At 43.5% G+C, this 288,358-nt stretch overlaps 2 protein-coding genes and 2 long non-coding RNA genes across 11 annotated transcripts; 2 read left to right on the forward strand and 2 right to left on the reverse strand.

Moving 5' to 3' along the window:
• Positions 1-1,280: 1,280 nt before the first annotated feature.
• LOC103004923 (uncharacterized) lies at positions 1,281-18,299 on the reverse strand. Of its 4 annotated transcripts, none has more exons than XR_009007305.1 (4): positions 18,119-18,299; positions 9,030-9,133; positions 3,114-5,314; positions 1,281-1,359 (listed from the first exon to the last, which is right to left on the reverse strand). It is a non-coding gene; the product is annotated as an uncharacterized LOC103004923 (long non-coding RNA). The 4 variants fall into 4 exon arrangements; XR_009007306.1 differs by having other exon boundaries at positions 1,281-1,377; XR_009007307.1 differs by having other exon boundaries at positions 1,288-4,759; positions 5,190-5,314.
• A 104-nt stretch (positions 18,300-18,403) lies between these two features.
• Positions 18,404-48,601, forward strand: OTULIN (OTU deubiquitinase with linear linkage specificity). Of its 4 annotated transcripts, none has more exons than XM_057541128.1 (7): positions 18,405-18,704; positions 26,474-26,550; positions 31,655-31,749; positions 35,178-35,321; positions 41,473-41,598; positions 44,028-44,297; positions 46,863-48,601. In XM_057541128.1, exons 1-7 carry the CDS (start codon positions 18,553-18,555, stop codon positions 47,055-47,057), a joined length of 1,059 nt encoding a protein of 352 aa, XP_057397111.1. In that variant the 5' UTR covers positions 18,405-18,552; the 3' UTR covers positions 47,058-48,601. The 4 variants fall into 4 exon arrangements, with proteins under 4 accessions (XP_057397112.1, XP_057397111.1, XP_057397113.1 ...); XM_057541130.1 differs by lacking the exon at positions 18,405-18,704 and adding an exon at positions 23,190-23,338; XM_007188246.3 differs by lacking the exon at positions 18,405-18,704 and adding an exon at positions 23,881-25,324.
• Positions 48,602-51,270: 2,669 nt separating this feature from the next.
• ANKH (ANKH inorganic pyrophosphate transport regulator) lies at positions 51,271-203,597 on the reverse strand. Of its 2 annotated transcripts, XM_007188251.2 has the most exons (12): positions 203,224-203,593; positions 126,725-126,941; positions 117,916-118,034; positions 114,532-114,615; positions 107,992-108,162; positions 105,712-105,846; positions 103,474-103,566; positions 100,049-100,144; positions 68,188-68,317; positions 66,378-66,501; positions 65,632-65,731; positions 63,242-65,175 (listed from the first exon to the last, which is right to left on the reverse strand). In XM_007188251.2, exons 1-12 carry the CDS (start codon positions 203,317-203,319, stop codon positions 65,062-65,064), a joined length of 1,479 nt encoding a protein of 492 aa, XP_007188313.1. In that variant the 5' UTR covers positions 203,320-203,593; the 3' UTR covers positions 63,242-65,061. The 2 variants fall into 2 exon arrangements, with proteins under 2 accessions (XP_007188314.1, XP_007188313.1); XM_007188252.2 differs by lacking the exons at positions 63,242-65,175; positions 65,632-65,731; positions 66,378-66,501 and adding an exon at positions 51,271-52,134 and having other exon boundaries at positions 203,224-203,597.
• On the forward strand, positions 85,466-87,172 carry LOC130707289 (uncharacterized). Its single transcript, XR_009007185.1, has 4 exons — positions 85,466-85,551; positions 85,704-85,790; positions 86,569-86,617; positions 87,099-87,172. It is a non-coding gene; the product is annotated as an uncharacterized LOC130707289 (long non-coding RNA).
• Positions 203,598-288,358: the final 84,761 nt, after the last annotated feature.

The raw sequence follows: 288,358 nt of genomic DNA on the forward strand, positions 1-288,358 counted from the left end.
GTTACAAAACTTCCAGTCATGAGATAAATAAGTACTAGAGATGTAATGTACAACGTGATAAAGATAATTAACACTGCTGTACTATACATATGAAAGTTGTTAAGAGAGTAATCCTAAGAGTTCTCATCATAAGGAAAAAATGTTTTTTTCCCTATTTCTTTAATTTTGTGTTTATATGAGATGATGGATACTCACTAAACTTACCATGATAATCATTTCATGATGTATGTAAGTCAAATCACTATGCTGGACACCTAAACTTATACAGTACTCTATATCATTTATATCTCAATACAACTGGAAAAAAAATTAAATTCTAAAAAACTTGTATTAGTCAATATTGTGTAGGTTAGCATTCTCGAAGTGTGGTCTGGGGACATTTTCCGTGGGTCTATGAGGTCAGTTTCAAAATCAATGATTAAATGCTAAAATGTTATTTGCCTTTTTCATTCTCAATCTCTTATGAGTGTATTGTGGAGTTTTCCAGAATGTGATACTGCAGCTCTTTGAATGCAGAAGCAGACCCCAAAATCCAGCTTTATTCTGCTTAGCCAGACATTAAAGAGATTTGTAAAAACTGAAACAGTGCTACTCTTCTCACAGCTATTTTTTTGTTCTAGAAAATATATTTTTCATTAAGATATTACTATGCTAATGTATAATGGATTCATTTACATATTTTTAAAATTTCTCAGTTTTAATATCTAAAACAGTAAATATCAATATATAGAACCCACATAAACAAAAGCCCACTGAGGTCCTGTTTTAAAATGTTGGCTTTATTATTACTTAGGTATGGTTAGGTCAATAGACCAGCAGATGACTGTCACTAAAGGGAAGTCTGTTCCCAAGAGTAGGAGGCCTGCCATGTCACACAGGGCCGCACAGGGCCACCCGGGAAGCACTAGTCAGTCAGAAGGTTGAAGGAGTGAGGGGAAAGCATGGGTGAGAGCCTTATTGTGGTTTTCACAGAAAGGAACAGGCAAGGCAGGGTAAGCAGGTTTAGGGTTGGCTAGTTTGAATAATTTCAGCAGGCTCTCAGATGTAGGGGCTGTCCTAGGGTTTCCTGGATCTGGCCCTGAGGTGACCAGGACAGGTGAATACAGGCATACCTCGGAGATACTGCTGGTTTGGTTCCAGACTATTGCAATAAAGCAAATGGGGCAATAAGGCAAGTCACACGAATTTTTTGGTTTCCAGTACATATAAACATTATGTTTACACTATGCTGTAGTCTATTAAGTGTGCAATAGCATTATGTCTAAGAAAACAATGTACGTACCTTAATTAAAAACTACTGCTGCTGGAAAAATGGTACCAATAGACTTGCTCAATGCAGGTTTGTCACAAGCCTTCAATCTGTAAAAAATGCAGTATCTGTGAAGTGCAGTAAAACAACATATCACTGTATTGGCCCAAAGTATAAGAGCCCTGCGAGAGCTGTGTAAAGGGGGTGGTTATGGGGGCGGAGGGGTATGGTTTTGGATTGGTTAGCTTGCACATGAAAGGTATATTCACAAGGGAGGAGTTTGTCATCTCTAGGAATTAGCTAGTCCTCAAAGGAGCAGTCTCTCCTGCACTAGCAAGGTCCCAGCTGCCAGAGCATTGAGAAGACAGAAAGTAAGGAAACACAGTCAATACAGGTCCTTAATAGTTTTTAAGAGTGTAAAGAGTGTAGAGATGTTCAGAGACCAAAGAGTTTGAGGACTTCTTGGCTAGGTTATGCACAGTAAAAAAGAGGCCCCAAATCTCAACGTCTTACAGCAAAGAGGGTTGTTCATTGCTCAAGTGAAGTCTTCACACTTCTGATAGGTGGCATACAGTCATCCCTGGGGATCCTTGGGGGAATCTGTTCCAGGACCCCCAAAGGATATCAAACTCTACGGGTGCTCAAGTCCCTTGTATTAAATGGTGTGGTACAGTCGGCCTTCTGTATCTGAGGATATGGAACCCACAGATGCAGAGGGCCTCCTATACAAAGAATAACAGAACATTTAAAAAAAAGTCATAATTTCAGAACAAAAGAAAATCATTTAAATTGAATTACTTTAGTTTAATGAGAAACTCCCTATATTATCCTTATTTGCTCAACTTTTTATCATGAATTAGTGAGATTTCATCACTACTTAGGAAGAGTTCAGGGACTGGTGCTTGGAAATTTCTGACATCTAGGACAATTATGGATGGAAATGACATGAAGGAGAGGAAAGACCTTACCTTGTTTATATGCTGAAAGGACCCAGCAGAGAGGGGGAAGGTTGAACATACTGGAAAAAGAGACACCTGAGAGAACTCCTGGAGGAGGTGCAAGAGCAAAGGAGGGAGCGGTCTGAAAGAGGAGAGAGAGAGGAACCTCTCCTTCGAAAACTGGTTGGATAGGAGGAGAGGCTTCCGTTGAAGATAAGTTAGTTGAGGGAAGGAGGGAAGCTGCAAGAGTCCACCCCTAACGGCACTGATTTTGTCTATGAATCACAGGTGAGTTTACTGCTAGAGGTGAGCGGGGTAGGGAAGGTGGAGGGTTTAGGCCCATTGCAGGGCCTGGTGAAGGGAGCCGACGAAGCACAAACAACAGGAGATGAAGCAGAACCGAAGGCCCAGCTGAGTTTAGACCTTAAACAGTAACAGCATGAAACACACGGCAGCCTACCTTTCCTAACTCAGCTTCCTAACCCTGGCATTGAGTAGAGGTGGGGTTGGGGTGGGTGTAGGGAACTGATGTTTACTGAAAGGCTGTGTAGGGTGATGGTTAAGAGCACGGCCTTTGAAGTCAGCTGGCCTGAGTCAAAATCCTGTCACTTTCCTATTCTGTAAAATGGGGCCAATAATAGTCTTGTGGTGTTGTTTTATGTGGGTAACAGTGGTTTTGTGGAGTTGTTTTGAGGGCTAAATGACTATATATATGCTGTGGATTTTCTTTCCACATCCCTGCTTCTGGGGGTTAAGGGACCCACCTAGGTTTCATGATTAGGTGAGTGTAGGACTCTTGAAAAGGGACTGTTGGGCTGCACCCCGCAGGCCTGTAAGCCCAGCGTTTGCCCAGCTTGAAGACAGTAGAAGGACCCCAGAATCAGTGACGGAGACATCAATGGTGTTCATGGATAGGAGGATCTTACCTGTGGGAAGCGAGGTCCGGGCGTGACTCCCCACCCTGTGGGGCAGACAGCGGCCATCTTCACTACCACGGGAGAGGGAGGTTACCAGTTACAGGGGGAATTGACGTCAGCGTGGCTCATCGGTTACCAGGGAAACCAGCATGGGAGCCTGCCCCTCACCGCCCCTTTGATGAGCCAGCAAGGTGCGGATGTTCTGATCTAATGAGCGATCCGCAGCTGGGCCGGGGCGAGCATGCAGCCATGCACTGAGGAGGGAAGGTCAGTCAGGTGAGTAGGGGCAGGTGAGGCAGAGACTGGTCAGGCAGGGGACGCACAGCGAGCAAGGGAGCCGCCATCGTGGGGGGCTGACCATACAGGGACAACCCAGCTCCTCCGCCCTCCCTGCCCGTTTCCTTTGAGGCTCCTCCTCCGTGGTCCCCATGATCTGGTTGTGGTGGGGAACGGAAGGCAGGTATACCTAGTTCTCCCCTGTTTTGTTTCCAAAGTATACTTTGGCATAATCTCTAGGCCCTACTTTCTTCAGGCCTTTAGTTTTATATCTCAGTTACCTGTTTTAGAAGTAAACTACAACCTGCCTCTCATTTGCGTTTTACTCTAATAATCCTAGCCTACCTATTCATCCACTTGCCCTCCAGAGAAGGACCTCTGGATCGCAGGGGGAGGTCACATATGTGGAAGAGAGAAAAGGTAAAGGCATAAAAATATGTTTTAGAACATCTCTTCTTACCTACTAACTCCCTTAATTCTCCTGTGGGGAGATGTCTTCATCCCCCGAAAATACCCACCGCTGATGCTCAGAGGGATGAGTAATGTGGGCAGAGTTACTTACACAGCTGTTTACTGTCAGAGCAATAAAACAATTCTACGCCTGTGCTCTTCCACTTGGCGCTCTGCCCTGCCTCAAACCAAGGGCTGCACTGGTCCCGTGGCGGCCTGAGGGCTGGAGGCCTCGGAGGACTGGGGTGAGGGAGGGAGGCGTAGGTGCTGGTGGGAGAGTAAAGAGCCTAGGCGAGAAGAGAAAGAGGGGCTCTATGCGCAGAGAAGCAGGGACTGATGAACAGGGAGAGAAGGAAGACGCGGAGGAGCTGGAATCACAGTGAAAGGGATGAGCAGGTGGGGAGGGGAAAGGAGGGATGACTTGTGGAACAATGGGAGGTGAAGCTGACGGTTTTACGGGGTTCACGTCCAGGTGATGACGAGTAGCCAAAGGACTACTGAAGAGAAGCTGAACACCACTGGTGTGGAGGACATGAAGAAGCATGAGTTCCAGCTGCTTGAGTGAAAGTTGAAAAACAGATCTGATGTCAGAGTCCTTTACAGATGCTTGAGGAGTGAGCTTGTGGTTGAAAACAGAGCAGGCAGGGGCCCGGGTAGCAGAGGCCCGGAGCTGGTGCAAGGCAGGAGCCTCCCGGGAAGAGGGGCTGCAGAGGTAGAAAGAACCTTGGTTTTTAACTGTAGCACGTGGCAGTTCTCTTCCGTGACTCTGTATGGTCCTCCCAGCAATCCCATGAGATGCATACGGGGCAGGAAATAGACTTTCTCCGCGAAAACCAGCTGCGAAGCATCGGCCCTGGGACGCAGACCACGTCTCCTGACTTGATCCACGCTGTCTGTAGTTTCCCATGAGAGTCTTGATCCTCTGCGTACTATTCACAGTAGGAGATCAACCTCTTAGAAAGAAAACTTATAGTCTCTACATAGAAATGAAAGAACTTTTCTCAAAGTTTTTTTCACCCCAGACTCTATGTTAAAAATCTTCAGGCTGTAAATTGTGAGAAAGAGCTGTTGGACTGTCAGGAATTGGTGCAGGTGAGGTTCTTATGGTGCCATCTAGTGTCCGTGATTGGACTTACAAAACTTTGGCTATAAGTATTCTGAAAAATAATTTATTTAAGGAAATAGCAAGTAACTGATTAATTTTGCAAAAGAATAGACATTAAAACACCTAATATTTTCCTCTCCCTGCCGGGAAGATTTATTAACCTGCCCTCTTGATCACCCCGAGAGCTAGACCAATGCAGTGAATTACTTCATTGCATAACACAGAAATTATGACCTAGTGAAGTCCAAGGTTACCTTATTTTCTTTTCACTATACCAGTTCATCCAAGACCTTAAAGATCATGAAGCTTGGTGCTAGAAGTGTCTGAGGCATTCAGGTCTTCATTCAGTAGAATGATGTATACAGCAGTGCTTCACAAACTATAAAATGTTAAGCAGAAGTATTATATAGAGCTATTATTTCACACATACGATTCCATACCCTTGACACACCTCCCTTCTAAGCCTCATAACATATTTATAAGATAAGAGTTGCTATCTAGACTTTACATCTGAAGAAGCTGAGGCTCAGAGATGTTACATGACTTGCCCAAGGTCATGTAGAGCTAGTTTTCTCTTTGCTGTACAACATTGCCACTATGACACTGATATAAGGAATTAATATGAATTTATTCAGCAGAAATTTATTAATGCTCACTAGTACCATCCGTTGGGTTAGGAACAAGGTATATAAAGATTTATGACTGTTGGGAACTGAACGTTTGTGTCCAACTAAAATTCGTATGTTGAAGCCCTAGCCCCTAATGTGACATATTTGGAGGTAGGGGCTTTGTGGAAGTAAAGTTAAATGAGGTCATAAGGGTAGGGTCCTGATCCAATAGGATTACGTCCTTACGGATAGGAAGAGAGACCAGATCCAGATCTTGCTTTCTCTCGGCAGGCACATGCAGCAAGAAGGCAGCTGTCTGCAAGCCGGGAACAGAACTCTCAACAGAACCCGACCATGCCGGCACCCTATCTCACTTTCAGCTCCGGAACTGGGAGAAAATTAATTTCTGTTGTTTAAACCACCCAGTGTATGGTATTTTGTTATGGCAGCCCAGCCCAAGCCAACTAAAACAATGAATATCTACTCCCCCTAAGCTGCTTCCAGCTTTGTTAGGGAAGTCAGTTGTTAGATAAATCACAACCCAACTTGCTGAGATAGATGTATGGACACCTCATATTTCTAAATGATTGCCTTAGAAAGAATCCTGATGAGACTGGTGGTGACAGGCTACCACAGACGTCAGACAGCTCTAAACTCAAATACATTTAAGAGATGACCTCTTACTTAGAGGTACCTTGTCATTAATAAACATGGACTTTCTCTCAGAACCCCGTGTGCCCTCTTTGCGTAGGAGATGGGATGGAGTTGCGGAGCCAGTGACTGAATGTGGCTTTGGGTTCTGGTTCAAGAACAGAACCTGTGGTCCTCAGCTGCTACATCTATCAGATGAGACGGTTTTGACTAGCTGCCATCTGAGGCAGTCATCTGAATCTTTTTGCTCACTTTGTCCCTAAAAGAGTTTTGAAAAACTGTGAAACTGTTTCCACTTTTGAAAGTTGACATCTAAAATTTTCCATTAGAAATGTAGTTTTAAAGAATGTAATTTCCATTATACTATAAATATTGACATTTTAAAATAAAATCATCACATGACTCTTATGTTTCCAGTACCATCAAAATAACATATTTATTAGAAATTCACTATCATTCATAAAAAAGACTGCCTTTCACATCATTCCTTTTTCTCAATGAAATATTATTTTCACTCCATTCTCCATTCCCAGAATTTTATGTAATGCAGTGTATTTTTATGTTTGAAAATCTTTTAAAATTAAAATTAAAATTACCTGAAAGTTTTATTATCATAATTATCAGTAGTTAAAATTTGAAACAATATATTATAAATTTTGATAATAATTACACATAATTAGTAAAATTTTATTGGATACATCTCTCAAAATCTATTGATGAATGTTATTTATTGTTAGAAAGAGATACAATTTAATCTAGATTCAATTCCTACTTTGGGGTTTTACAGATATAAGCACTCAGAGACACTGTTCTCATAAATAGATGAAAATAGTTTTATTATAGTAAAGTCATTCAATTATTTCAACTTCTGAATTGCATGCCAAAAGTATCTCACAGTAATCTCTCATTAAATGTTATTTTAAATCATCAACTTTAGGTTCTCCATCAAATTTGTTGAAAGCAAAGAATTAGAAACCCCCTGAATTACAAAAGGATTGATTATCCAGTCTTTACAGTCAATCTGGGACTACTATAGGACAATCATCACACTTATAAACACTAATTCTAAGGAAGAGTGCTAAGTAAGGCAGAGAGCCTTGCATTGAGCATGTCACCTGGATGACCTAAGATGCTACCAATGTTTCTTACCTATACTCTGCTTGGTTCTCTCAACACTCTCCCTCAGGAGCAATGCTTTCTTTGAGTAAAATTATCATCACTCTTATAACCACACTCTACATTATATCTGAATGAACATATTGGCCAAACTGCTCCACTGAATACCAAAATACCCACTCTTAAAGAGAAGAAAAGGAAAGACACAAAGCCTGAATGCAAATTTTTGATGCCTTATTTTGGAGACTTCTCTGAAAGCAGAAGTGCCATCCAATAGAAATACAATGTGAGCCATATATGTAATTTAAAATTTGTTTGAAAAGCAAAAAGAAGCAGGTGAAATTAATGTCATATGTAATGCAATATTTCCAAAATATAATCATTTCAACATTCAGTCAATATAAAAAGTTAAAAATGAGGTAGTTTTACATTTTTTTTTTTTTGGTACTATTCCTTGTAGTATTTTATACAAGCAGCAAATCTTAATTCATACCAGCTACACTTCAGGTGCTCAGTATCCACATGTGACTAGTGACTATTGTATTGGACAACACAGCCCTTGAGAGACACACTGTAGTAAGATTTGGGATGGATAAGAGAGCAGTCTTTTGTTTTTGTAAAGTAAGAATATGGTGAACATAAGCGAGGTGGTCAGAAAGGAAAATAGTCCTATCCATGCCCTCGTACAGCTGTGAAAGGTGTCTTTCACCCCAGGGCCTATGCTGCACAGCTGTATGAAGTGGCCCTGGTGTACCTCAAGAGATAGAGGTACCCCACTTTGAAGATCATTATTTTAAGGTGAATTCTAGCTGCCAGGGTCTTTGGAAAATAATGCAATGATAATGAAATTATGCCACCTTATCTTCTGGTGAAGACCTAGTCAACTATCCTCTAAAATTCTGGAGCAAGTAAAAAGAAAAAGTTCATGAGACAATGATTAGCAAAAGATCTAGAAAGCCCTTGTTACTTTGTCAGCAATAGCCTGGTATGACTTAAAAAAGTCATACCAAGTATGGTTGACAGCCTACCTTATTGCAAGTAGAGAGTTTTTGGTAATAGTAGGGTGATGTTTTCCCCTCTGACTTTGATGGAGACAAGATGAGGTTATATGAAAATCATCAACCTAACATCAGATTACTCTAGGAGGTGAAGATTTCCTATGTTAGGGCACAGAAATGACTAAGAATCTCTTCCTTACCTCTATTTTCTTAGGAAACTTCTAAATTTGTCCCTCTAGCTCTTTCTAAATTCCAGTGTACAGTATGAATGTTGGGCTTCCTTTCCAAAGGAACCCAGATGCTTGTCCTAAAAGGTAAGTATAAAGAAGTACTCTATGATACTGTCTTAGTTGGCTTGGGCTGCCATGACAAAATACCATAGACTGGGTGGCTTAAACAACAGAAATTTATTTTCTCACAGTTCTGGAGGTTGGGAAGTACAAGATCAAGGTGCTAGCTGATTTGGTTTCTGCTGAGAGCTTTCTTCCTGGCTCTCAGATGGCTGCCTTCTGTGTCCTTCATGGTAGAGAGAGAAGTCTGGTGTCTCTTCCTTTTCTTATAAGGACACCAACCCTGTCAGATTAGGGCCCCACCTTTATGACCTCATTTAACCTTCATCACCTCCTCACAGGTCCTATCTCTAAATGTCTTAGTGAATTCAAGCTGCTGTAACAAACTACCATACACTGGATGGCTTAAACAACAGAAATTTATTTCTCACAGTTCTGGAGACTGGAAGTTCAAGAGCAGGGTGCCAGTACGGTTGAGTTCTGGTAAGGAAAGTTTTCTGATTTGTAGACTGCTGACTTCTCCTTATATCTGCACCTGGCAGAGAGCAGAGAGGAAGAGCAAACTTTCTTGTGACTCTTTTTAAAAAAATTAATAAATGTAATTTATTTTTGGTATTTATAATTTTTTACTGAAATATAATCAACTTACAATGTTTCAGGTGTACAGCAGTGATTCAGTTATATATATATATATACTTTTTCAGATTCTTTTCCATTATAGGTTACTACAAGATACTGAATATAGTTCCCTGTGCTATACAGTAGTCCTTGTTGTTTATGTATTCTATATATAGTAGTATGTATCTTTTAATCCCCAATTCCTAATTTATCCATCCCCTCTCCTTTCCCCTTTGGTAAGTGTAAGTCTGTTCTCTGTGTCTGTGAATCCATTTCTGTTTTGTAAATAAGTTCATTTGTATCATTTTTTAGATTCCATATATAAATGATATCATAGGATATTTGTCTTTCTCTCTCTGACTTACTTCACCTAGTATGATAATCTCTAGGTCCATCTGTGTTGCTACAAACCGTATTATTTCATTCTTTTTTATGGCTGAGTAGTATTCCATTGTATAAATATACTACCTCTTCTTCATCCATTCATCTGTCATTGGACATTTAGGTTGCTTCCATGTCTTGGCTATTGTAAATAGTGCTGCTATGAACATTGGGGTGAATGCATTTTTTTGATTTAGAGTTTTCATCTTTTCCAGATATATGCCCAGGAGTGGGATTGCTGGATCACACGGTAACTCTATTTTTAGTTTTTAAGGAACTTCCATACTGTTCTCCACAGTGGCTGCAGCAATTTATTCCTACCAACAGTGCACAAGGGTTCCCTTTTGTCCACACCCTCTCCAGCATTTATTATTTGTAGACTTTTTGATGATGGCCATTCTGACTGGTGTGAGGTAATACCTCACTGCAGTTTTGATTTGCATTCCTCTAATTATTAGCGATGTTGAGCATCTTTTCATGTGCCTGCTGGCCATCTGTATGTCTTCTTTGGATAAATGTCTGTTTAGGTCTTCTGCCCATTTTTTAAAATAGATTTATTTATTTTTATTTATTTAGTTTTGGCTGTGTTGGGTCTTCGTTGCCGTGTGTGGGCTTTCTCTAGTTGAGGCGAGTGGGGGCTACTCTTCATTGCAGTGCATGTGCTCCTCATTGTGGTGGCTTCTCTTGTTGCAGAGCACGGCTCTAGGTGTGCAGGCTTCAGTATTTGTGGCACTCGGGTTCAGTAGTTGTGGCTCACAGGCTCTAGAGTACAGGTTCAGTAGTTGTGGTACATGGTTTTAGTTGCTCCGCGGCATGTGGGATCTTCCTGGACCAGGGCTTGAACCCATGTCCCCTGCACTGGCAGGCAGATTCTTAACCACTGCATCACTAGGGAAGTCCCTTCTGCCCATTTTTTGATTGGGTTGTTTGTTTTTTGATATTGAGCTGTATGAGCTCTTTGTGTATTTTGGAGCTCAATCGCTTGTTGGTTGCATCATTTCCAAATATTTTCTCCCAGTCTGTAGGTTGTCTTTTCATTTTGTTTATGATTTCCTTTGCTGTGAAAAAGCTTTTAAGTTTAATTAGGTCCCATTTGTTTATTTCTGGTTTTGTTTCCATTACTCTAGGAGACAGTCCCCAAAAAATATTGCTGCGATTTATGTCAAAGAGTGTTATGCTTATATTTTCCTCTAGCAGTTCCTGTACTCCAAAAACTATACGATGAAGATGACACAAACAGATGGAAAGATTTACCGTGTTCTTGGATTGGAAGAATCAATATTGTTGAAATGACCATACTACCCAAAGTAATCTAAAGGTTCAATGCAAACCCTATCAATTTACCAATGGCGTTTTTCACATAACTGGAACAAAAAAATTTTAACTGTGTGTGGAAACAGAAAAGAAACTAAATAGCCAAAACAATCTTGAGAAAGAAGAACAGAGCTGGAGGAATCACGTGCCCTGACTTCAGACTATACTCTAAAGCTACAGTAATCAAAACAGTATGGTACAAAAAAACAGACACATAGATCAATGGAATAGGATAGAAAGCCCAGAAATAAACCCATGCACTTATGGTCAATTAATCTATGACAACGGAGGCAAGAATATACAATGGAGGAAAGACAGTCTCTTCAATAAGTGGTGCTGGGAAAACTGGACAGCTACATGTAAAAGAATGAAATCAGAACATTCTCTAACACCATACACAAAAATAACTCAAAATGGATTAAAGACCTAAATGCAAGACCAGATACTCTTGTGACTCTTATAAGGTACTAATCTCATTCATGAGGACTCCACCCTCCTGACTCATTTGATCCTAATTACCTCCCAATGGCCCCACCTCCTAATACCACCCCATTTGAGTATAGGCTTTCAACACATGAATTTTGGGAGGACACAAATATTCAACTCATATCACCAAATATAGTTACATTGGGGGTTAGGGTTTCAACATATGAATTTGGAGGGGCCATGATTCAGTCCATAGCAGATATTAAGGCACTAAGGGTATGGAATTCCATTTTAGAAGCTCTTCAAATAATTTAAGATAATCAGCTGCCTGAATTATTTGTTTAGGATGAAATTCTGTTTAGCTGGAGGCAAAAGACTCATTTAATATTTTCCAGAATTCCAAGTCTTTTTATAACATCATCCTCTGTCATCTCCTTATGTATGAAATGGTTTGAATTTCATGATAAAATTTCATTATGACACACTTCTCCCAAGAAAAACTCTTGTGGACAATTTTGGGGGTTTTTAGGTAAACTATTACTAGTGCAAGATATTTTTTAATGAACTATTTCTAATTTTTTCCCTGTAAAGTTATTTCTTCTAGTCTCAGAACTGCAAAGACATAGTAGCTCCCACCCCCAAAGTCCTATTTAAAAATAATGAGCATTCTACAATCAAGAGACATGCTGAAAAGGGGGGGGTGTCTTTCAAATAAATACACAGGTATTCCTAGAGTAGTTAATTTTTAAGTGAAACTAGTGATACTTCCTGCCAAGCATGAGTATAGTACATGAACCTGTGAAACTAGAATAAACTAAAAAGTACCTGTGACTACTTTAGAAACTGATGTACGGAATACACTTGTAGTCTATTTTTTATAGCTGTGACATTGGGAAATTCCATAGAGTAAAAATATAGGGTGTTTTAACTTTGCTGTAAAATACGAGTTTTTGGTATTGAAGAGGGAGATATGCATCCAACTTGTACTAAGTTCCTTATAGAGAATTTAAAAAATCAATCATTCCAACAAATAAAAACTGTAATGGCTCAGTAGTATTCTTCATGAACAGTTACTGTAAATAAGGGCTGAAGTATTCAAAGGAGCTCAGAATCTTTCATGCATTAACTATTCTAGGCAAGACCATTGAAGAAGTAATATCAGTTTGAGATGGTTCAAAATATGTTACCAAGTCTAAGGACTTACACATTATTATATCACAATTTTACTTTTAGTTATCTAATTTAGGAATGTTTGATTCTAAGAAGAAGCTGGAAACTAACTGGAATTGTCTCTAGCAATGTTATTATATAGGCTTTTACTTAGGCTTATAGATTTTTCTGCTATTTTTTTATTCATCTTGACATAACAATAGGCTAATTGTAATTATATCACAGTTCATGGGCTTACGTTTCACAACTCCCTCTTAGAAACTCTGATTTAGTTTGTGACTTATTTAGTTTACACACTTGTTCTCTAATAATTTAGTTCTGTAATGCTGGTTAAAAAATTTTTGGACATTCCCAATATGCACATATACATTAAAAATACACACACATACCTCTGTGTTTATGTACTATGTATACTATAAAACACATACACAATAGCAATTTTAAAGGATTAAAGATGAAATAATTAAATTTTAAATTTAAATCTTTCTATTGAAGTACAAAATAAGAACATGATTTGACATTCTTCCTTATTTTGGAAAGTCTTGGTTTATCATTTTGTGACTTGGTGATTTCAGTTTGATTTCTTTCTAATATAATAGACTTTGGGGGGGAATAGTTTTAGATTTATAGAAAAATGGATATGATAGTACAGAGCTCCTATATACCCTGTACCCAATTTCTCCTATTACTAACATCTTACATTAGTATATTTACTACTTAATGAGCCAATTTTGATCCATTATTGTTAACTAAAGTCCATAGTTTATTCATACTTCTTTTGTTTAACCTAATGTCTTTTTCTGTTCCAGGACCCCATCCAGAATACCACATTACATTTAGTTGTCATGTCTCCTTAGGCTCCTCTTGAGTGATAGTTTCTCAGACTTTTCTTGTTTTTGGTGGCCTTGACAGTTTTGAAGAGAACTGGTGAAGTAATTTTTAGGATGCCCCTCTAATGGAGTTTGTAATTTGTCTGGTGTTCCTCTCATTAGACTGGGGTTATGGGTGCTTGGAAGATCACAGAGGTGCGGTGCCCTCTGCATCCGATCATATCAAGGTTACATACCATCAGTATGATTGATCACTGAGCTCAGGTCGCATTGTAACTTGGCCCATGGGTAAGTATTCATTTCTGCTAAGGTCCGTCAGCAAGCCAAAACTTGTTTCTCACAAGGAGAGTAGTTATCTTCACAGGATGCCAGGGCTTTGCTACAAAATCCTAAAGGTTTGCATTGTGATTCACTTATATGTACTTGCCAAAGACTCCAAATATCTCTATCTGCCACTTCAAGCATCACTGGGTCAACTGAATCATATGACCCAAGTGGAAAAGTAACTTGTACAGCAGCCTGGACTGTTGCAGAGACTTCTCTTCGCTCACTTGGTGTTATGCCTCTTTTTTTTTTAACAGTAGGAGGGGCCAGATGTAACAACTTATCCTTCACTTAGAAGTGATATCTTGATATACTCAACTCCAAGGGACCCCTAGAAATTTCACTGAGGTAGAAGGCCTCTGAATTGGGGGGGATTTACTTCCCATCCTCTGACATGCAAATATCTTACCAATATGAGTACAGTAATTGGTACTTCCTGTCTACCAGGACTAATCAGCATATCATCATCAACGTAATAGACCAGTGTGATGTTCTGTGGAAGGGGAAGGGGATTTAGTCTCTGCAGACTAAATCATGACATAGGGCTGGAGGGTTGATATAACCTGTGGTGGGACAGTGAAGGTGTGCTGCTGACCTTGCCAGTTGACTCCTTCCGGTGGTCTTTTTCAACACATATAAAGGAAAAAGCATTTGCCAGATCAACAGCTGCACACCAGGTACTGGGAAATGTGTTGATTTGCTCAAGCAATGAAACCACATCTGGTTTAGCAGTGCAACAGGGATCATCACATAACCGGATTTACAAAAATCCAGTCATGCTCCAAGATCCATCTGTCTTCTGCACATGCCAAATAGGTGAGTTGAAAAGGGATGTGATGTGTATCACAACCTTTGCAACTTTCAAGTTCTTGATAGTGGTACTAATCTTTGCAATCCCTCCAAAAATGTGGTATTGTTTTGGTTTACATTTTTATAGGTAGCAACAGTTCTAGTGGCTTCTATTTGTCCTTTCCTACAGTAACAGCCTTCACTCTACAGGTCAGGGGACCATTGTGGGGATCCTGCCAGCTGCTGAGCATGTCCATTTTTTATGCATTCTGGAACTGGGGAAATAACCACAGGATGTGTTCAGAGACCCACTGGGCCTAATATAAGATGAACCTGAGCTAAAATTCCACGATAATTTGACCTTCACAAGCCCCTACTCTGATAGGTAGATACAGTGATATTTTGGGTTTCCATGAATTAGGTCAAACCCACTGTCTACTAAGCCCCAAAAGTCTGGTTATTTCCTTTCCCCCAATGCACAGTCACTCTTGTTGATGGCTATAGGACCCTGTGGGGTAGGCTGGGGAAAAAATTAACACTATACATTTTTGGCACTGAAGTAGGGTCCTTCCTCAAGAAGACCTGGCCTCCCCTTCATTCAGAGTTCTGGGTATGTAAATTGGCTCAAGCCTGGGAACTGATAGAGGGGCTGTGACTTTCTGTTTTGGTGACACAAGTTAGGGTTTCTGTTCATAGACCTGGAACTCTTCTGCTTATATATTTTTTGGCTGCGCTGTGCAGCTTGTGGGATTTTAGTTCCCTGACTAGGGATTAAACCAGGGCCCTCGGCAGTGAGAGCACTGAGTACCACCAGGGAGTTCCCAGAACTCTTCTGCTTATAAAGACCAAGTAAGAATTTAGTAATTATCCATCTATTTCTTTTCTAGGGACACCATGATCAACTAGCCAATACCATAGGTCTTTGCGAGTCAGACAATTCTGATTACTGCTTTGGCTCAGCTGTCCATTACAGCAACCACACTGGTCCCTACCTGCCACCCTGAGATCCCATCATCACCACTGCATTTAAGAATCTGTTTGATGATAACAGGTTCCATTGTAAGATACATCTGAATACAGAGAGGAGCAATTGCAGATCTCTTCAAGGTGCTGGGACTCACTTCACAAATTACTTCTCATAGTCATGCTGAAGGGTAATGTCCTCTGGACCCTCCTGAGGTGGGTGAGAAAGTCTTACATGATAAATCAACTCTAAGATTCCCATCTTCCCAAGACTTTGGAGATCTTCCTCTACAGTATCCTAGGCAGTTCTGGCACTTCAACTTCATTTAGTGTAGACACTTTTGGGTGGAAGGAAGTCAGTGATCAATGGTGTTTTTGCCAGTTTCTTCTCACAGTGAGTCCATTGGGCTCTGAAAGCCATCTTGTGGTTATTTTCTTAGTTCCACAGGTACAATTGGAAGAGACATACTCAGCAAACAATCAAACAATCTTTTTCTAACCCTTTAAGGTAAAATGTATCTGCTTTGTAGGCTCTTATCAATAAATTCAGCCTGATAGTATTTCACAAGCCTTCATCTTTATCCCTGTATTAGTTTCCTAGGGTGGTTACTGCAAAGTACTACAAACCGAGAGGCTTAAAACAACAGCAATTTATTCTCACAGTTCTTGAGAGGAGATATCTGAACTCAAGTTGTCAGCAGGGCCATGCTTCTCCTGAAGGCTCTTTGGAATAACCTTTGTCTTTTCCTAGCTACCAGCAGCTCCTGGCATTTCTTGGCTTCTAGCTACATCATCCCAATCTCTGCCTCCATTTTCACATATCCTAATTCCTTCTGTGTTTATATATGTCTGCATCCTCTCTTCTTAAATAAGTGTACCAGACATTGGATTTAGGACCCACTCTAATCCAGCAGGACCTCATTTTACCTGATTACATCTTCAAAGATTATTTCCAAATAAGGTCACATTGCATTTCCAGTTGGAGAATGAATTTTAGGGGACACTAGTCATCCCACTATAATCCCACACCCTTAACATCCATACAAAATTTGACTGTGTATTCTTTTGTATGCTCTGAATTTTTTTAGCAAGTGTATTTTACTTTTTCAAATAAAATTAAAGTGGAAAACCCGCCACAGTTCTTTGCCATAAAATGCAAGTATTCTTTCCAGCCAGTTTCTCCCTTTGATGCCCATTACTACATAGTCTCCCTATATTGGTTTCCCTGTCCCTTTTCCAACCTTTTCTCTAACTGCAGACAAAATGACCTTTTAAAATAATCTCCTTCCGATCTTTCAAGGAGGATCAAACACAAGGTTCCCCGTTAGCTGAAGGAGGCTTTTCAAGATCTGGTCTCCAGTACCCTTCTTCCAGGTTCATCTTTCAATAAAACCCCATTATGAACCCATTTTACCCCAGAACCCCTTGTAGGTTTCCGAACTGCCGAAGCCATTCCCTTCCTCCATACTTTGGCCCTGTGCTCTTTGCCCCCTGCACCCATGACTGCTGCTCATCTTTAGCAGCTACTCTGCTATTCCCTCCCTGGACAGGAAACATTTTTGTCTTCTCATCTTTAAAGTCTGTTAATATTTTCCCTTTGCTCTTGCTCCTTCTCAATCAAATTTCCTATTTGTTTTTTTTTAATAGATTTATTTAATTAATTAATTTATTTATTTTTGCTGCGTTGGGTCTTCGTTGCTGCAGACTTTCCCTAGTTGCGGTGAGCGGGGGCCACTCTTTGTTGTGGTGCATGGACTTCTCACTGCAGCAGCCTCTGTTGTTGCAGAGCATGGGCTCCGGACTTCGGTAGTTATGGCACGAGGGCTCAATAGTTGTGGCTCGCAGGCTCTAGGGCACAGCCTCAGCAGTTGTGGCACGCGGGCTCAGTAGTTGTGGCACACAGGCTCAGTAGTTGTGGCTTGCGGGCTCTAGAGCGCAGCCTCAGCAGTTGTGGCATGTGGGCTCAGTAGTTGTGGCTCGCGGGCTCTAGAGTGCAGGCTCAGCAGTTGTGGCACGTGGGCTCAGTAGTTGTGGCCTGCAGGCTCTAGAGCGCAGGCTCAGTAGTTGTGGCATGTGGGCTCAGTAGTTGTGGCTTGCAGGCTCTTGAGCACAGGCTCAGTAGTTGTGGCTCGCGGGCTCTAGAGCGCAGGCTCAGTAGTTGTGGCTCGTGGGCTCTAGAGTGCAGGCTCAGCAGTTGTGGCAGGCGGCTCAGTAGTTGTGGAGCACGGGCTTAGTTGCTCAGCAGCATGTGGGATCTTCCCAGACCAGGGCTCTAACCCATGTCCCCTGCATTGGCAGACAGATTCCTAACCACTGCGCCACCAGAGAAGCCCCCCAAATTTCCTATTTGAAAGAATGTAGTCCAACAACACACACACACGCGGCTGCGCTGGCCCACCGGTTGGGTAGGACCGTGTCCCCCTTCTCACGGAGGGGATGGCTGTTAACTCAGCTCTGGAGCGACAAGCGCGGCACCACGCCGAAGGCCAGAGCCCGCCGGGCTCCAGGCTCGGGGCGGGTGGTGACGGCATCGCCCTTGGGAGGCCGGGGAAGCCGCACATCACCCACTCGGACCACATCCCTCGCTCTACAGCCGAGGAAACTCCTCCGGCGGAGGGCGAGGCTCCGAAGCCCAGAGCGACACTGTAAGGCGCCCAAACATATTAGTGCCCTTCACGCCCCAGGCCGGCCCTCCTCCTCCTCACCGAGGCCGAGTCCCGCCACTTGTCCAGCGCTTTCTCTCTCTCACGCCCGGGGACGCGAGGACGAACAGCTACCGCGAGCCTGAAGTCAACGACCGCGCGCGGGGATTTCTGGGGCGGGCCGGCGGCGCGCGGGGGTGGAGCACGCGCCATAGCGCTTCGCGTGGGCGGTCCTCTCGGGCTGCTCGGCCCGCGCAGGCGCATGCGCAGGCTCCGCGTCGCAGGACTCCCGGCCGTCGCGGGCCGCGCCCACTCGTCGCGGGTCAGAGGCCGCGGGGCGGGCGGTGGTGACGCGCGCGGAAGCGTCCTGTGCGCCGTCGGTAGCCGGCAGGCAGCAGCGCTGCAGTGGCGGCCACTGCCGGGTGCCCCGACGGGAGGGGCTCCGGATCGCTGGGAGGCGGCCGAACCCCTGCGGCCCCGCCGCCGGCGGAGGCCCCATGAGTCGGGGGACGATGCTTCAGCCCGGAGCGTGGCCGGGGGAGAGCTGTGCCGAGAAGCCGGCGCGGGAGGCGGGGGCCGCGGCGCTGGAGGGCGAGAAAGCGGTGGCCGGGGGGCAGCCGCGAGCCGCGGTGCGGTGCCCGGCCGAGCAGTGAGTGCGGGTCGCAGGGCGGGGACGGCGGGGCGGCGTGGGGCCCCAGGCTCGGCACCCACGGGCGGGCGTGGAGTGGGGTGGGGTGGGCGGAGCAGGAGCCGGCGGAGGGCCCTTCGCCCCCTTGCTTTTAAGTAAGGTCGTCGGTGAAGGCACTTTTGTATCCAATGTGTCCGATGACAAAAGTTTTTCCGGAAGGCGCGTTTTAAAATTCTGGTTATCCAGTACCCTCCCCCGCTTTTTTGACATTTCCATAGCTCTAAAGCTAAAGAAATCTCCAGCAACTTGGGAAACAGACTCCAGAAGCATATTATCTTATAACTCACTCCATTAGCGCTTCCCCCCAACCTGTCGCGGGAAGGGATTAAGGTTGTCGCTGTCACAACCCCAGGAAAGCTGAGCCACGCGACCTGTTTGTTCTTGGAAGGCAAGTCTGCGCTTGATGAGCGTCCCACCTGTTGGACAGACTTTGGACGGAGTCTGCCCCAATTCTTTTGCCCGTTAGCTGCTTAACTCGATGTCCCCAACCGCCTTGATTTTCAAATGCGAAAGGCAGTGCTGCTTAGATCAATTCCTTATTGAACTGTAAAGGCGGCTGCGTACATCGGAAGAGTTTATAGTTTCTGCAAGGATTTGGGGGCAGGGGTGGAAGCAGAATATAAACTTGAAGGCTGAAACTTTTCTGCACTTTCAAGTTTTAGTCACATATAAATGCCTTTGGAATTCCAAAATTGACGAAAGTACTCAGGTAACCAGTTTGACAGAGATCTTAATTGGCCGGAAAGTGTGCTTTTCCCCCCCCCCCCCCATTTCCTAAAAAGGGGTCCTGGGGGAGCTGTTATTGCAGATAATGTATTATAATAATTCTCGCTTGCATGGCTCTTTATCGTGGGCTTTGACCTTCTCATTGAGCACCCAAGCCCCTTGGGATAGTGTTATCCACACTTAATGGGTTAAGATTTAGAGGAGGAGGTCTCAAACTCCTGCCCCCAGGAGCTAGGCAGGTGTCCCATGGGTTCCTGGAGAGCTGAGTCCTATGGGGACAGGGTCCACTAGGTTCCAGCCTATAGAAGATTCCAGATATTCTGACTTTTGTTTGAAACGTCCTGATTTTTATTTTATTTTCAAATTACATCCAGGTGTTTCACTTTTATTTTTTAAAATTTTTTGTCCGTGCCACACGGCTTGCGGGATCTTAGTTCCCCCGCCAGAGATCGTAACCACTGGACTTCCAGGGAATTCCCCTGATTTTTAAATAGTAGCCTTTTATTTTATTTTTTAATTGAAACCACTGTGCACGCCCGTGTGTGTGCAGATGTGAGCCCATGTGAGCAGATGTGTCTGCAGTTTTGCTCCCTGGGTTTGAGCCCTGCCTGAGACGCTGCAGCGGGTAAAGTTGGGGTGGGCATGGGGGTGGTTTTGCCTCTGCCCCTTCCCAGCCCGTGCTGGTTCCTGCCTGAAGCTTCCAGGCTGACTGCTGCTACCTCACTTCGGCCCTGGTGGTCTGAGCTGTGCTCCCACCTAGCGGCCCTGGCCCTCAGATGCTGCTTCTCAGCCTCAGCTGTGTCGTGCCCTCCTGGGAGATGCAGAAACTTTGAAGTCCGAACCACGGTCCCCCACATACACAGAGTTATTTGGCAAGCTTTTCTACTGGAGGTGGTTCCTGGAGTCTGAGCACCTGGGGAAATGGGTCATGGTGCAAAAGGAACACTCTTCCCTGGCGAAAAGGTTTTGTGGCACAGGTGCCTCTTCTCTCTACTGTCAGTAGAATTATGGGCGTGGAGCTGAAGGGAATGTAAACAACCCAGCCTAGGTTTGTCATTTTATCCATTAGGAAACTGAGTTGCAGATTTGATAGGTGCAGCTTGGCCAGGGAGGCACAGGGAGTAGGTTTCAGGGCCAGGTTCCCTGATGCCTGGGTGGGGACCTCCCCCCATGTCTTTCTGGCTTCCTCAGCAAAACTAGGTAGAGGAACATGACATATAATCATGCAAACTTCACTTTTTTTTTTTTCTGGAATAGATATTCCAATTTGCTGTTTATTTACTAGCTTAATTTCTTTTTCTTCCTATTTTTGTTGTCTCTGATGAGCTCATTCTCTTTTAACTCTCATAAGAGAACAAGGGGGAGCCAGGGAAAGGAGGTGAAGATAACTTCAAATATCAGCTTCTGAACATCATATCTTATGTTCTGGGCTTTCCTGTTTATTATATGGGGCAGTGGGGCTACTTCTCATTGCACTCTGATATTTTCTTAAGGGCTAGAGAAACTGTACTGCAGCATATAAACATTGCCATTATATAGTTTGCAGTATAATGTGTGCACATCAATTCTTACATGATGATATATGCAGCCTAATAGTTGAGTGTAGATATAAATAAATAGTGTAATGCCTGAACTAGGTCCTAAAATAGTTTTTGAATCTTGTGCTGTTCTGTCATTGGAGCCAAATCCCTTCTTCCCACCCAGAGAGTTAGGTTTGACATGCACAGGAATTGAGTAAAATATTTGCATCTGGAAATATGAAACACCATAAAATGCAGATGTTTTGAGATACCCCGCAGAGTCATTTTAATTCATTCAGTGGATAGAAATTACGAATACAAATCACAGCCCAACTTTTGTAGCCATTATATTGTACATTCGGGCTGTGACTCTGAGAGGTGCAGTGAAGGGTAGGGGAAGGGATGGCTCATTTCCTACAGGCTGTACTGTAGGACACCAATTCCTTGTGACTAAGCTCACTGTGTTTTGCAAGGGAGAGAAATAGTGGGGAAGAAAGATGTAAAAATCATATGGATAAGCTACTTCCTAAATCTCTTTCCTTCCTTTCCTTTCTTTCCTTTTTTTCTTAGTTCACTTGAGAGCTGTGGTTGGCTGACATCCCTTGGACAAGCCCTAAGGATGGCTCACAAGATGATTCAGGGTCCCTTTTGAGGAAGTATTAGGTCAGACCAGATTCAGTTGACTTTTTTGGAAATTTCCTCACTCCTCCTATCAGCAGGTCTCCTATACTCCATCCCCTGCTCACCTGACCCACACGGTTGAAACTTATGCTGTGTCACTTCTTCCTCTTAGCTAAGCTGATACTACAGTCCTTGAGGACCAGGATGGTTCTGGGACATGGTTGGTGGCCAGGCTAGACATGCTTAGGGAATTGAGAAGTGAGACTACTCCGTGGTCCTTCTCTGTCTGCCTGATGGTGGGACAGGGTTTGAATCTGGGGTCCACAGGCTGGCTGTGTGTAGTGGGGAGCATGGTGTGTCTGTGTACCCCTCTGAAGTGGAAGGCAAAATTATGCGTGTATGTTTTTCTGGACTTAGGTTCTGAGGAGAGCTGTGGATTCTCAGAAGGGCTGTGAACGACAAACTGTGAAGCCATTGTCCTCGGGTGTTGCTAAATGTGCTATTGTGCGAATGTGTTTTCCCAGCCACCTTAGCAGCCCCGGGGAGCGGGGGGGGGGCTGTCTTTGATGGGGTAACAGCGACTCCCTCCTGCCCCTTCCCCCTCCTGGGTGTAGAACCTGCTTCAGAGCTGGGATGCCTGAGAAACCTCCATGTTGAGGGTGTCTGGGTTGTCCCCAGACACCTCTGGGAGTCACGTGGAGTAGCCCGAGCCAGTCATGGAAAGTCCACTTGCAAATCCGAGGTGGAATTTCAGCCTGGGTGCCGGTACTTTCCTGCATTTGATGTGTTGTTCTCTCATCTCTACAACCGCTGAGAGGTGGAGAAAGGCTGGGTTGAGTGGTCTTTGCTTTTCCTGTGCCTGTGTGGTATGGTGCATGGTGTCACAGTGGTTGACACTTTCAGCAACACTGCCTGGGCCATTAGTCTTCTAGGACAGGCCAGGTTAAGCATGAACTGCCGCGTTCAAGTCCAGAGAGCTGAGCAGAGTCATACTCAGTTTAGCTTTTTTAGATAACTAAGGGAAGCTTGGTGCAAATGATCCGTACGGGGAGTGATTAAAGTGCTGTCTTGTTAGCTTTGCATCTATGTTAGAATTCACTTTTTCATATCATGTGTTTACTTGTATCCGAAATTGAAAAATTGGCTTCACAGAAATGTCTTCTGCTTCACTGAGCCCTGTGGTTTTAGCTTATAGCTTTTGTTTTGGGGAGTAGTGTAATTTTGTCTACATGTAGTAAGCATTTTAAAATTAAGTTTTCAAACATTTATTGTTATCCAGGTCTTTGAAAAGAGCAAGAGGAAGGTTATAATTTAGTAGACAATGTCATGTAACCTACTCAATGGTATATATTGCCTTAATATTGAGAGTAAAATAATTCATCTCTGAGAGAAAATGGGAGCTTGAAAATACTTTAAAGTAACATTATGGTACCAAACTAATAATTTTCTAAGTAGGAATTATTAGCATTTTGGTTTTAAAATTTAACTCAATTGTGTACTTGAGTATGACTCACATGCCAGGGTCCCCAAGTAATCAAGTAACATTTAAGACTTTCACTTTTCTTTACTACTTCTCTAGTGATGGGCATGTCTTCTAGAAGGAAACTTTTTGCTGTGGCGATCACGTGAGCCTGTGGACTTCAGTGGCCTCTTTGTGCCAAATGGTGGACACTCCTCATCCCCACCCCAACTTGACACACACAAAAGATTGCCCGATTTCTGAAACTGGTCAGCATCAAGGATTTTATCTTATCATATAATATCCCCTTTCCTTGCATTGTTTCTCTGTCTTCCCTTCCCATGACAAAAATTTAAACTTCTAGCTATTTCAGATTCCCAACTTTAAATATAATTTCTTTTTGTTGTTATTTTCAGCTTTAATATTTTGATACTTAAAAAAGTTAAAGCAGAAGTTTATTGAGTGAAGTATTTTTTTAAATCAAATTATTTTAATTTTTCTTGCTTTCACACACCTCTCTCACTTTCCAGTTGATGGTCCTTATATTGGATGAACGTTTCATTTTGGCTGTTAAATGTCTTATTTTCTGATCATATTGATTGAGCTTTATTGCTTGAACTTCTAACTTATCTTCTCTCCAAGGAGATACAGTGGCTTTTAGAAGCCATATTATAGTTTCCCTGGTGGCCTTGGCAAGTTAGCAAATGTCCTTGGCCACATGTCCTTGGTGGCCATGGAAGTTGGCAAACATTTGTGCAGGGAATCTGAATGAAATCTAGTGTGGCTAAGGTAACTTGAATATACTCCGGGCCTCCCATTCCTCAATTTCTGCTTTACTTCTTTTGTATCTCTTGAGTCACCGCATTTCTATTACCAGTAATCTCCCTTTCTGCTCTGTCTTCCTTTTGCATTTAGTTCTCCTGTTGACCTCTTTGCGTCCCTTTCCTGTTGGTCTGGCGGAATTTGTATTTGCAGCTGTGCAGAGAGATGCTTGTTTAGAGAACCTCCTCTGGGCACTGGTGTTGCCATTGCACTTTGGTTATTTTGTAGATTAGAAAGGAAAGAGACAAGAGTGCAGGCGAATATGCCTGCCCGTAGCCACAGAATTCGCTTGAAGTGCGAATAGATGCATAGTCTGTTAGAACTAAGAACTGGAAGAGGAACCATGTAGATCATTTAGATCTTGTCTGGTCTTCTTGTTTTGAAGATGAGAAAACTGAGGCCAAGATTAGGGAAGTGGCTTCCTCAAAGACATGCTTCTGATAATGATACTGTGAAAATGATTCACTTAAATGCCTGTTTTATAGGATCAGAATTTCTCTCCTCTTTGATAAAGCTAGGAAGGAGGCGAAAAGATAACATTAAACTATTGAAAAAAGACCTTAACACATTTAGTCACGTTTTATTTTAAGCGTTTGATGTATAGTCCCTGCGAGTCTGGTTTCTGTTTGCTTTTAACCCTGGCACGGGCTCCATGGGTGACATCACACCTGTTACTTGAAATCTCACTGGGGTTAGAGCACATGGAAAGTACCTTTTCCCTAGTATGTCCCCTCAACCTCACAACGTTAAAAAAGACAGGCACACACGCCCCATCACCTTTACGTGGAGAGAAGAAAAGGAAAAAAGGAATAAGAAATGATCTTACCACTACTCTACACGAATGGATGTAGCATGAAAATTCATAAGGCTAGCTAACGTTTTTGAGTGCTAAGTATTTATGTGTCTGTTTTCACAGCAGTCTCTTGAGGTGAGCGCTCTTACTGTCCTTTTTACAGGTGGACACATTTAGGTGGTGAGAAGTGTGGTCACTTGAGTTGCACGGTTATACGTATGGCTAGTGAGGAGTGGTTGAACCCTGGGTGACTCCAGCCATGGCGCCCCCAGCGAGGCCACCCACACGGCATGTGCCCTGAGGTGGTAGGTGGTAGGCCACTCGTGCCGGGGCATGGATGGAGCCAAGCACAGGTATGAAAGCACAGGCTAGGGTCGGTCAGGTATTTGGACAGAAGTGTGGGTGTGTGTAGGGCAATCACAGAATACAAGCTAGAGTGGTGGGATGGGTCCAGATTTAGACTTCCTGGCTTATATGGGAGCCACTGAAGGGTTTCAGAGGGGTGGAGGGTATGTTAGTTCCCAGCTCAGTCTGTCTCTCTCAGCGGCCCTTCTTCTGTCTCTTGCTCCCTCTCACTTGGTCCTCTTTCCTCCGGCTGGGCTAATGCACGAGGAGCTGGGGAGCTGCGGGAATCCAGGATGTGAGTACGTCTCTCGAGTCACTCACTTAGTTCCTTAGTAACTCCTCCTTCCTGTGTCCAACGTCCAGTGTGCATGGAGCGTCCTGTCTCGTGTGAGGAGTTGGGGTGTGCTGTCACGGGGAGGGAGTACTGGGAATTGGGGGTCTGATCTCTCCTGATGTGTATGTACACCAGCCAGTTTCCTTGTGTTCAGCCCTGGGTGTCTCCTATACCCTCTGAAGCACTTGGCACCTCCAGTTCCTGAGCCTTACTGGGGCCCTGCAGGGTGTACTGGTCTTCCCTTCCAGCAGATGCCCCTCCACTGGCTTCGAGGCTTCCCCTGTCCTCCGTCCCTTCCTACCCGTTCTTCCACTTTTGGACGGTTTGGGCTTTCACATGTCTTGTGGTTTCAGCAAAGATAGAGTTGGCATTTCTCTTTCCCATGATTGTCACGTGGTGGTGTATCTTGAGGGGAAAAGGAGGCATCTTAAAACTCAGAAGTCCCGTTTTTCATCCTTGTCTGGCACCCAGTGGGGTTTTCTCCCTTTCCAGGACTTAGTAGGTTCTTGTTAACTCACTGAAGGAGCCTAGAGACTCTTTTGGGAGCCGTTGTGCTAAGTCCCAGTGAAAGTGTGCGGGGTGCCAGGGCTGTGCTCGGCAGAAGGCGGGTGGCTGCTTGCGTGTGGGCCTCGGGGGTCAGGAGGGGCCTGAGGGAGGTTTCGTAGCTTTGGGGACTTGTACATCTCCTATCCTTGTTTTTAGAGTAGCTCTTGTAAAATTTGCTTGTGACATACTGAGGTTGGCACTTGGCCTGCACTCCTGTATACTTTTATTAGCACCATCTCCAGCATGGCATGGCTTCACTGATAAGGTGCGTGCTAAGATGCTTACACACGTGAGGCATTAAAGACGTTACATTTAAAATGGCCTCAGAGCCGTGCAGCCAGTGGAGTGGTGTAAAGTGCCTCATTTAAAGTAAAATACTGAATTGGAATGCTAGAAACGTGAGTCTACGATAAAAGACCCATATTTTATCAGACTGTCATCATGTAATGTGAAAAAGTTAAACTTTGCGTGTCTTATAAATGTTTTCAGCAGTTGCATGTTGTGATAAGAGGGAACATGTCAGTGCAACACATTTTTGAAATGTCTAACTTGGTATGATTTCAGCGAGGAGGACATGTATCGTGCGGCGGATGAAATAGAAAAGGAGAAAGAATTACTTATACATGAAAGAGGGTCATCAGGTATGTTTGGAATTGTTTTCTTTATAGAGTTCCTACTGTTTATAGTAGAAAATGCAGTTACATCGGTATATCCATTTCCATGAAATATTGAGATGTACTTCCTAGGAAACATGCGTATGCGTGTGGTCTTATCTGTATTGGATTATTCATTTTGCTGAGGGATGTTTGGGGAATACTGTTTCCTGAGGTTTTACAGTTTTAATACAAATACTTCCCCTGCGTTCTTTACATTCATATGGTTTTTGCACCCGTGAGGCTTTGTTTAATCTCTTGACACCACTCTCTCTCAGTTCTTGACTTCCTGATATTCTTAGAGGGAGAGTTTGGGTTTGAAGGGCATTTTTCATTTCAAGTGGAAGGACTTACTGAGAAGCCGGCTCTCCGGGTCTTTGCGTGCAGAAGGCCGTGTGAATTTGATGAACTGATAAGGAAGAACGGGCGTGGGACTGAGAGCACTAATTCTCCCGTCATTTCACGATTTTGTGTCCATGCTTCTGCTCAGTCGTGCCTGCTCTGCTCACCCCACCAGGACCCGTGGACCCACGGCTGCTAGGGTGAGCCTCTGCTGGGGGCGCGGCCGGCGGGGCTGTGTGTGGAGAAGTGCCCGCTTCCTTCCCTGCTAGCCTCGTGCGGGAGCCCCGTGAAGATGCTCCGATCTGGGGGTATGCCACAGGTGATTCACAGGTGGCATTTTCTCGTGCACCACTTGTGTGATGTGTGTGTTCTGGTTTAAGAACTAGCTCCTGTTTGTCGTATGGTTAGCACAGCGTTATACGTGTAATTAGGAACAAGAGATACAAAGTGGGGTCTTTGATGGTAATTTTTGAGTCTTCCTCACAAGGCGTTGGTGGAACTCGTCACTGTGGTAGCCGAGGGAGATGTTATTTGTCACGGTCTGGTCCCCCATAACCTTCAGAGGATGCTCGAATCCCCTGCTGCAGCTGCCCACCATTCACCGCGGATTCAGTCCTTAGCGCTCATATTCCTGAGGAGAAAGTGCTTCTTCAGCCATGGTTCATTCCTGCTGTGTGTGCAGCAGCCCCTTGCTTTCTCGCTCTCTCTGCAGGCTCTCTGTTGGAATTCTCCTCTGCCCCCCAGGGAGGGCCTGTGCAGGTGCTCTAGCTTTTCAGGGGGCCTTGTCTGAGGCCTTGTCCAGCTTTAGTCTGAGGTCAGAATGGATCCCTTTATACCCTGAATCTCAGTCCTCCTGGGTTCATGGCCCTTCCTGCAATAACATCCTATGGAAGTGCCTCTGGTGGAAGCTCTGTCCATATAAAAATTTCTTTATTTTACTTTCTTGAATAACCCCAGATGAATATTTGTTTTTTCTAATTTTCTTGATGATCTTATTGCATTGTCTTCTGGTTTCTGTTGTAGTTGAAAGTACTGCAGTCAGTCCGATCCTTGGAAGTCTGTCTTTCTGTGTCTTCTCTTTGTCTTCGGTGTCCTGCAGTTTCTCCTTGAGGTTTCTTAAGTATGGATTTTTTTTTTTTTTTCTTTTAAACATTTTACTTGGGATTTTTTTTTACTTTCTGAATCTGAGGATGGCTAGTTTTCATCAGTTCAGGAGAATTCTCAGCCACTATCTTTCTGAATGTTGCCGTTTTCCTATTCTCTCTACTTACTCCTTTCATAGCTCTAATGAGGTGTTTGCTAGCTTTCATTCAGTCATCCAGGTCCCTCTGTTACACACCCTTTCAGATATTTTCTGACTTTCAGCCTCTGTTGCATTCAGGACAGTTCTTTCGGAAATATTTTCTTTTTCTTTCTTTTTTGGAAAGGTTCTGTTTTCCCTCTGAATTTGCTTGGTCTTTTTTTGGTAGTGTATTGCTCTTTGCTCATGTTTTTATTCCTTCTTTTATTCCTTTAAGCATTTTGAACATACTCTTTCAGGCCTGATAATCCCATTATCTGAAAATCCTGGAGGGCCTAATTATGCCAGTTGCTGTTTTTCCTTATTTCTTGTTTCTTCAGAGTTTGAATTCTAAGCTCAGCTTTTGTGTATCTGTATAGAGTTTATGCAGCCTGTCTTGAGTGTGAGAGAATTTGGCCTTGTTTCTGCCAGGCACCCGGGGAGTCACCTGCCTTGGGCCACGTTAGGTTAGTTGCTGGGTCTGAGCTTCCAGGGTCTTGCAGCTAGTGTGAGGTCACACCCTGTCCCAGTGTGAGAGCCGGCCCGTGGCTATGAATTCTCCGGGGAGGCTTCCTCTCTCCCCGAGTCAGAGCCCAGGCCAAGGCAGAGAGTTTTTTGTGCTCTCTCTTTGTTAGTGAAAAGGTTTTTTTCACCTAGCCCAGGGGTCAGCAAACTATAGCTCCCTGGCCAAATCTGACATGGCACCTGGTTTTGTAAATAAAGTTTTATTGGGACTTCTTGGTTTACACGTCCCCCATGGTGATTTTCACGCATAGTAAAGTTGAGTAGTTGTGAGAGAAAACCTTATACCCTCAAAGCCTACGTTACTTGCTCTCTGGCCCACCAGAGAAAAAGTTTGCGATTCTTGCCCTAGCCTCTCAATTGAGAGTCCCAGCGTTCTGGAGGGGTTCAGTTTTAACTTCCCATCCTCTGAGAGTCTGAATCCTTGTCTTTGTCACCATATGGTGGTTAAGGAACAGACCTCTTGGTTATTTTGGCTTCTGGTTGCCACTCTGATTTTCAGCTTCCCCCTTTGTGTTTTTTTGTGTTCTCGAGAGTGTTTGTCTTTGTGGGGATTTTTTGCCACTAGAAATGTTCTTTCCTGGGAACACTAATCAGTCTGTGTTGGATGCAGTTAAACAAAGCAAGGAACTGTTGTCTACTTAAACCGCTAGCGGTCAGGCACTGCCTGTCCTGTGTCTCCAGCTTCTAGCCTGGAGGACAGCACGCGGTGGCGGTTGGAGCCCTCCTCCCAAAGAATGGCAGCAGGACGGGACTGAAAGTATAATTCGGATGCTAGCGCTTTGCGAGTGCCCATTTTCCACCCTCACCGTGTCACGCGGACCTCTGATTCAGCACAGGGCTGTGGCTTGTGGCTTGGCCTCTGAGCCCACTGAGCCTCCTGCCTTCTCCCCTCAGTCCTGAGGTGTGGCCTGCCTCCCTGACCAGGGGCCGGGTCCTGTCTTGGTGCACACAGGAAGAGGACTGCAAGTGAGGAGAGTAGCAAGGCTGGACCTTCTTCCCGGGAGGCCCTTCCTGAGCTGGAAGCATGCTCTGCCTCGTGGCAGAACGTGCCCCGAGAAGTGTCCTCAGCTCTGGACATTTGTAGTTCCTCAAGCTTTGCGGGGAGGTGAGTAAGAAGGCGATAAAAGGGAAATCTTCCCTCCACTAAATAGACACTCAAACAGTGTTTATTGACTTCAAACAATGACTGGTTTGTATTTGAGGGTTGGCTCTGCAGCGGTGGTATTTGTGGTCTCCATGTATTATGCCCCAGGGGTCTGTTTTACCTTTAAGCCAGTCCTGACTTATGCCACAGATAAATGTATCTGTTATCTGTATATGTGTTATTTTCCCTTTTGTATAAAAGGTTTGTTTTCCTTGTGAAAGGATTTACCATGGGATTTTTAAAACAGGCGGTTCTTACATTTTGTGTTTGAAAAAAAATTGGTTTACCTGAACTGCAAACAGGGATTAGGGGCTCCTGCTGGGCTCCTCCATCAGTCATCCCTCATCCGTCACACCCTGCGTGGTGAGTACCTGTGGTCCTTTCTTCTTCAGTAGTCTCTAAACACATTCAGGACAGAATCTGGGGCTTTAACGTCTTCATACCCCCCCGTTCCTAGCTCAAAGCTTGGCACATACTAGACACGCAGTAAGTGTTTATTGAATTGAGCTGAATATAACATCTTTATTTTGTGTTCAACTTCCTCCTGAGTAGATATGTTGTCAGGTACTTCTGTGTGTATATCCTGATTTCTTTGCTAACATTTACTTCTTCAGTATTTTAAAAAGGAAGTCAAGAGATGCCTGGGAATTTACTTCTCTTTCTTCCTAGAACATCCACACAGACATACGCATGTGCGTGCATATGCGTATGCCACAAAATCACATCTCAAACCTCATATGTTAAACAAGGAAAGTTTAAAGGCCATTTTTTTGCTATATCATTTGATCATAAGTTGTATTTTTTAATTTGGGGGGATTGTGTTATTAGAGTCAGACAAGGTCTGTGGTTCAACTAATGTTGAGAGCTCCGTTAATTTCTGGCTGATTATCAACAGTTTATAGACTTTTGGGATCAAGGCAGGATATAACTAAATAAAGACAATTAAATATACTTTTGTAATAGAGGGGTTATCTCTTTGTATAATGGATGTAAAAAACAAATTACAAATCATTAGATGTATCTTCTCAGAGCTTAGACTGCTGCGTATTTAATTTGAACATTATTCATGGGCACCTGGGTCCGTGTGGTTACGGGTGCTGAGGGCACAGCTGAGAAACAAAACATAGCCCCTGCCCTCAGGGAGCTCATGTTGTGCCGTGTGTATGTGTGTGTGTGTGTGTGTCTGTGTGTCTGTGTAGGGGTGGGGAAGGCAGGGTGCAGAAAAAGAAATATGTCAGGTGTTGATCAGTGCCAATAAGAAAAACAAAACCATGTAAGGGAAATAGAGTGAAGGGGTGTGTGTGACCTTTTGATATCGGGCGTCAGTGTCAGGAGGTGAGCAGAGACCTTCAGGGAGTGAGGAGCGGGTGCCACGCAGGCAGGGCAGGAACCGTCAGTGTGGGGAGTGGTGGGAGCTGAGGCCAGAAAGGCAGTGGGCGGCCAGGGCAGGAGGCCCTTGTGGGTAGTAAGGGAGTGGAATCGAGTGTGATGGGAGGCCTTGGAGCCCAGCAGCGGTGGGTAGCGTCTGACTTCAGTTTTAAATGCACCCCTCTGGCTGCCGTGTGGAGAATGGTTGGTAGGGTATGGTGACGGGGAGGCCCACTGGGAGACCTCGGTGGTCATCTAGGAGCGAGGTGCTGGAGGTCTGGACCAGGTGGTAGGCAGTGGTGGAATTCTGGATTTTGGGGGACTGCAGTGAGCGAGAAAGGAAATCTCAGGTATAGCAGTACCATTATTCTGACGTTGCTTTGTTTCATTGTTTCCCCCTCCCCCCCCCCCCCTTTTTTTTTATTCTTTAACAGAACCCAGATTAAGTGTAGCTCCTGAAATGGATATCATGGACTATTGCAAAAAAGAATGGAGGGGAAATACGCAAAAAGCAACATGTATGAAAAAGGTATGATGCCTCGATGCACGCATTTTGAGTCTTTCCAATAGTCTATCATAAGTAATTACTTAATATGTCCTTTTGTATTTTTAGATGTTAGTTATGACAACTGCCACTAGACTATGTAATTATTGGTGTTCTAACGTTAGAGATGAGGAAACAGGCTCCAAAGATAAGGGACTTGTTTGGAGTCACAGTATTAACATAGAATCATAATCAGTTATTCAGTAACTTGATTTCTTTGGAAAACACATGAACGGCTCTGTGCTGTTCAGGGTTGGGCCAGCCATTGGTTGTCCTCTTGGGGTCATTTGGGAACACTGCCCTTCTGGCCTGGTGAGGTAAAAGGCGCAGACTTCATACATCTGCTGTCCCCACTCAGGTTTCTTTCCATGTCCTCCAGTTCTAGGGGCCTGGACTCTCCTGTACCTTCTAAGCAGAGGGATCTGGAACTACTTCCTTTATTTAGGGCAGCGGTCCCCAACCTTGTTGGCACCAGGGACAGGTTTCGTGGAAGATGATTTTTCCACGGACTCGGGGAGGGGGATGGTTTCGGGATGATTCAAGCACATTGCATTTATTGTGCACTTTATTTCTATGATTATTACATCGTAATACATAATGACATAATTATACAACTCACCATAATGCTGACAGGAGGCGGAGCTCAGGTGGTAATGCAAGTGATGGGGAGCGCCTGTAAATACAGGTGAAGCTTCGCTCGCTCGCCCGCCGCTCTCCTCCTGCTGTGCGGCCCGGTTCCTAACAGGCCACAGACTGGTACCGGTCCGTGGCCCAGGGGTTGGGGACCCCTGATTTAGGGCATCCCAGGAGCTGTCCCCCTTTCAGTCCCATTGCATAGATTGGTGACCCTAAGGTAGTCCTTCCAAGGCTGTGGGACATCAGGGATTCCCACGACACGGTCCTGCTGTGGCTATGACTGGGTTGGGTCATTGCTCGAGTCAGGCCCCTTGACCCACTCCCACTGCATAGCAGGTCGAGCAGCACACTCTACTGGTTCCCCCTCAAATGTATCCTGAATCCAGCGTTCCTTTGTAGATTGAAGTTGCTACTCCAGTTGACGCTTGAAAAACACAGGTTTGAGCTGCTTGGGCCCACTTCTTTGCAGATCTTTCCACTAAATATGGACTACAGCACTACATGCCGCATGGATGCAGAGGGCCGCCTGTAAAGTTACATGCGGGTTTTTGACAGAGTTGGGGGCCAGCGGTCCAACTGCGCCCCACACGCGCACCCCGGCACCCCGGGCTGTTCAAGGCGTGGCCATATCTGACTTCCTCCGAGCTACAGAAATGGCAGTTTCACCCTAACGCTTCTACCACCTCTTGTAACTTATGGATTATACATACCCTTTACTTATTTTTCTCTTGGGATTATTTACGTTACAAGTTTGAATGCACTTCTGGCACGTTAGAGATATTGACCTGTCATGTTTGATAGAAATATCTTAAAAATGTTTTTTTGTTTGTTTAGAACTGTACTGTTTAGGATTTAAAATTGTTAAGTATTTGAATATATTTGTTCTTGTCCTCAGAGCTTCATTTTGTGGAAAATGTTGTGCCCCTTTCATCAGGCACCTCAGCTGCCCATGCCTGCCCTGAAATGGGCTGACCGTACTCGAATGTCACTGCCACTTTTGAAGCTCTGAGAGCAAGTGTCAGCCCTGTTTCCGGCAAGTCTGGACTGTAGACTACTTGTGTCTCAGGCACTCATTAGAGAGCTCGATCACGACATACCTGGGACTCTCAGTTCCTGCCAGAGCTTAAGAACGTTTAGATTTGTGTGGCCATCTGCTGAATATGCATATTGGCTACTCGTAGATTTTGTAAAGACCTCCAGCTCTGTATCAAAGTAGATAACCAGAGGCCAGGTATCTAAACTGTATTTTCTCATCTTCCCCAGAAATGCTTACACTGACTTGCAACCTTATTTTTTGATCCCAGTCTCTTTAAAGGATCTCTTCTAACAGTTGGCACCTTAAAGCCTGTGATTGAAGATGTTTACTAAGTTATCCAAGTGTCCATATTTTGGAACTCATGCTGAAGTCATTCCTCTATGATTTCAGTTTGAGGTAAAGATATGACCCTATAGTTGGACCCTTCGGTGACCAGGTAATCACAGGCACACCAGTTAGAAAAGCATCCCATCGGGACCCGTGGCAGTCATTAGAGCATTTCTGGGCCTGATAACAGCTTGGATCTCAGTTATCTTTTAGTCCTTATTTGTCTAATTGTTTTGTTTTGGATATTCTTTTACACACTTGGAAAGATACAGTTGCTATGGAACTAGCCATCCTGAGTATTCGGGATAACTAGGGGTTCACCATAGGGAAGAGGTGCATATTAGCAGGCATGAGTCTGCTTGATGGGCCCTTACATTGCAACGGTTGGGCCACTGAATAAAAATGCAACTCTCAAAACTTTATTATTGGAAAGACGTACTTTCATATCCACTTAGAACATCGTCCTGTGACTTGAACCTTGAAAACAACTAATAACAGGGTGCAGTGCCTGGACACAGGATGACTGTCTACATGGTGCCCACCCCATGAGGGCGACACTTCTTCTTTTGTGTAAGTGTGGGTAGGAAGCAGGGTTTCGAGTGATTGTTGCGGAAGAGCAGGACTAGCGAAAGGTCTGCCCGGTCGGGGGCGAGTGAGGTGGGGAAGCCGCGAAGTCGATGCCGATGCCCGAGCAGTGTCCAGCGGAGAACTCAGTCATCTGGGTCCCTGGACCAGGTCACTGGGATTTGATGGTGTCCTTTTTGGGGGGCATGCTCAAAATGGTCCATTTGGATGGCTGTATTTGAGTTGACTGAGCATGTCACTGAGCATTTTCATTTCCTTGTTTCACTTCCAGGCTGAACAAGAATGACACTTAAATCCGCTTTTTGAAAAAGTCTAACAATTTATCCAGGCACCTCCTAGCATGTAGTTTTTTTATGTATTTCACGGAAATTTGGGATTTGGGGGTATTATTTTTAATATGGAGATACGAGCTGGGTACATCTCTCTTTTCTTCCTGTCTCTTCATTAAAGAGTTTAGGGTCAATCTAAACACAGATTAAAGCCTTCAGAATGTTGGTTATTAATAAGTGAATGTTAACAACGGTTGCTAAGGGGCATATAACTCCAACTTTGGGGGTGACTAGTGTTTTAGTAGTACTTGGTGTATTATTTTATATGTTCTAGTATGTTGCGTCTGCTACATATGCTGATACTATGTACAATGCTAACATTTGTTAATTTCCTTTGATTAATTAAAAAAAGAATTCAAATATCTTACATGAAAGACTCAGCCAGTCTTGTTTCCGTTCTTCTAGTGATTGGGGGCACATTTTTTCCACCGGAATAAAATTCTCCCCACTCTTCTGAAGTCAGTAATGACCATTTAAAATTCTCTGATGCTTTTGTCCAGGGCTACGAGGAGGTGTCTCAGAAATTCACCTCCATCAGGCGAGTCCGTGGAGATAATTACTGCGCGCTGAGGGCCACGCTCTTCCAGGCCATGAGCCAGCCGGCCGCGCTGCCCTCCTGGCTGCAGGACCCGGAGCTCACGCTGGTACGCTGCTGCTGCAGGTTTGAGTCTGCAATGTTTCCAGTCGCTTTTGTGAGAAAGACTTCCCCTTCTCTGCCCTGTGCCATGTGCTAGTACTGTCTGTGGTGTGACGTCAGTGTGTGGGTTTATTCAGTTTTGTGTGGCTGAGATGATTTTGCATAGCAAAGCGACCAAAAATGACAGATATTTCCCCAGAAGAGGAGGGTGATAAAATATCTTCAGTGCGTCAGCTGAATTAGGGAGCAGGTGTTCAGGGTTTGTTCATAGCACTTAGGGCAGTTTGACTTCGGTATTGGAGTCTCTACCAAGTGGGCTATGTATTGTACTGTCTGAGAACCTGCTGGGGTTTGAGGAGGCAGGTTCCTGTGGTTCTAGCTCCAGTTCAGGGAAGCAGCACCCTCTGCAGAGTGTTAGGAGAACTGGCTTGGCAGGCGGCAGGGCAGCAACACTAGAAGAGAGATGGTTGCCTTCAGCCAGGGGAGGTGAGGGTCAGGGGCTGTGTCCCTTGCCGGGCCCTCTTTAAGGTTTTACATCTGCACCCCAGGAAGTCACATTATCAGTGTGTCGTGTATCTGCGACACACATCAGCTTGAGGTCATGATAGGTTGGATGATAGAATATCCCAAAAGAGTTTGGTGGGCAGGCACGATTGAGCAGAACTCACAATATGACATTACTTGGAAGAAAATAGGAAATCTTGTGTCTGTATTAAAACAAAACCCCAAACCAGAACTCAAAGTGCTAGCTGTGGGAGATCTGCCTTACCAGCAGCTTATGAGGGGGGAAGAAAGAGTCAGGATTTTAATGGATTGCAGGCCCAGTACGAGCCCACTGATGTGGGATGCCTGCAGTGATAAGGAAGCCCTGTCTTAAGAGGAACGCTTCTCAAACACAGGCAGTGACAGCCCTGTCTTGAACGGGGCTGGTCAGATCCCATCTTGAGGACCGAGTGCAGCTCTGTGCCTGTACCCTCAGTACAGGTGGGAGTGTGCCCGACATGGCTCATCTGCTTTGGGGAACAGTTGAAGGAGCTGGGGTATTTGCCTAGAATAAAGACTTTTAGAGGATACTCGTTGGCAGTTAAGCCAGTTAGGTCTGTTAGGTGGACGGGGTATCACATACCCTCAAAGAGCAAAACCAGGATCAGTGGGTGGAGGATACCACCTGTCTCTCAGGTGATTATCTACTTTATAAACTGGTATCAAAGCACGTGTGTATAAACTATTTAAACAATACCTGTGAAAGATACTTTCTTCTAACCAAAGATACATCATCTTTTTTTTTATATAAGTTTATATTTATTTTATTTATTTATTTTTGGTGGCATTGGGTCTTCGTTGCTACGCGCGGGCTTTCTCTAGTTGTGGTGAGCGGGGGCTACTCTTCGCTGTGGTGCGTGGGCTTCTCATTGCTGTGGCTTCTCTTGTTGAGCATGGGCTCTAGGCGCATGGGCTTCAGTAGTTGTGGCTCACGGGCTCAGTAGGTGTGGTGCACGGGCTTAGTTGCTCTGCGGCACGTGGGATCTTCCCAGACCAGGGATTGAACCCGTGTCCCCTGCATTGGCAGGCGGATTCTTAACCACTGCGCCACCAGGGAAGTCCCAAAGATATGTCATCTTAAGCAGATTTCTCAGTATTAGCTTGTGGTTTTTTTTGAGAAAGGAGCAAAAGAAATTGATACACTAGGCTATTTTTAGCTTTGCAAATTAGACATATATTAGTACTGAAATATTTCAGAATTGTTGGTCAGTCAAAAGCATGCCTGTGGACATGAGACACTGCTTGGGAAGCAGACATGGGTGATCTCACTGTATTTTGCTTTAACTTTTGTTTGACAACCATAGCTTTATTTATTGATTGTGACATAAAATCCTCCTCAATTTTAGGCTGTTTGCCTTTGAGCCTTTTACTTTAAGGGGCTGCTTAGATTTATGGACTTAATTGATGTAATGAATTTGAATTTTTAACTTTCCAAGGAACTCTGGTGCAAGTAGTGTTCTACATAATTAAACATACAGAATACGCTCCATGAAAGTAAAGCATAATTTTTATTTTACTAACAGGATACATTTGGGTAAGGTTATCTGCCAAATTAAAAATAGTCTAGGTAGGTTGTGCTTGGTTTCTGATCGGTATGAGAGCACGTTGCGTGTATGAGCAATGGGGGCTTTAAGGTGGTTTTCCTGACTTCATTTGAGTCATGCGGAAATTCTCAAGTACTCTTTCTAATTTCTTCCCTTTTCTGTATGTATCAGTCAACAAGTAGAGTTTTTCTCTTGGGAGCATAATTAGTTGGTCACAGTGGTATTATTTTTGTCACCTAACCTTTCTCGAATGCCAAGAGGCCCACGTCAGGGAGAAAAAGCACATCATACCTGATCGTGAGTTTAGTATGAAAGTTTATTAAACTTTTCTTGCTCTCATCCAACTAGAAGACTTGTCCCTGTGTTGACTTTCCAGCCCCCAGCAGATTCCCTTGATGTGAGCACTTTCCTGACAGGGTCTGTTTTGCTGTGTGTCTTGGGCGGGTGACAGATGCACCACACGCTTCTCATTTGAAGTGCCAGTGCAGGAAGGGGTACACAGACTTGGTAGTCGCACTTGACCAGACTGGTTTTTAACCGCCTCCCAGGTGTCTCAGACAGCCTCCTGTGGATGGCATTCCATCCCTGTTCTCATTCTGGCCCTTCCGCCTGGTCTCCTGTCGGAAGGTCCACACTGACAAGGGTCTCGATGAGTGAGCGAGAGGGCGGTGCAGCGTGACTGGACGAAGTTGGGGTGGAACCAAGTACGAATACCGACGGGTGGTGAGGCCTACAGAAGCCGGCGGCGCACCGTGGTGGTGGGGTACCCGGACCGCCTCACCCCGCAAGGGGGGTCTCTCTGTTACCAGAGACTACTTGTGAACTGTAATAAGGAGACGTCTTAATATTAGTTAACGCTCATGACAAGCAGAGCGTTAACACCTGATGCTTGTCACCTGACGAGCAGATCAGGTGATACTTAACTCTATTCTACAAAACAAGAAGGTCTTACAGGAGTTTTGGTATGAAAGTCTCTGTGCCCATTTCCTACCCATCTTCCTACTAAATCAGAATAACTTGTATGCTGTCATGTTAATTAAGCCATGCTTGCTGTTACAAGTTGGTATAAATTATGGGGTTTAAAATGGGGTAGGCTCGCTGTTCTAAACACAATAACTATCTGGCAAATAAGTCTGTCTCAGTTTCCCCTGATCCTTGATCTTTCTGAATTGCCAAGGGCCTCTTCTGACCACTACCCTGCATCCAGTGACAGGCATATGTCCTGGTGTCCACAGGGCTTTTAGAAGTCCTTGGAGCACTGACCAATTCTGGGGACATAAAAAGGCTGCTCTCAGCAGGCAGGTTGGAGGGAACCTAGTTTCAGCATTATTAGGGTCTCCTGAACTGCCCAGGCTCTGTAGAAACCCACCTCTTCAGCACTGGGCATCAGGCAGGTCCTGGGACACCTGAGTTTGTATGCGAGTCTGTAGACTCAGAACCAGCCCCGGCCCAGCCTGCAGGCTGCATGCTGTGCTAAACATCCCTTGACCTCAGCTTGCACTCCGTCAAGAATTCGGTGAGCCCAGAGAAGCTACACACCCTGTAGCTGGCTGTGTCTGCTTCCGTTTACATTCGGAGAGATGGTCTTTGTAGCGTTTTGCCATTTTCCCTCTCTCCTAGAACACGCTTGGTTTCAGGAGATTCAAGGGAAATAGGAGCGCTAGACCGAGACCCTCCCCTTAACGTGAGCTCAGTGGAGGAGGGCCCAGGCCATTCGTCCTGTGCTGCTCAGCTCCTCTGGCCTTGCTCGTTCATGGCCCGTCTGACAGTTCGGCCGCCCCTCACCTCCTGTCATCATGTCTTGGCTCCCTGTCTGTCGTTCCTCCTTCGGTCCAGATCCTAGTCTCTGTGTTTGACTGCAGTAGGGTGATCTGACCGTGACCCTGACCCTGACCTTGGACGTGGCTTGGTCTGGCTGTTCTTAAACTTGGGCAGCAGCCGGGTCCTCAAGAGGTGGTATCCTTCGGGGCAGGGGTCTTTTGGTTCCATAGTTTTAGAATGTCTCTGAGTGGGTGGGACCTGTGACAGTGTTTGCTTGCTTAGGGTGGGATAGACTGTATATCAGAACTCATGAGACAGTTTGGGGATGCCACATTTTTGTTACTTGCTATCCCTTTAACCATGGTGCTGATTTCGAGAATTATGGACATTTGCTAGAGAAAACAGGCTGTTTTTATATTTCAGTCACAAATGAAATTACACGTAAGCTAATTGCCTGTTTTATTAAGTGTTTCCCATCATTGTTTCTTGTTTTTAATTTTGTGTCTTCTTTACGTCTCTCTTACCCTAACAGAAGTCCAGTCTCTGTGTGTGTAAAAGAATGGCTGTGTGTGTGTGTTGTATGTGTCATGACCCCCTGAAAGCATTTAAAGCTATACTCATTTTTTTCATCTGAGTAAAGAATTTCAGCTCCATTATTCTTTCCTCGTAGTTTCTTTTCACACCTCAGTTTTGGGCTTTCTCCAGGATCTCCACAGCTCCCAGCATATACAGCCCTTGATAATTATTCCAGCAATACTTTGGCCCATGCATGGAAGGAATGAGGAAATGGACTTTTATTTGGGTTTTGCTCTGTGTAGTTAGATCTTTGGGGTCTCTTGAGTAATTGAGTATCGTGCCTGCTTTTTAGGTACATGCACAATGTCACGTGATGCTCATGTTTTCTGGGCTTCCTTCCACCCCGTTTCCCAGCTCACATCTGCGTAGCTAGTATTTTCTGCTCATTGCACTTCTCTGTGCCCAGTTGTGATTTCAGCTTATTGCCACTTGAGGGCATTTTAGAGTCTGGTGATAAACCAGAGAAGCTGATAGAAAGTTTGCAGCAGAACTGCCCACATGTTGCTAAAATGTAGGACAGTGTGGGCACAGAGCTGGGCTGCTCTTGGGCAGGTGGTCATTTGTCATCATAATAAGATGAGAACACAACCCCCCCCCCATTAACACCATCATTGTGGTAACCACCTGAAGAGGAATTTACGTCCCTATTGTGGTTTTGTTTTTTTGTAGAGATGAAACCACCTTAGTTTCACATGACTGCTGTAAAGAGAAGGTAAAACTGGAGTTCCCATTCATGAAAGGGTCTTCAGAGCCTTAGATTCCAGGAGAACTGAACACATGGCCTCATTTAAAACTGTATTATAACTGTTAAACAAACTCCGGTTCTAGGGAGGAATTAATTATTCTCTAATGATCTTTTGACTTGGAGGTGAACTCTTTTTTCCTTTCTGCATTTTATAGCACTGAAGGGACATGCCTGTGCCCGGCCTAATTATATGGATTTCTCCAGGACTGTTGGGAAAGTCTGAGTTCCCATGCTGACATCGATCCAGTTATGTCCCAGCTTGCTTTTCAGACTCCAAATTCTATTGATGATGAGGGGAAAACAAAATAGCAAACGCTCCAGGAAAAAAAAAGGAAACAGGCAAAATAATAGTTCGGCTGTCAGTTCTTTAACGAGCTAGCCCATCGCAACTCCCTTAACCCCTGCGTCGTATTCTCAGTTGTATTTTTTATCTTACTACACTGAGTAGTTAAACTAGATACCATATTATTTCTTTTTAATATGAAAACTTTGATGATAGCGTAAATATCAGAAGTTAGGTTTTATTTTCCTAGTCAGGAAAGGAACAGGTTTTTACCCTATCCTGGACCATCTCACAGGCCCAAAGCGCCTTCCTGAGTCAGGCATTAGGGAGTGGTAGGGAGGCACCAGTGAGCCCAGCAGCTGCTTGGGTGGTTTGCGCGAAGACCTGGTGTGGACACTGCCTTCACGTACCCTTACAAAGTGCTGTGGAACGTTCCTCCCCGCGGCTGGAAGCCAGCCAGGTACATTGTGCCTTTGGGTCTCAACCAGAACTGCCATTTCACTGTAGAAGCCCTCCTCAGGGTGGGTCTTTCCGAGTTCCTGACTTACAGATTTGGGTCCGCCGTCCTAAACCCAGACAGATGTGCAGGAATTAATTCTGGAAACGAAGGTAGGTCTTGTAGGCTTCATTGTTTCTTATAGCTTGGATCGTGTGATGGCCTTTCTGGAATGTTAACATTCTCTCTCTCTGTTTCTTGATACTCTAGTTACCAGAAAAACTCATAAGCAAATACAGCTGGATCAAGCAGTGGAAGCTTGGACTGAAGTTTGAGGGGAAGAGCGAGGCCCTGGTTGATAAAATTAAGGAGTCCCTCACTTTACTGAGGAAGAAGGTTTGGAACATGTAGTTTCCTTTCTGTGATAAGTGCAAAGCTCTCACTCCCGAGTGCCCCAGCACACCATTTCTTAGTCTTCACTCAGTGGATTACCACACGCTCATGGCTGGTTTTTAGGCAAAATAATTCTAAACGAACACAAACACTTCCTATGAAGTGTTCGGTAAAATGAAGAAATATCAACATCGTGTATTCTCGGAGGAGATGATGTGTTTAATGAAACGTTTAACTTTGTTTAAAGGAAACCGTACAAATGTAGTCTTTTCTTCTAAGTTCTGGCAAGTTTCAGGGATATCATTTAGTCCATATCTCTTAACGGATTATCAGTAATAATGAATTCACATTTATTAAATTCTTCCCAATTATGTTCATGTTTTAAGATTCTGTCCATATTTATTAGACTTCTTTTCTTTCATGATGATTTTCCAGTGAAGCAGATTTAATAACTTGTCTTTTGACAACTGTCCTGAGGGTTTTTCTAAAACAGAATTGTGAGGAGGAACTTGGTCTGCTGATTCCCAGTGATTTGGTTATTAAATACTCCCTCTTCTGTGGCTTTCCGCTGCCTTATGTGGGTCGATATCCTGCTTGCACACTGGCCCACACAGACCTCTGGGTCACTGGCCTTTGAACAGCCTAAAAGCTCTCCTCACCAGGGACCCTGGATTGAGGGCCTGTGAATTGCTCCAGGCTTTGTAGATGGAGGAGGGAGGCCGGTAAGGAGGTGTCAGGCATCGGCTTTCAAGATTTCCCCCAGCACATACCCCGGTTGTTGATCTGTTCACTTGACTGTGGTTTGCCCCCATGAGACTTTCAGCTTCACCAGAGACTGTCCTGTCGATTCCTTTACAGCCAGCGCCGGGCACTGAGCCTGACACATAATAGGCATTTGGTAAATATTTTGTTGAATGAGTGGAGGGCCCTGAGTTCCTGGAGCCTAGTTTTTATTTATAAATAGGAGAAATGTGTACTGGAAACTATACTGTCGAAGGAAGACTAGTGATAAAGAAATGGGAGCAAGAGAAGGAGAGAGGGGATCTGTTCTCGTTGCCTATTGGAGCAGAGCGCAGGATTCAAGGGGGCTGGGGGACCTGCACCTGCCCAGGCCCTGGGTTAGCAGGGGGTCGAGCACGGGGCTCCGGGCCTGTGGGAGTGAACAGGAAGGCTCTTCAGCTCAGACACTGGTGACAGTTTCCTTTAGAACTCCTTTAAGTTCTTGTGAGGTTGCTTTATTAGCTGTGCCTACTGTAACTAGATCCTCATTTGGGGGCATGGTTAAGTGATTCCAATTTGTAATAACATTAAAATTATACATTAATACTCTGAGCCAAAAAAAAAAAAAAAAAAAGCCTCTGAGCCGGCATCGCCAGCACTTTGTATGTGCCAGGCTGCACACTAAACGCTTGATGAGACATTGTTTAATTCTCACGACCCCCTGGGTGTCGTTGCTGTGGGTATCCTCGCTTTGCAGACGAGGAGACGGAGGCCCCGCAGAAGCCACCAGCTGCTGGGTGGCAAGGCCTGTATTCCACCCTGACTCTCTGACTCCAGAGCTGCGTTCTCGCCTGCCAGCTCGGTCCCCTTCTGGAAAATGTGCGGTGTTCCAGCTTGCCACCCAAATACTGGAGCGCGTCCGGTGGCACAGTCATGATTGTTAACACTTACTCTTGTATTTAAAGTTCTCACGGTTTTGGGAGGAGCAGTAGTTACTGGTCGTTCGTAAGGATTAGTTTTATGTTGGCATCTCTTACCCTCATTCACTTTAACTTAAAAGCACATATGTTTATAGGGTTTTCTTTTTCACTTAAAGAGTTTGCTTATGTTAGCTGAATACCTGATCCTCTGCTTTACTCTTAATCAGAAGTCGGTAAGAATTTCCGGAATGCATTTATTCATTTGAGACTCAAGTGTATCTTTAAGAGGTTAGAAGGGTAAGTTTAGTAAACAGATATTCAGGAAACCCCGCCATCTTCCTGGTGTGTCTCCATGTTTGAGGGTTGGCTTGGAGTTTCTGGGTGGTAACGGCTGCCGTAAACCCCTTAAGGGGAGTCGTAGTTTCAGCTTCCCTTCACAGCGTCTCCCACAGGCCTCACACACACGTGTTAGCTCTCCTGTAAGTGTTTCTGATTGACCGGTTTGATCTCTTTGCCTGGGAAGATAGAGGAGTTGAAATTCCCATTCCGTGGCCCTAGAGTTCTCCTTAGTGCATTAAACTTTTGTTTCACGTTAGTGCAGGAAGAACTGAATAAGGAATTTGTGAGGTCTAAAGAGTACCATTGTTTGAGCTGGCAGCTTGAGCGTTGAGCGTTGGTACGTGACCCATGGTCGCCTGCCTATTCTGAAAATAATTTTGTGCTCATCGTGTGGAATTTTACCAGGGACTTTTAGAACAACAATTTAATTATTATGTAACTTTCTTATTACAGTGGACAGGCTTGGCTGAACTGAGAACTGCCGAAGCAAGGCAGATAGCTTGTGATGAACTGTTCACGAATGAAGAAGAGGAGTACAGCCTCTATGAAGCTGTAAAATTTCTAATGCTAAACAGAGCCATCGAACTATATGATGATAAAGAGAAGGGAAAGGAAGTACCATTTTTCTCTGTGCTTCTGTTTGCTCGGGATACGTCAAATGACCCCGGACAGCTGCTGAGGAACCATCTCAACCAGGTGGGACACACCGGTGGCCTTGAACAGGTGAGTTGTACCTTTGGGAGTATATTAGCCCAAAACAGCAGCTTCAGCCGTCAAACATCATCTAAGTTTTTGTGGGTCAGGAGTTGAGGAGCAGCCTAACTGTATGGCTCTGGCTCAGGGTCTCGGGAGGCTGCAGTTGAATCTTGTTCAGGGCTGCAGTCATCTGAGGGCGTGACTGGGGCCGGAGGGTCCACTTCCAGCGTGGCACACTCACCTGGCTGTTGGCAGGAGGCCTCAGTCCCTCACTGGGAGTTAGTGGGAGGGTTCTGTTCCTCACCACGTGGGGCTGCTTGAGTGTCCTTGTGGCATGGCGGCTGGCTTCTCTCAGGAAGTGATCCAAGAAGAGAGCAAGGAGGAAGCTCCAGTGCCTTCTATGATCTAGTCTTGCGAGTCACACACGGTCAATTACACTATATTCTGTTTGTTAGAAGCAAGTCACTTAATCCTTCCCACATTCAAGCGAGGAGTGCCAAAGAATTGTGAACCTATTTGATAACCACCATGGTTATCTCAGCCTGGGCTTTTTTCTGTAGTGTGGTGGATGGGATCAGTACCCTTGGCTCCAGTAAACAAATAAACCAAGCACTTGGAAGAGTCCTCTGAAGGGTCTTGGTTTTTTTGTTTTGTTTTGTTTTGTTTTGCTGCATTGCGTGGCATGTGGGATCTTAGTTCCCTGACCAGAGATTGAACCCGTGCCCCTTGCAGTAGAAGTGCAGAGTCATAACCACTGGACTGCCAGGGAAGTCCCTGAAGGGTGTTGTTTAATCTTGGAAGCTGTAGCTGTATTAGGTAACATCCTTTAGAAATAGAAATGGAGTCACTTTAGCCAGTAGAGCCCAGCCTGCTCTTAGAGTTTTCACAGATATGCTAAGTTTGGAGTTTCACACAGAGACCCAGTACTGTCGTGTGGATCAGCAGTTGACTCATCACACACTGCACTATCTACCTTTGGTGTGTTCATTACGTTGCCCCGAACAGCTGAAGTGTTTTTTTAGTGGAGTAGCCAGCCACTAGAATGGCATTAAGTCTCTCTATCCAGAGTGCTACTTTCCTGCTTGCACGGCTGACTCTGGTGCTTACCTTTTCCTGGTACAGAGGAAAGAGCAAAGATGGTGATCACTGCTGGGTCAGGCAGGATTGAAGATAAAACTATTTTTAACAATTTCCTGTACTCCGAATGTAAGTTACTTAGGTCTCCTGAACCATTACAGATACCTTGCAGTAACAAGCCTGGTAGAGTGTAGTTTGCATATTAGACTGAAGTTAATCCTTTCCGAGTCCCTACAAGGTCTGCTGTAACATTTTTTAAATAACGGTTTTACTGAAATATGATTTACATATCATGAAGTTTACCCTTTTGACGTGTGTAACTCAGTGGTTTTTAGTTTGTTTATAGAGGTCTGCAGCTATCACAGCAGCCTAATTTTAGACCATTTTCTCACCCCTGCAGGAAACCCCATGCCCTCATTCCCTTTTCTCCAGCCCTAGGCAGCCACTAATTTACTTTCTGTTGTTATAGATGTGCCTATTCTGGGCATTTCATATAAGTGGAATCTTATAATATGTGGTCTTTTGTGACTGGCTTCTTTCACTGAGCCTGATGTCTTCAAGTTTCATCCATATTGCAGCATGTATCAGTACTTCATTCCTTTTTATTAACAATAATATTCCATTGTATGGATATATCACATTTCGTTCATCCATTTGAGTTGTTTCCACTTTTTAGCAATTATAAATAATCCTGCTGTGAACATTATTTACAAGTTTTTTGTGTGGAACTGTGCTTTCAGTTCTCTTGGGTTTTACCTAGGAGTGGAATTGCTGGGCCACTTGGTAATTCTGTGTTTAAAATTTTGAGGAACTGCCAAACTTTTTAAAAGCAGCTACACTGTTTTACATCCCCTCCAGCAATGTTTCAGAGTCCCATTTTTTTACATCCTTACCACACTTTTTTTTTTTTTTTAAATTGAGGTGATGTTCATATAACACAAAATTAACCATTTTAAAGTATACAACTCAGTCACTTTCGGTACCTCTGCGGTGTTGTGTGACCATCACCTGTGTCAGGTTGCAAAACTGTTTCCTTCCCCTGAAAGAAAACCTGGTGCCCATTAAGCAGTCGCCCCCAGTGATTATCTGTTTGATTGTAGCCATTTGAGCGGGTGGGAAGTGGTATCTCATTGTGGGTTTGGTTTGCATTTCCCTGATGACTTTTCATGTACTTACTGGTATTTGCATATCTCCTTTGGAGAAATATCTGTCCTATTCAAGTCTTTTGCCCAATTTTTAAACTGGTTATTTGCTTCTTTATTGGCGAGTTATAAGGTGTTCTTTGCATGTTCTGTACACGCGTCCCTGATCAGGCACAGGATCTCCTCTTCATGATGTGCTTGCTTATAATGACCCATATACACGAAAGGACGGGGGCTGGGCCCACGGGGAGGAAGAAGGGCTGTGGCTGAGCTGTGCCGTGCACCTCGGGGACACCAGGGCGGGAGCGGGTGGCGAGCCGCATCCTTCACTGTGGCTTCCCGCCACACCCTTCAGTGTCTGCTCTTCCCCCAGGTTGAGATGTTCCTTCTCGCCTACACCGTGCGCCACGCCATTCAGGTGTACCGGCTCTCCAAGTACAGCACTGAAGAGTTCGTCACCGTCTACCCCACCGACCCCCCCGGGGACTGGCCGGTGGTGACCTTGATCGCCGAGGATGATCGGCACTACAACATCCCCGTCAGAGTGTGCGAGGAGACGAGTCTGTGAGACACGCTCGGGCGGCCCGGCGACTCGGCCAAGGTGCACCGGCGGCTCCTCGGCTTGGGCCTCGGGCCCGCAGGCCCCTTGGGATGAGCTCTGAGCACTCTTGGGCCCTGTGAGCCAAGCTGGGCTGGAATGCTCTGAAGACTAGCTTTTGATAATCAGAATTAATCAAGTTTTTTCCCTCACCTATGATGCAATATGTTTCACTGGGGGCCTTCAGAGCACACCTGTTGACAGGTGCAAACTGCATCTCCATAAAACAAACACATTTGTATCAGCGGAGACTTACTCTGGAGAGGAAAATACGCTCGGAGCTCTCTCTAGTTGTAAACTGGCTTTCCGTTGTTTTTGAAGATGGTAATTTTTTTGTTTTGGTGGTAACGGGTCTCTGCAGTGCCCTTCCTGTGCACCTATGCAGTCTGCTTACATGGTAGGGTTCTGGGACAAAGCCTGCCAGTGGCCCAGCCGTAACATCCTCTCATAGTCTCATCGAGCAGTGGTTTGGATTTACACGTTAATTAAAGCTGTTCTAAGCAGATTGTCTAATGGAAGGTTAGGAACTGGGTCCCCAGTAGTGAGTTATTTAAAGGCTGGAGGAGGAGCTGCAGGAAGAGGCAGTGGCAGCAGGACGTCCTGGCTCTGAAGAACGTGACAGGCGCCTGCGGTTGGGAACACACCGGGTCTGGTGCTTGGTGCAGGCGCTGGGTGGTTGGCGGGCGAGCGCGGCTTGTCGCTCTCTAGGATCGGGGCTGTTCCTTAGTCTCCACTTCCATGGATTCACCATTTTATAGTCAGAACAAGGCTTAGATCCACCTGCTTTTTTAGAGGAGACCAAGGCCAAATTATTATTTTTTGGAGAATGCTTCCATTGCCAAATCCGTGCAGCTCCTCTGTTGGATGAATAACAGCAAAGCGTCTCAGGCTTTTCATGGGTAAGTTTAAAGAGAGCACGTGCTTAAAACTGACTGCAAAAGCATGGCTGAGCTGCATCTGCCCTTTGATTTGGCTGTGCCTGGGGTAGGCAGTGCTCTGGCCACGAGTGATTGCGTGTCACAGGCTGGGGTCGTGCCTGGGGGCTGGACAGGGCAGCGCAGCTGAGTGTGGTCTGCATTAGGGCCCGAAGCATCCACGTGGGGCGTGTACCGTGGCCACGGCGCAAGGGATGGGATGTGTCACTCTTCAGGACTGTGTCAGTGACATCTGAATTGGCTCAGTATTTGTGGACGTGGTGTTACCCTGAAGCACTGAGCTTTATTTTATAGTAAGTAAGATCTTTATTTGGTCCAATTTAAGCTTATAGTTTATAAGCTATCTAATCTTTGGTTTTTTTTTTTTCCTCAGAGGGGCAAACCTTTTGTGATAGTGTTAGTTTTGCTTTCACATAAAAATTAAAATTCTTGGTTGAGAAAACTCAGAGGACACATAAAACTATGCAGACTGTTACATTAATATTGGTATTTTTCCCATTACCTCATCAATAATATTCATCACGTTTTGGTAGCTACTTGTTCATTGGAGTGTTTGAATTAAATTCTGCTCTAAATGTGTGTGAATGTGTTGGAGAGGCTTTGTTTTTCACTGTGAAATGCAATGGTGCCTCAAACAAGGAGGTACCTAGAAGCCAAATGAAAGTAAAAATGATGAATTCTTGTTGGCTTTGATGCTTCATTTTATGTAACTTAATTTTCATGTAACTTAAAACAGGAAATGCTTACCGTTCATTCTTGAACATTTTTAAAAGCACAACTTCAAACACTTAGGTTGTATAAGGCAGTAGGGGTCTGTGTCCATCTAACTGTTGGTTCATAGCCGCTGCTGAATTTAATAATAATCGTGATCACCTGTCTTTGCATTTTGCGAATGTTCTAATCTTAGTGAACTTGAGTTGAGCTGGGCTTCTGGGCAGCTTGTTTACATTTCATACTTTTTTCTTGTTCCTGTGTGTGATATTGTTAGAGTGTGTGCAGAAATTGTGGTCTTAACCACCCCATTGATAAAATTCAAAAGGCTGCATTTAAGTTGCTCTCTGTTCCAAGGCCTTTTTACACTCTGCTCTCAGACTGCCATCCAGGCTTAGAGGGATCACAGCATAAGAGAAGTAAAGCTTTCAAAGAAACAGTACTTCAGGAAATATAGATGATTGGCCAACTTTAAAAATATTTTTTTTGTTGCAACATGCAAATACGGTTGCCCCAAGTTTTAATTCCATTTTTCATTCCTGGTCTTGGCCTGGTCGGGTGACAGCAGCAGAACTGAAATTGAATTGAGGCTAAAATGGATTCAGGAGGATAATCTACTCAGAGGGAATTTCTAAAATGATAGTGTTCCAGAAAAAGGAAGGTAGTAGGAACGACACTGTGCTTACTTTCTATCCCAGAGTATATGGCAAGAGTTCAGTGGTTTTGGACCCTATGGTCTTGGCAGAAGGATAATGTCTACCTTAAACAGGCGTGACTTATACCTTTGAGCTCATTTAAGGTGCATTAAACCTAAAAGAATTTCCCTGTAACAAGTTCCATGGAATTAACGCTGCTCCCTCAGAACTTTTCCCGCTTCCCCTCCTCACCTGCTAAGCTCCTACATTTACAGCATCCATTGATTTCACTCATAACACATGGGACAGTGATGGTGGCCGTTGAGAACAAGCTGCCAATGTGCGCTTTTTCACTTATGATCTCAGCGTCGCGGGGGGGGGGGGATTTGATCTGAAATGTCAGTTCCTCTTCCTTAGAATCCAGCATATCCAAAAATGCTTTAAAAGGACAGAACAGGATTGACCCTGCTGTCTAGACAGAGCCATTTACACTTTGGTTATTCTGTTATACATTCGGTTAATACCTGGTAAATACTGATGTTGTTCTTTGTGGAAAACAGACATTGCCTTTGTTTTCTTTCATTATTCTTTTTTCCCTCCAATTCTAGAGCTTATCAGGTAAAATCTCAGGCCACATGAATCTCACACCTCTGTCGGAAGAAACACCTTTGTTGGGTTTTGTGTGCTTGTGTTTTCCTTTGTTTTTTAAGAGGCTGTGTTATTCCTCCTGCCCTCTTCACCCCAAGGTGCTCTTTCACTTAAGAGTTTGTAGTCTGCATTTTGAAGAGCTTCCAGGTGGTGACTGTTAGGTGCTGTCTCCCCTTTAATGATCTAGCATTCTTACATCACAGCGTAGAAGTAGGACTCAAATAGACTTCCTGGCTTTTTCTCCTTTTTGGTGTTAAAGTTTGATTGTTTTCCTCTCTGTCTCTTTCTAAAGCAAGACTTTGCAGGTACTCCCCCTTTGAAAGCCAGAAAGTGTTTTCAGAAGTATAAACCTCCGGGGAATGTTACTTGTAGGCATACACAAAAATACATAGGTGCCTTTTTAAAAAGATCTGTATCTACTTAAAAACAATAAAAAGGAAGCCCTGAATGTGTGTGGAGTGAATCTGAATCTGAAATGTGTGTGAAAGGTATAGAATCCCCAAATAGTTGAGCAAAGGCAGGGCACAGTGTCAAGTAATTTAAAAATGGCCCAAGGAACTGTAAGAAGTGAACTGAAGAAGGAGGAGCTGATTTTAGATTAAAAATGCCTTTTAAAAACAAAACAACAGACGCCTGACAGACAGACCTCCATGGCTTATGTTATACAAGGATAAAAATCTGAACCGGTGGAAGACTTCTGTGCGTGGATTCTGCAAATTCCTTTTTCTAAAGTTTAAGTCCCCTACTTAACAGAAGGAGACTATGTAATGCTTAACTCTCTCAGAAAAACTTCTTGGTGATGTCTTCTGAGGAGCTGGAGAGATCAGGGAGCCAGTGCTGAGTTATGCAGTGAATTAAGACATGGGCAGCTGATGATTAACACCTGTGTGATCCAGTTAATAACTTGGAACCATGAGAAGCACAAAACTAAACTGGTTTGGCTGCTCCCACCCTTGGTAGCAGTAGCAGTAGGAGCAAGGCAGGCTCGGCCGTGACCAGAAGGCATGTGTGTGTATGTATGAATATGCCTGCTTGCTGGCCTGCAGTCGCGTTGGGACGTTCTTATGTACGCGAGGTCCCGCAGCCTGAGACCCGGCCACATTTGGGAGGGTGAAGGTGAGCTGTCCCATTTGCATTTTTTTTCATGGTAAATTGATATTTATTACTGGGAATGGTGGGATGGGTTAGTAGGCATAATTGAACTATACAGAGTGGTCGTTAAGTCTGGAAATAATAGATGATTGTAGTGAAAAGTCATATCAACAAGCCATTTATTATGTATATCTCTGTTCCCAGGCCTTTATGGCCATCTGTATATTTCCATATTTTGAATACTCATTAATAGGGAGAACACTGACCAGAGCTTTATCGCATTCTTGTTGATTTCTTGGGTATAGTTGTGGGTCAGGAGTGAAATCGCCAAGACATGGGTAATCCAAGGAAAGGATACGGGGCTGGAGATAACCACAGTCTCGGCAATCTTTTGGGGGTGGTTGAGCTTAATTCTGAACTTTAAAATAATTTTTTTGTACTTAAGACCTTTTGTATAATGAAAAATGCCTTGATCTGTATTCTCATAAATGGTGCTAAAATATGGTAGTCCTACAGGAACCAGAGCAATCCACAGTAATGTTGGTCACCTCGAGTATTTTGTTGTGGGAAGAAAGCCAAAGTGAATGTATTTAATGAGCTCCCTTCTTGTTTCCATTGTCTTTATAAAAACGTTTTGGTATCGTTACTCGCGTTTTAGCCGCTTCCGACTCTCTGTGTTGTGAATTCGCAGAGGGTAACGACCCACCTCCTGTCTCTGGCGGTGGTTTTCCTTCCGTGTCAGCCGGGCTGCAGAGGGAGGGCAGCCGGGAACGTGGTGTGAACCTGGCCCGCTGGTCTTGGCTTGTTTAGCAGAGTGTCCTGTTTACACTGTAAAGTGTCAGCATTTGTCAGGAACCGCGCCTGCTCAGAAAACTGTGCCCCCAAGGCTCCCGTCAGCTCGGGGCCTCGGTCCTACGTGCATCCGCGGCAGGAGTCTCCTCGGTGACGTGCTGAGGCTTCGTCTTCGCTGTCAGAGGCAGAGCCTACTCGGGTTTTGCTGCTGGTCCCCTGTAGCACACCTGGCCACTAAGGATTGTAAGAATAAAGAAAAAACAGACAGAAAATAAAAACTCAGAAGCCTGGCTGTGTCGCTCTGGTTAAACGCCTGACTTTGAGGACCTGGGAGATTTGGGTTCAGTGCTTTAAACTTTCCAGCACCTCCAAGACGGGCCTGTGATGCCTGATGACTTTACAGTGCTGAGCCTGTAGGAAGGGATCCCCCCAAATTAGATGCACACTTCTGGGCTTCTTGGGTCTGGATTCAAGACCAGTCTCATCACCCACTGCTTGGGGGAGCTGGGCCCAGTGACCCCGCCTCTGTAGCCTCAGTCCTCACCTCCACCACGGTCTGTGTCCCCTGCGGGTGGGGGGAAGCAGGGTGCAAGCACTCAACAGCGGCTTCCAGGAAGATCCCCTAGGCCTGCAGAGCAGGGCTGCAGTCACAGTCAGACCCAGCCTGGCCGTGTGTTTGCCGAGGAGGGGCCCTCAGCGTGTGCAGCATTCTTGGGTGTTCAAGAACCATCCAGACTGATGGAAACGCACCCAGAAGTGTGATAGCAAGAACTTGTATGCACTGCGTATGAATTGGACTGCCACTGAAAGAGGTTAATCATCTGAAGAAGGGGGAAGACAGCGGGCTTTCAAAGGTATTCTTGGGGTTAGAGAATGAAGTTTCGGCCAGCGGTGCCCTACCTTCCTGCGAGTCAAAGAACTGAGTCTTTGCAAAGTGGTGCTGGGCTTCTGAAGAACCCACTGCTTAGGGGTTGGGCATCCAGAGAGCAGCAGTGGCAGGTTGGTGACGGCAGCAAAAAGACCTCCCATGCTAAAGAGCAACAGCAAGCTCTTCCTTCACTGCCCCGTTCAGTTGGGTTAATAAACTCAATGCTGTAAATACACTCTCCCCTTTCCCCCTCCTCTTGTCTGAGTTGTGGTGCTGTCCTCAATTACGAGGGCAGTGTTTCTGGCATTTCTCCTCCATCGCCTCCCCCGACAGTAGGAAGCGTGGAGAAAAACAGGGATCTGGGCTATGGATCCTAGCTAGGCCCTTAGGAATTATAACCATCAAATGATCAAGAAAATGCCAACTGTCATGTGTGTAAAACGAGAGTATTTATGTGTATATACAGTACATTCCCACTTACCATGTCTCCCTTGTTCGAAACCTGGGCATTCTTTCTGCCCATTCTCTACATTGTCTCCCCTTCCCACTCCTCCGGCCCTTGCCTCTTGTCTGGGCCCATGACCAGTGGCCTGGTAATGACCTTCTGACTTGCTGGGTCAGGAGGGTTCATTCCAGACTTGCGGCCCGCAGCACAGCTCCAGAGGCAACACCGATTTGGCCCTTGGGCGGAAAAGCCCAGGGTGACACTCTCCCAATCAGCTCCCTAGGGCTGAGTGCGGATTTTTCTGCTCCCCTGTCCACGACCCTGCAGCCCAGCCCTGCACCCTTGTGAGACCCTAGCAAGATGGCTGAGAGGTCTGGCGATGGTGGTTTTTCGTTCTCTGTTACAATTTGGAATATTCATTTAAGCTAAGGACACTGTCTTCCAAACACCTGCCTAGTGCGGTCTCCCGAAATCAAGAACTGGGGTGCAGTTTATGGCAGATAAAAACACTGCCATGCTGCGCCATTGCTTAGGAGACCGCACGCCTCAGAGTGCTGGAGAGAATGCCGAGAACATGAAGAGCAGACACGCCAAGGAAGTTGTCTTTCACGTCCTTGGAGGTCACATCCTAATTGTGCTAGATGGTGAGGAACTGTGATACGCTAAGGTTTAAAAAAAAATCTTTACAACACTTATATAATTAACATCATTGACTATTTCCAGTGTTCTCAATTGTAAGTGGTGCTGTTGTAATGAGCCTTCTCATTCATCGGTCTTTTTATGCATCCTTAAATTGACCCTGTTGAAGGCTCTTGAAACGAATTTCCAACCTTCCCTTAAAAGAGTTGCAGGAATTTCACCCTCACCAGCAGGTACTGCGGAGCCCGCTTCATTGTCCCCTGGGTGACACTAGGGGTAATTTAATTTTAAACTTTGACCACCTGGCAAGAAAAAAAAAAATGAAAAGAGAAAGGAAGGCGTTCAGCTTTAAACGGCTTTCGATTCTCATAAGGGTGAACATTTTTCCTAGATATTTATGGGTCAGTGGTACTTCTTCCCTGCGTTGCTTTTTTACGTCCTTTGCCCGTGACATTAACCTCTTTCCCTAGTTGAGTGTAAGCTTGGAACATGTCACCGAATTGTCCTCTGAAGAGGTGCCACTGATCGGCATTCCGCTGCAGAGCAGGAGGGCGTTTCCTTAGGCCCTTTGCCAGCGCCGAGCTCTGTCAAACTTTGCTCTTTGCTGAGTTGACAGTTGGACTTTCAATCTGTGTTCCCTTCCTCGAGCGAGGCCGAGCCTGTTTGCCTTTGTAGAAGCCATTCACGGGTCAGTTTCTGGGCACTCTCTGCTCATTCCCTTTGCCCAGCTGTTCACAGTCTCTAACTAGGCAGTTGTATGTGAGAATGCTTTCGGTCTCCCATCTGTATTTCACAGAGAGACTTAGGGCTGGGAGCTTCCAGAAGGGAAGGCCAGCAGAGGGGCTGTCAGCGATCCGTGTCGAGCCCTTTTGGGGGAACTGGCTCAGGTTATCTTAGTTCATGGAGAGCTTGACCTTAGCGACAAGAAGAGGGGGTTGGAGATGAGAAGGCTGCAAGGAAGAGGGCTGTTACGCAGGTGGCCTAGAATCAGCGTGTGTGCAGGGGAGGCACGTGTGAATGACTTCATTCATTCACTAAAGAATGGCTGCTCTGGGCAGGCACATGCCAAAATGGGATGCAAGAAGAGCTGGCCCAGCGCTCCACTCCCCATTCCTCTCGGCCCCTCTGAGGCCTTCTCACCCTCCCCGTGCATTTGTAACAGATGAGCTGGACCAGGGATGGAATCGCTGATCACTTACTGCCTGGTCTGGAGTTGGAGCAGGAGGAAGGAGGGAGGGCAGAGGGTAAGAGGTTTTACTCTTGGTAGTTGCTGTCTTATGCCAGCCTTGCTCCCTGGGCCTGCCCGGGGCTCAGCTCTTGTTCTCTCGTTCTCACACGGGGTGCTTGCTTCCAGGGGTCTTTGGAGACCCCGCTGCCCCCAGCTCAGGACCTCTCCTCGGCAGTTCTCCTGAGGTGGCTGATGGTCCCTCCCCTGGCCCACCACTTCCTCCTTTGCAGCGCCAAGGGTCCAGTGTTACCTCTAGCTTCTTTCTTCTGAGCCCCATTCACCCCCTCAGGACCTGAGATGACCCCCAGGTCAGCTGGTTGATCTGTGTCGCCCAGGCCTGGTTCACGGGGAAGACCTCGGCGCCTTCTGCCCCGGTGAACGTGGCACGTGCCGCCACCCCAGCGCCCCCTCTCCTGCAGCTCACTCTTCCATCAGACCTGACGGGCGAGGAGGACACCCGTCCACCGAGCGCCCCCCACGGTAGGGGCCCACCTCAAGGTCTCTGAGTGTCTCCTGCAGAGCCGAGTCGTCAGGGTTAAAGTGTCAAGGGACCCCCTTCCCCCACCCCACCAACGCGCGTGCGCACACACCCCTGAGGAGGGGCGGGGCTCCGTGTAGCGCCGCGAGGAAACCATCTCTCCAAATCCGCTTTTTAAAATACCTCTTCTGGCGCAGTGGTTGAGAGTCTGCCTGCCAATGCAGGGGACACGGGTTCGAGCCCTGGTCTGGGAAGATCCCACATGCCGCAGAGCAGCTGGGCCCGTGAGCCACAATTACTGAGCCTGTGCGTCTGGAGCCTGTGCTCCGCAACGAGAGAGGCCGCGATAGTGAGAGGCCCGCGCACCGCGATGAAGAGTGGCCCCCGCTTGCCACAACTAGAGAAAACCCTCGCGCAGAAACGAAGACCCAACACAGCCATAAATAAATAAATTAATTAATTAAAAATACCTCTTCTTGGTCCTTTGACGCCCTCATGGTGAGTGAGGGATGGAAGCGGAAACAGGTTCTGGAAGGGGGGGGTGACGTTGAGCTTGGAGCAGGAGGCTGGGGCGCCATCAGGAGTCCCCGTTTCGTACTGCTGCTTCTCTTTGGTGTCAGCTTCCTCCTTTCTGGCCGAGCCCTTGCTTACTGCATGTAGCCCAGACTCAGCCTGGCGCCCACCCAGGTAAGCGCAGGGCCCTCCTTTCAGCACCCCAGTGCCTAGCGAGACAGGAGGGGACAGCCTGGAGGGGCAGGGTGAGGTGGGCAGGCTGCTGGGAATGACTGTGCAGGTTGTGCACTGCAGAACTCTAGATGTCATTCACATGATGGTCCAGGAGGACACATGAGCTTGGAGAAATAAGAACCAGTTTGGAGGCTTTTAGCATCCAGGCCTTAGGTGACCCGGAGCCCCTGAACTAAGCAGTGGGACTAAGACACTGCAGAGGAAGGGACAGAAGTGAGAGATAGTGGGAGAGAACCGACAGGGTTAGTGACTTGACTGAGGGAGAGGTGGGACACGGTGTGGGCTGGTTTCCGGGTGGGTGCTCATGTGATTCATCTAGTCAGGAGATGGCATGGGGGGCGGGGCAGGAAGGGTGCTAAGGCCCCTCTGGGACCCTCTGAGGAGATGTTGGGAGGTGACTGGACCGCAGCTCTTGAACAGGTCATGGCTGGAAAAACAGCTCTGGGGATCCCCAGCGTGTATTTGGAATTGGAAACAGGCCCAGATTAGGTCACCCAGGAGCGTGTAGAACTGGATTCCCAGCTAAGGTGGGAGCAGGCCTGGGGCCTGGGGTGTAGGGGGCCGCTTTGAGTCTTTCTTAAAGAGAGTGGAATTAAATAGCATTGAGAAACACAGTTGGAGGGTGAGGAAGGCTGCTGAAGTCTGGGCAGTGGCAGCATTTAGGCGAAAGGCAGAAGAACAGAGCTGAAATAGGATGTGGCATTGCCAGGCACGGGGAAGAAATTGCTTTTTGACTCCATCATGTGTGAACTTGGGAGCCTCTGTCCTAACAGGGCCCCAGGGCTGGGGGAGACCGGAGCCGACCACAGCCAGCTTTCCTCAGCCACTTGCCATTACAGCAAGAGAGCCTGGTACGTGAAGCAGATGAAAGAATTTTAGGTGTGTAGTATAATGTAAAGTTTGATAATAATAATTCTATTTGTTCATTCTGTTTTGGTCTTTGGATTCAAAGGTTCTGAACCTAAGGTACGATTAGTCTTTGTTTTGTTCTGTAAAAGCTCTAGTAGTTTTTCTTTGTTGAAAGCAGGCCGGCAGTAATGTTCATAGATTTGTTGGCTGGGGCACTTCCAAACCACTTGGAAGGTTAGCAGACGTGCACCCCCGTCTTCACGCACTGCCATCTACGGCTCTGCAAATCCTGATGTCGCAGTAGATGAGGACTAGAAGAGATCTCGTTCTAGAGCAGAGGAGGCTGAACCAGAGGCATCCCATAACTTGCCTGGCTCACAGCTAATAAGCCACAGAGATAGAATTAGGCCTTGCGCTCCTGATTTCTTTTGTTCCTTTTGCACAAAGACCAGTGTGTTGAACTGTGAAGTTAGCATGGTATGTACTGGCTTGCATTGTCCAGTAAGAAGCCTGGAGCTTGTTGGGGGCAGAAAATAAGAATATAAGCAATGCCAGTATACCTTTCATCCCAGCATTGCCTTTAACAGTGTTGGATAGGAAAACTTAGAAGAGGGCATAGTTTTCTCCCTGATATTAACCGAAACACCTGTTAGATTGTATCTGTGAATGTATCCAAACTAGTTATCATAAGGGGAAACATTCTGAAAGTTTGCTACCATTGTATGGTGCGGATGTGGTGGTTTGGGATAATTCACAGATAGGTAAAGAGGGGAGAGGCAGGTGTTTCAAAACCAGGAACTGGCTCGTGACAGTTACTTTGACATCCTCCTGATTGGAAGCCCTCAGCCTTCATAAACGAAGACAGGTATGAACACTAAAGGTCTTCTGCAATGTGAGGCAGGGTGGGGGTGAGGTGGGCTGGCGGCCGGGAATGGTTGTGCAGGTTGTGCACTGCAAAACTCTAGGAGGTGTCATTTACATCGCTGTCCAGGGGGACGCATGAGCCTGGAGAAGGAAACTGTTTTGGAGGCTTCTTTAGCATCCGGGCCTTAGGTGACCAGGAGCCCCTGAGCTAAGCCAGTGGGACTTAAGATGCAGAGGGAGGGAGGGATGTGCGAGAAACTAGGAGGGAAACTGATTGGGGTTAGTGGGACCCCCACTGGCGGGGGGGGGGTGGGGGTGTCGTGGAGTAGGTTTTTGGGAGGATGATAATGTGATTCATCTGGGACATCAGGAGAAAGGGTGGGGAGGGGTGAAGATTTGCCCCTTGCGGGAGGACTGCTCCCCATGGGGAAAACTGACAATGCTTGGGCCAGCACAGCTCCACATCCTGGCATCACAGCCAAGCAGGAAGACATGCCATATCCCAAGTGCCGTGGGTGGAAAGAACGATGACCTCTTAGACTTCAAAAACCTGTAATGTTAGAGGCAGTAATAGGGAAGCATGGTAGAGGTAGTGATGAGATCTTGGATTTAACTCAAAAGCGTCATGAAACAGTAAAGAAAATATGCGATCTCAAGCAAGCCAGTAGCATGCTAACATCCTTGTTGATTGCTGGCAGGTAATAAAACACATTCTCTATATAATCTTTCATAGGAGGTTAAAAAAATGAGAGCCATCATTCTCTGAGGTTAAGACGTTAGGGTTTAAAAAGAGAAATGCTTTTCACATAAAGACTGATAAGAGCAAGAGTCCCTTAGATGTGGGCAGGAGGGGTTTTCACCTTCTGTTCCTCTCACTTTCCTAAAGCCGGGCTATCTGGTGTCCCCATTCTAGAAGGGGTGGGGAGAAGCCGGGCCTCAGAGAACTTTCAATATTATTGCAGTTATGGAAAGTAAAAATTCATCTTAGTATGGAATAAAATTTGAAGAAATAGGTCATATTTAAGTAAGACAGAGAGTTTGGGGAAATATCCCATTGGGTAGAGGTTTCAGCTATTTACCAAGGCAAAGGGCGAAATTTTAATATCCATGTACGTTTGACAAAAAAGGGAAATTGTAGTCAGAATTAGGTAACCACGTAATTTGGGGTGTGTAAACAGACTAATGGTTAGAATAAGAAAATCAAGAAACTAAAAGTAATCTCAATCAATATGCTGACCGTTCAAGCTTTACTTAAAGTAAAATTAGAGTATGAAAGCTATTTGACAATATATGAGCACAAACCTCCTCCCCTCCAAAAAAAATCCTCAAAAGAAAAGCACATATAAATGCTCTTAACAATGCAGAAACTTACATCTATTTAATACATACACAGCACTTGTTTAAATGCAACATATATTTTATACCAATCTCTGCAGTCAGTTTTAATCAAGGCTCCACAAATATTTTAATGTGATTGGTTTTGACAGTTTAAATTAAACCCACAGTTTTGATGAAAAACTGAAAAGCCTGTAAGCTGACAGCCACACAGAGAAAAATGACTCCCAGAAGACTTACTTTTGTTAAAACAAAAAATTCTGGATCAGTGCTAATATTCAGATCTGAAACGGAGAATGAGGTAATTTTATTTTTCCATTGCAGGATCCTGTACCCTGTTCTAAACCCCAGATCCTGCATAGACTGTTAGACCAGGAAGGAGCCTTAGCAATAATGGCCTGAGCTTCTCATTGTTCAGGTGACCAACCTGGACAGAATCCCATTTGTGGCTCTGTCAGGACTCCTGAAGCTCTATGACTAGCTCCTTGGTCATTCCAGCTTTAGATATTTGCCCTCTCAATACATCGCTAAGCAAACCAAATAGAGCATGGGCCCAGGGAGCAGTGTATTTGCCCAGAAGCCCTGCGAATGTGGTACCCCTGGGGGCGTGGCCTGCTTCCCAGTGACTGACTGCCGCATGCTTTGGCTGCTGGGTGACTGGTGGTCATGGGAACCCCGTACCGCCTTTGTTCCACCAGAGTAACTTGAACTTCTCCTTCAGTATCTGGTTCATCCAAACTGTGGGTCCCCCATGTCCGCAGCCCCACACTTCAGGGAACCAGAGTCCACCTGGCCGTAGTGTTTCCCACCCCCAAGACAGCATTTCTTGTCCCTCGTTCATGGTTGGAGAACATCTGCCTCTAAATCTTATAGTAACGACCAATCTCCATACGTCACTGAATTTCCACAAAGCTGGATGGTGAACGAATGGTACAAGCATTTTTAGCTGGTCTGCCCCATCTTCCCCCTTCTTGAACCTAAGGAGACCACATATACTGCTGGAGAGAGAAAGGCTTCCTGGCTCTCGCGCGCTTCTGTTTGCATGTACGGATTGTAGAAGCCGATGCCAAATCTTGTTAGTGAAGTGCACTTTGGGTTACATCTCCTAACTTAAAAAAAGGTACCATATAGAAACGTGTGCTGAAGCCGTGGGTAGCTGACAGCAGTCTATAAAAGTGCGTGGATCTTACACATCTTTCAGAGACCCTGGTTGATTGCCAATGAAGCAGAGAAAAAAATTCTTCTGGAACCACTTGGACTTGGCAAGGATGACTTAAAAAAAAAAAAAAAGATTTGGAGGCACGTCTTTGGTGCTCTTCTTTGCGCAGAGTGCAGTAGCTAATAGTTCTGACCTCCCCTCTGGAGGAGAAAGTGAAATCTTAAGCTCTCACCAGCTCCTCTTCGTTGTTTTCCCTTTTGAGATCAAACAGTAAACTCTATAATTCGTTACACCTTTTCTGACTCCAGAGTGGGGTTTGGGCTATTTTGATTATGTAATAACATGTCCCTCATTTTCCACATTTGGGTAGTTAATTTTAGACATATAACCTTTAAAAGGGCAGGCAACAGGGTCTTTCCGTGTATCTTCAGATTTTCTCTACATCCTGTTTTATGTGTGGTTAGAGCAGTCGATGAATCACGTGATGTTTTGCTGCTTCAAAGGACAGAAATAGAGACTCCAAGTAACCACATAGAGGAGCATCCTGAATGTTTACCAAGCACGTTGCTTTAAAACATGCTTTTCTAGGTTCAAGTGCTTTTTATGAAAGAGCCGTGTGAGGGCGCTGCCTGAGGGTGCCTGTCTTCTCAGAAGGCGGGCAGGACCTGCTTTTAGGGAATTGGCTGCACGCGCAACACAGATGTCTCAATACTTACAAATCTCCACGAGCTATAAAGCCCTGCTCATTGCGCTTTTGGTTATATATTTTTAAAAAAGGTTAGGACTTAGAACATAAAAGGCTCCTTTCCTGGACCGTGCATTGCTTTGACTGATGAAGACTTCGTCCTAGGTTTAGAGGTCAGCTCACCTGCAAAGAGGCCAGAAACCCTGACTAATTGGTACACACCAGCTCGTGCAGTCCTGGGCACTGGTCTGTGTAGAGATTTACAGAAGTAGAAAGATTTTTAAATACAAGAAAATATTTCTCAAGATAGTGTCATTTAATTACAACTATATAAATACTTTCTCAGTCTCTCTCCCACTTAAGTTTGAAGAAAAAGAAAAAATACAGTCAGAGAACTACTGAGTCTTTAAATGGACGTGTTTCTGGAAACTAAGGGTACAAAAAAGTGGCTCTCCCCCTGCTCCTTCCTTCCAGAAGAATCCCAAATGAGAATGCGGTAGGAGGGTAGGGAGCTGTTAACTTCTTCACTTCTTGCTCTAGAGGTATCACTGAATAACTTTTCTGATATTTGGGAAATGCAGTGATTATCCCAATCCCAAGAGAGGCCAGAAAAGGCTGCATGTGGGGACCACAGAGCTGGCTCCTGGTTGGGAAGTGCCCTGGGGTCTTGATGGAGCTGGACTACAGCGGAGCCCCCGGGCCTCCTTTCTCGTGGGCCTCCTGGGCACCTCCCGAGGTTATTTGCTGGGAGGACTCGGGGAGTGAAAAACCAAGCGCTTTTACTACTGTCGTGAAGCCTGGCCCCATCCCATATACCCTAAACTATCACTAAAAGTTTCCATTTCTGAGGGTATGGGCCATCCCTGGACAGTTCCAGAGCCAAACCAACTGCTGATGCAAAACACACATGCAAAACAAAGAAGATGGACTTTTGCACAAGACCAGCCTGAGGCAGGCAACGAGGGGGGCGTGCCTGGCTCTCACACAGTGACGTAAACCAGTGGCCTTTGTGCCCAAATTAAAGAGTCTCAAGCAAGTGAGGGCTTCCCGCTAACGTGCAAACCTCTGGACACGCCCTGAGCCGAGTGGCGGCCGGCAGGTCGCAGCCTGTCCTGACTTTCTTGGAGCAAGCCCAGCCTGCTTCCTCCTGCTCAGATCCTGGTGTCTCGCCGATGCCAGTGACACAGGTCCCGCTCAGAGCCCACAGCAGCTGCGTTGAGAATGACCTCGCCTGCGCCCCTCAGAAAGCAGAGAGGCCACGCGACAAGCTGCTTTTGACCTGAGCTGGCCCAGAGAAGGCCCTCGGGATGGAAAGACCACTCTGAGCAGCCCAGACTCACTTCTCAGCATCTAAATACAAGCAGCTTTATGCCCCCAAGGTTTTAGATCCTGTGTGTCTACGAGGCATGGGTCCACGCTGAGAAAGTCACGTCTGGTCTTTCCATGGTCCTTGACCTGAGACTCTCCAGGCACGGCTCCCTAAATAACTTCTGTCAGCTGAGCGACTCACATGAAAAAAGAAACCTGGGTTGGAGGAACATTTCTTTGGGTGACGAAGTCAAAGGGGTGCCCGCCTCACCCTGAAAAGTGGGAAGGAGACCCACTCCTCTTCCTCTCCTGTCTGTGTTGGTTAGAACAGCTGCAGAAGAACCTGCCAGCAGTGGGTTTTGCTCTGGAAGTTAAGGTGTGTGCTTGTCAGCCCAAACTGTGAAGTGACTTCTGCAGCCCAAGCGAATGAAGGAACCTGTGAGGAGAGGGCATATGGCTGGAGGAGAAAGGTTTTGGACATGTGCGCCCTGCACAATCGCAGCCCCGTCATCGTGGCCTGGGTCGGGGCTTGTTTCCTGTGTTTTCTGAAACTCTAACAAAACACCCTGGCCCGTGACTCTTTATCACCGAAGGTGTCTCTGAGGTTGTAATGCTGTGTTCTAATTGCATAATGAAGAGCCTAGCTGGTCTTCCCCGATTCGGAGGGAAAGAATTTGCTTTTTCAATTTACTCTTTAAGCTCCAACCCCACAAGCATGAAATACTAGTCACACATGTTAAAAAATACTGCTGTTTAATTTTCTAGTCATGTACTTTAAAAAAGCCGATACAATTAGATTTTTTCCCCATCTTCTCAGATCTGCCCCTGAAACCACCCCAAAGCGACGCATCTTAATTCTCAGCGGAAAAACTGCTCAGAGGAAGCACATGAGGATTTGTCCCCCAGGGGTCACTGGGTGTCCAGACATGTGAACGAACCCTGTGATGTTCATGGCTGACTCCGAGCCTTTACATTCTTTTTTCTATGAGGAACAATCTGATTACACGGCACTGAAAGCAATAAACGCAAAAGGCTGGACTTCTTTCTTTTTTGCCCTTCTAGCATATATTTCCACTCCCACTATTGTCTACATCAGCTGACCCATTTATACCCCTGTTGCTCATAATGAAAAATAGTTCTCTTGTCATTTACTGACCCTTACATTTATATACAAATGAGAGACTGTAAAACTGCTGCAAACAACACACTGTTCATCGGTACAATACGTTTCAACTGCAGGTATGTTGAGCACACGAGCTATTACCGTATTGTATTAGAGACATTTTATTGAAAATGCGAAAATAGGAAATGTATCATAGCCTAAAATAAATTACATAACATATACAGTATATATTTATATCTTTAAAATATTTTTGTGTTTAGGTTCTTTCAGTCTAGGAATTTTGACTAAATCAAGAATTTAGTGAACCGTGTCCATAATTTTTTTAAAGAAAAAACCCGCTTTCCAAAACTTAGAAAAATATACTGCACTAAATGGATTTCAAATGTGTCATTTCAGGGAATATCACATAGTGACTTTGCTATTGTTTATAAAATGTCTTGCTTTCTTGTGTGGTGTGAGAGGGGAGTACAGAAGTACACTCGGAATTACCTGCGCCGCACGGTTAGGACTAAGAACGGCGGGACCAGGTCATAAATCTACTTCCAAAGTGATGATGCAGCAACCTGGCATTAGAATGCTAGATTATGACTTAAAGCTTCAGTTCACTTTAAAAACTAAAACGTAAAGTTAGAATGCTCCGTCCGTTTCCCTTGCTCTAGTGCCATCTTCAGGAAAGGCGAGTGGAAAAACAAGCCTTCAGGGAAAGTCATGCCCAAGGACGCGGCAACCGGGAGATGCGCTTCGGGACAACTTTAGCAAGGCAGCTCACGTAGGTACAGGACAGGGCCTGAAAGTGAGCGCGCATTCAAATCTAGGAAGAGGCGAGGTGAAGTGCTAGCGTTTGCATGTGTCAGTTTCTGCCCCCAAGGCACCTCACACCTTCCCACGGGAGATTATTTCCGGCCGTCCACCGTCCAGCGCGTTCACACGTCGCATCCACGGTGCGATGCCTCCGAGCCACATCTCCTGACACAGTCACGTTACTGGGAAGCCGACCAAAGAAAGCCGAGTTGTCACCTGTTGGTTCTCGAGAGCGATGCAAGGGGACAGGGTCAGTCTGTGGCCTGCCGGCCGGTGGTGTCTGAGGGGCGATGGACAGCACAGCCGCGGCCCTTTGGTTCCAAGGGGAGACTGTCCGAGGGGGTGGGGAGGCAACGTGGGCTACGAGGCAGCTATGTCTTCGGGGTTCTCACGGAGCGCGGGCATGAAGTCAGTCGTTTGGTTTGTTTCCACAAAGCAACGGCGAGACCATTCTGCAGGTCTTCACATCAGCGTGGGCACACCCAGTATGCCAGAGTGGCCGTGAAACCTTAAGATCAAGGCCTCTGACCCAAACGAAAACCAAAGACGAAAGCGGAACAAAACACGACGGGAGAGCGGATGACGCGGAAGTGTCATCTCGGCCGTCCCTGCAGCGCCCGGGGGGCCGCGCCTCAGTCGCGCTCCTCCTGCATCTCCACGACGTCCGTGCCCTCCTCTGCGGGAGGTAGGTCCGTCATCGCCGAGTCCTCCCCCTCGGCGGCCGACTCGTTCTCCATCTTCTTTTTCTAGACCAAAGCCGACTCATCAGCGTGGGGCTGGGGCAGGGACGCAGCGCAGCAGAGCCAAGAGCAGGGGGAGGCCACGGGGTCTCAGGGGAGCCCTCGCCGCGGACTGGGACCTCGTTTATGGCCGGGCCGACCTCGCCGAGGCTGCATCTTAGGCCAGCGTGTTCCTTACAGTGGGGTTACTCGGGAGCGGACTGTGTGCCCGGCTCTTGTGTTAAGCATTCGGGGCGCGGGTGAGGGGTGGGCGGATCCCGTCTCCCACCTCCCCGCCCGCCCATCAGCTGATGGAGACCTGCCTCTGCCCGAGGACGCCACTTCCCTGCAGCCCTTGCCAGCGGGGGCTGTGCCCTCCCCTCTCCTCCCCTCCCCTTCATGGCCGTATGCAGGCCGTGCAGGCTGTGTCTCCTACACCTGGGGAGTGCCAGGCAGGGGCGCGGTTCTGTCGCCATCTCTCACCTGTTTCCGATAGACGTAGCATGCTGCTATGGCGACCATGGTGGATTCTCCCACAAACCCCGCGAGGAGGGAGCCCACGCCCAGGGTAGCTCCGTGTACCCTGGGGATGAGAACGCAAAGGCCATTTGTCTGTTACAGCCCCGCTGAGGCACAAAGAGAGTCAAAACCCAGCCAAAACCCAGGAAAGGGGTAGGCAACAGGGGGACCGGACGATCGCGTTCGAGATCTGCTGGTTAGGGCTGCAGCTAGTAAACGGGCCACCTGCGGGGGGAGGGGCCTGGAACGCCGGGCCCAGGCAGCTCCCACCCCTGCTCCAGGTCTCAGCGCAGCGTCTCCTGGGGGAGGGGCCCGGCCCCCGCTTGTGAGCCCACAGCCTCCCGCCCGTCCTCTCTGTACCGTGAGGTTCCCCACGCCGTGGGACGGACCATGCCCCTTCCCCAAGGGACTGGGAGCCCCTGAGGACCAGGGCGACACCCTTGCTCCCTTGTGTTTTTCACCTTCCCGTGCCTGCCACGCCGTGACAGATGCTCAATGCGGTTTGTGTATGGGCCTGACCCCGAAAGTACTTTTCTAGAATGGATCTCAACAGCCTCCCACCTGGTCCTGGGCAGCGAACCAAGGCATCCCTCGGCATTTCTAACTCGAGACGTGCTTGGGGATTTCCCAGGAAAGAGCACATGGAACCTTCCGGGCGGAGCGTGCAAGTGGCAGCAGCACCTGCAGCCCCGAGCCCCCCGGCGACGTACCCCAGGTAGGGCAGGACCACGAGGCTGGTGATGAGCACGATGATCCGCAGCACGGAGCTGGGGGCCAGGACGAAGGTCTTCTTCAGGGTCATCAGCCACCCGGTGAGATGGGCCCTCACGGTGACTGAGGGGAGAGCCGAGGACTCGTCAGCAACGCCCCGCTCCTCCCACCCTGCTGCTTCTGACCCCCCGAAGACCCCGCGGTGCATCCAGGGTCCCTGGGCGGTCACCTCGTCTTCCTGCCGGGGCTCCTGATCCCCGCCTCTGGGCCTGGGGGAGCCCCGTGCCCACCTCGGCTCCCTCGCCTCACAGCCTTAGTGTCCAGAGAGTGGGCTGCGGGCAGCCCCTTTCGCCGCCGTGACCGCCACCCCTGGGGCATGGGGCTGCCCCCGCCTAGCCTCAAGCTCTGCTCACGCCTGTCTAGAAAACTCAGAGGGAAGCGGCAACTTGATGGTGATCCAGGTTGACTCTGGGAGGAGAGGAGCTGGACCAGAAGCTGGGTTTCCCGGCCCGCAGGCAGGGGGAGGTGCAGAGGAGGGAGGTGTGGGTGAAGAAGAGGGACGGGTATCACTTCCCTGTTTCCTCCCCCGCATCCTGACCGCTGGTCCGCAGCTGGCTCCCTCGTTTTCCTAAAGGCCTCACAACGTGTTCCCTGTACCCCGTCTCCCCACCCTGACTTGTGAGCTTCCGGAGGGCAGGCAGGGCCCCAGCCCCGGCGCCAAGGAGGGGCTCCAAGGACAGCGCGTCAAGGATTGACGGGCTGGTTTGGGGCACAGACGCCCTGGGCAACATTTAGGTTTGATCTGAAACTGGGTGGGGTTTGGGGAAGCGGGAGGCTTAGCCCTTCATCCCGTGTGGGCGACAGCAGGCACAGGCCTATCGAGGGGGAGGAAGTGCTCACTCCTGGGGTAAAAGCTCGTGTCCAGGGTACCTCTGGAGGAAGAATCTGCAGTCTTCCTGGTCTGACGCCGTGCTCCGCCCGCCCCAGGTGGAAGCACTGAATTTATGAGACACAGATGCTCACTTGTGTTTGGCCAAGGGAAAGGGTGAGGCCACATGGGGCGGGATGCTAACCTGATTGGCCCAAACCCAGCAGGTGGCAAAGACAGGTGGGGCCGGCTGTCTGCACACCCGTGGTCTGACAGGCGAGGAAAGACGGAAGGCGAGTCCCACCCCAGTCCTAGCTCTGGGACCTCCAGTCCCCGCTCAAGTCCAGACTGGGGAGTCAACGACATGTGCCTTGATCTCCAGCAAGTGCAGCCTCTTCCAGGTTGCGCCAAAGCTTGGATCCCCCGGTGACCCCCAGAGGGCCCCCCAGCAGTCTCCAGGAATGCTTGGCACCTCAGAGCAGGGGCAGCTCGTGGCCTGACTTGGGAACAAGCACAGGGTGGCAGGCGGCTTCGACTAGCTCCACGGCCCATTTCTGCCCTCAGCTTTGACTCTGGATTCTTCTTTTCTCCAGCAGTGCTTGTAGAGTCTCAGTACAGGCATAGATTTGTGTAACCATCACCACAGTGAAGACACGGAACTGTTCTACTGCCCCCGGAACTTCTCATGCTATCCCTCTGGGCTCTTTTTACTGAGTTTGCAACCACTGTCCTTTAAGAAACAAATGATGCCTGTTTGACTTGTTTCTCAAACATTCAACTGACTGGATAATGTCTTTGCATCTTTTTAATCCACTGTGAAATTTAAAAACTTAAAAAAAATTTCTTCTGGTGGGGGGGACAGGACTGCAAACGTTTGCCAACAAAGAAGACTGAATCAGGCATGAGGGTAAATAGGAATTTTTCTTTCATTCTCTGTTTACCTGGAACCGGGAAGAAGGAGAAGATTCGCAAGGGAACAACGCAGAGTTCTGCGAAGGCAAAGTCCACGCCAATGATGTCTATCAAAATTTTCTCGGAAACATTGGGGGTCCAGAACATCACAAAACAGAGCTGCGGGGAAAAAAGGCAGGAAGCAAGGTTGTTAGAAAAAAGGTGTACATAGGTGAAATGAGAAGGCAGGTATCACGTGATCCCCGAGGAGCTAGGAAAGAGGGTGAACCTGCCCGCTCGGGGGACTGTCACATGGGTCCACGAGCTGCCTCCGCCTTGCTCTGTTCTCACCTGACAACACAGGCCCTGGCCCATTCACCACACCTGCCCCAAAGGGAGCCTGGCAGCAGGGCCCACGTGACAGGCAGGCATCTGAGCAGGTAGCCGGGCCAGTGTGGAAGGCTTACCTAGGCTGCTGGACAGCTCAGTTAGTTCAGGGTGAGCACGTTTATTAATGTAATTTTTACATTAATTTTAACCAAATAATAAAAAGTGACCTGAAAGCATTTGGATGCAGGCAGAACTGCATTGAACCAGCTCTGGGAGTAGGAGAAAAGGCGAGGGCAGTTTGGGAGAACAGCTATTGCGGGGACCAGTTCCTAGAGGCCTGACTTTTTAAGCTTTGTGTGTGTATAACCGATTGAAAAGCTGAATTTGAAAATGTAACGTTATAACTTTGGAAGAGGATGTTAGAAAAATGCCAGTTGCATAAAATACTTCTCTCCCTTTCTTAAGATGCAAGTGATTCTTCTCTAAAATGAAAGTGAACGCATTATAAAATGAATTGCATTCGTGTAAAAACAGAACACTGAAGTTTTGACTATAACAACCTTTAGGCTTTGGGCAAATTAAGTTTCATGGAATTAGGCGGGTCCTATTTACTATGTCATGTTGAAATATGTTAAAAAAGATACCTTGGAGGGTCTGTTATAAATACGTTTCACTTTTATAAATGCAGTGGAACTTTTATTCTATCTTGTAATTTTCAGCATCTGGGAAGAATATCCCATTTGATTTTCAAAGATGACAGATGTACTATCATTTAGCCCTACTGCCTGATGCAAGTACTTACACCCCATCTTTGACATAAAGGGAAAAATACTTCCTAAGATCTAGCAACTCGGAGCTCGGAGGCCTTATTACCTAGTGTCCCGGACAAGTAGCCCTGCTATCTTTCTCACTGCAAAGCTGCCAGCCTGAAATGGTGACCTGTCACTCATGCGTACGGCCCAGGAACGGTGGCAATTTCATGATACGTTCACAACGATACTGAGCACAGCACTGGGACACGGTTCACTTTCTTGACAAGTAGATTGATCATCCCTCCCTTCAAATATTTTCCACAGCAGTAAAGCTGTAAAGAATTAAGATAAGTGAGCATTGCCCCAACTCTGGACTTGATTGTGCGTCAGGACTGATGGAGGATAAGCTATCCCGGGTTTCCTCTCTGGCTGGAGGGAGCTCTCTAGGCTGCGTTCTGCTAACAACAACAAAAAAAAAACTTAAGCTTCCAGGAAAACCATCGGCAGGCTTTACTTATTTTGTAGCCAGTGATTATCTGAATGTGAGATAATGCCTCCTGTTGCAATCTCTCTGTGCCTTGCAAAATCACTGTGAAGTGCCTTTTAAATGACAACAAACCAAGGAAAAAGGAGCGTGTAATTGCATGTCAGAGAGGAAGGTGCAAGCAGGCACCTGTGGCAAAGGTCAGTCCTCCCTCTGGCTTCTCTGCACAGATAATGGTCACCTGGAGGCTTTCCACTGCCCTGGAGGAGAAGGTCAGTAACCTTTGGAGGAGTCCAACCTGAGGACGCAAGATAGCAAGTGCATCCAAATTACCAGAGACACTGACATAAATATCGAGTAACCAGGGCGGGTGACTGCAGTTCTGGTCCCTTGAAAGCAAAACAGTAAGGCTTGGTGGATCTCTAATAGAGCTTCCCAGGAGGGAGGCTTGATATGTCATTTCTAAAAGTCTACAGTATGATTTAACTTGACACCACTAAGCCCCTCTGTTCTCCATCTGGTATCTGTCTGTGCCAAAGACACCCTACAGGCCCCTATCAAGGCCACGTGCCGCCGAGGTGCTTCTTCAGAGTTTTCAGCCCCACACACCTACAGCCTAGATTGGGTCTTTCTAGATCGGTGTAACTGAATGCTCTCGGTCTAGTCTGGGGCTTCAGCAATCACAGGTTTAAAGGGAAGCAATGCCACATGGATCGACACTTCCTTTCTTTTTCTCCCTGAAGTCTCTGAATTTGACCCTTTGCCTTTGCTATACTTCCAGTATGAAAATGCTCCTTACCTTCCAGCAAGTTCTTTAAAACAAAGTGACTTATTTCCAGCATTGCCCAGAAAGAAATACATGCAACTCAGAAGTAGGTTTGGTGTTGGTTAAAAGCTGCAATCCCTATATGCAGATCAAATTTTTCCAAGAAACATATTGACCCCTAGCATCATAATCAGATGAGATTTAACCAGTCTGTTTCAGAAAACAAGAAGCTCTAGAAGCTAATCTAACAAAGAATATTTCAGGAAAAGTGTCTTTCTGATGAGTTCATCCAGAGTAGTCTTGACCTAGAACATGCCCTCCTAGTTGACCAGGACTTGCCGTGTTCCTCAAATATTTGCAGAGCCTAATGACGTTGACTTTTCCAAACCAGAACGCAAACCTAATAAACTACTGACAGTGAACATGATTTGTTCCTGGGAGTAGCTGCAGGGTTGGGTTTTCTGCTGCTGAGCTTGCTGTCAACATTATCTCATTAGGAAGCAGCCAGCAAAGCACAACAACCCACTCCATGCCTGCATCTTGGTTCTTCTATTTATTCTCCAATAAAAGGAACCAGGGGTCCTTGGAGAAATGGCTCACTCTAGGACTAGGGTGGGAAATATACAAGATGATCAGCTTGGAACAATACATCGAAGGACACAGGAGTCCAGAAGAGAGAGCTCCCACTGGCAAAGCTGGAGGAATCTGAGCAAGAAAAAATGATGTAATATTGAATTATGAGCCACAGCACAGAGTAATACCCATGAGTCTATACTGATATATATAAACAAATAGGGACAAATCTCCAGCACAGAATTACAAGTAATTTCTGTAGAATCCTCCCCCCTTAGGGAGGTGGAGGCATATCTCCCCACTCCTGGAGTGTGGGCTGATCATAGTAACTTCCTTCCAAAGAAGGACAAGAAGGAAAGGGGGAAAAAAACCTTCACGGTGGAGAAACCTGGCAAACATAATGGGCCAGGTGATCAAGGTAACATCATCAGTGATGTCATGTTGATAGCATGTTCTCTTGAGGAGATGTGATGAGAATGGCCCTTTAACTATGTGGTTTTCCTCCCGAAAGCCCATATGCCCAGTCTAACCATGAGAAAAACCCCAGACAGACCCAAATTGAGCGACATTCTACATAGTGCCTCATCAGTATTCCTTGAAACTGACAAGGCCACAAAGACAAGCGAAGTCTGAGAAACTCTCACAAACCAGAGGAGGCTAAGGAGACAAGATAACTAACTGTAACGTGGTAGCATGGTTGGGATCCTAGAACAGAGAAAGGACACGGGGAAAACGCTCATGAAATCTGAATGAACTGTGGAGTTTAGTTCACAATAACGTACTGGGGTTGGTTCCTTATTTGTGACAAATGTACCACAGCAGAGGAAGATGGAGTGTGGGGTGAAGGGTCTGTGCTATCTTCACAACGCTTCTGTAAATCTAAAATAATTCTGAAACAAAAAGGTTAAAAAAAAAAAAAGAAGGCCCATGACCCACTCCTCTTTTATCTGACAGACTGTGACTCTTTTTCTGAGGTCCAGGCACTGACCATGAAATTTTTACTTTGAATTTTGAGATACTTATTTGTTGTTTTTCTTTTTCTTTCTTTCTTTTTTTTTAAATCAGTGACTTGTTTGCTTGCATCATTTTAACCCATTTCTTGGGAAGATTCGGCATCTACGTCTATGACAACAATGATGGGGATATTAAAATAGCAAACACTATATAGCACTTCTTATGGGCTGGGAACCAGAAGAAATGCTTTGTACACACTAAATCATTTCATCTTTACTTTCCTATGAGAGCTGTACTATTACTACCCACTTTACAGATGAAGAGACCAGGCACATAAAGTTTTCTTCACTTGCTCAAGATCACACAGCTAGCAAGTGGCCCAAACAGGACCCCTGACCCCTGCCTCTCTGGTTAAGCCCTCAAACATGTGATTAGCATGTCAGTGTTGTGGGCATGATTCCAGGGTAATTTTCAGGACAGGATCACTGCCACCTACTATCACAGACAAATTTACAAATGTACACGATGATGAATACACACTGATTCATTCACAACATTTATCTGCCCCAATGCAGCTGGAGAATACCCGAGCTCCCCTGTGTATCTTTGTGGGGATAGAGGTATGGGTCTTATACCTGCAGCAGATCACAGTTTCCAGGTTGGGAGAGACAAGCGTGGTTTCTACAATCTCAGATTCTCATGCATCTCTCTAGGGGTCTCCCCATTTGAACCCCTACCCTAGACACTGATGAAAACAGAATCTACTTCAACTATTTACATTGTTTTTTAAAGTTTAAGTAAATGAGAGTATCATGTTATTTAATACATTTATTAATAACATTACTCCATCTATTCTTATTTACCCAGTGCATTATTTACCTATCTATTCTAGATGAATTTTTGTTTGTTCTTCTTTCTCTAGTTCCTTTAGGTGTAAGGTTAGATTGTTTAAGATTCTTCTTGTTTCTTTTTTTTTTTTTAATTTTTTTTTTTTTAATTAATTAATATTTATTTATGTTTGGCTGTGTTGGGTCTTCGTTTCTGTGCGAGGGCTTTCTCTAGTTGTGGCAAGCGGGGGCCACTCTTCATCGCGGTGCACGGGCCTCTCACTATCGCGGCCTCTCTTGTTGCGGAGCACAAGCTCCAGACGCGCAGGCTCAGTAGTTGTGGCTCACGGGCTCAGTTGCTCCGCGGCATGTGGGATCTTCCCAGACCAGGGCTTGAACCCGTGTCCCCTGCATTGGCAGGCAGACTCTCAACCACTGCGCCACCAGGGAAGCCCTCTTCTTGTTTCTTGAGGTAGGATTTTATTGCTATAAACTTCCCTTAGAACTGCTTTTACTGCATCCCATAGGTTTTGGATCGTTGTGTTTTCATTGTCATTTGTCTTTAGGTATTTTTTGATTGCCTCTTTGATTTCTTCAGTGATCTCTTGGTTATTTAGTAATGTATTGTTTAGCCTCCATGTGTTTGTGTTTTTTACGTTTTTTTTCCCCTGTAATTTATTTCTAATCTCATAGCGTTGTGGTTGGAAAAGATGCTTGATATGATTTCAATTTTCTTAAATTTACTAAGGCTTGATTTGTGACCCAAGATGTGATCTATCCTGGAGAATGTTCCATGTGGACTTGAGAAGAAAGTGTAATCTGCTGTTTTCTGATGGAATGTCCTATAAATATCAATTAAATCTACCTGGTCTATTGTGTCATTTAAAGCTTGTGTTTCCTTATCAGTTTTCTGTCTGGATGATCTGTCCATTGGTGTGAGGGGTTAAAGTTCCCCACTATTATTGTGTTACTGCCCATTTCCTCTTTTATAGCTGTTAGCATTTGCTTATGTATTGAGGTGCTTCTATGTTGGGTGCATATATATTTATAATTGTTATATCTTCTTCTTGAATTGATCCCTTGATCATTATGTAGTGTCCTTCCTTGTCTCTTGTAACATTCTTTATTTTAAAGTCTATTTTATCTGATATGAGTAATGCTACTCCAGCTTTCTTTTGATTTCCATTTGCATGGAATATCTTTTTCCATCCCCTCACTTTCAGTCTGTATGTGTCTGTAGGTTTGTAGTGGGTCTCTTGTAGACAGCATATATATGGGTCTTATTTTTGTATCCATTCAGCAAGCCTGTGTCTTTTGGTTGGAGCATTTAATTCATTCACGTTTAAGGTAATTATCCATATGTATGTTCCTATGACCATTTTCTTAATTGTTTTGGGTTTGTTTTTGTAGGTCCGTTTCTTCTCTTGTGTTTCCCACTTAGAGAAGTTCCTTTAGCATTTGTTGTAGAGCTGGTTTGGTGGTGCTGAATTCTCTTAGCTTTTGCCTGTCTGTAAAGCTTTTGATTTCTCCATCAAATCTGAATGAGACACTTGCCAGGTAGAGTAATCTTGGTTGTAGGCTCTTCCCTTTCATCACTTTAAAAATATCATGGCACTCCCTTCTGGCTTGTAGAGTTTCTGCTGATAAATCAGCTGTTAACCTTATCGGTGTTCCCTTGTATGTTATTTGTTGTTTTTCCCTTGTTATTTTTAATAATTTTTCTTTGTCTTTAATTTTTGTCAATCTGATTACTATGTGTCTTGGCATGTTTCTCCTTGGGTTTATCCTGCCTGGGACTCTCTGAGCTTCCTGGACTTGGGTGGCTATTTCCTTTCCCATGTTAGGGAAGTTTTCAACTCTAATCTCTTCAAATATTTTCTCTGGTCCTTTCTCTCTCTCTTCTTCTGGGACCCCTATAATGCAAATGTTGGTGCATTTCATGTTGCCCCAGAGGTCTCTTAGGCTGTCTTCGTTTCTTTTCATTCTTTTTTCTTTATTCTGTTCCACAGAAGTGAATTCCACCATTCCGTCTTCCAGGTCACTTAACCGTTCTTCTGCCTCAGTTATTCTGCTATTGATTCCTTCTAGTGTAGATTTCATTTCAGTTACTGTATTGTTCATCTCTGTTTGTTTGTTCTTTAATACTTCTAGGTCTTTGTTAAACATTTCTTGCATCTTCTCGATCTCTGCCTCCATTCTTTTCCCGAGGTCCTGGGTCATCTTCACTATCAATATTCTGAATTCTTTTTCTGGAAGGTTGCCTATCTCCACTTCATTTATTTGTTTTTCTGAGGTTTCATCTTGTTCCTTCATCTGGTACACAGTCCTCTGCCTTTTCATTTTGTCTTTCTGTGAATGAGGTTTTTGTTCCACAGTCTGCAGGATTGTAGTTCTTCTTGCTTCTGCTGTCTCGAGATACCTATTTGTATTTCAAGATACATTCATCTCGAGTAGAGTGTAGACCACTCCAGACAAACCTTCTGTCTCCATGATCATTGGCTTCTTTTAAAAAAAAAAATCATGTTAGCCTCTGTAGAAACTAACCAAAGGGATGCAGCCCTTTTATTCACAAGCTTAACATGAAGTTTCTGGTCAGCATATGTGTCACGGTCACATTTCTAATGAGGGTTTCGTTGGGCAAATCAATGAGTAATCTAACACCTCCCTTAGAAGCAATCTGTTAGCAGACTTCGGCTGTATGTAGTTGTTCTATATTGGGGGCAGTATTTAACCTTTCACTTCTAAATCCATGCAATAGTGAGCTAAGTTCTGACACAGTTTTACCATGTATTGAGATTCCCAAATAGGATTAGAGTGTACAGCAAGGATGAAGGAAGCCCCAAAACTTACAGAAATAACACTTCTGGGCCTAAGATGTTACAGTCTGAATCAATGTGACTAGAACCACACCACAGGCATCTTTCCCAAGACCTTCCTCAACCACAGAGTCAGTCCTTGACTTGCCCTGGGACTGAGTCTCTTTCCCAAGAACTTGGGATTGGAATTTGAAGAAGCTAATCGTCTCCGTCAGCATTTGAACTCAGAGAACTTAGAAACCCAGCCACAGTGGGACAGCGTTCCCGTGCGTCCTGAAAGGATTCCATTCCACGAAGGAACAGTGCCAAGAACTCTGGCTTTGACTTAATTTCCAGAAGCTGTTGACCACGCTTTTGAGGAACTCACAAAGCTGTCTCCATTACCCTGAATAATCAGGATTAGCATCAAGTCAGACATTCTGAACCCCTGCATTTAGAAGAAGTGAAATACATGCAGCTGTTTTGAATTAAAATAGCCGGCCCTGGGCATCAGTCTTATTTGGAGGTTTTACTTAGAAAGAAGGGATCAACTTATGTTTAACTGGGGCTAAGTCTCCACTGGGTAAACCAGTGGTACCCCTCAACAATGCCGCCCACAAAGCGTAGGTTACAGGCTTGGCTCTGGACGGTGTGCCTGATGAGTAAGTTGACTTACATTCTGGTGCCAGCTCCTTAGTGCACCTCAGATGACCAGACCGCCAGCACATCTGGGGGCCCAGGCTGAGGAGCCCGGGATCTGCACAAAATGCTCCCACCATTGCCGGGCACGGCGAATGTGATCAATCTCAGCTATCATCATTGTAAAAGGTTTCCTGGAACCGCAATAAAATACCAACGGTGGGGTCATCTGCAGGTGTTGAGATTAGGACTGATTTTATTTCCTCTTTGTACTTTTCCCTGTTTTACCACAAAGAGCGGGTCTTCTTCCTTCTGGTTCAGAAAACATTTTAGAATAAGAAGGACCCCGTGTGTCTGTCTTCACAGGTAAAGTCAACCTTCGTACGTGCCGATGACAGGGATGAAGCAGTCTTGCTTCAGAACGAGGGGTGGCTTTCAGAGGTGTCTGCTGGCTCGGTTTTCAAACTGCATCTAATGTCACTCCAGGCAGAAGGCACCCTGATTCGATGTACTTGAGTGTTGAGGTCGGAGGCAAAAGAAGGCGGACTCGATCGGATACACACACGCCTACCTCGCTTGAGTCTTCAGAGACCCGGGAATGCCATTTGGCCTTTGGTTCTTAGCATCACGATACTGCGCTGTCTGCACACGTGTGGTGGGAGTGGAGGAGGGTAGGGGTGGGGCAGGGGCATTTCCCGAAGGGTTTTGCAGGTCATGGTTGTGGCTCTGGGAGCCTCGGGACTTTTTGGACTGGAGGAGTGATGCGATTGGACTGCTGTTTTGACAGCTCTCCCAGGGTCGTGTGAGAACAGACTGTGGAGGAGAGGCTGCTGTAACAATCCAGGTGAGAGATGGCCTCGGACCAGGAGGTGAGAAACGGTCAAAGCTGGAGGCGCCTGAAGTTAGGGCTCCTGGGGTGTGCCGATGGGTCCCCGTGCAGTGTGAGAGGGTGTGATGTGACGTGACTGAGCAAGCTTCGCTCTCCTTCAGGCTGGAGGCCCGGCTGCCCACGGGGGCCCTCCCGGCCCGCGCTCTCCACAGTTACTCTCTTTGCTGGCGGCTGCCTGAACTAGATGGGGCTGTTTCTAAGAGCTTTCCTCGTGCCATCGGTGAGCTCACGAGAAGTCCCCACATCCCCAGCGGAAGGACAGCATTTCAGCAGGACTGACCCTTCAGAACCAGGGTGAGTCCCAGTGCTGAGGGAAAAAAAGTGCTGTTTTACTAGTGTGGACATGCTCAAGCAGACCATGTGTGAAAAGGCTGACGAGCCCAATTTCTGGGGGGCAGCATTAAAGGGGGTGACGGGAGCAAGCCTGTGCCCATCTCCAGAGGGAACGGGCTGCTGCCGCTCGGAGCTGCCGATCGGGGACCGCCGACCCATCCTCTGAAGGGCTGAACAGCCACGTGGGCATGAAAGCGAAGGGGCGGCACGGGAGGAGGCGACGGAGACAAGCACTTCTGGGCAGGACAGAGTCATGGGTAGGACAGTGAGAATTACAGTAGTATACAGTGAAGAGATACATAAAAAGGGTGACTTCTTTTTTTTTTTTTTTTTTTCCACACACACACACTGTATTTTATTTTTACAAGAGATAAATAGACTGACACCAAGCATTGTACATGGATGACCACAACAAAAGCAACAATGATTGCAATTCAAAAGGGTGACTTCTGATGAAAGGTCAGGCCCGCAAAAGTTTCAGTAGGCTGAAACAGATGGAGTAAACCACCTCTATTACTGACAGAAACAGAGCTTGGTTTTCGGTTAAGCTAGGGAGTGTGGCAAAGCCTGGTACCGAGTATTTAGGTACCGCCTAATATTCTCAGCATGGCTTGTTGACAGTTACAATTATTATAAACATCTACCTGGAATATTTTCATAGGGGAGTTGACGTAACCATGAACAGTTACAGCACATTTTTGATAAAATATTATATTAACATTTTCAGATGTAATTTTGAAAATCAGCTTAAGAATATGAAAACTAAGTCATCCCTGTTATCATTTAGATTCAGTGAAATTGCCATATACACACTTAAGAGCAGTTGGTGCATTTTTCCCATGTAAGATGACTGAATTCTTGGTAAGAAACAAAGGGTTGATTGAAAGAAACAACACACTTCAAACAGCAGGGGGCGCCATGCACCAAGGCCGCAGGTGGCGCTCCAGTTGTGGACTCCCGCCCATCCCATCTATAGCTGCAGAATGGTAATTCTTTCCTTACCCGATCTGAAGAATATTTAGAAAGTTCCAACCTTAGCTTATGTTTAGCCTTTACTTTTTTTGACTGCTAGTAGTCAAATTGGAACTTGCTAGAGGCTGCGTGTGTTGGGGGTGGTATGGAGAGTGATTATTTAATGGGTAGAGAGTTTCCGTTTCACAAGTTGAAGAGTTCTGGGGATGGATGGTGAGGACAGCAGCACAACAATATAAATGTGCTGAACTGTACACCTACACACGGTTCAGGTGCTAAGTTATATGTGAGGAGTATTTTACCACAATTTTAAAAAATAAAAAAAAAATTGGAACCTGCTTATAACAACACAATATGCACGTGCATTTGCTAATTGCTTTAAGAACTGCACGTGTGCACTGTTGGTGGGAATGTAAATTGGTGCAGCCACTACGGAGAACAGTATGGAGATTCCTCAAAACACTAAAAATAGAGTTGCCATATGATCCAGCAATCCCATTCCTGGGCATATACCCAGACAAAACTATAATTTGAAAAGATACATGCACCCCAACGTTCATAACAGCAGTATTTGCAATAGCCAAGACATGGAAACAACCTAAATGTCCATCGACAGATGAATGGATAAAGAAGATGTGGCACATATAGACAATGGAATATTACTCAGCCATAAAAAAGAATGAAGTAATGCCATTTGCAGTAACATGGATGGACCTAGAGATGATCAGACTAAGTGAAGTAAGTCAGAAAGAGAAATACAAATACCATATGATATCACTTATATGTGGAATCTAAAGTATGACACAAATGAACATATCTACGAAACAGAATCAGACTCACAGACGTAGAGAACAGGCTTGTGGTTGCCACGGCAGGGTGGGGGGGAGAAGGGATGGATTGGGAGTTTGGGATTAGCAGATGCAAATGATTAACATCATTTATAGAATGGATAAGCAACAAGGTCCTACTGTGTAGCACAGGGAACTATATTCAATATCCTGTGATAAACCATAATGGAAAAGAATATAAAAAAGAATGTATATATAGGTATAACTGAATCACTCTGCTTTAGAGTAGAAATTAACACAACATTATAAATCAACTATACTTCAATAAAATAACTTAAAAAAAGGAATGCACCTGTGGATTTGTACTGTCATTCTATTACGAGGTAGAGATTTGGGGACCAGTCTCAATTGTTTTAATATCCCCTGAACAAACCAATCGAACCCTCAAATCTACAACATGTGATGACTTAAAAAGCAAATGCTGGATGACTGAAGCTTTGGGGAGAAGTGTGAAGGGGGGCAGAGGCTCAGTGGGAAGGAACTAACTCTTATCAATTACTTACTATATGCCAAGAGCTTTCCATAGGTTATGTCATTTAACCCTATCCCAGTCCCAGCATCGTGGCTTTGTTTTTGGCTCCTCTATTGAGGACAGCAGGGCCCAGAGGGGCTGTATGACTTTCCCCAGGTCACCCCATTTGTAAAGGGTAGGGCCAGGATTTCAAGCCCGGCCTTGGGGACTCAGAAGCCTTGCTCCCCCCATGTCTCTGGGATGTCTAAAGGCGCCCAACTGGCCCAGTGGTACATGGTACACAGACACTGTGAGGGGCGCCAAATGAGCAAGTCTTAAATTCAGCATCTTTGGTCCTTTTCGTCCTTCCCCCATGCACAAGAGGTCCTTTTCTTCTCCCGGATAATGTGAACAATGAGAAGGCAGTCTCGGGGCACGGGGGTAGGGCAGCCCAGCAGAAACAAAGCCTCAAACAGGCCGTCGTTGTTGGAGACACAGGGCCAGCGTGGTACCACGATCAGAAAAAGTCCGGTAGTGTCCACCACCCTGATGGCTGAGGGACAGCTCGTGGGTCAGTTTAGCCACAGGAAGTGAGACTGGGTCACCCTCATGAACTGAACTTTTAACTCTGAGCACAGGCTGAGGTCCTATGGGATGGTGGGTTTCGCTGTTTCTCAGCTCAGATTCTGCTGCTTTCCAGCGCACAACTGAAGGACTCAGGGCTGAATACTGTACTGAGAGGCAGCTCTGACTGCTGGGACGCAACTAAGAAAAAGGGATTCTTGATGTGCTTGCTGGATGTTGACGTATGTTGGACGCTGAAATATGCTATCCCATGAAGCAGCAACAGAGGAGAATTAGTGTGCCGACCAGAGCACTCGAGATTGTCCATTATATACGGAAATGGAAGTAGGGGAGCTCACCCTGAACTGCAAGATGCAAAACTGATCCTTAAATGATGAAAAAGTCCTCTAACTGGGGGGAAACTGAGGCTGTGACAGGCAGGACTGGACGAGACTCCAGGCCTGTGACCTGCACGCAGGACGTTTTCTGGTGTTTTCTACCGGCAGTGCCTTAGCCAAGCTGCCCAGACCTCGCGGGGAGCAGGTGGCCAGAGCTGACCTGGCAGGATTAGGGCGCTATAAATACTGCCACTGTCAGTGACCTCGCTGCCTTTCAGAGGTGGTGGCCACTCTGCGGGGAGGGGCAGAGTGGAGTTCCTCTGTTTGTATCTGTGGGATTTGTGCCTCCCGAGGACATACCTAGTGTGAACAGCAGAAGTATTTTAAGATTAGCTGAACCTCCCCGAAAGGGATTATTTCAGTGTGTCACAGAGAAAGAAGCTGACGGTACAGAGTTTTTCGACTGCTTCTTTCTCTGATGGAAAGCCTTTTTGCTTTCTTTCCCTCTGGGAGGGTCCCTGTGAGGCCCTGAAGTTCTGAAGCTTTAGGACTAAAATGTTTTAAATATGAAACATCATCACCTTAAATTTTACAGTGGCCTCCACCCCTTGGATGGCACGTATTTTCGCGCTAGCTTTGGCAAGATGGAACAGGCACCCGGGGGTGTTGCAATTCCGTGCCTGGTTTCTGGAGAGCACACACTCACCCCCTCCCTCCCCAGCAACCTGCACGCTAGCCCCCCAGACGAGGATTAGCTCAGGACGCTGGGGACCAAGACAAAGAACAGCGCCATTGGACGGAACTGTGACCATCAAGGAGGAGACGGCCACTCATGTGGGAGAGAGTGACCACGTTCTTGTTAAGTTCACAATGACCAGGGAAATTTAAAAAAATGAAATAAAGAAAAGAGATTTCAAAATTTGTGGGAAAGAGGCAAGTAAGATCTGATACCACCAGAGATTCTGAAAGGAGCTGGAAACCTCTCAAAAGAGAAAATTTCTCCCCCAACCCCTGCGACAAGCCGAAAAGAGAACAGAAGGCAACTGAAGACGTCAGGTGGTCCCCAGGCTGCTCTCGGCGGTGGGGGAAGGGAACATGCCAGCTGGGGAAGGGGGTACTGGCCATCTCCCTGCCTTCATTTGCCGGCTCACAGGCTCTCTCTTCCCCAGTTCCCGGGAGGTAAGCCTAGATAAAGTCTAAGAACTACCACCTTCAAGGGCTCACAATCTCGTGGATGAATAAGGACAGGAAGGAAAAGCCCAGATACGCTGAACGGGTGCAAGTGCTGAGATCCAGAGAAAGGGCTTTACAAAACTATACCCGAGGTAAGAAGAGGAAGAGGAAAGAACCCGTAGGGGCCGAGGGTACATTCCAAGCCCCTCCTTTGAGTCTGCCTTTTCCACGAAGGAGGGTCATCTTAAAATAAATGAGCAAACATGGTTAAAAGGAATCTGAAGACCGGAACTGATAAGAGGGAGTGAAGCATTTTGCCTGTGCAAGTCCCAGATCACTAACATCATCTGAAGTGAAAACACTCATTGGCGTGGCTGAGAAAGCAACGAATTGGGGAGATACCAGGAGCCTCGAGGTTGGCAAATACCCCGAAGATGGATTCGAGAAGGGGCCAGCCCCCGACTATCATGGGAATATGGCCAGCTGGGTCTTACTGTTGGCTAACAGTGCCATGTGGCTAAACAAAGAAGCCCATGTAGGCTTAGGCTGCATTAATGAAAACTATAAAGTCAAAACTGGACAATTCTAGTCCATTAGCCGAGGTCAGACCTGATTTGGCGTTTGTGCTCCGCGTTCTCAGAGGACACTGGCAAACTGCAACAGTTTCAAGGAGCACAAGCAAAACACCGCAGGGCCTGGAAGCCAAGCCCGTTAAAAGGGTCTGGAAATGGGCTTTGGCTGTTTGAAGGGCTGCCACGTGGAAGAGGGATCAGATGGACACTAAGGGCAGAGGTGAGGACGCCGCCTCACCAGCCCTTCGTCTGCGGACACTGCAGTCCGTCTTCTCAGCCTCCTTCCCGCCTCTCAGGCAGTCGGATCTCAGTTACTTCTATAGTTTTGATTCTACAGTGATCTACTGATTCCTGCAGCAATCAGTCTGTTATTACAACAATGGGCTTCATATATGAATTCACTCAAAAAATAATTACCGGGCACCTGTCCTGTGCCGGCCACTGTGCCGGATGCCGGGCATTTACAGCGGCGAACATGGCAGAGTGACGCCGGTGCTCACGGGGACCCGGTGACTCCAGAGCGCTGCGTCATGATGGGGGACTTGGGGCATGACGGGGACAGCGGGGGCCTCAGGGGGTGGGACCAAGCCACATACGCTGAACAAGGAGGCAGGCAGAGGGTTTCAGGCCAAAGGGACAACGTGAGCAGAGGCCTGGGCTGAGAGAACACACAATGGCGCCTCAGCTCCAAGTGCTGGGCGTGGCTGGGGCGGGGAGCAGGGCGTGGAGATGCACCTCGCACTGCTTGTTTAGGGCTTGGGTTTACGTGGCACGGAGAGCCCCTGGAAGGTCTGTACACCAGCCGCTCCGCGAGGACTGGTTTGGGGGGAAGTGTGTAGAAGAGCCCCACTGGGGGCTGGGGTCCCAGCCGAGCGGGAGCTGTAGAAGCAGAAATAGGGATGCGGTGTGGGGAAAGGAGGAGAGGGAGGCCCGAGGGGTGTTTAGGAGGAGCCTAAGACCCGGCTCTGTACCCGGGGAAGAGAGCCGAGCTGAGGATGAGCCCAGGCTTCTGCCTCTGGCAACACCCAGCAGGCAGGAGTCCTTGCTAGTCACTGAAATAGGGAACAGAGAGGAGAAAAAGCTCAGGGCCACGAGCAGGCCATGAGTCCGCTTTGGGACAGGCTGAGTTGTCAGTGCCCGTGGGAAATCAGAGTGCATCTCTGGGCGGGAGGCAGTTAGATGTCTGGGCCCGAAGCTCAGGAGGGAGATGGGAGTCAAAGACGCTGATGTGGGAATCAGCCAGGCACGGCACCTGAAGCCACGACCTGCAGAGAGAGGGCTTAGGAGGGCGATGGACAGAGGGGGTTGCTCGCTCAGAGTGAGGAGAGGGACGTCCCACCGAGGAGCCTGTGCGGCAACACTCAGAAAGGGAGAGGGAGAAGCGGCCAAGGAGGGGGCCGCAGGAACCACGGGAAATGAGCAAGGGATGCACGCAACGGCAGCATCAAACTCGGCAGGTGAGCACCGGACAGCGCCCGAGGGAGCTGGGGCGTGAGCCCGCAGGGACCGGGGCAAGCTCTCTAAGGAGACAACACGGAGCGGTGACGAGAGCGCAGCCCACAGGAACGATGTAGGAAGGAAGTGGGGCCCTTCGCCCCTGAAGAGGGGGGCGGGGGGCTGCGGTGGGAACCGCAGATGGCACAGGTGGGGAGCACAGATGGTGGCCAACAGCGGCGGGAAGGGTGGGCTTGAGGTGCTTTTGCGTAATTCTCTCAAGGAGCTTGGATGCCAAGGGGAGGAGAAACGTAGGGGGGCTGCTGGATAAAGACATGATTTTTATGCTTTCTTTAAATTTTTTTTTTTTTTATAAAGTTGGGAGACTTGAGCATATTGAAACGTAGGTAAGGAAGGAGAGATTTGTGAGAAGTTGGCAGTGGGGACAGGGAGACACTGAGCAGAAAGGATGGCTGAAGTCGTGCAGGTGCGTGCATGGGGGTACCACTCAGACGGGGGCGGGGGGCTGGGGGGGACGTCCCTGCCTCCACGGCTGCGAGCACACAGAGGCCGCTGGCCTGCAGGACATCCTGCTTACTGTACATGTGACCCCTCAGTCCAAAATAGCATCTCCCTCCTCCTCTTGCCTTTTACTTCATTTTTTTCTCCCAAGCAGCTGTGTTTCCCTGTAGAAGGCTGCATTATGGCTACCCAGAGAGATATTCCCTTCCTAATCCCCAGAACGAGTATTCATTCCTTTATATGGTCAACAGAGGTGATTAAATTAAGGATCTTGAGATAAGATTGCTTGGGAATGTCTGGGTGGGCCCTAAATACCCGTCACGAATGTCCTTGTTATAGAAAAGGGAGGCACACAGAGGACAAGGCGATGTGAAGACAGAGATTGGCGTGATTCAGCCAAGGAATGCCGGCCGCCACCAGGAGCTGGAAGAGGCAAGGAATGGATTCTTTTCTAAGGCCACTGGAGAGAATATGCCCCGCTAGCACCTTGATTTCAGCCCAGTGAACTGAATTTCGACTTCTGGCCTCCAGAACTAGGAGAGAATAAATTTCTGATGTTTTAAGCCGTCAGGTTTGTGGTCATTTGTTACAGGAGCCACAGGAAACGAACGCACCGTCCAACACCATAGTGTATGTTAATTGCCTATCTTCTCCATGAGATTATGAACCCCCCCCTAAGAAAAGAGACTTTGTGTGTTAGTTCCACCATGGTAGCCCTGGGACCTGGTATGGAGCAGGGGCTCAAGCATTTGTTGAATGACTGCATGAACAAATACGCACGTGCTCCTTCTCTGGGGAGCTGTGCTGTAAATAGAGAACCCCTAGGCATCACCCATCCCACTGAAAGCGTTCCATCGCCCACTCTCTAGACAAGTTTGGCAACGCATCCAAGTGTGCTTAAAAATCTTTCCTCACTGGCATTTCTAATATTTGGTTGGTGTGTACTGATGTATCAGACGTCTAAGCCAGAGGACTAAATGTATCAATTTCTCTCTTTCAGCACTCACTGAAACTTGTGGGTAACTGACATTTCTGAATTAACAAGACGACCAAAGGCTGGATCGAACACTGTCAGCACCGGGGATTGGAGGCTTTAAACAGGAAGGGGTGATGGGACATCCAAAGAACTTTCCCAAGTTCTCAGGGAGAAAAACACGCAATATGTGTCTCATGTGTGGGTGAGGTCTGTCTAGAGAAGGTATGTATAAATCTATCAAGAAGCTGAGTTTATTTTAAACACCAAAAGAAAAGAAATCCCACAGAAATTTGGAAGGGTATTATAGATATCACTAGAAAAATTCATAAAATTATTCACTGGCATCGAATATACCAGTAGCCATTTATTTACAGATACAGCCATCCTTTCCTTACATGGAATGCCACGTGTCTGGGGACCAAGGAGGAGAGAGCTGGCATTCTTTGCTTCCAGCGTGCCAGGTGCTATATGCTAAGCTATTACCCCTTTGCAAAGTCTTATAAGGTGGGTATTCTTCTCATGCCCACATGGCAGCTGGGGAAGCCCAGGCTTATAGTTTTCAGAGACCACCCAGCTGGTGAGTGGTAGGGTCAGGGTTTGAACCCAGGCCGTGGGGCCTCCGGGCCCACATCCATGAACACTGTGTTATGTGGCCCTGAATTCAAGCCTAAGCTACTCCCTCTCCTTTGGCTCTCTGACCCTCCCCAACCCACCCCTTTTAAATCAAAATCCGCAAAGAGGGCAGTCAAGTGTCACTGAGAGCTCAGGGCCCTTGGCACCATGCCCAGCCCTGCATCTGAATCCATCTGTGGTTCACAGGGCCGGCTCTCAAACCTTCTTGCTTTTGTTTGTTTGGGTAAGGGCCAATTCATTCCTCGAGCCACATTGGTTAAGAGCCATCTCTGAGGGAGGATTAAAGGCAGGCCTTTGAAAACTGTCTGGTACCTGATTAATGATGAGGAGCTTTCCCAGGCACTATTATTTGCCACACGTGCTTTTTCTCAGTGTCACATGGTGGTTCTTTGAGGCTGGCCCTGGGCTCAGAAGGTTCAAAAAGACTCCGGAAATAATCTCACGGCACAACTCAATCGTGTTTCCTTCACTGCCTGAACAAGTGGGCACTCCCACCCAGAGCTGGAAATGCAGTAAAACGGTTTAAGATAAAATAAAGAACATTTTCAGTAAAGGCCATGTATCAGTTAGCTAAGACTGACTTTACTTCCCCGTTCACTCTCTTAGTCTGCCTGCTGGTGCAGAAGACACCTAAGTGCTGGGAGAAGTAAAGCAGGTATTAAATTCTCCGCTTGCTGTTTCCGTAAGACATCTCTGTTCTTGTATTTCCCGCTTCTCCAGGTGAGAATCTGAACGTAGGGTTTGCTTAGAAATACTGTTCATGCAGGTCAGCACTATCCCCAGATTTATGTGCTTAATTATGTCTTTGCTGACGGGGCTTTAAGGGGGTGAGGGTAGAGCGTGGTTGGTATCACAGCATCCAATAGAAGTACCAGTGTTTGATTTATGTTACCTTAATGTTTTGGGGGAAATACCTCTGTGTAACCAGAATAATCCTTGATTGTTTTCTCTTGTTTCTGGGTCCAATGTTCTCTGGCTTCACTAAACACAAAATGATCACTTAGCGCACCTAACGGCGTTTTATGTCCTCACGTGCTGATTTCACTACGTCTATTCAGTGTTTCCTGAGATAATTTACAAAAAAAGTTTTAAGATATTTTACATGGGCTTTGCTGACTCCTTACATGTCTTATCAGCATAAATCAACAGGATATCCAAGTTCACCAGGAAGTTGCTTGTGTTCAGAGCCCAAAGCACCTGGGAGCGAGAGCAGATGCTGAAATCAGAAAACCGAGCGGCCACGAATATCATGGCCTTGTTTTGTCCACACGTCTCATCGTGATTATTGTTGGGAGGGTCTGGACCACACATCTGACCATTACATACTGTAATGTACCCACCGGATAAGAAGAAAAATGCTCCCCTACTGTTTCTGTCTTTAAGCTGAGATGAATAAAAGTGATTTTTTAAAAAGCCACAGACAGTCATAAAATACAGTTCCTGGAAGTCTATGAATTGATCCCCACTGGGTTATCTTGATATTGTGTGGAACGATTCCTGACTGCCTTCTCCCTCTGATAAATCTGCTTTTGCACCAGAAAAGCCTCGGAGTGGAGCCTGTGAACCAGATCCTTGATGTGAGGCTGGGGTCCGGCAGGCAGCATGGGGAACATGCAGGATCCACGGGCCAATCAAGGCTCTTCTGCAGGAGCTGGGGGAGAACACAGGTGTCTTCTCCCTGGTTCCCAAACCCCTTCAGGTGGCGGCTCTGCACCTGTTCTTTATAGAACACAGGTGCGTACTGACAGGTGACGCTGAAACTAAGTAATTTTTACGGTTTTGTGCCAAATCAGATACTACCGTTTATGCAGGAAGCAGCAGAAGGGATCAAGGTTTTGAGACAATTTGGGGGTATAAATACAACTGGATAAAATACTAGCAACTTAATTTGTTCCTTGAAAATTGCGAACATGGTTCGGCTTTTCAGTGCTAGTGATGGTGGTTCTGCAGGGCCGGGGTGAGATGCATTGGATTCTTCAACTAATGGAAAGCAGAATAAAGCCAAAGAGCAAAACAACCTAAATAGAACACTGGGACTTCTACTGGATGCTATGACGTCAACAACCACCCCCCCTCAAAAAGAAGCCCCATCAGCAAGGACAGAGTTAAGCACATAAATGTGGGGACAGTGCTGACCTGCACGAACAGTATTTCTAAGCAAATCCTCCACTCAGATCCTCACCTGCAGAAGCTGGAAACACAAGAATACAAGCGTGTTATGGAAACAGTAAGTGGAGAATTTAAAAAGAAAGCAAATCAGTTGATTAGTTAGTTCTGGTCAATCGATCCACGTGGCCCTAAATGACAAGAGGACTCCGTTCTTCCAGAAACACCAGTGTATGAGTTTGCTACGGCTGCTGTAACGAAGTACCGCAAACCGGGCAGCCTAACAATTTACTGTCTCATAGGCCTGGAGTGACACCAAAATCGAGGTGTGGGCAGGGCCACGCTCCCTCTGAAGGCGCCAGGGAAGAATCTGCTCCAGGCCTCCCGGTTTCTGGCAGCGTCACTCCAGTCTCCACGTACCGCCCCCCAACCCCCCGTGTGCGTGTCTGTGTCCACACCCCCCCTCCTCTAAGAGCACCAGTCAGACTGGATGAGGGGTCCACCTGACTCACCCACCAGGACCTCGTCAGAACCCTATTTCCAAATAAGGCCTCATTCTGAGGCACTGGGGCTAGAATGTCAATATAGGAATTTGGGGTGGACATAATTCACCCCATAATCATCAGAATAGAAGATTCGGGGTCGAGTGCAGAGTCTCACTTTCCCTTTTTACCACGCATTGACGTCAAAAGGCAAGGTTCAGGGTGGATCCAGAGTAAAAACCTATTTTAACTCTTTTTTTAAAAGAAATAGATCCTTAAGTAGTAACAGCCACTGGCCTCAGATACCCTTGCATCCTATTGTGTGAGGCACTGTGGTTGGATGGCAAGTCTCCCTTCTCTCTCTGCCCTAAGTGATGACAACACACACACACACACACACGCGCACACACACACCACCACCACTGCTGCTGCTGCCGCCATCACCACGCAGCCTCCATTTGCTGAAGCTGAGGGAGGCCAGTGGGAAACAGCCTGGAGACCCTGGCACAGTCCCATGACCTCAGCGTATTTCGAATCTGGGGTCATGAAGCCCACCCTGGAGCAGCCTGTTAAGAATCACTCTTCACGAGTCCCTCCCATCAGGAAACTTCCACAAGCCTCTTAGATGGCCTCATCCACCAGAGGGCAGATGGGAGAAGCAAGAATAACTACAATCCTGCAGCCTGTGGAACAAAAACCACATTCACAGAAAGACAGACAAGATGAAAAGGCAGAGGGCTATGTACCAGATGAAGGAACAAGATAAAACCCCAGAAAAACAACTAAATGAAATGGAGATAGGCAACCTTCCAGAAAAAGAATTCAGAATAATGATAGTGAAGATGATCCAGGACCTCGGAAAAAGAATGGAGGCAGAGATCGAGAAGATGCAAGAAATGTTTAAAAAAGACCTAGAAGAATTAAAGAACAAACAAACAGAGATGAACAATACAATAACTGAAATGAAAACTACACTAGAAGGAATCAATAGCAGAATAAGTGAGGCAGAAGAATGGATAAGTGACCGGGAAGACAGAATGGTGGAATTCACTGCTGCAGAATAGAATAAAGAAAAAAGAATGAAAAGAAATGAAGACAGCCTAAGAGACCTCTGCGACAACATTAAAAGCAACAACATTCGCATTATAGGGGTCCCAGAAGCAGAAGAGAGAAAAAGGACCCGAGAAAATATTTGAAGAGATTATAGTCGAAAACTTCCCTAACGTGGGAAAGGAAATAGCCACCCAAGTCCAGGAAGCCCAGCGATCCCATACAGGATAAACCCAAGGAGAAACACGCTGAGACACACAGTAATCAAATTGGCAAAAATTAAAGACAAAAATTATTGAAAGCAGCAAGGGAAAAATGACAAATAACATACAAGGGAACTCCCATAAGGTTAACAGCTGATTTCTCAGCAGAAACTCTGCAAGCCAGAAGGGAGTGGCATGATATACTTAAAGTGATGAAAGGGAAGAACCTACAACCAAAATTACTCTACCTGGCAAGGATCTCATTTAGATTTGATGGAGAAATCAAAAGCTTTATAAACAAGCAAAAGCTAAGAGAATTCAGCACCACCAAACCAGTTCTACAACAAATGCTAAAGGAACTTCTCTAAGTGAGAAACACAAGAGAAGAAAAGGACCTACAAAAACAAACCCAAAACAATTAAGAAAATGGTCACAGGAACATACATATCGATAATTACCTTAAACGTGAATGGATTAAATACTCCAACCAAAAGACACAGGCTTGCTGAATGGATACAAAATCAAGACCTATATATATGCTGTCTACAAGAGACCCACTTCAGACCTAGGGACACATACAGACTGAAAGTGAGGGGGTGGAAAAATATATTCCATGCAAATGGAAATCAAAAGAAAGCTGGAGTAGCAATACTCATATCAGATAAAATAGACTTTAAAATAAAGAATGTTACAAGAGACAAGGAAGGACACTACAAAATGATCAAGGGATCAGTCTAAGAAGAATATAACAATTATAAATATATATGCACCCAACATAGGAGCACCTCAATACATAAGGCAACTGCTAACAGCTATAAAAGAGAAAATAGACAGTGACACAATAATAGTGGGGGACTTTAACACCTCACTTACACCAATGGACAGATCATCCAAACAGAAAATTAATAAGGAAACACAAGCTTTAAATGACACAATAGACCAGATAGATTTAATTGATATTTATAGGACATTCCATCTGAAAACAGCAGATTACACTTTCTTCTCAAGTGTGCACGGAACATTCTCCAGGAGAGATCACATCATGGGTCACAAAGCAAGCCTCAGTAAATTTAAGAAAATTGAAATTATATCAAGCATCTTTTCTGACCACAACGCTATGAGATTAGAAATTAATTACAGGGAAAAAAACGTAAAAAACACAAACACATGGAGGCTAAACAATACATTGCTAAATATCCAAGAGATCACTAAAGAAATCAAAGAGGAAATCAAAAAATACCTAGAGACAAATGACAATGAAAACGCAACGATCCAAAACCTATGGGATGCAGCAAAAGCAGTTCTAAGAGGGAAGTTTATAGCAATACAATCCTACCTCAAGAAACAAGAAAAATCTCAAATGAACAATCTAACGTTACACCTAAGGAACTAGAGAAAGAAGAACAAACAAAACCCAAAGTTAGCAGAAGGAAAGAAATCATAAAGATCAGAGCAGAAATAAATGAAATAGAAACAAAGGAAACAATAGCAAAGATCAATAAAACTAAAAGCTGGTTCTTTGAGAAGATAAACAAAATTGATAAACCATTAGCCAGACTCATTAACAAAAAGAGGGAGAGGACTCAAATAAATAAAATTAGAAATGAAAAAGGAGAAGTTACAACAGATTCCGCAGAAATACAAAGCATCCTAAGAGGCTACTACAAGCAACTCTATGCTAATAAAATGGAGAACCTGGAAGAAATGGACAAATTCTTAGAAAGGTATAATATTCCAAGAATGAACCAGGAAGAAATAGAAAATACGAACAGACCAATCACAAGTAATGAAATTGAAACTGTGATTAAAAATCTTCCAACAGGGCTTCCCTGGTGGCGCAGTGGTTGAGAATCTGCCTGCCAGTGTGGGGGACAGGGGTTCGAGCCCTGGTCTGGGAGGATCCCGCGTGCCGCGGAGCGGCTGGGCCCGTGAGCCACAATTGCTGAGCCTGCGCGTCTGGAGCCTGTGCTCCACAACGAGAGAGGCCGTGATGGTGAGAGGCCCGCGCACCGTGATGAAGAGTGGCCCCCGCTTGCCACAACTAGAGAAAGCCCTCGCACAGAAACGAAGACCCAACACAGCCATGAATAGATAAATAAATAATAAATAATAATTAAAAAAAAAATCTTCCAACAAACACAAGTCCAGGACCAGATAGCTTCACAGGTGAATTCTATCAAACATTTAGAGAAGAGCTAACACCCATCCTTCTCAAACTCTTCCAAAAAATTGCAGAGGAAGGAACACTCCCAAACTCATTCTATGAGGCCACCATCACCCTGATACCAAAACCAGACAAAGATACTACAATAAAAGGAAATTACAGACCAATATCACTGATGAATATAGATACAAAAATCCTCAACAAAATACTAGCAAACAGAATCCAACAACACATTAAAAGGATCATACACCATGATCAAGTGGGATTTATCCCAGTGATGCAAGGATTCTTCAATATATGCAAATCAGTCAATGTGATACACCATATTAACAAATTGAAGAATAAAAACCATATGATCATCTCAATAGATGCAGAAAAAGCTTCTGACAAAATTCAACACCCATTTATGGTAAAAACTCTCCAAGAAAGTGGGCATAGAGGGAACCTACCTCAACATAATAAAGGCCATATATGACAAACCCATAGCAAACATCATTCTCAATGGTGAAAAACTGAAAGCATTTCCTCTAAGATCAGGAACAAGACAAGGATGTCCACTCTCACCGCTATTATTCAACATAGTTTTGGAAGTTCTAGCCTTGGTAATCACAGAAGAAAAAGAAATAAAAGGAATCCAAATTGGAAAAGAAGAAGTAAAACTGTCACTGTTTGCAGATGACATGATACTATACATAGAGAATCCTAAAGATGCCACCAGAAAACTACTAGAGCTAGTCAATGAATTTGGTAAAGTTGCAGGATACAAAATTAATGCCCAGAAATCTCCTGCATTCCTGTACACTAATGATGAAAAATCTGACAGAGAAATTAAGGAAACACTCCCATTTACCATTGCAAGAAAAAGAATAAAATACCTAGGAATTAACCTACCTAGGGAGACAAAAGACCTGTATGCTGAAAACTATAAGACACTGATGAAAGAAATTAAAGATGATACCAACAGATGGAGAGATATACCATGTTCTTGGATTGGAAGAATCAATATTGTGAAAATGACTATACTACCCAAAGCAATCTACAGATTCAGTGCAATCCCTATCAAATTACCAATGGCATTTTTTACAGAACTAGAACAAAAAATCTTAAAATTTTATGGAGACACAAAAGACCCCGAATAGCCAAAGCAGTCTTGAGGGAAAAAAACGGAGCTGGAGGAATCAGCCTCCATGACTTCAGACTATACTACAAAGCTACAGTAATCATGACAATATGGTACTGGCACAAAAACAGAAATATAGATCAATGGAACAGGATAGAAAGCACAGAGATAAACCCACACACCTATGGTCAACTAATCGATGACAAAGGAGGCAAGGATATACAATGGAGAAAAGACAGTCTCTTCAATAAGTGGTGCTGGGAAAACTGGACAGCTACATGTAAAAGAATCAAATTAGAACACTCCCTACCACCATACACAAAAATAAACTCAAAATGGATTAGAGACCTAAATGTAAGACCGGGAACTATAAAACTCTAAGAGGAAAACATAGGAAGAATACTCTTTGACATAAATCACAGCAAGATCTTTTTTGATCCACCTCCTAGAGTAATGGAAATAAAAACAAAAATAAACAAATGGGACCTAATGAAACTTCAAAGCTTTTGCACAGCAAAGGAAACCATAAACAAGAAGAAAAGACAACCCTCAGAATGGGAGAAAATATTTGCAAACGAATCAACAGACAAAGGATTAATGTCCAAAATATATAAACCGCTGATGCAGCTCAATATTAAAAAAAAAACAACCCAATCCAAAAATGGGCAGAAGACCTAAACAGACACTTCTCCAAAGAAGACATACAGATGGCCAAGAAGCACATGAAAAGCTGCTCAACATCACTAATTATTAGAGAAATGCAAATCAAAAGTACAATGAGGTATCACCTCACACCAGTTAGAATGGGCATCATCAGAAAATCTACAAACAACAAATGCTGGAGAGGGTGTGGAGAAAAGGGAGCCCTCTTGCACTGTTGGTGGGAATGTAAATTGATACAGCCACTATGGAGAACAGTATGGACGTTCCTTAAAGAACTAAAAATAGAACTACCATATGACCCAGCAATCCCACTACTGGGCATATACCCAGAGAAAACCATAATTCAACAAGACAAATGCACCCCAATGTTCACTGCAGCACTATTTACAATAGCCAGGACATGGAAGCAACCTAAATGCCCATCATCAGATGAATGGATAAAGAAGATGTGGTACATATGTAGAATGGAATATTACTCAGCCATATAAAGGAACGAAATTGGGTCATTTGTAGAGACGTGGATGCATCTAGAGACTGTCATACAGAGTGAAGTAAGTCAGAAAGAGAAAAACAAATATCGTATATTAACGCATATATGTGGAACCTAGAAAATGGTACAGATGAACCGGTTTGCAGGGCAGAAATTGAGACACAGAAGTAGAGGAAAAACGTATGGACACCAAGGGGGGAAAGTGGCGGGGGGGGTGTGGGTGGTGGTGTGATGAATTGGGAGATTGGGATTGACATGTATACAGTGATGTGTATAAAATGGATGACTAATAAGAAAATAAATAAATAAATAAACATTAAAAAAAAAAAAAGAATCCCTCTTCACACCTGCCATCCTGAAACAGTCCAGTTCACCCAAAATCAACCTGTGAAATAGCCTATTTGGCCAACCAACAATTTGTCACAGTTACTGCTTTCTTAAAAACCTGCCTCTTTTAAAGTTTTCTGAAGTTTACAGCAATATGTCTTGGAAGGATTGGCAGGGCCCTGTGGGGCTGTGAAGGCTCTAGGGGTCTCTGAGGCCTTCCCTCCTCCCCACTGTCTACTGTACCCACCTCTGTCATTCTGCTCCATTTCCTCTGACTCTCCACCTCCCCTTTCTTTTCCCGACCCCTGGTCTCTCTCTGCTTCTCCTTCTGACCTGCTCTCTCCATCTCTCTGACATTGTCTCTCCCCTCTCCTGCCCCTCCGGGTTCAGCATCCGGGGGCGCTCGGTGTGACCGTGTAGGCTGTTCGCTGCACAAAGCTGCCCTGCGGGCTCTGCCTACCAGCGTCCATCTGGATGGACTCCCATTTCCATTTTGTAAAAAGGGGGTTGGGGAGGCCTCAGCAGCAGCCCAGCCTGTGCTTTGCAAGGATTCTTCCCCACCTCTCTGGCCCCAGAGGGGCCCCCTCTCTTGGCAACAGCTCCCCCAAACTAGAGCAGCGGGGAGCTTAAGAAAACACCAAGTGTTTAAAAAATGCCATTGTGAAGTCAAAATGGAAACCGGTTAACTAAAATCATCTAAAGCTGTTAAAACTTCCCCATTTAATATGATTTGCTACGAACTTTAGAAAAAACAAAACAAAAAAAACCCAACCCACACGTTTGGGGTAAGTTGGCAAGTCTGGTAAATGTAGCAAGCCCATCCATTGGCTTCAGCAAACCGGCCTAACATCCTGGAATATGGAGGTCTGTTACCTTTTGAGGATGTTCCTCTGCACCAAAAAGGCTGTTGAAAAGACATATCCTACCTTGGTTCACAGTTACTATCTTACCCCCAAGTCTGGAATCCAGGAGGGAATCATGCTAAGTCCCAAGGGGTTTTCAAGTGGCCATGTTTCTGTAAGTTTAGCATTACCAGTTCTTCTCCCCAAGAGGAAGGAACGATGCTCCTCCTTCCTTATCACAAGCTCGTTGCCACCACCCTCTGTCTGTGATCACCACGACTGTCCACTAGAGAAACGCAGCCTTTCAGGACACACTAATTATCATGGGGCTTTACAGTCAGTCACATAAGCAATGGAGACCATGGCTCTACCAGAAGGTTCAGGGCAAAACTGGTTGTTTGCTTCTGACCCCAGCACCGCTACAGCCTTATCCTTTGTGGCCCTGCCTTCTCCTGTGCAGCTCTGATGGCTGGTCTGCGATGCTTTCTACTCTGTGTGGCCACTACACCACAGGCTCCCACCAAGCAGCATACCATCTGAAGCTGTTCTTCCAAATCGATGTAAACTGTACATATTTTTGAACTGTGTGTTCCTTTGCCCCTAACAGCGGCGTGTCAGTCTGCAGTCACCTTGCTAACCCTGGTTTGCATCGTGCCCGCTCCTTTGTTGCTGTCGAGGGGATTAATTTTTATCTGACGGTTCTACCATTTTGAAGCTAATCTTCTGGATCAACTAAAGCTCCCCCTGTCCTCATTCGCATCAGATGGTCTAAAGAAGTCAATCAGCACTTCACTAAGCATTCCTAAAGGCAGCTCTGAAGGCAGGAAAGCAAGACGCTACTTGAGAAATACTTCTATTTTCCTACTCTACTCTCTTCCTAAATCCACTTCCTCTTCCAATTGGGCAGAAGGCATTTGCTGCTTTTCTTGAAGCCCAGTGGATCAGACAGACTCCTGGATAAGAAAATGAGGGAAGAACCAACTTTTAGAGTTGGATAGATGCTCTAAATTTAAATTGAAAATCTATACTAGGGACTAAACACATACATGCATTGTAGCATTCTGAAATATTAGTCTCTTACTAACTGTCAAAAGTATCTTTCACAGGCAAAGGAGGATGTTGAACCCAAACTGTCAGGACCTGAAGAGTGAACCCACTCTGACTGCAAGATGAGTTTCTGCTGTAGACAGTACACCTTTTCGTTTGAAAAGCAGTTAGCACCACTGGGTCATTAAGTGTCTGCAGGATCTGTGGGGTCAGCTCTTCTCAAAGTCCCAGGGAGAAGAGCTATTTATGCCCAAAGGATCAGAGCTCAGGAAAGTGCTCTAATCCTAGGAGATGCATAGAAAGCCGTGGAACCATCAGAAGGCTCATACTTTGTGCACAACATCATCCACTGGAATATACATGATGTGCTGATCTTAAGTGCTCTGCTACGTTCATTTCCTGACACTACCAAGTTTCAAAATTAAAAAAGGGAAAATAGACTTGAGAGTAAAGGGCATCTTCAAAGCTTTAAAAATAGGATAACCTGAGTATAAATAAGGAGATTGTTGCTCATGAGGGGTGGGTACCATCGGTGCCTTTCTGATCCTTATCTCACAGGTAAGTATTCACTGATTCATGTATTTGTGTTCTGCTTATTGTGTCCCTTCTGTGTCAGGCAGGATGCTAAGCCCTGGGGATAAGAGGTGACTAAGCCACAGACCCTGCCTAGGCAAGTTCAGAGCCTACAAGGAATAACAGATGTGAAGAATGAATAGATAAATACTGTAAAAAGGTGTACGCTTTATAGCGACAGTGAAACGTTGAATTTAGGGGGGAAAAAGCTCTAACATTTTTTTCTGTGTATCTTTTAATGGCAATTCCTCTAGGCAAGATGTTGGACCAATTGATTGAATCGTTATAAGGATAATGTATGTGAGACACACCATAAGCTGCAAGCTCAGATACTACTGTTTTCAGTGTTGAAGAAACCACCGCTTCAAGAATGCCAGCAAGTGCCTCAGTCCAGAGCCTCAGGGCCAGATATCTGTTCCTGCCTGTTGGAAACAGCACAGTACAGAGGAAAGGGCCCCAGAGAATAAGCTTGGAAGTCTGGCTTCTAGCTGGTGTTGTTACAGGCAGAACTCGGAGATACTGCAGGTTTGGGTCCAGAGCACTGTAGTAAAGTGAATATCACGATAAAGCAAGGAAAAAAATTTAAGTTATATTATTTACAGGTATACCTTGGAGATATTTCAGGTTCAGTTTCAGGCTACCACCATAAAGCGCAGGTTGCAACAAAGCGAGTCACATGAATTTTTTGGTTTCCCAGTGCATATAAAAGTTATCTTTACACTATACTGTAGTCTCTTAAGTGTGCAATATAGTGTTATGTCTAGAGAACAAATGTACATACCTTAATTTAAAAATACTTCATTGCTATAAGATGCTAGCCATCATCTGACAACTCAGGGTTGCCACAAACCTTCAACTGGTAAAAAAAAATGCATTATCTGCGAAGTGCAATAAAGTGAGGTCTGCCAGTATTGGGTACTGGGGCAAGTCACTTATCCTCTTATCCTCTCTGGGTCATTTCCTTTACTAAAAAATTACGGGATTTGATCAGTTCATCTCCAAGTTCCTTTCCAACACAGGATTCTGAGTCTCTGTTTCTACAGTGACAAATCTACCCTGAGATATTTCCAGTCACAGATGGTAGGATTAGACTAATTGAATTTATTAAATAAATAAAACCTCTACATGGGAAATCAAAGCATTTTTCTAGATCTTACTTGGTTATCATTTCAAAATACACTTGTTGCTCTTGTTTGAGAAGTACAGATTATTGCCCCTGAACTGAAGGAGGGAAGGAATATCCTTAAACCCAATCTGGTAAAGTTCTCAACTGGACTCAAGCACAGCTGCGGGAGGAGGGTTAAATGGAGAGAGAGGAGACCCGGCCGGACTCTGGATAGCAGAGCAAGCAACAACCAAAAGCTCCCAGCTCTCGGCGACGGATGAGGTCGCAGTCACAGAGCCTGGCATCCGCACCAGCTCAGCTCTCAACTCCCGGTCACTTCACACAGTCTCCAAAAGCTGAGGTCTGTTCCTGGGATAAAAGTCTTCTCTGTTTTTCCCCCAAATACTCTTTTAAACGGTTTCAAGGTTGTGCAGTGTTTCACTAATATTTTAGGGAACTGTGGAAAAACTTGCACACCACAGGGAGAAATAATGCAACCAGGAGAGCAGGGTTGCCGGGGGCAACCTGTCCTGACTCAGGCAGGCATGCTGTCAGAGATTCCCCCCACTCCGGGGAGGTGGCCTGGAATAGGCTTCTGACACCCGCCTCTCTTGCAGTTTCCCAGTTTCAGGAGGGAAGGACTGGGGGGAAGGGCTGGGCTTGAGTGACGGGACAGCTGAGAATGCAAGGTCATGACTCAGTGTCAGAGGTGTTAGGTGATGGGCTATATATCTTGTGTTGCCCTTGATACAATCTATTCAGGTGTTGGATCAACGGATCAAATATTAAGCTGTGGGTTTTGAAAAAAAAAATCCATAAAAGGCTTAAAATGTGTGTCGGGCTTGATTTTAAAGGACCACTATTAGGGCTCATCTAGCTAAGTGGTTCTTGTGATAATGGCCAGAGGGTCAATGGTCAGTGTGTTCCTGTCATCAGCATGTCCCCAGACCTCTTATTGCCTTACGTCCTCCTTATCAGTCATTTACGATGGAACTGCACACACCCAGGCATTTCTGCTACATTCTGACATTGTACTATAAAAACGGAGAACTGCTACAGGACTTAATAAGGACACATGTAGTCACAACAACAAACAAGGAACTGAGTTCAAAAGACCCCTATTTCTTTTTATCCTCATCTCATCTCCATCTTTAGAACCCAAAAGGCACTGTCTACAATGTGAAGTTGATTATAAATGTTATTTTCTTACGACTGTGGATAAATGTCATAAACAACCTTAAATTATAGACCATGTGCTTTGGATTATAGAGCATGTAGGAATCTTTTCCATGTTTTTTTGAACGCTATGTCTCCTACATTTGAATTACCCAGGGGAGTTGATAAAGGAAGGATGTGTGCTGTTTATTTAAGGCTGTGCAGAGTCACTGACAGGCCCTGCCAACAGGGAGGTGTTATCCACACTTGTTCACACTTGTATCCCTGAAGATGACACAGGGCTTGGGATCCAGTAGGTGCTTGACAAGCAAGTGTTGAATGATAAATAGGGAGGATACATCAGCATAAACGTATGAGGAAAGGCACTTTTACCAGCGAAACAAACAACACCAACTGAATTTGGAAAAGGGACAGAGATGGTTATATAGTTGACTCTGGGTATTTAAAAATGGGCTGGAAATTATTAGTAAGAGTATTAAACATTAAAGGCAAAGCCTGCCTTTCTTCAGCACGTAAGAAGCCCTTAGAAATGCCAGAAGTTGATCCTCTATTCTTAGACTCAACGCCCTCGTTGAACAACGATCACTCATATTTTGGAATGAAAAGGTCTCGAAGAGCTTGTTATCTAATCTAGCACAACATCATATTACGGAACACAAGACCTCTCCCTTTAAAATGGCAATGACCCCCCTTTCCAAAAACAAACACAGGCGGGGGCGGGGATGGGTCTCTCCTTACCGTCAGCGACAAGGCCATGCAGACGAACGTGAACTTCTTGATGTGTGCTGCAGTGACTGTGTTGCTTGTACTCACCAGCTTATTGCTGGGGTTATTCTAGGGGGGCAAGAAAAGGCTCCAGGTTATCCTTGGCTGACCACACGTGCATCTTACAGAGCATCTCGTTTCTGTTTTATTTGATGTGTCTAAAGTGTAGATGTCAAGCGACAGCTTGGAAGACAGCTGTCACTCTGAGTGTCTCTCAGACAGCTGTCATGTTTCTGGACGTGAATGCTAACCAGGGGGCGCTCCGGACTGAACACCCGGCAGTGTCTCCTGAATGAGTCGCCTCTCCTGGGCGCTGGGTGCCCACCAAGCTAGTCCAGGGCCCCAGCCCATCCTGCAGTTCCCGACCGCCCTGGAGCTCTGCAGGCAGGCGTGGCATCTGGGCCCGTATTTGAGGGCACATGTCAAGGCCCTGTGAGGTGCGCGTTTGCTCTCCGAGATAAAGGACTGCGTGTCTCACCCATCTCTTTATTTTATTTTTTAAAGATTTTTTTTTGATGTGGACCATTTTTTTAAAGTCGTTATTGAATTTGTTACAGTATTGCTTCTTTTTTTTAATGTTTTGGTTTTTTGGCAGCGAGGCACGTGGGATCTTAGCTCCCCGACCAGGGATTGAACCTGCACCCCCTGTGCTGGAAGGCGAAGTCTTAACCACTGGACGGCCAGGGAAGTCCCTCACCCATCTCTTTAGCTCCTGCAACTTAGCACCATCTTCCTTGAGTAGAGAAGATGCTCAAACAGGCTTTGTTAAATTGAAATGTAAGCAAATGATGCAGATGGCCCAGAGGTCCTCTGACACGTGCCCGAGGGCTTGCTGGGGCCATCCCAGGGTCACTGCTAGGCGTGCCCGTCACCCAATCAAAACGAGTGTCCGGCCCTCAGCCTTGAAAGGCAGCAGAGGAAAAACAACGCCAGCCTCCTTACGGATCCCATTAGTCCCAGAGATGACTCACAAGAACAAACTAATAAGAACCTCCTGTATAAAAAAATAAATAAAATAAAATTCAAAAATTCAAAGAACAAACGGCGAGCCCCTGGCTCCCATATCCAGCCCAATGAAAGACACACAAGCAGAGGTGTTATAGGTCCCACTTGCAAAAGAGCTTTTGATGTTTGCTTCCCTTCAGAGGCTGAGGCAACCTCTCGAATCCCTTCCCCTTTATGCCACCTCTGGAGGGGTTGACATTTTCTTAACTCCGGTCTCTAAAGCACATCTGCTTTTCTGAAAAACAGACTGTGCACAGTGCAAATCACAGCAGGTAGGACATCTCTCCGTCTCCTCTCCCCCAAGGATCTGTGAGGGTGGTGCCCTGGTGGCCTGGGCGAGAAGGAGGCCACGCCGGGAAGAATTAGGAACCTCCAAATGCAGACGCCACCCATGGTGACAGCCACGGGCCCCAGCTCCTTCAGGTGCACTTTTATTTTTAAAATAGCAAATATTTCTGCAAGTACGGTTGGAATAAACTAGCACATATCATTAGATTAGCATCTGTGTCTCACCTTGTTTGCCCCATCTGCTGTTTTGCAGAAACATAGTCTTTTGCATATAATAACTGAACATTAGAGAGAATCTGGACGAGTGGAAAACTCTCCCAGCCCACTGTTTAGCCAGAAACAGCAGAAGTTATGCGAGAAATTTTAAATCTCTTATTCTGGAACGCACAAGGAGGCTAAGGATTTCAACTGTCAGTGCAGCAGATTCTGGAAGTCCACACAGAGGTGTCTTAAGATTCGGGTGAATAGACGGCATTCATGGGAATGGCTTGGAGTAGCGCAGTGGAATGCATGGCAACAATGGGGGAGGTTTCAAAAGGGTTCTGAGTAACTCCAGCATCTGGCTAGAGGTACACTCCTTAAAATAATTTTTTTGTAGCGCCTAACCTCTGTGATGGTGAATAAAACAATGTTTTTCTTGGACGCTCTTAGTGAAACTGTACAGCGCTGTATTGTTAAGTTTTATTATTTCAAGGTAGCCAAAAACAATTTCACATGAGATGCTCACAGCCAGGAGGTTCTAACACTTTAGAAACTGCTATTGAGTTTTATTATATAATCTTATATTCCAAGAGCTAGACATTGAGCAAGATGACTTATATCCATTTTGGTTTCTGAGGACTTACTTCTATACACATGTTCCTTGACATGAAAACACTGATTTCTATCAATGGAGTGGATTAAACCCACTCAAACACAGCTCTCTCCTGCAAGTGACTCAGGCCTTCTGAAATCCACTCTCAAAGGCCTAGGAAGCAGGAATCAAAAGAATTTTTTCGGAAATGCTCTGCATCCTAATGTTGTGAGTGAATGTTGGCAATCGGTGGAGGGTCCAGCTTATAGTTTACTGGGGAAGTTCCACACCCAGTAGAGAGTTGTGGGCAACAGCCTACCCTCTCTCACGTTAGGCTTCGTGGGGGCCATCCCTGAAGCACTTGGAGGTGAGTTGCTATTCGTGGGTGATTGATTATAGGTGTGGGAATAGAGGCAGGTAATCTGCTGGGGACCCTGGTGAAGAGGCTTCCTCTCCTCACCTCCCAGGGCTCTTTTTGGGATCAGATGAAATGATATCAGCAATGGCTCTGAGCTAGTTCTACAGAAATTCAAGGCCAAACAGTTGCTATTAAGAGTACAAGTGGCAGGTTCTGTGCTTCTTTCCTATTTTTTATTTTAAAACATTGTACACTATCTGGCTGGGGGTCTGTTTTTCTACGTATTTGTTTCAGGATACAAGTCTACAGGTTCAAATAATTAAGCTTTAATGAAATAGGCATTTCTCAAATGATCAGTCCTAACCTGGCCTCAGGTTAGGTCTGAAGGCTTATGCGCCTTCCTGGGCTGTGTCAGCAGCTGTGGAAGGACACAGTGGCCGTCACCAGAGGCTTCCAGCTGGAATAACCGCGCTGCATCCCAACCAGCCTGGACCCATGGCTGCTGCGTGGACAACTTCGGCGTGCATGTCCCCCAGCACCCCGCAAGACAGCCTTAAGCTTATGCACTTAAGCACACAACTTCCTGTACCTTCACATCTGCTATAAAGTCAGGGAAGTATTGGTTTAACTAAAAAACAACAAAAGAGAAATGAAATCCAATATATTATAATCTTTTGAGAGTATAATTTCCCTTTTGCAAATAATTCCTCGACAGGAATAACCTTGAAGTGAGTATCGGTTTGCAGAGGCATCATGGGAGCGGCATCAAGGCAAGTGTAAATTCGCCTCTGTTATTTTCTGAGTTACCTCCGCCAGCCCCAAAGCCTCATTAACCTTGCAGAGGGAGGTGAGATTAGAAACATCACGGCGTCTGTCAACGGCGATCCCTGTCTATCAAACAAACGCTAATTCTAAAGAGTGTGTTTCAGAAACCACGCCGCACGGGGTTCTCACCTTGTCAAAAGCAGGGTAGACAGCACGGATTTCCGTCAACCAGCCATATGGCATGTGACCCACGGGGTATGTGGCTGTCAAAATTGCCACGGCCTGCAAGAGGAAGAGCCGGCAGTTAGAGGGGCATCCGCAGAGCCTGTGTCCAGCCGCTGCCTGCCATCTGCCACGTGGCAGAGCAAGCCGTCTGGGGTGTGGTCCCCACCGACAGGTCACTCCACCCTGGGTTACAGCGGGGCCAACCTGTGGGTGGCCCTGGAGCAGGAGGCAGGGGCAGGCACCCCCCCTGCATACCGGGAGTGGGCTGAGTGGACCCAGGGTGTGCACCTGAGACCAGGGGGATGCGTCTTGTTTTACATGAATCCAATGAGGAACGGGTCCAGATCACTGCTTGAGAAGCCAAGATTTCAACCCAGGTCCACCAAGTTCTCAGTGAGCTAAACCAAACCTTCTAGCCCAGCCCAATTCTTGAGTCTCAAAGTGTGATTCTGAGCCCCACCCCTGCTCTCTGGATACCCTGCACTCAGCGTCCACCTCTCTGCCTCCACGCCATCCTCCAGGGAAGCTGACGGTGTGCGCTGGTCGATGGCTTTATGGTATTCTCCACCCAACTCAACTCACTTTCAATCTGTTCAGCCAGGAGAGCCCAATTTTGATGTTTAACTTAAGAAAACTAAATTAATACTTCTCACAGGAAGCCTCACCGGTTCTTCCATGAAAATGAGAGTTTCATTTCTTAGGTGAATGAAGAGGAAGAAAATTTAAAACAGAGCACCTAACCCTACATTTTTGGCAAAGTTCAACTCCCTAACTAGCTAGGACAAGAGGAATCAGGCTTCGTCTGTTCTAATTACCATAACAGTGATGCCAGGACCGTGGGTGAGGTGGGTCCCCAGTGGGTGAAGACAGTGCTGTGAGGCATCAGGCGGACCTGGATTCAAACCTCACTTCATCACTTCCCAGCCGTGTGAAGCATGAACGCTCTCAGGCCCCCTTTCTGTTCCTCCAGCGGAACCATGAGAATAACGATACCCATCAGGCAGGGTTGTCAGGAGCCAATGAAACGTCCATAAGTGCCAACGTTATCAGAAGCAGACGATCAACTTATGTCAGTTCTGTCACCCTAAAGCTAAGGTCTGTCTCTGTGCACTGAGGTCATTTAGAAATGGCTCTAATGTCTTGTTTTTTTTAGGGGAAGATGGAATTCTAGCACACAGGTGATCGGGGTCCCACACTTTTTAACTGGGCAACTGAAACTGAAGTATTGAAGTAAAAAAGCTGCTATGTTATAGAAGCCACCCCAGATGACATTCATGATTCAACAAACAAAATCCAGGAACCGATGGAGACAAGGAAAAGCCTTCTCCTTGTGATTTATGCGCTTTCTGTTCCAAGCCAACATGAGCTGCTTCCCAGGACATGGAAACTGGCAGCAGACCCCAGCCTGGAAACATGCTGACAGCGCATTCAAGGGCAACGTGTAAACAGGAGGCTCTCAGGAGGAGCCACCAGCCTTCCCGAAGGATCAGCATTTCCCGAGACGATTAATTCTCCAGAGGGCAGCGGGGGAGGAAACAAATGAAGTCATTCTATTTGTTCATACCATACTTGAAAGATGGAAAAAAAGTGCTTCCACTCTGTCTTTGGAGGAGCTGCCAGTTTCCAGATCAGTTTCTTGAGATGAGTAAATAATGGAGACCCTCCTTTGGAGGAGGGCAGATTGCCAGAGTACATAAAGCCATGGTAGGTTTGGCACAGGAGGTGGAGAAAGGACAGGTGAGACTAGGTGGGTCAAAACGGAGGCATCAGCCCTTCACCCCCTGGTACTTTCACTTCTGCTGCTGCGCATGGCATGTTCCGTTGTCCTCTGCAGCTACAGCAAAGAGGCACCATGCTGACTCCATGGGAAACTGGAGAGGCCGTTGAGTGGAGAGAGAAAATCTGGATTCTAACACTAGCCCAGCTTCTTGCTAGTTGTGTGTCCTTAATCTCGGTTTTCTCATATGGTAAAAGAGAAGGACAAAGGAGATGTTTTCTCCCATACTCATAAAAGTCACATGATTCTAAGTCACTGATGGAGATCCTTATGCGTTCCTTGTGTGAAGGTGTCACATAATTTAATATCACAGAATTTCTTGAGCTCTCAAGAGGAATTGGAAACAAATTTGTAATCCACTTCCCCCCCCCACCCAGTTTTTACACGGTGACTATGGGTACCCACATCCCCAGAAGCTGCCCTACCTCCGTAGCTGCAGAACTGCCACCAAGGTCCCGGGAAACAAAGAGGTTGACGATAGGCCTACTGATTCTCTGTGTAGCCAAGATGAGAGCCAAAGGCCACCAGAAGCTCAGCATCTTTCTTATTGTTGCATCTCCCTGCATCAAGAAAAGGGGACAAAAGTTCACTGAACTCTGGAAGCAGAATAGAAAAAAACAATTCAGAATCAAAGCCTTTTCTGTCGATATCAATCATGAGTCAATTCACTATACTTAAAAATAATATAGAAAAAGCCTCTGCAGACAAGCCAAGTTGAATTAAAGTAAAATGTACAGTCTTAACAGAAATGAACTCAGACAGCTGGCAAGCTACTGTGAAATCAAAACACACATTTAAGCTTGATGGATCCAAACCCCTGTTTTCCAAACAGGGCAACTTCAACCCAAGCAGAACCCAACTTCATAGCCCAAGAAACAGGCTGGAAATTATTTTCTGTTTAAATTATCAAACTGACTGGCTAGACGCCATGTCAGTAAGAGGTAACTCTTAGAAGTAAAACGTTGTTATACTTTATTTTGGAATCAGCCTGATCACAAATGTGCCTAATTATTTGGGCACTATATGAATCTACTCAGAGGTTCCTATTCTCAAAGCTCTGACAGAAGTCATGTAAATGTTCAGAAGCACAAGCAAAATAAAAGCATGGTAATGAGAAGGCGACTTATTAAGAATTCTACAGCAAAGATGTGCGCTCTCTTTAAAGCCTGGCTTTCATCGTGTGATTTTGGGTTTGATTCTTCATGAGGGTGAGAGTTCCATCATGCAACCATCTCAGTCACTTTATTTCCCTTTGCTGGTAGCTGAATGTTGAGATGGACTGTTACCATCAAGACCAATGTGATGTGGTTGTCCTCATGATGGAAATACTGTAACTAGATCTGATATTATTGATGGCCTGACCTCAGATCAAGGTGGGTGGTCAATACAATTACTGGTTTTTTGGTTATTTTTGGCTGCGTTGGGTATTTGTTGCTGCGCACGGGCTTTCTCTAGTTGTGGCAAGCGGGGGCTACTCTTAGTTGCAGTGTGTGGGTTTCTCATTGTGGTGGCTTCTCTTGTTGCGGAGCACGGGCTCTAGGCGCGTGGGCTTCAGTAGCTGCAGCACACGGGCTCAGTAGTTGTGGCGCATGGGCTTAGTTGCTCCGCGGCATGTGGGATCTTCCCGGACCAGGGCTCGAACCCGTGTCCCCTGCATTGGCAGGCGGATTCTTAACCACTGCATCACCAGGGAAGTCCCGCAATTACTGTTCTGACATGACAAAAGTAACACGTGGTCAAAGGTGGGATCAAGGGGTGGAGTGTGGTAATTTATTCAGGGCCATATTTATATAAATATATATATATAAAATATATATATATAATATACATAATCATGCATATCTGCCTTATAGCTAGATGGATACCAACCCAAATGATACCTAAGGATAGAGAAATTAGCAAACATATAAATTAGATACTGTTTATAATGATGATGAAAAGAACGCTTTGGTCACTTGTATAAGATTGTATCTTGCTTGTACCATATTCACCTTTCGAGGCACAGGCCAAGCTCTGCCTCCATCAAGGGGGCTTTTTAGACCTCATCCCTATCTACCTTCTCTCAGCCTCAGTGAGAGAAGTTCTTGAATTCCCATTGCAGTCTCTGTACTTTCTTGGGTTCATGTCTGAATGTTGCTTCTGTGTTGGAGGATAAGCCAAATGGGACGCAAAGCTGCTTGAGGCCAGAGACCGTATTTAAAAATTTCCTGTGTTGCCCTGTGGTACCTAAATACTCTGCTCCCTCCATAGAAGGCACCTGAACGAGTGATTGTGTTTGGCCAGTACAGAAAGTACAAACACAGCCTGGATCCCTGGTGCGAAATTAAAAATAATCAAATGTGAGTTCAATGGTACCAGGGGCCCTAACATCTCTGTCGAGCACAGAATGACTTACTTTTGACAACAGAGAACACGGAGGACATCAATGTTGTGTCTCCTCCTCGGCCTGACATGACTCACTGGGACTCGGTCTCCTCGTATGGAGGCAAGGAGGCTGGAGAGTGACCTCTAAGGACTCTTTCGTCTCCAGAGTTCATCAGTTCTCCAACTCTCTTTCCCTGTGGACACTATGAAGCACTTGGCCTTGAGATATAACATCCCAGAGCATGTGCCTGTTACACTGATGTCTCGTTTCATACGTGTGGGGTGAAACTACCGTCCGCTTGGATGTACAGGCAGGATGCCCTCGAGGTCTAAGGACCTACCCCCAGCTCCGGCCCACTCCTGTCCGGGATGATGTCATGGATGTTCTTGTAGTAGCCCAGGCACAGGGCAGTGCAGCGCACAAGGGCGCCCATGTACAAGGACAGGATGGGGATGAGCAGAGGCTCCCTGCATTCCAGATGACTGTGAAGCAAAATGGCGACAAAAACGACCTGAGAGATGGGGAAACAAGAACAAGTCAGTAGGGAGAAGATGGAGCCAATCAATGGAAGCGCAGCCCGACCTCTTGCACCCAGGTGAGATGTATCTCTGAGCGAAAACCTTGACACTGATGAGAAGGGGAAGAGAAACAGTATTGGGCTACAGCTCAATACTGCTCTCGAGAATTCAGGGTCATGCATTTGGGATTCACTGGAAGAGCACACGATCATTCTGTTATATTCATCATTAAGATTCTTTTAAGGCAACTGCACATCTGGTTAAGGTGATCGATTAAAAAAAATCTAGAAACTTTGGATTCCCAGACCCCAAAGGATGCAGAAGAGCTTTGCCCTATCCATGAATGCATGTAATCCACACCAGAGGACCTAAGTGACCTTCCACAAAGGATCGAACAGTGACCAATGATGGTACACAGAAAAATGGACATTACCATTTATAACATGGAATCCACTGAAAATGCTGCAAAAGCACCAATGTTAATTATTATAAAACAAGATAATTAAAATTTAAGATATTAACTTACAAAAGTGGCATAGGTCAAAAAATACAAAGTCAAGAGGGATTGAAATAATAGTAAAGTGTCAATCTCTACTGAACAGTACAGGCTCTAAAGCAAATTTATCAATGTATTTAACCTCTCATCCTGCAGAAATCAGAGAATCAGCCCCGCCTCTGTCCAGAGTCCTTCCTGGAATTCACATGTTTGGAAGACCACTGAGGCATATTGAGTGCACAAATAGGGTAATGGGGGAGGGGAGAGATTGTCTGGGCTACATCAATCTTTTTTTTTGTTTGTTTGTTTGTTTAAAAAATTATTTGTTTAATTTATTTTGAAGAGGAACATGGTGATTAAATATCAAGATTTATAAAAAGTCTACATAGTACCTTTGAACCCCATCCATCCATTTTCTATCCACTATAGCAATGAATCTGTTTGATTATTTTCAGGAGTAATATTCTAAATATTTACCAACAGACTGAACAAGTGAACAGAACAGACAACATGCCTGGCTGCTATGGTAAGAACCAGCTGAATATCAGCCCTACATTAGTTCTGTATTTGTCCTTAGAGATTTCTGTTAAGTAGTATCCATTTTCCCCTCCTTCTTTTATTTATTTATTTATTTATAATTTAAAAAAAATTTTTTTGGGCTACACCAATCTTAATAGCCAAATATCCATGGAATGATAGGCTTGTGAAATATACCACCACTAAATGATCCTGACCAAAGGAGGTGGACCCTGATCACTGCATTCTCAAGAAATCAGCGATGACAGAAAGTTAAAAAAGAAGCTGGAGAATGAGCACAGTTCATCAAATGAGTGCGTTCAGTTGCCACAGGGAACAGAGAAAAGCAGGGCAATCCAGAGAAACTCTTCTGAACGAAATAAAAGTATTAGATGTTAGAGGAGGTTTGCTTGTAGCACAAACTGACACTTGTGCCCGGCTTGCTGTTCTCAAACCAGTAAATGGGACAGAGATGTCCTTAGGGGAATGCAGGGGACAGAGCTACCGCTTGGCTGCATGGATACGACCAGGCTGCCCGGAGCGTGGACGCGTGAGTGTCCACTCACACTCATGATCACACACTCACATTCACTTTCACCGAGGATACAGTGGAGCCCATTGATGGAAATAAAGATGCCCGTGACTGTCTCCATGCCTGTTGCTTCCCAGTGGAACAAATGTACTGTATTAACTGAGGGATGCAAAGACCAGCTGGGGGAAGCCTTGTGAAGGACCCATTGTGTTTGGAACAGAAGATTGAGTTCTGTAATGTGGCCAAGATGCCCATTTATTTCTCTAACTTATCAGAGGCCTTAAGGGGACCTAATATGCAAACAGACTAGTCTGTCTGCAGCAAGCTTAAGATTTGACATACACAAACCTACAGTGTAAACGAAGATGGTCATGTTTAGAGACTGAAAACACACTGGAGGAAAAATGGATATGTGAAGACCAACCCCTCCTCTGCCCGGTCCAGAAAGGCTCCCCGTGACGCCATCAGGATGGCCATGCAAGACGAGCAGGACCAAGGAAGGGGATCTGGAAGTGAAGGAAAAGGGAGGGGGAGGTGTGGAGATGACAAGAAAGTGGCCCAAGGAGCAGAGCGGGCTAGAGCGTGACAGAGGGCGGGCAGGAGGCACTGGGCCGGTAGTGATCAAGGCCGAAGTGAAGATTTTCTCAGCCTCCCTCATGTTGTTAATAGCTTGATGCCATGTGGTCCAACACATACCATACATCTTACATCTTCACTGTGGGTTGTATCATTTATCAACTTAAAATAACGCCTGGGCCTTTTGCAATTCAATCCAGAATTAAGATTTTTGATTCTGATACAACCATCAAAACTTTGTTGGATTATTTTCTGCGGGTAACCTCCTGCCTCAGTGGTGAGGATTTTCCCAGGGAAAGCCTGCTACGTGCGGGCCCCGTCCTGGGTGCTGGGGATTCAATGATAGATAAGATTGTCCCAGGCTCTGTTCTCCTGGAGCTGACAGCCTAGTGGGGAAGGCAGAAATGGTAATCAACCTGTGAAAAGGCCTGTGAAGGAAAGAGGGCAGTGGTGCTGGGAGAGCCAGGCTGCGGGGTGAGGGAGGGCGCCCCATGTGGGGTGCATCTGAGCCGAGACCCAGTGCCTTGGCAGGAGCCCGCAGGGGCTGGCAGGAGCCAGGGTTAGGTGGGGAAAGCCAAGGCAGGGCATTACCTTCTGGGCAGAAGCCCCCAGGGGGAGGCAGCTCGGCCACATGGAAGAGGTTGGAAGGGAGGACCAGTGGCTGGAGGGCAGAGCAAGGGGACAAGAGGAGAGCGACGCGGCTGGGGCAGAAGCAGAGCCTGTGGGTTTTCAGCACCTCGTAGACCAGGATCAGGACTTTGGCTTTTTATCTCAAGAACACCCAGAGGTAATTTTAAAGCAGGTTCTAGGCAGGGGGTGAGATGGCCAGAATTTCACTGAGAATAGATCCCTGTGGCCGCAGTGGGGAAGGGCGGAGGAGCGCCAGAGCAGAGGGGCAGGCCCGAGTCAGGAGGCATCTCTGAGAGTTCAGGTGGGAGGGGTGATCCCTCAGACCAGGGTGAGGGCGGCAGAGATGGGGAGAAGAGGGCAGATAAAGAAACATCTAGGATTAAAAAGTTTAGACGGATGGTCCTGAAGAGGGACACTCCTAGGGTGGCTCCCAGGTTTCTGAGTTGATGGTAGGGGCACAGATTCATTCAAAAACACAATCATCAAGATCATGAAGCGTATCAATTGAGGCTTACGATGCCTCTGAAGGATGTGAGTGGAAATAGCATAGAGATATTTAGATGGCTTGTCTAGAGCTCAGAGGAGAGGGCTTGGCCACAGATATTTACTTGGTGATCATCAATCATGTTACAGATGGTTTAAACGTAGGGCATGCAGTAGATTCTTCATGGATAGAATACGCAGTGAGGAGAGAGATGGATCTTGAGGAACTTCAATATTTACACATCAATAGATGAGCTAGGCCATCAGAAGTAGGAGAAAAACCAGGACGTGGTGGTGTGAGAGCCAATGGGAAGGGATGTTTCATGGACGAAGGGGCAGTCAACAGAGTGAAGAGTTGCTGAGACATCCATTCAGTCAACAAAAAGTGTCCGCTGGATTCAGTGGCAAGAGGGTCACTAGTGAGAACAGTGTGGGCGAACTGAGAGTGGAGGTCAGCGTGGGGTAGGTAAAAGGAAGAAAGAGGAGTGAAAAAGTGGAGACAGTGAGAGGAAACTGCCCTTCCAAAAGGTGTGGCTAGGAAGTAATAGAGAATTGTAGCTAAAGACATACATGAGAAAAAGCTTGTTGTTGCTGTTGTTACTGTGTTAAGATGGCAGATGTCTGAGCATGTTTCCACGTCAAAGAGAAATGATCCAGGGGAGAGAGAAGGAGTCACTGATAACCGATTGAATAAGGTTCCTGAGAAAGCAGGACAGGATAGGCTTCAAGGCACAGTAGGAAGAAGTGGCCTTGGACAGAGGAGGGACACCTCCTCTCCTGTAACGGGAGGGGGAACGGAGATGAGGCAAGGGTCCGAAAGTAGGCATGTGGGTTTAAATTTCTCAGTGAGGTGGGCAGTGAGGTCACCTGCCAGGGAGAGTGAGGTGGGTGGAGACCCTCTGACATGGTTACTAGAGTCCGCTGAGGTGAGTGATGAGAGTATGAATCTATACTTTGATCAGTTTGTCTCGCTGTGTAACTTTTTGCTGGAGCGCTTGCTACCCGGGTGCAGGTGGTGCAAGGTGCACACCACTGGGTGGTTCAGGACGGGGATCTTGCCCAAAGGCTGAGATGGAAAGGCAGGAGACAAAGGGACCTACGGTAGTGCAGCCAGACTACTCAACGGGGAACCTGGGATCCCATTCCTGGGATCTCAACTGACTTCAGAAGGCCAGGGCTGATGACAGCACAAAGGGGAAAGGACTAGAGGTCCCACTGAGGCCCAACACCCCATGAGAATTCTCATTTGATACTGAGCAAGCTAAGAAAGTCTAGATGATCACGAAATAAATCAAAAACATATGACTATTACAATAATGGTGACACAGAAAAGCATGGCATGTTGGAACCAAAGCAAGAGGGTTTTTTTTGTATTATGATGTGAAATTAATTACCTTAGTAAAATTTTTTCAAACTGGGAGTTGCCACTGAAATTCAAGGCATTATAAACTCTTTTCATTTTATCATTGGTGATTACTCCCTATCTATCTATGCCAAGGTGGTATTTCAAAGGACTTTGCCTAGGATCTATTTATTCATTACCAAGTCTGGTAATTAACAAACGCTTTCAAGTAATGAGAGGACTGAAGCTGGGGGTGGGAAGGGGAGCAAAAGACTTAAGAACAAACATTGAATTTATTCCCCCAACCAAATTGTGGTAGGAACTCCAACTATAAGGTTTAAAATAAAAACTTCACCAGGAAAATCCCAAGGCCAGATGGCACCTGAATCCACCTTCCATCGCCCCTACTAACCAGTTATGTTTATTCTGAACTTTTGAGCCCTCCCAACAGGCAGGGGCCAGGACCAGGTTTAAAATTAAGATGGAAAATGGCTGTGGCAGCACTGGCAAAGAATTTTTCAGGGATATGATTTTTTCCTCTACCCTTGGATGCTGCTATATTTATCTTAGGCAAAGATAAGTGGGTGTTTTTTTGTTTTTTTTTTTGCTTTTGAGGTAAAACATCTACAAATGCTCACTGAGTTGCTGATGCTAATGCTGAAAATAAGAGGTGTTTCCTTAATTTCAAATTAAGTGATTAGAGTGAACAAGGCAGTTTAGTTCATCCCTCAGAGGATGAATTAAAAGTAAGACCAGGCAAAAAAATCTCTAATAACTCACCAAGAAAATTAACAAAGATGTATCAGAGAATGACGTCAGCTAGTATTCAACATGTGTGCGTGCACACGCACACACTCACACACACACACACACACACACACACAAAAGAATGTTAGCAGGAAGTAATTTAAATTACTTTTAATAGTGATCCATGGAGTAAATGCACTTAATTTGGAAATTTAATTCTTGGTCTTTAGGGAGGTACTAACAGTTGAACAGTAGATTATTTCAAAAAGGTGGCTGAAAGACCAGCGTGTACAAAAGGGAAAAACCAGGAAGAAATGCGTGGACATGTTCATGGAATGGAACTGAGAATTGGGAAGGGAGCTTAGAAATCAGTCCACCTCCTTCTCCATGAAGAAATCGTTCTCCAAACCCCTGACTGTAGGAACTAAGTCTAACTTACAGACTATGGGAATTAAATCTAATTTCCTGCTAAACTTTTTCATGGTATCTTTGGAGGAAGAAGACAGGAAGGAGAATGGAAACCAGGGCTGGTACCAGACCTCAGGGGACTGGACAGAAGTATAATGTTCTCAGACGAAGCCGACTTCCTGATTCTTTCCAAACGTGGGTGAATGATGCGTGAGTGGCAGCCCCACGTGACAACAACATTTAACAATAATTCCTAGGAGCGCTCTCTAGAAACCAGCACCAAGTGGCTTGGCCACACAGAGGCCCACGTGCACACAGCGACCCTGTGACCACCCACTAGCTTTGACTTTAGAGTCATTTCACGTGCAAGTGCCTTAACAATAAAGGGCAAAACCTCTGATAGTAAATTTAAATTCCTACAACACCCATTCCTGCAAGATCTTACACGTTTGTGTCATGGAGGGGTTCCATTTTCTCATTCACTTAACAAGCATTTATGGAAGTTCGCGTTTGATTTGAATGATGTAGGGATGCTCGCGGAGTGGATGGTTGTAAATGAGGCATCAGCCGGTTCTGTCCATCACCTGAAAGGGGCTCTGAGCAGCTTTGATGGACACACGGACCACACTTACCTGAGCTATGACGTCTGAGATTGAGGCACATCCGACCAGGAAACTGTATTTGTGTTTTAAGAGAATGCCAGCATGGGTCCACGCCTGCCAGGAAGGAGAGAATAGGGTATGAGATACACCTTCGGGATTAGGTTATTTCTGGTTGTTGTGAGTCCCTGGGCATTCCTGAAATAGAACAGAAACACGCCCCCCCAACCTTAGTAGCACAGGTTTCACAAATCTTTGATTGGTAAAATGGCTGTAACTTAGCCTGGTGGCTAGGACCACATGAGATTTTTAAGTGGAACCAGTGACTGCACAGTGTTTATTTGGTACCAATTCTGTGCAGACTAGTGTACTGGTTTGTGCGCCTGGCAGGAAACCTGGCTGAATACCAGGAATGGGGGACCAGTGGGAGTCACAAAGCACAGCATTCTCCATCTGTGAAGCAGGTTCTAATGAGGGCTCTAAACTGGATCCGAGTTACTACCGTCACTGCAGGCACTCACTGACTGATCAGGGCTACTATTTCCTTCTCTTTAAGTCTGGGCAGGATCCGATCTGACGCTTCGTGCCTTTGAGGGAAATTAAGAGGAAGGTCCTCCCAGGGTTACAGACAATGAAAGTTCCAGGGGATGGCAGGTTTGGAGAAGGTTTGAAGTTCAAAGTAGGATCTGCTTAAGCATCATCCTTCTAACCAGTAAAGGCTGACCTGAACTGACAAAGAAATAACATTTCACGTGAGCTAAACATAATTAGACAAGTATGATTTATTTCCTAGGTCTGTGTCAAGACTTTATATAGCTGCTGCTACATCTACTTCCTCCTCAGCTCATAGGGCCAAAGGTGCTAAATGTGAAAAGAAATGCAAAGTGTAGATAACATTTGCAAATTGTGGCTTGTAGGCTATCTTTGTTGACCAAAAGCTGTCTGGACGATAAGCTTTGTGACTTGCAAATATTATCTCTCCAACAAATACATCAGGGCCATGCTGCAAGGTGTGTGTGTGTGTGTGTCTGTGTGTGTGTGTGTGTGTGTGTGTGTGTTTGGGGTGATAATATGTATTATTTTGGTTTTTCTTAGCAATCTCTTACTACTGGGCCTTTTGGGGGAGTTGAGAGATGAAACATGGAAGAAAAGGGTGTCCATCACAGATGTTCTGGTGTTAGACTGAGCTTTGGAAACTTCCGTGGCAAATAAACACAGAAGCGAAGTGGAACACAGGGCACTAAAGAGTCTGCGAGTCACTTTTAGTCCTGAGTTCCCTGAGTTCACTGTATAATTGTAATTCTTCTATGTGTTTACACAGTCCCAGTACAGATAGGAGGGCAGGCATTAGAGCAGAATCATGGACTCTGCTGAAGAAGCTGGGCTTTTACTCTCTTAGGTTGTGAAAAAGGTCACTCCATTCAGTTCTCTCACTGCTTTGAAAGCACTGTGGTGCTACCTCAGTCCCGCCTGGGCCCCGTGGGGAATCTGGTTCTACACACTCCAAACCCTTGGCTTTTTTCTTTTTGGGGTAGGGGGTATGGGAGCAGGGGGTATGCATCAACTACCAGAGTAAACACACCTGGTGATAAGCAAGAAAAAGAAAATAAAAGAAAATCCAGGTACAAGTGTTTCAGTGGCCAAATTCTCCACCTAAAGTGATGTCATGACAACTGAAATCGGGACCTTTGGTGGAAACTAAGGCTTTAATATCTAAGGCTCCCTTGCCCACCGGTAGGAAGCTGTCAGATTCAAGAAGGCTGCCCCTGTAACCCAGCTACAGGCACGTTAAGACTTCTGATGACATTTGAGAGGATGGACCACATACATTTTTACATTGCCTCATTCCTCCGAGGATTTGGGGCTAATGTCATACCTCAATACCTCCATTCATCTCACACGTCTAATGTATATAGAACTGGAGGTAAGGAGTGGTAGAAAAACCTATATAGATTATCATATGTTAAAGTCTCCTTCCAAGAGTAATTTAAAATGGAGCCCAAAGAAAAGGTTTATTTTCTAGCATTAGACATTGTTGGAAATATATAAATATAAATATAAATATAAATATATATATATTTGGCTAAGTCTCTTTTATATCTATAACACAGATGAATAGGAAAAAAGCATTCTCTGAGAACTCTTCAGTATCAGGACAAAGAATTTAATCTATGGAAGTCAGCCACCCTTAGCTAATCTAGCAAAGCTGGCTATTAAAGTAATAAAATCCTATCAGTATATTCAAGCGAGTCTTATTCTAAAAAGCTTTGGGTGCTTATACCACACAAGTGGTAAGTTTATCTGAAAGCTATTCTGATCCCTTGATCCTGAATATATCAGAAAGGAATTTATATTTGAATCAAATTTTCAAACAAGCTCTCTTGCCTCCTGCCAGAATTTGTGGCAAATATAGATAATTCTCATAAAATAAACTGAAAAGATGGACTGGTTAAAAGTCAGTGGTCAGTTGGAGCCCTTCTGCACTGCTGGTGGGGATGTAAAATGGTGCAGCTGCTGCTGAACTCAGTATGACGGGTCCTCAAAAAATTAAAAATAGAGTTACTATATGATCCAGCAATTCCACTTCTGGGTATATACCCAAAAGAACTAAAGCAAGGACTCAAAGGGATATTTGCACACCCATGTTCATAGTGGCATTATTCATAGTAGCCGAAAGGTGGAAGTAACCCAGGTGTCCACTGATGGATGAAAGGGTAAACAAAATGTGGCTTATACATACAAGGAATATTATTCAGCCTTAAAAAGAGGGACATTCTGACACATGCTGCATACAACATGCATGAACCTTGAAGACATTTTGCTCAGTGAAATAAGCCAGTCACAAAAAGACAAATATTGTATGATTCCACTCACGAGGTACCGAGAACAGTCAAGTTCATAGAGACAGAAGTAGAGTGGTGGGTACCAGGGGCTGGGGAGGGGGTGGGAGTTAGTGTTCAATGGGGAAGAGACTCAGCTGGGAAGATGGAGAGGGCCGAGGATGGATGGCGGTGATGGGAGTGCCACGATGTGAATGCACCTCATGCCACTGAAGTGGGCACTTAAAAATGGTTAAGATGGGAAGTTTTATGTTATATGTATATTATCACAATCGGAAAAAAATGTGGTGGGCAGTGAAGACAGCCTCAGATGTGCTGGTCATTTTTTGGGGGAATAAGTGGAGCCATTTCCATTTCTGGGTTGCCAGGGGCTGGGGGAGGGGAGGATGGGGAGTCAGTGTTTAATGGGAATAGAGTCAGTATCCCAAGATGAAAAGAGTTCTGAAGAGTCACAGCAATGTGAATATACTACATGCCATTGAACTGTATACATAAAAATGGTTAAAATGGTAAAGTTTAGGTTATGTATTTTTTACCTTAATTTTTAAAAAAAGTGCCAACGATCTTCTCTACTCACCATTGCATCCATAAAAGGGAAGGCAGCAAGATACAGGAAGGCCCTTCTCGTTTTGTTCCCCACTGACTCATCCACATGGTGCAATTTATTGATGATGTAGTAGCCTAAGTCACTATATGCTGCAAAAGGTAAAACAAAACATGGCAATATTTAGAAAACATTATCCTTATAAGCTTTTTATCTCAAAAGTTTTTTTAAAATAAACTTATTTATCTTATTTTATTTATTTTTGGCTGCGTTGGGTCTTTGTTGCTGCACGCGGGTTTTTCTCTAGATGCGGCGAGCGGGGGCTACTCTTCGTTGTGGTGCGCGGGCCTCTCATTGCGGTGGCTTCTCTTGCTGCGGAACACGGGCTCTAGGCGGGCAGGCTTCAGTAGTTGTGGCATGCAGGCTCAGCAGTTGTGGCTCGCGGGCTCTAGAGCGCAGGCTCAGTAGTTGTGGCACACAGGCTTAGTTGCTCCGCGGCACGTGGGATCTTCCCGGACCAGGACGCGAACCCGTGTCCCCTGCATTGGCAGGCGGATTCTTAATCACTGTGCCACCAGGGAAGCCCTCAAAAGCTTAAAAACAATTTTAAATATAATATTTGGGTTTTGGTACAAAAATTAGAAAATTCAGATGAGCAAAAAGAAGAAAATCATCTACAGTCTCATTCATCCCTCTACCCAGAAGGGGTCACAGTTGACACTCTAGGTTCTAATTGCCCAGTTCTTTTACAGGTGAGTGTGGTGGGTTATGTGTGGGTGTTTTAACATAAAAATGGGATAACATACCTTTCAATAAAAATTTTAAAGCTAGCTTTTCACTGTTTGTCATTCCTTTTGGATCATTTTTTGGGGAGGAGGGTGGTAACTGTGGGTATAGTCTCCCCAGGGGAAAAATGCTATCTCTGTGCTTTCCAAGTCCCTCCAACATGAGGATCTGTGACCAGTGTGTGACTGGAACATAATGGGCCTTAACCAACACAGGCTGAATGAATATGTTGGTGCCAAAGGGAGAGAAAGGAAGAAAGAGAAAGGTCTCCTAATATCTGCTAGGCGTTCTGGCAGACATTGTTAGTAAAGGTTAAATACAATATTAAGCTATTGGCTACCTCATTGATACGATGTTTAGACTATATAGGAAAACAATGATCTCTGTGTTTTCATAGTGCTCTAATAGTAGTGTTCCCGCTGTGTTCATTCTTTTATAAATATGAATATTCATGTACTTGACAACTGCAGAAGCTGCTTTGAAATCAGAAAGGAGATAAAATTTAGTGTCTCTCTCACTTTGTGAAATAATAAGAATCTCTTCCCCCATTTCAAAGTTTGGGGGTGACTTATTACCATATAAACTGGCAAAAGGGAATAATCCTCCATCCCCTGTAGGGATTAGTCTGGAATTATGGGGATGTTGGATTAAGTGTGCTCTTCAGGATGATATCAAAGATATTTAAATGTATATAAATAGAAATCCCAGCGAGGGTAGAGGTACAAGTAAGTGATTTCAAGGGGTAGGGAGGGGGCTGGAATGGCTAAGACATCCAGCATACAATGCTGGTAGGACAGGCAAATGCAGGAGAGGAGGTCCCAGTCCTCCCAGGAAGGGCAGAGGTGGAAACCAAGAGGCGAGCTGCCAGGTGAGCCCAGGTGTCAGGTGTGCAGCGTGGCGGGGCCAGCAGAACCACTGAGGCAGCAAGGAGAGAAATCCAGGAGGGAGGGCGGCGCTTGGCAGAAAGAGAAAAGACTGGGGAAATGGGATTAGTTATGGCCAGGGACAAGGAAGGCAGCTGTGATGTCCTGCTTAGATCAGAAGGCACGTGGGTGACCTGACCCTGGAAAGCAGGAGGAAGCCCTCCAGCCCGACTTGGCAGCGAGGCGAGAAGTGCATTCAGACCTGAGATTAGCTGGTGAAACACAAAGCCGGGATAAAGCTGTTGCTGGATCACACACACAGCTCACTTTGGGTGCCGAGATTTGGAAACTGTGGCTGCTGTTGATTTGTACACTCCTTTTCATTCAGTCAAGTTCACTGCGCTGAGACCTGCGCAGAGATGGTCCTGACCCAGCCCACCCCACTGCCCCTCCCAGCAGAGACCGCTGGCAATAGTGAAGGCAGCCACGCTGGGCGAGCAGAGCAATGCCAAGTGCACGAGCCCGGGACTGGCTCTGAAAGGCTCAGGAACTGAAATTCCCTGGGACAGGTTAGCGCCAATACAAACGCCAGCTGACTGGACTTGACTGGACGGCTAAAGCTGGGACCTTGAGATTAGAAAAGGCTGAGATCCGGAGGGCAAGGTATGGGTTGACCTGTGTCCCCTCACAATTCACTTGTTGAGTCCTAGTCCCCAGGACCTCAGAAGGTGACCTTATTTGACAACCGGGTCATGGCAGGTATAATTAGCTGAGATGGGGTCACACTGGAGAAGAGTGGGCTCTTGGTGTCCTTCTAAAAAGGGGGAATTTGGACACAGACATAGACACGCACAAGGAGAAGCCCATGAAAACACGAAGGCAGAGATTGGGGAGATACTTCCACAAGCCAAGGGACAGCACACGTTGCAAACCACTGGAAGCTGGAGAGGGGCCTGGGACAGATTCTCTGTCACGGCCTCAGAAGGAACCAACCTCACTGCCACCACCTCGACCCTCCAGCCTCCAGACCGTGAGACCACACACTTCCGCTGTCTGTGGTGCTTTGTTAGGACAGACCTAGCAAACCCATACAGGTGGCTTCCAGGAAGGAGAGAATTATCTTCCCATGAGACTCTGGGGTAATGGCAGGAAAAGAAGGGACGTGTGAATCTGAACAGCTGAGAGCAGGGCGTGCAGTTTGCTCATGTGGCCTGAGTGTATAGGGATCAGTATAAATGAGCTTCTCTACTTCTGTGAATATACCTAAGCGTACCAACTTATTAGACTATTTTAACTAAAACATCAAAAACAGTGCCTTTACGCAGAGCAATGAAGAGCTGACATCTAAAGTTTAACAGGGTCTGAAGGACTGCTGGGTGCTGAGCTCAACCAAGCCTCTGACTCTGCCAGGATGTTCCCCCCATCTCACCCCTTCGCTTTGTTCAGACTGCAGCTCCGGGGTCCCCAGGTGCCGGGGGTACTTTGAGACCAATGGGCCCAAGGATGCTTTGGCTTCTTTTTACTTCTTGTCCTCCTTTAGCTACTAGAGAAAAACTTTGGAGGCCAAGGGAAGAAGCTTTCTTCCCGTCTTTCTTCCTTCCTTTTACTCCTCCCATATGTAGTAGAAGAAGAGTCTGGTTATAACTACAAAGGTTGTTTCCACCCTGTGAGCTGGGAATGTAAAATCCCAGCGGCTGTTTTTCACCCAGTACCCCCTCACCCTCCCCTCCCATGTCCCAGAGCTGTTTCTGGCTGGAGGTGTAGGCTGGGGGTAATTTGTTTAAAGTACTTTGCATAGAGTCTATAATTACCAGGCTAGCTGCTTTAATGACATTTAGTAACCTTCAACTTCTATAAGCTGCCTTACCAAGACTCTTCTGAAATAGCTTATATTCCTTATGAAAAGAAGAACATTAGAAAGAAAAATTAAGCAAGGTTTTTGAATGGATGTAAATGGAGTTCATGGCCTGGCTGCAGCAGGAGGACACAGACTTAACCTATTTACAGGTAGACAGCTCTGAGCTGCCCAAACAAGAAACAGGAAGGACCATCCAAATCCCTAGCTCCTCTGACCTCAGAATTATTTTCCCGTGAGATGCTGGGGTAATGGAGTGATGGAACTTTCCAGAATCACAGGTTCTCAAACTTGTTCATCCAGAGTCACCAGCACTTGTTGCAAAATGCCATGAAATTTAGTATTAGTCAAAATAAGCCTCATTACCTATAATTTTCCCATGGGAATTGAAGAAAAAGCCCTCTTCCGATTTTTAGTAAAAGAATAATACGTGCATTTCCAAGGGGCAGATTTGGGAACCCTTATTCTAATTCTAATTCCTTAGTTCCCATGTTTAAAAGTCTCACAAGTGCTACTGATTGACCCACTGTGTTCTGTTTACCAAGGCTCCTGCAACTTGGGTATCTTGAGCCAGGTTCCAGGTACACATAGAATAGATATCAACTTTTCGACCAGTGGATCTCTAGATTTCAAGTCTGTCAGTCCAACACAATTCCAAGTGTCTACTCATTTGGCTAATTGCATAAGGTTTGGGGTGGTACATTTTCTGGAGCCATCTCTTCCTCACCGTCTCCACCATACATTCCTGGGGAAGTGCCTGTGTGATGAGTGGGACCCACTCCAGCCATGTGCAAATGTCTGGGGAAACCCATAACCATGTGCAAAATCTCTCAAGGATGAGAGAATGCGTGGCTTACCAGTTGGGTCCAAAAAGAGAAAAAAATCAGAGACAATGAATATGAAACACAAGAAAAAACATTATTTACAGCAAATGTAATAAAAAGGACCTAGTGAAAGTTCTCTCCTTTATTGGGGCAAACACAATAACAGATGACCCTACAAAGGAGTTCTTGGTCCTCTCTGACCTGAGACTACCTCTAACGTCTCACTGTGAACAGTCAGCGGATGCCCAGATACGACACCAGGTTAGCGAAGGAAAGGAGCTACATCTGAAACTGGTTTTTCAAAGCTGGTGACGCTTAGGTTTGAAGTCCCTTCTAAGTGAGAAGATCCTCCAGCAGTTGGTAGATTATTGGTAGATACTGAAAGTTTGAAATGTCAAAGTTCATCCAGATTGGGAAAAAAAAAATCTAAGATAGAGATCATGCTGGGAATCAGGATTTCTCCAGTGGCTGGAGGTACCATGGAATACAATCTTTAAAAAAAATATCTTAAGAGTACCTTGCCCCAGCACTAGTTCATAACCAAGGAGATTATGCAGACTGACAAAATACATTGAACTTTTCTAAATATTAAAAATTTCTTTAGAGACCATAAGGTTAGAAAGTAGTAAATATGCAGAATATATAGATCTTCCTTGTTGTTAAAGCTGTATTAAACATACATGAACACTAGAATCAATCTGCTTTATTCAATATAGCTGACCCTGAGATGTCACAAAAAAATTCTCACTGGTGTCAAAGGCTCTCCAAGGGACCCAGCTACAGCCGCAGAGCTCAATGCCTAATGCCCTCCCTGCTGGTCCTCTTTCTACTTTGCCCTTCCCTGCTCTCCTTCCCTTTCTCTCTTCCTCTCTCCCCCTTTTCCTGTCCCTGTTGCCTAACGGGCTCTTCTATAGTCTCAGGCTGCACACCTCCTTTACCTGGTTACCTGCACCCTAGCACTGGGCATCTACCCTGTTACCTGTGACATTCAACACTGAACTCATTTTCTTGCTTTTTTCTCCCCTGATTCATAAATGCGTGGTGGCTGTGTGCCTCCCACTTCTTTTCCTCCCCAAGGAGGAACATCTTTGATATTTATCTCACCTTTGTATCCAACTTTTGATTAGTAGGACCTGAATGACATGCACGTACTATTTGTTCAATAAGTAATTTGTTGGACCACTGATAGGACAGATGGGGATTGGACTATTTTAAAGGTGAGTTAAACAAAGGGCAATTCTTTCACTCTTGTTTAGTCAAAGCCCCCCACGTTCAAAGCAGGAAGGTCAGCTCTACTAATACTAGTGGTGTGTCTGCTTAGAGTTAAACATGCATGTTAATAACATCATAAGGGGAAATGGATGAATTTTATCAGTGTTTGAGTATATCTAAAAAAAGAGAAATATTCATTAAATATACAGAAGGCATCTTGCTGGGAAAAGTAGCTAACATTGTAAAGAATAAAATGAATAAACAGGTAAATTAGGAAACAAAGCAAAAAGAAACCAAGGAGTTGGCCATTAAACTGAAAAAGCATAGAACACGGTGATTTTGTTAAAACCACGAGCCTGAGGTTAGACAGAATTAACAGAAACGTAATAGACAAGAAGAGTCACCATTTGTCTTCTTAACGTGGCTACAGCAAAATATTCATTTAGAGCACTGGGTCAAATTCTCCACTCCATCTTGTATCAAAGATCAGGGAAAAATGAGAAAGAGTTGTGCTGGAATACAATCAACACTTTCAGAGCCAGTTAAGAGATGACTCACCCCACGAGCCTTTCAGAACCAACCCCTAAGAGAAAGAACTTCTTCCTCCTCTATGCTCTTGGATGCCCTTATATAAATGCTATGGAAAAGCTAAAAGGTCTAGATAACAGAAATAAATCTACTAAGGAGATAGGGAAATAGCACCTAAAAAGGAAAGTCTAAGGCAATTAGACTAGTTTCGCCTAAACAAAATAATACAGAGAAATTTGGTTTTAAGCCTGGATTACTCTGGTTCCTCTCTCACTCTGTGGGCTAAGCTGATGAACGTGTAACATGCGGCTTCTTGTATTTACTCTGAGCCCTACTGAGGGGCTGTTCACGTGGGGAATACATACTCATTTCAGTATCAGGCCAAGCAAATACAATTAGGAAGACTGCCTGAGAGCAGACAACGGCTTCTCAAGTCAAATTATTTGGAATATTTGCTTTTTTGTTTATCTATGTCACTGTTCCCTTGTCCCAAGCATAGACAGCCGAGAGCTGACTGTTAAAGTAGAAGTGTCAGTGGCTGTTTCTAACATTACTAAGACGTGAAAATGGGTTTTAGTGCCTAGTGTAGGTGACACACTGTAAAGCAGAAACTGAATGGGGGGATGTTTATGGATGGTAGGAAAATAATGTTGGAAAAGGTGGAGAGCAAGAGAGCAACATCCCACCTGGAGCTTGTGGTCAAGGTTATGGGGAAAAATTGGCAAGATCTGAGCATAGGAAAGCTTACGGCATTAGTGAAAAAAAGGAGAAAGGAAGGTGAGCAAAGATGCCTGATGCAGCAGACAGTAGAAGGCAAGAGAAGAATCAAACCATTAGGCAGAAAATTGAAACGAGGCCAACAAACTAGAAGAGGGAAAATCATTAAAATTTGAGTTTTAAGTGTTTGAAAGAAATTGATATGTGCTTTCATAGTAACTGTAGAAAGCATTTGTTTGTTGGAAGAAAAAAAGTGATAATTGTAAAACTATCAACAGTGATAAAAGCAATTGTTAAATATATCTGGGATGTAGAACCATTTTGGTTCAAATGTAAGATTTTATGATTCCACTTTAAAATGGAAAAACTTGCATTTAACTTGGAAAATGACTTTGATTTTTATTTCAGTGACCAAATGCCCCTCCCAACAGTGTCAATAACACAGTACACTCAAGTTTTCCTTAATTACTGACATTGAGTAATTAGCTGTTAGCCCCAAAGTCTCATTTGAGCATGACTAAAACAGAGAATGTTGGGTTTACTTGGAAGTAAGTAGCTGAAAGGAAACTAACTTATCTTCCTTTTTAGGCAAAAATTTATTTAGACCCACTCATTTCACATATGGAATCTTCTCAAGTACGTATACCATCTATGAAAATGGCCCAGATCAAATCTAGCTGCAGAAGTTTTCTTTAAAACTCAGTGGATATGTTAGTATTCAGGGTTTAAGTTAAGGGGAAGAAAGGCATCTCCTCTCTGCCCCATGCCCTGAAGCTCTGAGCCCAAATGAAATGATCAATAGCAACACTTTGCCTGGATATTTGGCCCATGAGAAGCATCCTCTCGTCCACACTGTTCTTAGCACAAAATCCTATGCTGTATTAAAAAGGAAGACCACAAAGGCCTCAGTCTGTTTACTTTTAGGTTCACAATTATATGAGTAAACACGAGTCGACACCTGAGTACACTGTAAATGGTTTGGGATGAGTAAACATGAGTTGACACCTGAGTACGCTGTAAATGGTTTGGGTTTATCTCCTGGCTCTTCATTCACCACGGACATTCATGGTTCTCATACAACCAGTGCTAATTTGAAGACACACTATGGGTTTGTGAAGTGTTGTTCATAGGCTCTATGTAACCGGGTTCAGTAGGTGTTCCATTCAATTTTTATGCCAGGTAAGCTAAGCTGTTCTGAAGCCAAGAGGTTCTGAGATCATGCCCTTAGGGTTTTTTATCACCACCAAGAAGGCAGCAGAAGTAGAACTCCAGCTCTAAAGGAAGGGGCTTTCCTAGGTCTTGGAGAAACCGTAGGCCAGTCACTGTGATAAAATTTTCTTGTTGTTTCATGGAAAGAATGTTATGCCCAGAGTATTGAGTCTCATCTAAAATAAAAACATGGGGCCCTAAAATGAGATAATTTTAATACATAAAACAATCTCCTTTGTTTTCACTGCTGATAAGAATTAATCCTGAATAACACTCATTCTATTTTTATTCTTAAGATTGAGTCTGATAAGATAAACACCAAGGTCCTACTGTATAGCACAGGGAACTATATTCATTATCTTCTAATAAACTATAGTGGAAGAGAATCTGAAAAAGAACATATCTATATACTGCATATATATGACATACATATACGTATATATATATAGCTGAATCACTGTGCTGTACACCTGAAACTAACACAACATTATAAATCAACTATACTTCAATTAAAAAAGAAAAGAGTAAGTAACGTCTGTCTCTAACAAAAGCACCTGACATTTTTTTGAACCTTACTGAATGCTAATCCTAGATCTGCTCACCTGTTAATGAAACTCCTCCCTCACGGACACAGGGTTTGGGAACCAGAGACATGGAGCTTGCCAGACAAAGGACATTTTCTTTTCTTGACCTAGGAGCACAAACTCCATTCCTTCCAACCCTTAAAATTGTCCTGATATTTAATAATTATGGAAGAAGTCACTTACTACAATCAATACACGAAAATAAATTAAGAGGCAGGAGGAATTAGCCAAGCTAGATCCTTAGAGGACGGCCGACAGCCTTACCTATGAGGGTGTGGAAGACAGCAGCTATTGCGCCAGCCACCACCATGCACAGGACCGCTTTGGTCCTGTCCCGCTTGCTGTTCACAAACACCAGGCCCACATTCTTGAAGTCACTCATGGGCCCCGTGAAGAACTTCATCAAGGAGTAGGCCAGCCCGTAGCTGGCCAGCATCTCCACTGCATCTTCCTTGACAGCAGCAATGCCCCGATTCAAGGCCTGCGGAGGGAAGAAACCCACAAACGGCGTTAGGAACGGCGTCTTGGGGCTTCCCTGGTGGCGCAGTGGTTGAGAATCCGCCTGCCAACGCAGGGGACACGGGTTCGAGCCCTGGTCCGGGAAGATCCCACACGCCGCGGAGCAACTAAGCCCGTGCGCCACAACTGCTGAGCCCGCTCTCTAGAGCCCGCGAGCCACAACTACTGAGCCTGCGCACCTAGAGCCCGTGCTCCGCGACGAGAAGCCACCGTAATGAGAAGCCCACGCACCGCAACGAAGACCCAACACAGCCAAAAATAAATAAATAAGAAACGTCGTCTTATCTCCTACAATTAAACTCAGCAGGTCATGTTTCCATAGGCACTCTAGGCAGCTTATAGGGTAAATCTCACTGCAACTTGATAAAGGTTATTAGTTTTCATTTTCATCCATGTTAGCTTCATTTTGAAATATCTTCTTGTGGGGGAGATAGCTGTCCGCTAGGGTGAAAGTAATTGAAAAAACCCAACATGCATTTTATGTTAATATCAGAAAATAATTCTGAAAAGTTCTGGTTAAAAGGTTAACATGTTAAATTTTATTTGTAGGCTGAACCTACATAATAGCAACAGGCATTCTGGAAATGGGTCAGCCACTTTATATGGAGTAGGTGATGGTTTCTCTTTTCCTTTAAGGAAGGGGTCTGTGTGTGTGTGTGTGTGTGTGTGCGTGTGTGTGTGTGAAATACTAGGTATCTGTTATATATGTATCCTTCACAGCATAAAGTAAGTTCTATCCTATGAAAATAGGTATTGAAGGAAATTATTATACAATCAATGGATGCTATTCACCTGATTCTTACTGTATCTTAACTTGAAATAGATTCCTGATCTTTGTGCAGACAAACAGGAAAAGAAAATCTTTAAACCAAATACACCGTTTTTGAATAATTCTTGCTGGAGAAGATGTGGTCATAGAATATTCTGTTTTAACCATCCTCCATGAGGGACCCTCTGAGGTACTGGTGGCCTTGTCAGGATGGCATTTCCAAACTAACTTTCCCACCTGGTAGACAATAAAGTAGACTGGAGGTAGTGGGAATGGATGTCCAGGAAGAAGAACATTATTTTAAAAATGTCCCCAGAACTTCGCCTCTGTCTTTAGGCACAGGCAACTGGCTGGGTGGGAGAGTCAGCTTTCTGTATAGTAATACACTTTTAATTAGTTAATTTATTTGTATTGAAGTATAGGTGATTTACAGTGTTGTGTTAGTTTCTGGTATACAGCAAAGTAATTCAGTTGTACATATGTGTGTATATATATCTACTTTTTCAGATTCTTTTTCATTATAGGTTATTACAAGGTATTGAATATAGTTCCCTGTGCTATACAGTAGAACCTTGTTGGTTATCTATTTTATATATAGTGGTGTGTATCTGCTAATCCCAAACGCCTTAGTAACCTCTCTTCCCCTGCCTTTCCCCTTTGGTAACCATGTTTGTTTTCTAAGTCTGTGAGTCTGTTTCTGTTTTGTAAGTAAGTTCATTTGTGTTATTTTTTTAGATTCCATATAGAAGTGATATCATACGGTATTTGTCTTTCTCTGTCTTACTTCACTTGGTATGATCATCTCTAGGTCCACCCATGTTGCTGCAAATGGCATTATTTCATTCTTTTTTGTGAAGCCAAGCTAGCTGACACAGGGGTATAAAAGGTCACCTCCCCTGCCTCCCTGTGGGACTGATCACTCTGGTACAATTCACGCTCCAGAGTTCCCTGTGGGATCAGGTAGAAGCTAGTCTCCAGCAGAGACCACATCCTTGTTTAACTTTTCCCCACTGTCCACTGCTTCCCTCTCCCCTTCTCCGGAGAGCGCATACTCAATAAATCACTTGCACAAGAATTTCCCAACGCAGGTTCTGCTTCCAGAATCCCCAGCTCAATACAACTTCTAATTACGTTTCTCTCAGACACAGAGAACAGTGTGTGGTTTGTTCTTTTTCCTTCTCATCCTTCCCCAATCTATGACTGAAAACTGTTTACGTTTTATTGCTAAAATACGTGTTGGAACTTAAATGATAAAATTGTATATTAGCACAAGTTTTAAAACTATATAGGAGAGCCCCTAAATAATGTAGGATTAGTCTTTTTATATGTCTTGTTGGCAAAATTTTATTCTTTGCTAAAAAGACATTAGCTCTGGCTGGGGCATCAACGGCAATGCTTTCTATTTCCACCAGCTGTTCCATGATGGAGTCCTAAACCCAGCGGCACGAGAGAAGAAAGAAGGGCACAGGGAAGAACGGCTCTGTCAGCAGGACTGGGTGTGAAAACTCCACTGAGCTCAGCAATTATGGTAATTTGAGGAAAGAGCACAGGGTTTAGAGCCAGGCAGACTTGACTGGATCCGCTTCTACCACTTAAGTACTGAGTGGCCTTGGCCATGGTACTTATTCTTGATGAAATAATGGATTTTAGATTGTCTATAAGTAGTGTACAGGGCACCACCCATGACTGGCCTAGAAAAGGCACTTGAAAGCAAGGATTTATGTCTATATTGTTTACCGCTGTACACCTACCACCTTGCTACCTTATAAACACTCAAATATTTGTTGGATGAATGAATGAATTAGGTATTTTCTGCCAGGAATTTCAATGTTGATACTAATTTGTATGCACTTTAAGAAAATCACATTTTGATTGTAAGATGAAGATGTTATTACTTGTAAGATTTACTATTGACTTAACATTTTTATTGGCCAAATTAAATGTACATCGTGATGGGAAAACATATCCTGATTTCAAGAAGCATTAAAATGCAAGAAAAAAGAGCTTTAGAATTGAGGAGGTATGCTATATTAATATTATTAGCCTTTTATTATTTCCATTTTCAGTACTTCCCCCAATTTGTTCACTCCCTAATTTTATGATTTTCTTTTGATACCAGAAATATTAAGTTATTACGTAGTTGATCCTTCATTTCATGGAGTTTCTTTCCATACTTTTGGACTCTGTCATTCTTACCCATCTTTAGCTAAGGTAATTTTGTCTAGTTTATAGTTTCATTTGTGCATTTAGCTTTTTACTCCTCCTGGAACTTATGCTGTGAGGTATGGCTTAAAATTAATTTTCTCATAATAGTTGACTTCTTCAACACCAGTTTGAATAAAACACCCATTGCCCACTTATTTGTGATGTTTTCTTATCAGCCGTTAGCTCTTATACTTCCTTCCATCACCTATTGTTTGCTTTACCTGTCTGTCTCAATTTGCTTACCCTGTTTTTCTTCATAGTATGTTCATTACCTGACATTATATTGTCTATTTACTTATTATTTGTCTTCCTGTCTATCTTCTCCATTTGAATGTAAGCTCCAGGGCACAAAGAGAACTTTGTCTGGTTCACACCACATCCCCAGACCTAAACATGATAGGGGATCACATGATAGGTGAACGATAAGGATGAAAGAGTGAAGTGAAATATACACGAACAGGATAAACATTTCCTGTGATGGGTACTGAAGAAATGAAATTAATGAGCTGGGGTTTCCTTGGAGGAGCTTATTCAGATGAACTAGACAAGGTAACCCCTTCAAAGAGGTGATATTTGAGCTGAGAGATGAAGAATGAACAGCTGTATAAAGAGCTGGAGGAAGGCACAGGCCTTCAGGAGGGCTTAGTGTTCTTAAGGAACAGAAAGGCAGCCAGTGAGAGTAGAGGGGAAGAGGTGAACTTGGAAGGGTAGACAATGCTGAGGTCATTCCAGGTCACAGCGAAGAACACGGTGCTTTGTTCTAGCAGTGGGAAGCCATCAGATGGTCCAAGTAGAGGTGGGACAGAGGCTCCTGTTGGCTGCAGGGATGGGCATGGCCTGGAGAGGGACACGCAGAGCAGGAAACCAGGAGTTCTGTGGTAATCCAGGTCAGAGAAGGTGATGGCTTGGACTAGGGGGCGTAGGGAAGACGGAGAGAAGTAGATTGACTTGAGAGCTTTTTGGAGGTAAAATAAATGGACCTGGTGACGGACTATGTGGTGGGTGTGAGGAAAAGGGAGAAATCAAAGCTGACTGTTGACTTTCTTGGCTTGAGTCATTGGTCAAATGGTGTTGCTACTTACTGAGATGAAGGGACTGGGGGAGGGAAGGTTTGGGAGGAAAAGGCAAGACCTCCACGGGGGAGTCCCCTATTGGGTGTGAGACACCCATAGCATTCCAAACATAGAAGTCAGGTAAGATAGTTGACTACGTGAGCCTGGTGTCCAGGGGACATCTCGGCTATGGACATTTGAAGGTCATCAGCATACAGACAGCATTTAAAGGCAGGAGACTAAATGAGATTATCTAGACAGGGTATAGATAGAAGGGAGTCTGAGATTCAGCCCTGTAGCACTCTAGAAAGAAATTTAAACATTAAGTATGTGGTGAGCCTTCCATGTTACCTGGGGGTTATAAGGATGCTGTAGTTCAGCGTCCGTCAGTTAGCTACTACTGTTCTGGCCACGTCACTCACAAGCCCTGCCGCATCTCTAGCCAAGACCAGGAAGAACAGCCACTGTGGCTGGGAAAGAGGAAGAGCTATGGCCTTGAAATTCAGCTAAGAAAGTGTCTGAGATGTCTTTGGAATGAATTAGGCCTGGAGTCACAATTCTGTCCCAAGATTGTTGTAAGAACAGAGGCTCACTGGCTGTTCAGAGGCAAGTGTCTAAACATTCATGGGCTTTCCAGAGTAAAGACACTTTAAATTAGGGCCACATCTATCAAGACTCCAACTACTGTAAATATGAAGCTGACCTTCAACCCCAGCCTGGTTCTGGTCCCAGATGGCATGGCACGGGGGCCTCCTCACACTTCAGACCAGCATTCTCTGTGCTGTGGGTAGTCGTCAGTATGTAATGTCTGACTTCAAAACTTATCTGGCTCCAGAAGGCTTTTCTTGGGTCCTACCTGCCTTAGTAAATCCCAGTGTCTGCCAGGTTCATGGGGTTCTAATGCCTAATTTTTTCCCCCAGAAAGTCAGCAAAACTACAGGATATTAAAAAGTGAAACAAAACAAAACCCAAAACCCAAAAAACCACAGCCTCCAGGGAAATGGCTAACAAATCCCATGTGATCTCCCTGGTATAACTGTCTTAGATCTTTAAACCCTAAAAGGGATCCTGACATTTTAAACTTGGGCTCTAGAGACCAGAAACATCTCTAACTGCCGGCTGAGCGTCTTTAAACCAAGAGTCACCACCCCACCCCAGGCCTGCCAATCATTTCACGCCAGTGTTAACAGCGAGTGTTCCTTAACAGCTGGGCGCTGGGTGGAGTGTTGTACCTCCTCCCCTCCCCCGGCCCCCGGGAGCGGGTCCAGGAGGTGATACCCTGTCCCTGAGAGTAGGTCTGGTGTTCAGGCGGCACAGTTGATCTCCTATCCGGGAGATCTGTGAGGGTCTCTCTGTTCCTCCCCCTCTAGCTACTCTAAACTTCATTAAACTTGTCACCCTCTTGACTCCCCCATCTTCTCCTTCCTCCTGCCTGTCCTTCTTTACTCTACCCTACATTTCATAGTCGTCACCTTAACCTCACCCTTGTCAGTACCCACAACTCACTGTCCGCAAATCTCTGACCTTGGATTCATTTCATTATTTACCTATTCCACTCTTATCTAGATTTGCAGACTTCTACTTGGGCTTTGGGAGCGGCTGGAATCAAATGTACAACACAGGCTGCTGCCACTACACACTCATTGTCTCCATCCTCAACCGGGCTGTTCACTGCTCAGTTATCTGTCCATCTTTCCCACCCCTGCTCTCTGTATTCCTGGGCTGCCTCGTTCCCTCTTTCTCAGCAGATAAACTCACCTCTTACTTCATCTGCAAGATGGAATCCATCAGGTAGAAACTAAATTTCTTGTTGCTTCTCTCCCTAAAACGATCCTCAACAAAACACATCTGCCCCAAACCCTTCTTCACCTCCTCTCTCTTGCTATGATGGAAAGGCCAGTCTGACCAGGGTGAGTCTAGGGCTATCCCCCTGGGTCTCTGCATTTCTGCCTCTCTGACCTTGGCAGGAGCCGCCGTCTTCCTCTCCCGCTTGTCTGATCTTGGCTACTTGACGGGCTCTTTTCCAACCTCATTCTCACGTGCTTAAGTCTCTTCCATGTGAAAAATAAACCTTCTCTTGCCTCCTCTCTTCCTCTTGGTACCGCCCTCTTTCTCACCTCCCTTTCACAGATAACTTCTATAAAGTGTTACCTGTGCTCCTCATTCCCACTTTTGTTCTTCCCATCTACTCCTCAGCCTGTTGGAATAGCAGCTCCCAACGTGCAGGAACCCCGTCTGTAGCCCCAGAACTACAGCTCTAGCACGCTCTGGTCACATGACAGGGAGTCAGCACATAATGCTGTGTTGAGTGCACCGCTGGGTGCTGGCTTCTCCGTCCGTGGGCCTCACACATGCTCTTCCTGCTAAACCAAACGGGCACTTGCTGTCGTCGTCTTTCTGACCCCTGGGCGGATCTACCCTGTTGGCCGCTCCCTCTGTGAAACGCTGTCTCCTCCTTGGCTTCAGTGACGCTGAAGTTTCTAGGCTCTCCTCCAGGCTCTTCTGCTCCAGCTCTTTCTCCGTGATGCCTCCTCTTTCTTTGTCTCAAATCTCGGTGTTCCCAGCGTTCTCCCTGGGGCCCTCGCCTCCTCTCCCTCTCCACTCTGGCTCAGCAATCCCTCCCCCTCCCACAGCTTCAATTACTGCCTGTCTGCTCAGGAGTCTCTGATCCATCTCTCCAGATTTCTCAGGCTTCTCTTAAGCTCCAGACCCACCCATCTCCATCTGAGTGCCCCTGTGGCACCTCACACTGCACATTTCCAAAACTGGGTTCACCATCTACTAGACTACCTGGGTTCCCACAGACCCAGCCTTCCTCTTGGGTTCCCTCTGAATGAATGCATCCCACCCAGAAGCCTGAGGATCTCCCTGGATCCCTCTCAGGCCTCGTACGCACAGATGTCCTGGTCCCAAACATACTCTTTCCCTAGTCACTGTTTTTTGTTTTTTTAAAATAAATTTTATTTATTTATTTTTGGCTGTGTTGGGTCTTTGTTGCTGCGTGCGGGTTTTCTCTAGTTGCAGTGAGCAGGGGCTACTCTTTGTTGAGGTGGACGGGCTTCTCTTGTTGTGGAGGACGGGCTCTAGAGTGCAGGCTCAGTAGTTGTGGTGCATGGGCTTAGTTGCTCCACGGCATGTGGGATCTTCCCAGACCAGGGCTCGAACCCATGTCCCCTGCATTGGCAGGCAGATTCTTAACCACTGTGCCACCAGGGAAGTCCACCTAGTCATTCTTAATCTGTCTAGTTCTCTCCAGCCCCACCACCATGCCTTGGGTCAGGTCACTCGTGGTCTTCTTGTCTCCAAGCCCTCCTTCCCTCCACACTATGGTCAGATCACAAAAACCCAAATTCCTACAAGGGTATCCGAGGTGCTTCAGGGCTGCATCCTGTTCACAGACCGTGGGCCCCGTAGATGTTGCTCTAAGTGTCTGTGACAGTGTCCGGCACATGGGTAGATGGCATCCAACAAGTATTTGTGCAATGAGTGACCACTCACAAAGGCCACTCACGATCTGACCTTGCTTGTCTGTCTGGTCTCTACACTTGCCCTTGCACTATGTTTTATGAGGCTTAAACTGTTTGTAGTTTTCTAGATACGCCATGCTCCCTTTCGGCTAAAGGTCTCTGCTCAAGCTCTTTTCTCTACATAGAATTGCCTCTACCCCTGTCCCCACTCCCACTCACCTGATAAACTCATAATCAGTTCAGTTCCCAGGAATCACATTTCTGCGAAGCTGTCCCCTAGGCCTAGTCTCCTCTGTGCTCCCTGGCACCTTATACCCCGGGTCCCAATGCTGCACTCATTGGGCTGTACTGTGGTTGCCTGGTTACCAGACTGCCCTTCTTGCCAGATTACTTTGAGGCAGGGTTTGGGCTTATTTGTCACCAGCTTTCCTACATCGACTCAGCACAATGCCTGACACATAGTTAAAATTCAATATGTGAATGAAGAAATGTGTTAACTAACATCCAGCTGATATATCTGGACCTTCATAAAAATCTTCCAGCTGCAGGTTTGGATTTTCTGGGTAAATAAACCCATTTTTGGTAGAATCTACATATTTAAAATGTGCAAAGAGATGGCAGTAGCACTATACACCTTCCTGTACCTCTGATATTTTCTCATGAGATAGACAGGGATATCCACTGCTATTTCTACTAAGTCACATGGGCACCCAGTAAGAACTGGGTAAAGGTGATTCCTTAACTGCAGACACACTGACATAGACAGGATGCAACAGGGGGACGCATGATTAGCCTCTTAAGTATAAAGCTTAAGCAAAGATTTTTTTCCGACTTTTTTTTTTCTACGTCCTTTGGATGTCAACTGGCATATAGGACAAGCTGTTCCCCTATGAAGTCAAATCCTATAACAGAAGTCAGCTGCCATGAAAAGAAAATCAGAAGTTTAGATTCAAAGGAGAACCTTCTCGGAGAAGCTGAGAGAACCCTGCTAAGAGCTAAGTGTGCCCTGACAGGTAACCAGGGTGATAATCTCCAAATTTGAAAGGATGGGTGCCTGTAAGGGCAACAAGGCTTGGAGAGAGACGGTCACACAGTTCAGGAAGTGCCCAGGGCAGTTGGACTCGGATCCTGTAACTGACATTCATGGTCATACGGTAGAAAAATGATCACACTGCTCATATAGAAATGGCTCTTCAAATTCTTCCACAAAAAGGTGCTGAGTGGACACAAATGAACATATCTACGAAACAGAAACAGACTCATAGACGTAGAGAACAGACTTGTGGTTGCCAAGGGGGAGGGGGCATGGGGGAGGGATGGACTGAGTTTGGGATTAACAGATGCAAACTATTACACACAGAATGGATAAGCAACAAGGTCCTACTGTGTAGCACAGGGAACTATATTCAATATCCTGAGATAAACCATAATGGAAAAGAAAATAAAAAAGAATGTACATATGTGTATAACTGATTCATTTTGCTGTACAGCAGAAATTAACACAGCATTGTAAATCAACTATACTTCAATTAAAAAAAACCATATTGCTGTCAGAAAAAGGTGTTGAGTTGGAAACTGGTATTGTTCCCTAAAATAGCAGTGAGATTATTATATGAAAGGCTGAAAGTCCCCTTATTTTAGTTTTAGTAAGATGAATACTTCCTTCACTTGCCTCATCCTGGATGAGAAAAACCAATGGGACACAGGGCTGGGTAATCTTCTGTCTTTAATAAAAGACCACTCCTCTGTCTACAGCTTCAACGCTCCCGTTACACCTTCTATGACATGAAGCAAACTCAACCATTACTGTGGCAAAAGAATACAGTTTAAAAATCTTTCTCAAACCCAAGGTCCTCAGAAAATTTGCATTTGTGGAAGGGTGGAAAATTCAGAAGTACACGTGGAGGCAAAGCTGCCTGTGGGAACAGTGTCTTCCAATGACATAGATAATCAGCAACCTTTGGATTTCAATCCCCTCAAAGAGTCTGGGTTCCTATAATTTTCCACTGTTATTGTTCTGTTCGTCTGTATTTTAAAAAGTGGTTTGGGTTAAATTAGATCATTTGTCTTCCCGGTAGTTTTCTAGCCATGTTTTATTTTCTCAAGGATCTGTACCCCTCTAAAGGAGACACCTCGCTCTGTCTAGCTGGAGCTCTGGCCAAGAACTTGACACCCACACATGAGGTTGTGGTTTACAGGGAGTGGCAGTAAAATGAAGCCTGGTCTCTTTGGTCGTCAGAGTCATTGCGCTGTGCAGTGCTATCCATATTTAGTGCTTCCTGGAAACTCAGAGACAACACAAGGCAAGTCCAAAATATACCACTGGTTTTCTCTGTCACTTCTCACACCTCGACAGGAGTTTCTACACAGAACAAACAACCAAACAGGTACCACATTTGGCTAACTCAGTTTTCTCCTGTTGGTTTCTTTCATACTTCAGGGAAAACAAAAAGCATTTTACGCCTGATGTATTAATCTAGAAATGTGTTAGTTCGTTCAAGGATATATTTTAGTGTCATAGGACACTCCTCAGATCCTCTTGACCTTTCATTTAAACATGAAGCTTATATACCTAAATTTAACTGTAATTCAAGACGGTAGGAGGCTTGACAAGGAAGAAATATTACTATGAAAATTCCAGTGTACTTTAAAAAAACCAAAGATTCCCATGTCATTTAAGATTCCTTACTTATTTCTCACCTCACCTTGATCTCACATCTTTACTGTTGTGAAAATTTCCATTTCCAACTAATTTTTTAATACTTATAAGGTTATATGGTCCCCAAATGATGCTATCTCTTGGTTAGTATCTTAAGACTATGTCTATTCCACTGTAGAACCAAGTTTAAAATGCTTCTTTATTAACAAAACAAAACTAAACTAAACAGCTCACACAACAACTCCATAAACAACAGTCTGGAATAGATTGACTCTGGGATCGGGGGAGTCTTTTTACTAACTTTCTATGCTTTCTCTCTGCCTACATACTTACGCACCCTGCTTACGTACATACTCTCTCCATGATTAGGAGTAGATTCTTTTTCTTGATTTCTCTAGCACCTTAAATTTGGCTGTAGATCTCTGAGCAAGCAGCTCCGAGGCTCTTTTCCTTTTTCTGACTCAACTGCAACATTCTGAAATGTCATCTATGAACTTCTACTGACATTTACAAATGCATTTATTCTAAGAGAAGAAGAAGCGAATGCCTATTTGCATTTGGAGCTTATGAAACCCAATGACCACCATAATAATGACGATGAAACTATCCCGGCTAACATTTCCGGAGTGCTTGCTCTCTGACGGACACTGTTCTGAGATCTTTACATCTCCCGACCACTCTGTGAGGGATGTACTATTATTTCCCAGCTTACTGGTGAGAACACTGGTACACGGAGAGGCTAAGCCACTTGTCCAGGGCGACACAGAGCTGGGAGAAGAATCCAGAACATCTTGACCTCTGGGCTTAAGATCCTAACCATCACTCTATTATCCTGAACCAAGCCCTCCTTCCACTTTGAATTAGATATCACAGTTGGGGCCAAATGCTTACTTTAAACAGAGAGGATTAGCTGAGCAGAACAAAGAGAACTTTTGGATAAAGATGGATTTTTATGGAAAATTCCAAAGACCCTGAAGCAAAGATTATTTTTTAAACTATAATGTGTAGCAAGCACTACAAGCGTAAATGTGGAGAATGAACGGAGTGAGGCTGAAGTCATCAAGTATCTGAACCATGCCAAGAAAATGAGGATAAAGGAAATCAGGTCACTAATGCTCTGGCATCAGCACCACACAGCATGGCGAAGGGTACAGACGAAACCTGGGAACACAGCACCACGTGGGCTGTCTTCCCAAGCTCATGCACCAGTTCCCCATCACTAGGGTGGTAGAAATGCTAAGAGGCTCTCCACGGTGGCCTTCTGGAGACGTGGACAAGAAGGTTTATGAGCTTCTTTTCTACATGGGATGATGCACCATCCCAGTATCTTTAACTTGTGCAAAATTTTTACTTGCTTCTCAACTGTGGGATTCATTTATTCCTGCTTGGGGTTCAGCTATGACTCACTGCTGGTATTTATATAACCGGGCACATGTCAAGTTTTGTGAAAGATTTCTAAGGGCCTGGGCGTTTTGATCTGATTGTTTTTAGGAGGCTAGTGAGAGTCAAAATTAGTCATTAAACAGGTTAGTCCATCCAGCCCATGGATGTTCCAAACCAGTGTTGCACACACACGCACACACATGCACAGACATGTACACATGCTGAGAGAGGAATCCCGACAAAATTCAAATGGATCATATTCAATGTGACAAAGCTGTCCTCAGTGGTTGCTTTGCTGTGTGCAAGTAGGTTTGTCATGACCTCCCCATGACCCCAGTGCTATTACTGGTCTAAATTACTGATCCGACTTATGAGATTCTAGGTAAAGTAAAATCATCTCACTGAATAAACTGTTCAGAACACAAAACAAGAAAGGACAAAGAATGTCACTGTAGCACAAGCAAATCGGGAAAGTCCAATGGTGTCAACAGCGGTAGGAAGGATTTAAGAATTATATATCCTGAACTTACTTTGTCTTTACAACTATAACCATGCTATGTGCCAAATATTTTTCACCAAGAAAAGTGATATGATCACTTCAAGCACTGAAGTGCTTTGAAAATTTCTAGAGTAAAGAGAGAATGAATACATTTTTGTCACTTACTATTTCATGTATATAATAATGAGCCAGTAAACACACATGCTGAACTTCATTCTGTAAATCCAGATTTACTGTAATTCAGATTTTGGATCTCTGAAAATCAGAGTAGCCTGAAGCGCTGTCTTGCTCCAGCCCTTTGGCCTACACAAACGAGGGGGTGAAGGTGACCCAGTGAAAGGAGACATCTGCGCCCCTGTCCACTTGGCCCCTGGAGCCCCAAAGGATACTGCAGCCATAGAAGCATATTTGTTGAGGGTGTAAATAATTCATTCAAGAAATTTGATTTATGGATCACATGAAGGATACCAACCTCTTACATATGCAGTACGGCAGAGTCTTGAATGTACCTTCACACGTTATCTTATTGGCTGTATCTAACAATGCTACAACAACAGGGTAGGTACTGAAAATTCCCGTTTTGTAAAAAAGGAAACAAGGTTCAAAGAGATTCCGTGACTTGCCCAAGGTTTTTGGTTAATATATGGTGTAGCCCAAACCAGAAGCCTGGGAGACCGTTAGGCTGGTGCTCTTCCCTCCTTCAACACTAGACTGAAGACGGTGGGTGGAGGGGTGGCGTTGGGATTGACATCCCCCAACTGTCAACAAGGCAGGGGGAGGGGCGTGCATGTCCTAACACAGAAATGTCCTTACCCATCCAGACGGTTATTATTAGAGATAATCATTACTAAAGGAAATTGTTACTTTTACCTGATGGCAATGGAGTTTGGGGAATTGGAGAGCCCTTATAAGAAAGGTAGGTTAGGCTGGGTTAAAACTTCCTTGAGGTCTTTCCCTTTGAAAGGAGTCAAGGGCAGGCTCCTGGCTTTGAGTGACGCTGCCGTTGGTGGCAGAGCGTGGCCTGGTCAGCGTCGACCCTGCAGTCTGGGCAAAGAGGTCCTACAGGATGAGCAGTGGGGAATGCTCCTTGGACCCAAGCTTCCCGTGAGCACCTGAGAAGGGTGTCTGTTAAAGTAGTACAGCTCCATTCAAGGCCCCAGTGATTCCAAACGGTAAGGTGGTGTCCCGGCTGACAGTGGGACAGGAGCTTGGGCACAACCTGGGTCTAGACAGGCCTACTGGTCACACTCAGGGCTCCTTCTGTGCCTCCAGGATAGAGTCGACAGCTAATGTATCTCTCCTGGTACAAACTAAGAACGCACAGTGAAGCTTCCCCCAAATACCCACCGCCCACATGGGGTCATTGAAGCCTTTTCAAGTCCTGTGACATTTCCACAGACTCGAGACCCCACAGGAAAAAGGACTGATACGTAGTACCAGCCCTAAGTCTTACCAGTTGACATTGACATTATTTTAAAGCATCATTTAAGAAAATATTAATATAAATGGGTAGGAGGGGCACGACCTAGTAAAACTCCTTATCGTATGTTTGTTATTTAAGAGGAATGTGTTGAGGAAACAAAGAAAAGCCAACTTTTCTTTGTTTCTGATGGCACAGTCTGTCTTATTAGACTAATAAACTGCCTCACTCCCATTATAAAAGAGAGATAACTGCACAATTCTTGGGAATAAATTCAACAAGGAGTATGGTTCTTAAATAAAGAAAACCATAGAATTTTCTTGAAGTTCGTAAGATGGAAAGAAAAAGGCAAGCTATGTTCCTTGAGGAGAAGACAGTGTTATGAATATAACAGAGATCTTTCTGAATTCACCTGTAAGCTTAATGGAGCTTCAGTAAAAATTCCAGCAACGTGGGTGTTCATTTGCACCTGGGTAAAATGATTTTCAACTTTGTATGAGAGGCTAACCAAGAAACTATGATAAAGAAGTCTAGTGAAGGGGAGCTTCGTTCACCGGGTACTGAAGTCCCCAAGAACAGGCGACTCACAGAAGGAAAAGTACCAATGAAACGTACACACCTGAAAAGATGCCCTACTCTGAGAGTAAAGCAGTTAGGGAAGTAAAAATGGAAACAAGACTGCCATCAGATTAAACACGAAAACGACGGATAAAATCCAGGGCTGGTGAAGATACGGCAGAAAAGGAAATTTCATACAGTATTGGCTGGAGTGTAAACGGTTATAGTCTTGTGGCAAAGGAATATGTCAAAAAGTATTAAAATTTAAAGTGTACCAACTCCTTGATCCAGCAATGCCCCTTTAGTATCTATCCAAACAAAATAAAGCCCTAAAACGTGATGCCACCCATACAAAGGCATTCATTAAAGCATTCTTTGAAATGGCAGACAGTTGACAACAATCTGTCTGCCAATATGGGAAAGGCTGAGTAATTATGGTTATTATTTGGTGCATGCACGGTCCATGCACATAGGGGCATGCTGACTAGCAATCACAGCGCATGAGGTGCAACTAAACGTATCCAACTAGAAAGAAGCCCGTGATACAGTGCTAAGTAGAAGAAGGTTGCACCATAAGCAATACAGTATATTCTCACTCCATTAAAAAAATAAAAAAGACACTCAAAATGTGTAAGTATATGGGTATGAGCAGAGAGAAGGTTGGAGAGTGACATATACCACACTCTTAATACTGGTTATTTTAGGAGAGGTGGGATGAAGGGGGGCAGGAAGAGGAAAATTAGCAACTTTACACTCATATCTGTATGGTTTTACTTATGACAAAGAACACGTTACTTTCATAGTTTAAAACAACAACAAAAAAAGAATACACACAAAAGAGATGAAATGTCTACTCTTAGGGGCAAAGCCAGAGGACCGCCCCACAAAGCAAAGGGTGATAGGTTATTGGCGTGCTTTTTGTGGATAGGTTATTGGCGTGCTTTTTGTGATCACCTGGCATGACGCCTCTTAGAAAGAATCCTCCATTCACCTCTCTTGAAAAACGTCCTGATTTCCGACAGTTTAAACACAAGGCTGAATTCTAGAAGCCGTGTGCTGTCCAAAAGACAGTTGCAAGTCTCCAAAATCGAGACCTCTGAGCATGAGACAAGAGGAACCTTCTCTTGTTTAACTCACCCTCCTGCTGCTACTTGTTTAAGCCCTTTGTTACCTACTTCTGCCTTTTGTGACTTTAACACCTAAGTCATGACATACTTATGAATAAGTAACATAACAATTATAACACAGTCTGACTGTAGCAGAAGGGCATTTAATCCAGTCTTCAGGGGCAGAGAAGGCTTCTTGGAGTTCTGTGAACTTAATGGGACAATCAGTGCTCACCTTGGGAAGACTCCAACCTCTGAATTTCCTTGCTGTGCTAGCTCTTAATCCTAGCTGAAATGCCAGCATCTGCCCATCCTCTGAGCTCGAGGTTAAGCCTTTCTTTCCCCAGGAACCCCTCTCTAACCAGTTTCAGCCACATGATCGCTCCTGTCATGGGAATTATTGTCATCATTTCTTCATTCATGGAACCATTTCATTCATTCACATATACTTAATGAGTATAGAACATCTGCCTGGAACTGTGCCCTTTATTGACCAATAAACATGACACGATGGTCAGACTGTTAACCTTTTATGGCCACCATGTCACGCACACTGATCAACAAAGAGCACAGGGCCAGGCAAATATGCTGTACTCATTAAGTGTATTTGAATATTTCTTTATATTCACCACAAACCTTAGAATTAAGGGCTTGTATGAATCGTTAATTAGTGAAAGACTGTCCTGAGGATTAGGGCAGTTTTGTATGACAAGGAGGAGGACAGACTCAAGGAGCTGAAGATGGAAAAAGCAGTGGGGAGGAGAGGGACAATATAAAGGCTGAGAGAGTACACATAGAAGGATTATTGCCGCAACCAGTGCTAAGACACAAACACAGCAGTCCAGCTGTAAAAGCAGTACAGATAGGGTGATAAGTCTAATTGCTCAGAATGAGTGGAAAAGGGAACTTTACAACACAGGTGTATGGAATGAGCCCTACATAGCCGTGCAAAAGGAAATGTGTAAAAAAGGGCTACTCTTTGGGTATAACTACATCTAAACTCATTTGGCATTACATATAACAGCATTTATAGAAGAATTTAAGAATCGTTCCAACCTCAATGTTAGAATTGTTTTACCCAGTCTCACTCTGGAGCTTCCTTGTGGCTTAAACGCATGTTTTTGAAACCAACTTTAATATATCCCCACTCTACATTTAGGTCCACTTCAATTACTCTAAACTCGTGTGGCCCAGAGTGTTGGTGACAAAAACGCTAAGCTCCTTTGCTAGAAATTCTTTGAAGTGCTCAGCATTTTGGCTTGATAACCTCTCCTTAACACTTAGGAATAAAGCAAAGTAAACTTTTCTTCCTATTTCACTGAGAGTAAAAGGGAATTTCCCAAGGCTGTCTCTTAAGTTTCTAAATGGTAAAGTGAAGATTTTTTTTAATGGCAAATTAAGGATAAAACCAATGGTAATTCTGGATTTTGAGTAGTAAATAGGTTTTCTCATTTCATAAAATAACTCTGACAGTATATCTGAATCTGTTCTAAAGAAAGCTTTATAATCCCTTTCAGTTGCTCAATATAGAATATGATGCTTCCTCACAAGTTAAAATGCGTTAAGATTTCTCCCTTGGTGTTACTAAAAGACCATTTCTACAGAATGAAAGCAAGCTCTTTCTCTATACTTACTTCTATGTGAAGATGAAAGGACACTAAATAGATAAAATATGACATAAACTATTATATCACCTCATTTCTAATGCACATATGAAAGTAAGACTAGTCCCATAGGACCATACCACATGTTTTCTTGGCTGATGCAAAAATTGAAGAATTTAAAGAGAAAAACAGTGATCAGGGAAAAACAGGAAGTTCCAACTTTGAAAAACACTCAATCCACCTTCTCTGCAAACCACAAAAAGATTAGGCAAACCAAGTATTTGTTGACATTGGCTGTACATTTTGAAAGGGAATAGAACCTTAAAATATACCTGGAATGAGACTCAAATCCCATTTTCACTGGTTCTCTTTCTTTCTTTTTGGAAAATGTATTTTAAAGGAACTGCTAGGTAGAAATCTAAACTTACATATTCATCCCTGTAGAGATTAACAGCTTTGTATAAAGCTCTGACTGTTTTCAAGTGCTCTCCTAAGTGTGTATAGGTGTCTGTGCTGGCCATCTTCTCATGAGTTTGTCACAGCTCATTTAATCCTTCTGAAAACCCAGCAAGGTAGGGAGTCTTAGTTCTTGTGAGAGATGGAGGGGCTGACACTCATAGGGAAAAATAATTTACCTGAAGTCAGAAAGCTATTAGTGGCAGAATTGGGACTTTGGCCTCTAAATCCAGCAGAGTAAGCTGGGGAGCATGTGGCCCGTCAGGTCAGATCTGAGTTGCCCCCATACTAGCTGTGTTCTCTCGGGCACACGACTTTACTTCTCTGAGATGCAGTATGCTTAGGAAAATAGGAACGCTCGCCCACTCTGGTCTCCTGTAGGACAGATTTTAGGATTAACTGAGATTATGTCCATGAAAGTGCTTACTACCAAAGGAGGCTAATCACCAACCCTTTTCTCCCTCCCCCAAATAAGAATTCCGGAGACACGATGGTTTGGACGTCTGTTCTGACCTAAGCCAGAGCACATCAGGGATCTCCAAGGTCCCCATGGGATCTCAGGATGGAATTTTGGTTCAGGGTAGATTGAAAATTACTCCTGAAGACCTGTGGCAGGTCTAAATATCTTCTGGAATTTACTTGCTTTTTAGAGTAGCCACAGCCTGTGGAGAGATTCAGGCCAAAATTTCCATCCTGAGATACTGGGTCGCACACATATGGCCCTCAGCGTGGTCACAGGGGGTTGGTGCAGGACCCTATTTCTGGGTGATGGATGAGTTTAGCCCTCCAGCAGTGACCGCATTGACTCAAAACTGCCTGAAATTTAAAGCTCCCTTGTCAGTGGGGAGGAGAGGGGCAGCAAGAAGATAACAGTGATAGGTGCTTTGTGATTTTCATCAAAATCGCAAAGATAAATGAAGGAATTCCCGAAGCACCTTCTACACCAAGTCCCTGCGCTGCCAGACAGGTTCCTCCAGCTTTAATAACCCCTTCCTGCCTCTTTTTTTTTTTTTTTTTAATAAACTTGGTTCCCTTGCTTAAAAGATGAGTGGAAATTGGTTTTGAATAAATTCAGACATGCAGTCAAAATGAGTAGTAGCTAAGCAAAACCAAGCAGACTTCTCATTACTCAAAATATATCCTCATTAATCTGACGGCTTTAGAAGGAAATGTGCACACTGTGTGTCATGCAGTACTGGTTTTTACATGTTCAAAAGCAGCTTTCAGTGATAGCTCATTAAATCAAACATATACACAGGTATCTACCTCGGGGCCCTCCCAGCTCTTACTCTCCACCCAGGAAATCTCGGCCGCGCAGGTGCCACATGGACCTGGCCTGTCTGGCAATCACTTGATTAGGAAGACTGGTTCAGTAGCTATTAGGTGTCCAGTGCCACGGAGCATACAAAAGAGATGAAGATGAGGTCCCTGCCTTCAAAGAGGCTACAGTGAGAATGTGGAACCAGGAAAGCGTGATTAAAATGCTCCGTGGTGGTAAGATAAGGACCAGCAGTGAGACAACTGGAACAGCGACAGCCACTGTGTGCCCAAGAAGACCTGAACGGTCCTGGGCTGGCTGGGAGGAATGGGGTACGGCTCTAGTTGGGGGATGGGAGTGATGGAGTACAGCCTCCTCTGGGCTCTAGGAGAAGAGGCTGGGCCTGGGGGAGAGGAGGGATGTGAGGTCAGGTGGGGTCAGGGGACCCCAGGCAGGGGAGTTTAGATTGGACGTGACTGGCCACAGGAAAGACCGAAAGCTTGTGAGTGTAGAGTTTAGAAGACTGATCTGGTAGGAGTGTGTGTAAGGGACTAGAATGGGAAGGAAACAGCCAGAAAACCACCTCTTATCGCAATACCATGAGGAACAGGTGTTCAGTCCAGGACCCACGGCGCTGCTAGTAGAAGAGGACGGGGGCCACCATTTATTTTGATGCAAGAAGTAAGATCTGCTTCTCATCTGCCTTGAGCAACCCCCTCCCGAGTCAGTCTCCCTGAGGGCAGGACCTTATCTAGGTTGTCAGTCAACACTGGTGAAAGGAAAGAATGATGTCAGGGTTTCTAGCTGAGGTACAGCAGGGGTGCCACTGCCTGAAGCTGGGTGCCAGAGAACGCAAGCTGAAAACACTACCTGGGACTGTCCATCCTCCAAGTTATGTAAAAAAATAAATAAATAAATAAAACAATACTTAGCTACAACAGAGCCTTAAAAAAAGAGAGGCAGACATTCTTACCAAGTTTAAAGAGGGATATAATCTTTAGGGAGGGATGTTTGACCAGAGCCAGGCTCCCTTGACCTTGACATCTAAGGATCTTGGACTTGAAAAATGCCCACAGGGATACTGTGAGTTGCTGCAGCCTCAGCTGATTCCACACTGTGTGCAGTGACAGCTCACGGGACCCTGTTTATCTCTGGACCACGCATGGCCACAGACCTCACCCTAAGTGCCCCCGCCCCTCGTATCTTTGCTCACAGGAATTTCCCACAACCCCGAGGGGTTGTGTCCATGCAGCGCGCGCAGCCTGGCAAGGCCTGCAGGGATCGGGGCCAGTGAGATCCCCTGACATCCAGCAGCACAGTTTGCTGGAAGGTACCCAGGCTAAGTGGTCTGAGATGCACGGGGCATGAAGAGGCAGAATACACAGGCCAAGGGCCAGGCAGCCAGAAGCAGGAGATCTACAGGGCCCCGGAACACAGAGTAAGACGGCAGGACGGGTGACAGGCAAGAAGGGACCCCGGTGCTGCTCAGCTTTACTGCCTCTGCTCCTCACTTGAGAAACCCTATCCCAAGTGAGTTTGCCGCGGACGTTTGCAGGGGACACCTAGTGGCCTAGCTAGCTAGGTGGCCTCAGGAAGGGCAGCAAGCAAGGTCCTGGCAGGAGCCGTTCCCTGCCCCGTTCGCTCTCTCCTGGGGCAGTAAGTCCTCTCCCTCTTCGTTTGCCATCACTGATTTTCTTTTTTGGTGACCACTGAGCGATGAATGGGGTGACTGCCTACGGGGGGAAAATGCGTTTCTCTAAGTGTTAGAAGTCGTGCTAACCAAGGATGCATTCGAGTCTGCAAAGTAAATGTGTTTGCTAAGCTAACGCTTATCTGATGGCAAACCTCTGTTGGGATAAACAGAAATATCACCGGGATCTGTTGACACTGGTGAGAACGAAATCCCGTGGGCTGCAGACGGAGTCCACGCAGCTGCTCTACTCTCTCAAGCGAAGGGTAACACGGTGTGTGCACCCTGGGAGGTCCTCACAGTTTCAGACAGGGAAGCATCGTCGGGAAGTGTGCTGGGAACACCAGCTGTCCTGGGGCAGGAGAACCCCTTTTCAAAGGACACTTATTTTAGCCACAGTGGAGGCCTGGAAAAAGCTGAATTACTCAAGCTGGAAGTGCAACGTGCAGCTTCCTGTGTGCCCAGCCCGGCCTCTGCATCTATGGCGAAGCCAAGAAAGGAGGAAGAGGGGCTGCAGAAAAAAGCCCTGACCGTGACCTGAAGGCAGCTGGTGCAGCACCGGAGTTTTGGGGATGTTCCAATGAAATCCCCCTTTTCTCTCTCCTTTCTTCATTGTCACCCTAATTTGTTAATAGTTCTCCTTCCGCAGAAAATCCTTTTGCTTGCTGTTAGACCAGTTTAAAGATAAATCTTCTCAGGTTTACTAACTGCTGTAATTTGTAAATGTGCTGTGGTTAAAAGCTGAACCCACAGACAGATCACTTCTTAAGGCACTGCTGAATTCTTCCCATGGAGGTGATGAACCTAATATGCAAATTACAGCTTGAGATAAATCATACAGTAAGCCTGCTTTTTAACAGACATGGCCTTAAGATCTGTACACCAAGGTTTGGAACGGACCGGTCTTCTTTTCTTGGAATTGGATTGAGGTTGCATTTAGCACTACCTTGTCCTAAAACTTCGAAGAAACCCATATTGCGTTCGCTTCGGCACCAGGTGAGGCAATGGAAATAGAATTCCTTTTGTGCTTTGGGAGGTATGCTTTTGTGTTCCCCTTTGCTGTGCTGTACGTTTCCAGAGGTCATGGAACTAGAAGGCACAGAAACAGTGTGTACTCTCTGCTACTTGACTGAGCGACAGCAAATGCCTGGACCCAGGTGTGGTCCAAAGCTTATCCACCACCACCTCACTCATCACACACTGCTGCAAACAGCTGCTCTTTTCTGAAGCTGGATTTTTCATGTTCCTGCACAGAAACATTTACCATTTTCTCTATGGCATGCTACTGGCCGCACAGAATTTGGTCACTGATTTGGAGCCCCTATCACCAAATATCAAAATCAAGCAAGAAGAGGGTGGAAACAATCGACCTTCTAGGATAGTAAAATCCAATCATGACCTACTAAGCATCGTTGTTTGCTATTTGAACAGGCAGCATTTTTTTGCACTTGAAAAAAAAAAAAAAGATGCAGCTTTTCTTCTAAACTAGACAATTCCCTTAACAATACTTTGTGGTTCTTAAGCTCACTTTAAGTGAAAATAAGCCCAAAATCATGTGAAATTGACTAATGAGATAGGAAAAAATGAAGAAGGAAAATGCTGGATTCTTTAAGCAAACCCTCACCCTTTTCAAATGAGAACTTAATAAGACATAGTGCAAAAGCAGGTTGTAGCCCAAAATATATAAAAGCAAATATCCTGAGATGAGCCCAGAGACTGTGAGTCTGGTTAATTATTCCTCTTGCAATGTAACACCTTATTAGTGTTCTGTTCCTTGGAACCTGGTAGAGTTAAAATTATATTGCACACATTTTCCTTTCGGGTTGTCAGAGTGAATCGCGGCTGAAAAAATTCTTTTTCATGTGATATTTTTTACCAAGGAATTTGTATCTGTGCCTTTTGAGTATAATTTGATGTATATATTTTAGAAGGTTTAACAGAATCACTGGACTAAAATGTTTCTTTTTACCAGGCTGTTTCATTTACCTCTTCACTTTACATAGGACCCTATTAGATGCCTCTAAGTCTTTGAATTCTCCTGAAAACAAATTGCACTATTTCCACTCTGTCCCTAACGCCTAACCTGGTGATTATCAACATCACTCTGAAATAGTCTAGGTTTTGAAAGCTGGTGTTTCTGAAAGTATGTTCCGGGAACAGTTTCCTGCATGTTAATAAGTGCTGTATATAAAAAAAGGACAAGGGGGAGAGGGGAGAGATAAACTGGGAGGTTGGGATTGACATATACACACTACTATATATAAAATAGATAACTAGTAAGGACCTACTGTATAGCACAGGGAACTCTATTCAATACTCTGTAATGGGAAAAGAATCTAAAAAAGACGGGATATATGTGTACGTATGACTGATTCACCTTGCTGTACACCTGAAACTAACACAACATTATAAATCAACTACATGCCAATAAAAATTTTTTAAAAAGGCTAGGAGATAAGCAATAAATAAATAAATAAATAAATAAAAATATTTTTAAAAGCACAGGGCAGGCAAATAACTTTAGGATACAAAGTTAAACATCTTTTTTTTTTTTTTTTGAAGAACATCTCAAAGCCTTTATATGCCAATGTGTGTCATAAACCTCTCAGGGGACAATGGTATTAGAGAGTTTCCCAAATGCTTTTGCTTACAGAATCCCAGTTTTGAGGCACATGTCACACTGCTGACTTTTCTAAATAAGATATGGTCTTGCTAGGTGTGCACACACAGCTGAGGAAATGGATACAGAGGAGAGGATATTTTTTGAACAGGAGAATAATGACGAGTTATCAGTGCCCACTGATGGCTCAAACAGGGTGATACTGTTAGGAGCTGCAGGCTCGTTAGGATCCAGTTCCTGCTCTGGGACATGTGTCTTTGGGATCTTGAAGAAGTCACTGGGTCACTTGGCATGATTTGGATGGCCTCTAAGTTTCTCTGATTGTGTGATTCTCAATATATTTATATGACAGCTGGAGGTTATCAAGGACTCTTCTGAAAGTTAGTTTAGCCTTTCTTGCTCTAGGAATTTATTCTGAGGTATCTAGTTTGCATGGAATCTGCCTCATCATTCTTAATTACCTTTTAGGTATCTATAGACCTAATCTATACACTTCTTTTCTGTACTAGCTAGTAACTCACATTGATTAGTTGACATATGTTATCAAGGCTGGATGTATAGCAACTTTGTAGATGGTTCCATCCACTGCAAAAATATTCACCTTGCCTTCCCACACGAAGTTAAGACAACACTGTCACCAGGTAGCACATGATGCTAGCTGTTTACCCAGGGCTCCCAATCTAACCAGGTGTCAGTCAATAGGTAGTTTTGACAATCTTCCAGCTCCAGCGGTCTGTGCTTTTTAAGTATTTTATTAGCACCTGAGCTAGATGTTTTGAGAAGACACATATAAAATTAATAGGTAATTTCTGACTCGTTCACAATCTAGGTGGAGAGATAAGATAAACTTATAAAACTTATACAAGTAGACATATAGTTATATGCAGCGTGGGTGCAATTTTGTAACCATAATTTTCAATTCTTCCACACTTTTGCCATCTCAATACATTTGTGTCAAAAACGCTAAAGGAACAAGCTGCCTAATTCAATAGTTGTTGAATAAAATAAAACCATCGGTTAAAGAGAATTATCCCCATGTAGCACCTCTCCCCTCTCACTACCTGTCCCCGGCCCCCCCCCCAAAAACAACAGAACTCTAAACATCCCGTCATAAAATATATTTGGGAGGGGAGGAACAATCTATGTAAGCCTACAGCTTGAACAGAGTTAAAACAAGGGATTTTAATGTTTTAAATGGAACGTTCATCACAACTTTAATAATTACCATTTAATAATCATCTCGGAATCCAACAGAACACTCCCCTTTCGGCAGTGTCTGATGAGCGTTTGCTATTTTACCTTCACGCGCTAAGAACCTTCTCAGGAAGTCAGGGGAGTGATGCTCGCGGTGGCTGCAGCAGGAGGTCACCCTCATGCCAGGAGGGCAGGGACGACCCCACAGAGCGTCAGGAACCACCAGGGCGAGTTCCTGTGTGTGCTGAGCTTGGAGACCCTTCTAATGGGAACGGGCCGTGGCCGCTCTTCCATCAGAGGTGATCCATCTTCAAGACAGTTTTAACTGTCCCCTTGTGACCTCTTGTAAGTATTATAAAAATGTGGAAAAGACAGTGAATCCCTGAACTGATACCTGATGAAGCAGCAAAGGAGAAAGACAGCGGGTATGCAGTACCTTTGCACTGCAGAATTATTTTAGATACAAAATCACAGTACCTGCTGTCGTGAATTCAGAGAATATGGTTCTATTTTAAAAAACTCATCTTTTAAAAAAATTCCACATGATGAAATGTTTCTTTTGCCTCTTCCTTACTAGCCCAGCCTTAAACCAACTATCACAGAGTCACAGCTACACAAGTATCCTTCCTATCTTATCGAGTCAACATGTTGAGTTCATGAGAGCTAAGGATTCGAATACTTCTTGGTGGTTTAGGTACCAATTTTCTTAATCTGAATCAGTTGTGAGAAAGGTAAGCCTATTGAAATATTTTCAATTTTTGTATGTACATCTTTACGTGTACCTTCACTAGGGTCATCTATTTAGGTTATAAATCTCTAAAAATCAGGCACTGTGTCCCCTACAGGAAGTCTACAAGCCAGCAAAGTGGCACAGGTAAGGGGAGTGTTTAAATGCTTTGATGAGATATGTATCCATCACAGCAGAAAGCTCTGATTTCCCCCCCTCCACCCAGTTTTCTAATTCTTCTTGAAACCAACTGTTCATGTGATGAAATGATGCCTTTCCATAGTGATGCAAGGCAGAAGTATGTCCTACAGATGTTCAATTCTTATTCTTCTGAGTTTCCCAGGCTTTTCAGGCTAAGGCCAGGGACCACTTGGAAGAGAAGCCTCCAAAGGAAACTCTGGACCCACAGGAAGTGGAGTGGGTGACTCAACAGGGCAGCTCCTTCCTCTGAGTCAAGCCGGTTGGTCTCAATGTGACCCTGGAGTGGGCACCAGGCTCCTGACGCCAAAACAGAATTAAGATCTGAAACCAAGCTTTTGCTCACAAAGGAGCCTAAACAGGAAGTTAGGTTTTGGATGCCAGCTGAATTGCAGCCACAGACACCGACTCTGTTTTCAGTCTCTGGTGGCGTTGCTGCCCATTATTCTGACGTTTCAGGGGCTGTGTACCACCAACAGTTTCTGAATCCCATCCAAGGGAGGGAAGATGCAAGATGCAATTCTGAGTTGCATGGGAGAGGAGAATAAGACTTATCAAAGCAAGCAAATTATTAACTTTTTAAGATGTAAAGTAGAATAATGAAGGGCATGTTTGTACCTGATTGCACTGATAAGTTTGCCCAGGATTAACTTTCATTGATTTTGAGTTTAAAGTACCCAAGTGACAAGACTAATTACATTAACCATGAATTCAGTGCCTGGCCATTCATCTCCCTGTTTTCAGGATTCAGGAATCTCTTGCAACACTAAGAAACTAAAGAGACAAGTGCATGTTTAACTTCCACTTCTACGCCCTGAGGAGCCATTACTTGTCCTTGGCTCCCAACTTATCATTCCACGGTGGACTTTTTGTTTCTAAATTAAAAAGTCAGCAAAAGAACAAAAGATTCAGTATGAGATCAAACCTTGTGAATCACCGTCAAGGTCATTTTTTTTTTTTTTTTACCTCTTCTACACCTAGACCACTGCATGGTATAGTGCATTCATAAAATTTCGGATTCAATGCTCTCATTTCCATGGTGACAAAATGTCATTTGACAGAGAATTATGACTTCAACAGGGCACCACGGGGTGAAGAAGGGAGGTGGGAAATAAATGGACTATTAAAAGCAGAAGATAAATGATGTTCCCGCAAGTACAGCTCACGATCCCTCCGGCACAAGCCCACACAGCCTCCTAAATAAGGGAACATCCTTGTCCCAGCAGCATCTTGCATTCCCAACACTTTACTTCGGCTGTAATGAAATAGTTACTTGGCTCTGCCAATGAAACAAGCTCAGCCACTTCATGACCTGACTCACACAGAAGAAAAAGACAGGGCTGACCAAGATGGACAGCCCAGAGACAGGGGAGGTGGAAGAGGAGAAACCAGGAGTCTGGGTGCCCGGACTCTTTCTTCTCTGACGACTCCACTGGACACCCAGACTAGATACATTATTCTTTTCCAGATGAAGAAGCCCCCATGCACAACTGTGCAAAGTCAGTGGGAGGCAGGGTTGCTGGTTTCAGCTCATAAAAACCCCAGTACACTGTAGAGCCCTTTGAGCTGCCTCGTGGGCGTGCACCGCTGGGACTAACAGTGTAACAGCATTCTGATGACGTTACTCATTGCCCCAAGTGCAAGCCAACAATTAACCTTGTGTGACACCACACGAATAAAAAGAATACTGAAACTTCTATCGTCAACCCACTGGATTTTTGGTTTACTAACATTTGAACACATTTCTGTGTCAGAGGAAACCCCTTTCCTTATAGTCCTAGGGTCTAACGCAAAGAGAAACTTTGACCGCTCTCTGTTAAGTTCCTGTTTTCTGCTGAACAAATTCTTGACTGCTACAAACCCTTTTCCAAGTTAAACAATCACATCCACCATGGCAGCGAGGTCCCAGAGCTGGAATATCGCACCCACTTTTTCATAAAAAGTCATGCTTGGTATTATCCATCTTTATTCAATTTCTTCTTAATTATCCAAGGTCTGAAGACCAACAGGAAAATACATGGCAGCACTGTGGCTCATTAGAAATCCTTCCTCAAGTTTGAACATAGAAAATAATGTATTTTTCTACTTTAATTCATGGCATCATCAGAGTCCTTTCTTCCCTCTCTCCCTCTATATTTCCCTCTATAAAATTCTTGATTGGATACTTTCACTCATTTGATCCTGAAGTTAGTTTTTTGTTTGTTTGTTTGTTTTACTGTTCAAGAGTATTTATTTTTTAAAAATAAACCAAATAGGGCACCGAGAAGTATGAAGGCTACCAAGGGAAAACAGATTTTTCTTTAAGGGTTAATGCTTCCTCAAGTTAAAATCAAAATCAAAAAGTCATTTTCTACCAAAATGTAAGTAAATTGGGTAGCCAACTTTTGGGTAAATGTTTCTGATTTGGACCATGTTCTCAAAATGCCCCTTCCCTCTGCCCACGTTAATATACTGGCCACCTCCTTCCTCCTTTGACTGTTACACAAGTCTCTAATGATGCCTCCTGGTCTGGAAACAAACTGTACAGGGGCATTACAGGTCCTACACACACACACACACACACACACACACACACACACACCCCACGCTTTCCAGGTTTAAAACATCGAACAAGCAATTCTGGGCCTTGTAGCTGACAAGACTCTCTCACTGACCCAACATCAGTCGGGCTCCTCTGAGCCCTCTTTTCCATTATGTCTCATTGACCTTGGGCCCTGTTTTCAGCCTGCTTAGTCTATCTGTAGTGAGACTCCTGCCATGTCAGTTTAGCAAGAATTCTCCTACCCTTGATATCGGATCACCCTCAATTTCTGATCAAACACCTCATCCCCCATGCTTGGCCTGCCTTGAGCAAGAATTCTGTTAGGTCAGGTTAGCAAGGATCCTCCAATCCTTGATGTCTCCTCTTAGTAATTTTCCATCCCTGACCCCCTCCCTCTGCTCATTGGCTACAAATCCCCACTTGTCCTGCTGAATTCAGAACTGAACTTGATCTCTCTCCCTTATTACAATAGTGTTAACCCCTATTGAAATAGTCCTGAATAAAATCTTCCTTATCATTTTAACAAATATCAGACTCATTTTTTCTTTGACATGGAGGGCAATCAAATGATGAATAAAGTATATATGTTCTCAAGCAACTGACTGTCTAGATGGGGAAAGAGACCTGCAGTACAACCAACATAAATACAAGGCGTCATGAACTGAGTGCTGTTAACAGTTAACAGTACAAGCAAAGTGCTGTGTTTTAATTTTATTCTGTGTAATCATCCTTTTCATAGTTATATATGGTTGAATAGGTTCTTCTGAGCATAACCCATTTTTCAGTGCTCATAAAGGTTTTAGGACGTTACAAGGTGGTGCTAAAATAGGCTTCACAGATACTCTTGAGAGTATGAATTTCAGCAAAAATACTGTGCAGATTCACAATGCCAACTGAAGCCTGAATTCCCTAGGGAAATGTTAAGTTCAGGTGACTACTACAGAGTTATTTTGGCCAAAATATAAATAAAGAAGAGTCACAAGAAGAAAGGAGAATTAAATTTAATCAAAATGTGTAACAGTATCCTCAGCTTTGTAGTGCTAAGGTGATCACAAAGTTCCATATCATTCTGGAAACTACCAATGTGAAGAGGATCTATATTTATGTGCACCAGGCTACCCGTCCATGCCTGGATTCTCCCTGTGGACCCCTGGGTGGGGCATCCCTCAGAGGCTGAGCTTTACCGGCACTTGGTCCCCAATCAGTGTATCTGCCACAGCTTATCAACTCCAACTCAAATTTCTTAGCTCTCTTATTGCTTCTCTATACTGCTCCAGGGTCATCTTCTTAAGACATGGACAAAATCATGCCATTTTCATCTTCAAAACCCAATAAGGACTCCCACTGGCTACAACCATAAGTCTAAACTCCTACCTGTGGATGATTTGTGCCAGGTCCTTTTCCAGCTTCTTCTCCTCCTGTCTTTCCCTGCATCCCATGTTCCAGGTCCCCCCCAACTCCTCACCAGTTCCTGAGCCTCACTCCCCTCCTACTTCGCTTGGATTAGTTCCTCAGGTCATGCACACCTCTCTCTTAATGCCCCCCTTTTCCTTCAAGGTACAGCTCAGGTGCTAAAGTCTTTGAGGTGGCATTCCCACCTCTCACATCAGAATCAATTATTCCTTTTTTCAATATAGTTTCGATAGACAATTGTCAATCTCTGCATGACATTTACTTCATTCACATACAGCTTTATAAAGTTAGTTATTTATATGTTTGCCTGCTCCACTAGATCATAAATCATGGGAGGGCAGAAGACTGTGTGTGTGTGTGTGTGTGTGTGTGTGTGTGTGTGTGTACGAGAGAGAGAGGGAGGGATATTAATGTACTAGCCCAGCTTCTGGCAGATATCGAGTATCTAAAAATATAAACAAATGGACCCCAAAGTGGATGGATTAAGCCAGATCTTTTCTTTTTTTAAGTTCAATAGTCTGTTTCTGACACCAAGGTGCACTTTATAGCATTCTTTGACTCTGACTCAAGGATACACCTTGGCTCTATCCATTTAAGAATTTATCTGAAGAGCTCATACTTTCAACCTACAGCATCTTCTGGGGTCATTAAGTTTACTCATAGTCTCCCAATCCAGTACTTTCTCTCCCTCCCTCCCTCTCCTCCCTAAATAAAATTTTACTTCCTTCAAATTTCATGGGGGGTGCTAGGGGCAGCAGAGTCCCAAATCCAGAAAGCCAATATTTATTAAACAAGGTCATTTTTACTCACTCTATACTTGAAAATAGAATTGGAATACATAACAGAGTTTTCATCTTTCTGGTCTGAAGAGTCCTAACCTCTGAAGTACGTTCTTATACACCAGCATCTTATCTCTGTCCTTTTGAACATTTCACTTGGCCCTTTCTGGAAATTCTGTCATTCTACATAGACAAACTATGCTCAATATTTTAGGTCTGTGGCTATTTAGAAAAATAAGTGAACATTTTCTGTTTCATTTTTCAATACCCTCCACCTAATGATACAAGGCTCTAGCAGGACCTCTGGGCTGATGTGTTCAAGAGAGATTAACAAGTTTCCTGGGTTGTACCACAGGTGAAGGTTTAACAACTGATGCCCATTGTGCTGTAATCAAAGGGATTCCCTTCCCCCATAAATTCACTAGTTAATAGTGTGCACATATGTGAATGGGTGTGTGCATGCAAGTGCATGTGTTGCAAAAGCACGAAGCCACAGCCTTGACATTTCTCATTGATAGCCATTCTTATCATTTGCAGTCTTAGCTATTTCACCATTTACTTCCTCCCACAGATTATTACAAAAACATGAGAGATCTTGATTTTCCATATGATTCCAAATCCATATGATTTCCAGGGAACTCCATGGGTTCTACATTTCCCTGGAGACGTGCTGTTTCTTTGGTCAAAGTCAGTTTCTCATGGATGACAAAGTCTTCATTAGCTCTTACCAAGGAGTATTCTTTATTTATAAGATGATAATCACAGCTTGGCCATTTCTAGACAAATACAACAAGGAACACCAGGGGTCCATACAGAGACAGGGGCTACAAGGCAGACAAAAACAATGACCAGAGTGTCAAAGAGCACAGAGGCACCAAACGCAGAGACCAAAACTGCTAAAAACAACTTAGAAAGGATTTCGAATGTTGCCCTGTTGAGTCTATCCATTCTCAAAGTCAGCTTGCTCAGACTCTTAAGGTACAGATCAAGGGCTCCAGCCAGTAAGCTAGTAGTGTCCCAAGGTGGATGGATTATTGTTATACATGGCCAAGTCTGAGTTCCAGTCTCCATATTTTTCCGTTTGCAGGTCCCATTCACTGGACTGCCCAATCCAGCTAAAGGTATTGTTGGTAAATCAGTTGACAAAGCACTGAAGATAAGCTGGTGAGAAAGTATTCCTGACCTAAAAATGCCCCCCGTTGTTATTCTAATGTGGAGACATATTATGCTGAATTTTCCTTTTCCCAACCTAAAAACCTTCTACTTTGTTAACCTCAAGCAGTTGAAGGAAGGAGGTGGTTGTCTTAGGACACATTCTACTTCTGGATCTGCCATATCTGAGTGTGTTACTTTCAACAAATAACCTCTCTGGGGCTCAGTTTCCCTATATAAAATAAAAGAGGGTTGATTTAGAAGCTATAAGAAAAGAGAGAGGAGCTACTTTAAATGAATCTAAGTTTAGTTTCTTCTAAATCTCAAATAACTGGACTGGTGATTTTTTTCTCACTGTGCTTTCACTCCCAAATGATCTAATTTAGCACCAGAGAGTGATTCGGAGCATAAGAAAGGAACAGGACCTAGCATGAGACGGAAGAGAATGGTTCAGATTGGAAAGTGTTAAGTTTAGAAGTGGGAATAAATCATGACCGCCTTATAAAGGATGTAGAAGTCTTGTTGATTACTTGTTCTCTGGCTCTATTCTCTCACAAAAGGTTTTTATTCAGGCATCAATATTTTCATGAGGCCCATGAGTTTCAGCCGTCTTTCTTGGAACACGAACGTCAAGTATACCTAACTGTTCCTCAGTGGAGCCTCTGTAACAGCCTGGTCTGGAACCAAGAAAAGCTTCTACAAAATTCACCCGACCAAGAGGCAGAGCAGTTGACACCCCAAGCCACGAGCTTTGGCGGCTCTGCAACATGATGGCAAAACAAACTCTCCCGCAGGAAAAAGAAAAACACTCATTTGGGATGTGAAGGAAGAAAGGGAAACATGAGCTTTTACCTAATTCTATGGATTTTGGCTTTCCTACATGTATTGCCACGAGTTTCTGTTGGATACATTTTTTTAAACTAAAAAATAATATAAAATCTGCTTTGATGATTCCGTGGCATGGTATTTTCTAAATTCAGATATTTCACTGGATAAAGTGCTTCAGTTCCTTTACGACATGGGTTCTCATTTTTCTGTTGTTTTTGCCAAATAGACAGATGGAAAGGATGTATTGTGTAAGAGTCTAGGATTGGACACTGTGGGGTAGAAATGATGAATCAAAGCTTACGGATTCTGTTTGGCTTTCCGTGGCGTACTTTGGCAGCCTTGGGGTACATGTGTCAGAGGTTGTCTGACCCTACGTGCTGGTCAATGGTGGTAGAATTCTGCATGTGCCCCTAATACACAAGGAAGAAAACAATGGAAACTGTTAAACATGAGTGGAAATGAGTGAAATGCAAGAATGGAAATAGGAAGTGCCAAAAGGGAATGAAAGAAAAAACAAAGAGCTCACGTGAATGTAAGCAAGAACACAGATATTTCTCAACTACCATGAAATGAAATACGTTTGTAGTGTTGAATTAATCCTCTGCCAATTATACACTGTGCACCTACCAGAGATTGTCCAACCAGCTTCCTTCTTTCTCCTCTGCCCTCCTTCTGTATTTATCTTATATAGAGTCAAGAGGTGAGACTTGGCTTCAGAAAGTGTGATACCTGCCATCACTTTACATGTCTACCCCTCCTTGAGCTGTCCAGCTTTATAAAAAAATTTTTTTTAGTGAAGCAAAAGAAGAAAAAGGATCATAAGCAAGTAAGTAAGCACATCTATGCAAACTGGCCTCCATACTACCCCCAGTATCATGACTGTCACTTTTCTAATGTGAATATTGTGATTCTGCCCTGGCTTCTTTCAGAAAGAAATAAAAAGCCATACTGAAATACTATCATTCCAGTCTACGGCTTGTTGAAATGTGCACACAATACACACTTAGTAGACGATCCTATAGCGAAGGCCTTAACAAAGAACTTATATTTAATTGCTTCTGCACAGCTACTTTTGAAAGAGCTAATTTTTAAAAAAAATCATTAAATATTTTATTTTAAAAACAAACAGAAATTTATTGAGGTTTTAACACAGAGATTGAAAGTGGCTTCACTATACGGCTCAACTCTGAATAGGGAATTAATGATCAGGCCACTGGCACAAGCTGGCCCTTGTCTGTCACAAATGGGCACTGCCGGCCAATGTCCAGAAAGAGATGATCTAGTTCTGGAAGGTGACTCTCTGGGAAGTTTTCATAATTATCTTTGGAAAAATGAAATACCAAAACTACATATTATTCTGCTGGCTTTCTCTCTTTCTTTTGCATAACTTGTAAAATAACTAAACCCTGAAGAAAGACATTCTGGCAGGAAACAGACTGATACACAAATGTACGTACCCATATCTTAATCTAGGATGATTTTCGTGTAACGCCGTCATGAAGGTGGGCAACGTGGGTCAGGGCTGTCTAAAGAAATAAGCCCTCCTAACTAGCCCAGCACTTATACAAGGAGGTCCTCTCTGCAGTGAAAGCTGTTCCAAGGTTAAATGCAATTCTTTCTCACCTTCATTTTAGTCTTATTTTTGCCATAGAGAAAGCCACTTTCCAAGCCAACTCCTATGGACTTCCTGCAAGTGGGTTAAAACAAATTAAGCCTCATCTCAAACAACCTTTGCAGCTCACTAGAGAACATCACAGGGGGATATACATCCTCACATATTTTGGACCAAACACTGTGCTAGAAATTAAAAACACCTTATTCCTGCAGAAACAGTTAAAACTAGGGAAATCTAGTATTTTATAAATAAGCTTTTTATAGTTTTAGGCCAGCTTCTACACATTGGTGGTAAGTATAATAAAATGTCTACATAAAATGAGAGTAATAGATGAGAGAACTTTCTAAGTATGAGCTTTCATTCTAACCATAGGCTTGACTTTAGCCTGCTAAAGTAGTGTTTTTAGTTGGAATGAAATAAGAACTTACTGTGTACCATTATACAATAAAATTATCCTAAAGTTTTAATACATGGGATTCCTATGCAACTTATTATTTTGTTAGGGGGAAAGTTATTCTTATTTATTTTTTATTGAAGTATAGTTGATAGGAAAAGTTATTCTGACACTTGTTAAGACAGTAAAGATTTTATTCAGGACTATTGCACTAGGGGGTCAGCACTGCTGTAATGGGGCTCAGCTCTGGATATGGCCAGACAAGTGGGGATTTACAGCCAATGAGCAGAGTGAGGGGGTCAGTGGATGGAAAATTACATCAAGGATGGGGGATTCTTGCTAAGAGCAGGCCAAGGGCTTATACATCAAAGTTGGGGGATGTGGAACTTGATCAGATATTGAGGGTGATGAGATAGCAAAGGTGGGGCATTCTCTCTAAACTGACAAGACTCTTGCTAAAGGCACAGACCCTGAAGGTCAAGGTCAAGGCCTAGTTCAGAAGAAGGCTAGCCAAAACTTGGTTAAGGAGAGAATCTTTGTCAATTTCTACCATGAGTTTAAGTTATTAAACTTCAAAAACATGCGAAGACTTTATGAGAGCCTGACAGCACAAGGATGATAAATTTGTGGGTTTGTAGAGATATTCCAAGTTAATTCGGAGAACATGCCTCTATTAGTCATCCCGGGAGGGTAATAATCTAGCAAAACCTCCGTCTCCAATGAACAGTAATAAGCTCAAAGGTCTTAACTTCTCCAGAGTGAGGCCCATCTTGTTGGCAACAACTCTTAATTGGCCAGAAAGACAGAGCCTCTTATCACCTTACTTAGAATTACCGTAACAGCTCTTGGACCCCAAAAACTGAATGACATGAAATAGCCTATATTCCAGAGGAAGCACTGAGGGAGGAAAATCGTCACAAATAAAGACTCCGTGACAGGTTCTGACTAGGAGTTAACACTAATTGTTTTTGTTAATCACGGCTTATACTTGCTGTAAGCGAGGGCTTCAAAGCATTTGAAATGGCATTAATGTGGCATTTTCCCACTGACCGTACTAACTAAAAACATAAGCCTTCATTAATCAAAACTTCCACATTTCCAGTGGGAAAAAAAGTCCAATACAATAAAAACAACCATTAGTTGAAAAGGAATATGATAACTAAAGAAAGTTTTGGAACTATAATTGGAGTCTTTAATTTCTACTGGATCTCTTCCATGTAGCTATGGCAACGGCAGACCCAGATAAAGGAGTGAAAAAAGGAATCCTTTAAGGTTCTCTGATGTTGATTTTTAATTTCCTTTAAGTAACGACTAACATTAAATCGGTGTTTGTTTGCTTTTCCATAAAAATAAAGTCAGTTCTGCTGTGGAGCAGCATTTGACCTGTACAAATGAACAATTCAAAAATCAAGTTGTATTTTCCAGAAAGTCCTGTCAACATTTTCCTTTTCAAGAACTGACATTTAGTTGTCTGCAAATGAGCAGACATTTCACATGATTCCTCTCTTCTTCCTATCCGAAGCTGCCACCGAGCCGTTAATGGACTTTCTCTGTGAAAAACATTAGACCTGGGCTGTTCACTGCAGCAACCACTGGCCACATGTTAACTACTGAGCGTTTGAAATGTGACTGGTCTGAACCGAGTTGTGCTGTAAGTGTAAAATACACACTGGCTATCAAAGACTTAGTACAAAAAAAAGACTAAATGTCTCCTTAATAATTTTATTTTGATTACATGTTGAAATGATAGCATGAAATATTAGGTTAAAGAAAATATAGCACAATTTTTTTTTCACCTTTTAAATGGGGCTACTAGAAAATTTTTAGTTACATCTGTGGCTCACGTGACATTTGCATTGGGCACTGCTGCATCAGGATAGTGCTTTGGGGTAGGCTGTTTTCCTAGCCATCTGAACAGAATGAAGAGTTCACACTTCAGAAATAGCACGCCAGCAGAATCACATAATGACCCTACAATGGGCCCATCTGCTCAGATACTGATTTAACTCTGTTACATAATCTTTGGACTGTGTATTTAAAGGTAGTGGCCTTCATTTTTCACGATATACAGCATGCATTCAGAAGCAATGCGAACCTCTATAGTAAAAACTCTGCCAATAAACAACAGAAATTTCATGACCACAAATCTACAAATCCAAGAAATACATGAAAACCACTTTGCCCTTTTCTTCTGCCCTAAGTACCTGCCATTAAATATTACTAATACTGTACTAATTTGAGGTTATCTGGGCTTGGCGAAATTAAGTATACCATTATGAAATTTTACAACTCTAAATGAAACCAAACTTTCAACTATACATCTGATATTGACTAGATTTGATGCAAAGGGCAAAGTATGAACTTCAGCTTACTGCTAACAGTTGCTTGGGCCATCGGAAAACTGAATCCATACTATTTTACACCTATAATAGAAGTAGGTAACTTTAGTGCATTTGTTTTATTGGTCCTAAGTGCTCTGAACTGTGATTCATTTAAATGTCAGTGAAATTCATTTAAATCCCAGAATATCAGGAATAACAGTAGCAATAATTTAAAAATAAAAATAATTTTAAAAAAGGAGAGAGATCTTGGTTATGAAATCAACAATTGTGGAAATGAACAATTTACGTTACATGGCAAGAAAGCGTGGAGTATATGAGTGGGAGATAGTCTTACAAATAATTCAATAATTGAGAGACTGAGAGAGGAAAACTGGGTTATTTTCAAGCAAACGGGGGAGCGAAACTACCAAATGACTTTCAAGTTCACAGCCTCTGACGCATAAGAAGTCATTTCCACATTTAAACTTTCCTTTCTTCCTGTGGTGCCGTTGCCCAGATAAACAGGCAGCAGACAGAAACCCACTGAACAAGTAGGTGGTAGCAAGAATATCTTATACTGACGAAGAGTCTGCAGAATCTTCAGACAGCCTTGACTGAAGAGAAACAGCATCTCTGTTACATTTTGTCTCCACAAATATAAAGGCTGAAATGATCTATCTCCAGCAGGACTATATCCTTCCTTGTAAGAGGGGGAAAAAAATAGGTTCTGATGAAATGTGAATAGGAAAAAATTAAAAAGTTATGGAAAGCTGATTTTTCCTCCCAGATCTCTGGGGGTTGGAGAGGGGATTAGACTTGCGCAGACCTAGCCTAGAAATTGTCTGCTGCACGCACCCTATTCTTGATTAGAAATCAAAACCAAAACTGGCTTAGAAGCCTAAAGGGCAATAATGACAGCGATCTGTCCTAGAGCACAGATAGAGAAAAGTGGTTTCTTTCTTAATGTTAAAATTGAGCTGCATTTGAATTAGAAAGGGAATGAAATGCATGCCCATGGTCATGAAATCTAAAACACAGCAACCCAATGTGCCGTAAGAACCCAAAATACCCTCAATTTAACTCATGGAATGAGAAGTACCATATTAGATTATTCATCATAAATATAAGCAGTCATTTCCAAACAATGCCAGCTAATAAATACAGTGAAAAGTCCTGCAGTTTGTGCGATCATTTAACCACCTGATATGAGTGATTACTCCTGGTTCCTAATGTGTTATGAGTATCCCTGGCTCTCAAGAACGAGGTCCCAAGTCCTAAGTCCTTACTTAATTACGTATGTCACAGCCCAAGAAGTCGGCCCTGGATACTTCCATTTCCTGCCCATCCCCAGCCTTGAGCCTGGCCTCAGAGCTCACCTCAGTGCCCCAGGGCTCTGGTTACACACCCTCTAAGGCAAGCAGTGTCACTTTCTCAATTCATTGAAAATGACTTTGAAGAAGAAATATGATAAGGAAAAGTATAACTTCACACAGTGGAAAATACTCTGAGATCTAGAGGTGAAAAGCATAGGATTATCACCTGTTGGTAATGGACAGCTCTGATGGTTAGCCTAAATTCTCCTCATGTTTTTATAAAACAAGGCAGCATGGAAAAGAAAAAACCCATGGCCATAAAGCCAAATATTCTGGAGTAGGTGCTCTCCTTATTCAGCTGCCACACTGAGACTTTTCAAAGGCAGATGAGGCCACAGACAACTGGGCACATGCCCTTGAGGCCTGGCCAAGTGCATAGATACGCCGGGCACACAGAAATTCTACTTACTCAGCTATTCCATGGCCTATCAAAACCCTTTGTACTATTACACATCTGCTGCTTCCATCTGACATCTGTTTAAATCTCAGCTTTTTCAGTACTTTAAGTAAGCTTATCTTAGTTTCAAAGAGGGACTTTCAGTCTATGGAACTGATAAAGATGGCAATGAGCTGACTCATTTTAACTGATCATGCAGAATCTCTTAAGAAAATAAACTCCTGATTCAACGATCAGTCTTTCTACTGTCCACCTATGGGGGCTCACAACATTGTGCTTTTACCTTTTTTCTTTATAATGCTATATTCAAAAGATTAAAGCACACATACTAGTGACATCAGATTATTTATCTTCGTGATTAAAATACTAAGATCTGATACAAGTTAGAAAACTGATTTTTCAAGGAAAATCTTAAACAGATATCAGGTTAAGACAGTAAAGCTACTTTTCCAGACTAATGCAACCTATGCATGGTTAACCTGGTAATAAACACAGCATGTTTAGCTAAGCAAATAAACTAAAATAAACCAAAGGATAAAGTACACACCAATGTGTGTTTTTCCATGCGCATGTGTATCAGATTTCCTTGACAAACCACCCAGCTCGTGACAAATTAATGAGTGCTGTATCAGGTAGAGTGAACACCCCATACTGTATTAAGTCTCTTCTGCTGTATATCTAGATTTGGTCTCCGAAGAAGAAAAGAGTTGATGACTTTAATTTGCTCTCTACCAAATTTTGTTAATCTCTGTTAACGCTGTGATTCTTCATCAATTCATATATATATATTTTTCATTTGAATTAAGAGCTTCTCTGTAATTCAGTTTCTTTATCCATCAAATGCAGACAACTGTGGTAGCTACCTCATAAGGGCTGTGGTGGAGATTGAATAAATTAATTTCAGCTTGTTAAATAAGATAAAGTAAGCATGTAAATTGCTTAGTATGATGGTATACAGTAAATGTTCCATAAATGTTAGCTTTTATTTTTATTTTACTCAGAAATGATAATGGAGCTAAAGTTCTACATGAACATTAGAATTTGAGTGTTGTGTACCAAAACGAGGGAGTGGATTTTCCCATTAATTCTTTTTTTTTTTTTTTGGCGTTTTATTTTTTTTTAAAGTATTTGTTTATTAATTTATTTATGGCTGTGTTGGGTCTTCGTTTCTGTGTGAGGGCTTTCTCTAGTTGTGGCAAGCGGGGGCCGCTCTTCATCACGGTGCACGGGCCTCTCACTATCGCGGCCTCTCTTGTTGCGGAGCACAGGCTCCAGACGCGCAGGCTCAGTAATTGTGGCTCACGGGCCTAGTCGCTCCGCGGCATGTGGGATCTTCCCAGACCAGGGCTCGAACCCGTGTCCCCTGCACTGGCAGGCAGATTCTCAACCACTGCGCCACCAGGGAAGCCCCCCATTAATTCTTAAAATTAAACTGAGAAATGCTTATGCTTCATAGTGAAACCAACAACCAAAGTCAAAATCATCTATTTGCTATTGGTTTATCCATGTTCTAACCAATATCCACCTTCTTCTCTGCTTCCTGGGCACACAGCTAAACTACATTTCCCAGTCTCCTCTGCAGTTAGGTGGGGCCATGTGACCAGTTTTGGCCAATGAAACGTGGGAGAAGTAACGTGAAATCAAGTCACTAGAATGTGGACAAAGTAATGAAGCCAATGAAACATGGGCGTGTGGGAGAAGGTCTGGTCCCTAAGAATTCCTGAGGAAACAAACCTCTTCCCTCACCTGCCAGTTGGATGCTGAAGATCAGTGAACTCAGAATATGCCCTAGAATATGGCATAACTATTGTATACATGGGACCTAGATTCCTGGATGTCTGCTTGGAGCACAGCCACCTTATTGACCAAAAGGCACCAAAAAGAAAGAAACTTTTAACATGCTAAGTGACAGATGTCAGTATTTTTTGCTCAGGGAGTTATCAGACCATAATCCATGGTTTTTCCTTCCTGCAGGCATGAATGTAACATACTTTAGTAACAGTAACAGCTAATAACTTTTACTATGTGTCAAACATTGTTCTAAGTGCTTTCCATATATTAGCTCTCTTAATTCTCTCCACAATCCTAAGAGCCAGGTCTTTTTTTCAGACAAGGAAAATGAACACAAAGAGTTCAATAACTCACCTAAGGTATCCAGTCAATGTAAGTTGACGAACTGGGGTGCAAACTGCAGTCTAGCCCTAGAGCCGGCATTCTCAACCACTAGAATATACTGCCTTTTAAATATAAATGCACACACACAACTTTGGGATTATTCACTTTGGTATTACATAGGGTCCAGGCACAGTTGAGAAGAAGGCCGGCTGTCAATAAAGGATCCCCAAAGCAACCTTTCATAGCCCACCCCACTTCCTCTGTTAAGTGGGTATCGCTGCATTCCTTTGGCTTCCTGGGGCTCCTAATTTAAGGGTCCTGTCTGGGCACATTCCATAAGTTTATGGAATTTCTCTCTCCTTTTATCAAAATTGCTCTGTCTTAAATCCTATTTTTCTTGGGATCCTGCTCATAAACTGATACATTATATCAAGGTTCTCCTTCTCTCAGATTCTCCATTTCAACGGAGGCCTTCGACAGACAATGCCATAATCTGAAACGGTAATTTGATTTCCGACAGTTTCCAACATCTCCGGGTAGGTATAGGAGCCATATTTGTTTGGAGAAAGGGGAGTATTCGGCACACCTCAGATCACACCATGTGGGCACCTACTCTAGAACGGGGTAAAGCACAGTAACTACGGACAAACTGTAAAACACGTCGCCTCACTTCTAGGCTGTGGCCGTAGCACCCTACTTCAAGCACTGCCTCTATTTTCCGCCAGTTAGAGAAAGGAACCATGGTAATCCTACCACCCCATTGGACATGAAGCTGTACATGACAGGTCGGCTTGGATACCACCCAGTGATATCGTCTATCATAAACACAACTTTGTCTTTAGTGTAATGCAGTTCTTTGGGTCCATACCATGGAATAAAAACCATCGGTAATATGCTCTCTAGCGAGGATCTCGTTATATGGAAAATTTACTTGTGAAAATGTTTCATGGCCTAGACTCTAGCCGTGCTACAGGAAAATATCAGCTTACCAAAATAAGGCATTATATCCAAATCAGAGTAAAAGAACAAGCTGGCAGATGACTTTGTCCAAGTCAAATGTCCCTATTTTTAAGGTCTGAAGTACTCAAGGGAATTCCTTATGGGGCAATGACTTGAAGAAGCAATTTCAAAGCATGAACCTCTACTGCCATTTTAGTTAATTGATGACTTTTGTTGTATATTATAATGAAGAGGAATAACAGAATCCAGAAGAACTGGTCAAACATTCACTACCACCCTATGAAATATGTTTTCTATTATCTTTTTACCAGCCCTTTACAGAGGAGGATGCAGGCAGAGACAAGTTAAGTGACTTAATCAAGGTCACACTGTGAGTGAGTGGCAAAGCCTGTACTTGATCTCAGGTGAATTCATCGGTATTTTCAACCACTACCATACTGTGTATAACCACAAACACTTATTTTGATATACAGATGCCTTCTGTTCTCCTTCCTCATCTTGGTGGTCAGATTTCTAGAAATAATCCAATCAAACAATCAAAAGCTGAACATATTATACAGTTAAGAGTCAGCTTCTATTGGAAAATATCAGAGTTCTACGAATAACACAGCCTCTCTCTGAGATATAAGAAGAAAAGTGTCAAATTCCTACTTTATAAATAAACTACCAAATGCTTAGGAAAAATGCATTTGGGCAAGTTGCCTGTCCTGTGCAGCAAATCAACAGGAATGCTTGATATATGATCTAGAATTCACTTCATCCAGACTAGTGCTACCCAAATATTACACATTATGTGTGTCTTAAGACTCAGTCTTTGAAACCACCTCCCCTCAAAAAAAAAAAATCAAATCAAATAAAAAGAGTTATTAGACATGTCCTGTGTTTTAGGCAAGGGACCTGAGACAAATATAAGGTGTTTTCTCCATCCTCAAGATCTATAAAAGACGTAATACATGAGTAAGTTCCGTGTCTTCATCAAAGTTCGTCAGTTCTCTTCTAACCGACCAATAATTTCAGCCAAGAAAATATCCACCTAGCCTCTAAAATGATCCTTTGCAATATTAGTACCCTGCTCTATAAGTTGGGGAATTATTAATGCTCAATTTCTGATCCTGGTTTTGCAATTTTTGGATAGGGGGGAAGAACCCACCTATCTATTCTTTATCTGTAAGGTGGAGGGAGGGATGAATTAATGACAGGAAAGTACAGTGGTTTAAGTTGAAAAGCACCTCTTTAAATGATACACTAAAATCACCAAGACAGACTGAATACATACTTAAGGGTAACTACTAAACAGGTTATTTAAAAAATGGGTGTAGTAAGCAAGATTGTTAGGCAGAAGTCTTCTTGGGTATTTGAGGCTGCCCTTCAAAACAATCCTCTTTTGTGCCTGGGCTTGTTGGGCAAGTGTGTTTTCCTAAAGCAGGGCCCGATCATGCGGAGAACACATTACTTGTGGCCAGACCCCAATGTTGGCACTGCCTCGCCCCTTACACACACCCACACAGGCGGAACACCCGAAGGTGGGGATGGTACCAATAGGAACGTTGTCCCTGTGCTGAGTGAAAAGGCCAAACCAAACACACTCCGGGGCCTGGGGGAAGGGGTGGGGGAGACATGCCCGGAAAGATACCCCCTGATGGCTTGGGATATTTACACGTTGTGGGCTGGGGAGGGTGAGAGTGTGTGCGTGTGTGCGTGCGTGTGTGTGTGTGTGTTGTGGAATGGGGATGGGAGTGTGATGCTTTGCGGGTAAAAAGCAACATTTCTAACTTAGAAAAATAATTTGGTCATAACCAAAAGATTACAGAAACAGCAAACACAAACACCTTAGCAAAGAGCTGCTTAAGAGCCTCAAGGTCTTGTCTGTTTCCCAGAGCGCCTTCCCACTGGCCATCCTCCCAAGCACTGCCCGGGAAGGCCAGCCCTGGAGATGGCCCTGCCCGTGAAGCACTGAATTTGATTCCTACTTTCCGTCACATCTAGCCTGGTGCCTGGCATTCAGAAGGTCTGCCTGGGACTTGTCTGGCTTTAGAACTGAGAGTCTCGGACCCCCGGAAACCCCTCAGTCCTGGGCAGACTGGGCCTGTTGGTCACTGGAAAGGTATCTCATGTTCTCGGTAAGCCTTCACGGAGAGGTAGTTCAACTGTCCTTTTTTTTTTTTTCCTTTTTAAGGACACGCTTTTAGATGAAGCGACTTTTTTGATCAATAGAATATAATTTGAGGGAAACTATAATTTTGAATATTCCCAATGCTGGACCACATATAAGGTGACATAACCAAACCCATTTAAAGCTGTTTTAAAAGTCATATAAGGCAACCTCTCATGTATTTTGTTTTTACATTAAGATATGCTATTTATAGTACTATTGCTGGTGCGTTTAAAAGCAATATACTTGCAACCCAAATGTGCACGAAGTTTTACAACTTTTATAACCCCCAGAAGCCCCTGAGCTGGGCTGCGGCTTCCCCTGTGGAACTCCGCCCCTAGAGGGGGGAGCGAGGCAGGAGCAAAGGGGACCCATGGTTAATCCCTGATCTCCAGCCTCCCCTTACTGATACTTGGCTCCACCCCTTCTCCACTGCCATTCCTAAAATGCCAGCTTCCCATCCTAGAGTCCTTCACTCACACTCTCAAGGCAGAGTGGGTAGGAAAAGGCTGAGGACGCAAGGAAGGACCCCAGCAAGGAAGGGCTGCAGGATTTCCTCATTCTGCCATGACCATGATTTGGCCCTTGTTGCAGCAAACCCCCTGGGGCCAATTCATCAGGCATTTGATTGCCCCTACAGGGTCCTGCATGACCCCAGGCTGCCTGCCTGATGGCATCCTTTCACTCAATTTACTGCTTTGGGATTCTGGACACAAAGCGTGAGGCTGCCTGGGTTTTGTTGTTGATTATTTGTTGGTTTTGAAGTAGTCATAGAACCCCATTTCTTTCAATGGGTGTTTAAATATATGCTAATCATTTGCAAAGATCAGGTATCAGCAAAAAAAATCTTTGAAAATGATTTTACTGTAGTCAACCCAACTTTGCCCAAACTTAACTTGATCACAGGGTCCAACTTTCACCAAAGGCTTCTTATTATCCTGCAGTATATTCTAGGAAACGTACTCAACTAAGGGATTCACAGAACTGAAAACAAGCAGTATCTTTTCCTCAACTAGCATATTAATCTTGCTAATTGAGGAAAGGCAGTTACCAAATTGTAGGCTATTTCCCATAGATTAATCTTTTTCATCACCAAGTTAAATTAAGAAAGATAAGGAAGAGACACAAACTTTAAGGAACAAAGATTAATCATTTATGAAAGATGTTCTATTTTTAAAACTTAACCTAAAAAAAAGAAAAACTTAACCTAAATTTTGAGGGTAAAAATTCCTTGCCCAGCGAAATACCCAATTCTCCCCCAGTATTTCTTAAGAGCTCTTAACACCAACAGTGCACGTCTCTGCTCAATATTACAGTGAAATTTCCTGGCAGTGTCCTACCAAGAAAAGCAATTTTTAGATCAATAACCTCCAAATACAAGTTTTAAAAAATATTTTCTGGCCTGAAAATCATGTGAATAAATTAGTCTTTAAGCAGTTACCTTTCCGAAATAGAATGCAATTCAAAAACTTAAAAACATAGCAGAAAGTATTTTAAAGTTATTAAAAGGTTGCTGTCACAAGACATAAATTTTATTGTCTCATTGGAAATTCTGACAGCTTTCCATGTGTAAATACATATTATTTCCACTATTGGGCTTTGTTATAAGGTCCCTAAATAGTTGCAATGAGGGAAAAAAAAATTTCTAGATTATAAACAAGCGGTATCCTTTCCAAAAAAATTCAATAACCAAAGCTGATGATCCAATTGCTAGTTAATGGTCCTAGGGGTAACACACAGGGGAAAAAGCAAAATAAACAGGTTACATTTAGTAGATAAGCAGACTTATAGAACTGTTCAAGTCATCTAGAAAACATAGCGTGAGAATTACAAACAAATTCTAATAGGTTTATTTAAAACTGCTTCAAGAGGAATCAGAGTAGGTAAGTTCCCCAAAAGTTGAAGTAAGTTTTAATTGCTATTCGTGTTTTAGTTTTCTAGTTCTAAAATGGGACTGTGGATATCTGTTCCACCTTGAAAGCAATGAAAAAGTAGGTAAGACTATGACTCTCAAGACACTGGGAAATGCATCAACACCTAACCTTTCTGAAAAGGAGAAATTGGACCAGTTCACAAAAATTACTTCCAGCTACCTTCCAATTGACAATTAAAACATATCTAACTACAGCTGAATGCCTGCATGGCCAGAGACAATTTCTGGTGCTGAATACGTTTTCAACTTCTTGATGTAATCACACAGTTGCTTTGTTGGGCCCCAAGCTCGGCCAGCTTGCTTCTTATTCCCTGTGTCTCAGACGGAGCAGTCGGACAGCAAACATAACCATGCTGAGGTCAGTGGCTTTTCTGCACTCATGTTAAGGCTCTCGATAGATCATATGTCCCCAAGGCAGGTGAATACTCGTTCCATTCTTAAATCAGACTGCAGCCAGACATTTTGGAAGTTCTACCAGAGAAGACTGGAAAGAAGAATTGACACGCTCCTTAAAAGTGAGGGGTCTCTTGATATTCTGATACCTCCTCTCTGCAGAGCTCAGGTCCTGGGGTGGGGGTGAGGTTCATTCACTGACGTTCACCAATGAGGGTGTTAGCTAATTGCATGGTAATTGGTAACAGACTGGCCAAAGCTCCCACCTACTAAAAACAAACAAAGAAAAACTGCACAACATAAAAGCTGTGAGTCGCGTTTATTCAGTGTCTTACTGAGGACTACAGCCCGGGAGACAGCCTCTCAGAGAGCTCTGAGCTCTGTCCTGAAGAGGAGGGGTGGGGAGGTCAGTGCCTATAAGATTTTGGGGAAGGGGTGCGTGCAATGAAGCACACATCTCGGTAGAAGGCTGCTGCTAGTCATGAGGAGCAGGTGTCTCCAGTAACAATTTTAGTGCTTTTCTAGGTATGAGAAGATGCAAGAAACTGGGTTCATCAAATTCTCCTGAAACGAACTCTCCAAAGGCCTGTTCTGCCAGTATTTCCCAGAGCACAGTGCCTCATTCCTAATCTCCACCCTGAATTCCTTTCAGGGTGTGTTGGAGGTCAGAGGCTGCAGTGATTAATGACCTAATTCTTGCAGAGCTGGATGGCGAGCAACATTCTTTAGTTGGCACCTGTAGAGCTTGTAGAGCTGTTAGCAATACAGGTTCCCCCAGTATTCGAAAGCAGGGGGTGCCTATGAAAGCTTTCCTAAGCCAAAATGGTGCAAAGTGAAGATACGACTACCTTAAGACACAACTTGCTAATGGATGCACAAAATAAATCAAGATGAAGCACAGGTGTTCACAGACACAGTTCAAAGCTATGGCAGCTTGATGCTGAGTATGGGTCCCAGGGAAGGAGCTTGGAGGTGCTACTCTCCCGTCTCTGGGCGTGAGCTGCCTCTATAATGGTTCTCTGAGAAACGAATGCTGAATGTATTTTACTTTTTGACTTTTTTCTTAAATTTGAAAATCCTCTTCGGATTTCTTTCAGTTAGCAGCAAGGTACTAATGTAGGTCTTTCGTAAAAGTGAAGTGGCGCAAAGCGAACTTTAGGAAAGTCGGGGATACCTGTACCCATCCTTGCAACACCTGAAGCTTGCTCTTTCCCTGGCCCAAGTGTAGGGTCTTAGGGTTGATTCCCAAGGCTACGGGAATAAAAACAAGGATGAGGGTCACATTAAGCCTTCAGGACTAAAAAGGCTGCTGCACAACCTTAAAAGCAAGTGATGATATTTGCCAGAGACGTTTGAAAATAGCCAAGATGCTACCTTTGTGGACTGGCCTATGCTGGGCCCAGGGGAGATGAGCCAGGCTGACCTGATGAGGTCCCTCCCAGCTCATCAGATTCTGCAAGAAGAGAACGACCTGGTGCATAATTACATCCCCCTAGCGGGTCACTCCTTTGTTCACATAACAGAAATCTTTATGTGCAAAGGGACCGTCAGGGGCTCTGCCATCCTCCAACAACACGCTCCCTTCTCTCTCTTGGGTTAAAACTCTTCTCAGTAACACACCACCTCAGACTTGGCAGCAGGAAGGAATTAGGAAACCAAACAGCACCCCCGTGGGGCTCGCGTGCGGCTCACACTGACATACATGCGTTGTGCACTGACCTGGCTTAAATTCAGAGCGTGGTTCCCCTTCCACAAAATGCACAAGCATCTTTAAAATACGGAGATGACTACGGTGATTTTACATACAATTTTGAAGTACAAGGAAAGAAGGACCAAGGACATGGCAAAGAACACAAGCTCTGCTGTTGGCCTGAGGGCACAGAGGAGAGCACCGCTGTCTGACCCTGGACAAGTTATCTGCCATCTTCAACTTCAGTTGCCCCGTCTGTAAAATGGAGATAATCAAAGGAGCCGCAACAGGGGAAAACACCCATTAAAATACTCAGTCTTTGCATGGTCTAGAGTAATACGTGCGCCATAAATGGCGATGGCCATTATTATTACTGTTGTTAATTACAGTCAAGGCAAGCATGCTCAAAGAGTCAGGGAGAAAAGGGCAGTGTTAGGGGAAAACGCACACACACTGATGACTGACTAGGAAATTTCCTGAGACTCTTAAAAAAATGTTAAGACCTATTGTGTGGTCTTGGGCAAGTCAGTTATGCTGTCTGTGCCTTATTTCCTCCTTTGGAGAAAGAGGATTGTAACAGTCACTGCTTGGTCGGCTTACTTAGCAGATTAATGGATTAATATACATAAAGCACTTAGAGCCATTACCTGGAACAGAGTCAGGGCTATTTAACCTTTTGCTATTATTACCATCATTAAGACAAAGCAAAGCACTGTTCTCAAATAGGTCAGCCAAGGTAGAGAAGAAAACGTTACTTATTTCACTGACATTTATGAATCAAGCAGGTTTAATCATGACTCCTGATACTAGTACAACTAATTTTTATGGTGGTATCCTTACAAGGTTTTGTTTTTTTTTTAAGTTATAATTCTGGATTTGGACAGAGATGGTTAAATTTTAAAGTGCTTCCATAAATATTTTTAATTCTGCTGAGCCTTGTTGCTAAAAAGAGATGAATGTGTGCCTCTAGTTAATCATTCAAATAATTTGTCTCTTGGAAGTCTGTCCTATCGCAAAAGGAAACCTTAGGAACACCTGACAGTCTGTTCCCACGGCCAGCTCTGTGCATGTTGAAATGTTTCTCAGCATCACTGATGTTGAAGACCACGATTACAATTGGGCCGTTAATCCTTCTGATAGTTAGGTGTGCTGGTGATGCAAAATAGCACAAGTCCTACCCTGTACCCTAGGAGGCATCTACCACATCCTGCCCCCCATCATTTAATTTCAAGACATGGGAAGATCCAGAAACACCAGTGCAGTGTTACTATGCGTTTTGGGGTTGTGAGATTCTAGCAGATGCTCCTGCTGGCTGCAGATTACTTTTCCTGTTTGTCTTTCTGCTTAGCCAAGCACACTGTCTGCCGACAGAATCATGCTCAGGAGGTAATCCTCTCTACCTTCAGAAAACCACAAATATCTTTTACTCCAGAGCTATGCTCTTCTGCTGTGCAAGCCTGGGATTACAAAACCCTGGAGGGGCCACTCCCTTGCCTGGGGTGACAGAGAGGGAGGAGACAGGAGGGGAAAAGCTCCAACACAAGCAACTGGTCCCTGAGGGGCTGTTTTGCTTAATTCCACCGGGATTGTGTTATTTGGCAGAAGCTTCTTTGTACACTTTCTGATAAAGGAAAGTTTAGAAGCAGTGTATTTTTTTCAGTAAATCGCTTAATGAGCATAACAAAACACTCCACGAGTGAAATTTTTCTGCCAGGGTATACAAACTGCAGGTGTGAGCAGGCAAAAATCCCACCAAATCCCTCCCGGCCCCTAAGATGCGCCTATGTTGGCCACAGAACAGAATAACTATTGACGTGAAGACAAAGAACGTCAAGGGCCTGAGCGCTGGGGACTCCTGTGTTTGCTGATAACACGAGAATCTCTTTGAACAATAAGGCAACTGAAAAGCTGTTCATAAACATCTCGGCAAAGTCCCTTAAAGTAATTTTGATCTAGTCATCCCAATGGATCTTTACTTCATTTTTAGCAAACCAAGCCTAGTCTCATGCTAGTTTAACAAGGGGAAAGGTCTAGAAAGTAAAGCAAGAGATGTATAAGTGATCACCATAGTGACCATAACATCCAACATTTTTACTTCCTGACCTGCATCCTTAAGTTTAAACCCAAGTGAAGAGTAGTGAAGACAGGTAAAAAGAATGCTAACACAGGGAAGTAAAACTTCATAATTTGAAAGCGCAAGCGCACACACACACGCGCGCACACACACACACGGTTTTGTCTTACCGGCTGACTTGGTCTTCTTAAAGAATATCATATCGGCGTATTCCGTCAAGGTTGAGCGTCTAGCCTCCACTCTTAGAGTTTTACCAGTTAAGAACAAAAAACAGAGAGAGTCCTTTTTTTTTTTAATCCTTGGTTTTAAAAAAAGGCTTTTGTTTGGTTCCGTTTTCAACACTGGCTAGATTTTGATCAGTCTCCGAACTCCTGTTACCTTTAGGCTGAAATCAAGACTAGAAGATGCCAAGCCCTAGATTTTCCTTTTCCTAGAAGAAACTACCAGACACTGGATAACAGAATGAAAGTCCTAAGGACAGTCACTTTTGACCTTTCATTCTCAATATTCTAACTCTGCACCATAAATAAGACACTTCACACATGTCATGGATGTCTGTGGGACCCAGCGTTTATTTTGACCTGTGAAGACAGAATATTCACCCCCAGAGGTAGGAACTCCCAGCCCTGTCAAGTACCATGTAACCAATCACAAGTCAAACCTGCGAAAATGACCAATGTCTGACTTTGTTGTGACCTAACATATTATAATAAATGTCCAGGCTGGCCTCGTCTAAGACATTTAGCCACGCCCCTCTATGACTGTCCCAGAAACCTTCTGAGAATAAGCAAGAGAATATATGCGATGTTCTTAAATGTCTTAAAAGGGAAGGGCGGTGCTTGCCACACAAGCGATGAATGGTAACATTTTGCTTCTGTCCTGACCACACCTCACATCTCCTGTAAACAGTTTGCTCATGAAGCGATCCCAACACTCTTTTAAATTCTCAGCAAGTAGAGCATCTGGCCAAAGCAAGGAATCCACCCAACACTTTTTAATAATAGTTTGCTTTTCCTCTTTCTGTATCCAAGTTATGGTTCCGAGATTTTAAAGAAGAAACATTATTCTAGCAGTGTATATGTGTCTACGATTTTCTATTTTGTGCTAGGACTAAAATATTAAGAACCACATTAAGAAAGTTCTTTCTGCTACAATTTTCTAGGAAGGAGGGGACTGCTGAAAAAAATCAGAAACATGGATTATTCTTTTCTGGATTCAGAACTCGACCAAATTTTGATTTTTTTTTTAACTTGGTCTTTATCACGTTAAATCTGAAATCAAACAATCTATTTATAAGGTTAATTGATCTGTGCATTTTCTTGATTTGTGACAGCTACTCTTTTTTCATTACATATCATTTCTTCTCCTCTTTAAATTTTTTTTAAAAAACAGCTTCATTGCAGTATATTTAACATACGTATTTGAGGTGTTCAATTTGATATTTTGACATACCTATATGCCAGCGAAGCCATCACCACTATCAAAATAACTCAAACGTTTGCTTCCACTTTTTTTAAAAATTGAGATGTAATTGACATCTAACATTGTATTAGTTTTAGGTGTAAAACGTAATGATTTATTTATATATTTGCTAAATGACCACCCAAATAAGTTTAGTTGACATCCATCACCACACAGTTACAACCTTTTTTCTTGTGATGAGAACTTTTAAGATCTGCTCTCTTACCAACACTCCAACATACAATATAGCATTATTAACTACAGTGTGACGGTTATTCTAATGATTGGTTTAGTTGCCAGCTGTAAGCAAAGGTATATGCCTTCGAATTTGCTGTATAAGATGGCTTCTGGAAATGGCAAATGATATGATGTAGTAAGTACTGCATTTTCAGATTTGCTTCCTAATTCTACTGATCTGTCAGCGCTCCCTTTGGCTCTCTAATGATGCCCAGGCAGTCTCACTCAGAGTCTGTCCAAAAGGAGAAGGTTTGCACCTAAAGACAGCCAAGGTGCATCCCAGAAGGTGATTCCAAGAGCATCTCTGAAATAGAAAACGAATGGAAAACAAGGAAGTTCCCACTGAGTGAAGCCTCAGTAAGAGAACCCACAGCTGCTCCAAATCAGTGTGCCTGTTGGTTTTACATAACTTGACGGGCTAATACCTTAATCATGATTTTTTTTCTTCACCCTGCAGCACATGTCTGGAACTGTCCTAAAAGTTTTGAGGGGGAATGTATATGACTAACATGCATAAAGGTACTAATTGTCACTACTGCTTTTACATTCGTTAGGTAGAAATGGGCAAACAAGATGTTTAGAGGGACAAAGAGCTAACACAAATTTTTGTTAAAAAACAAAAGAAAAAACAGGACCTCTTCAATCTGGACAAACGAGGGATCCATGGGAAAACAAAGCATAAAATAAGTGATAATTTTTTTCTTTCCTAAAATTTATTTTTTTTTTTTTATAAATTTATTTATTTATTTTTGGCTGTGTTGGGTCTTCGTTTCTGTGCTAGGGCTTTCTCTAGTTGCAGCAAGCGGGGGCCACTCTTCATCGCGGTGTGCGGGCCTCTCACCGTCGCGGACTCTCTTGCTGCGGAGCACAGGCTCCAGACGCGCAGGCTCAGCAGCTGTGGCTCACGGGCCCGGCCGCTCCGCGGCATGTGGGATCTTCCCAGACCAGGGCTCGAACCCGTGTCCCCTGCATTGGCAGGCAGATCCTCAACCACTGAGCCACCAGGGAAGCCCCCTAAAATTTATTTTTTAATTGTGGTAAAAACACATAATATAAAATTTACCATTTTAACCATTTTTAAGGTGTGAAGTTCAGTGGCATGAAGTACATTCACACTGTTGTACAAGCATAACCACCATCCACCTCCAGAACTTTGTTCACCTTGCAAAACTGAAACTCTGTACTCATCAGACACTAACTCCCCATGCCCTGCCCTCAGCCCCTGGCCACACCATTCTCCTTCTGTCTCTGTGACTTTGGCTACTCTAGGTATCTCTCTAGTGGAATCACACAGTATGTGTCCTCTTGTGACTGGCTTCTTTCACTTTGAGTGATGTCTTCAAGGTTCATCCATGTTGTAGCACGCGTCAATATGTGATAATCGAGTTTTCCCCAAATCCTACAGTTCCAGAATTAGGTGTCAATTCTGAAGCTCTAAGGAGTTAGCAGGGTTTTTTTGTTTTTTTGGCTTTTTTTAAGAAAAATTAAATGGACCAGTGTTTTACAAAGGGATAATAAACGTTGCGTTATTTCTACCCCCAGAAGATAGTAAAAGGCTAACTAGATAAATGCTTTCACTAAAATTAGATGGATTCCTAGGTAACAGATGCATAGACGGCTATGTATTGTAAGGAAATTTAGAATATCATTTCAGCCTGCTCTGTTTAAGGTAGAGTTGGTAAAAATATTAGCTGGTGTCCTCTATAATACTGATCTCACCTAAGAGCCATTTGAGGCTGGGGGTTGGGGGGTGGTTTCTTACCCAGAGGATGGCCTTGCCTATCATCTCCCACCTGCCAGGTCTGAGACTGCTGGTATGTTTCAGGCAGGAGTGAACCACATGGAAAGCTCAGCTCACTGGCAGATGTGAAGGCCAAGGACAGAGACCAGCTCTGATCCAGCAACACCCCCAAAGCGCCTGGCCTGCAGGGTCCACGCCAGTCCAGCAACATCTTCTGGAGCCTTGGGGCCGGCCAGTCATTCAGGTTTGGCCAGCGTGGTTCAGCCTAGAGGACACACAGGTGGGTGAGCCCCACCTAGGTCTTCCTCGGGAACCAGCTCTGTCTCACTCTGCATAGACGTGGGGAGACAGAAGTGAGTTGACCATGCATGCGGCCTGTCGAGTCTTTAGTTTGCAGCATCCTGAGAAAACACTCAGCTAAGCTTCTTGGGCTGGACTTGAATCAGATGCTGCTGGTGGGTGTGGGGAGTGGGACCTTCCTTCTGTCTCTCCCAAGTCCCCTCCATCACTAAGTGCTCAGGAGCCATGACCGAGCCAGTCATGTCACCCCTGAATGGTGGTTTTCCATCCCTTTTCCTCTCAGTAACAGAGCCTAGAGCAGAATGTTCTGGACATTCTGGACACAAGGCAGAACACATGAAGATGCCTAGAGAGAAAATCTGTCCTCCCCACCCTCTCCTCTGCTCCCACTGTGGTTCTGCGGCAGGACGGCAGAGTCTTGAGAGCTTCCCGGTAAGGCGGGTGCTGAGCTGTGGTCAGAGCGCTGGGGTGACTAGAACATCCCAAGGATGTAACTGCCTGCCCTGCGGCAGTGGGAGCCCATCTCCTGGGCCATTCAGCTCCCCAGCCAATGAGTGCCCTGGTTCTCATTCCTCTATAACACACTGGACCCCCAGCAGATAGGAACTTCTGCCGATGAGTACGGGGGCTGGCCAAAAAGGAACGAAAAGAGCCCATGTCCTGGTAGCAGAAGAGGTAAAGCAGGCAACCCTGAAGCAAGAGCAGGCGGCCAGGCCCTGGTCGGAAGCCTGAGCCTGAGGAGGCAGTGGACGGGAGGGAGGAAACTCAGCCTCCTCTCTGTGCCCTGGCTCTCGCCATAAGCTCTGAGTGGGGGAGGTTATGGGCCTTCACCAAAGGAAAACTACGCGAGAGAAGCAGTAAGGAGAACCTTCCAGGCTTCATGAAATCCCGACTTCCAAACCGACAGGCAGGCAGCACCACTCACAGCGCGCACGCATTTTGCACACTCGGCTAAGTAAAGATACCTGGGATCTATTTTAGACACCCGAATGTGACCTTTTCGTAACGGACATGATGCTTTTCTCTTCCTCCTGTGAATCCACGAAGCGGGGGTAAAGGGGAAGAATAGGGTGTTCTCGCATCATCGCCGAGATTCTGACCTGCAGTCAAGGTCACATTCACAGTACAGCAAATGAGCCCCTTGGCCGCAGAGCAGGATGACTTCATTAGCTAGGCTGCGGGATTTGTCTTCCTCTGCCTCATGCCTTACACTTCCCCTGAGTTCAAGTATAACCTAAAGCCTTTTAAAATTTTCTAATATCCCCAAGGCTGGCAGTCTTGGGACAACTCTGATGTCTTAGGTTTCTCCCTGCAGTTCATTCTTTCTCTGAACCATAAGCAAACAGGTTCACTTACTTCCTAAACACACAATTATGTTTCACTTGCCAAGTTTCCCTGACCTTACTTTTGGCCTAACATGTTTTTAGCTACATGTAATATTTCAGCGTTTTCTCCAAACTTCCTGACTGTCAGCTCAAAAGCAGCAGTCAAACTTTAATTTAGAAGAGGTCCTTAACCTAAAGAAAGACATTAATGCCGTTTTGATCTCCACTGTAGCCTTCTAACTCTTTAGGCTTGCCCTCACTTTGGTGAGCTTTCACGGTGACTATTTAGATTTTATTAAGGTGTGTAGCTGTAACTCAGAGATGTGGGGACACAGAGGAAGTCAAAGATAACTTTACATTTTCCATATTTCCAACCGCACGCGTGAGCCAGGCCATCTGGTCTCAGATGAGCCCCGCCCACTGTGTGTAGCACCCCGCTTCATGGCGGCACAGGAAGAGCCTGCAGATTTGGGGTTTGTTTATTAGCACACTCTCCACACTTCAGGGATTTTTTACATTTGCTTTGAGTTTGAGACTTATTTCTGTCTTTCTTGGCCCGCTTCCCCCCGCCCCACGCCTTTCCTTTGTGTATAACAAGCTCTTTGTCTGGGTCTGAGAATTCTGGTGCTTCTAGGACGTCTTTTAGGGAGGATTGGAGTCATCAGGTTGGTATCCATTTTCTACTTAAAAATGTTTCCTTCGAGGGAGAAATTACTTACCAGCCTATCATATTATCAACTTTTTTCTGTTCTTCTATTCCTGTTCAGCTAAGCATGCAAGGGGAAAACAGCTCTTTCTTTACCACTGAACTTTCAGAGTAGACTTTAATAAGATATCTGATCATTTAACATCCAGATTAATGGTGTTGACAGAAACGTGCTTTCCAATAAATCCTCCATTTTGTTATTTTGGCAAAGAACAAAAATGAGTATCGTTTTACCTGTTTGTCTAATAGTGAATCTGGTGAAAGTTTAGTCTGGGTGAATAAATGAGCCCAGAGCTGTCTTTCTTCCCTCTATCCTGCACGTGAAGCCACCACCCTGAGGTTTAAAGGCTTCGCTGCTGGCAGAAGAAAATAGGGTGGTTTTTGTTTGTTTTGTTTTCACCCTCCTGGTTTCATTAAGAAAGGACAAGGAAAGAAGACAGTACAAAGTAATCAAACAAAACGGGTGTGTATGTGTGTTTAGGGGCTACTGTCCAGGAAGAGCTATCTCAGGAGTTCCTCATAAGACTTTAGTACTTGCCGCTTTTACCATGTAGGGCCATAAACTTACAGGGTCTTCTGTAAGACGCTACCCAAAGACTTGGGTTGACAATGACTTGAGAGGAAGTTACTCTGGGTCCAGCCCTAGGAGAAGCCACACAGGGTTGCTGGAGTTCCCCTTGGATTCCAATCCACCAAGGGAGAAGGCAGAGCCTAATCTGACTCTCCCCACAGTGGGCTCTGTGGGGTACCTTTAATGTCCTACGACGCTGGTCAATGACCAAAGGTACAAGGGGACCCAGGGTATGTCTGACCAGCGACGTGCCAAAGGTAACAGGTTAATCACCCCAGGACTGCAAACTGGCCACAGAAAACTCTCCTTGTGGGCTTTTCACCATCTAAGAGATCCCAGTAAAACTCTTATTTTGACACAACCAAATTCTAACCTCCTGAGTGTCTTTTGGTAAATCATGCTCAAAGCACCAGGTCAGACTGCTAGGAGACGGCTGTGATGCTTAACGTTTAGAGGCTGCTACCAAAGTGTCTACAATGACTATTTCCATGAGTCAAGGGCTGAAGAAGGCACTGCTATCGTTCACGTGTATTTAGTGTAACAGTCAGTGGAGTTCGGCCTATGATAAGAAGTGGGCAAGATTTATTTAATAACCGCTTTTAAGTGCTTCTTACTCATTCAGCTTTTCAGAGGATTTCTTTTGCAGCTATTTCCTATGTGGGCGACGGAACGGTAGCTCAAGCGTAGATGGCGAAGCCATAGCTAAGCAACTGATTCTCGTTTCTTGGGCTGTTTCTGTGAGAGATCTAGTCTGCATCATCCAGCACAAGTCCTATGGGAGAGAGCACACCCATCTCACACACTGGGAAATGGACTAAGAATGAACCTCAGGTTCGGTGCTTTTCAAACTGCGGTCTTGCAGGTTGTCTTACAAGATGAAGGGCTCTTCCTCAAAAGCAGTGCATTGCTCTTAGGGAGAAGAAGGGGGCCGATAAACCACTGAAGGCACAGGGTTAGTTGATAAGAGCAAAACCTTTATTATTTTTATCCATACTGGTGGGGGGAGAAAAAGAAGTAAAAGTAGGCATCTCAAAATGAGCGATTATGCGGCCAGTAAAGAAAACAGAGATCACTGAGGGAAAAACAAGAGGTTACTGGTTTTGAAATGAAGTCTTTGCTATGGAGGCTGAACTGTAGTGCTCTGGGTAACAGCTGTGTACGAGGATGCCCTGACTGCGGAAGGACGGAAGGTACCTTTCTTCCCGCGGGACCGGCGGGCTTCAGCCAACAGAAGCAGCAAGCTCACAGCACTAAGTGAACAAAAGGGTCGTAACCAAGAAGGATGGTGTGGGGCTTCCCTGGTGGCGCAGTGGTTGAGAATCTGCCTGCCAATGCAGGGGACACGGGTTCGAGCCCTGGTCTGGGAAGATCCCACGTGCCGCGGAGAAACGAGGCCCGTGAGCCACAACTACTGAGCCTGCGCGTCTGGAGCCTGTGCTCCACAACAAGAGAGGCCGCGATAGTGAGAGGCCCGTGCACCGCGATGAAGAGTGGCCCCCGCTTACTGCAACTAGAGAAAGCCCTCGCACAGAAACGAAGACCCAACACAGCCATAAATATAAATATAAATAAATAAATAAATAAATAGATAGATAGATAGATAGATAGAAGGGTGGTGTGTATTAGGGACTTCATCTGTGCTCCTGTGAAGCAGCTCTGCACAGGGCTGATGCTTTCGTTTTAGCTGTCCTCTGGGACTGCCAGGGCCACCTCAGCCGAGGACAATCTACTGCTCAGGCTGCCCAAACATACGGGTGGGCAGAGGGACAGGCCATTTGTCCTGTGCCTGCACACATGGACCATGGACCCAGCCTTTCCGACAAGCTTAGGATAGAGAGAAAAGGAGGAGGACCACGTGCTTCCAAGTAACCGCGGCTCATTAGGAGACTCCCATGAAAATCTACAAGTGAAAATTCAAGAAGGATTTTTAGTTTGCTTTTTTTAAGTTTTACACTGTTCTATGATGATGAGAAACTTCAAATGTCACAATTGCACCTTTCTATGATAAAGCAGTAGTAATTATTAGGAAGAAGATATCTTATTATGACGAAAAGTAAGGTATACATTGTTTTTAATGCTCTGTTGAAACAAAAAGAGTGATTTATCTCCCTCCATCTTCCCCCTCACCTCACTCCCCTCCCCACCAAAACAAAACAAAATAAAAACAGAGAAAAGCTAAAAAACCAACAAAAACACACCTCAAAAGAGATAAAAGAAGAAAAATGCTTTCATGCCTAGGAGCTGTCCACCCTTAAAAAGGACAACAGCACGCGTATAAAATGGTTATTTCTATTGTACATTTTTGGAAACCACAGCAACATGCAGACTACAGGAGCCGACAGTCACCAAGACGTTAACTGTACTGTGTTCTCATCCAGTCTGGGTTGCAGGCTTTATTTTTTGAAGCCCCACCATCAGCTTCACAGGAAATCCATGCTTTGCTTTCTAAGGTTTTCCTTTTTCAAAATTGACTCCATCCCATTAAAAAGAAAATCTAGTTTATTTCAAACAACCTATAAATATTTTACATCATTCTAAGGGAAACCTCAAACAACAGAAAACTATCAAAATGTTGCCAAGGTTATGTACTCAATGATTTAATAACCTCAAAAGGGAAATACATGTAAACAACTACATATCACAGTTCTGGGTTAAGGAGGACAGGGTTAGTTTATCAAACAGTGTTGTGTTTTAAAAACATATCACTCTTATTTCCACTGTTGCACATCAGCCTCAGTTGCTAAGGAACTGGCATATACTGGAGATCAGATTTCTTCTTTATAAACTTGTTACAGCAGGTAAGTCCCAAATGCATTCTCTCTCTCATCTGGATTTTGGGGAGGGAAAGCGGTCTAGTTCTATTCTTGTCCTTATTTTCTCCCTTTGTGTAATGGTAAATGATGCAATAAAATCAGAATCCCTACGGCAAAGGACTTTCCCCTCTTGCAATGTTAAATACACAGAGATAGCTTATAAACTATGATTGCTAAACTTTATTTGTATAGAAATCCTTGCAGGTCATTAGGCTATGTATTGGATAGAGAGAGGGAGGAAAGGCAGGCTTAATAGCAATAGTGTTTGCTAGCTATCAGATTACTATTACTTCAGTGTTATTCTGTTTGGATCCCATGCTATAACGTGTAATATACTATTGCATTGCTATGACATACAGTATGTCACATTCAAAGCATTTTGGTTTGGCCACGGCCCACACTGATGACCAAAAGTGCAAAGTGCAGAATACTCTTTACTAGGAGACAACAGCTAATGTTATAGTGCTGTTCTTCACATCCGGGTCTACTCAGTCTAATTCCAGCCATGGTTGTGCAGGATGATTCCTCTGTCCTGGATGAAGGTACCTGGCAATCAAACAAGATCGCCATGCACTAATATGCTGCTCTAATGTCACCTGCTCTGCACCCCTAAAGAGAAGCTGGTCTTTGTGGGCTCTCAGGACTGAGGGCTGGGAGTGGACAGGGGTCTCCCCGGCACCCTCCTCCACCTCCCTGGGATGTACCCTGCAGGGTTAAGACCATCTCCACATCAGGGAGCACCTCAGTGGTCGCAAATCACCCTGACTCTTTCCCCTTGAGTGAAATCACCTCCCACAAAGGCATCGTTTTGCATGGCTTTTTTTCACCAGAAAATGATTTCTCACCCAAACACAAGAATAACTGGTCTTCAAGGTAGGCAGTCTCACTAGTGTCTACATTATGACCGGCTGACAAACCCGAATATCAAGTCTGTGCCGCTAGTAATCTCTCCAGATTCAGCATTGGAGGCAAGCTGCTTCCTGGTTGCGGGGGGAGGGAGGTCACCTTGATGCGCTGTCCCCTTCCAGCCGCACACCCACAGCGAAGCAAGCTCGGGGTACTGTGCTTAGGAAGACATCGAGTGGACTCAGATTGCTGTCCCTCCATTTAGAGGGACAGATGTGCTTCAGCTGATAGAAGATGGGGGACGTACACGCTAACCCTGAGCAAATCACATTTGTCATGTGGCTTATATTTTCAGGCACGGGGTCACTTCACCCAGTGATTTCACTCAAGCCCTTCTAAGGTTCCATCTGTACCCAGTGCTGTAAGAAGGGGAGCCGGAAGGCAGGCACAGTAGGTGACGTCACACACCAGCCCTGCCCTGGGAAGGGGGGCGTTTCCTAGGGAGATGGGGAGACAGATGGGTAACTATGGAGACGCTGTGGGCTGTGAAGACAGGGGGATGAGGCACACGGGGCAGTAGCCTGGCGTCTCCAGGAAGGGTGGAACGAAGGCCACTCTGCCTCTCTGGAGCCGGCTTCCGTGAAAAAGCAAGAAACTCAGCAAGGCAGAAACCCGTGGAAACCAATCTGAAATGAATGAATGCCTGGAAGGGGAAAAAAAAAAAAAAAAATCAAAAAAAAAAAAGACACCTGATTTATGAAAAGGTGCTGAAAAGCAAGGAAACTGAAAAAGTCGGCCAGAAGGCACAGCCAATGAGAGCCCACATGGAATGTTTTTTTTTTTTTTCACCTGATGATTAGATTTGAAGAAAGTAATATTCTGTAGCATAAATAAGGAGAAGGAACACAAGGCCCTCAGATTCAGAGGAGGGAAGGTGGCGGGGTGGGGGAAAACATCCGGTGGTTTGGGGCAAGCAGAGCCACAGGCTATGATATTGAAGGAAGAGAGCCATGAATAAATATGAGGATGGAATTCCAGGAGGACCCAGGTGGAGCCTGCACGTGACTCTGAACTGCTAGGTCTGTGCTGTGACCCCCGCTTCAGTGCGGAAAGGGAAGTACCCCCATCCTCTTCTGAGGACAGAGCAGACCCTCACATAGAACGGGGAGGAGGCTTAGGTCAGGGAGACACACAGGGAAGGAAGGCCGTCCTCCGACTGTGGTCCTCTGATCGGAGCACAGATCACGGCCTCTCAATATATTCGGTGAGAATATATTTTACAAACTGTGAAGTACTCTACAAATGTGAGCTGTGCACCAGGCAAAGCAAAGGGCGATGTTTATTTTGTTGCGTTAAAACTGAGTCCCCCTACGACTGAGTTCCCTTGCTGAGTTTATGATTAATCTCTCTATCCAAAACTTTATTTCCTTTTTTTTTTTTTTTTAAATTATTTATTTATTTATTTCTGGCTGTGTTGGGTCTTCGTTTCTGCGCGAGGGCTTTCTCTAGTTGCGGCAAGCGGGGGCCACTCTTCATCGCGGTGCGCGGGCCTCTCACTATCGCGGCCTCTCTTGTTGCGGAGTACAGGCTCCAGACGCGCAGGCTCAGTAATGGTGGCTCACGGGCCCAGTTGCTCCGCGGCATGTGAGATCTTCCCAGACCAGGGCTCGAACCCGTGTCCCCTGCATGGGCAGGCGGATTCTCAACCACTGCGCCACCACGGAAGCCCTATTTCCTTTCTTGTCCCCTCTGACCTCAATCCCTTTCTTGTCCCCTCCGACCTCAATTCTCTGCTAACTGAACACTAATCAACCAGAGTCAGAGGACTAAAATTGCTGTTGTTAACATCGTTAATGTACTATAATTGCTATTATACAAATAATCATTAATGTACAGACTCAGGTTGTTCCTCCAGGGCAAGATGAGCTAACAGACCCGCAAGCCATGGACCACCTCGCCAGAGAATGCACACTGGGGACATCCTGACCCCTTGAAACTATGATGAAGAAATGTCAAGAAAGGTCACAAGAGGATGATTAACCCCAGCTTCTTTGTTCTTCCCCTTTAAACACTGCCCCCCACCAACTCAAAGACCAAATAGGAGTGGATCTGAGGCTTATCTCCCACTCGATTGCCTATGGCCCTGCAATAAACCCTTACTTTGTTGCAGACACCTGCTCTCAGACTTTGGCTTTCTGAGCCTCGGGGCACACCAGCCCTTTCTCAGTTACAGCCTCCTGAAAAAAGACTGTCCACTTCTGCTGAACGTAAAAGAAAAAACTGGGTTAAATGTTTGTTTTCCACCCACTTAATTTAAGGTATTTGTATTAATACTGGCCGATTCTTAAAAAAAGAAAGAAATGTACAAATATATATATTTATTTATTTAAAGGTGTTCCTTTTACAATATGGATATGGTCCAATTACAGAAAATATTTTCATTTCCACAAATTTTCACCTCAGTTCTGAGCTTCCTAGTAGCTTATTGGTTTCTTAGTATTAAATGCTGCATTTTGACTATTTTTCAAGAGGGTATCAAGATATCAATGGAATGAGGGCACAGGTAAGCCTACATCAATAGATACAGGTAGATGTTTTAAAATTTTGTTCTCACTAGAAAACTTAGCAATAACACTAGAAAACTTAGCGATAATACATTTAAAATTAGAATTTGAATGCCACTTATGGACTAATCAGGGAAAAGGAAACATGATACAGAAGTGGCAGGCCCCTTGGAAATTAGCTAGGCATGTAAGACATGATTAGGTCACAATAAATTACAGGGCGGGGAGCATGAATTTTAACGCCCAGGTAGCTACTAATTGTGAACAACAGAACAAGTATTTCTCTAGCCATAAAGAAATCAGAGTTATTTTGCATGTGAAAACATTCAAAACTGCCTTCCATGTCGCACTAGCAGGGGACAGCTCACTACTACAGACCTTAGATGACATCAGCTTACAGGCAATGGTTTCCCATGGAAATGGCTAAAGGCACGTGACCTTCCTCTTATCGCTATCACCACCCCCGCCTCCCCGGCTGTCCTGGGTCCCGGAAGCCAGCGGGAAGCGCGGGTCCCACAGCAGCCTGCAGGACGTCCAGCCCCAGGTTCCCCTGTTCTTCCGTCTCCCACCGTCCACCCAGGAGAATCTGCCCAGTCCCACCTGTTAATTCCACCCCGGGGGTTCTGCTTCACATCCACCCATCTCTCCTCCAAGTCTTGTCAAGTCATCCTCCTAGGACTGTTGGACACTCCCATTTTTGAGTTCTCAAATGACCACAATCACAGCCAATGAGGCACGTGGATAGAGAAGACATTTTGATTTTAAATTCACCCAGTTTCAAAGGCCCGTGGCACTGACCTCCTCCCCTCCCACGTGCCAGCACCTCCCCTAAATTGTTATTAAGCCAACTGTTCATACAGGTAATTAGGACAAATGATATTTTTCAACATTACTGCTTTTTCCAATGACTGCTATTCTAACAGCATTGTTTTCTACTACTCCTCATTGCAAATAGATAATATTTTAATAACATTAGGGGTAATGTAACTTTGGTCAAGTGGCCTGGAAACCTAACCACAATTTATAATATTATTTCTACAGCAAAATGTATTCTGAATGACTTTTATGAATTGCAACCAGGCTGTAAGCTGTAGACAACACCAAAATACAAACACACAAACATAAAGCCATAAAAAGAATCCCTCTAAGGTTGGTCCACTCCCTGCTGTTTACACAGTAAACATTTAATATACAGAGAGAGGTAGCAAAACCAAGGAGCCTCAGCAAGTTTAATTCCAGATGACATCTCTGCTGTCACCAAGCCCTGGTCTAACTGTAATATCATCCTAAGCACAGCACAAAGATGATGAGGATAAACTTGCTTCCCCCAGAGTCCTAATGTAGTCCAATGCCAAATATTCCTAAGTATTTTGAATTTTCCAATCACTGTTTCATTACAGCAAATGGCTGAGAACTGACTGTATTATAATAAAGCATTTTTAAAGCGTGAAGGAAAAAATGAATATTCATAGTATTTGCATTTAGGTGAAAATGCAAAGAGCTCCCATTACGGATAATGTAATGCAGTGGCCCCTTGGGGAGGAGGGGAAGAAGAGAGACAGAAACAGAGCAGCAGTGCTATCCAGATACTAAGTACTTCTTGTTGTTCCCACGGTTATGCATAATTTGTATTCTCGCTCAGGCAAGCAATGTAAGGCATCTCACTAGATCTATTAACGAATTACCATGACTGAAATGGAACTCATTCCCTGCACCAGCTCTTTTAAAGTTGGGTAGCATCATGGTCAGCTTCCTCCTCTCCCGGTGGCCAAGTCCATTTGATTCTAGATAGCTTTTCTCTTTTAGGGCTCCCTCCCCGCCCCCAGCCCTACTCCAGGCCTCCTGCAGCTCGCCCGGTGGTGGCCACAAGAGCCTCTTAATCGGTTTCCCCACCTCTGCTCTCACCTCCCTCTAATTCATTAGCCACACCGAAACCAAAGTTATCTTTCGAATATGCAAATCCAAGCACATCGCACCCCCACTGAGAACCCTTCAACATTCCCCAGTGGCCTAATGATCAAGGCCAAACCCCTTACCCTGACTGACGGGGTACTGTCCCACTCACAGTAAGCATCTGCCATTTTCCACCTGGGACTCTCTTGCTTTCCAGAATAGCAGATACGGCCACTCTCTTTAGATCTCAGGTCTCAGCTGGAACCAAAGCTTCCCTGACCGTTAGGATGGGTTATAGGATCCTGGGATAAACACCCTATTCTTCCCCTATCTCAGAGCTGATCACATTCTTTGGTAGGTGCCTGCCTGTCTGTTTGACCTTCTTGATTAATTGCTGCACAGCTAAAAGTCAGTCCTTTTCCCTATTCCGTCTTTAGTGACTAGCACTGGACCTGCCACACCGTAGGTGTTCAAGAAGCATCTGTTGAATGAACACATTCATGAAGACACTCTTGCCCCCTGCATTCCATATTCTCCATTAATAGTGAAACTATTCTCCATTTAATAGGGAAAACACTCCAAAACAGTATAGTAAGCACCTGAGAAAGAGGGTTACAACTTTCAGCTCATTAAGCAGACCCCATAATTTGTTTCAAACACCTTGGTGTGTCACTGCCATAATTGTCAACAAATTTGAAAAAGGCTTGGTCCCATTTATATGTCTAGATTAGAGAAGGGGCCAGTGGTACATGTAGCTACCCTCCCCAAAATCTGTGTCAAACAGCAGCCTATGATTAAGAGAAAATGAAATTTAACCTATCATTTCAAAAAGTGCATGTTACCTAAATCCTAGTAATTCAACTAAAACCAACCAATCAAAAACAACAACAACAACAAAAACCCCACTACTGAGCAAATCCAGCCTTAAACATCTTTTCCCCAAAGTAGGAAAAAAAAAAAACAAAACCCAGCGAAAGTATTGCTGACACACATGTAAAATCCAAGTGTTTCCAGCATCTGTCCTCCAGCATGCTTCCGCCCCTGCTTGCCCCTAAGCCAGCTGGCTCTAGTTTAGCAAGTCCCCTTAATGCGAGTCATGGATTCAATACAGAGCAAGAACAGTCGGCTCTAGTCAAGGACGGGTGACAATAAACAGGTGTAGCGGCAGCATGCCTGGCTCAAAGTCTTAGTAATACCGCTTTACATAGGGGCAGCTCTTCAGACTTTTCAAAGCTCTTTTGTGTCTAGTCTCTGTGTGGTCTGCACTTCCAAAAGAAGGTACAGAAACCCTTTATACCTGTTTAACAGCTGGGAAAGCTGAAGCCCCCAGAAGTCAAGTTCTCTGCTCAAGGTCATAGAGCCAGTGGGTGCAGGGATGGAGGAGGTCAAGTCCAGGGGGGCCTATCAGGAGTGGACATTCTTTCTCTCAACCATGCTGTAGTCAGCTTGCAGCACTGCTAAAAACGACAGAGAAGCCACAGGGACTCAGGGCCTCTCTCAATAAGCATGAACTATTTCCCCTCTCTGTTTGCTCTGCTGCTTATCTCCAAGGCGGGCTCTAAATAGCAAGAAGACCAGTTTAAACTGAAGAACCCGGGGGCAGGGTGGTAGAAAAGAGAGAAGAACACTTTCTGTTCTATTTCCCCTAAATATCACTAGCTCCGCATTTCCCTAGAACAGTCAACTCCAAATACTCTCCTCTGAGACCCTAAGCGTGAACTATTGGTCAGAGAAGACTGGCTGCTCTGCAGAGACTGAACGACCCGGCACAGCTATTCAATCTGTTCATCTTTAAAGTGGGGAAGGTGACCAGCCCACCGTACATGCCAGGAGCCTCAGGCAGGACCTGGCACCTTGGAAGGTTGGTTAATTTTTTCCTCCTCTCCCACAAGTTCACCCAGGAAGTTTGGGGATGCAAACTTCTTAAGCATCACTGAACTCATCCAAAAAAGCACTTTTCTCTGCCATGAAACCTGCAGGGACAGATATCTTCCCAGATGTATGAGTAAAACCCACTCACTCCTTTTCCTCCCTGTGCTTCTGCCTAATCCCAAGTGCAGTACGTATTTGGTCCAAAATGTGCTTACTGAAAAGAATGAAAGTCCTGAAAGACTTTAAAAGTATTACATGATGAAAAACTGAACTGATCTCTCAGCATTTAAAAAAATGCTTTTAATGAAAGAAATCCTTTGAAGGAGTTCAGTACCATGTGGCTTTGAAAGAACTAGAACACAGTTTCCGGGGGCAGAACTCACTGGACGGGAAAATGGCATCCTGGCTGGGAATGTCCACTGGGGGCCGGGGCCACATGCAACAGGCGCCTGCAGGGGAACCTGGGACAACTTTCTACAGCCATGTGGTGTCGCACACAGTGGGAGGCGTGAAAAGGTGCGCATGTGCACAAGTATTTCTAGTGTTAATCCAAAGAAATAATCAGAAGCAAAGATCTCTGAACAAAAATGCTTCAGAGCACTATTTGTAATAGAATGAAACAGGAAAAACTGAACGTCTAGCTACAGAGTATTGTTAAGTAAATTACGGTGTATCCCTGTGAAAGAATGCCATTAATCATATTTGAGATGAATACTTAAAATCAAGGGAAACTGCCTGTGATATAAAGTGGAAAGAGGTTACAATTTTGTTTGAAAATACATGGATAGAAAAGAGATGAGAAGGACATGCACTAAAATAATAAATAGCAATATCTCTAGGTCGTGGGCATACGGTGTGCATCTGTCATTTGTCAGAACTCATGGACCTGTTCGTGTAAGATCTGTGTACCTCGCTGTAGGTGAACGATACTGTGATTTTTAAAAAGGAAAGAAACACAGGTTCGCCAGCCTCCTCCCCTGACAGAAGACATATTAAGCCTGAAAGAAATTAGAGTAAATAAGAATTTTAGGAAAACAAAAGTGGCTCTGCAGCTCAGTTACTGATGCCCGCTGCCACCGACTGCTTAAGGCCCTTAGTGGATCTTCGGAACTCAGTCCAAGCTCCTTTCTCCTCGCTGCTGAAACCCTGGTTCATCCGGGGAAGACTGGTAAACACTTGGACTAACTACCAACAGTGTCAGGGAACTGCCCAGGTTTGGTAAGCAGCCCAATAGGTGTGAGGCCTAGGTGGTGTTGGCACATAAATGTGTGAGCCTTAGCGTGGGAGTAGGGGAGGTACGCCCTGACCTCAGGTGGGGCTCTAGGTGATGCAACGCTGCATCGGAAAAGGGAGGGGGTGAGAACCATAACCCACCCCAAGAAAAAACCACAGTTGAATGTGAGTCTGGAGCAGAGAAGAGACCCTTGACTTCCTATTTTGGGTCGGGCTGGTGGCAAGGGTCTTTCCAGTCGCTTCTGCGCTGGTCTTGGCTAGGATCATGAAGAGGTGAAAGTTACCTCTTTCTTATGAAGCGTGGTTACTTGTTACTCTGCTCTGCGCTGTCTGTCTTTATAAAATGTCAAGTTTAGGCCACACGTCGTGGGAGACCGCTGTGTCCCAGCGCGGTAACTTTCCTGCCAAACCATTTAGAGCACTCAGACAATTTGTTTTTCTTGTTTGTAATCTGCTATTTTAGATTCTCCACACTACCATTCCCCTGTATTGAAATGCATGACCCGGTGGCCAACAGATCTCGGGGCTGTTTATGGAGCGTATCTACTTCTATCATCTTAAAGACAGCTCGGAAAACACAACACAGCCACACCTAAGCCAATTGGCACGTGAAAAAACGACAGTCCGGGACTCAAAAATTTCCCTAGACTTAATGTTATATTTCTAAAAAAACTGAGCAGGGATTTTGACAAGCTTATTGATGTGGACTCATTATTATTTCGTTAAGAAACAACCAGGAGGTGACCAGCTTTCCCCATGTAAATGCTCTTGCTGGACCACAACCCGGAAAGCTTCCTGACCCAAACTAATCCTTTCTGTGTCTCTCACAAAATAAGCTACTTTTAGTTCTCACATCCTGGGAAGATTACAGCCACAAAGCCAACTTGTGCCCTCTCTCATTCTTGCCTCAGCTTTCTCCCTAGAAAGTCTCGTTAATCTGCTTTTAAAAACATTCAGCTTTTCAGCCATTTCATTCCAACTGAATGTCCTGAGGAGCCTTGACCTTACCTTTCTAGTCACCCTTGGAAGTTCTTATCCAGGGAGTCCCGCTTTTGCTTTTAACTTCCTCCCAGCCTGAAGTCACAGGTCCCCACGGCCAGCCGCAGTCCCCATCCGGGTGGGATGAGCCCAGACGAGGCACAGGAAGTGCACTGGGAACGTGGGCTTGGAGGTGCCTCTCGCCTCCTTGTGCTGGAGAAGAAGGAGCCGTACACACAGCCCCTCCCCCCGCCCTGAGGCTGGGGACAGAGATGTGGACCCACGTTAGTAAGAGGACTGCCCATTCACACTGACAAACCCATCTACAGAGAGGCAACCCTGTAACAGCGCTGGGTGTCACACTCATGGAAAGCCTCGCTGATCTTGTGATATCAAAACCCCATCAAAAATGTAAAAGCCAGCTAGGGCCTGTGAGCTAACTTGGACCAAAATGTACTCTTCCCACAAGAAATGAAGCTGGTCCATCTGTCCCTTGGGACCACGTGGCATTCCTGGACCAGCTGTCCAGGCTGTTTTCTGATAACTCATTATCAAGGAGAATAAATACCACCTTTGCCCTGACAAATAACTAAGTTCTTTCCCTTCCCAAGGCGGACTTGGAAAACATTTTTGGCATGGAGAAGCAGCCGTATAGAACCAGAAAGCTGTGACGCATGAGTCTTCACTTGACTGAGATAACTGTAGTCTTGGTCATTTTAAGCTCATTGGTTCTCAGCATCGTGAGCGGTACTCGGTTTCTGGTATAGCCGCTGAATGATCCCCAAACCACAGAAACAGCAAAATTAAAACAAAACAGAAACAAACCTGGGGTTTGTACGGCTTGATATGAAGTCTGCTAATTTCCCTATCCTGTGACTCTATTCTCATCTTTGCAGATGGGTGGTATCCACTTTGGGGACAGGAGAATTTACAGAGAATGAGGCAGGGGTGACAACCTCCAGATAAGAACTGCCTCTATGTGGTTTACTGTTCATCGCCACGACCACAGACTCACCGCGCTACTGCAAGTACTGAGTACCCTGCCGTACGTTATCACAAACTGCAGTGTGCAATCAGGCATCTCGCTCTGTGATGCTCTGACTGCAAAAGTGCTTCATGTATGTTTTCTCAAATAGGACCTGATTTGAGAGCAGGGCCTGTGTCAAATCTGGCAACACTTCCCTTATGCAAAGGTCACTTACCTGACATTGACTCTAGAATCTCTCTAGAACAGAAACGAAAATAGGGCAGGGTAGGAGAGCTAGTGTAACAAAGTGTATACCCTTTTTTCGCAAGGGAGACCTCCAAAATTATTTATTCTTCATTTTTTCATGGATTTCTAATGGATTTTAGTTTCTGGGGCACAGAGCAGATCCAAAGCAGAAAATTAAAAAGCAAGTATTCAACCTGTATTAGCTATTTTTATTAATTATTATTTTTATTTTGTCGGTCGGTGCCAAACTCTTTGTTAAGTATTTTGAGTATCACCTGTCAGTGGATATCCTGTCAGCTGATTGCCAGCACAACATTCACAAGCCACCAAAAAAATGTTCATTGAGTTTTGCATATAGTATTTATTTAATATGGTAGAGAAAGGTGCAATATAGATTTCTTGTACTACAAAAAGAAAAAGAAAACCAGTGATTTGCATTTTAAAGGATGAGCTTCAGGGACTTCCCTGGCGGTCCAGTGGTTAAGACTTCGCCTTCCAGGTCAGAATGGCCATCATCAAAAAATCTAGAAACAATAAATGCTGGAGAGGGTGTGGAGAAAAGGGAACCCTCCTGCACTGTTGGTGGCAATGTAAATTGATACAGCCACTATGGAGAACAGTATGGAGGTTCCTTAAAAAACTAAAAATAGCACTACCATACGACCCAGCAATCCCACTACTAGGCATAAACCCTGAGAAAACCATAATTCAAAAAGAGTCATGTACCAAAATGTTCATTGCAGCTCTATTTACAATAGTCAGGACATGGAAGCAATGTAAGTGTCCATCATCGGATGAATGGATAAAGAAGATGTGGCACATATGTACAATGGAATATTACGCAGCCATAAAAAGAAACGAAATTGAGTTATTTGTAGTGAGGTGGATGGAGTTAGAGTCTGTCATACAGAGTGAAGTAAGTCAGAAAGAGAAAAACAAATACAGTATGCTAACACATATATATAGAATATAAGGAAAAAAAAAAAAAGGTCATGAAGAATCTAGTGGCAAGACGGGAATAAAGACACAGACCTACTAGAGAATGGACTTGAGGATATGGGGAGGGGGAAGGGTAAGATGTGACAAAGTGAGAGAGTGGCATGGACATATATACACTACCAAACGTAAAATAGATAGCTAGTGGGAAGTAGTCGCATAGCACAGGGAGATCAGCTCGGTGCTCTGTGACCACCTAGAGGGGTGGGATAGGGAGGGTGGGAGGGAGGGAGATGCAAGAGGGAAGAGATATGGGAACATATGTATATGTATAACTGATTCACTTTGTTATACAGCAGAAACTAACACACCACTGTAAAGCAATTATACTCCAATAAAGATGTTAAAAAAAAAAAAAAAAAAAAGACTTCGCCTTCCAGTGCAGGGGGTGTGGGTTCAATCCCTGGTCGGGGAGCTAAGATACCATATGCCTCGCAGACAAAAAACCCAAACATAAAACAGGAGCAATACTGTAACAAATTCAATAAAGACTTTAAAATTGGTCTGCATCAAAAAAATAAAACTTTAAAAAATAAAAAGGATAAGCTTCAGTTATCAAGAAAATGCACTCACAGAGGTAGCTCATATCTAGATAATTCTGCAATAAAACAGGGTTTTCTATACTTCTATGACATTGCCACATCAACTAATAAAGTCATAGGTGTTAAAAAAAACACTGGATTTAATTTTTAAAATGTACATATGACCCAATTCACTCTGGTGTAAGTTTAAAGAGATTTATTTATTTCAGAGCAAAAAGACATGGAAACCAATTACTGGCCACTAATATAAAACTGGGCTTGTCACATCAAAAAAGTGAGATGATGCTATAAACGATATTACTTCGTACACTTTTAAAACTGCTTTTAAAGAATCAGATGTATAACTAGAAAGAGATTTAGATATTGTCTTGACGTAAGAAGTATTTGATTATCTTTTGAAGGAGATGCTGGGAAGACGTATTCTGACAAAGTAGTAGTTAGGCTGGTCATCAAACCACCTCAATAAATAAATGAGTAAAGAAACAAACCACAGAATTATACCTTTGTGGCTCTAGAAATAATCTACTTACCTAAGTGCAGTGAAAGAGAGGTACTTTAAACACAGATGTACATCTAAAGAAAACTGGGAAACACAGTGGAGAAGTGAGTATCAATTAGACTAAGGAGGTCACGGTGTCCTTGACTAAATACGGACTGCCAGTGACCTCATTTTCTATGTATGAATGAGAAGCTGAAACAGGCATCAAATTATGCTAGGCATAAAGCCCAAGGCAGTCAGAGAAAACACATTATCTACTTATTACACAGAGATGCTCACTGAAACTTTATGTTGGAAAAAACAAACAAAAAACCTCAGCATTTAAACAACAGGGGAATATACAGCAAAGGAAATTACTGGATGTTCATGTAATCACATATCATACTGCTATTTAAAATCACAGTTAAATACTTTTAAGTGATATGGGAAAAATGCCTCTGTGTTCTGTGAAATATATATATATATTAAAAAATATGTATATATATATATGTACACACACATATGTATATCCTCAACTATGTAAAAAAAAAAAAAAAAATTGGCAGGAGATACCCAAAACGTTAAAGGGTTTTTTTTCTTCAGAGTCGAATTAGAGGTATTTTTACTTTTTTCCTCCATTTTTTAATATGTAACCAAACTTTAAATGTTATATGTTACTTTAATAATTGGAAAAAATAAATGTTGTTTTGAGATTTAGTCCATTAATATAGAATAGATTGGAGGAGAAAAAAGTCTCTCACCGACAGTTACTTAGAAACTTAACCTGGGATTTACTTTTCTGTCTGTAAGTACTTTGGAAAGTGGAACATACAATGGACACTTTTGTTATTACTTAGGGCAAGCTCTGCCTGGGGAGATCTCTTCCATCACTTAGTGACGTTGGATGACGAGTCCCTGCCCAGTAGTGGCCAGAGCCATGCACAACATTCACTTAAAAAAAAAATTCCTGTACCTCCTGGAGACCTTTTTTTAAAGGGGGGTGAGGTGGGGGGCATTTCTTTACTTAGTAGATGAGAACATTTATTAAGCTACTTTTCCTGGGCTTCTCTCTCTCTCTCTTTTTTTTTTTTTTCCCCCATTTTGTGATGTTAGTAATTTGAAACCCTCTTATACTGTGGAAGCCTAACTCTAGGTTTCTTAAGTTAGAAAGGAGGGCTGGGGAAACATGAAACATTCCTATTATACAACTTACTCTAGTAATCAACAATCCATATGCAAAACTCTTCGTTCACAGATAAAACCCTTGAGTCTTTGATCTATTATATTGGACCCAACCAAATTCAGTGATTCACTCAAGGTTACCTGAAAGAACGCAGGTAATCTCGTGAGTGTCAAAGAGTAGCCTGCCTGGCACTGAGCAGAACACATTTCTTCTAAAGTGAGAACAACTTCAACTTTTTCTCTTTCAAGTCTTCACAAGAGCTGTCCTTACCATTTTTAAGTGTCATTAGGTACCTTCCAAAAAAAAAAAAAAAATCACTGATTTATTCTACATAATTTGGTGAACTTGGCTTTTAAGGAATTCAGGGACTTTGTACCAAGTTTAATTTTAAACAGAAATCACAGTCTTCTTAATATGGCGAAATCAAATGGACATTTGCAGACCCCTCTGAAGAAATACATTGTATTTCTTCAATGTATCTTCGTATCTTCCATCTTTCTTTAGCAATCTATATTGCTCTAATGATGAAGACTAAGCGATTTCTAAATAATTTTGTGAAGTATCAGTTGTTTCTTATCTTTTTTCCTCTCTTTTAACCAAAGGCTATGCCAACCTTGTCAAAATAAGATACAGCATTGATTTAATTAATTATCTGGATAATTTGGCCCTTCTAACATGACCCTCTTGGTCACAATCTCCCTTTTCTGAGAAGCCTCGTTATGATTGGCTTACATCTGTTGAGTCTTCAAAATTCAAACTATGACAGCTAAGATTACATTTAAGCCAAGGCTGGAACTCCGAAAAGCCAGAACTTACTTCTAAATGTCTAAGAACTCCTGGGAGTGGCTCTCAGTGTGCAAGCAGAGAGCAGAGGGGCTAAGGGCCAGGAGGATATGGCTGGAGCCCGGGCTCTGGCCTGCACTGCCTGTGTGAACTTGGACAAGGGCCTTAACGTGCCTAGGCCTCTTATTCTTTCCTCATATATAAACATGTGCTGAGATGTTATAAGCACCTACTAAGTGCTCGATGAATGGAAGCAATGAATACTTTTGCTTCTCAATCTGTAAAAATAGAAATAAAATGCTAATTCCACATCTACTGCAATTATCATCAAGTGTTCTACACACCTAAAGGGTTCTACAAACATTGTTTTAGTTTCTGCAATAAGGGTGTACTCTCATTTCTTCCATGGTGCCTATGCTTAATATTAAAAAGCAGGTCATTTTATTCCATACAGCTTTTTTTTTTTTTCAGTGTAGAATTCAACACTTGCCTCCACCCCCAAATTACTGCCACCATCAAAATTGAAAAATGGGATGATAGATTTCATTAGAGTAAATATTCCATAATATTTGGGTTTCTTCCCCGACTGGCCTATAACATTACAGGGAAAGCTCTACATAATGGATAACATTCATGGAAAACATCAGCAGGCCCTGGACAGGCTGTTACAGGCTTCTTCACAGCAGCCCCACACGCGGCACTAATAGCTCTGAGATAATGTGTAATTCCTTCACACAGTCACATGTGCTGCTTATTCAAATTTTAGTGGGATCTTGCCTATAGCTGGGTTTTCATTTTAAAGGTTCTGTCCACATTTCCGACAGAAACCACAAACTGAGATGTTTATTATCATTAAAAAAAAAAAAAAACCTCATCTAGGGAACATTTACAATGATTTCAGTATCCTTCTGTTCTTGACAAGTTAGAGACTTAAAAGCTAATGAGCTATTTTACTTTTTAATTTTGGGTTTCTTCATCATCTCGAACACCCGTGAACCAGGGACTGTTTTGACCTTTGGCCTCCCATGTCACCTAACCTACTTTAGAATTAGTAAATTACTGAAATGTGAATCATTGTTCACTCATAGCAAGGTATAATATACACCTGCCCACTCTGAAAGAAGCACAGTAGAAACCTACATGTGTCCATCTGTCCATAGAACGTGACAAGACTCCACGTCAAGAGCTGCATACTTTCCGAAGTCTACCGTAGACCCGTATTTGCATAAAATAGGTTCACTGTTCCTCCTCTTTATTGTGCCTCAAAGCAGTTGGGGTAAAATGTTCTTTCATTCATGACCCACCTATGACCATGTCACTCTTTAGCTCACATTGCAATTCTGTCCCTCCAGTTTAACAGTAAGAAAAGGTAAGTTCTGTTCTTTGCACCCTGCCCCATTTTGCAAAATTATCATCTGATACTGGAAGGCAAAGCAAGGTTTTGGAAACATATCAATTTCTTCCCTCCATCCCCCCACCCTTAACTCTGATAAAATATCTCTACCACCAGGCAGCCTGTAACCTCATAAATACACTGGTGCTTAAGGGATAAGGACCTCAAAGGACACTTACTGATAAAACTTGCTTCGGTGCAACAAGACAACTCTTCCAGCACTTTGCTTATGTCACCTATGACAAGGAAGTTAGCAACGTCTCAAGGATGAGTGTGAATTATTAGACCCACTAGGATAGACCACCTGTGTAGTCTTTTATGTCTAGCTTCCCTTTTGTGACCTCAGGGAGACCCCTTTCTTTACACTCAAATCAAACCCTTAGTTATATCACCTTGCATTAAATCAAGGCAAATGTGAGGCAATACTGTGGTATGTTTCAGGCCATTTAATTATGGCAAAGAATACTCATTTCTTCCAGTTATCCCTACATAATACACACACACACACACACACACACACACACATACACACAGCTGCTACAGTTCAGGGAGAAGCGATCAGGTGAGCAGCCTGGGCTTTCTGACAACCTTTGGGGCAGCTCCAATTAGATAAGCTTTAAAACAGTAAAAGGTTGAGGCAAATACACAGCGCTTGACTCATCTAAAATGTGCAGTGTAATAAATTCAGGCCTAAAAACCTTTCCAAAGATTAGAGGAAATGCCCAAAGTCACCAGTTAGTTATGCAAGAAGGGGAGATTTTTTTTGGGGGGGTGGGAAGGTAGAGCATCAGAGGAGCCCTTGGGGGACCCTGAGGAGGTGCTGGCAGAGCAAAGTGGCAACAGAAAAGATATAATATTTCATCAAAACAAATAAATTGGCTTACTAGCTAGACAAAGGTCTCCAGAGGCTATGCTGCAATACATTGCGAACACTTGTCAGCAATAAAATTCGAACTAAAAAGTAGCTTACAAGGTGGGCTAAGTATTCGGGAGCTAAACAGTTGAAATCAATCAAAAGTTCTGAGCACAGAGAGACAAATGCAAGCAGATATTCATCAAAAGGAGGAGTCAAAATGAACCCCCTTCCGAAAAACTGTTTGGTTTTTTAAAACTAAAGGTGCATCAAGATAGGTGCCTTTTCTATAGAAACATCCTTTGAGGTCTCTTGACTTAAAGGAAAGGAAATAGAGTGCTACAACGTCAGGAGCTGCTCAATCACATGCCGGGGCCAGTTCCGACACCTGCCCATCAAGGTGACAGGCTGCTGCCCTCTTCCCCCCAATCCTCTTCCCCCCAATCCTCTTGCCCCCAATCCTCTTCCTGGCCTTAAAAATGCAACTGCAAAAAAAAAAAAAAATGCAACTGCACCCCGCCGCAGGCCTGCGGAAACGGGCCGCACAGGCAAAGTGCGGAGTACCAGTGCCCCGCTGCTGGAGAGGCTGCAGCGCTCGATTTGCAATGACGCCACATGGAGAGAAATGGGGGAAAACATGAAGAAGAAACAAGGATGAGAAGGCAACAAACAAAATGTGCTCCCCATCTTTAGTGGTGCAAGACGGAAAGAAAGAAAGAAAGAAAAACCCAAACTAGAGATGGCCAATGGTCGGCTTATCAGGACACATATGGGACGCCTCTAATCCATACATGAGCTTAAAAAAAAAACAAAAACAAATAGAAGTACCTGGGAAATCAACTTGGACACATTCTAATACAAAATTCTCCCCATGATCACCATCACCACAAACTCGGGATAGATACAACCCCAGCACTCAAGCTATTAGAAACTACATTTTACTTACAAACCAGAGGTTTACATAATCACAAATTACATAATACTCCTTCTGTGCACTAAAAATCCTTCTGTAGGTGAAGCTCCAAACCCTCCGGTCTTTTAACGTTTTCCAGGGACAGCTGGAGAAGTCTGCGCAAGAACTGGGGGGAGGGGGGAATGGAATGCTGGAAAATCATCTTTGACAAGCTGTCAACCCAACCAAATGTTCCAGGATAAAAAGAGACTCGGAGCAGGTGACTCTCCTCTGTCCCCATCCCCTGCCGCACGGGCGTCTAAGGCCACGGCAGAGGGAGCAGGGCGCAGGGTGCGGGGCGCGGCCGGGGCTTACCTGCTCCCCGAAGTCGATGGCTATGTTGGTGATGCCCAGGGGCACCAGGAACCGAATCAGGGGCCAGTAGTGCGTGAGCGCCGGGAATTTCACCATAGTCCCCGCCGTGGGCGGACCCCACACACATCTGCCGCCGGGAGGAGACTCTGCCGGGAGGCGCGGGCCGAGAAGGCCGGGCGGGGGCGCGGGCGGACGGAGGCCGGGACCGGCGGGGTCTCGGGGCGGCGGCGGCGGCTCCTCGTCGCGGCTGCGGCGCCCTCTCCAAGCGCGGCTGCTCTAGCAGGAGATCCGCAAGCTCAAGTCCATCCCTGCTGCCCTCCCACACAACAAAGATCTGTCGGGAAAAAAAAGAGGAGGGACGGCGGCGGCGGCGGCGGCGGCAGAAGGTTCCGCTGACAGCGGCTCCATTATAAGCGCTCTGGGGCCCGGAAATAAATAACCGCGCGCACGAGGAGGCGCCGCCGCCGCCGCCGCCGCCGCCGCCGCCGCCACCGCCGCGGTGCAGAGGAAATCAGGGGCGGGTGCGGAGGCGCGGACACCGCCGGCGGCCAGGAGGCGGGCGGCAGGCTGGGGAAGGGGCCGGGCCGGGCGGGCGGCGCCCTCCTTCCCTCTTTCCCTCCGCCGCCGCCTGCGCTCGGCGCGGCCGCGGGGGGCGCTGCGCACGCACAGGCCGCGGAGCCGCCGCCTCCGCCGCGTCCCGGCGGCGCGGGGTGGGACTCGCCGCGGTGCCCCTGTCGGCCGAGGGGCGGCGGCGCGACGTTGCTGGGGAAGCGGGCCGGGGGCGGCGCGTGGCCCGAAGCCCGAGGGCACCGCGGGGGGAGCCTGAGGGGCGGGCGCACCCAGCGATCCGAAGGCCCCGGGGCAACCCGGGCTCCCTGGCCGGGCCCTGTCGCCCGAGCCCCGCGGGGCCGGGGCCTGGGGTCCCCGCGCTGTTCGGGAACCGGCCGGGGCGTGTGGGAGACTGGCCGCCAGGGCCGGCGACGTGAGCGCGGATGCGCGAGGAGGGATCGGGGCGCGCAGGGGCCGGGAGGGAGCGGGTTTGGGAAGCGCCCACTGCCCGCCTGGCGGGTACCGCTCCAGCCCCCATCCCCGGGTGGCCGCCTCGAGGCAGGCGGGGACGTGAGGAGGAGGCCGCTCCCGGAGGGGACCTGCTTGGGGCCCACCTGGACAGCTGGGGGCCCGGGAGAGATGGAGGCGTCGCTCTGGGCGGGCGCGAGAGACCGAGAAAAGGAGCATCTCTCTCAGGGTGTCCAGGGGCGACGGGGACCGCATCCCGGGGGTAAATGCGAGGAGGGCCTCGGGGACCATCCCCGCAGGCGCGCAGGCTGGGCCGGCCGGCCTTCGGGGTACCCAGACCTGCCTCCAGCGGACTTTGCCTACTGTGAACTGAGATTCTCCTCAATGCACCGCTATTGTAAACAAGAACAACAAAACTCGAAAAGTCTCTTTTCAATATAGAAGGGGAAAGAAAAATCTGTTTTACAATACTTGCCCCAGTGACTTCAGGGTTAAGAATAGCCATGCTGAGTGTTTTACCTAAAACTTAAGAACAGTACGGCAGGCAGCAAAGCCAGCATCCATCTCTGCCCCAGCGCGCTATGACCAGAGGGTGGAGGCCGCGAATGAAAAGCGCCTCAAGAAGGGAGTGCGTGAAAATCATTGTACCTTAAAGGAGGGTAAAAGAAGGCCTCGTGTACAGGTCTGGATTCACTGGTGTGTGACCTGGAGGCTCGCAAAGGTCCCAGGACTTAGAAGGAGCTGTGCCCGGTTTAATGTTCTGCCTCTGGAAATTAATGATTTTTGAAGGAGGGGTCGGCAAGTTATGTAGCCTGTCCTGCTTACGTTATTTTGCACTGCCCCCTCACAACGCATCTTTTAAAGTTTACTGAGCATAATAAATTAATTTATTATTAAAAAAATAAAATGTGCACCCAGGAACGAGCCTATTACCTCACATTTCGCAGTGTAAAAGTTGTGTTCATAGTAAGCATGAGATCTCCACCTCCTGGGTTCAGGTATTTCACAATTATTAGAAAATATTAAATGTTTTCCATATTTTATGCCTTTAAAAGAGCTTTTAAAATTCCAAACAGAGCAAGGCCTTGAGAAATAGGAAGCTAATTTACCTCGTAACTCTGATGTAACCTCAAATTACATGCCCTATAATTAAAATGAGATTCTGGTAATTATTTATTGTGTTAGATATGTCAAATAGTATTATTTAAGAGATGTCCCAGCAAAACAGGAAGTTCTTGGGTACAGGACTCTCCTCAATAGCAAGTTCCTGAAAGGTGTGTTTTAATATAGTTCGATCTTGTTTTAAATATACCAAGACAGCCTATCATTTAAAGGAATTCTCAGGGAAGGAGTTCTTTTCTAGAGCAAATATCACCTTATGGTTTATCCATTCTGTCGACTAGCAATTTTACTTAAAGCAATCTCATTACACTGACCTTTGTCTAGAATGTGGGGTTGATAAGGTTCTCAGTAGACCTTCAGCAAGCCCAGTTTGCTTTGGTTGGTCCCCGGACGAGCACCAGCCGCATTGCTGGTGCTAACTGAAACAAATGCACACCTTGGTCTTAAGAAGGAATGGTGAGAAAGTTCCAGTGAATCAATGAGAGGTCATCATCCTTGTTTGAGTATTCTAAGTGTGCTTTTTTAAAATAAATGATTTAATAGTGTCATCTTTGATTATGGCAAAGAGCACTTTTTAGGTTTGAAAGGGCTTTGCATTTCAATCACACTATGGCAATGTGGAACTGAATGCAACAATTAATTACTTTTTTTTCTGTCAAAGTTTTAAAATCTGATAGATTTCAAGGGAGCTTTTGACCTTTCTCTCTCTCTCTTCCTCTTTTTAACTTAGCAGTTGTTTGAAAAGATAACTCCAGAATACAGGTGATGGTAATGAATAGGAAGTTTTCTAAATTACCCAGAAGCCAAGAAGAGATCACAAAGTCATTTAAATTAGATTCAGAGAGTGTTATATTTCAGAGGGTACAGCTTTACTTTCAATGTACAAAGTTTTTAGTTTAGGTTTGATTGCTTTCAGCCAAAGACCATTACAAGATCTACAGACTTTATATTCAACAGTGTAAGAAAAAATTATGTACCTATAGGAAAAAATGCTGGAAAATAATATGGTCAACTATTAACAGTGGTTAGTTACAGCTGCATAGTGTTATTTTCATTTATACTTTTCAGTATTTAACACAATGGGCCTATATAAGTTTATAAAAAGAAAAAGAGTTTAAAAAAATATTTACAAAACTTCCTTAGAAGTACAAGTTAGCATTGATTTCAGAGCATGGAAAAAATTACTCTTCCCAAAACAATTTCATAGATGACTAGCAATATACTATGATTTTGATGCCTAAAATTATTAATGCTAAGTTTTGAAGATGCTAATGTGAAAAGGGAAACTAAAAGTTACATATGTGTCTGATTTACTTTTTTCTGTAATTGATCATAAATGAATATGTTCAAGTTACCCTCAAGGAGCTTCTGCTTCAAAGGACAGAATAAAAGGTCATGTTTAAGATCATCCAGTTCTAGAACTCTACAACTCAGTGTTCTTGATTTGAGGAGCCCAATGGGATCAAATTGGAAACATAGCAGTGGACTTGGTCTGGAAGCAGTTGCCGTAAAGATTTGTGTAAGATTGACTTTATAGAATTATCTACACTGGTCACACAGAATTATCCCATATCATGTATTTAGTATGACCAACTTATTTAACAGATAGTTTTTATGGAAGATTTAGTCCCAGATGTTGGTGTCCAGTTTTGAAATGATCCGTAAGATAGAGTAGAGTAGACTCTACTCCAAAATAGTGTAGACTAGATATAAATTCAAGCCTTGTGGTCCTACATCTGGGCCTAGCGAAGTGTTACTACATGGCTCACTGTGAATGCAGTGAGGGAGAGCTTCTGATTCTAGATTACTTAATTGTGTTCATATAAATAGTGTCCTATTTCATGAAGTCATGACTTCTGCCCATATCCAAGCTTCCAGAGAACAAAAAGAGAAGTTGTTTCCTTCCCCAAAACTGCAAGTTTTACTTTTGCCATCTCTGTGTCATTCCAGCCCAAAGCCTAGTTATAATTTGCTTGGCCTAATTATCAAACCCAATTTTATACTCTCAGCATATCTCAACAGTTGGAGGTAGGAGGTGAGTGGCATGGGTAAATTATCCTGAAATCGAACATTTGCTGTAGATAAGCTAGAATTTGCTAGTTCAATTCTGTCAAGAGTTCTAATTCTCCAGACTTGTGGTTTCCAAGAGGGTGGTGGGGTGGGGGAGGGATGGATTGGGAGTTTGGGATTAGCAGATAAAAACTATTATATGCAGAATGGATAAACAACAAGGTCCTACTGTAGAGCACAGGGAACTATAATCATTATCCTGTGATAAACCACAATGGAAAAGAATATGGAAAAGAATATATATATATATAACTGAGTCACTTTGCTGTACAGCAGAAATTAAACACAACATTGTAAATCAACTATACTTCAATAAAGTTTTTAAAAAAGAGTCATAGTTCTCAATTTTAAAAAATTCTTTAATAATATTTTTAAAGGGACCACACAGATACTTCAAAATGTTATGCTGTAAAGAGGAATGGAGAAGATTTCTACATACTAGTATGGAGTGATCTGCAGAATATTTTGAAAAAGCAAGGTGGCAAACCGTGAAATGGTATGCTATTTGGGGGGTAAAAAGGGAGAGAAATATGACTATGGCTCTGTGTGCCTGTGTGTATTTACTTATATTTGTGAAAAGACACACTGGAAATATAAATTAAAATTATTCAAATGTTTATCTATGGGGGAAGAAGAAAGAGACCAGTGTGGAATAGGGACAGAAGAAGAATTTCCCTGAATGTACCTTATTATCTAATTTTGGCTTTGGAAACATTTATGTTTTACATGTTGAAACATAAAATTAAATCAAAAGAAAACAATTATGGACAGCAGATAGATAAATCTCATGCATTTTTTGTTTGTTTATTCCTCTTTTATTCTGAGAAGAGGATTTGAGGCAGATTTAATCAGAGTACAGGTGTATGCCTTATGCATTTTATAAATTTTGATTTTTCTATAATTGCTAGGGAATAAAACATTTGGGGAGCCCCTTGCCAGGTCAGTTATGTAACCTGATGGCATTGTGTATTGGTAACTGGTAATTTACTCCTATATCTGAAAAGTGACCTAAAAAACAAAAGTACGTTTTGGGATGGATTCTGCTCCTGCCACTCAAAACACCATCACCACCACCACCACCTGACTTTCAGGATTCTATAGGGATTCTTCATATAGGTGAGCATTTGATGATTTGCTGACTTATATTTGACTCCTTATGGTGAAACACACAAGGTATGTGGGTATGTAATTCACCCTGACCCCTCAAACCATAGGTCTGGCAAATCTTAATGAATAAAATGGAATGGAGGTTGGAACAGATGAAAACATAGCTACTTTTCATTTCCCTTTTTTCTCTTTCTCCAACTTCTGCTCTTGCTTTTTTTTTTTTTTTTTAAATGACCAGGATAACATAAAATGTCTGTAATTATAAGCATTCCTCATTTTATTGCCCTTTGCTTTATTGTGCTTCACAGATATTGCACTTTTTTTTTTTACAAACTGAAGATTTCTGGCAACCCTGTGTCGAGCAAGTCTATCAGTGCCATTTTTTCCCATTTTTTCAATAGCATTTGCTCACTTCCTGCCTCTGTGTCACATTTTGGTAATTCTCCAAATATTTCAGACTTTTTCATTATTATTATATTTGTTATGGTGATCTGTGATCAGTGATCTTTGATGTTACAACTAGCTGAAGACTCAGATGATAGCATATTTTAGCAATGAAGTATTTTTCAATTAAGGTATGTACATTGTTCTTTTAGACATAATGCTATTGCACACTTAATAGACTACAGTGTAGTGTAAACATAAAATTTTTTAAAAATTATTTATTTATTTATGGCTGTGTTGGGTCTTCGTTTCTGTGCGAGGGCTTTCTCTAGTTGCGGCAAGTGGGGGCCACTCATCATTGCGGTGCGCGGGCCTCTCACTATCGCGGCCTCTCTTGTTGTGGAGCACAGGCTCCAGACGCGCAGGCTCAGTACTTGTGGTGCACGGGCCTAGTTGCTCCGTGGCATGTGGGATCTTCCCAGACCAGGGCTCGAACCCTTGTCCCCTGCATTGGCAGGCAGATTCTCAACCACTGTGCCACCAGGGAAGCCTGTAAACATAACTTTTATATGTCCTTGGAAACCAAAAAATTTGTGTGACTCACTTTCTTGCAATATTCACTTTATGGTGGTGGCCTGAAACCAAACCCAAAATATCTCCAAGGTATGCCTATAAATACATTTAATAAAGCTTAACTTTTTATTCTCGCTACCGATCCAAGGTCTATTTACTTTTAAAAGCACTTTTAAAATATCATTAAAATATCTCACAAAGATATCCTGTGTAATTCTAGCTCACTTTGATAATTTCTCTTATGTTTTATATTTTGACAATCAGAATGAGAACTGCATTAGTCTTTACTTCTAGTTTGTAAGTCTGACATCGGCCACAAAATATTAAATTTCCTGAGGCTGGGAACTATTTAAGATATTATTCCATCTGGTTTCACCCTCTTACTTCTCACCTCCACCCCAGGACAATAATAGACATTAAATAATACATTTTGAATTGAGTTTTCCATAAGCTTTTTTTATGTTTAACCTCCAAGTTGACAAGTGTATTATCCTTTCTGATATACAGTTAATACTGACTGTACATCCTTAGCATTTGGGTGATATAAACAGAAATCAAATTTTCCAGCTTCTCAGACTTTACCATCCAAGAGAAGAGGTAGGCAAACAACACTCTTTTAATTGTTATTGCATTTTAATCAAATCTATTTTTCCTTTGCAGTGTTACTGATTATGTTAGAGTAGGTATTACTTGATTAATTAATCAGGCAAACAAGTAGTGCAGAGTTGTCTTCACATTAAATATATAGGTTATCCCTAAGTTCCTCTACCTCCACCAGAGCATTTTTATCCTTGAAAATGTTCCTGATTTCAAAATGGTATCCTACTACTTATTTACATGATTTTGCTTGTGACTCAGTAGATAGACTGGTTGGACAAGGGGTTAACATAACTGATGTCATTTTAATCTCTATATAGATCAATTAACTTTGTTTTAATTCATTCAGCAACTTCTTTGGAGTGTCTACTGTGTGCTAGACATGGTGCAGGGTGCTGGGTATACAGTATTGAACAAAACAAACATGATCCCCCTAAGGCTGGGAACAGTGCAAGATGTGCTGTCTCACTCCTATTCACCTCCACACTGGAGGACCTAGCCAATGCAATCAGGCAAGTAAAAGAAATAAAAGGCATACACATTGGAAAGAAAAAATAATTTTTTATTCACAAAAGATTAGATAGTTTATGTAGAAAATACCAGAGATTCTGTAAGAAAGCTGCCAGAAAGAATATGTGAGCTTGCTTAGCAAGGTCCCAGAACACAAAGTCAATATACAATAATAAATTGTATTTATGTATACTAGCAGTGAAAAATTGGAAATAGAAATTTAAAAAACTGTCATTTAAAATCCACGAAATACTTAGGGATAGAGCTAACAAAACACATGCACGTTTTTATTTATTTATTTATTTGGCTTCATTAGATCTTCGTTTCTCTGCGTGGACTTTCTCTAGTTGTGTCAAGCAGGGGCTACTCTTCATTGCAGTACACGGGCTTCTCATTCCCATGGCTTCTCTTGTTGTGGAGCATGGGTTCTAGGCACGCAGGCTTCAGTAGTTGTGGCACGCAGGCTAAGTAGTTGTGGCTCTCAAGCTCTAGAGTGCAAGCTCAGTAGTTGTGGCACATGGGCTTAGTTGGTCTGTGGCATGTGGGATCTTCCCGGACCAGGGATGGAACCCATGTCCCCTACATTGGCAGGCAGATTCCCAACCACTGCGTCACCAGGGAAGTCCCAAAATGTGCATGTTCTGCTGAAAACTATAAAACATTAGGAATTCAAAGATGACCTAAATAAATGGAGAGCTGCGATGTGTGAATGGATCAGAAGCCTCAGTATTATTAAGATATCAGTTCTCCCTAAATTGGTCTATAGACTAAACAGAATCCCAATCAAAATCCTTTGGAAAAAGAAAAAGCACAGAACTGAGAGTAGCCAAAATAATTTTGAAAAAGAAGAACAAAACTGGAAGACTCGCCTGGCCCTGAACCAAGATGGCAGAGTAGAAGGACGTGCTCTCACTCCCTCTTGCGAGAACACCAGAATCACAACTAGCTGCTGGACAATCATCGACAGGAAGACACTGGAATTCACCAAAAAAGATACCCCACATCCAAAGACAAAGGAGAAACCACAATGAGATGGTAGGAGGGGCACAATCACAGTGAAATCAAATCCAATAACTGCTGGGTGGGTGACTCACAGACTGGAGAACACTTATACCACAGAAGTCCACCCACTGGAGTGAACGTTCTGAGCCCCACGGCAGACTTCCCAACCTGGGTGTCCGGAAATGGGAGGAGAAATTACTGGAGAATCAGACTTTGAAGCATAGTGGGATTTGATTGCAGGACTTTGACAGGACTGGGGGAAACAGAGACTCCACTCTTGGAGGGCACACACAAAGTAGTGTGCACATTGGGACCCAGGGGAAGGAACAGTGACCCCAGGGGACACTGAACCAGACCTACCTGCTAGTGTTGGAGGGTCTCCTGCAGAGGCAGGGGGAGGCTGTGGCTCACCGTGGGGACAAGGACACTGGCAGCAAAAGTTCTGGGAAGTACTCCTTGGCATGAGCCCTCCGAGAGTCCGCCATTAGCCCCACCAAAGAGCCCAGGTAGGCTCCAGTGTTGGGTTGCCTCAGGCCAAACAACCAACAGGGAGGGAACCCAGCCTCACCCGTCAGCAGTCAAGTGGATTAAAGTTTTACTGAGCTCTGCCCACCAGAGTAACAGTCAGCTCTACCCACCACCAGTCCCTCCCATCAGGAAACTTGCATAAGCCTCTTAGATAGCCTCATCCACCAGAGGGCAGACAGCAGAAGCAAGAAGAACTACAATCCTGCAGCCTGTGGAACACAAACCACATTCACAGAAAGATGAACAAGATGAAAAGGCAGAGGGCTATATACCAGATGAAGGAACAAGATAAAACCCCAACAAACAACTAAATGAAGTGGAGATAAGCAACCTTCCAGAAAAAGAATTCAGAATAATGATAGTGAAGATGATCCAGGACCTCAGAAAAACAATGGAGGCAAAGATCGAGAAGATGCAAGAAATATTTAACAAAGACCTAGAAGAATTAAAGAACAAAAAAACAGAGATGAACAATACAATAACTGAAATGAAAACTACACTAGAAGGAATCAATAGCAGAATAACTGAGGCAGAAAAACGAATAAGTGACCTGGAAGACAGAATGGTGGAATTCACTGCTGCGGAACAGACTAAAGAAAAAAGAATGAAAAGAAATGAAGACAGCCTAAGAGACCTCTGCGACAACATTAAATGTAAAAACATTCACATTATAGGGGTCCCAGAAGGAGAAGAGAGAGAGAGAGGACTTGAGAAAATATTTGAAGAAATTATAGTCGAAAATTTCCCTAACATGGGAAAGGAAATAGCCACCCAAGTGCGGGAAGCCCAGAGAGTCCCATACAGGATAAACCCAAGGAGACACACGCCAAGACACATAGTAATCAAATTGGCAAAAATTAAAGACAAAGAAAAATTATTGAAAGCAGCAAGGGAAAAATGACAAATAACATACAAGGGAACTCTCATAAGGTTAACAGCTGATTTCTCAGCAGAAACTCTACAAGCCAGAAGGGAGTGGCATGATATACTTAAAGTGATGAAAGGGAAGGACCTACAATCAAAATTACTCTACCCGGCAAGGATCTCATTCACATTTGATGGAGAAATCAAAAGCTTTACAGACAAGCAAAAGCTAAGAGAATTCAGCACCACCAAATCAGCTCTACAACAAATGCTAAAGGAACTTCTCTAAGTGAGAAACACAAGCGAAGAAAGGGACCTACAAAAACAAACCCAAAACAATTAAGAAAATGGTCATAGGAACATACCTATCTATAATTACCTTAAACATGAATGGATTAAATGCTCCAACCAAAAGACACAGGCTTGCTGAATGGATACAAAAACAAGACCCATATATATGCTGTCTACAAGAGACCCACTTCAGACCTAGGGAGACATACAGAATGAAAGTGAGGGGATGGAAAAAGATATTCCATGCAAATGGAAATCAAAAGAAAGCTGGAGTAGCAATACTCATATCAGATAAAACAGACTTTAAAATAAAGAATGTTACAAGAGACAAGGAAGGATACTAGATAATGATCAAGGGATCAATCCAAGAAGAAGATATAACAATTATAAATATATATGCACCCAACATAGGAGCACCTCAATACATAAGGCAACTGCTAACAGCTATAAAACAGGAAATCGACAGTAACACAATAATAGTGGGGGACTTTAACACCTCACTTACACCAGTGGACAGATAATCCAAAATGAAAATAAATAAGGAAACAGAAGCTTTAAATGACACAATAGACCAGATAGATTTAATTGATATTTATAGGACATTCCATCCCAAAACAGCAGATTACGTTTTCTTCTCAAGTGCACAGGAAACATTCTCCAGGATAGATCACAGCTTGGGTCACAAATCAAGCCTCAGTAAATTTAAGAAAATTGAAATCATATCCAGCATCTTTTCTGACCACAACACTATGAGATTAGAAATGAATTACAGGGAAAAAAACGTTAAACACACAAACACATGGAGCCTAAACAATACGTTACTAAATAACCAAGAGATCACTGAAGAAATCAAAGAGGAAATAAAAAAATACCTAGAGACAAATGACAATGAAAACACGATGATCCAAAACCTACGGGATATAGCAAAAGCAGTTCTAAGAGGGAAGTTTATAGCTATACAAGCCTACCTCAAGAAAAAAGAAAAATCTCAAATAAACAATCTAACCTTACACCTAAAGGAACTAGAGAAAGAAGAACAAACAAAACCCAAAGTTAGCAGAAGGAAAGAAATCATAAAGATCAGAGCAGAAATAAATGAAATAGAAACAAAGAAAACAATAACAAAGATCAATAAAACTAAAAGCTGGTTCTTTGAGAAGACAAACAAAATTGATAAACCATTAGCCAGACTCATCAAGCAAAAGAGGGAGAGGACTCAAATAAATAAAATTAGAAATGAAAAAGGAGAAGTTACAACAGATGCTGCAGAAATATAAAGCATCCTAAGAGACTACTACAAGCAATTCTATGCTAATAAAATGGACAACCTGGAAGAAATGGACAAATTCTTAGAAAGGTATAACCTTCCAAGACTGAGCCAGGAAGAAATAGAAAATATGAACAGACCAATCTCAAGTAATGAAATTGAAACTGTGATTAAAAATCTTCCAACAAACAAAAGTCCAGGACCAGATGGCTTCACAGGTGAATTCTATCAAAATTTAGAGAAGAGCTAACACCCATCCTTCTCAAACTCTCCCAAAAATTTGCAGAGGAACGAGCTCTCCCAAATTCATTCTATGAGGCCACCATCACCCTGATACCAAAACCAGACAAAGATACTACAATAAAAGGAAATTACAGACCAATATCACTGATGAATATAGATGCAAAAATCCTCAACAAAATACTAGAAAACAGAATCCAACAACACATTAAAAGGATCATACAGCATGATCAAGTGGGATTTATCCCAGGGATGCAAGGATTCTTCAATATATGCAAATCAGTCAATGTGATACACCATATTAACAAATTGAAGGAGAAAAACCATATGATCATCTCAATAGATGCAGAAAAAGCTGTGGACAAGATTCAACACCCATTTATGATAAAAACTCTCCAGAAAGTGGGCATAGAGGGAACCTACCTCAACATAATAAAGGCCATATAGGACAAACCCACAGCAGACATCATTCTCAATGGTGAAAAACTGAAAGCACTTCCTCTAAGATCAGGTACAAGACAAGGATGTCCACTCTCACCACTATTATTCAACATAGTTTTGGAAGTCCTAGCCATGGCAATCAGAGAAGAAAAAGAAATAAAAGGAATCCAAGTTGGAAAAGCAGAAGTAAAACTGTCACTGTTTGCAGATGACATGATACTATACATAGAGAATCCTAAAGATGCCACCAGAAAACTACTAGAGCTAGTCAATGAATTTGGTAAAGTTGCAGAATACAAAATTAATGCCCAGAAATCTCTTGCATTCCTATACACTAATGATGGAAAATCTGAAAGAGAAATTAAGGAAACACTCCCATTTACCATTGCAACAAAAAGAATAAAATACCTAGGAATAAACCTACCTAGGGAGACAAAAGACCTGTATGCAGAAAACTATAAGACACTGATGAAAGAAATTAAAGATGATACCAACAGATGAAGAGATATACCATGTTCTTGGATTGGAAGAATCAGTATTGTGAAAATGACTATACTACCCAAAGCAATCTACAGATTCAATGCAATCCCTGTCAAATTACCAATGGCGTTTTTTACAGAACTAGAAAAAAAATCTTAAAATTTGTATGGAGACACAAAAGACCCCGAATAGCCAAAGCAGTCTTGAGGGAAAAAAACGGAGCTGGAGGAATCCACCTCCCTGACTTCAGACTATACTACAAAGCTACAGTAATCAAGACAATATGGTACTGGCACAAAAACAGAAACATAGATCAATGGAACAAGATAGAAAGCCCAGAGATAAACCCACACACCTATGGTCAACTAATCTATGACAAAGGAGGCAAGGATATACAATGGAGAGAAGACAGTCTCTTCAATAAGTGGTGCTGGGAAAACTGGACAGCTACATGTAAAAGAATGAAATTAGAACACTCCCAAACACCATACACAAAAATAAACTCAAGATGGATTAGAGACCTAAATCTAAGACAAGTCACTATAAAACTCTTAGAGGAAAACATAGGAAGAACACTCTTTGACATAAATCACAGCAAGATCTTTTTTGATCCACCTCCTAGAGTAATGGAAATAAAAACAAAAATAAACAAATGGGACCTAATGAAACTTCAAAGCTTTTGCACAGCAAAGGAAACCATAAATAAGACGAAAACACAACCCTCAGAATGGGAGAAAATATTTGCAAATGAATCAACAGACAAAGGGTTAATGTCCAAAATATATAAACAGCTCATGCAGCTCAATATTAAAAAAACAAACAACCGAATCCAAACATGGGCAGAAGACCTAAATAGACATTTCTCCCAAGAAGACATACAGATGGCCAAGAAGCACATGAAAACCTGCTCAACATCACTAATTATTAGACAAATGCAAATCAAAAGTACAATGAGGTATCACCTCACACCAGTTAGAATGGGCATCATCAGAAAATCTACAAGCAACAAATGCTGGAGAGGATGTGGAGAGAAGGGAACCCTCTTGCACTGTTGGTGGGAATGTAAATTGATACAGCCACTATGGAGAACAGTATGGAGGTTCCTTAAAAAACTAAAAATAGAATTACCATATGATCCAGCAATCCCACTACTGGGCATATACCCAGAGAAAACCATAATTCAAAAAGACACATACACCCCAATGTGCACTGCTGCACTATTTACAATAGCTAGGTCATGGAAGCAACCTAAATGCCCATCAACAGACGAATGGATAAAGAAGATGTGGTACATATATACAACGGAATATTACTCAGCCATAAAAAGGAACGAAATTGGGTCATTTGTTGAGATGGGGATGGATGTAGAGACTGTCATACAGAGTGAAGTAAGTCAGAAAGAGAAAAACAAATATCATATATTAACGCATATATGTGGAACCTAGAAAAAGGGTACAGATGAACTGGTTTACAGGGCAGAAGTTGAGACACAGAAGTAGAGAAAAAACCTATGGACACCAAGCGGGGAAAGTGGCAGGGGGTGGTGAATTGGGCGATTGGGATTGACATGTATACACTGATGTGTATAAAATTGATGACTAATAAGAACCTGCTGTACAAAAACAAAATAAAATTAAATTTAAAAATTAAAACAGCAACAACAACAAAAAAAAATTGGGAGACTCATTTTACTTGATTTCAAGACTTACTATAAAGCTACCATATCATCACAGTGGGGCTCTGGTGAAATAGATATGCAAGTCAATGGAATAGAATAGAGAGTCAGAAATAGGACCTCACATATACAGTCAATTGATTTTTCACAAAAAATTGCCAAGGCAATTAAATGGAGAAAGAGTAGTATTTTCAACAAATATTGGGACAATCGTACATCCATAGGCAAAACAATAACCCTTCATTCTTTTGTATATACTTCATGTCATATATACAAATTAACTAAAAATAGATTATTGATTAAAGTAATAACTACAATAGTTCTAGACAAAAACATAAGAGAAAATCTCTGTGACCTTAGGTTAGGCCAGGATTTCTTAGATACATATCAAAAGCACAAACCATATGCAAAAAATGTCCTAAATTGGACTTCACAATTTAAACTTCTCTTCAAAAGCTATGGTTTAGAAAATTAATACTAGCCACAGATTGGGAAAAAATATTTACAAAACATATATCTGATAAAGGGCTTGTATCCAGAATGAATATATATACATATATACACACATATATATATGAATATAATATTATATATATACTTTCAAAACACAATAATAAAAATTCATATAACCCAATTAAACAATTCAAGAATGGGCAAAGATTTGAAAACCTGCCTCATTAAAGAAGATGTAAGGAAGGCAAATAAACACATGAAAAGACTCTCCATTAATCACTAGAGAAATGCACATTAAAACCACTAAATACCTATAAGAATGGCTAAAATTAAGAACAAACAAACACCTAATATCACCAAGTGCTGGTGAGGATACAGAGCAAATGGGACTCTCATACACTGCATTGCTTGTGGGAATCCAAAATGGTACAACCACTTTGGAAAACAGTTTGAGAGTTTCTTATGAACTTAAATATACACTTATCAAACACCCCAACGATCCCACTTCTAGGTATTTACCCAAGAGAAATGAAAGTATATGTCCAGAAAAAGACCTGCATGTGAATGTTTATAACAGTCTTTATTCATAATTACCAACAACTGCACAAAACCCAAATGACCATCAGCTGGGGAATGGATAAATTGTGATATATCCATATGTGGAATACTACTCAGCAATTAAAAGAACAAAGCACTGATGCATTTTACAATATGGATGAATCTCAAATGCATTATTAGAAGCAAAAGAAGCCAGAGTCTGTGTAATACAGTTTAAATGACATTACGGAAAACACAAGATTGTAGGGACAAACATCGGACCAGCTGTTGCCAGTAGCTGGGGAGCTGAAGGGATTGTCTACAAGGTGGTCCTATAAGGGAACTTTTTGGGGTGATGTAAATATTCTGTATTTTGACTGTGGTTGAGGTTCCATAGCACAGAGAACTGTCCACCTAAAAAGGGTGAATTTTATTTATATAAATTACGTCTTGATAAACCTACTTTAAGTAAAGTATATGTGTACATTAAAACAAAATAAAACATAATCCCTTCTTTCCTGGAGCAGCTATTAAACAGATAAGCATGCAAATAAATATACAGTTACATACTGCACTCAACAATACAGCTGGCCATCTCATACAGAAGGGCTGGATAAGGAAGTTTGCAATTTATGCTTGAATATTAAATCAATCCAATTAATTTGCTTTAGAATTTGGTAGAGTCTTCTATTTGCTATATTACAAGTCATAGCTAAATTATAATCTTTCTGTAGGCCAGCCACTATACTAGATTCTTTACATACATCATCTTATTATTTTTTAACATCTTTATTGGAGTATAACTGCTTTACAATGGAGTGTTAGTTTCTGCTTTATAACAAAGTGGATCAGCCATACATATACATATATCCCCATATTTCCTCCCTCTTGCGTCTCCCTCCCACCCTCCCTATCCCACCCCTCTAGGTGGTCACAAAGCACCGAGCTGATCTCCCTGTGCTATGCAGCTGCTTCCCGCTAGCTATCTATTTTACATTTGGTAGTGTATATATGTCAATGCCACTCTCTCACCTCATCCCAGCTTACCCTTCCCCCTCCCTGTGTCCTCAAGTCCATTCTCTACGTCTGCGTCTTTATTTCTGTCCTGCCCCTAGGTTTTTCAGAACCTTTTTTTTTTTTAGATTCCATATATATGTGTTAGCATACAGTATTTGTTTTTCTCTTTCTGACTTACTCCACTCTGTATGACAGACTCTAGGTCCATCCACCTCACTACAAATAACTCAATTTCGTTTCTTTTTATGGCTGAGTAATACGCCATTGTATTTGTGTGCTACATCTTCTTTATCCACTCATCTGTCGATGGACACTTAGGTTGCTTCCATGTCCTGGCTATTGTAAATAGGGCTGCAATGAACATTGTGGTACATGACTCTTTTTGAATTATGGTTTTCTCAGGGTATATGCCCAGGAGTGGGATTGCTGGGTCATAAGGTAGTTCTATTTTTAGTTTTTTAAGGAACCTACATCACCTTATTTAATCCTCAAAGTAATTCTATACATTTGCTACTATTACCCCCTCCTTTTTATGCAATGGAAGCATGAACACAAAAGTTCAGCAAATTGTCTAAGCTCTCACAACTAATAAGCAGCAAGGTTGGTACTCAACCCAGACATGCACGACTTAAAAGATATTGATCCCCATGCCCTGGCCTTTTAAATGTTGTATGCTTACAATGCAGAATCTCAGCCCTCACCTAGAGCTTGGCATTCAGATTGAAGAACGGGGTAGTCCTGCCTTTTTTTTTCTTTTTTTTTCTTTTTAATTAATTAATTAATTTATTTATTTTATTTTTGGCTGTGTTGGGTCTTTGTTTCTGTGCGAGGGCTTTCTCTAGTTGCGGCAAGCGGGGGCCACTCTTCATTGCGGTGCGCGGGCCTCTCACTATCGCGGCCTCTCTTGTTGCGGAGCACAGGCTCCAGATGCGCAAGCTCAGTAATTGTGGCTCACGGGTCTAGTTGCTCCGCGGCATGTGGGATCTTCCCAGACCAGGGATTGAAACCGTGTGTCCTGCATTGGCAGGCAGATTCTCAACCACTGCGCCACCAGGGAAGCCCAGTCCTGCCTTTTTTACAAGCAAACCATGAGATTCTGAACAGATCTCCTGATTCAGACTGTTTACACTAGTTTGTCGTCTGAATGGTCAGTAGAGTTGTGTGGATTGTTAAAGCAACTCAGAATCACACGATAGCAAAACTGCAAGGGATTTACAGATTATTTAGTCCAATTGTGTACTACCCCCGTGCTTTAGGTTAAAAAGAGAAAAGGCAATGAATGGACCCCTGGAGGTAGAGCAGCAGTGCTGGTGGTTTCTCAGAAACGGAGAAATGAGGGATGGCTTGGGAGCAAGTCCTGTGTCTTGGGCTTGTGAGAAGAGACAGTAGGAAGTCAGGGTTTCCCAAAGCTGGAGGCAAGGTCATCAGCTAGAACAGTGACAGGAGCTGCCTTGATAATAATTGCACAAGTAGCCTCTCTGTTTGCTGCGTCCTTTGCAAAGTATTGTACTTATCGTATGAATTACATTACTTGTTCATAGCTGATCTATGAGAAGGTATATTGGTTGAATTCTTTCGGCTGAATGTAATAAAAATCAGCTTAAACTAGCCAAAGCTGAAAAGAAGGATTTATTATGAAGATATAGGTATATCCCGGCAGAACCCAGCCGCAGGAAGGACCTGGAACCAGGGACTGAACATCATTAGGATTCTCTCTGCATCTCTAATCACGATTTGCCTCTCTTCTCTCCCTGCCTCCCTGCTTCCCTCCTTACCCTCTCTCCCCTCTCATCCTCTGCCTTTCTGGTCCATGTAGCGATTAGAAAGGGCACAACCACAGCTCCTGAGCTCAGTCATCAGTTTCTTTTTGCTCCCAGTCCCAAAAGAGATTCAGGGCCCCTTTTGCTGCTGTATTTCAACAGAAGGGACCCTGAGTGGGCCAGCTTGGGTCAGGGGCTTACCCTGGCTTAATCAGGGGAGTCAGGGGATGGGATCCTGTTGTCCCCAGTGACTAGGGGGAGCCCCAGAGAGGAGGAGCTGGCAGGCAACTCAGCAGGTATCCAGCACGTGGCCCCCTGCCCCCTGGCTACGTAACACCTATACGCATCATCCCATACTTAAGATGTTTCGAAGATGCCGCTGCCTAACAAGGCCCACTCTTCTAGTTAAAACTGCAAATGTTTACTCTCCTTCCCCAACAGAAGACAGCTCAAGGCCCTGTCCAGCTGCTGTCTGCAGAACTGCGGTCTACGATTCGTAGACAATCTCACCTTTGCCATAGAAAGCAATAGCCACCCTTTTGCCATAGTAGGTGTTGTTCTCAGGTTCCAGGGAGTAGGTATCTTTGGACACCATTATGCAGCCTATCACAAGTCTCTCTTTTTGTAGGATGGGCTTTGCCCAGGGGATAAACATCCATGAAGCTACAGTGCCCGCTGACTAGGAGAGGGCTGGGAAAGACCAGCTGTCTGGCCCCTGGAGACCCTGAGAGCTCCTTGGGCATGGGAGGTAGAATTCAGGTGTGGCCCCTCTCTACCAGGGAGCTGGCCTGGCAGGACTGAGTCCTTGGACCCATTACCTTGTAGCCAGGAAATTAAAACACTGAAAAACACCCATAGCTATTCACGGGGTGGTCCTGCTTTGTCTGCACAGCTGAAAATGGTGGACGTCGGACTTAAGGTCTCCGATTTTCTCCCAGCTACTGTTCTCTTTTGCTTCTAGTTTGACCACATCCATGGAGGGTTTGAGCCAGGGTTGCCGCCTGAGGGGGACGGAGTTAGGGATTGCTTATGAAGCAGGCCCCTGTTGACCTGAGGTAGGACATCATGCAGGCAGGGCCAGGTCTTTGGCAGGTCAGGAAGCAGGACATGCCAGGGTGTGATCCCTGTGGCTGAAGAAAAGACTGCAGCTTCAGGAGCTGCTCGAGGGGCCCGGCCCGAGGTAGAGGCAGTGACAGGGGCACTTCACAGAGAGACTTGTTTTGGGTGGAGGAGAACTGCTAAGTTGTTTATTTGGGGGGTGAACTGCCCCACCCAAAAATGTTCCAGTCATATCTTCAAGGATGTAGCACCTCCAGAGACAGTCTGGTTTTCCCAAGTCAGTGGTTTTGTCTCCTTCTATCTAAGAATCCTCCCAGTTTATCTCCAAAAGAGTGTTTTGCCCTCAGGGAGGATGGGGACTCTGGTGGCCCTGGACCTAGACAGCGTCCTCTTGGCCTTTGGGTTGGTAATTTTCCAATTCCATCCAGAGCTGGGGCCCCAGGTGGGTGTTTGACGTGAGCTTGATGCTATAACTAGCCCCATCAGCTGCAGGCGCCGGGGGGTCTGCACGGAACAGGCGTCCCTGACAGGCCTTATCGCAGGTGAGTCGGCTGCCTACCAGGCCAGGGGAGCTGCTTACCCGAGGCCTCATCCCAGCAGCAAAGAAAAGCATCTTGTCTTTGCCCCAAGCGTTCCCAAGGACCCTGCTAAGCCTTTTTTCAGGTGTGTTTACAATGATGTGTTTGTTGCATGTGTGCTCACCTCTCCTTGACATGCCCACACAGATATGTGGCCTGAAGCTCAGAAATATGTGTAGATGAATAACAAGTCAGATTGGATGTAGATCTATTTATATAACAGTTGCCATATAAACTGTTATACACAGTTTATATGCAAACCATACAAACTCGAGGACGAGTTTATATGGTTTGCATTTCCCAGGGTTTACCTAACTTTTCCCCACAAAATTCCCCATATTTAAATTTGTACAATCTCCAAAACAACACAAGAGTCATTAAAGGTAAGATTGGCTATGTTTTCCGAATGCCCAATACTATTTTGGGCTGCTTTTCAAAGTCAGTCTGGGAGGTGTAATTTGGAGGCAGAAATATTTACGTTTTAGCTGTTATGAGAAAAGGACAGAACACATTATTGGAATTGAGGCTGTCCAAAAATGCATCCAGGGCATTTGATGGCTATACCTAAAGACAATTTAGTCCAGCCATCCTCCTTATCTGTGTATCTGGCAGAACCAAACTCTGTGACCACAGAGGAGGGTTGGCCATTGACATTTTTTTCTCGCCATGGTGGTAATCTCCATCACTGTCTTCTGACTGTTCTTAGGTTCCAATGGAGAGTTTTGGGCATGGCAGGGGGAAGTCTAAAAAGTAGAAGGGCCAGGAGGAAAGGCAGGTTGTGTAAAGCACCTAAACAAATAATAATTAAAAATAAAAAGAACAAGCACAGCAGCAGGTAGTATTTATGAATTTCATACGACACACCGTGCTATGCTTAGGGCTTTAGATGTAGAACCTCATTCATTGATTCATTCATGCATTCACTTATTCACTTCTTTATTCAGTTGTTCAGTAGTTATTAATGTGCCCAGTAGCATTCTAGGTACCAAGGATACAGCAATGAATGCAACAAAGTCCTTACTCTCCTATAACTTACATTCAGGTAGGGAGATAGCTGACCAACAAATACATATATAATGCAAAGTAGATGAGTCCTAAGAAGAAAAATAAACCTGAGCACGGGATGAAGTGTGTCAGAGGGTGACCGGGGAGGTTGCTCTGTCAAGTAGGTATCTGTCTGCATCCCAGGCAGAGGGAAGAGCAGTACCCTGATCCTGGGAAGGGCATGGCTTCCCAGGAGGGAAGGAAGGGGAAGAGAGGTTGGGGATGAGGTCCATGGGGCAGCTTGGGATTTGAGTGGAATGCGGAAACCCTTGGAGATTATTGAGCAGGGACATGTTTTGACATAGGTTTGAAAGGAATTACACTGCTTGTTTAGCGGAGAAAAGGCTGCGCTGGGGGTAGGGATGGGAGCAGGGAGCCCAGTTAGGAAGCTACTACAATTATCTAAGAGGGAGATGGTGATGGCTTGCAGCCATGACCTAAAATTGGAGGAGGTGAGAAGTGGTGGATTCTGGAAATACTCTGAAGTTATGATGGACATATTTGCTGATGGATTGAGATGTGTGGTGAGAACAAGAGAAGGGTCATGTTTTGACTTGAGCCAAACTAGCAGTACCATTTACCAACATGGGCAGCTTGGGAGGAAGAGCCGCTCCGGAGATGAAGATTAAGAGTTTGGTGCAGACACAAAGCACCAAACTTTGTGATGCTTCTTGCACATCAGGTGACATCAGAGAGAGACCTGAGTGACGAAGTTAGTCAGGAGCTCAGAGGGGAGGCTTGACTTTTAGATTCGGGTGTCATCAGCAAAAAAGGGCTTTGTGAAGTCACGGTCCTGGATGAGGCCAAAAAGGGAGTGAGAAGATAAGAGGTCCAAGGTAATCCAGCATTCACGCATAGAAAATGGCTTCCTTGGTGGCTCAGTGGTTAGGAATCTGCCTGCCAATGCAGGGGACACGGGTTCGAGCCCTGGTCCAGGAAGATCCCACATGCCACAGAGCAACTAAGCCCGTGCGCCACAACTACTGAGCCTGCGCTCTAGAGCCTACGAGCCACAACTATTGAGCCCACGTGTCACAACTACTAAAACCCACACGCCTAGAGCCCAGGCTCCTCAACAAGAGAAGCTGCCGCAATGAGAAGCCCGCGCACCACAGCAAAGAGTAGCCCCCGCTCTCTGCAACTAGAGAAAGCCCGCGCGCAGCAACGAAGACTCAACGCAGCCAAAAATAAATAAATAAATTAAAAAAGAAAAAGAAAAGGGGTACATACTGGGGGGAGTCCAGACGGGAAGGAGGAAAAACCAGGAGTGCTTACTGTGACAGTAAATCAAGAAAGTGACCCCCTATGTCAAGTGCACGAATCAGTTGAATGAGATGGAAACAGAATTGATCACAGGGTTGAGCAACTTGTATTTCATTCATCACGAAACCTTAGGCGGTGGGCACTGTTTTTATTCACACTTTACCAATGAGGAAGCCAAGGCTCAGAGAGGCCTAGTAACTTGCCGGGCGCCACACAGTCAGAGGTGGAGCCAGGGCACATTAAACCCACTGAACCCAGAGGCTCCCTAGGGCTACCCCGGAGACACACATTCCCTTCTCTACTTCCAGTTTATGAGTCCTGGGCTTTTTAACCTCACCTCCCAGGTAAACAGTGCTCCAGGGAGGAAACCTTTCTCAACTCCATTTGGAGGATGACAGATTACTGCAGGATCTTCAGAGAGAATGACTCAAAATGAGGACAGAGGGAGGGTAATGTAGAGCATTTGAGAGAAGCCTGTCTAGGTTTGGGGCTCATGATTGCTTTAAAAATTTATTAGCGTGAAAGCGAAGGGGAAAAAAGGCTCAAAATAGAAAGTGTTTATACCAAAAAACCCGTGGGGGATTTGCAGTCTTTTCTGACAGATTGCAGACTACATAACAGATTTGTGGGTGAAGTCTAGGCTCTTTGTGTTTGTTCTTTTTTCATTTCCTGTATTTTATGCTTAATGCCCATTTAAGAAAAGTTAATTATGATACTATAGACATAGCATAAGTAACCCTCATCCCTACATAATGTTATCTATCGACTACAAAATATTTTGCATGAAAGGGCATTTTCATCTTTTGAGAAAAAAGTGGCTGATACACTCCCCTACTTTATATATATTATTTTCTGACTGTATATTCTTAAAATCAGGAATGCTCTGAACCTAGATTTTCAAATCTGGGTCTTCCTATCCAAAATCGCATAGGTTTAGAGTAGGTAAGTTTTAAAAGGCTCTACGCAGCAGTACGGTTTGTGGACGACAGTCACAAAATGAAAGATCCTTCGTTTCAGTGTGAATTAGTTTCCTGTGGCTGCCATAACAAATCACCACAAACTGGGGGGCTTAAAACGATAGGAATTTACTCTCTCGCAGTTCTAGAGGCCTGAAGTTGGAAATCTAGGTGTTGGCCGGGCCCTGCTCTAGGGGAGATTCCTCCCTTACCTCTTCCCGCTGCTGGAGGCTGAGGCATTCCCTGGCACGTGGCAGCATGAATCTCATCTCTGCCTTTGTCTTCACATGGCTTCTCCTTCGAGAGTCCTGTGTCTCAAATCTCCCTCTGACTTTTTCTCATAAGGACACTGTCCTTGGATTTAGGGCCCAGCAAAGATCCGTCTCTCCAAACAAGGTCACAGTCACAGATTCTGGGGCTTAGGATTTGGACGTATATTTTTGGAGGCTCTCCAAAACTCTCTACACAGTGTTAGACCCTAAAGTGGTGGGAAGGAATCAGAGGCCTAGGATGTAGTCTTCCCTGTGATGTCCACTTTTGTAAATTTGTGCACAATACCACACTCAAGAGAATATAACAAATATGTGCAAGAAGTTTCCAGGAGCACGAGAGAGAGAGGAGAGGACGCTGACTTTGCAGTCCTTCCTTGCAGGGATCCAAATCCCGCAGAGAGAGAATGTGCTCTGGATCAGACCCAGCTGGGCTGAAACTCATTCTGCCACTTGCTGGCTGTGTGACCTCGGCAGTTTATTTAGCTTGGTTTCTGTCTCTTCATTTGTGAAATGTCAGTTGTAATACTGACCTCAGCGTATCACTGAGAAGATCAAAAGAGCTGTCAAGTGTCAAGTCCCCAGCACAAGCCTAGATGATTCTACGAGTGGCCACACCCCCCTTCTCTCCAGGCCAAGCCATGCTGCCTGTTTGCCCTTCCTGATGCATTCAGCATTCAGCTTGTACCCTTGGAGCCCCCAGCTACGGGGCGAGGTGAGAGCCCTGGTCTGGTTCCTCGTATCCTGCCTCGGCCAGCTGGTCTGTTCAGGGTCTCTGTTCCCACAAGATGTTTCCGATTCACTGACTCAGTCCTTGCCTAGAGGTCATGGGAGCTTTTCTCATCTGTTCCTTAGGAAACCTTTGGTAGTCACTCTTATCTACCCAGTTCAACTCTTTGAAGCATCAGGTTGGCTTGGGAGGAATACAAAGATGAAGGCACTAGTCCTGGCCCACAGGACTGGGAGACTACTTCAGATGTTTCCAAGCTAGCTAGTTAGGGTACCCAGAGCTAGGCTTCCGGTGGCTGTCCATGAACTGAAAGCAGCAAACAGTGGACTTGGCTGGCAGCTCAGAGCTGTGGACTGAATGGGGCTGCTGGTCACGGGACTGGAAATGAAAGGCATTGCGATTGGTCCAGGTGGGACCATCTTCTCAGCTGTAGCAGATGATGCGCTGCCAGGCTTCAGGGAGGAGCCCTGGTCTTGAAACCTGAGGACATGTGTGTGGACCCAGCAAGCAGTCTAATGTGTCTGAGCTCTAGTTTTCTCCTGTGTAAAAAGTAAAACAAAACAAAAAAACAGTTGTAAGTTGTTTGGGAATATAAATAAGACCATGGGCGTACATTCAAGTGAATGTTATTAAACTTCAATGTATCTTCAATTATCTTACATTTAAGATAATTGGGCACTTATAAGTCACATGCCTCTGGGGCAGCTCTGCTCTTTGATCCACAAGTTCTTTCTTTAATACATTCTTTAATGCATAGAGGTGAGAAATGAATGCCAAGAAATGAAAGCAAAGTCAATCCAAGTCAGCAGAAGGGTTTTAATGCTGGTCACTTCCGGTCCAGTGGTCATCTTTTTTTCACCAAGAATTAGGCTAGGGTAGCTCATCGCAAACCTTCATGTACAATAGTTACCCATCCCCTGGGGAGCCTGTGGAAATGCAGTCTTTTTTTTTTTTTTAATTTTTATTGGAGTATAGTTGATTTACAATGCTGTGTTAAATTCTGCTGTACAGCAAAGTGAATCAGTTATACATATACATATATCCACTCTTTTTATATTCTTTTCCCATATAAGCCATTACAGAGTATTGAGTAGAGTTCCCTATGCTATGCAGTAGGTCCTTATTAGTTATCTATTTTATATATAGTAGTGTGTATACATCAGTCCCAATCTTCCAATTCAACAGAGGAATGGATAAAGAAGATGTGGTACATATATACAATGAAATGCAGTCTTTCATTCAGCCACTCTTGGCTGGGGCCTGAAATTCTGCATTTCCAGTAAGTTCCCAGGTGATGCAGATACTGCTGGGTGGAGGACCACACTTAGAGTAGCAAGGGGTGAGGCAACACCCTGAGATTCAGTCACTCAAATACTCTGGTCTTCTCAAAAGATCTACGCTCAGGATTTCCCCAAAACTAGCAGCTGTAACTTCTCTTTCCTTTTTCACTGAAAATTCATCTTCTTCAGGTCCGAATTGGCAGAGAACAATCTTCTTAAGGCAACCCAAACAGGATGGAGACAGTAAGACAGAGGGAAATTACTGCTTTGATGAGCCAATTCTTCATCCAATAAACATGCTGAATAATAAACATGCTTTTTCGTCCCCTGGGCTTTAATTTGCACATTTCAGGTCTAGCACTACAGGTCAGTCTAGTTCTCATCCAAGAGCCTAATAATTCTTTTGCTTTGTTTTAATTGTATATTCCTTAAGATTTTGCTCTGTCTCCACCTCCTCTTCTCTTTTCTTTGTTCTCTCAAACCTCTACAAGCCCCCGTGGCTTCCAAGCTTTGGTCTCTATTTTAGCACTGGTTTCATTGAATCTGGCCCTCCTTTCGTGGGTCCCCCTCCTTTAAACTATAAACTCCTTGAAGGAAAAGATGGTGACTTTTGACTCTGTGTCTTAGAGGTCTTGAACAATGTCTGGCATGTTAGACAACTCCAGTTCTAGCAAATGACTGGTTTGTTGAAACAAAGACCCTTTGCTAATCCTCACTTAATCCTCTTAACAACTCGGTGAACTTTGCTGTCTCTCCCTTTTGTAGATGTGGCAATGGAAGCTTAGAAAGGTTAAGTGACATACCTAAGGTCACCCAGTTGGCAAGTGGTGGAGTTGGGCCTTGGTTGAAGGTATGTCTGGCTCCTTGGTCCAAGTTCTTTCTAACTGCTTTGGAATGACCGAATGAATAAATGCACCCACAGTGAACTTTACGTTTACCATGACCTGCAAAGTTTAGGTGGCTAATCATAGCTTTGACCAGACATGTCAACATCCAGAGTGATGGCTTCCAAGTGCTGGTCCATGGGCCAGTTCCAGCTCAGGACCAAAGATTCACCAGTTTTTGATAGTAGGAAAATATGAACATAAAATTAAATTTATTTAATTGAAGAACTGCCTTCATGATGGGACCATGTCCATTCTTTTCTGATATTCAAGTGATCTTCCTTTCACATGATAATGGCAAGAAGGATCGGTAGTTATTATTATTTTTTAACACTCTTACTTGGAAAAATAGACCGATCATACTGAGTTGAAATCCTATTTTTAAAAAAAAGTTATTTCTCTGAAATCCCCAAATCTGGGCATGACTGCTCTAGAGAAAGTTAAGAAACAATCAACAACAGAGCTTCTACTTGAGGGCAAATAGTCATGTATCTTTAATGGATGATTTTGAGATTGTAATAAAATTTCCTGCTCATGAATATCCTTTTTCCCACCATGCCTTACTGACTCTGGGCAGCTGTTGATAATAATAAGACCACAAATCCATGAAAGGAACACCCCTTTAATTTGAACAAAATGATTGCAGGCTTTATCTTTTAGAGTTCCGTTCAGGGACTTCGCTGGTGGCACAGTGGTTAAGAATCCGCCTGCTAATGCAGGAGACACGGGTTCGAGCCCTGGTCCGGGAAAATCCCACATGTCGCAGAGCAACTAAGCCTGTGCGCCACAACTACTGAGCCCGCCTGCTGCAACTACTGACGCCTGCATGCCTAGAGCCCGTGCTCCGCAACGAGGTAAGCCACTGCAATGAGAAGCCTGCACCCTGCAATGAAGAGTAGCCCCGACTCGCCACAACTAGAGAAAGCCCACGCTCAGCAATGAATACCCAACGCAGCCTTAAAAAAAAAAAAAAAAAAAGAGTTATTTTTAAATAGGCAGTCTTTTTTTTTTTGGCTGTGCAGCAAAGCATGAGGGATCTTAGTTCCCAAACCAGGGATCGAACCTGTGTCCACTGCAGGGGAAGTGCAGAGTCTTAACTACTGGACTGCCAGGGAATTCCCTAAGTGGGCACTCTTTGAGGTGCTTGGAGAGCACACATATCTATAGACTGAGAGTCAGGCAACTAGAATTTCTAGCTAGGTGGGTGAGGAGAGGGAGGGGAACAGGGACTGCCCAGGAAGGCCAGGGGTGTTTGGTTGAGGGATCAGGGCTAGAGAGAGCAGGTCTCGAATAATGGGCACACCCAGAATAATGTTGAACAAATACACAGAGAGAAGATAAAAGAATGGGGAGTTCAGATTTTACTTATTAATCTACCTTAAAGCAAAATCCCAAATCGAAATAAACACAGCCAACAAAACTCCCATGATATCATCAGAAATGGTCCAGTTTCCACATGGAAGTGTCAGATGAGCTGCTGGAATTCTTATAGTTTCTCTAATTCATGCAAGATCATGTGTTCAAATTTTATTACAATCTCACTGTGTTCATATCATCGTCTGGTGATTAGAATGACTGACAGGTTAAATACAGGTAATTACAATCCTCTCCTTACCCACACTTCACAATATTCAGCCCTACCTAACAGAACTGATCTGGTACTCACGATTACAAAAAGAATATCCATGTGTAAAGCAGTAGATCACAGAATACAAGGTACAGTTAGGCATGCACCACAACTCCAGAAAGGTCTTGGTGTGTGGTGGACCTCAGTGAGTCATGACCCAATAAACTCTTGACACACTTTCCAGGTGAGCAGAATTCACTATCCTGATAGTAAAACTACCCCTCATCGCTAAGTAGCTTAAAAGTTAAAAAGCCACTGTTATGAGGTAAAAAGCATCAGAGCAACATCCCACAGACTGTATATGATTAGAACACCTGGAGCTATCTTGCTATAGAATGGGTTTATTATGTCTGTTGTATTATATATTATATAATGTTGTATTATGTATCGATGTTATATTATGTCTGTCGTATACTTGATTTTTTTCTGATCCAGCTATTGTTGACATTAACAATGATTAAGAATCAAATCTGGTGGCATTTCTCATCTGTGAAATTTTCAATAATTATAAGGAGACAGAGACTTCTGGCTAGCAAAGGAGAGAATGGCCCTGGAATATTCCTTCCCCATGAGAGACCTGACCCCAAAATTGAGCCAAAATGTATCTGATGTCTTTATTGATTTGTTGGTGAGGGTGGGATTGAAGTGTCCATAGATTTTGCATGTGGGTGGATCTCTCCGTTGAGTAAACCAAGCCAATACCCTCAGCGTCTGTCTCCCAGGAAAGTGTTTGAGATTTGGCAACATGATGACAAGTAAGATGGAGTCTCTATTCTTAAGGTGCTTAAAATCTAGATGGGAATGTAAGATGTGTGTGTGCATAAAGATAGAAAATGGTGATGTGCTGGAGGGAGAGACAGAGGAAGTGAGAAGGGGAAGTTTCTCTGAGCAGGGGCTTGAAGGGCAGCTTCATGGAATGTGTGCTATTTGCACTGAGCCTTCAGGGATGGGGTCTAGGAAGAGGACGGGCAAACATTTACTACCTAAGTAATTAGGGCACGTCAAGATATAGAGGAGTGCATAGCACAGGGAGATCAGCTCGGTGCTTTGTGACCACCTAGAGGGGTGGGATAGGGAGGGTGGGAGGGAGGGAGACGCAAGAGGGAAGAGATATGGGGACATATGTGTATGTATAACTGATTCACTTTGTTACAAAGCAGAAACTAACACACCATTGTAAAGCAATTATACTCCAATAAAGATGTTTTTTAAAAAAGGTATAGAGGAGTGCATTCCTGAACAATGAAACAGCATGTGCCTGAAAGCCCAGGCTTTTTCCCCAGGGGTCACGTGGGCAGATGGGATGTAGGGGTCCTAGTGATGAGCCTTGGAGAGTTAGGTTGAATACAAGACAGTGGTGGGGGGGGGCTTTGAAAACCAGACCAAAGAGTTTGACTTTTATTCTGTATGTGATTATTGCAGACAGATACTGTTGTTCACCTACACAGCAGATATTACTTACTCACCTTTTTCCTTTGCTAACAGAGCCACAATGATCATAAACTTCCCACATGATAGACAGTCAGCGTCTGTAAAATGGTTTTGTAGGTGTTTGATCAGAGGAATAGTGCTTGAGCTGATTGGTCCTTTATATGGACGACACTGGTGAGGGGGCTGGAGAGTTGCGGGGAGGGAGAAAAACTTGACCAGCCAAAAAGATTAAAATGAGGGTCATGGAGCATAGTAGCAGTAGGACACACCTGAAAACCCAGAGACAGAGGCTTTTCTGTTTGTTTGTTTGTTTTTCTTTCTGTACAAAAAAGGCCAACAGAGGCAAAGATCGGCATTATTCTGCCACAAGCCAAGGAACAGCAAGAATTATCGCAACCCTCAGAAGATAGAACAGGCGAAGAAGGGTTCTTCCCTAGAGCCTTCCAAGGAAGTGTGGCCCTGCTGACACCTTGATTTTGGACTTCTAGTATCCATACCTTTGAGAGAATAAATTTCTGTTGTTTTAAGTCATTTCATTTGTGGTGATTTGTGATGGTAATCTTAGGAAGCTAACACCTAGACCAATCACTGCGATGAAAAGATAAAGATTGTCATGCTGAACGAGAAGCAACCTATATGCTGTTTATAAGAGACACACTTTAAATAAAAAGACACAGGCTGAATGTAAAAAAAAAAAATGGAGAAAAATATACTTGGCAAACTCTAGCCAACAGAGGCTGCTGTGCCTTTATTAGTGTCAAACCAGGTAGACTCAGACCTAAGGTCTATTACATGAAAAGACGGAGCGCTCTTACTGATAAAATAAGCTTTTCAACAGAAACACATAACAATCTTAAATTGTATACACCTAATAACATGGCTTTAAACCATATGAAGCAAATACTAGCAGAACTAAAAGGAGAAATACCAATCCATATCATAATTATGAATGTTGACAGCACACATCTCTCAGTAACTGATAGAATAAGCAGGAAAAAAAAATCAGTACACATAAGAAAATATTTGAGGGGCTTCCCTGGTGGCGCAGGGGTTGAGAATCTGCCTGCCAATGCAGGGGACACGGGTTTGAGCCCTGGTCTGGGAACATCCCACATGCCGCGGAGCAACTAGGCCCGTGAGCCACAATTACTAAGCCTGCGCGTCTGGAGCCTGTGCTCCGCAACAAGAGAGGCCGCGATAGTGAGAGGCCCGTGCACCGCGATGAAGAGTGGCCCCCGCTTGCCGCAACTAGAGAAAGCCCTCGCACAGAAACAAAGACCCAACACAGCCAAAAATAAATTAATTAATTAATTAAAAAAAAAAAAGAAAAGAAAATATTTGAGCAATACAGTTTACCAACTGGACTTGAGCCATGAGCCCAACAAGGGCAGAAAATTCACTCCACGCCACTGACAGATAGATGTCCATGGTGTGGGGTCATTCCCAAGTGTTGACAGGGTTTTGATTTATTTATTGTTAGCAAGTTTCCTCCTTGTACCAGTTACACAGACATTGTATAAAGACAGAGGGGGAATAGCTTGCAGCTTTACTACTTTATTTCCTGCCCCTCAATGCTTTGGCAGCAGGATATTAGTGCCAGACAAGAGGAAGAAAGGGATCAGGACACTTAGGATTTGAGTGGCTCATGAAATATATGAATGATGACAAGATCAGAATCATAAATACAAAGATTGATTTGTGGGGTGGTGGTTAAGAAGCCATAGCAGTGTGAGCAGAGGAGCCGGTGTGGTTGATGAGCATGGACAGGAGTCAGAGTCCAGACTCTGAGAAGCAGAGCAGCCTTGTGTCTCTCCCTCGTAGCAGGCGAGAGGCAGGCTGTAAAAAGGGAAATGAGATAAGGAGTAGGCTAGTGGAAAGTTACGGGAGGCCTTGGGCACAGAGGTTAAGAGTGTGGACTTTGGAGTCACACTGTCTAAGTTTGAATCCATTTGCCTGTGTGACCTCAGGCAAGTTACTTAGCCTCTCTGTGCCTCATTCTCCAACTGAGAAATCCTGAGACTTAAGCAAGTTGATAAGCTTCATGTTGTTTGCTACTTCTGGGAAGGGGCATGTCAGGCATATAGTTGTAGGTGTCCAAGCATTAGAAGGTATTAATACCAAGGTCCAGGGCAGGACAGAGGGTGCCTGGTTAAGGACCTCTGGGCCTGCAGATCGTCTTCATAGCACGAGAGAGCTCCGAAGCCGGTGGCCTCCGGAAGGCCTGGGCAATGTGTAAAAAACCCGAGTCTGGGAAGCAGAAGCACTCCTTTCTCTAGACTTAGCAGTATCCGCCATCACTTTTCTCCTTCTTTTACACTTAATGACCTTTATCTGATTATGAAGGCTCTGCATTACAGCATTATTTGTAATAGCTAAAAACTGGAAACAAATGTCTGTGAATAAGGGAATGGAATAATTAATTGTGGTATATTTGATGAATACAGCAGTTAAAATAAATGAATTAGTTCAATACACAGCAACCTGAATGGCTATCAAAAATCTAAAGTTAGTGAAAAAAGTAAGTGGCAGTGTGATAAAATTTATATAAATAAACATATTACATGATGTTTATGAAAGCATAATGTGTAGAAAAGTATACAAACACAGATTAGATGGATGCATTCTCAGGAAGAGAGGGGTCTGGAACTAGGAACAAAGTGGACTCAAACTTCATCTAGAACATCTATTCCTTCATTAAATATTTGAAGCAAAAACAACAGTTAATTTTGGGTCCATTATTTTCCTGTACTTTCTTCTGTTTTTAAAAACTTTTCCTGGCCATTGTAGAAAATAAAGTATAGAAAAAGCAAGTAACTAGCATTTAGATATAATCACTATTATCATTTTGTCCTACTACAATGTGTGTGTAGAGGTGTATTTAAAATTATACTGTATATACAGTTTTGTAAAATGCTTTTTAAACTTGATGGATTATGTTTTCCTATGTCATCAAATGTTCTTTAAAGATATGATTTTCAGTGGCTGCAAAATAGTTCACCCTCTGCACATGTTATAGTTGTTCTATCATTTTTCCGTGACTGGATCTATAAACTATTTCTGACTTCTTGGCACTGTAAATAATGAGACTGTGAACATTGTATATTGCTGATTATTCCATTAAGATACATTTCTAGGAATAGAATTATGGGTTCAAAATGCATGGGCATTTTTAAGGCTATTGATACACATTGACACATTGTTTTCCAAAGGATAGAAACAGTTGATATTCCCACCAGTTCTGTACGAGATAACTGCTGATTTTAAGGTCCATTAATTGGATGAAACTCCTAACTCACTCCACCTCTACTGCAAATTTATTTATCCTGGTCCTCCAGTCATGGTTTAGACCTCAGGAAGAGAGTGGCTTCTGGCTGGAAGACAGGCGTGGTGGGCGATTCCCCTAATATTTGCTCAGGTGGGAGCCTCAGAGCCAGCCTTCTCCCTCTGATGAATTCCGTCACTTCCAGTCATTAGGCTGAGGGCCAGTCTTATTACTGCTCAGCACCTCCTGCTCTGTGGCTGACACCTACACTGCAGTCTGCCTTCATAGAGGAAAGACAGCCTGTTATGTTGTAGTTGTTGCTGTCTTATATCAATAGGAAGCCAGTGACACGATTCTCAGCAAAAACACAGATTCACCCTAAGTGGCTGTCCCTTTCTAAATGGGATAATCCAGACCAGATATTCACTATGACTGTTCTCTTACATATGGGAACACCTCTCTGTACCTGAAATTGAGTCTGGTCACGGGGCTACTGATGAGTATCAAATGGTTCAGTAGAAGAATTAATGGTTTAGTCCTGGCCTATGAATTGACATGTAACATATATTTGTTACAGACCACGTATTTACTTCTAGGATATCTGTAGAGATAAGCCCCGACTATTTTGAAAGAGCCTCCCACCTGGTGATACTGTGTCGCATTGAAACTTACATTGATATAAAACAGAAATTATTTCCACACTCAACTGTCACCATACAGCTTCAGACATTTTAAAGTAAAAAAAGGAGCTTCCTCCTACTGTTCTTAGGATAAATAGCCACATCCTCACCATGATCCACAAGCCTGTCTGGTCTCATTACGTGCAGACTCTCCCCTTCAAACCTCCTTGACTTTCTCTCTAGATCTCAAACTCAGCATGAGCAAACTCTTGCCTCAGGGCCTTTGCATATGCAATTTCCATGGTATGGAATAGTCTGCTTCCTCCTGTATTATTCCAGATCTAGCAGATCCCAGCCCAGGGGGCTCCTTTGCCCAGTCTTAGTGGAATCCCTTAGAAGAGCTCAAAAAAAAAAAAAACATCTTCAGGAAAGGCAGTCCGTGATACCCCAGACTACATCTGGACTCTCTGATGAATGGTATCATAACATGTTGTGTTTTTGCTTGTGATGCTTTATAGTTTTCCATTCAATGTTTATCTATGTCATTATTGTTTGATGTCTGTCTCTCTCATTGGTTTTTTGTGCTCCATGGGCAAAGAGGCAGCTTTTCTTGCTACCAGAAGCATGATGGCCAGCACAATGTGGGGCAGACAGGTGCTGAATCACTGCTCGTCAAATGAATAAATGGATACCGACATAGTATGGCTGATGGCTTGGTCGGGTTAGTGCAATGGCTGAGTGTCCTTGCATGCAGTTTCCTTGCAAGGGGATGAACTATTTCTTATGCCATAGAAGAGTGTCATTCATAGTAGAGTCTTTAAGACAGCTGGGCAGGTTTTCTCATCTGCTTTCTCATCTATTAGTGCTGGGAACTCATCACTACCTTTGCCTCAGTCTCATTTAAAAAATGAAGACAGTATCTTCACTTTTCCTTCATCCTAAGACATCATTATTAAGTGACATCATTTAATAATAACTTTTCAGTGGAAAAAACCAAATATACCAAAAAGAGCAACATTGCTGTCGCATTAAATATATATATTGATTGTAAAACACCCACTCCTGGACATGTTAACGTGTGAAAAAAATGAACATCTTAGGGCTTCCCTGGTGGCGCAGTGGTTGAGAATGTGCTTGCTAATGCAGGGGACACGGGTTCGAGCCCTGGTCTGGGAAGGTTCCACATGCCGCGGAGCAACTGGGCCCGTGAGCCACAACCACTGAGCCTGTGCGTCTGGAGCCTGTGCCCCGCAACAAGAGAGGCCGCGATAGTGAGAGGCCCGCGCACCGCGATGAAGAGTGGCCCCCACTTGCCACAACTAGAGAAAGCCCTCGCACAGAAACGAAGACCCAACACAGCCATAAATAAATAAATAAAATTAATTAAAAAAAAAAAGAACATCTTAGAACTTAGACAAAATCTGGCTGTCCTGCCACAAAGACTGGTTATGAATATTAAAACAGCATGTTCAGTGTACTGACCACTGGCACACAGTGCTCAATAAAATGATACTTATTATTAAGCTTATTACTATTATTACTGCCATTTTACTTTGAGAGGATTAACCTGATTTTAGCCTGTGGGTTGTATATTTCCAGTGATATTAAAGGGCCCATGTCTTTGTCTGGGCGGAAGAAATTTTCCTCCACCCTTCTGGCTTCTTCTGACAGGTCTAAGAATTAAACTGACAGGAAACAGATTAACAGAAGATCAAACAAATGTGTAATAACATGTATACATGGGAGAGACCTAGGAAAAATGAGTAACTCACCAAAACGGCCAAATCCCTCACCTTAAATACCATTCTCAGCTAAAGACGAAAGAGGATGTCAAGGGTGGGGAAAGCCAGTCATAGGAGGTGACGAGGAAAAGCACAGTATACAAGGGTAAGGCCAGGGTAAGACCGTTAGCAGATTTAAGTCTCTAGAGATCTGATCATCCTTCTTTTCCCGGTACAGTGAGGGAGACACACTTACAAGTGGAGATTTCCCTTATAAATGTAAATATTTCTTATGAAAGGGTAACTTCTACTTGATTTTCAGAGCTTTCCCCTTCGTCTGCTGTTTCTTAGAAAATAACCAGCTTAAAATAATTCCTATGCCAAAGAGACATATTTAAGTGTGGCAAATTCTGCTCCCTTCCACCTTCTATGTCTTGATGAATTCAGTCTCCCTTAGCATTTAGTAAGATGCAGTGAACACACAGGATATAGGCGTCACAGTGTACATAGTGAGGAATACAAACCATGAAGACCAAGCTGTTTTGGACCCTGCCTCCTGCATGATCTTGAATGAAGGAAGAGAAACCAAGAGGGTGGGTCTCTGGTCTTCCTCAGACTGTAGGCACTCAGTATCCAGCTCCTTTTCTAAAGAAAAGCCCCCTTTTAGTGGGCCTGCATTTGCTGTCTCTCTGTTGTGGTCAGGATGTTATTGTTGTCTTTTCTGTGTTTTCACAAAATAACATGGGAGCTTATATATTCCAAGAGATCACTGTTGGGCATTTCCGGTCCCACTGCCACCCCCTGGCGCAGACCTTCATTGCTCACCCCCGTGCAGTCACTTCCCACCTCCACACTTTCCTGCCTTTAACCCGCCCAGTTTAATTCAATTCAGTACAAACAAGCGACTTGCTGTCCCTGGAGTCATCCATCTAAGTTATAGACGGGCTCTTCTCACTCCCCTTCAGTGTCTGGTTAAGCAGAAAAACTCACAGTCATGGAAAGCATTATTCTTCTTCACATGTAGGGAATAAAGTCCCTCCCCTTGGTTAGTCTGGTATCTGAAGCTTTCCCAAGTCAGAGCCCATTCTAACCTCCCTGCCTCTCTTCTGCTCAACCCTGTTTTGTTCCTGACTCTCTGCCAATCCCATCTCTCAGTCTCCTCTGCTTTCTGGAATAATCTCCCTCACTCTGACCTTCCTTAGCACTGTCTGGGCTTATCCTGCAGCACTTGATTCCACGTTTCTAGCTTGCAGTGCAGTCAGACATGTGCACAGCTGGTGTACCTTCTAGACTGTAAACTCCTTGAAAGCAGAAACTCCACCTTCCTTCTCCTTATATTGTAGTTTTTACCTATAGTACATGCAGAATGAGTAAGTTACTTTTTGGTTACTGAAACATCAAAAGGAACAGAAATTAGGTATCCTTTATGTGTCACAGAAGTTAAATCTGCAAGAGAATAAAGGTGCCCAGTGAAGGGATCTTTCTTTTGCAAGTCATTTCTTCTTTTGTGTGTTCTCCCTTTGAACTAACTTAATGGTGCAAAGGGGCTTTCCTCATCTCTGATGGACAGAGGAGGGAGGTACATGCTGACAGATGATGCTCTTTTAGCCATGCGTCCATTCATGCGTGGATCCCATGCTCGGAATGCAGCCAGTATACATTGTTAGTTCAATACCAGTGCTTCACTGTATGAAGGGTGGGTTGAATCCAGATGTGAGTGTTACCGAACCAAACTTGAGTCTGCTCGCTCTCCTGTAGCGCAGTAAAGCCACTCTACTGACCACTGGGTTGTGATGAGGGAGAGGGCAGCATTTATTATAAGCCTCCAGACGAGGAGTCTGGGCAGCACCAATGCTCAAAAACTTGAAGTCTCCAATAGGTTTCAGGAAAGCATTTTTAAAGGCCAGGTGAGGAAGGGGAATCACAGGGTATGGGATCAGCCCTTGCACAATACTCTGATTGGCTGATAGTGAGGTAACAGGGCAATGTCACAGGGGTTAACGTTATCACTCCTCAGGCTCCAGGAGGTCTGGGGGCTACGTGCTCATGATCCTCAAGTGGTTAACGTCTTCCATTTGGTGGGGGGTTTGGCCTGTGTAAAATGGCTCAGGCCATGTGCATCAGATACTGTTATCTAGGTAATTCAGAGAGGAGCTAAAGCAGAGGACATGGGGGGAGGGGTCTGTCCTGGGAAGACCCCATAGGGTCCTGCTTGGTTACATGAGGACCAGGAGCTGAAGATGGGATCAGCCACCTGGATTTAGGGCACAGCTGGGCAAGGTCCTGACTCCCCCAGCTGCCCCCTTCTCAGCTGCTGTTCCTAGGGGAAAGAGTAGCCACTGAACATTTTTATCCTTAAGAGCTAAGCTGACTCTACCAACTTTCAAAGAAACAGGTGTCATAGACAATTATTCTAGGCCAATGACACTGGGATATCTGCAAGTGGAAGTTCTTGGTGTTTTAGGGCACGTGAAAAAAATAATTCTGTAAGCAACATAGCCTACTGGGTTTTCCATATTGTGTTTTATGGCTCCCTCGAGCTTTAGGTGTTCTTTTGAAAGTAATGACTTATTACATTTGTCTACTGAAAAAAAAACTGCGCAACGTAAGAGCAGTGAGTTTCAGTTTTACTCGGGGACCTTACTGAGGACTATAGCCTAGGAGACAGCCTCTCAGATAGCTCTGAGAAACTGCTCCAAAGAAGTAGGGAAGAGCTAGGATATATATGATTTTTTTTTTTGGCTGGGAAATACATGTAGTTAAGCCTAAAAAGATCACTGCTAGTCACAAAGAGCAGACATCTCAATTAATGATTTTAGTGCTTTTCTATGTGTGGGAAGATGCTAGAGTCTGGGGTCATTAAAATTCTTCCTTAGACATGCAACTTGACTATCTAGGGACCCATTTATCCAAAACACAGAATGCTCCATCCTGTTTTTTTCCATTCTGAATTCCCCTCAGGGTGCACTGTCCTGGGCGATGCAGTGGGTTGTGACTTAACATTTTGTATAAAGACATGATGGGTGACACTCTTTGTTCCTTCTGTTTACACATATTTTAAAATTGTGCATGGGATATAATTTCTCAATCCAATCTCTTTTCTTTTGCAGTGACCAAATTACATTCATGTCTTTATCTTGTGGCAGACGTGTTTCCAAGTATCAACAGGCTCTGAACAATTAAGTCAACAATTTGATTTTCCTGATTGACAGATGATTTTCAGATTTCTTTTAATTATTGCAAAGTCAAAATAGCAATTCTGAATTAACCAAAAAAAGCTGAAAAGCCCTGGTAAATGTTAGAACAGGCTCAGGGGTTAGGGGACGTGAATTCCAACCTCAATCTGGAGATGATTGAACTTGGTGATGTTGAGCACATTAGTTTTTCCTCTCACTACTGGCCTCTCCAGCTGTTGAGCAGAGACAGTGGTGACAGTCCCCCCTCCTCCCAAAGATGTGAAGTATGTGGAAATATATCCTCAGACTAAAAGGTTACACATACGTTTGAATTAAGTAGAGCGTCTATGGTGTTTTTAGGTGCTGTTATTTCTAGGTAGAGCCCTTATAAAAAATTTCCATCTCAGTGACAGGTGACAAGTTGCTCATCTGTCATAAACTAGTCCATAGAAATCATTTATCTTTCCCTCTTTCTCTGCATTAGCATCTTCTTTTTCAGCACGGCAAATATGGCCTTGTTTTCAATGACAGACGTAATCTGAGTGGTCATTCTGTTTGTGTGCTCCATGTCACCCTATCCCTTTTGAGCTATGTGCCAGTTCCCAGTGATGGGGACGAGCTTCCCTCCACAGTGCTGGCCTCTCGGGTAATCATCAACCCTAGAACTGTTCCAGGACATGAGGTTTTAGGGCAAGGTACTCCTGAATCTAATTTTTCTTGCATTATTTTAACCAGATGCTAATAGAAATCTACAGGAGAGTGACCTCTCATTAAACTTCGGGAAATTTCTTAGGTAGAAGCTGTCCAATGAGAAATGTCATCCTCTAGCAATTTCAGAGTCTTGTGATTTTTATCAGAATAGAGTTATTTGCCTTAAGGATTTTTCTAAACCTATTACTTTCCTATAAAAGGCTTTCAATTGAAATAATACATTTCTCATTATGAAGTTACTTTCATTGCTGGGAGACTCTAAATACTTGAAAAATATTTTAAACTCCTATTCAAGGACCATTTTCACCATTGCAAAATTCACATAGGGTGATATACAGGTTTAATACCTTTCTGCCATATTAATAAAATCCAGCTGTAATCAGAAAGGAAAGGATCCTATATCTTAATAATATCATAGTGCTCTTTCAGAAATGCTGAATAATCACTCTGGCTGGACTTGGGGAGGCAAGGGCATCCCATTATTTGAAGAGCATCATATGGTGCCTAATGACTTAGAGAAACTATGATCATACTTTCTATCTTATCCGAAAGGTACCCCTCCTTCAGATCGTCTTTGTGGGGATAATTCTTCTCAAGGCCACACTTTCTCATATGCCTTTTTCCTTCAATTCCATGAAAGACACTAGCTTTAGGGTGGATCTCACATTATCACTGATGGTGTGTTGCCTCTCAACCCTTTTCCCCTAGGTTGCAAAGTCCATCTTTGAAGGGTTGCCACCTTATCTACTCACAGGTCTGTTTAATCCATTGGAACTGCCAACCTTGGCAGTGACCCGAAAGCTTATATAGCCTTGTGCTTTGCATACCACTCTAGTCTGGCTAAAATGCTACCATTATTCAAAACAATATTGTAGAATTTCAGCACCTTTTACTTAAAATGTTTATAATTGTTTTGTAAGAAGGTGATTTTTCAGTCTTACTTGTAAAGTGAGAAAACTCTCGATGAGAGTATCAGCTGTAAGGTTAGAAAAGGAATCTTCTTAGAAGCCTGTGCTAGCAAAATGGGATTTTCTAGAGCTGACATATTTTTACTTAAAAATAGTTGATAAGCCAATATTTAATTTCCCCCCCCCCTTCACAGGAAGGACTTCCTGAGTATTAGTAATATTTTAGGCACACACAGTTATTTTATTCCTAAGTTGTCAGTGCCTGAAATCATTCATTTTACTACATAAGGAAAAATTCCCCCAACTATAGCAAAAAAGGGTTAAGTTATGTGCTTAAGATTGTAATAAAGTGCATGGTAATTGTGCCACAGAAATGCTTAGAGTCCTTTGTGCTTTTATCTTATATTTTAGCAAAGGATTCACATTTGTCTTAGTATTATTGCCCAACTAGTACTTGTTTTGCCCTACCGATGTTTGGTTGCTAGTGGGTCAGGAGAACATCTTAAAATCCCTTTGCCAGTTGTCTTTCAGTGTGTGGGGGGATAGGAGTGCAGAAGGCACTCATCGCAGGAAGCACGCCAGTCCTCTGCAACCGAGATGGAATGTCTGTCAGCATCAATTGCATCATAGATGGTGCTGTTGCCACACCTGAAAATTAATGTGCAAAGAAAAACTGTGACACAACATAGAATGGACTATAGGTGTGTCAGGTGGCAAAACACCTTCTAAAGATTCCTGAGATCATATTTCTATTTGTGTTAACTTATTTTTTTGAGATATGTGAATGAACAGCTGTTGAGTGATAGAAAAATTTTCCTGTGAATGATGTCATGAATATGAAAGCTTGCTAACCCCTGGTGATGATTGCTTTAGGTTTCTTCACTTTTTTCAGATCTCTTTCTTACCAATATTCTGCATTTGTGAGACAGCAGATCTTCTAGAAGGCTATGGTCTATGGCGGCATTTCCTTAACCGACTAGTCTTCTTGGAACTCTAGTGTCTCACAAAATTTAATAGTTGTTTCATGGAAAAAGGATTTTCCTGGACGTATTAGTCAGGGTTTTGCAGAGAAACAGAAGTGATGCATGTGTATATAATTAGAAAGGGGTTTATTGTAAGGAATTGGCTCATGTGATTACGGAGGCTGACAAGTCCAAAATCTGCAGTGTGGGCCTGCAGGCTCGAGACCCAGGAGAGCCAATGGTGCAATGAAGCCTGAAGGCATTTTGCTGGAAAATTCCCTCTTGCTTGAGGAAAGCTGGTCTTTTTTGTTCTATTCAGGCCTTCAACTGATTGGATGAGGCCCACCCACATTGTGGAGGTGAATTTGCTTTGTTCAAGATTTACCATTTTAAATATTAACCTCTTCCAAAAACACCCTCTAAGTTGACAAATACTATTAACCATCACAAGTCCATCCCTTGTCAACATGGCACCCATATGCATCTCTTTAAAACATAGATAAGGAACTAAGAGGGGAGAAAGCAGACATTTGCTTAATACACACACATGCACACACACACATATTCATAACAAAGTAACATGAAACAATCATGACATTCTCAGTCCTCACTTCTGTAACTGGTCATGGTAGTTGTTGGTATTCATAACTACCTTCTTCCACTCCCCATTCTGTATTCCCTTTGCCTCCAGCAAGCACGTCTGGTCATAGTTCTTTACCTGGTGGGGTGAACCAGAACTCCATTCCTGAAGCATCTAGGTCATCAGTAGTTCTACCTTGATTGGGTTGTTATAGGTTTTCAGTGACCTTAATCATAGGGTGTGGTAATACTTAGAGACACCCTAAGAAATCTCCTGTATTCCAGGCATACTCTTGCTTGGCACCCCGATTTGTCCCGGTAGTCACGATCAATCATTCCAGCCAGCAGAGTAACTACCTTGTTTGCCTGTTGATTCAGAGGCATGAAAAGCCCGAAGTGGATGGTGGCAGTCTTAACTTCCAGTGCAATGGAATCGTTGCTGTGTCTCCTGGTAGAAGCTTTTTTCTCTTCGGGACTAAGACCTCCAGACCTGCTAGCCTAGAGTATAAGGTCATGAGGGCAGGAAGCAAAAATTTTGCAAGTGGGTTACTGGGGGTAATGGTGAGTGGTACCACTCTCATTCCTACCCCTTGATTCCTGGACCCATGAATCCTATCAGAGAAATAGCACCATTTGTTGGACACTGATTCAGACCATATATAGCCTCCTGGAGAACCCTGCCCCAGCCCTGCAAGATATTGTCAACTAGTTGGCACTGTAACTGAGTCTTTTTTTTTTTTAATTGAGGTATAGTTGATTTATATTATTAATTTCAGATATCCAACATAGTGTTTCAAAATTTTTAATGATTATACTTCATTTAAAGTTATAAAATATTAGCTATATTCCCTGTACTTTACAATATATCCTTGTGGCTTATTTACTTTATATATAGTAGTTTGTGCTTCTTAATCCCCTACCCCTATCTTGCCCCTCCCCCCTTCCCTCTCCCCACTAGTAATCACTAGTTTGTTCTCTTGTAACTGAGTCTTCAAAAGGCCATTCCACCATTCTATTAATCCAGGCTCTTCAGGATGATGGGGAACGTGGTAAGACCAGTGAATTCCATGAGCATGGGCCCATTGCCATGCTTCATTTGCCGTGAAGTGAGTTCCTTAATCAGAAGCAATGCTGTGTGGATATCGTGATGATGTATAAGGCATTCTGTAAGTTCATGATGATGGGGTTAAATTGACGATATCAACTTCATTAACTGGCTTCATTAACTGAATCTAGTGGCCTAAATGGGTATTTATGCATTTGATTTGTTGGACGCTTATTATCAGCTCTTGTACCAATTGATGGGAAGTGAGGTATAGAAATGGGGATGGGATGGGACTTCCCTGGTGTTCTAGTGGTAAAGAATCCACCTACCAATGCAGGGGACGTGGGTTTGACCCCTGGTTGGGAAACTAAGATCCCACATGCCACGGGGCAACTAAGCCCACACACTGCAACTGCAGAGCCCACACGCCCTGGATCCTGTGCACCACAACTAGAGAGAGAAAACCCACACGCCGCAACTAGAGAGAAGCCTGCACACCACAACGAAGAGCCCACTCACTGCAACTAAGACCTAATGCAGCCAAAAAAATAAATAAAATAAATAAATAAAATAAATATAAAAGAAAAAGAAATGGGGGTGGGAGTGTGTACTGTCAAGATCATGGACATAAATGGTAATGTCTAATCGGGGAGGGGGGCAATACTGCCAGTTGTGTCTCATTCCTGATGAAAAGCCCAACTGAAGCAAGGAACAGTGGCAGAGAGGGCATGATGGCTGCCACCAGCTCAGTGTGTTGAGAGGGTCCCCAGCACAGGATTCCACACACAGCTGGCGAGATGCGAAACGCCAGGTACACTTATCATTATCGTCAGCACTAACCCAGAATCACCATCTGAGAAAGACACAAAAAGAAAAGGAATCATAAGCGAAAGAAAACATAGCCATTATTTTTTTCCACTTGCGTATTCATAGGCTTATGATTTCTTTTTCAACTCAAGGAAAGAATGAAACATCTTTAATCCTATCACCCTGGAAAACATGATGAGTAAGTGTCTGAGTGCCAAAAGGCATGGAAACAGTAATATTTGATGAAAACTTCCTGAAGTCTGCATTCAGGAATGTGACAATCCTACGTGGCTCACAGGAAACTGTCATGCTGCATAACTTTACATGAAACCAAATATGAAGTCTGTCCAGTTAATCCATAGATGATTATCATATTGAGATAGTAATGTCTTCACCACACGTGTTATCGCCTTTCTCTATCGACCGAAACTCAGCCACCATCCTTGGTCCTCAGTGGCAGAAGGAGGCATTGAAAAGAGGCAGGTAGAGCGGAGAGGTGGGGAGCAGAAGACCGAGGGCTCGGAAAAGATGCTCTTGCAAAGGACAGTCTCTGAAAAGGTGACTTGTGTGCTAAATTACGAAGCATGGAAGATGTGGAGAAGCACTGAAGAATTTTAGGGTGTGATATGAATAAAATGTGCACTAAAATTATCCCACTGTCCACTGAAGCCTAGATTAGTGGGTGTGGGGTGCTTATGGGGATTTTGGTGAGAGTCAGTCTTGGTATGCCTTGTGGGTACCAATCTTCGATATTTAGTAAGAATATAGCTTCCAGAGCACAGGTACATGTCCTTGTTTAGAGTCCAGTCTGTTTTGCTGTATTGTGGGCTTCTGGGACATGAAACATACTCACATGCAAATTGTTAATAAAAGAATAAGGTCAGTATTGAACGCAGGTTTGGCATCTTTCCAAATTGCTTGGCCCTACCCCCTGCATTCCCTTCTACCCAGCCAGAGAAGCCTCCTGATGGCTTGGGCTGCCAGCTGGTTTCCAGCGAGTTGTCTGTCTCCCCTAAATGTGATGGCCAGGTTTGGGGCAGCTGCAGTGCTCCTTCTACCCAGCCGGACCCTGCTGCTACCTGGGCTGGGGTGGGAGGTGTGACACAACATGGAAGGCAGCAGAATTCACGCACCTTGGGGTCAACTTTACCAAAGAAGGATAGGAGACAAAAAGAAGCTGGCAGAGAAATTCCCTCCCCACCCCCCACCCCCTGCGCCATTATCTTTCCTGTGTTGCCATGGTTCCCAATGGCCCAGAGTCAGGGGTGTCCTTGTGACCCTGTGGCCATCTTGGCAACAACTTTAAATCTGTTCCCTCCTTCCCTGCCTCATTTTCCTTTTCCTTTCACTCCCGCAATCTCTAGCCTGGGTGAGGTTTGCCTCAGGGCTCTATTTTCCAGGGAAGTCAGCCAAGACAATGCCAGCGTACTAACACAGAAGTCATTTTGGTTCAGATGTGGGTTTTCCTTCACGAGGGGGGCCAGCATAGATAATGGGAGTGGAATTATAGCCCTCATCACGAAAGCCTTCAGCCCAGCTGCTGAGGAGCCCTTTGCTTGCATTTTGAGAGAATTAAGATGAACGCCTGTGTCTGGGGCTCCTTCCTTCGAGAGACACGGGCTGGCTGCGTGTGGCCCTGGACCGGGTCAGGTTGCCACGGCTCTGGGCCCGTCTTCACAGGTCTCCTCCAGCTCAGCTCTCTCCTCCCATCTGCATTGTTCACATCTCCAGCTCAGCTCTAACAAGCACGCTGCTAACATTTTCACCCTGTTGTTTCTGGGCATCTTTAACAGGCCGAGCTGCCTGTCTGCTGCTGTTGTTCAAGTTATCTCCCCTGGAACCAGTTACTGTTTTTTAGTAAGGACTCGGGTTACAAAGTTGCATAGGTTTGGCGTGGTCTGCCCAACCCTATTTTTCTTGTAAACTGTCATTTTAGTGCCTGATTTTTGAGAATGTGAGGTGTGTTCAGGTATGCTCATGTTGCAATCCAGCAGAAGTGTCAGTGTCTCTTTTCAAGTAGACAGGAACTAAAGGCTTGTTGCATGAATAAAATGCATTAAAAATATTTCTAGGGTTATGGAAAGTAACTTATCCATATAATAGAATAATTTTTTCCCCCTTTCTGTTTATGTCAGGGAATATGTAAAGCTCTCACATTGTAGCTGACTCAAGAAAAGTTTCCTCACGGCAACAGTGTATCTCCGGATGAGGGGGCTGAATATCTTTGCCCCTCTGAATCCACTCTCCCCCCTTCTCCTTATGTTCTGTGCTTGGGGGGCTGGACTTATTGGGCCACACAAATTGTGACTCTCCTGCCATCTGGCCTCCTGTTGGATCCAGCTGGTGGGATGCAAAGGAGGGGAAAGGTGGATGGGAGAAAAGTGAGTTGGGGACCCACACCTTTGTTAATATGGGTGCCCCCTAGTTCCTGCTGTGATTCTGATGGCTAAACAACTTTCTTTGAAGGTTTGTGTATTTTCCAACCTTCAGTAGGTGAATGAGTAAAGCAACTTATTAACACTTTGTTATATTCAACCGTGACTAATAAGAAATTCACGAGAAATGGGGGTAGATATTTTACTATGTCTTTAAATGAGTGAAGAGTATCTCCTCCTTGGCAAGTGTGTATCTGAAAAAAAATGACACTATAAAATATGTTTGGAAAAGTGCCATTTAGCACATAATTCCGTCTGTCTTTTAATGATTCAGAAGGTATTTCAGTAGACAGCAGTGTCTCAAGAGCCATGGTCATGTAACAATTACAATAGTACTAAAGATGTATGGAAAGTTTGGTTAATAGAAAGCCAGAGACTAGAGTTTTCTGCACTTTGGGTATAATAATCCTGTGTCTGCTATAAAAATTCCCTATGAACACTGCTAAGTTACTAATAAAACAGAGACCCAGAAAAAGGACCCCATGATAAGCTTTACTCTTTTTGAATAATGTCAGAAATATTTGTTGATTCTCTCCTACAGTCCAGACACCATTATGGTGTGTTTATCAAATTTCCGTTCATCTTCAGGGCAGCCCAACCTATTGGGTTTTATTATCTCTGTTTTATAGATGAGGAAACAGGCTCAGAAGAATTAAGTTACCAGCCCAAGATCACACACCTGGGAAGGGGCAAAGCCTGGCCAAGAGGCCAGGTCTGTCTGATTCCAAAGTCCAAACTCTTACACTAGACCAACTGCTTTTTCAAGGAATGGGAATTTAAGAATTCACAGCTTGGTTTTTCTGAGCTTACATGGAGGAGGAGGTTAATTCCAGCTGGTGATGGCAACTCGTGCTTTACTTTCTTGTTTTTTCCTTCTAGGTGGAACTGATTCTTATGACACGGGCATCGCTGTGTGTCATTACCCACTGCAACAGCATAATGCACCAACATTAGCCAGCAACACAATCCTTCATGGTAATGGCAGCAGTCATTGTGCTGGGAGACCCTAGGATTGAACTTTACACCTGAGGAAACGGTAGGAAGCCATTCTTTCAGGCGATCACTTACAGTGCCTTGCATTAAATCATAGCGTTTCAGAGCTGGAAGGGAGTACTTATAATGAAAGCAATAATTTTTACTTACTCTTGAAAACCTGTCTGAAAATAGTAGACTACACTTGGCAGGCAAAAAAAGCAATCTTTATTTTCCATGTCCCATGAACAAGGCAACAAACTCTGAGTGAGAAGGTAAGATAAAGCCTTATTTTTCAATATTTTATGTTCCTCAGACTTATATCTGAGTATGTGTTAAATCCTGACGGGGGACCCAGACCTGGAGAGTTAATTCGGGCTAGTCCGGTGGCCACGGCCGGCAGTGGTGGCCAAGGAGGATGACGCAACATTAGGAGCTGTGTTGGTGGGTAGCTACGTGCCCTTGGCTTGGAACCCGATCGTGCTTGACTAGCCAATGAAGCAGTAGAGTTTTTAAGAGCCAGGGTTCTGAAGAGAGACTGCCTGGGTTCCTCTCCTGACCCTGCCACTTACCCCTCGGTGTCTCAGTTTCTCTGCCTGCAAAATGTCAATAACAAGCACGCGCACCTCAAGGGGTTGCTTTGAGCCTTGAGTCACGCATGTGAGGAACCCAGATCAGTGCTTTGCACGGGGTAAGACTTATATGTGTTAGTGACAATGATTACAGTTCTCAGTTTGCAGAGGCTCAGAGAAGTGAATCAATTTGTCTAAGGCCACACAGCTAGCAAGTGAATGAATTGGGACCGGAACCCAGGTCTCCCCAAATGCAAAGCTTGTTCCTCCCTTCTGGGCCAAGAAGAGTGACCCAGGAGAGTTGCTGTAAAAACTAACGATGTTCAGATGCTGTCCTTGGGCTGACACTTTGTGTCTAAAGCGGGGATGTTCTGACTAGGCAACCCTAGGGGCTGCGCAGGGTAGGTGGAGGGTGTGGAGCCCCCCCCCCCCGTCTTGGAACTGCCCAGGAGACCCTGAGGTTAGACCAGGGGAAACCAGGGATGAGTTTGTGGTGCCAAAAGCACGAGTCAACACTGAAAACCAGACCCTCCTGAGATTCCACTCAAGAGAGTTCTGCTGACGCAGCTTCAGTGCTCTGCGGAGAAACATGTGGGTCCTGGCAGTGGGCTATGAAGGATAAAGACATTCATATCTCTCTTTTTTTTTTAATTTATTTATTTATTTTTATTTATGGCCGTGTTGGGTCTTCGTTTCTGCGCGAGGGCTTTCTCTAGTTGCGGCGAGCGGGGGCCACTCCTCATCGCGGTGCGCGGGCCTCTCACTGTCGCGGCCTCTCTTGTTGCGGGGCACAGGCTCCAGACGCGCAGGCTCAGTAGTTGTGGCGCACGGGCCCAGCTGCTCCGCGGCATGTGGGATCTTCCCAGACCAGGGCTCGAACCCGCATCCCCTGCATTGGCAGGCAGATTCTCAACCACTGCGCCACCAGGGAAGCCCCCATATCTCTTTGATATGACACTTGCTTAGTGTTCTATCTCTAGTCCCTAGAACAGTGCCTGGAGCATACTTGGTGCTCCCTGAATATTTATTAAATGAATGGATGAATAGATGGAGGGAAGGAAGAAGGGAGAGACAAATTATTGAATAAACTTTTTGCGTGCTGAAGGAGGGCAGAGAGGAGCTTTAGTGAACCTTACTTGGTGTCCTCCAGGCTGGGGCCAAATGTGAGTCCCAGGGCAGTTGGCCGGGAGATCAAAGCAGGGTGTGTGAAAGGGCGGGGTCTCTACGTGCCTCTGCACACTTCCCCTTTGCCTTCTCCCCGAGCGTGGGCAGAAGTGCCTGGACATGGATCCACCCACAGGAGACAGTGGGAGCTTTCAGGACACACAAGGAGAGTGAACCGCAGGCGTGTCCATTTTTCACTTCCTAGCTCAGAATGACTCCTGGAGCGTTAATGAAAAGCACGCTGTGCATCCATCAGGAGGTGGGGGTGGAGGAGTGAGCTTGGCGCCAGGAGGTTGGGAGGCTGTTTCAGTAATTCAGGTGAGAACCATGAGGGCTCGCATTCAAACACAGGTGGTGAGGCTGGCCTGGAGGTGATGTGTTCTGGAAATATTTGTAGGGAGGGTCATCAGTACTTATTGGACTCATCATATCCTGCCCTGAGGCCTTAGATGTCCCCAATAGTGTGAGTTTATAGCTTCCAGCTGAGAATGTTGGCCAGATAGAAGTGATTGCTAGGAACTGGCTTTTTTAGAATGACCACTATATTCCTTGTTTTTGAAGTTCTGAGTACCATCTGTTTGGTTCTGCAGTGTTTCTTTCCATACTTAATAAAGACCCATTGAAACAGCATTTAATTCAGAATTTTTGCACCTATGAAGTCACTGGGGCTTTCCCCACTACCCTAGCATCGCAGCCCCTCTCTGTCTCTGTCTGTCTCTTCCCCCCTCCCCTCCCCTTCCCTCTCCCTCTCCCATCTTGCTGCTTTAGCCATGACTGGCTCCACACATTGCAGGAGCATCGTGACCTATAACTTTGATCCTAATCCCAGGAAAGGATAATTTATGTAGCTCAGAGGCACCCTGAAAATGCACTCATGATTCCCCTGGCCCCGATCTGCAGGGTCGAAAGAGGAGGCATCAGCAGGAAAGGGCACATCTGTTGTCAGGGCCCCTGTCCTTCTGAAGGCTGGTTCTCACTTGTTCCTACACCCTCCCATGAATTCTCCCGTTCTTTACTCAACCGGGAAGACTCTCCAGATTTGTGCTGCAATCGCTAACAGCTTCAGGGCCCACCCTTGTTCTGGTGATTGACAGCTGCCTGCCAGCCATCATCTGCCCTTCCCAGGAAGGCTGCTTAGAACAAGGCGGAGGGCAGACCATGCTCAGTCCACTTCCGGGATCCGTTTTGTGCCGTCCTCTGCAGACCTGCCCCATTGCTCTTACCAGTTTTCTGTGCTTGGTTCCAACCTTGTGGCTCTTCTGATCTGCACTTCCCTGCTTACCTGGAGGCCTGGGTGCTGGCTTCCTGGACTCAACTTTACCCGAGTTCCGACCTACCGCTCACTGCCCAGCTTGGACCTCTGGATGCCATGCTCTGACGTTGAACCTTCTCTGTGCTCTCTGGTTTGGTCTGGGGACCCGGGCGTTCATCTTGCCATTGCCCTTTCCCTGTTGGTCCTGTCGTGTGGTGCTTCACGTCCCCCGGGGGCATGAAGCTGTTGGCCAGGCTGCTCCCGCTTGAGTCTGTTTTGCTAAAAGAATTTGTGCCCTAGTTCCTGGCATTGTTACGTGTGACACCCGTTCTGGGCACCTTTCAGTCATTCCATATTTGGACTTGAGATTTCTAAGTTCTACCTCTCCCATCATTCACCCAAACTTGAAACTCTAACTTCTTATACAGAAATTTCATGCAATGAACTCAACTGCTTTGATTACACCTTTTAGATTTAAGTTGTGCTCATTGGTCTGTGTATAAGGAGTGCATCTGCTTACTTGGGTACCTTCTGTTTTCTCTCTTGGAGGGCAGGCGTTACCTTTCTGCTTAAATTACTTGGTAATGTAACCAAAGCCACCACTTATGTTATAATGCAACCAAGAATCAGTTTAGAGAACATTAATGCTATTAGTGATTACTAAAAGATGATTTCTTCATGATACGGAAGTAAGATTATGGAAAGTATCAACGTGCTTTATCTTCTGCACTTTCGCGTACGTTAACCTTATCCCTGATCACCCCGAGGACTCCATCTGCCTCACGGGTGTGGTGATGGGGTAACTGATAGGGATTTGTGGACATTACAACAGAAATGTCAAGGGAAATTAAAAAATTAATACTCAACTTGTGACATTCAAAATAAGCTTTTACTGCCAAACAGTAGGCTTGAGGTTTTTGCTGCGAGAGGATTCCCACATTGGCATATCAATTTCTGAAACCCAGCCCTTCTGTTTCTGAAGGAATAAGACATGTAGTCTTTTTCCCACCCCTGCTTTATTGAGAAATAATTGACAATTAAAAATTGTGTATATTTAAGGTGTATAGCTGATGATTTGATATATGTAGATATTGTGAAATGATCACCATAATCAAGGTAATTAACATATCCGTTACCTCACATAATTACTTTTTTCTGTGTGTGATGAGAACATTTAAGACCTACCGTCCTAACAAATCCCAAGTTACAATACAGTATTGTTAACTAGAGTCACGTTGCTGTACGTCAGATCTCCAGGACTTACTCATCTTGCGTAACTAAAACTTCATATCCCTTGACCAACACTTCCCGTTTCTCCCTCCCCCCAGCTCCTGGTAACTACCATTCTACTCTCTATTTTAGATTCCATGTATACATGAGTTTATGCAATATTTGTCTTTCCACATCTGGCTTATTTCACTTAGCAAAATGTTTTCTAGGGCTTCCCTGGTGACGCAGTGGTTGAGAGTCTGCCTGCCAATGCAGGGGACATGGGTTCGAGCCCTGGTCTGGGAGGATCCCACATGCCGCGGAGCAGCTGGGCCCGTGAGCCACAATTACCGAGCCTGCGCGTCTGGAGCCTGTGCTCCGCAACAAGAGAGGCCGTGATAGTGAGAGGCCCGCGCACCGCGATGAAGAGTGGCCCCCGCTTGCCACAACTAGAGAAAGCCCTCGCACAGGGGCGAAGACCCAACACAGCCATAAACAAACAAATAAATAAATAAATTTATTAAAAAAAAATGTTTTCTAGGTTTACTTATGTTCTCACAAATGGCAGGATTTCCTTCTCTTTTTGAAGGCTGAATAGTATTCCACTGTACATACCTACCACATTTTCTTTATCCGTTCATCTGTCAATGGACACTTAGGTTGTTTCCTTATCATGACTGTCATGAACAATGCTGGCAATGAACACGAGGGTGCAGCTATCTCTTCAAGATCCTGATTTCAGTTGCTTTGGGTATGTGCCCAGTAGTGGGATTGCTGGGTCGTATGGTAGTTCTATTGTTAATTTTGGGGGGAACCTCCATACTGTCTCCATAGTGGCTGCACCAATTTACATTCCCACCAACAGGGCACAGGGGTTCCCTTTCTCTACTTCGTCTTGATCACATCTTTCTGGGAGAGAATCCAGAGAAAGGAGGGGTGTCGTATTAATTGGTGAGATGCTGAAAGTGTGGAACCTTGACTCCAACTTTACGTTTGGAGCTCTGGGAGCAGACTGTCTTGTAGCCTTCTCACTCGTGAACCTGGGGACATCCCCAACAAAGTAAACTAGGAAACACAGAGTGGGCTGGGATTTCACTGGCCTGAGGTGCTCTTGCTTCTGGAGGGGCATGAATGGGGCCTAGACTTTCCTTCATGCTTCTGATGTTGAGAGTGGGGCAGGAGACACAGAAGGTAGCTGGATTTTAGGCCAGCAGATCAGCCCAGGTCTCCCTGTGGTGAGGGGGGAAGGTGGACCTTTAGCAGAGGCCGGCATGGACCACTTAGGCTAAGAACTAAAGGAAGATGTGCTGGCAATTTGGGCGCTCCAGTGACAGGGAGGCAGGTCAGTGAGGAGGGAACACCTGCCCAGGTGTTATTAATGATTCATTTTGACCTGATAAAGGAAGATGAGCGTATAGTACACACGGTCACATTGTCCTTAATAACATAACCTGGAAGGTTGTGCTTCAAGGCTTGTTGGTGCCTGCATCGTTGTTAGCATTATAATCTTCTCCCCTTCTACCTCTCTAATTTTATAAAAAAAAAAAAGAAGCTATCTTTAAAAATAAAAAGCAAAAGAGAATCTTGCTGGACGCATTACTCTGCAACTTGTAATATTCCAAAGCCATCCCTTTAAGTCTATAGACCTAAATCTCTCTTTTCAAAATAATTTCTTGAACACACGCATGTAACAGAATCATATTGTTTTTGGTTCAGTCTCCTTTTTCCTGTTCCTTCTAACCTTTCCCCTCCCCCTGTACCACTGCCACCACCTACTCCCCCAGGTAGTGTTGGCGACCTAATACGTGTGCTTTTGTACTTTTTTCTATGTAGATATAGACAAATACATATGAATATGTATAGATATGTATACATCATATACATGCATACAAACATTTAGACACACACATATGTAAATACATTTATAGGCGTTTCATCTCTGCATTTTGTCTTTTGTCCTTACTCCACCTGCCGGAAAGCCTTGCCCGTCAACTGGCATAACTCCAATTCATTTTTTAAATGGCTCTATAATCTTCTATGGTGTTGTCATATGATAATTCTTTCATCCATCTGTGAGAGTTTTGAACGTTTCTTTTTTCTTGTTTCCTGGAGATGGTGGCTATTTGGCTACTGTCATTTGAAAGCTTATTATATGTTCTGTATTTCAAGTAAGTTTGGCAATTAAGTTTTATTAATCTGATGATGTTAATACACCTAGATGTTTATCAACTTACTTCTAATGACATTCAAATGTTTTACTCTATTTTAGGAGCAAGAGAATAGTCCTTGGTTAATGTGAGTGCTATGGAGTAAAATTATAGGACAATTAATGAATAAATATTTGTGAATATTATGTAAGTTACCAATTCACTTTCATTAGTGGTTTCCCACCAAACTCTTTAATAGGACGTGTGTGAGGGATTTCTGTGGAGAGATTAAAGCTGGGCCAAAATCAAGAAGGTGGTGACTTCAATTGGAATTATTCAATTGTTGAAAAGTCGGCTTGATCTTCAGAAGGCAATAAGGTTTTTACAGTTTTATTGGAACTTTCCTTGCAATTATTGCGTATAGTATTTTGCATTCAGATATAGGTCGTATCTGATTTTTAGAGGTTAGTAAGATACCATTAGCTTCTTATTGTCAAATTCTCCTTGATCTTTCTAGCAATTAGCTTATGCCCAAAAGATCTGAGTTACAGATCACCAATACTTAACCAAGATAACTCTTCTATATACATCTAAGTCCAACTTTTGGAAAGGTTATATACATATAAACCCTCATTTAATTTTTTTTTTTTTTTTGCCTCTTTTGGGTTGTGAATCTCATTGTTTGACAGTGGGTGAAGATGATACTTTTTATTACATTTGCCAAGAGTTTTAAATCATGCCAACTAAATGAGAGAAAAGCCAGCATCACTTAGCTGAGTTAACTCTCTGATAACAGTTTATAAATCACTTTCTATTATTTTAACTGCAGGAAGGAGAGGTTTTCAGCCTGTTATACTCGTTTTAAATGTCCAGCCCTGGCTTCTATTACAAACAGAGCTTGTGAAACATGGTCACCCACTGCCATAAACGTTTGACTATTAAAAACAAACATGTCATACAACGTTTTGCTGTTAGGCTTAAGTTTAAAAGCAGGTGTGAAGGCAAAGAGGTTTGCTAACACTGAACATGGGTCTTCAGTCACATGGACAATTTGTAGTGTATGATGGATAAAGTTGATTTTTTAAAAAAATTACATTCTTTTTTGTAGGAAATAGAACCAGAATTACCTGAGAATCTGCCCCATGTTCTTTTAACTGTGTCAGTCGTCTGACTCTGGATGGACGTCAGGGCATCCTTAATACACAGTCCAGAGAAAAGGGTAATTGAAGGTCACATAAAGTTAATGGCTTGTAGAGAGTGGCAGGGTCCCCTTTGTAATACAGCGCTTAATCACCACCTTTGCCTTCTGGGTGTTTTTCTACTATTGCGTCTCATCTCCAAGGCTGGCCAGAGAAGGTGGGATGCAGGCAGCTGTGGTGAGAGATTTGGTGTGAGAGAGCTCTCTCTACCACCCACACTTCCCTCCCCAGTGTGGGCTGAGTTCCGGCCAGCCAGCCTTTCCTAACCTCCAGGCTGACTCACCCAGTGCTGGTAACCTCGTCATATCCCCTGTCTCTGCATTTTGTCCCACAGGTTGGGTTGGATCCAGCTCAGCAATATTGGACCAGGCACCGCAGTCCTCTCAGGGTCTTCAGGTGCTAGATAGAAGAGACCTGGGTGCCGTCTCCTCATCCCCCTTGCTTTGCTGCTAATGGGACTGAGGCCCAAGGAAGTTGAGTGTCTTGTGGTCAAGCCCTAAGTGGGTCCACGTTCCTATCCTCTGGATCTGTGGGGCTCTCTCCCCTACTTGGCTACTATTCTCCCTACTGGAGACCGCCCCTTTGGAATGACCGGAGTCCTCGTCAAGCCAGGTACCCTCGGAAGAAGTACAGTCTTGACCAACCTGAGTGCAGAATTGCCAGACACCTATCTTGGTAGGGAAAATGGTTGTATGTCAGGGTGCTGAGGGTATGGGACTGCTCTGAATGAGATGACGAGATGTCCTCTGAGGCATGAAGCACTGGCCTGGGATGCTGCTGAGAGCACAGGGGGTCAGCTGAAAGCAGTCCTTTTGCTTACATTGCTGTTTCTTCTGTGGCATCCCTCTCTCCAAATCTGTCCTAACACCAGCACTCACCGTCAGCTTTCTCCACCTGGAGTGCTAGTCTGCGCATCTCAAGAACCTTTAGGGCGTGCTGGTATCTCTGACTTCATTCAGCTTTGAGCTTCTTGCCTGAGAGCAGTTCCATAGAGAGAAAATATTATTATTGATACTTTTGGGTCATTAAGACTTCCAGCTGTATTAGCCTGTCTTGTCCTGCAATATTTTCATTACCCGAATGAAGGAAAATTGACTTCTAATTCTGGATCATGTCAAATTGTGACAAGTCCATCAGGATGTAGGTAGAATTAAATTCTTTATAAATATTGTTTATACTTTTATAATTTAAATACTGAATGGGCCTAAATGACTTCCCCATGCTTTGTCTTTACTTCAAAAAAATCAGAAATTGAGTTACATTTTTACCTTCTTTTCCTGGGGCTTCCCAAAGAAAACTACTAGAGGGGACCACCAGGTACCAGTAGTGAATGACATAAAAGGCTCTTCTGGAAATATAGAGCCATTATTGTGAGAATTAATCACTATGTTTTAAATGAAAGATGTAAGCAAACCTTAGCTAGAGGCAGCATCTGAACTCCCTTTTCATCAGTGTTATTCACTGAAGGCTTCTCATCAAAGAGAATCTTTTTTTTTTTAAACATCTTTATTGGAGTATAATTGCTTTACAATGGTGTGTTAGTTTCTGCTTTATAACAAAATGAATCAGCTATACATATACATATATTCCCATATCTCCTCCCTCTTGCGTCTCCCTCCCACCCTCCCTTATCCCACCCCTCTAGGTGGTCACAAAGCACCGAGCTGATCTCCCTGTGCTATGCGGTTGCTTCCCACTAGCTATCTGTTTTACATTTGGTAGTGTATATATGCCCATGCCACTCTCTCCCTTCGTCCCAGCTTACCCTTCCCCCTCCCCGTGTCCTCAAGTCCATTCTCTACATCTGCGTCATTATTCCTGTCCTGCCCCTAGGTTCTTCATAACCTTTTTTTTTTTTAGATTGCATATATATATATGTGTTAGCATATGGTATTTGTTTTTCTCTTTCTGAGTTACTTCACTCTGTATGACAGACTCTAGGTCCATCCACCTCACTACAAATAACTCAATTTCGTTTCTTTTTATGGCTGAGTAATATTCCATTGCATATATGTGCCACGTCTTCTTTATCCATTCATCTGTCGATGGACACTTAGGTTGCTTCCAAGTCCTGGCTATTGTAAATAGAGCTGCAATGAACATTGTGGTACATGCCTCTTTTTGAATTATGGTTTTCTCAGGGTATATGCCCAGTAGTGGGATTGCTGGGTCGTATGGTAGTTCTATTTTTAGTTTGTTAAGGAACTTCCATACTGTTCTCCACAGTGGCTGTATCAATTTACATTCCCACCAACAGTGCAAGAGGGTTCCCTTTTCTCAAAGAGAATCTGAATTCAAATTACTTTCAAAATTTCCCTGTTGGATTCCACGAGATGCCATATGTTATTTTCCAAAAGGAAACACTAGCTGCAGATTTTTTACCCTCTAAATTGTATTTAAAAATTAAATGTGGGAAGACTTTAATGCATGTGACATTCCATCCATCACTGACATGGAGACAGCCTTTTACTGACTTACTGTCAAACTGACGAGTGCTCTTTGAAGATCACTTGTCTGTGCTATGTGTCCTGTCTCTCAATTTCAATACATATTAGTCGTGTTATTCCATGCGTCAAGGGTACCAACCAGTTTCATTACTCAAATTCACTTCCCAAGATCTACCACTGACAGAGGAACTTTAAACAGAAAAGTGAGATATCGTGGTACTCAGACTGTGTCTACTGTAAACGAGCTGACACATGAATACTTTAAAGAGAATATTAATAATCACAGTCTTTGGTTTCTATAAAAATTACTCAAGATAAGCTACACATTTAAAAACAGCCCAATTCATGATTATCCAAATATTATAACACCAGCACTTCACATCTCTGCCTTTGCTATGGTGTACTCATAAGAAATAGGATTCTTCATATTACAACACTGCAGTGAGAACAAAATATGCAAACTTGGAGTACTGCGTAGTTGCTGAGATCCTGGGATTTAGTGTAACAAAATGAGTTCAAATCCAGACTCCAGCTATTTACTCTTACTTTGAGTATTATTTAATCTCACTAAACTTTTGTTTTCTCATTTACAGAATGAAAAAATCAGTAGCAGATAGACAAAAGGGTTATTTTGAGGGTGAATGTAAAATGTTTCAAGCATTGCGTAGTAATGGCCAGAGCAGATCGGCTATTTTTATTAGTTATTATTCACGTTGCCTCTTACATCAAGATTGGATTTAGCAACATCATTCTTCCTTCCAGCAGCATATTAAAAAAAATTTAAAAATTTTATTTCTCAATTTATTGTTTGTTCTCTTACAAAGTTTACAAATCTCAAGTAAATTTGGGATCATTTCTTGTAGCAACTCAAGCTAGTATTTTATCTTAACTCCTGTTAGGATTTAAGAGTGTTTCTTGGTCAAATGACCTTGAGAAGTGGTGACATAAGCTATCATTTATCTATATTAAGATTTAAAAATTACTAAATGCAGTCAGAAGATTAGAAAATGGCTTTTCTAAGCTACTATATATCATATTTGATTTAAACAGTCTCATACAGTTGGACATTCAAGTTGTTTGTCACATTTTGCTACTGTAAATAGTGAAGAACATGCATAATTGGTAGAAAACAAAATTTTAAAAATCATACTGGTTGAAAACGTTTTCTAAATGACTATAAAATAGACCCCAAAACTTAGAGACATAAAAAGTGTGACTCATACATAACCAGTGGGAATGTAAAATGGTTCAGCCACTGTGGAAAGCAGTGTGGCAGTTCCTCAATAAGTTAAACATAGAATTATTACATGACCCAGCAATTGCACTGCAAGGTATATACTCCCCCAGACTGGAAACAGATGTTGAAACAAAAACTTGTATATGAAACTTGTACTTGTTCATCACAGCACTATTCACAATAGCCAAAAGGTATAAACAACCCAAATGTTCAGAAAGGGATCAATGGATAAACAAATTGTGGTGTATCCATTACAGTGGAGTATTATTTAGCCTTAAAAAGGAATGAAGTACTGAGACATGCTACAACAATGATGCACCTTGAAAACTTGATGCCACGTAAAAGAAGCCAGACACAAACATTCATATTTGTATGGTGACATTTATAAGAAATATCCAAAATAGATAAATCTACAGAGACAGAAAGCAGATTAGTGGTTTCTTGGGGCTGAGGGGGAACAGAAGGGGTGTCACTGCTTAATGAGTAGGGGGTTGAAATGATGAAAATATTCAGGAACTTGATAGTGGTGATGGTTGCACAACATTGCTAATGTCCTAAATGACACTGAACTGTATACTTTAAAATGGTTTAATTGGTAAATTTTTATGTTATGTGTGTTAACCTCAATTAAAAACGGAAGGTTGCTCTATGGTGCTCCCCAAAATACCGGTATGTGAAAAACCTGTAACTGGAGGTGTGCTTTCAAATAATTTGTCCTCTTGATCCAGTGCTCATCTCACCCAAATTGCTTCTGGCCTAATTATTTCCTTCTAAACTACAAGAAGTCCCTTTTCAGTGAATGGTGTTAGGCGTTTTTACCCTGTCCTCCTGGACTGGACTTGATTGAACGATATTTTGATCAACATAGGAAATTTGTTTAGATGAGGGACTGTCAAGGGTTAGAATCACCTCTTGTTCATATTCTTCTTCTCATCCCCTCTTTTCATTTTTTTCTTCTTCCCATCCCTCTTTGCATCTTCCCCTTAACTGTTGCTTGTATTTCAGGCTTTCCAGGAATACAGAAGAACACTCTCTTGGTGATACTCAGAGGGGGAGGTGGGTGGTCTTGTTTTTTGTTAGATTGAGACAATCAGGTCCTTAAAAACATTCACTAGACTTATTGGACTCTGCTAAAGCATCTCCCATGCTTGGATTCATGTCAATTTGTATACTGTAACATAACTTTCTTTTCAAAACAACAGCAGGGAATTGCTTCTATTCGTCATCTATTTTTGGTTAATTCATTTTACAATTTACGGTCAAATAGCTTTAAAAGAGACAGGTTTATCACTTTTTAAACTTTTGGTCCCTAAGAGTGATATTTTTTAAAGCCAACGTGATTGATATTTAATGTAAAAAAGTATGAGAACCAAGAACATTGGACTGGAATTTAAGAAATACAGTATTATTTACCAAAAAAGTAATGGCTTTTTTTTTCAATTGAAGTGAAACCCACAAACCATACAATTAACCACTTTAAAGTACACAATTCAGTGGCATTTAGTACATTCACAATGTCATGCAATTACCTCTTCTTTCTAGTTTCAAAACTTTTCATCACTCCAGAAGAACAGCCTGTACGTTAAGTATTCACTCCCCATTCCTCTCTCCCCCAGCCCCCTGGGAACCACTTATCTGTCTCTATGGATTTGCCTTTTTAAGATATTTCATATAAAAGAATCATGTAATATGTAACGTTTTGTGCCTGACTTTTTTTATGGAGCATAATGTTTTCAAGGAGCATCAATTTCGTAGCAAAAATGCGTCATTCTCTTTTTATGGTTGAATAATATTTCATTATATAGATACACCACAATTTGTTTATCCATTGATCTCTTTATGAACATTTGGGTTGTGTCTGCTTTTTGACTATTGTGAATAGTGCTGCTATGAACATTGGAGACCACATTTTTGTTTGAACATTTGTTTTCAGTTCTTTTGGGTATATACCTCGGGGGAGAATTGCTGGATCATTTGGAAATTTTGTGTTTTAACTTTTTGAGGAATCACCAAATTGTTTTCCACAGTGGCTGCAGCATTTTAAATTCCCATAAAATATGTACAAGTATTCTTATTTCTCTACGTCCTTGCCAGCACTGATTTTTTTGTTGTTGTTATAGCCATCCTAGTAGATGTCAAGTGGTAGCTTGTTGCTGTTTAATTTTTATTTCCTTAATGACCAATGATGTTGAAAATCTTTTCATGTGCTTGTTGGCCACTTGTATATCTTGTCTGGAGAAATGTCTATTCAAATGCTTTGCCCAGTTTTTTTTTTTTTTTTTTTTAATGTATTAACCATGACTCAACCTTCCAGAAGAGGGCATGGAACTTATAACTGACATCTGTGTTAGTTCTGGAGCATTTTTTTTTTTTAAAGAATTTAAAATTTATTTATTTTATTTATTTATTTATTTTGGCTGTGTTGCGTCTTCGTTTCTGTGCGAGGGCTTTCTCTAGTTGTGGCAAGCGGGGGCCCCTCTTCATCGTGGTGTGCAGGCCTCTCACTATCGCGGCCTCCCTTGTTGCGGAGCACAGGCCCCAGACGCGCAGGCTCAGTAGTTGTGGCTCACGGGCTCAGTTGCTCCGCGGCATGTGGGATCTTCCCAGACCAGGGCTCGAACCCGTGTCCCCTGCATTGGCAGGCAGATTCTCAACAATTGCGCCACCAGGGAAGCCCCTTTGCCCAGTTTTTAATTGGGTTGTTTGTCTTTTTGTTGTTGATTTATAATAGTTGTATATAATCTAGATACTAAATTTTTGTCAGATATATAATTTGCAAATATTTTGTCCCATTCTGTAGGTTGTCTTTTTTTTTTTTTTAATTTATTTATTTTTTTATTTATTTGTGGCTGTGTTGGGTCTTCATTGCTGTGCGAGGGCTTTCTCTAGTTGTGGCAAGTGGGGGCCACTCTTCATCGCGGCCTCTCTTGCTGCGGAGCACAGGCTCCAGACGCGCAGGCTCAGCAATTGTGGCTCACGGGCCCAGCTGCTCCGCGGCATGTGGGATCCTCCCAGACCAGGGCTCGAACCCGTGTCCCCTGCATTGGCAGGCAGATTCTCAACCACTGCACCACCAGGGAAGCCCCTGTAGGTTGTCTTTTTGTTCTCTTGATAACATTCTCTGATGCACAAAATATTCTAATGTTTACAAAATTCAATTTATCTATTTTTTTCTTTCATTGCTCATGCTTTCAGTGTCATATCTAAGGAAACATCACCAAATCCAACGTCATAAAGATTTACCCCTGTGGTTCTTCCAATAGTTTTTATTTTTATATCTTATGTTTATTTAGGTCATTGATCAATTTTGAGTTAATTTTTTATTTTGGAGTGATAGGGGTCCGACTTTATTCTTTTGCATGTGTTTATACACTTTTCCCATAACCATTTGTTGAAGAGACTATTCTTTTCCCATTTATTGATCTTGGCACCCTTGTCAAAAGCAATTGGCTATAGATTTTTGGATTCAGTTCTGTTCCATTGGTCTATAAGTCTCTTGTTATGCTAGCAGTACACTGTTTTGATTACTGTAGCTTTGTAGTTAGGTTTGAAATCAGGAAGTGTGAGTCTTTCAACTCTTTTTTCCTTTTTCAATATTGTTTTGGCTACTCAGAGCCACTAGCAATTCTATATAAATTTGAGAATAATGTTTCCATTTCTCAAAAAAAGAACATCGGAATTTTATAGGGATTGCATTTAATCTGTAGAATGCTTTGGGGGTATACTGCCACTTTAGCAATATTATGTCTTCCTATCCATGAACACTGGATGGCTTTTTATTTATTTAGGTCTTTAATTTCTTTCAATAATATTTTATAGTTTTCAAATGTACAAATTTTTCAGCTTTGTGGTTAATTTCATTGGTAGGTTTTTATCCTATTAGATACTATTGTAAATAGAATTGTTTTCTTAATTTCTTCTTTGGATTGTTCATTGCTGATGTATAGAGACACAGCTGATTTTTGTGTGTTGGTTTTCTATCCTGAACTTTGCTGAATTTGTTTATTAGCTCTTGCAGGTTTTTTTTTTTTTTTTTGGATTCATTGGGATTTTCTATATATAGAATCATGCCATCTGCAAATAAATATAGTTTTAATTCTTACTTTCCAATTTGGTTGTCTTTTATTGTTAATTTTTCTTGCCAAATTACTCTGGCTAGGACTTCCAGTACAATACTGAATAACAGAAAATGGGAATAAAACAAAGATGCCCATTTTCACCGGTGCTATTCAACATTCTACTGAGAGTAATGGATTTTGCAGAACATTTTTCGTTTATTCCAATTCACAAACTAAAGCCAGTTTAGTAATGGCCCAATTTTTCTGAGGTTAGGTGTTTTGGCAAATTTGCTATCTAGAACATATCTAAGAACATAGAAATATTGGAATAGTCCTCTTAGGAGGAAGACAATGACTATCACAAAGATATGTGTCTTACTTGACTACCTATTTTGTGATGAAAGCCTACCAACTGAGGATCATTTCTAAAATTAGGACTACTGATTTAGCAAGGTTGTTGTTTTCCTTAGTAACTTGTGGTTCTTTCTCGTTTATTGTAACACATAATGATTTAAAAGCAGTGGAGAGAGTAGGGAACTGCCAATAGCTGACACTTGGAGAAATGACAGTTAACAAAGGAGAATGGAAGAAAAGCAGAGATAGAAAGAATTTGGTGAAAGGGCAAACTAAATGCTAACTACTTCAGTGACCATATCACCCCACTATGCAATCAATAACGTATATACCTTGATTTAGCAATGAGAGACTATATTATGTTTAGTATAACCCATTCAGTATGTTTAACAAGAAGTTTTATAAACATGAAATTTACATGTCTTCAGAAGGGAAAGGTTCAATTTCGTGGATTTTATATTTACATTGCATGTCGCATTCCTAGTCAATGCCAGGGGAAGAGTCATTATTTGAAATGAAACTGACACACCATTGTAAAGCAATTATATTCCAATAAAGATGTTTAAAAAATAATAACAGTATTTTTTTAAAAGTCTTATATATATATTTTAATTGAAGTATAGCTGATTTATAATATTATATTAGTTTCAGGTGTATAATATCATGGTTCAATATTTTATAGATTATACTCCATTTAAAGTTATTATAAAATATTGGCTATATTCCTTGTGCTGTACAGTATATCCTTGTAGCTTATTTATTTTATACACAGTAGTTTGTACCTCTTAATCCCATACTCCTGTCTTGCCCCTCTCTCCTCCCCTCTCCCCACTGGTAAGCCACTCCCCACTGGTAAGTCACTCCCCACTGGTACCCACTACTTTGTTCTCTGTATCTGTGAGGAACCTGTTTCTGTTTTGTTCTACACATTCACTTGTGCCATTTTTTAGCTTCCACATGCAAGTGATATCATACAGTATTTGTCTTTCTCCGTCTGACATTTCACTAAGCATAATACCCCCCAGGCCCATCCATGGTGCTGCAAATGGCAACATTTTATTCTTAAAACAGTCTTTTAAAACAGAGTTCTCAGGCTTCCCTGGTGGCGCAGTGGTTGAGAATCTGCCTGCCAATGCAGGGGACACGGGTTCGAGCCCCGGTCTGGGAAGATCCCACATGCCGCGGAACAGCTGGGCCCGTGAGCCACAATTACTGAGCCTGCGCGTCTGGAGCCTGTGCCCCGCAACAAGAGAGGCCACAATAGTGAGAGGCCCGCACACTGCGATGAAGAGTGGCCCCCGCTTGCCACAACTAGAGAAAGCCCTTGCACAGAAACGAAGACCCAACACAGCCATAAAAATAAATTAATTAATTAATTAATTTAAAACAAAAAACAAAAAAACCCCCAGAGTTCTCTGACATATTTCTGACGAAGGGGATAGGGAAAGGATGTGAAACATCACAGTAATTCCTCCTTGTGAAAACATATTGATAATTTTCTTCTACAAGAGCCTTCACGGGGGTAATTTGAGTATAGCTCTACCAGTAAGTATTTAGACCAATGAACAGATGGTCATTTTCCTAAGCAACTAAATCTTTGGGGACCACATAATTTATTATCCAAACCAGGACCCTTTTGAGAAAAGGATGCACTATTAATTATACCAGGATAAAAGGTGTAAATCAGTAGTGTCTTGGGAAAACGGAGATGATTGGTCATTCTAATGAAAACCACTTGAATTTTTATTCTCAATGTTATTGTTGATTTATCATGGAAAAAATTAGTAACAAGAGAAATTTTTATTCTTCAGAGCTATAAGCAGATTTTCAGTGGAGAGGAAAATGAGTTGAGTCTATTGTTACGGTGGTTGCCCTTCTAGTTTTCCTATGTGCTTTTCTAGAGTGGCCTATTCTGGTGATGTGAGCCTAGACCGAAGTCAGCCCAAATCAGTTTGATACTGAGTGTGGCCAAGACAGAGCTGCCTGGTGGGTTTGGGCCCAGGCAAAGACCACAGTGAAGGGGAGCTTGCTTCAGCCAAGATCTTTTGGGCCATTCTCATGCCCCTTTTAGACTTCATATCAAAACAAAGCAGCCTGGGACCACCTCCATTTCACCAGAGCCCATACAATGAGAAGAAGCCATAAAATTTGGCTTAACTGGATTCATTTCCAGGGATTAGCAGGAAATGAGCCAGAAAACTCTTCTCATTAGGAATAATTTTACTCCCTGCCATTCCCTCGATAAGTAAATTTCACAGCAAAGCAATCACCATGTAATAAAAACTATTACCTGGACATACTTAATCATGTAGATGTCATTTACGATTCCAAGGGCTAAAGGTAGAGATGGTTAAAAACCAGAAATGAGTTAGTTTAGGTAAACATGGTAAAAGTTACTTGCCTGATTTTACATTTAATAATCACTCTGTGACATGTGATTGTGTTTCTGTATCCCTATGTTGAAGACTTAGAGGAAAAAGGCTGTTGGAACAATGATAAAAGTTAAGAGGATCATCTGTGAGCATCTATTATGTACTAGGCACAAGTAGTTTGCCTAAAGTAACATGGTTAGTTAGTAGTAGTGAGGAACAGAGCTGGCATTAAAATCTCATACCCTTTTCACTCTGCTGTCCTAATCCCTAATTGTAGACAATGGAAAAAGCATTGAAGTACAGATCAGGGGGCCTGGGTCCTAGTCATACATGTGTCTTTAATAAGGGCAAGTCATATGATTTCTCTGAGTCATAGTTTCCTTATTCTTTAAAGGAAGTTAATAGAGGACCTATCTGAATCCCAGGGTGATGGTGCACATCAAATGTGATGCACAGAAAGTACTTTGAAAATACTTTTCATCGTATAAAGCACTGTGAAAGGAGTTATTAAGATTCTGTCTTAATCACAGTTATAGAGTGACCTGTATGAAATGTTTTTTAGCTTTTTTGATTTTCTTCTCTGTACGTAGAGATGCAAAAGATAGGGAGAGAAAGAATTCCCCCCACCCACCCCCGCCCCGTTTCATCCCAGGCATTCCTTGTAAATACTTTTCAAAATGATTTCTATGGAAGTGCCTTTGCTGGCTACTTTATGAGTTGTTTGCAGGTAACAATTTCTACATAGATAAGGACAATTCTGAGTGCCTCCTATACCCTTAGTGATTATTAAGAATTCCTGAGATTTTTTTTTAATTTAATTTATTTATTTATATATTTTTGGCTGTGTTGGGTCTTCGTTTCTGTGCAAGGGCTCTCTCCAGCTGCGGCAAGTGGGGGCCACTCTTCATCGCAGTGCGCGGGCCTCTCACCATCGTGGCCTCTCTTGTTGTGGAGCACAGGCTCCAGATGCGCAGGCTCAGTAGTTGTGGCTCACGGGCCCAGCTGCTCCGCGGCATGTGGGATCTTCCCAGACCAGGGCTGGAACCCGTGTCCCCTGCATTAGCAGGCAGATTCTCAACCACTGCGCCACCAGGGAAGCCCAAGAATTCCTGGGATTTTAAATGTTAAAAGAAGCTGTTAGGACAACTTAAGTTATACCAAACAGAAATTGCCAACTCAAATTGATTTAAACATAAGGAAACATAGGGATTTTTAAATCTCTCGTAACAAGAATTGCATAGGTAAGGCAGCTCCTGCTGTGGTATCTCAGACCCTTAGCTTTGTTTTCTGGAAATTCTGTTTACTTTGACCTTCATCATGCGTTGACGTCATGGCTGTGATTCCAGGCATTAAAGCATACAGGGCATCATCCAAAGGAAAAAAAGGAAACTTTATCTCAAAGTTATTTGGCCAGGATTGTACTGAATGCCTCCTCTAAGCTAATTACCAGCAAGAGGAATGGGATCACCATGGCTAACCATTTGGAGTGGGATGGGTTTTAGGGAATCAACCACCAGTACTACTGTAATAAGACAGATTGGAAGGGTTGGGCCATTTGACACTTTGTAACTTTCAGGCAAACTCTTCAGAGTAGACTTTTTACAAGGCTGTTTTGTTGATGGAAGTGGCAAAGTTTCTGCCATTTTGCACACATTGTTACCCACAAAGATCATGACCAGTGTGAAGAAACTGAGAGTCCCATCCCTATTCTGTTGCCACACTAATTGGTTTATTCTGAGATGTCTATGTAGCTTTTCTGGGGAGGTACATGAAGGATGGAGTGTACCTCTCTCCTTTTTCCATTCAGTGTACCCACCCCAATGCAAATATATTCATTACAACGATTTTGCACACAAATTTCAAGGAAGGCCTTTTGGGAAATTATTTCTTAGCTTCCAGAACTGTATGTGAGACTATAATATGTTTCCAAATGTTAGTATTCATGACATTTTGTTAATGTTGGCATCCTGGAAACTCAAAGAACATTGATAATAACAAGCGAGGCCACTGGAATGGCCTTTTATAGGTTCCTCTTTTTCTGCATTTATTGATTTGCTCAAAGTAGTGCATTGAAACTGTTAAAAGTGGGGTGCTCTGGACTTAGTGTACTTGGATTCAAAGCTTGGTGTTCCATCACTTACCAGCTGTGTGACCTTGAGCAAGTTAATTAGCTTCTCCATACCTCAGTTTCCTCTTTGGAAAAATAAGTATAACAATAATGCCTACCTCATAGGGCTGTTGTGAGGATTCAGTTAGATAATATATGTAAGGTGCTTAGCCTGGTGTCTAGAAACCAGAAGTGAATTGCTCTTTCTGATGAATCTTTCCAATTCATGTTCATTCCTCCTACTACAACCACTGCACTTACTACTGCTACTGCCACAACTATTACTAGGCACCCACGGGTGTGTTGTTCTGAACAACAAAAAAGCACAGCGTGAGATCAGTGTATTCTCATACTGTAATTTGATGGGGCAGAGGTTGGAGAGAGAAAAGTGCTAATTAGCTCTGCATCACTATCAAATTTCTTATTTCTTTGAGGAAATAAGAACAAGAAAGTGAGGCAGAGTCAGGGGATGTGAGCCTTATTTTCCTCTGTGGATTGGACAAAGTACTGTAGTGATAAATTTTAAACCATGCACCCATTTTGTTTTTCAATTAGACTGAGTCTGCAATTCCAACTGAAGACACTGTGATGAAAGAAAATTTCTACTGTTTTTGGAATGGCAGGGAAAAGCCACAGCTGAAGTATTCCAAGAGGAAGTTGGTTATATATTAAGATGACTTTTGCATAAAAAAATGAGCCTTAGGGTCTTGGCAGGAGAGAAATGGTACCTCTGAATCCTGACATCTCTCTCCTGGGCAATTTGTTGCCTCAGTTTTAGTCATGATGTTTGGATTAGCCTGTAGTCAGTCTGGCTGGAATACTATGACCCAGTGCCAAAAGGACGACTAGCTGACTAACTGGTTGGAGACATTCCTATCTGTTCCTTGATAAAAGAAACAGTTCTTGTCTGATGGACAAGAAATAATTAGCAAGAAGTTATGTATGTTTTGATGGAATGAAAAGTGCTCTCCTTGAGGAAAGCTTGTTGGAATAAGGCACTGCATCCTTATTTATTTTGTGTCTTCATCTACCAATCCACAATGGCAGCTGTTTATCGTGTCTATAATTAGAGTCATGCCAGTATGAAGAACCATTTCTATTTTTCCATTCCCTGAAGGAAATACTTGAGAACCCCAAGCTTCTGATATCAATTGAGATAATCTGCTGGTAAATTCCTGGCCTGGACAATTTACCTAAACTGTTCTGTAACTTGTTTCCCTGGATGACTGACATCTGTTTAAAATATCATGTGCAGCTTAGCCTCTGCATTTTTGCTTTTCTGTCTTCTGTTGCTTTTCTTACATTCGAATGAACATTTGATGTTACGGCAGGAACAACCCATTATGCTTATGACGAAGCACAAAAACCGTCTAGAAAAATATCTCCTGATCATTTACCCATGAACCATGACTAATGGAATTAAAGGTACTGACTCCAAGAAGTTCATAGGAAAAAAGTGTTCAGTGTTTCATAGCAGTAACAATTGAAGGGTAATTTCCCCTTTCTTTTACAGAAACTTTGACCCTTTAATCTCAAAATGCTTAGCAAAAGCTTTTATATACCCTGGAATAATTCTTTTTTTAAAAAGTTATTTATCAGACTTCCCTGGTGGCACAGTGGTTGGCAAACCACCTGCCAAAGCAGGGGACACAGATTCAATCCCTGGTCCAGGAAGATCCCCCATGCCACAGAGCCACTAAACCCGTGCACCACAGCTACTGAGCCTGCTCTCTAGAGCCTGTGAGCCACAACTACTGAGCCCATGTGCCACAACTACGGAGCTCACGTGCTGCAACTACTGAAGTACGTGAGCCTAGAGCCCGTGCTCTGCAACAAGAGAAGCCACTGCAACAGCAGCCCACGCACTGCAACGAAGAGTAGCCCCCATTCGCCGCAGCTAGAGAAAGCCCGCGCGCAGCAACAAAGACCCAACGCAGCCAAAAAAAAAAAAGTTATTTATTATTTACTTATTTTTATTGAAGTATAGTTGATTTACAATGTTAGTTTCAGGTGTATAGCAAAATGATTCCGTTATACATACATCTCTCTCTATATCTATCTATCTATCTACTCTTTTACAGATTCTTTTCCCTCATAGATTTTTACAAGGCGTTGAGTATAGTTCCCTGTGCTATACAGTAGGTCCTTGTTGCTTATCTATTTTATATATAGTTGGAATAATTCCTTTTGAAAAGCCTTACAATACTGTCCTCAGGAACATTATATTATAGAGAAGTGACAAGAATAAGCTTGAGGTTGACCAAATTCGTCAAAAGAGACAATTTTTAAATGCTCTTAACTCAAGTCAGTGATGTCATCAACTTCCCCCGCACCCCCTCTTTTGGGAACGGCACCTGTATTATATGCTTTTATATTCAGAAAAGATATTTTCTGAATGTTCAACCTCAGGGCATTTCTTGCCTTTGATTTTAGTTTTTAATATAGCTAGAGAAGGCAGAGACCTCTGATAGAGGATGTCCTTCCATTATGCTTTGGAATTAAGAAAGATAAAAGTGGTAGATATTTCTTTCCTTGACTGCAGTGATCTCTTGAGCTTAATATTTGGCGTTAGGGGAAAATTAATTCCTCAGAGAGCTCATTTTGGCTTGAAGGTACAAAGAAGTGAAGCACCTGGTGTAATAACCTGACACAGGGACCCTAATGCTCAGCTTTTCCCAGCATCTCAGTGGATAGTTGAAGGGACTTCGTCTAGCTGAAAATCCTACCTCCTATGGTTACGACCTAGGGGACCTAGAGCCATGGAGTGTGTTTCCTTCATTTTTTGTGGAAAACTAACCTATCAAACCAAACCAAATCAGATCAAGTGTACTTTTCATCTTAGACATATTTCTGGGTTGTCTTTTCACTTCTCGGCATATAGGATGGCTTAGCAGGTTTGAAACTGTGATGTTAGCTTGGTTCAAATGTAACCCTCTGAATTCATTATCCTGCTCTTATTTAACAAGTAGGATTTGAGAAAAACATCACTTGATGTATTTTTATTCTATGTTTTAAGTCTATTAAGCACCAAACAAAAATAAAAATAAATGGAAGTTAAGACAAAAAACCCTGAAGTCTATTTGATAGTACACATCAACATCCTTGTATTCACAGAATGCTTTCCTCCAAATTTCATTGTCTCAGGAGAACTGCATGATCTCCAGATATTCACAGAGACAGGAGTTAAAGGATTACCTGACTTCCAATCCCAAACCTGACAGCTACTTACATATGTCAAGTTAAATATAGTTTGGTTTCTTTACCTTACTCACCGCTGTGACATTTATCAAAGCCTCACACAAAGGTGTAGGTGGTGGAGAATGACAAGATCATATTATTTAATAGACTCCTAAAGTCAACTAAAAATAATGAAGTTTCACTTTAGATATCATTCTTTTTTTTGTTTAGGGTTCAAATGAGGGTTGGCCAATATGCATATAAGCCACTTGGGCTGGGCTTACATTTCAGGAAAGGGGTTAATTATCTGAAGTGACTTGTACTTTGAAATATTGGTATGAGAGGGAATTGTGTAGATGCTCAACTTTTTCGTAGAGACGACAAGATATCCTGTTTAATGAACTGTAAATGATACACCTGAAGAGAAACATTATAGCCTTAAAAACACATGCATTAGACCCTACATTTATATAGTATAACGCAATGTTCAGAATTCTCATTTTCACCAGTCCTGTCTTATTTTACTGTATCATGCATCAAATGAACAAAAAGATATATCAGGATCCTGGAGCCAAGAAGGGACTTCTTCAGGAAAATTTCTCAGGTGTCTTTGATTATTCATGCTGCCACTACTGTTAGCTTTCATCTGATGTCATACAAAGCATATCTGCTATTTCCAGAGTTGTTTAACTTTTCATCTCTCCTTAGGTAGTTTTTTCTTCCAAAAGTCAAAACTTCCCTTTTACTTAAATGCTGGCTGACTTTAAGGTGCACAGGCTTGAACATGATCCTACATCTCCAAAGCAAGGCTTTCTGTCCAACTCAAAGGCCAGGACTGTACCTTTGTAAAAGCACAGCTGTCATTAGAGCTGTTTTTTTCTATTGTTGTTTATGATTAGAGATAATGACTTAAGTTGTGGGATTGGTTTTAAACAGTCATAACAATAAATGCATCTATCCTCAAAGTGGGCATTGTATTTGCTCAAAAAATGGAACATTTTTGGAATTCCCTTGAGAGGGTTTATCGCCCACATAAGGGAATGAGTCATTACTTCACATTGAAGGTTCAGTCTCTGGTTGTCTCACCCTCTTTCCCGTTTCACTCACCTGACCATCACCCAGCCTTACCCTGCTTTCTCAGCCACGTTAGTTGACTGTTCATGAGTCTGTGAGCAAACCTACCCTCTCTATGGACCCCGCTAGAATCTACAAACAAAAACTGCCTGAGAACTAAAGCAATCTTTCCCTACAACTCAGCCCAAATCAAAGATCCAACAGAATGATTCTTCTGCATCAGTCAAATTATCTTCTGAACTCAGTTTGTCTAAATGTCTCCGGTTTCCTAAATATCACAGGTTTCTTTCCAGCAGCTTCATTTCCCATGGTTCACCCACCCAGAGAGGTGATTATAGAGTCATGCTTCTATTTACACCTCTTCCTGTCTTCTTCAGGAAAATAGGAGAGTTTCTAAATCTCAATTATCATTACTTGATTAACAGCCAAACTAAGAGTACTTACACTATATACTGGACTGCTTTTCTGCTGTATGTTGAGCTTTTTCATTGGCATCCTTAAATATTATATAGTAGTTACCATTAATGTATAGCGCTAAATAATAATAATAATTGCAATTCTTGGAATGATCCTTCCCCATCCCAAATCCCTTATATACAGAGTTAATGAGTTTTTTTAAAACTAAAAGTATTTGAAGGGCTTTGACATAGTTAAACTTCAGGGGGAACTTCTGCTTAGCTTGCACGTTTAAAGATTGTCCTAGAGTGTCATTTCATTGAAGTTGACAGCTGTGTCTACTTTTGTACACCATTGCATTTCCCATGCTTAGAACAGTGTTTGGCACACAGTGAGTTCTCAATGACTATGCAGTCTGCCCTTTAGCTACTTTGAGAAGTTTGAAGATATTGTTGGCAGTGCTGGTTTGTGAATCCAAGCATGGGACAGTAGGCGTTCCATACCTGGTCCTGAGTAACTTGGAACTTAGAATTATGTCGGCTGCACCATGCTCCAAATGATGAAGATTGGAAGCTGTCTAACACGTTCGTACAGTGAGAAGTAAATAGGGAGATTTTGATTTCTAGAACATGTTAACTGGATGCAGGTTTAAAATTTTGCCCAGAACAACTTTAAATGCTTCTGATTGGCAATCACATCCTGGCCAAACATTTGGGAAAATAGAAGTAAAATTTTTCTTCCTGTTTATGACCATCTAGCTGGTTAGAGTAAAAGAATGATGCTGGGTTTTGGCTCCATTTTAAGAATGATTTTTGTTACAGTGCACCGTTGTAGCCCCTGATACGTGAAAAGCAAGGAACCAGAAGTCATGGGCTTAAACAGCAAAATCGCCAGGTTGAGGCTCAGCGCAGGGAGTGTAACCTTAGGTTCTCAGGATGCAAGTTCCTGGCTGGGAATGGATGAAGAATGGCTGCTTTACAAAATGCCCAGTGAATATTCCAGTATGTGTAATAAAGCACTGGCATATGTACCACATCTTCTTTGTCCATTCATCTGTTGATGGACACTTAGGTTGCTTCCATGTCCTGGCTATTGTAAATACTGCTGCAATGAACATTGTGGTACATGTATCTTTTTGAATTATGGTTTTCTCAGGGTATATGCCCAGTAGTGGGATTGCTGGGTCATATGGTAGTTCTGTTTTTAGTTTTTTAACGAACCTGCATACTGTTCTCCATAGTGGCTGTATCAGTTTACATTCCCACCAGCAGTGCAAGAGGGTTCCCTTTTCTCCACACCCTCTCCAGCATTTATTGTTTCTAGATTTTTTAATATTACTCAGCCATAAAAAGGAACGAAATTGAGTTATTCGTAGTGAGGTGGATGGACCTAGAATCTGTCATACAGAGTGAAGTAAGTCAGAGAAAAACAAATACCATATGCTAACGCATATATATGGAATTTTAAAAAGCTGTGCTGATGAACCTAGTGGCAGGGCAGGAATAAAGATGCAGACGTAGAGAACGGACTTGAGGGCACAGGGAGAGGAAGGGGAAGCTGGGATGAAGTGAGAGAGTAGCACTGACATATATACACTACCAAATGTAAAATGGATGGCCAGTGGGAAGCAGCTGCATAGCACAGGGAGATCAGCTTGGTGCTTTGTGAGGACCTAGAGGGGTGGGATAGGGAGGGTGCGAGGGAGGCTCTAGAGGGAGGGGATATGGGAATATATGTATACGTATAGCTGATTCACTTTGTTGTACAGCAGAAACCAACACAACATTGTAAAGCATTTATACTCCAATAAAGATGTTTAAAAAAAAAAAAAGCGCTGGCATATGCCAACCAGTGGAGGGCACCAGGACAGAGTTCAGCAGTAGAGCCACGGTACCAAGACAGGCTTTGTTTTGTTTTTTAACCACTTTAAAAGATTCATCAGAGTATCAAAGTGTTCACACTTTGAAGGGGCTTAGTAACCATCCATTCATATACAGTATCCATTTTGCAAAGACATTAAATGCTAAGTTCCATGAGCTGGCTAGCACCAAACAGCTCATTAGAAACAGAGCCAGAGTTTAAATTCAGCAGCGTTTTCCCACCTTACTATTACCTGTTTCTTTCTTTACTCTCTCCTCTGTGAACATTATTCATCCAGACTCTGACAGGAAGAACTTACTTCTGCAGTGCAATCTACATAAGCTCTGTTGGCACAACCAGGGTGAGGCAAAATTCTTCCTGTTGAGGGATTTTGCCCTGGAAGCCTTGCCCTTTACAATGCCACAATGAGCCTTTGTGGCATTCCTCAGGGAAATGGTCAAGATGCTCGTTTCCATTTCTGGGCTGTTGTGGTGCTTTGGGCGGCACTGATATAGTGAGGGGGAGATTTGGGTTTAAGAGTTTAATTTTTTTTCTCAAGCCTTGACGTGGTATCAATAGGCCAGGAACAAACAGGCACAATTTGTTGACTGTATTAGGAAGATTTCTTTAGGGCATTCAGAAAATGGATTGGAAAAAAATGGAATGAGACATAAAGCAACAAAAGGTCATCTCAATGTGCAAGGAAATTGTATAATGCTTTTGGAAGTAATTTTTTTGAGCTTCTGTGTGGTCCTCTAGCCTTGTAAAGCTTCCAATTCAAATTCCAGGCAAAATCAATCCCTTACACAATGCTACACCTATATATTTTTTAAGAAATAAATGTCCCCCATCCAAAAACAACTGTCGTGTTGTTTATATACAATAGTAAATGTATATTTTTTTGTACCTTATAAAATAAACTCTTTTTTTATTGAAGTGTAGTTGATTTACAATGTTTCAGCTGTACAGCAAAGTGATTCAGTTATATATATATATATATATATATATATATATATACACACACATATATATATTCAGTTTTATATATATATATTCTTTTTCAGATCCTTTCCCATTATAGGTTATTACAAGATATTGAATATAGCTCCCTGTGCTATACAGTAGGTTCTTCTTGTTTATCTACTTTGTATATAGTAGTGTGTATCTGTTTGTATCCAACTTTCCAATTTATCCCTCTCACCTTTCCAAAAAATAAACTTTTAAGTAAAGAATTACAAAAATAGAAAAAGACATTAATTTTCATAAAGTGAACAGAAGTTATAAATGCCATCCAAGCCAAGATACAGAACATTACTGACAACTCAGAAGCCCTCCTGAAGACCCTTCCATCCCAAAAGGTAACCAATATCCTTATTTTAATCACTGATTGTTGGTTTTGCAAGTTTTTGAACTTTCTGTAAATGAAATCGTATGGTAGGTACAATTTACCTTTAGTGTCATTTCTTTCACTCAACATTTGCCTGTGAGATTCATTTTTTGTTACCTGTAGCCAGTTTGTTCATGCTCATTGCCAAGAGTACTCCATTACTGAATATACCGCCATCCATTTACTGTTGATGGACTTTTGAGTTGTTTCCGGTTTCCGGTTACTAAGCCGAGTGCTTCTATGAGCATGTGTGCGTCTTTCAGTACACAAATGTCCTCATTTCCTTTGGGGGGATATACTTAGGAGTAGAATCGCTGGTCATAGGGGAAGCCTATGTTCAGCTTTAGTGGGTATGGCCAAACTGCTTTCAATTGGTTGTGCTAATTTACATTATCAATAGCCATCTATTGGTGAATCCTTTGCTTAATATCCTCACCTGAAGTTGGTGTTCTGGTGGATACATACTGGCATTTCATTGTGGTTTTGATTTGCATTTTCCTGATGCCTAAAAATGAGCACCTTTTCTTTGTTTCATGGCCATTTGGATGTCCTTTCTGCAAAATACCTGTCCAAGTCTATTGCTTGTTTTCCTACTGGATGGCCTTTTGTTTTTTTTTCATTGACTTGCAGGAACTTTTATGTATTCTGGATATGAGTCCTTCATTGGATATTTGTGTTGCAAATAGTTTCTCCCAGTTTGTTGTTTGCCTTTTCACTTTCTTAATGGTGTCTTTTGATGAACTGATATACTTTTAAATTTAGTCAAATTTATCTGTCATTTTATTTATGGTTATTGCTGTTGTGTCTTCTTAAAAAATATATATTTTTAACCTACCCTACAGTCATAAAGATATTCTCCTTTTTCCCCACCCCCCTAGAATCTTTATTTTATTTCCACCTCCTTTTACAGCTACAGTCCACCTGGAATTTATTATTATGTATGGTGTGAGGTAGGAGTTTAAGATTTTTTCTTTTTATATGAGTTTCCAGTTGCTTCAATGCAATTGATTAAAAAGTCCATTCTTTCCTCCTGGACTGAAGTGTCACCTTTATTAAAAATCAAGTGACAGTATTTTCACTCTCTGTTCTGTGACATAGGTCTATTGGTTTATCCTTGAACCTTCTAGATTGTCTTGGCTGTTCTTGGACCTTTGCATTTCCACATAAATTTTAAGTCAGATTATAAATTTCATAAAAATTCCTGCTGGGATATAGATTTGTTTGGGAATCACTGACACCTTTACAACATTGAGCTGAGTTTTTCAATCCATGGTCATGGTATAATTTTCCACTAAATTAGATTTTTAAAGATTTCTCTCAATTTTTGTAATTTTTGGAGTAGAAGTCTTATAAATCTTTTTCAGATTTACTCCTTTTTTTTTCTTTAGTATTCTAGTTGAAACCTCCCATTTGAATAGAAGTGATCAGAGTGGCATAGTTATTTTATTCTCTACCTCAGAGGAAGATCTTTTCATATTTCACCATTAAATATGATGTTTGCTGTATAGTTTTTGTAGAAACACCACATCAGCATAAAGAAAATTTTTTTCTATGTTTGCTAAAAGTTTTCATTTTTGTTAACATGAATAAGTGTTGAATTTTACCAAATGCATTTTGTGCATTTATTGATGTGATCATATGACATTTCTTTCTTTTTTCCTGTTATGGGATGAATTACATCAATTGATTTTTTTAAATGTTAAACTAATATTGAATTCCATTCCTGGAATCAAGCCAATTGGTTGTGTGTATTGTTATTTTTAATATGTGAATGTTTGATGAGTAATTTCCATCTGTCAATGCCCTCCAGCCAAAGACCACCAGGAACACACATGAAGTTGAACAATTTGGGTTTATTGCTCATTGGAACGAGGGAAACTGCACATGGTGGGGATCATGGTATCTCATTAAGAGGGAGTTAAGAAGAATTTTTTATAAGATTTGGTGTTTTTAGGGAGGGTTTTAGGAAGTAGAACTTTGCTCCAATCATGCTGTCAAGAAGTGGGGGCTATTCTATAATTGGGGGGGGGGGTCTTTATAAATCTTATCTATTAGGCAGGAGGAATGTGTGTAGGCTATAAGCCAGGACAGAGGTGGGGTAGTATTTAGTCATTTTTATAGTTTGAACAATGAACTTGGTTTAGTTGTGTTCAGACACGATAATCTCAGTTCGTCTTGATGCATTCATGATTAGAGAGGGAGCTTAGCTGATGTTGGTGTTTTGTGGAATGGTTTATGTGCAACAGGATGACACAAGGCCTGGCTGATAGTAGCAGCCAGCTCCCGGCCAGATGTCAGGGTCTGCTTTTCTCTTTCTCACATCTATGCTTGTAAGAGAGATTGGTGTGAGGTTTTTCTTGTTTGTAATATTCTTTTCAGATTTTGATGTCAAGTGTATGCTAGCTTCATAATATGAGACAGGAAATGTGATCTCTTTTGCTATTCTGTAGAAAAGTATGTTTCATATTGGTATTAATCATTCTGTAAACATCTGGAGAAACTCCACTGGTGAAGTTGCCTGAGTCTTGACAAATACCCTCTCCTTGAGCAAACTGTAGTCGGGCTCCAGTGAGCCCTTTCTCAACCAGGCCTTCACCTTGGCGACCAGCTTTGCTCGGCCTGCATGGCCTAGTTATAGCAAGAATCCTGCTAAGTCAAGTTAGAGGGACTCTTCCCCCATTGATATCTGCTCACTCTGGCGTGATGTCAGCAAGAATCTTGCTAAGCTGGTTTAGCAGGAATCTCTGCCTTCCCCCCACTTTCCATCCACTGAATCCTACATGCTGTTTGTTGGCTAAAATCCCCAGCTGTCTTTACTGTATTAGGAATTGAGCCCAGTTCTAAACTGAGGTGTCTAAACTGCTGTGTGGCTCTTATTTTCTCCAACAGCCTGGAGATACCTTCCTAGAGTTAATATTGTGATTACACTTTCAACTTCTTTATTAGATATCTCACTATTCAGATTTTCTATTTATTTTAGTGTCACTTTCAGGGATTTTAAAAAAGGAATCTGTCCTTTCATCTGCATTTTCAAAATATAGTTTTGGAATACATTTTGTAAGATCTCCTTAAGATCTTTTACATACCTGTAGGATTGGCAATGATATCCCCTTTTCTGCTCCTTATGTTTATATTTTGCAGAATTTCTTTTTCTTTTAATCAGTCTTGTTTGATGTTTGTTTCTGCTGATAGTATCATGTTTAAATCTCCACAAGACATTAATATTTTATTACTGTTTTGTATAATGAATACTTATTTAGATTTACATAAATATACATTGCTCATTATTTCTACATATTGTTGTGTTGTAGTCTTCTGCCTGCCATACTGGGGAAAACCACTGCTGAGTGTTGAATTCATTCTTGGTGTCCTCCTTCTTTTTGCTTCCTTGGGCTCTCAAGGCCTCTTTTGCAGCCTCAAAGCCCACTTTGTCTTCCTGGCTCTCTGTAAAACTGCTTAAAGCTCTGTTCACTTGTCTGCCTCACCAAGCCCAGGCTGCTGTGGATGCCAGAAATCCCTCAATAAGGAACAGATTCTGTAGGTAGAGGCCGTTTAAACTTTTCAGAACTCTGAGAGCATGGGGTAACATGCTGACTCTGGTGAATGACAGACAGCAGATTCTCCCTTCAGAGCAGGACTCAGGCATAGGAGTGACACGTTATGATAGAGAGAAAGAGGCGGAAGAGAGGAAAACAGTCTGCCAACATTTTGATCATGTGTCTGGCAGTGTCTGGACAGAGGCAAGTGGTCCTTCCATTGTCATAATAACCAGAGGGGCCTGGAGGCTTGATTGTCTTAGTCTCCTACTCGGATGCATAGCCCTCCGGTAGATGGGTAACTGAGAGGGTGTTACCGATCTGCTTTCTGACCACCTTTACCCCTGTGCCACTGCCTCCCAGGTTGCAGTTGTGGCCCAGGGGAACTCAGGTGGCAGGAAAAATGACCCCATTGTATGTTCTTCCGCTCTCTGGGATTTTATTTTGCTCATAATCTGTTGGGGGCACAGCCCTTCTGAGAAATTGATTATCGCGGAAGCGTGGTGTGCTTCTCATGTATAAATATTCTCTCCTCATCTGTTGTCTGTTTGCACATGGGGTTCTATAAATACATTAATTGGTGCCACTTTTCATTTAACTGTCACTGCTGTCTCTTTCTTTGACAAGCTTATATTAAACTCTCTTATGATGGAACAAAATAAAACCACCCAGCCGTAGGGGTCTATTTTGGCAGAAGAGGAATGTAACGGGAAGAAAATTTGTAGTCTTTTGTGGTGGGGAAAGGACTGTTAAACTCATCAGTGATAGTTTGCATTAAAAATTCAGAATACAATTCTTTCTTAGATGTGGATTAAAGCAAAAAAAAAAAAACAAAAAACAAAAAACAACCCCAAACAAAAAAATAAACAAACCTGCAGGAAACTACTGAAATAAGGCAGGTAAAGTGGAATTATCAGAGGAAGAGCTGCAACTTAGAAAATGGGCTGAAACCAATTTCAACTTCATTTTGACATTCATCAAGTCATACTTATTTTAGATGACTTTGGTTTTGGTAGTGTTTCAGAAACCATATTCCATATGTGCTCCTTTCTGCCTTGAAAGGCTGTAGCCATTTAACAATGAAAACCCAACTAGCATAAATGTCAATTTCTTTTTTTCAATATGTGTTTTTAATTTTATTATTATTATTATTATTTTTGGGCACACCATGCAGCATGCGAGATCTTAGTTCCCCAACCAGGGATCGAACCCGTGTCCCCTGCAGTGGAGGCATAGAGTCCTAACCAATGGACCACCAGGGAATTCCACAAACATCAAATTTTTTTTAACATCTTTATTGGAGTATAATTGCTTTACAATGATGTGTTAGTTTCTGCTGTATAACAAAGTGAATCAGGTATACGTATACATATATCCCCATATCCCCTCCCTCTTGCGTCTCCCTCCCATCCTCCCTATCCCACCCTTCTAGGTGGACACAAAGCACCGAGCTGATCTCCCTGTGTTATGTGGCTGCTTCCCACTAGCTATCTATTTTACATTTGGTAGTGTATATATGTCCATGCCACTCTCTCACTTCGTCCCAGCTTACACTTCCCCCTCCCCGTGTCCTCAAGTCCATTCTCTACGTCTGTGTCTTTATTCCTGTCCTGCCCCTAGGTTCTTCAGAAGCATTTTATTTTTTTTTAGATTCCACATATATGTGTTGGCATACAGTATTTGTTTTTCTCTTTCTGACTTACTTCACTCTGTATGACAGTCTCTAGGTCCATCCACCTCATTACAAATAACTCAATTTCATTTCTTTTTATGGCTGAGTAATATTCCATTGTATATATGTGCCACATCTTCTTAATCTATTCATCTGTCGATGGACACTTAGGTTGCTTCCATGTCCTGGCTATTGTAAATAGTGCTGCAATGAACATTGTGGTACATGACTCTTTTTGATTTATGGTTTTCTCAGGGTATATGCCCAGTAGTGGGATTGCAGGGTCGTATGGTAGCTCTATTTTTAGTTTTTTAAGAAACCTCCATAGTGTTCTCCATAGTGGCTGTATCAATTTACATTCCCACCAACAGTGGAGGAGGGTTCCCTTCTCTCTACACCCTCTCCAGCATTTACTGTTTGTAGATTTTTTTGATGATGGCCATTATGACTGGTGTGAGGTGATACCTCATTGTGGTTTTGATTTTCATTTCTCTAATGATTAGCGACGTTGAGCATCCTTTCATCTGTTTGTTGGCAATCTGTATATCTTCTTTGGAGATACGTCTATTTAGGTCTTCTGCCCATTTTTGGATTGGGTTGTTTGTTGTTTTGATATTGAGCTGCATGAGCTGCTTGTATATTTTGGAGATTAATGCTTTGTCCGTTGATTCATTTGCAAATATCTTCTCCCATTCTGAGGGTCGTCTTTTGGTCTTATTTATGGTTTCCTTTGCTGTGCAAAAGCTTTTAAGTTTCATTAGGTCCCATTTGTTTATTTTTGTTTTTATTTACACTTCTCTAGGAGGTGGGTCAAAAAGGATCTTGCTGTGATTTATGTCACAGAGTGTTCTGCCTATGTTTTCCTCTAAGAACAAACATCAGTTTCAAGTGTCTTTTCAGCATGATGGAAATTGGGATTGTACAATAGAGTATATTCTTACTAACTCCCATCTACACAACATTTAAGGACACAGTAGCAAATCATTTTAAAAGTCTGCTACTCTGTGCTCTAAAGATTACAAAACCAATGTTTTGGGATTTGTCAACTGACTAAAATTTAGGATATAACGGGGGCCTTTATTTCCCGATGAACATAGATTGATGCCATCCCAGGCCAGTTGACTGGTCTATCAGTCAGGGTTCTACCAGACAAGCAGAACCAGTAACTAAGGGAGCTGGCAAGTCTGGCATCACTAGGGCAGGCATTAGGAAGAACTGTCTGGCAGGAACTAATGTTTTAACCTGCAGGTGAAATTTCTTCTTCCACCAAGAAACCTCAGTTTTGCACTTAAGGCCTTCAATGGATTGAATGAGGTCCAATCACATGATCAAGGGTAATCTCCTTTCTTTAAAGTTAATTGATTATAGATGTTAATTACATCTACAAAATACTTTCACTTAGACTAGTGTTTGAGCAACGGGTACTGTAGCCTTGCCATGTTGACATGTGAGACTAACCATCACAACTGGTCATGAAAAACTCGCCTCTGTTTTGAAAGGAATTATCTGGAAGTGCCATGCGGTGTAGTCATTAGAAGCAGCATCAACCGTGAGAGGCCTGCTCTGCGTGGTCTGCTTTCCAACTCCTAAATGGAGTCCTTCTTGTGGTGTGAGAGAAAGCCCAGATCATGCTGTCCTGTTCTCAGGGTTCCTAATATTTTGACAGGGGACATGTGCTCAGGACACTAGACTTGAAGGCAAAACTTTCTTATTTTTCATGAAATAGGTACAGAATGAATAGCCACACTCAGTCACCATCTCTTTGCCTCTTCCCCTTTGCTTCTGGAGAATGGCGTAAAGGGAAAGGCCTTTGAGAATTTGTAATCAGTGTTTAGTTCTGAAGGATGCTTCACTGGAAAGATATCAAAATGAATACATTTCTGTAGGTATGGATTCTGTACATATGGGTAATGCTTCCTTTTAGGACAAAACATGCACTTGGAAAATCAGTATTCATTCATAGTAACTTTCATTGTGGCTTCATATTTTTAGTAGCTGGAGTAATGTTTATTGTGGCTCATATAATTTCTTTAGTTTGTTCAGTCTTTTGTACTTTTCAGTACGTGTTACACTGGATCGTACAAAATGAATGCTCTGAGAATGCATGTAACACGCATCCAATGAGAAAGAAAATGACTTTGAACTTAGGTCTAGATTCTATTCGTTGGTCACTAACTACTGACCCAGCAAAAGTGGTGTACAAAGGGGAATAATTCCTCAACTTATTTGTTAAGTGTAGTTTGTCATGGGATTGTAGAAATTCTCCTTCCACCAAAAGCTCTTTTGATCCTGCATTTCATCAAATGTAACTTTAAAATTCAAGTTCTGTTGATAAGAACATATTAAACACATACTAAGATGCTTTGATGTTTCTGGAGCATGACAGATATTCCTTCTAAAAACTTGGCTTTTTATTTTTTAAAACCTCCAAATTCTATTACTATACATGAAGAGGAAAAGGGAAGTTTAAATATTCTGATTTTGATTTTCACAATTATCTCAAGATTTTCACAATTATCTCAAGAATTCTAAGGGGAAAAAACCCCCAAACCACACTGCAATATTATTTATTGCCTGAATAAAAGGCAACATTGTCCTCATTTTGTGCAAATGGGAGGTGACTCCAGGTGTCCCCAGCGGACAGCCAGCCAGCCAACAAGAGCAGGACCCACAGAGAAGCCATCTGGGAGCAGTGAAGGTGGTCAAGTTGGTAGCCCAGAACATCCTTTCAACTTGTGGTGGTGAAACTCAGGGGTTGGAACCTGCTGCGTGTAAAGGAAAATTTTTATCCCAACCCTTTCCATCTAGGTTGAAGCAAAAATATAAATGGGAGTGTTCGTGTTAGAGGCTCTTGCAACAGATTTCTTGGAAAGTGTTTCTTCTTAAGTGTTTTCTTAAATCTTTGAAATTGAAAATGCAGACTGTGGGATTCACTGGTTTGTCCATGGATGGTCTTCAACGTCTGGACCAAGACTCGGTGTTTGGGTGTTTGCCCATGTGGGGTGAGTGAGGTGTGGGTAGGCCTGGGCACACTATTTCTGAGAAATCTTGAGAATAAGCCACATGATTTTTCTGCTTTCACCATCCTGCAGCGCCAGAACACTGGTCCCACGGTATCCCAGCGAGGCCGTGCTTCAGAGATTCACAGAGCTGGAAGGACCCCGTTCAGTATGGAGGGGCCTACTCTTGCCCTGAACACTGCTTGGTAAAATGTTTTGCTGATGTGCTAAGCCAATAAGAGCAGTTCTTTATTTATAGGTGAAAACCCAGCAATCACTGGGATTTAGGTAGAGAAGTCCCATTTCTATTATAGTAGTGCGCAAACTTTTTGATTATGAAAGATACATCTTACATTGTGACTTAGAACACAACTGCATTTGTGTATGTGCACACACACTTACATACAAAACTTAAATAGAAGTTTCACAGACCAGTTCCCAACCTTGTTACCTATGATTGGTTCTGATATTTTCTATCCTATCCTACCTATCCTATCTTATCCATTCCATTCCATCCGATTCTATCCTATCCCATCCATCCTATCTTATCCCATCCCATCCCATCCATTCCATTGCATCCCATACTATCCTGTCTATATCCAAAATGCTAGTCATGACTCATTAAATTGATTTTATGACACTTTAACGCCAGGTAGAAAATACTGGATCTACTCCTGGAAAATAAAATCAGTGGTGGTGCAGCTTTGTGAGCAATGGCAATGAAAGAAGCTCTTCTGGACTGAACAGTCTGGGTCCCACAGATACACTGATTTCTGCCCAGCCCTCCTCCTCCTCAAGGTGAGAAGGATAAAGAGGTGAAAAGGTAAAGGTGTGCTCTTTCAGTGTGATACAGATACACCCAGGGATGTGTTACTCTTTATTCTTTAACTTTCATAGTCCCCAAACTTGACTTTCCTTTCCCTGAAGTGGCGTGGGAAAGAAGAAAGTCAGTGTCAGGTGAAACAGGACTGGTCATGGATTAGTGCTGGGAACGGGAACTCTCTTTACAACTCTCACACCTCATCCAAGCTAGTAGCAAACAGAAGGTACTACCAGACAGGGCTTCAAGTAGACGGGCTGGTAATCTGGATTAATGTCTTGATGTGGCATTGGTTTGCTCTCTGTGGTCAATTCTGGCAGACATCCTAAAAGCCCCTAAAAGGGAAATTAATTGCCTACTTTTTCTGTGATGTTAATGGTGCTGCCTTGGGTTTTCAAAAGCAACTGTCAAAGGAGAATGTGACTTGGTCCATAGTTGTGTTTATGTTTTGGTTTTTCCAGTGTCTGGACTTCTTTATTAAAAGTTGTCAACCTAGGGTTTTAACCACCAAGATTTAGCACCATGTTTTTAAGAAAAAGGGGTTAATGAAAGTTAAAAATCTTTGAATCTCTTGTTAGGTCTCCTTTACCGACACTTGTTTTGCCACTGTCTCTTGTCTGGGTACACCAGGTCATTGCAGACCAGCAGGACCAGAGGAATAACAAAGCAAACATTACCAATAGCGGCTGTCAGCCTCCTTTTTATTTCCCTCCCAGACAAACCTCTTTTTTTTTTTTCCCCTTTAAAATTTTGTCTGTATTTGACATTTTGAATCACCTCAGAAGGTGGAATATCGTGTTTTCTTGTTTTTTGTGTTTTTTTTTTTTTTGAAACCACTGAGTGAGCAGCTCCTACCTACTTTGTCTGGAAAAAGCCCCAGACATCCCTCTTCATTTGCCTCTGGCCTAGGAAAATACTGCTCCTCCCGGCCTCGCTGGGTCTGACTCTCAGACTGTGGCTCATGTGGCTTCAAGCCTGGAGGAGATCCAGCATGGAGACGAATACCAGAGCCAGGGTACCCGAGCACCATGGAGTTCAGCTCCCACGTTACACGTGGCCCTGAGCCCTAGCCTAGGAGGATCATTAACCTGCAGTGGGCCTGCCGCTCAGATGAAGTGAAATGCTTCCACCCCTCAATGTGCTAGTCACACAGGGAGTGAAAATACTGAGATTCTTAGAGGAGGCATTGGTTGAAGCATTAGAAGCAGGATTATCATAGCAAAAATATCTTGTTATCACTTCGCCTAATGGACAGATGGGTCCCGACCCTGGGATATCATTTCTCAGGCTGAGTCTCTGTCTCTGTATCTCAAAATAGTCACCATCTACTTTCTTGTTCTCCTAAGAGTCAGCTCCAGCCCATATCTTTTATTTCCCTATCTAGCCAGTCCCTTCTTTTAAAATGCTAGTTCTTTTTCTCATAGCAGGCAAATACGTTAAACATCTCTCGCATTTTGGAAAGCAAAGTCCTCCCTTGACCGTCCTCCTCTTCCTTCCACCAATGGTTTCTTCTCCTTCTCTCCAGGTGTAAACTTCTCCAGGTCTGGCATCTCAAACGTTGGCATGCACCAGGATTGTCTAGAGAGCTTATTAAAGCATCAGTGACTGGGCTTCATCCCCAGAGTTTCTGATTCAGTAGGTTTGAGATAGGGTCCAAAATATGCATTTCTAACAAGTTCCCAGGTGATGCTGACACCTGGGGCCCCAGTGTGAGACCCACCCCTCCAAAGAACACTCTACATTTGCCGGCTGCATGTGATCTTTTTTCATTTGCTCCCCAACATGCTGCAACCTGACCTCTGCTCCAACACCAGTGACATCCATATGTTGCATTCCATGGAC

Source organism: Balaenoptera acutorostrata, chromosome 2 (assembly GCF_949987535.1).
Source record: "Balaenoptera acutorostrata chromosome 2, mBalAcu1.1, whole genome shotgun sequence".
Taxonomy (NCBI): domain Eukaryota; kingdom Metazoa; phylum Chordata; class Mammalia; order Artiodactyla; family Balaenopteridae; genus Balaenoptera; species Balaenoptera acutorostrata.

Bases quoted from the DNA above. Each gene is read 5' to 3' on its own strand.
- OTULIN (XM_057541128.1), top strand. From the start codon at position 18,553: ATGAGTCGGGGGACGATGCTTCAGCCCGGAGCGTGGCCGGGGGAGAGC. The intron at 26,551-31,654 runs GTATGTTTGGAA...ATTCTTTAACAG, and splicing joins ACATGAAAGAGGGTCATCAG to AACCCAGATTAAGTGTAGCT. The intron at 31,750-35,177 runs GTATGATGCCTC...GCTTTTGTCCAG, and splicing joins AAGCAACATGTATGAAAAAG to GGCTACGAGGAGGTGTCTCA.
- ANKH (XM_007188251.2), bottom strand. From the start codon at position 203,319: ATGGTGAAATTCCCGGCGCTCACGCACTACTGGCCCCTGATTCGGTTC. The intron at 114,616-117,915 runs GTGAGTAGAGAA...CCTTCCTGGCAG, and splicing joins TCCCTTTTATGGATGCAATG to GCGTGGACCCATGCTGGCAT. The intron at 65,732-66,377 runs GTACGTCGCCGG...TCTCATCCCCAG, and splicing joins GTGGTCCTGCCCTACCTGGG to GGTACACGGAGCTACCCTGG.